The sequence below is a fragment of the Melopsittacus undulatus genome, chromosome 9 (genome assembly GCF_012275295.1).
Source record: "Melopsittacus undulatus isolate bMelUnd1 chromosome 9, bMelUnd1.mat.Z, whole genome shotgun sequence".
NCBI lineage: Eukaryota > Metazoa > Chordata > Aves > Psittaciformes > Psittaculidae > Melopsittacus > Melopsittacus undulatus.
Genome location: NC_047535.1, coordinates 19468819 through 19757176, shown reverse-complemented (window position 1 = coordinate 19757176; position 288358 = coordinate 19468819). Strand labels below are relative to the sequence as shown.

Sequence of the window (288358 nt, the reverse complement as noted above, 5' to 3'; positions counted from 1 at the left end):
CAACTCCTCCTGTTTATATACTGAGCAGGATGTTATATGGTATAGAATATCCCTTTGGCTAGTTTGTGTCAGCTGTCTTGATTGAGCACCTCCTCACTGGCAGAGCATGAGAAACTGAAAGTCCCTGCTTTTGGAGTAAGCGCTACTTAGCAACATCTAAAACATCTGTGTGTGTTATCACTATTCACATATTAAAGCCAAAACACAGCCCTGTACCAGCTACTAGGAAGAAAATGAACACTACCCCAGCTGAAACCAGGACACCTGTGGAATGTGCTAAAATATTTAATACATTAGCTTTGCTGTTGTGTAAGTGCTTTCCTTTTAATTCTACTGTATGTAAATGAAAGTGTTCCATGACATCAATGGGAGCAATTTATTAGGATTCTTTTCTTAGTTTGCAATTAAAATTTTACAGCAGAGAACACTAATTATGACATACTTTTCTACCAAGTATGTTATGAGGTTGATGCAGCTCCATCTACTACCTACTCAACTATACAACACAGCAGACTTAAAAAGCATTTACAAATATATTATATAGACTTTGTAAAGTCATTGATTCACTGCATAGTTTTGGTTAGAAGGGACCTTTAAAGGTCATCTAATCCACGCACCCTGCAATTGGCAGGGACATCTGCCCATCGATCGGATTGCCCAGAACCACATCTGGCCTGCCTTTAAATGTTTCCAGGGACTCTACATTCACCACCTCTCTGGGCAACCCATGCCAGTATTTTACCACCCTCATTGTAAACAATTTCTCGCATCCAGCCTGAATCTCTCCTCTTTTAGTTTAAACCCATCACCTCATATCCTATCACAACAGGCCCTGCTTAAAAAGTCTCTCCCCGCCTTTCTTATAGGCCCCTTGTAAGTCATACTGTAGTTCAGTTTTTAAAGGGCTCTTTCTATCTCTGCCTGTAAAAAAAAGCAAGGTTTTGTTAGCATGAGTTGTCCCTGCCCATGGCAGGGGAGCTGGAACTAGATGATGTTAAGGTTCTTTCCAACCCAAACCATTCTATGATTCTACACAGCTATTACCAATTTTCATTTTAAAAATGAGTACTATTTAAGCTTTCAGTGTGCAGCGTCACTGTTCCCTTATCAGTGCAACAGTTTCAAAGTTGGGGTCTGAAAATACCAGAAGAGAAGAATTTACAGTCTATCTTCCATAACATATTTACAAAGGGAGAAGCTGAACAAAACACAAATTCACTATATCTATTCAACTGCATGAGTAACAGCAGAAAATTAGACACTGAGGCAGCCAACATAATGTTTTTAGAGCAATGCGATGAGTTCAGTACCTGTCCCAGGGGTGGTAGCATTTTGCCCTTCTCACATTTCACCTGTCCTTTTCCTGGTACCTTGAAGTACGTGATAATTCACTGTATGACTCCACACAAAGCAGCTGAAGATTAATTTTAGTGATTAAAATTATTTTAGTCAAATGAAGATTACATAATCTGTTACAGCAGAGACACTAATGCCTATTTTTTCATACTGTTCATATTTACAGAGCTGGTCTGTAACTGCTTATAGTAATATACAAAGGAATGTCAGACATTCCATGAGGAAATAAATTCTCTCTTAATTTTAGTTCAATGTCATGGGTGAGTCATATGACCATGTAAAATTTTATTTTAAATACAATATAAAAAAAAGGTTGTGGTATATTTGGGGTGGTTTTTTTGTTTTGTTGGTTTTTTTTTTTTGTCAAAACCAGCTAGTAATCAAATGCATGCATCCTATGAGTAGGACTAAAATAGAGCCTGGATCTGCAGCAGTTGACGCTGACAGCTGTTTTCACACTGTATTGTTGCCTTATAGTGCAGCTTCTCAATTCAATGAGAGAAATAATCTCTAAGTATCTGGTCTTCTTTACAAAAGGAATGAGAAATTAGTCTCGCACTTCCTCTTCTAGATTTCTGGGAGGGAAGATAGAATCCCTTCCCCATACCATTATAAATTATTCTTAGCTGATAATCCATGTTGATTGACAGTAACATCAGAGTTGACATTGCTAACTCTTACTGTTTCAGTGAAATGTTCTGAGTTTTATGTTCAGAAGACTGATCATTTTTGTAGATCCCAGTTTTACCTAAAAATACGTGACAAAAGGCTAGCTATTTTACACTATTCCTGTGCTTAACAAGTTTGCTACAATGGAACCTGGGAATTCAGGGCTGTCCTGTGGAGACCAGTGTCCTGCAGAGACAGCTGAGGAATTCCCTATGCAGAAGCTGCTCAGAAGAAACTATAGCAGAGCTAAATGCATTTCCTATTCTTGGTTTCTCCTTGAGTTATATCCAACAACCCTCATAGGAAACATAAAGCTACCAACAACTGGAATTTCTGTATCTCATTTCCAGCAGAATTGTCCTCACCGGTTTGTAAGACCAGTCCTGAACAATGGGACTTGACCTGTCCAGTCTAATCTTTGTATCATGCCTGCTATCTTGCAGTTTATGAGTGTATTGAAAATAAACCACCTCTATATCTGCTGTGAGTCAGTAACTCAAGTTATTATGATAGGTTATTGAGCACTTGAGTCTGCATTTTCAGTTTAATTGTTTGTGTATTCATTGTTTTTAGTGAAATCTGTGATGATGGAAAGGGCTTCATTATCGAGTTGTGGAAGAAAGGCTTGCTTTGGGATAGCATTTTAGGAATTTTATGGATTCCCTTTGCAACTGTGGAACATGCAACAGATGTAAGTTGACTTTCTGTGGAAATAGAAATACACATCAATCATAAATGTCATTACAGTCTTTGGGAAGCTAAGAATCAGAAATTAATTGAATTTTACTCAGTATTTTCTATCTCATTTGTTTCAGCCTGCAATATTGAGGCATAATACACATGTGACTCTGACAACTGATACGCATAGCCATATATCCCAGAGAAATGTCTCACATACTGTGTCAAGTATAATTCAGTAAATGAGTTAGAATTCATCTGCACTCTCAAATTATTGGGGAGGTAGGGATAGTTTGGTTTATGTGATAAGAGTAAGGGAATTTCAAATTGAGGTTCTTGGTCTGTTCCTCGTTGTGTGACCCTGGGTAAATCTCTATTAAAATAGGCAAAATACTGTTCTGTCTGTCTAGGGAATCAGCTGTTGTCTCAAATTGGAAAACAGAAATTTGCCCCATGGTACTGTGAAAGAAATTAATAGTACGAGTACATAGAGAAGGATGCGTGAAGAAAATGGATCAATCCCAAGGGTTATTATGTATCCAGTGTAGTTATAGTTAATCACCAGAATGAGCATGCTTGCTCTCACTAGGCTAGAAAACAAAGAAAAAGGGTTTCTGGGAGTTTGGAAATACTAAAAGCAATCTGCAAGTGCTGCTAAATTGTCTGAAACTGGAAAAAGTAAATGGTGCTCTATGCTAATCTTATGCTAATACTCCACAATTCTCCCATGCATAAATATGCTTTCCTACACATAGTCTTTTTTTAACAGAGTAACTATGAAATAGAAAAGGTGAATTGAATCCTTGCAAATAAAATTAAGCTTGCCTTTTTAAAATTTTTAAAAAAATGCAAAAGGCAATTGATGATGAGGTAGAGAGAAACAGAAAAACTTCTTCCTACAGCATCTCCCATCAGACTCTGTAGCCATTTCTTTATAGGAACTAATAAATATTCATATATACATTGATCTGACATTTCAATAATTCTACTCAGCATGGAAGCAAGGGAATAAAGTAATTCCTGCCTGAATTAGAAGTTTCTCCATGTTACAGCTGCCAACTACCATTTCAGGGCATAAGACGAGTTGTTTTGTTCTGCTACCCTAGCTGTTGAGTTACAGCTTTCTGACAGAGATTGTAGATTAACAATAAATACTGAAATGCTAAACAAAGATTCAGGAGTAGAGATTGCTTCTTAATTTCTTGAGACCTTCTAGGCCTTCATTTATAATTAGGCCACTGTGGAACTTTCCTGATTATTTGTCCTCCTCGTCTTAACCCTGCATCTCTGCTCTGGGCTTTATGACTCAGAAATAACCTAAAAGGGAGTTACTTCAGAAGCTTTCTTTTGGTTTTGTTACTAACATATATTGATTGCTTCAGTCTTTCTAGAATGTACTGGTTCAGCATCAGTTGAAAGGGGAACTGGAAAATCCCAGTTCATAACAGGAATTTCGAGTATTTGTGTTTCTTGGGTCTTAATCATCTGATTATCTTAGTATGTATTTGTTTATATTGTAGAGAAAATACTTTCCTGTTTCTTATTTCATGCCTGTTAGAAAACATGATGAAGACCTAACTATTACATAAACAGAAGTTGGAAGAGTCTACAAGGGATCCTGAGCCTACTGGTGCTATAATAAAACTCCTATTGACTTAGGGGGGGCCCTTCATTCAGGAAAAAGTGGATAATGCTATGAATCCTACCCAGGCAACATTCAGAATGTTTTTTTGTAGGAAGGTCCAGGTTCCTGGTGGACATTGCATTCTGAAGTAATAAAAAATGGAAGTGAGATTCAAGGCACAAAAACCCCAACTTCACATGAGATATTACTGGATGTCTACTTTGTGTTACCATTCGGTGAGTTATACATTGAGGTTTCTCTCGAGCTTTACAATGATTCCATTCCTATTCCATATTCTATTCCATCAAATTCCTGAAGTTAGTGGCAAATAATATTTTTTTTCTGATGAATAAATGCTTATTCATCACTGCAGCATTAGTGTAAGTAGTACTGGTGAGTAATTAAATTATCAAGAGCCACTTCCCACAAGGAGCTGGATGAACCATCACACTGATTCATGTTCATCCACACATGGATTGTAGAGCTCAATCTACTAGAGCCTGTGTGTTACAGCTCTGCATCATGTTAGCTTTGACCTGCTGTTTGTGCAAAGCAAGTGTTAGAAAAACCCAGGGCTTCACAGCTGTTTTATCTTGTTATCAAAGGTTGTCTGCCTTTATGAATAGTGCATATGCGGATAGAAAATGCATGCTATGTCTGTGAAAATAGTGTAGTTGAAGGTAGAAATGGAAACTGATCATAAAATAATGCATCATGTCACATTATTTCCAGATTCAGACCATGGTTCAATATGCCAAATAAGTTTGCAAAGTAGCTCAATATTATACTCTGTAAAAAGTTTAATGAACTAAAATTTATACAAGAATAAAGTAAAAAATGTGAAGAAATGTTAATGAGACATTATTTATCTTTTGAGGGGGGGTAACTGTGAACTGTTGTAGATGCTTATGAGCCACAGCAGGGCCTACATTTTGTTTTTCCTTTTATTCTATGATTCTTGAAACCTCTGAATCTGCAGAATGTTTTAAGTGTGTCCTTACGTAGTTTTCATATCTAGAAACTTGGTACAAGTCTCTTATAGAAACTCTAATTGTATTTTTACAAGCTGGAAATTCAGGTTGTTGCTGATTTCAAGCTCTTTCTTGGAGGTATTTTTGGTCTGTAGGTTGATGCCTGTATTCTGTTTTGATTAAAGACAGTTTCGGGGTCTGTAGTCTTGGGGCACTATAGAAACCCTGTAGAGGTCACTCTTACACTATAGTTTTCTGTGCAGAGGGAAGAATTCAAAAGCATTATGTCTTGGGTATTGAGAAAGCTAGGTGTTTACCCTTACTCTCTGCCTGGAGTTTGACTAAGGGATTACATTTTGATTGCTTATTCTGTTGAATGATGCTCAGCTTAGCTGTGATCAGCTGAGAACCTGACCTTGACTATTCAAATCAGTACAGCATCTTTGTTATGATAAATTACATTGGAAAGGTAGAAGACTGCAGTTATTTTTCACATTTCTTGAAATATGTCCATTTAAGAATTCCAGATACTTAGTAGAAATATAAAAGCCTTCCATGCTGTTTAACAGTATGGACTTGAACCACTGCATATAATAATGGGAGTGTTTAACCATCCTTATTTCATTCATGAGTGGGTTTTCTTTTCCTTACACTTATTATCTAATGTTAGTTGTGGTAGCAGTAAGATTGTCATTTCACCATTGCCATCTAGACTGAGCTCCATTAAAAGGCCATTAAGTAGGATAATGATCTCATGTAACTTAAATTCCGCAAGCAAATTCCCAGTAATAAAATACAGGCTCTAGATGAATACTGCAGCTGAATTGCAAACATTTTTATATTTCTAAGTCAGGTTTTTTAAAGGATAATCAGTCTTTGTTATGAAATACAAGAATGATTTCTGGAGTGAACTGTTCTGCAGGATAGCAGCTTTTATCTCCAATTGCAGATGGGACTTGCCAGGTTTCTCCAAAGAGATACAAACTTGGAAAAAAGTCACTTTTAGGCTAATAGGATGTGGAATAAAAGTAAACCCTGATTCCTTACTTAAAAAAAAAGTAAAAAACAGAACCAAAACCAAACAAAAAAACACAACAAAACAAATGAAAAACCCAGACCACAAACAACAACAAACCCCCACACCAAAGAAAAAAAAAAAAGAAAAAAATCCCACCACAACAAGCAAAGATAGGAAAAACAAAACATCCCAAACAAAATCAATGGACCAAAACACTCAAACCAAAACCTCTCCACATTTTTACATGCTCTTCATGGCCAGTTGAGAATTGAAGTTGAACTGGAAAACTGAGAGATCCATTTTCTTGCCAGTCCACTTTTCATTTGTAAAATTAACTGTTTCCAGGTTTGTGTAACAAAAAGGCAACTGGTTCAGGTCTCTTCAAGGTTTCAGAGCAACAGTTAGAAGATGATCTAGGAAATCTGTTTCTGCTATTCTTGTAAAAAGTGATTTAATTATAATAATGTTTTGTAATTGACTGTATTAATTCCCTTTTACTGTGAATTCAATTAATTAATTTCATTAATTGAATGTGTAATTCCTCTTTTAGAAGTTTCTTTTGTAAAATGGACTGAAAGATTTCTAGTGGCTTTTTCCTTCTCTGCAGATACCCACAAAGATTTAGATTTCAGAGGCTGGCACAGAGGGGCATCCCTCCAAGATACAAGACATTCATATCAAGATACATATGGTAGCCTGTCATTCATGGAAAGTGATTTCAGCATACAAGAAAGCAAACTAAGGTATTCTATTATTTATTTAAGTCATCTGTGATTTGTCATCTATTGACATGATTGACATCACACATCTATCATAATATTCATTGACTATTTATTAAAAAATTATATTGTCATAAATATACAATCATTTTAAGAAAATGTGTGACTAGAAGTTTTATAAACATATAAAACCAAGAAGCATATGTCTCCATCACTATGGTGGAGCATCTAAAGTTTTTGACAGCTCCAAACAACAGAATTTCATCTTGCAACGTGAGGCATTAGAATGTCTGATGTTACTGGTATTTGCATGATCTTTAATGACTTTCCAGTTTGTAGTTCACAAGCATTGTGCTGCCTGCATGATATTTTGATGTCTTTTGGACATTAAAGTTGAATAAATTAGAGAGACCGATAGAATAAGTAACCCTTATTAGAGTGCTGAGTAGGTCAGCAAAATTGGCAGATGAGTGGTCTATAACATTCCTTGTTACTGTCTTTCTGAATATGCGTTAAATTCTATGTGGCTAAATACTGAGAGCACCTCAGTGGTAATGAAAGTGCAAAGAATTGCAGCTTTCTCTCTCTGCAGCTGTGACTGGGGGGATCTAGACTGTTTTACTTTTAAACACTCTGGAAAATCTGTATTGCTGGGATTTAAGAAAGTCACCTCAGCAGCTCACTGGGAGGAGCCCTGATTTTCTCTAGTAGCCTTTAAGCATGGCTCAACATGGAGCAGGAAGGCTCCTTCTTCTCTGATGAAATCATTGCCACGAATGCAGCAAATCCTGGTTCATCTAAAGTTGAAAAAAAATGCTGTACAGATTGTGAATAACACCTTACAACCAAAAATAAAGAATTCAAGGACACTGCCACAAACTGAAAACTAGATACCAACACATCAAAGGAAAATTCTTAATGGCAGCAATGAGATGTGAAAAAGTTTATTGTATAGCTATATGTTCTGTAAATAATATGCTTAATGACACTAAATTATAATACAGCAGCATAAATTTGAAAAGCACAAACAGAACAGTGGTGGATTTATATTCCTATGTATTTTCAGCAATTCAGAATCCTGCTTGATTTAAAAGTATTTAGAAGCCAACCACAAGTATTGTGTTGTTCTTCTAAAACACTGAAACAAATATTTAGCTATTGCCTTTTTGAGGTAGAAAGTAAACAGTGTGTAACTGGAGATACTGGTGAGTGAAAGTGATAGCCAACAGACCATCTTCTGCTACAGCACTCTCCCGTCATTCACTGTTTCTCATCTGTGACAGCCTGCCATGAAAATCAATAAATTCATAAATGCTCATGAGATGACCATTTTGCCTAGTGTGATTACTGTTAGGCTCAGCTTCCTCTGTATGGGAGGGGAGACAGAGACAGACTCCATAGAGAAGTTCTGTGTATCAGTTGTTCTTAATCAGCAATATTAATATCTAAACCTAAGACTTCTGTGAGATGACCAGCTTAATCTGGTCCGATACTGTGCTAAGAAAGCTGGACTGGAGGAACATCAGCTATTGGTTAGAATAAGGAGATCAAAAGAATGTGTGAACAAAAAAATACCATAAATCCTGCCTGACCAATTTGGTGGCCTTCTATGACAGGGCTACAAAAGTGATGGACAGGGGTGGAGCAGTTGATGTCATCTACCTGGACTTGTGCAAAGCATTCGACACTGTCCCACATGACATCCTTGTCTCTAAATTGGAGTGTTATCAATTTGATAGGTGGACCACTCGGTGGATAAAGAACTGGCTGGATGGTCGCACTCAAAGAGTTGTGGTCAACGGTTCAATATCCAGCTGGAGATCAGTAACGAGTGGTGTCCCTCAGGGACTGGTGTTGGGACCGGTCTTGTTTAATATTTTTGTCGCTGACATGGACAATGGAATTGAGTGAGCCCTCAGCAAGTTTGCCAATGACACCAAGCTGTGTGGTTCAGTTGATATGCTAGAGGGAAGGAATGCCATTCAGAGGGACCTTGACACACTTGTGAGGTGGGCTGATGCCAACCTCATGAAGTTTAACCATGCCAAGTGCAAGGTCCTATACCTGGGTCGGAGCAATCCCAGGCACAGCTACAGGTTGGGCAAAAAGGAAATTCATGGTAGTCCTGCGGAGAAGGACTTGGGGGTGTTGGTTGATGAGAAACTTAACATGAGCCAGCAGTGTGCACTCACAGCCCAGAAAGCCAACTGTATCCTGGGCTGCATCAAGAAGAGCGTGACCAGCAGGTCAAAGGAGGTGATCCTGCCCCTCTACTCTGCTCTGCTCTCGTGAGACCTCACTTGGAGTATTGTGTTCAGTTCTGGTGTCCTCAACATAAAAAGGACATGGTACTGTTAGAACACGTCCAGAGGAGGGCCACGAGGATGATCAGGGGACTGGAGCACCTCCCATATGAGAAAGTTGGAACTGTTCAGCCTGGAGAAGAGAAGGCTGCATGGAGACCTCATAGCAGCCTTCCAGTATCTGAAGGGGGCCTACAGGGATGCTGGGGAGGGACTATTCATTCGGGACTGTAGTGACAGGACAAGAGGTAAAGGGTTAAAACTTAAACAACAGAGGTTTAGACTTGATATAAGGAAGAAATTCTTTACTGTTAGGGTGGTGAGACACTGGAATGGGTTGCCCAGGGAGGTTGTGAATGCTCCATCCCTGGCAGTGTTCAAGACCAGGTTGGATGAAGCCTTGGGTGGCATGGTTTAGTGTGAGTTGTCCCTGCCCATGGCATGGGGGTTGGAACTAGATGATCTTGAGGTCCTTTCCAATCCTAACTATTCTATGATTCTATATTGTGAAATAAATGTCCCCTCTTGGAGGATTAAAAAGCTTAAAATCTTCTATCCAACAGGTCTTGGGTGATATGGGTTTCATGACTAAGTCTAACAATAGATGGTTAAAAGAAGTGTGTTTCACAACAATATAAACATCTTTTAAATTAAATTGGACTTAATGATAGTGTTGACCCTTAAGGCTTTGCATGTCTTTCCTGTTATCCCCCTTGGGTGTGTGTCTACATAGGATTCAGCTATTCAATAGTGACTTTCTGAAAGCATAAGAGAGGAAGGGAAGCAAGTCCTGACTTGATTTGGGTATTATAACTAATTGATTGGATCTGGAGAGCAGGAAAAGCACCTGATTCCATTTTTGAAGCTAATGTATTTACCTAGGCAGACTACCACACTTTCTGGAACTTTTCCAGAAGGGAGTTATTTTTGTTCCTTAATTTCATTTGAGCAAGGAACAATGCTGGGGTGGCCGGGCGAGACAAGGGAAAGATAATCAGTGTCTCCTTGCTTCCCTGAGAGGAGAAGATAATAATGCCTTATGGGTGGAAGGGGTAAGGAATGAAGTGGCAACAATTGTATTTCTTCCCTGAAGAAATGAATTTCATGACTTTTGTTAAGTGGAGATGAATGCTTGGGAGAGAGTCCAGCCAGCCTCTCACAATATCACTCAGCAGTGGTCTGAGCAGAAAGAGCTTTCTGTATGCTGGTATAATCACTTCTCTTCCCATCTGCCTGCAAAGGCAAACTGGGGAGTAGTGTGCGGGGAGCCATCTCTCTTTACTGTTGATTTTGGCTTTCATACTTGCTGTCAAAGACTCATTTGATTCATGGTGTACTCTACAGTAACTCAGGAAAGACACGGTCTGTGAGCAGCTGGCACTCAAAATGGTGTGTTGTCCTGATGAGGGGTGGAACAGGCTCTTGGGAAATGCAACAAGAATTATATGGAGCGTCAGGCACTTGGCTCATGTTTAAGCTATGTCTTACAGCAGTGGAACCAGAAAAATAGCTCAAACCTGAAAGAAATTATGATAAAGATTATTACTTCATTAAGTTATGTATAATCTGAGGGGATAATATGTTGCGTATGCACTTAAAATGACCTTTCCATATGCAGTAAAACAAGCAGAATCCTAATGCATGTAGCTTCCACAGAATTACTAGGAAGTAAATGAATATTTCAAAAAGATCATAAAGCTCATGAGTGCAATTCCCCAGTATGTTGCACATATACAAGGTGCTATAGCATTGTTCTGGCTGCTGTGATCCCTGGCCTGCTTACATTTACTAGCAAGTTCTTGCAGGGTATTTACAGAGAAGTACAACTGCTTCCTTAAGGCAAGAGCTGTCTGTCAGTAATGGCAGTACTCAAGAGCTATTTCTCTATGTTTTTCAAAGCACACATCCAGTCGTCAGCATATCATCTGGGCTGACATGTCTTTCTCAACAGAGATCTGAGCCTCTGAGCAGGTTAAGCTAAACCAAAAGATATTAACCTAACCTGACTATGGAATTCTTTCCTTTGCTTCTTTGTCCTAGATAATGTGACTGAATTTAAATGAACTTTTGTATGACTAAATTGAGGGTCCCCACTGAATGATAATACTTTTAAACTGATTTTTTTTATCTAATATTAGGAATTTTCAAAGATTATAATGAGAAAGATGATTGTTTCAAAGCTTAATTAAAGGTAGAGATGTGTATTTATTTAAAATGACTGCATTTGTAGTATAAAAATGCATAAATATTTGAAGTTAGGGAAGTAGATTAGACCACTTCTTTTGAATGGCTGTATTAAACACCAAATTTAACTAAATACTTAATATTTGACTGATACAAATATTATAAGTGTTTAAATTTAATTCTAAATATTTCAATATTAATGTGTACAAATTTTCTTCATTAATCTGTTTACACTGATATTTATTTGTCAATTCTTTGGTTTATGCATAAATGGTGTTTACAGCAGTTGACTCTAGATGTAGACTAGTAGCTAATTAAGTGTAACTGATTAACTTTTTCATAAATCATAAATTAATCAGTATTTGAAGGATGCAGTAAATGATTAAGTGGATTCTTATTAGAGCAATATATTTTCTCCCAGTCTTAAAAAAAATCTCCAAAAACCCCAATAGAAACAGAAGGGGAAAATACTGTTTACAAAATATAAAACAACCTCTAAGTTTTCCTCTGATTAATATAGTTAATGAGCAAATGACTTTGTTTGTTTGTTGTAAATCAGCAATCAAGTTTTTTAGTACATATTTCATTCTGGCTGTGTATTGTAACCATACAATAAATCAATTTGTTTTTGTGTGTGATAGAATCATAGAATCAAAGAATAGTTAGGGTTGGAAAGGAGCTTAAGATCATCCAGTTCCAACCCCCCTGCCATGGGCAGGGTCACCTTGAACTAAAGCATGTCACCCAAGACTCCATCCAGCTTGGCCTTGAACACTGCCAGGGATGGAGCATTCATCACACAGAATGCATAAAAATGCATTCTTGTATGCATTATTAGCATCCAGTGCTGAATGCTAGTACTTGCAAGAATAAAATTTCATAGTTAATTTCTTTGGTACCATTCAGTTGCATGTTGTATATCCAGAGTAGCAGAAATGTACAGAATTAACACCAGAATGACTGAAAATAAAGTGCATTATAGTTTAAAATATATAAATTATGATGTAAATAAATGAATGAGTACTGCATATGATTATATGTTGCTGTGTCAGGGAAAATATGTATATAAATATTTGAATTATCCTCCTGACAAAAATCATACTTTTCATTTGTGCCTCTTGTGTGTTGCAATACTCAGGAAGTAACAGATAGTGTTAAATGAAAACTGTTCTGTTTACAGTCAGGCTACATTAGGATAAAAACTAATCTATGCAATTCTTGTTCTTGCAACTTGCAACACACAAATACTAAAATAGTACAGCCAATGCTTGTATTGTCAGTAAGTTTATAGTTTCTCTTCTGAAATACTTCACTTAACTGGAAAGTTAAATGGAAAATACTTTTAATGACTGAAGCGAATCTATTAATCTAGGTCTTTTGAATAACAAAATGTATTTTGTGAAATGGCTATTTTGAATAACTACTCTTTGAAACAAAAGAAGGATTATGCTGGAAAAGTACTCTAAAAAATTATGCAGAAAGCTCTTGTATTCCATTTTCAAAGGAACTTAAGTCACTCAGCTTTTGAAAAGGTAACCCTCAGTCTTGTATTAAAAATGCTTGCTGCATTTAAAAAACAACAATGAAATACATTAAAAATGTTAACAATCATTAGAAAATACTAATGTTGCCATCCACAGCACCTAAACAAAGTAAGTACTGCACAAGAGCCTGTCAAAGAGAAACTAAACTGAATGGCATAAAATTGGTTAGGGGCATTTCCAAAACAAGCAAAATTAAGCAAAAAAAAAGTTATTATTCTAAAAACCACAAATTTCCTTCAAAGAATATTGATATGTCATGTGATACTTCTCTGCAGAGCTATAGATCAGCTAGACCTGTATAGATTTTATGGACAAAGTTGTTTTTGAGTATTTGGTTCTCAAGTATTTGGCTTTGACAGAGTTCCCTCAGTGTAATATTTTGGGTGATGGTAACTGCTTAGTTATATTACTAAAATCGGACTCAGTGATCTGCAGCCACTAGAAATGCTGATTTTATTGTAACAGTTATTAAACTGATACTGGTTAAATAAATTAAAGTGGTATGATGGCAATTTGCAATTCTTTTCTAATAGATGAAAACTGAAAAGAAAGCTTAGAAATTCCTTAATGCTTGAGACATCCTGAAAGTGAAATGAACCCTTAACAAATCTAATTAGTCTTCCCTGGTTTTAAATACACAGAAGCAAGCATGTGCTAAGGTCCAAATTAATTTTTAAGATAACACCTTATAGCCATTTGTCCAGAAATCTGTTTAATTACTCATGCACAGATAATAGAAAAATTGATAGGCAGGCATAAAGTTATTTCTAAACCATGAAAATTTCCACCTTCACCTCTTGGCTACAGGTGAGGAGCTCCTGAAACCAAAACAATATTTCCACTATGTAGTCATAGCTGTTTAAGCAGATAATGTTTGTTCATAGATGTGGTGTTTTTCTAATGTGATCTTTTAATGGCCAGTTGTTCTCAAAGTTATATTATAGAATGGCTAAGCATAACCGACCTTCCATAATGATAATGTTTCCTTTCATGTTTGCTGCCAAAAAGAAATAAGATCCAAAAGAAAAAAAAGGAAAAAGCAGGCTAACAAAAAATGTAGGTCACACATAAGCCTTTTGGCTATGACTGTCCACCAGTTCCCAGCCTTTTAGAACTGGCATATCTCTTTTAAAATATAAAAAGCAATTGGTGTTGAAATTGGTGGGATTTTTTGCATTTATTATCCTGTGGTTTCTCTCTACAATGAAGCCACATGTTACATGATTGCAGTCCTTGAGCCATTGTTATAGAGAACTTCAGTTGTATCACTGTGCTTTACTTCCTTATGATACTGTGCTTTCCCACACATTTGACGAAAGGAACTACTATTCTAGTGCAGCAGCCTGATTTGTTCTGATAAGCTTCAAGGAACATTTCGTAGTATGATACTTCATACAGGTGCATGTTCCAAGTGGCTAAGCTGCTCCTGCCAACACAGTACTGCACTTTCTGACATATTGTACCTAGGGTCTGTGGTGGTTTTGTTTCAGGGTTTTATGGTTTGCTTGGGTTGGGGTTATTGTGTATGTGTGTGTTGGGTTTTTGTTTGGTCTTGGTGTGTTTGTTTTGAGTTTGTTGCTTTGGTTTGATTTTGGCAGGGGGACATCTCCAAGGAATATTTTCAGGCAGGGACTTGGGTAGAATTCAAGTTTGGCTAAGCCTAACTGTCCAGTATGGTTTGAAATTCCCCTGTAATTCCTTCAGGACAGAACTACCAGATTCTAAAAAGAATTTAACACTTAATAATAAATTAAAATAGATAGAGTACTCTCCTATTGCTCCTCAAACCTTTTATTGATGAGGAAAAATACTCTAAATAAAACAATTATAACTGAGCTGCATCAAATCTATTTCAAGATGACTGAGCCTGGATGCAGAAGTTGTAGATAATATATGTGAATCTTCACAGTACATAGGAAGACAAAATGAGTTTGTCATGGTATCTTCTAGTTTACATGAATAGCACAGCATACAGGTCTTTAAGACAGAAAACAATATTGTTTTCTCATTTTCATAGTATCCTGTATGATAGAATCTCTATCTGGCAACTGTGCTACTGCTTAATTATAAGTAATGCTTTTACAAAATGTGGTTATTTCCTACCATACAAATTACTGGTTTCTAGTCTGTTTTAAATGCAAATAAAAATACTGAATAAATATTAATTTATTTCTATAGGAAGGTAGGTAAAGCAACCTGACTTTTCCTTAGCTATACAAAAAATATATAAAGGACAATTAGAAGAGTTTTTTTCTTTTTTCTTTTTTTTTTAACTAAATGATCATGTTAAGACCTAATGTTAGCAAAAACTGTTATACAACTGCCGTGGTTTAAGCCTCGCCAGTAACTCAGAACCATGCAACCACTTGCTCACTAGCTGAACGTAGGACATCTCAGCTGAAACTTGTCTACTTTAAACTTGCACCCTTTCTCTAAGCTGCTGTTATAGTATGTGGCACTTGGCGCATTTTCTGAAAGCATTATCTATATGAAAGTACCCTCAGAGCAGAAAACCATAAGAAACAGTTGATGTCCAGAATAGTTCAAAAGAAGAGAATGTGAATCTTGTTAAGTGCTGCTGCAACTATTTCTTCCTTAATTTGCTGTTTCATTTTTTCTCTATATAACAGTTCAACTCGTGTAGTACTTCTGTGTTCCAAAGGCAAGGTAAAATGGTTGTTTACATCAGGCACCTATCAATTGACTTGACTTCTCTGAATATAAACCATTTTCACATATCAAAGAGCTTCCTCTAAGGTCTTTAACTGCTTGGGCAGCTGTTCTCTGCTTAATTTATAGAAAGCAAATGTGGGTAGAAAGGCATCCTGCTTCAGGTGATGTTTGGTTTAGTTTTATGTATCAGTCATTTAAAACTGCAAATAAACAGTAATATAAATTTATTTTACTACAGTAAGGCAGATTTTCTCAGTAAGAGCAAATTGCCGCAATAGTGGCTTACTGTCTTCTGTAAAATTAAGCCCTTTAGAATAGCACTGTAGTGCTGAGAGTTCATTGCATTGTTCCTCAGGCTTTTTTCTCATCTGTCAGTCAAGCTAACATGATCATTGATGATCCTTCCTGCTCTGCTGCCCTTTCTGAATTCAGTTTCACCTCTTGCTTTTCTCAGATGTGTTTTTTTCCTTTAGGTCTTCTGTGGCCTAAAACTATTGCTCTTGATTGGAACAAAACCAGTTCTTTCAAAATCTACTTAAAAACAAACAGGAAAGCTTCTGAAGAATCTTAAATAATGTTGCAGTAGCTCTCTATGGCAGGAAAAGAATAGACAAAGTTTACAATTGGGGTTGGAGAGTACTAAATATCATAAATATAGTGAATCTGAAGTTTAAGAGGATTTTATGGGTTTTGTTATATGCCTTTACTTAGTTTTTAATTAGCAACTTTACAATTGTTATATAATTTATTCTTATGTTAAAAAGTTTTGAGTGAAAAACATGGAAAAGAAGATAAATAGCAGTTAGCAGTATGTAGCCAAAACTTGAAAGACTGAGAACATGGATGCTGAGAGAACTGAGAACAGGCATTTAGAGAATTGATGATTCTGTGAGAAAAAGCAAAGCCAAGCTCAAGCTAGTCCACAAGTGAGGGTCTAGATCAGTGAGTATATAGGCAGAACTGTACTTTATAGAGACTGTCACTCTTGGAGCAGAACATTGGGCAGGGACTGAACTTGAATGGAGCTGCAGGGCTCGTTGATCCCTTTCCCCATGGAAGCTAGTCTAATGAAGTCTACTGGTATACTCAGGGCCCTGACAGAGACACTAAATATTGATTGGAAATTACTGCTGTGGATTTCTTTTAATTAGTGAGTTAATGATGATAAATGGAATTGATAAAACTGTTTTTTTTTTAATTTTAATAGTCCAAATTATTCCTCATTTAAAAATGATATAAGAATTTTATATATCCCCATTAAGTCTCTGCAAAAACAGTAATTAAAAGGAATTAAAAGGAATTTATTAGACAAACTGTTCAGCAGCTTTGCTTGGGGACTCTGAATAACTTGTGGAAATGAGGTCTTGTATTTTGGATAATTGACTTAATACAGCACAGTTGTTAAATACACAAATTTTTCAGGTCATTCCTTATGTTTGAACATGACTTTGTATTTCAGTCTCAGAACAAGATAATCATGGAGAAAATTCTTGTAGGAGAAGAGGTATAATGTCTAGCTCTGGCACAAAAGGCACAGCCAAGTTTGATACTCTGAAGTATATATAAAAAACCCCTACAAAATATAAAATAGGTTGTGCATTAGAAGGAAATGTAAATATCTTTATCACATGGCAGACATTACTATTAGTTTCCTCCAATATCTCTTCCTATCAGTCCATACTATTTCACTCCTCCCAATCATTAGATGTAATAGCTATTTTCTTTAAATCTTTTCACAAGTGTCCATTTTGCTTGTGGCTATTGTGAATGTTCTGGTGATTCTTTTGTTATGAGCTGATACTGAGCTTTAATTAACTTCATTATTAACATTCTTGGGTTTGTATTATTTGTGGTGAGAACCTTTTGTAATAAATGACAAATCATTGACTTCCTCTAAGGTTCTGTGTAATAACATTACTTATGATGAATTATTTACATGTCAATGGAATAAGAAAGGCTTTTGGATGTTGTTTGTTTAGGGTTTTTTTTTTGTCCTATGTTAATTAGGGTCTGTGCCTTCTTAGATATTTCTGTTCTCACATAACTTTTTTAACTTTACTGTTGTGCAGTTATTTCATGTCATTCCAAAAAGGTTGACGTGTCATAGAGGTTAACACAGTTTACTTAGACATCACTTACATAAGTAGTAATTTATTTAAGTAAGTAGCCTTGTCAGCTTCTGAGAATTAGTTTATGTGATAGTTACAGTGGTGTGTAGATGTATATTCATTCTCCGTAAGTATTCCCTTGAAGGTACTAAAAATGCTGTTCATTTATAGAAAAGCTAAAATAATCAAGTCAGATATCAGTTCTTGCACAGCAAAATTCCTGCAAAATGCAAACATTTCAGGTAGAGGCACAAGAACTCTACAGAAAGAGATATACAACATAGGAGAAAAGAGAGCTCCCATGGGAAGAGGAGCAAATGTTTATGAAAAGATTCATTAGGCTCAGAGTGCTGTGCCATATTTCATCTTTAAACCACTTCTCTGAAAGATCCTACACATTCACATGCCGGGTAAATACCACTTGAATTAATTTACTACATTTGCATAGGGATCGTTTGGTTACAAGCTCATTGCTTGAATTTTGATTGGTTTGCAATGAAAGCAGTAAGCTAATTATTAGAAATTCATATTACTCTTTTTCCTTTTTTCATTAATTCATTGCCTATTTGTATGCATTTTTCAAATGGAATTTCACATATAGATGCGGATTCTCATCGCAGAGTTTTCTAGCATATTGTCCACGGCCTAGCAATCAGGAAAAATGACTGAACAGATTCACTGAACAAATTGTCCTCCCTGAACTCATAGCTACTGTGTGTTACTGTAGTAGTCTCAAATATGTTCACAAACAATAAAATCATCTCTCTTGGAAACAATTTCGTTTCTGACTTGGATATCAAGATTCCAGTTTAGCCATGTAAGTCTATAATGTGGAGAGATGGCAGGCAGCTTTTTGTGTGTCATGGTGGAGCATTATCTGAAGGTCAAGGAAAACACTGATTGTGTATGTGCAGACACTAAAGGTACAGGTTAAGATCGTACTAAAGCCCAACCATGTTTTGCAGTGCAATAGTCTTTTAAAGAGGACTTAAATACAGGCAGATAGGCAGATTAGATATAATTTACAGCATGTAAGTATATGTGCTTGCATATAAAATTTTCTTATGCTTTAAGCTAAAGAAGTCTGTATAGAGCACTAGAGCTTCTTCTGTTATTCCTATTCCTTGTTGCAAATCAACCAGGGTAGAAGGAGAAAATAGAAACAGCATTAGATCCCTAATGCAAATCCTATTCTGTTTTTTCTACAGAAAGTAAAAATTATGGTAAAACTCTAGATAAGCATTCATCATTCTAGTGCAGGAGGAGGACAATGACATCACCTGTTCTTAAACCATTTGAGAGTTTTTGAAGAAAAATTCCTTCAAAGTTTGTTCTTATTTTTAACTATTACATAGATACTTTTACATCCTTTCATCAGCTAAAAAAGTAAGTAAAAAAAATCTTACAACTATTCAACGTGGTGGATTATCAGTAGTTATGTATTTCTATGCTTCACTTAGTTCAGAGGTAGAGACAGATTGAGTCTATGTAAGGATGTTTCAGGTATAAATTCATAATACTCAGATACAGTTTCATGTATGAGGCCAAGTTCAGTGAACAGTACAGCTTCTGTGAAACTTCTCTTACAAGTAGGAGTTTCACAGAGTCTGATGTGAAGGCAAGCTGCATGTTGGATATTTTTCTGATATCAATTTAGAAATTGAGGGAGAGATCTAGATGTGAAACGAGATATACTCTATAGCCCATTCTGTTTCTGAAGATCACATATTTTGTTTATTGAGTTCATATACAATCAAAGACTCACAACACTGATGTTGAGGGTTTTTAAGTTTGAAAGGTTAGGGATTGGTTATTAATACAGTAACTTGATAGTGTGCAAGAGAGATCAAGTTCAGTTGAATAAAGAAAAATGTCTTTCCAGTGTAATTTGGAAAAAACTTTTTCAGTTGGATCTATTAGAAGAGTGTTTTTGATGATATGGTGATGAAATAGGTGTTAAACAGGTGATGAACAAATAAGTGATCCAAGGTGATACTTTGATAGATTCAAGATTGATTAGAAGCTGACACTCACTGGACAGTAGAACAGTGTGTTGCTAATGTCTTATTCACGCCAACATGTGTTTCTTTGTGACACCTATCTTCCATGGTAACCTGTGGTCTTATAAGTGAGTTTCTGTCCTAATTGCATATTCTTTTGTTCTGATAAATATCTTGCATTTGGGGAAGCTATGAAGGTACCTTTGCAGTGCTGAAGAGGTAATATATCTTGAGAGGACTTCTCAAGTAGCAAGACTACTTTGTAGTACCCTTGTAGTCATCAGAAAAGCTTTTACTGTCTTGACACACTCCAACTAAAATCTGTCTTGAAAATCTTCTGTTCTATAGCAGTGTAGGGGAAAATGAGCTACCACTTACTGGCACCACAGTAAGTTTACTAAGATCAAAATCAGAAGCTGTGTTTTTGACTGGTCCGAATGACAGTCCAGTTCATAGCTTTGAGTGGTAAGAATTGGAATTTAAATAGTTTAGGCATTGATCACTGTACATATGTGTTTTCACACATGTAGGCACCAGGCTAAATGATTGATTTTACCCCTCTCCTTCCTCTATTGCTGCAGTTAAATTTTTGGCTTTAGGATCATAAACAGAATTTGTCTGATTTCATTTTTGTTGGACCCTTTATTCTGGCTGCTGTCCTGTTCATACATGGAAATTATCTTTAATCTTGAGCTCATGTCATTTGCCCAGCTCCATTAATTAAAGCTGTATTAGAGTGAGATTTTACCTCCTCTCATATCAATGACAAAACTTGCATTTCACCTAGACATCAGTTGGTCTTTTGAAGTTGCTTAGAGCACTAAATTCAGGTCTAATAACTGTAGGTATGTCGCAAGATGGCTCAAAGCCCATGTAAGAGGTTTGAATACTGCTATGATGGTTCTTACTCAAAATAAGGCAGTGAAACATGTATAATTAATTGTAATTAAATGAAAAGTTTTTTATTAATTGAATTGTTATGTTAGTAAAATTCAGGTCAAGGACCACTTACACACTAACCTCATAGTGTATTAAATTAATGACACTGTCAAATATAGAAGTTTAAGTAGTTATTATCTTCCTTCCTCAGTACCAATTCTCAGCTATGCAGAATAGTTTACTATCTCTCTATCTGAGATGAAGCTAAAGTTTATCAGGTCATAGTGTAAGTCAGAACACTAAAATAACCTCTCTGGAAAATAATTGTTAAAACAAGCTGTAACTTTGCAGATCAGCTTTAGCAGAAACAGCAACAACTCACACATATGTAGTCCCAAGGGTGAAAACACACTAGGGAGCAGAAAATACTTTCCTTGCAACAAATAGTTAATTATGCCCAGGAAGAGGAGGGGTAACCCAGCTGCGGTTACTGATGAGTTACCTAAAGCAGCTGTGTGGATAGTGGGCTTGGCTCAGGGTATTTTTAAAAGCAAGCAGGAGGAGGCATATTCCTTTAGCAAAATATGAAAATCAACATCGATGTGAATTATGCTGATGAAAATGTTGAAGGGGAAAAAGCAGAGGAAATATTAGAACTTTGAAAAAACATAAGTTCAGCTGTGGGGATAAATGCCTATCTTATAACTTCATTTTCTCTAGAGGTAAGTCAAAAATCACCTTGTTTTCAGGTAGAAACTATTTCAGTGCAGTCAGCTTTAGATAATCTCTTAACAAGGCCAAGCTTATTGTAGCAGAGATGTATGTAACATTACTAAAGTCACTTTGACCTTATGCACAAGGCTGTGGTAGCAACTTCTCATGTTGTGCTTCACTGCCCAAACAGAGATATGCCCAAAGAACTTGTGCCGTCGGAGTCTAAATAAGTAACAGATGTGTAAATCTTCCCCCAAAAGTTTCAAGTATCTAATGAACTTATATACTTCCAATGCACATGAAATTGTGCATGTTTCAGAAGTTCCAGGTTCAGAAACTTAGTACTTGAAAGTGCTTTTTTTTTCTGAAGAGCATAGAAGCTGGTTTTCATCTTTATTCTTCCATATCCTTCTGAGCTATAGACAAATGCACACTACAACTAACAATTACCATCAGCGTCCATATCCCATATTCTTACAAGAATAATCATCAGAACTTCCTGAAAAGCATATTTAAAGGAAGAAAAACAAAACATAAAGAATCATAGTTTTGTAGTAGTATACTACACAAGTACAACCCTGCTCAATTTGTCCATTAGAGATTGATTTAAGCACAAGAAATTGATTCCAGCATGACTGTTGCTTGTGGGGAGTGGATATTGCCAAATAAAAAAACCTTATAGTAGAGTGTAATTATTTCAGTTTTTCTTCCTATATTTATTTCCTATATTCAAAGCTGACAAAATCAACATTAATGATGAACAGTTAGAAATCAATGCAGATGTTCCGGGCTGCCTGTTGCAAGTAAGCATTCAGAGAATGTCATTATTTGTCTGTATGTGACCACACTGCAACTGCTATGCAATTAACTGCTTTACATTGAAGGCTGTAGGGAGATTTAATGTTATGGGAAGTGCCAAAAAAATGCAAATTGTCATTGAAATACTAGGCCAATTTTAATGTGTTTGGGTAACATAACTGAGCTGCAAAACACTTACTAAATAAAAGTGTCAGTGTAACTTCTGTTTTCTATTAAAAATCCTTGGATTTTGATAAACCAGGCTGAACAGCCCTCATGTTTATCTAGCCTATGCATTCCTTTTGGCGTTGTTTGGGTTCTGTTGGTAAATTGACTGCACCAAGATCAGTTATTTTGATCCTTATGGCTAGGAGACTTGGAGGTCTGCTAAGTTTGATGCACAGTTGCTTGCTCAACTCACTATATCTGAATACTGCCAAACTTCTCACTATGAAGCTTCTAGTTTTCCTTTTTTCATTGTTCTTGTGAACTTTACTGCTTCAGAGATGACAGCTGGGCATTATGTTGTAGGAATGGTGAATCAGCAAGATTTTCAGGCATTCCGAAGGCACTTGTTTGCTTGCAAGCTTTTTGGTTGTTCTATCATGGGGAACTAATGCTTTTCTAATTATCAGCTATGATTCCTTTGTTTATGCTTGTGTAAAGACGTCTTAATCAGGTGTTACAGGTTTTTTTCCTTGTTTAAAAAAATATAGCAATGTATTTGCCTGGAATAATGTATGTTCATTGTACATCATTCAGTTAGCAGTACAGATCATTCTCAGCAGTATCTGGTGCTTTACAGGAATTCCTGCATCTGGAGGCTTTGTTCAGTATTGAGAAATTGTTTTCTGCCAGCTAACTAATTAGTTTTAATAGTTCAAATTAGAAATTTAACCATCATTTGTTGTATAAACTGGACCAATCACTGTGTCAGCAGGAAGTGGGCAGGTAAAACCTTCTGCTACTGTGCCTGCCAACATATGTTTTTTGTGGCTTAAGGAGAAGCGTATTGAACTGCTTTACTTGCCTGTGCTGCTAGGAGTCTGATCAGATCAATGACTTTCTAGAAGTGTTCCAAATAAGCTGTATGTTTTTATTTGCCTGTGTACATTATGCCTCAAACCTTCGGAATACTCAACTCTCCTACTTACTTTCAATTAAGGCAGAGAAATCTGTTTTTTCCTTCTGAATCAAAATTGCCAACCAACTCTAACTGACTTTGAGGATGATTATCTTAATCATTCCTAAGGTTAAATATTACTTAGTATTTCCAGTCTAGTCGACAGGTGCATTACTAGTATCACTTGGCTGATTTACCTTGCAATAAAAAAGAAATGAATAGATGTGAAAAGGAAAAAGGCAGAACCTGAAAACATACAGCCTCAGAGATGAGGACATGGGAAGACAAGCCTCTCTCACACTTAGTTTGCATCATGTGCACTCAGCTGTGCATATCAGGGAGAACATTTTTCTCCTCAAATAAAAGCACACTGTTCCAAAAGTCCAAGATAATTAAGTACTAATGTGTGAACTTAGGGATATCACAGAAGTATAATATAAATACTGTGCAACTTTATGTAGTACAGAGATTGCTACTGTCCTTTGTACCTATGGAATTTTACTGTATAACTTTATTTTGCTACTGAAGGCAGTATCTTTTCAATTATTTGTATTCTTGCAAGACTGGTAGAGTCTGTAGTGAGTGTTTTCACCTGTGCTTAACAGCCATGAGCTGAATTGGCTTTTTTGAGCTTGAGCCAACATTCTTCACAGGTGTGGTGAAGTACCTGAATAATGAACACTCATAATTGGCCTGTGTCTGGGCAACTAAGTGCACAGCAGATTGCTGTTTTGAAGATTTGATAGAGTTCTTTTCATGATGCTTACCTGATGAATGTAAGATTTTCTTTTTGGTGTCTTTTTTTTGGGGGGGGGGTGGGGTGTGTGTTTTTTGGTTGGTTGGTTTGTTTCTCTTGCAGAGCTTTATTTCAGGTCTTCAGATACAGAAATAGTTCTAGGCTGTCTTCTCAGTAACTCCTTTAGTGCAGTTTGCAAAGACATTGTGATAGTGCTAGCTCTGTGTCTCACAAGGATATACCTTTACTGAGGAAATTCAAAGGGTTTTTTTGGGGGGGGGATGGTGGGTCTTTTTTGGTTGAGGTTTTTTTATGCGTGTGAATTTGGGCTTTTGGGTTTTGTTTTTTCCTCTTTTGGTGGTTTGATTGTTTTTTGGTTGTCTTTTTGTTGTTATTTTCTTCTCTCCTCCTGCCATTTGATATCAAAGAACTTGTAATCCTGATTTATGAAGCACTGTAATTGGGAAATGTATTCTTTTTAGCATTGTTATTTTTTACCTTATTATTAATACAGGGGACAGGAATCACATCTTTTCAAGCCAGTATACTCTTAGAATTAATGGAACCCCCTGTAATCCAAAGGGGATACTGCGAGCCAGTCATCTCTGCTTGAACATGTTTTACTTGCATCAAAATGTCTGGATAGATGGGAATTGTTTTGGAACTGCATTTTAATATTATATTAGAGAAAATCAGCATATAGAGATATTGCCATGTGGTCTGCTCTAGTTACTGTTCAGCATCTGCTTTTTTTATCCTGTATACTGAATCAGGGATACGTATGCCATCTTCTAACTACACAGTCAAATCACCATAGGGTCTGGGGAATCTTCACTATAAACATTCTGTTTTATTTTATCAACTGACTGCCCAAGTAGAGAGTGGCATCATAATTTGAAATAGATGGGGAGACATCAGAGAGAAATGTTTCTCTATCTTTATCTTCAATTGTAATGAAAATAAGACAAAATATTAATTGTTAAAACTTCAAGAAAAATAATTGAATTTGTTATATTTGATTTTAACATTCAAATCCTAGGAGAGAGACAAAGCTGCTTGAAATAAAATATCAGGTTTTCTTTGATTGTTACTTTTATTTCCCCACTGGAAAAAGTGGGCTGGAGTTGAAAATGGGCATCGTAGGACCTGGTAAGATGCATCCCATGCAGAGTCTTGAGCTGGTGTAGTTGCCAGGCGACTCTCCATGATATTTGGGAAGTCGTGGCACTCAGGTGAGGTCCCTGGTGATTGGAAAAAGGGCAGTATCAGACCCATCTTTAAAAAGGGTAGGAAGGAGGACCCTGAGAGCTACTGACCTGTCAACCTCCCCTCTGTGCCTGAGAAGATCATGGAACAGATCCTTCTAGGAGCTATGTTAGAGCATGTGGAGGATAGAGGGGTGATTTGAGACAGCCAGCATGTCTACACCAAGTGCAAGTCCTGCCTGACCAGCTTAGTGGCCTTCTGTGATGGAGTAACATCAGTAGACAAAGGAAGAGCTACAGATATCATCTATCTGGGCTTCTGTAAAGTCTTTGACACAGTTTCCCATGACATCTGTCTCTAAATTGGGGTGAGGAATTGGCTGGCTGATCACATCTAGAGGGTAGTGGTCAATGGTTCAGTGTCTGGATGCACACCAGTGACAAGTGGCATCCATCAGGAGTCTGTGTTGGGAATAATATTGTTTTGTATCTTTATCAATGACATGGACAGTGGGATTGAGTGTGCTGTCAGCAAGTTCTGGAATCTTCCATATTAAGGGCTAAATAGTATATAGTGAAGTGTTTTCCTCCATTATTTTCCATAACTGGTTTGGATTTAATATTGACAAAGCAAAGCCACTTGTGAACCCCCTGACTGAACAGCTTATCTTGTTGAACAGGACAAGAGTGTGAGTTTTGATCAGCCCTTCTCCTGCTAAGTGTAAAGTAACCCCTAAGCTAATTACCAGGATAAGTTATCATAACTTTCAATTAAGAATAACTTGAACAGAGCTAATATTTTCTAGTATATAGAGAGAGGATGCTATGTACAGAGAAAATACAGAGGAAATGGGAGATGATTCTAGTTGACTTTAAATCTGCTTGCCCATAGAATTATTAGAGCTCTTTAAGTTTGGTTTTGGTTGGTTTTTTTTCCCCTGCTTTGCTGTTTTGACAAGTACTTCTCTCTCCACCCCTTTCTCCAGGAAAAATAGAGGTCAAGATGATGGAAGTATTTTTGCAAAAGCAAGATGGGCAAGGGCTATTCAGAAGGTAAGAGCTGCTCTTAAACCTGCTGATTTATTCCTGTAATTTAAAGATTTATCGCAGATGGAGGGAGACTTTAGCATAACATTTCTAGTTCATGTAAACTGCTATTCAGTTTCAGCAAGATCTGAGGATGTGGCTGATGAGTTTTTGATAATAGAGACAATTCCTTCTGTTGGTTCTTAAATCTGTGTGGTTCCCTCACCTCAGGATTTTTTCTTCTGGAAAAAGAAAAAGGATGAGATTCTGAAACTTCCTTTAGATATATGAATAATTATGTAGTTTGGCCATCTTATCTGTGTTTCATATTAATCCATAAACCACAGCTTCAGGTATCTATTTCTGAATATTTTTGATATTCAGAAATATCAATACTTCAATAATATTTAATAAAATGGTTTTAAGAAAATAGTTCTAATATTTTTCCTAGAAAAATCTTTAAAGTTCTATTGATGGTACCACTGCATAAACAGATATTTTTCTTAATCAGATGTAATAATTAAAAGAAATTATTATGATCACTTGTTCTGTTTATGTGGTCAATACAGAACATAGTAATTGACTCTTAAGGCTCACAATAAGCAGGAGACTACTCATTGTAAGTTACCCCTTGTATCATTCCACATCTGTGCTTAGTGATAATGGTGAAATAGTGGCTCTATATCGACTGGTCATATAACTGGGAGATCAACAGTGATAATGACACAGATTTGTGTAGGCAAGTCTTGCCAACATGCCTGATTTCTTAGTTTGCAAAATGAGCACAGCGCATCCGTATGTCACAGTTTGTCATTAAATAAAAAAAATGTTGGAGGAGTTCGATATAAGAAAAAAGCTTATATAGAATTAAATATTCACTCTTGATTGTTCTTATGCTGCTCTTTGTGATTCATGGTTAACTATATGATGGATGTAGTGTGATGTTCAGTATGCGAATGCTCACTAACAGCGAAGTTATCAGTAGTTCAGTTCTGTCAGCACTATTGATTTACTGTCTTATTCAGAAACAAAACTTGACAAACTAATACTAAAGCAGGTATAACACAGGGACAGCAATGGGAATTTAGGGTAAGCAGAAACCATTCTTTGTTTAGGAGCCGTGGGTCTATGAGATTAATGTGAAGCTTCCCTTTAAAAGATTTCAGCGGTCCCAAAGAAATTACAAATCTTTCAAAATCAATCTTTCAGCTGAAAAATTTCTAACCTGCATTCCAAGTAATATTTTATATGCAAGTGTCTCTTAAACTGGGACTGAACAGGTATTTCCTTTGCATGAAGTGTTACCAGTAGATAATTTGTATTCTTATGTAATTAAAAAAGTAATTATAACATTCAAGTGACAATATATTGGTTGGGCTAAATGACTGTCAGCAGCAACTGCTTCTCTTAAAGTTTCGTGAATTTGTTTCAAAGATGAAATATTTAAATAGTGAGAATTTGTAAACAAAGAAATATTGAAGTGCATTTTCTTTTTGTTTAAGTGGATTTAGTATCAGTGCGAGTTTGTTAACTTTAAGACATGTTGACAATGGTTTAGAATGTTACTTCATGTTATGAGAGGAAGCTCAAAATACCAGAGGAGTTAAAGGACTTTCCAGGTTGTTTTTATTAATCACTCTTTTTTTGTTATTAATTATGTAAAGAAAATTATTGATTGGTATATCAAGCAATTCTATGGTGCAAATGATCTCAACTATCTTGTGTCTGAACTGCTTGAGTTTGCATGAAGAAGGTAAAAGGTCAAAGTGGGGAGATAAGGCTCAGTTCTAAGACCACTTCATAGTTACCCTTGAGGCTTTCAAAAAGTAAATTTGGAAAGTTCACTTTTACAAAAAGTGATTCACTGATAAAGGCAGAAGTTCAAGAACATATCTCCCTTGTGTTGTTAACACACAACAAAGGAGTACTGTGCTTGCAAAGAGCATCGGTTATTTCCACAATAAGTTCATGTGAGATGGATTGATCTTCCTTCATGGCTTCAAAAAGTCATGCATTGTTTGATGCTGGTTGCAACCTAAAATACTTGGCTCTAAGAAGAGATAATGGATTAGAAATTCAGCTTGTGGGTCATGGTAACAACTGTCATATTTGAGACATGAAGGAAAGTCATAAAGAGCAATAAATAAAGCTGCCAGTTGTATGGAAGCAATTGCAAGTTTCATGCTGCTCTGTTGGTAAACTATCTAGCACAGATTAATTATAATTGCATTATATGTTTTAAGTTAAATTTTATTCCATGACCTTATCTTCCATGTCCCATGGCTTTTGTGTAGGATATTTACTATGTAAAAAGATAAAATCACACTTTGATGTGTGATGTCAACTTTGATTAAAGAACTGCTTTTGTTTCTTTTATTTTCTATCTTTTTAAGTAAACTTAATAGCGTATTTGTTTGTTTTGTTTTGTTTTGTTTTTTTCTGGAATGACTTCCTCTGAAAGTTCTGTGGGGAAGGGAGTGTATTAGAAAGTCTGGATTTTGAAGAAAAGAAAATGGTGATGTCTTTTGTGTGAATAAAGCTACAGTTAATGGAGTTTATTTTAGCTTAGACCTTCCTATGGTATTGTTGAGTTATTTTATGATTTATTCCCTTCCCCCCTCCTTTAAATCAATATGAAAGCTAAAAATTGCTTTCTTCAGTTAATTGAAGGTATGAAAAATGATCGACCCTGAGAGAAACCTTTATGAATTGCTGTACCATTATTTGAGGATTCTGTTAGGCAAGGTCGGGAAAAGCATTATCACTTTGCTCTTCAGAAAGTGAGCAGTCATGATTCACAATAAGGGGTAACAAACCTAAGCTTTCTCTCTTGGCTGTCATAAATCAACAAACAAGAATGTAACACTCTCTACCAAATTAAACTTCAGTTCTCTCCTTTCCTTCAGAGTTCAAAAAGGGACCATTCTTTCCCTTCCCCTGTTTCAAAATCTGTTTTGAGTAAGTATGTTATAGCATTTTGCGGGTTGTCTTTGAACGCGTTAAATGATTTATTACTGGTTTTATTGGTAGCCTATGGTTAAGTCAGTGTGCTATAGAATGTCCAGCTCCTGGACCATATTTGTATTTGAATCACAGAGCATTTTGTAGCATTGGAAGGTAATGTTTTAAAGACTCTGAAACTCAACAGGGTTTTTATTGGGCAAAGTTCACAAGTGAGAATGTGTGCCTCAGATTAACTGGTTTATTTTTCCCCATTCTATATGAATCCTCTGGGCTGTCCTTAAAATCACCATTCTGTGGAGGCAAAAGCTGGCTTTTGGAATGCATTGGAGGTACTAAAGATTAATAATCAGGATTGTGAAGGCAAGAATCCATTATGTTAATTATAAGGATTGATGGAATACTCGTCTTTATGGCAAGAAAGGGAAAGAAGTCCCAGGGTGAGGAGAGAGAAACACTGGAACAACCAACAATCATATCAGTAGGAAATCTAGGATAGCAGAGTTGAGAGCAGCTCCAAATGGATGAACTCAGAATCCTGGTGAAGAGAATGATGGCTCAGATATTGAAAAGCTAAGGAATTATATTGATGGAATCTAAGCAATGTCTAGAGAGAGAAGCTTGGGGAAGGGTGAAGAGTTCCAGTAGAGCAGATTACCTTGCTTTGCTTTCTGATAAATGGTGTAACCCCTTGCTCAGGCAATCCTGGCACTGTGAGCAGGCGTGTTCCAAGCATTCAACTTCTAGGACCCTTGCAGTATCTGCCTTAGAGTTCCTACTTCATCATTATGGATCTTTCTTGTGATTTACTCTCTTTAGTCATTTACAGATTAGTGGAGTTGGTTGTTTTAATTCACTACAAAGAAATTCTTCTTTTACAGTTCTGTAGTGTGCTCTTTAATCCTGAATCATTCCATGCTGCTGCCACAGATGGCAAGTGTTGAGATGACTCTTTATTAGTCCTGTTAGTAATGCTGTTAAGTATATACTTGAAGTATACAACTGAGGGTTGTATGGAATGAAGATGCTGTAGCTCTCAAAGTCTAGGTCACTTTGACTCCAATTACATTTACCATATGCAAAGAAACTCTGCAAGCAGGATAAATGTGACTTAAGAGTCCTGAGAAACTATTTGTCTTAATATGAACAACAGAAAGCAAGGATTAGGAAGTTACTAGGCTAATCACTGATAATGTGCATCACTCTGATGAGACCAAGTGTTTCTCTTCCATTTTTATGTTCCACTGGGCTGGGAAAGCGGGGAAGGGGGATTGCTGTGCCACCCTCTAAAATGGGCTGATCCTTGCTGATACTTAAATTGCCATCTTCAGATTCTCTTCCTCCTCCCTCTTCCCTCTCAAAGCTTTCATACAAGCTTATTACTTCTGCAAACAGCTTGAGCTACTGTTTTTTCCTTTTTGGTCTGCCTGCACCCTCCATCCCTGCCATCTTGTCTTGCTCACATCACAATGACAACTTTCTCAGTAAAAATCAGCCAAGGCCATACGTCTGTACTGTATTTGAGGAGGCTTTGGATTAAAGATATCTGAACATCTAGGCTGAAGGTATCAATCAGTTCTTCAGCTGGGACTGGAATGCATGCACTGGTCAGCATTCAAGGATCACTTATTCCAAGCTCAGGATCAGAGCATCCCTATGAGTAGGAAATCAAGTAAAGGAACTAGGAGACCAGTGTGGTTAAACAAGGAGCTGCTGGGCAAATTCAAGTGGAAAAGGAGAATCTATGGATTATGGAAAGAGGGGCTGGCCACTTGGGAGGAATATAGCACAGTTGTTAGAGGATGTAGGGAGGCAATTAGGACACCTAAGGCCCCCTTGGAAATTAATCTTGCTAGTTGGATTAAGGACAATAGAAAGGGCTTCTTCAAATACATAGCAAATAAAACTAACACAAGAGGCAATATAGGCCCACTGTTGAACGAGGTGGGTGCCCTGGCGACAGAGGATCTATAGAAGGCAGAAGTGCTGAATGTCTTCTTTGCCTCTGTTTTTACTCCTGCAGACTCTCCCCGGGTGCCCCAGATTCCTGTAGCCCCAGAAGGAGTCAGGACAAAGGAGGAGTTTGCTTTGGTAGATGAGGATTGGATTAGGGATCAGCTATGCAATCTGGACATCTATAAATCAATGGGTCCAGATGGAATGCACCCAAGGGTGCTGAGGGATCTGGCGGATGTCATTACTGGGCCACTCTCCATCATCTTTGGTAAATCGTGGGAAAAGGGAGCCTGAGGTTTGGAAGATGGCAAATGTCACACCAGTCTATAAGAAGGGCAAGAAGGAGGACCCGGGTAATTATAGACCGGTCAGCCTTACCTCCGTCCCTGGAAAGGTGATGGAACAACTTATTCTTGACTCCATCTCTAGGCATATCAAGGATGAGGGGGTTATTAAGAGCAGCCAACATGGTTTTACCAGGGGGAAGTCATGTTTGACCAACCTTATAGCCTTCTATGAGGAAGTGACTAGGTGGAGGGATGATGGTAGAGCGGTAGATGTGGTTTTTCTTGATTTCAGTAAGGCATTTGATACTGTCTCCCACAGCATTCTCATAGATAAGCTAGGGAAGTGTGGGCTTGATGATCAGGTAGTGAGGTGGATCAAGAACTGGTTGAAAGGAAGAAGGCAGAGAGTTGTGGTCAATGGCGCAGAATCTAGCTGGAGGTCTGTGACTAGTGGAGTCCCTCAGGGGTCGGTGCTGGGACCAGTGCTGTTTAATATTTTCATCAAGGACCTGGATGAGGGAACTGAGTGTACCCTCAGCAAGTTCACTGATGACACTAAATTGGGAGGAGTGGCTGACACACCAGAAGGCTGTGTTGCCATTCAGCGAGACCTGGACAGGCTGGAGAGTTGTGCGAGGAGAAACTTGATGAAATTCAACAAGGGCAAGTGTAGAGTCTTGCATCTGGGGAAGAACAACCCCATGTACCAGTACAGGTTGGGGGTTGACCTGCTGGAAAGGAGTGAAGGGGAAAGGGACCTGGGGGTCCTGGTGGACAGGAGGATGACCATGAGCCAGCAATGTGCCCTTGTGGCCAAGAAGGCAAATGGCATCCTAGGGTGCATTAGAAAGGGTGTGGTGAGTAGGTCAAGAGAGGTTCTCCTCCCCCTCTACTCTGCCTAGGTGAGGCATTTTGTGAGGAATACTGTGTCCAGTTCTGGGCCCCCCAGGTTCAAGAAGGACAGGGAATTGCTTGAAGGAGTTCAGCGCAGAGCCACAGAGATGATGAAGGGAGTGGAACACCTCCCTTATGAGGAGAGGCTGAGGGAGCTGGGTCTCTTTAGCTTGGAGGAGAGGAGACTGAGGGGTGACCTCACCAGTGTTTACAAATATGTAAAGGGTGTGTGTCAGGATGATGGAGCTAGGCTTTTTCCAGTGATATCCAGTGGTAGGACAAGGGGCAATGGGTGTAAACTGGAGTGTAGGAGGTTCCACGTTAACATCAGGAAGAACTTCTTTACTGTAAGAGTGACAGAGCACTGGAACAGGTTGCCCAGGGGGATTGTGGAGTCTCCTACATTGGAGATATTCAAGGCCCGCCTGGACAAGTTCCTGTGTGATGTACTCCAGGTTACCCTGCTCTTGCAGGGGGGCTGGACTAGATGATCTTTTGAGGTCCCTTCCAGCCCTTGGGATTCTGTGATTCTGTGATAGACCTGAGACAGGAAGGGTCCACGAAAGCCTAATGCATGCAGTCAAATCTGAAGCAGCACTTGAATATTTTAAGTGTCATTTTTATCTGGGAACCAAGGGGTAGAGAATTGATAGGAATAAACTACTTTTTAGAGGCAGTAATAAAAAATATTGTAAATTTTTGTATTTAAAAAGTAAGAATATTCTAGAAATACAATGCTTACGTGAGTCATAGGCCAAGTTATATTAATTTATGCAAATATCAGCAGATTCTTGTGCATTAAGTGCAAAGCTGCACAATTAGTTATGTTGTGGTTGTGGAAAAATAATGACGATTCATATTTCAATGAAACTTTCCTTGTTTTCTTCCAGAATCAGTTTAGTAGAAGAATAGTCTGACTTAATATTTAGAAACAGCAATACTATATTTTCTGTTATTAATGAAGAGTTTAATGCTTTAATAGTAATATCTGTAAGAGATCAGTTACTGCAGGAAATGTAATTATGACAAAATATAAATTGACACCAAAATAGCAAAGCATCAAACTAATGCATCAGACTAGACCCTGAAATTAAAAGTAGCAGCTGAGTCAGGTTCTTGATTTTAGAAAATGCTTTAGCAAACAATCTGCTTTCCTAGAGAAGGAAATCAGATAGTCTCTAGGATGGGTACATTCCTAGAGGACAACAAGGAACAAAGTAGTCATAAGGGAGAGCATAATAGGAGGATTAAATTTCAGGAGTGATACATGTTCTTCAGTTACTGCTTCAAATGCATAACATTGTGACTTTGGGTCCTTGATATATATGGATGGGGAGAAAGCTCCCCTTTTCCTCCTGAAATAAGCTTAGTTATTGGTTTGACTTGACTTTTTCTTTTGTAGTTATTGTTGGGGCTTCACCCCGTATTTGCTTCTCACTATGATCCTATCCTGTGATTCCTTTTGAAATCAGGGCCAAGCTTTGCTGAAATTGCAGCTGGGAAGAAGTGGTTATCATGTTTTTAAATGGTTTGCCTGTTCCTAGTTAATTGTGACTAAAAAATCTCAAAAGTGGTTTTATTTCACTTGACAGAATTCAGACTGCCTTATTCTGTAAACCTAGCAATTGGTTAAAGGAAACCAGTGCTTGAAAGAGTCTTAGTGCAGAATAAGAGACAGCTTTAGCCTTCATATCTTCAGAGACTTTGAAACACTTCTCATAGTCATCAGAAATAAAGTCTAAATCAGCTCATAGGTGGATTCCATGCACTTATTAATGATGAATATTTGTATCTCACAAATGGTTATTTGCTCTTTTCACCTCTTTTTATAAAGTCTTATTTTTAGAAGACAACACTGAGCCACTAGCATTTTATAAAAAACAATACCTTGTATAGAAAAGAACAGCTTTAAATCTGTATGTGGGCTTCCAAAAAAAAAAAGGCAAAACCGAAACATTTTATACCTTTCTCTGTATTTTTAATAGATTAGAAATTCTATTAAGAGCTGTAGGTGTGCCATCTTTCCCGGGACCTATAGAGATGCTGGGGAGGGACACTTCATTAGGGATTATAGTGACAGGACAAGGCGTAACAGGTTAAAACTTAAACAGAGGAAGTTTAGATTGGATATAAGGAAGAAATTCTTTCCTGTTAGGGTGGTGAGGTACTGGAATGGGTTGCCCAGGAAGGTTGTGAATGTTCCATCCCTGGCAGTGTTCAAGGCCAGGTTGGACAAAGCCTCGCGTGGCATGGTTTAGTGTGAGGTGTCCCTGCCCATGGCAGGGGGGTTGGAACTGGATGAGCTCAAGGTCCTTTCCAACCCTAACTATTCTATGATTCTATGAAATTCAGTAAGAGCACCATGATCACCCCGTCCCGTATCGGTACCTCCGGTGGCGCAACTACCCTCCCCCCACCCCCCCCGATCCCGCCTCTGCAGCCGTTTCCCGGTATCGACAGCAGGGGGCGCGCTGGGAGCGGCCTGACCGCGCTCCGCTGCCGATGGTCTCTGCTGCCGGGAGCGGGGACCGGCTGGGGGAGCTGCCTTCCCACTCATCCTTTCTCACCCTCCCATAGGATTAGATCAGTATATTATGATTTAAGAACTGATTGATTTTTGATTGACGGGATATAAGAATTGACACAGTTACTGCCTTTGTTTAATGAAAGGGAAGAAATAATCCACCCCTTAAGCAGACCGCAGAGGATGATTGAGAAAGGTAGCTGAATTCTGTGACAGCTTTTCCAGTTGTCGCTCTGAAATCCATCATGAAGTATAAATGTCTTAAAAGTTGTTCCGTCAGTTTATAAGTGTCACCATTTCAATATAAACATTAAAAAATAGAAATAATCAACATCTAGACTAATTATATGTTATTTAACCCTGGTTTAATTATTTATAAATAGTGATGAAAACTAATGACATGTTTTTACTGGATGGACTTATTCCAAAGAATTCCAAGAATGATCTCTGAAAGTCATGGTCACATAATCCTGGAAATAGGCATACAGACGAGCTGTTTTCTCTCTGAAGTCTTACAGCTGCCTGTTGGGGTTTGGTTTTTTTTGTTTAGGGTATGGTTTGGATTTCTGGGGGTGGTGGTATTTGGGTTTGGTGAGGCTTTTTTTTTTTTCCATTAAGATGCAGGGAATGGCTAGAATTGCATAACAAGCTGCTACATTTCCATACAAAAGTCTTTATTTCTCTTCTTCCTTCTACATGTGAGAGTTGTATCTTTAGCACTGTGTTTGTGAGGTAAGGTAACTCAGTGTGAGCCCTTAATGGTGTGGTTCTGGAAGGCCAACTTCATCAAGATGTGAGGTTATTGGGAAGTAACTGCGAAGGTGGACATGGTCCACGAGTGTGAACTGCTCCTCTGTGCTAGTTTATTTAAGGCTGACATGGATGCCTTTTCAAGATGCACAGCAGTTGCATTCCACTTACGAGTGGCTTACAAGTATCTGGGCTACCAGAACTGTGAGGATAAAAACTTCCATTCATATGTTTACTATAGAAAGTTCTTAACATCATATATATGTTAAGAGATACAACATAACTTGTTGTGGTATTTGTCTGCAAGTAATTAATGTATGTACTTATACATGAAACTAGATTCTTGATTGGTCAGTATCATTACAAGCAAAGCCAGACTTTTGCTGGCTTGGGCAAGTTTGATGTGGAAATTTAATTCCAAAGTAGATATGCCATAATTAGTTTGAGGGTCTTTGAATTGGTGTAGGGTTTCATTTTGGTTTTTGTTTTCCTTCTGAAATAACTCGATACATTTGGCAAAGTTCCCTGTTTATGCTGGTCTATCAAATAAGTGGCTTCAAACTGAAACATTCAACATCTGGTAATGTAACAGATTAGTAAAACAGGATCAGTACTTAGGAACTTGCTTGAAGATTACAACATTAAGTGCTGTGAGTTAACATTGTTTGCAGGCAGCTATTTATTAAATGAGAGAACCTTATATTTTTGCAAAACACTCCCAGTATTTACTGCTTTTACTGTCTGTAGCCTCAAGACCATTTTCTTGATCTTGATAAAAACACAGTTTATTTCTGTTGGGTCTGTCTGCTGTGGGTGGCTGTGCTTGAATAGACTGCATGATTTTTCTTGTTTTTTTTTATAAACCTTACATGGGCAGCCCTGTTGATTTAGTGGGACATTATTGTCACATTTCATGTAATTAGGGCTGTATCAGTGCAGTGTTTTCTATTGTGCACTTATATAAAAGTTTAGACAGAAAAGTAATTGCTGCAGGCTAATAACTACAATAATATTTGAATAATAAAGCATTCATCTGGTTCTTAACTATAAATCTAATTTATGGAGTATTTATATTACATTCATTTCAGCAGGACATAAAAAATACAATGGTCTGTAATGATTTTTACAATGATACATAAAAAAATATACAAAATGTTATTTTTACCACTGTAAGAGATTTTATTCTAGAACTGTTCAGTTTATAAATTGTACTTAAAAAGCATTGTATCCCTAGATTGCATTACTAATGGTACAAGGATTGCAGAAAGAGAAAGCTACAACTGATAAGCTTTAAATAGGCATTAGTATAAACTGTTAAATACTTTTAAGAGTTTCATTTTATTCAAGATATCCTTAACATATTTTGAAGTAATGACTGAATTACACGCTCCTCTGTTACAAAGTGTCAGCTATTACCAGAAAATCCGAAGTCCTGTTTATTTTATATGGGAAACATACATAATTTACTAGCTGACAACTGTTTTATATGACATCTTAGTGCTGCTGTCTCCCAAGATTAAAGGGGTTAATAGCATACCTGTTTTTATGCATGAACACATTTTGTGAAACTTCTGTGCTTAGATTCTGTGTATACTTTTTATGTAGAATGGCTTTATATAGCATCCTTTTGTATGTACTCCCATAGTTCTTCATGTGTTGGAGTTTTAAATATATCTTCAATATGTATGTAGGACTGAGTATGGCTTTACACACTCTTAAATCACTTAACATTTGGAAATCACCTACAGTATTCTGTACAGGATAGTTTACTCACTACATGCACAATAATGATAAATTCTGCTATTTGAATCCCAGTAAAATGACTGAATCCTAATCTCTAGGTGTTAACTGGGAACATACAAAATACTTTTAGTGGAAAACAGTGTGATATGCTTTTTATTATCTAGAGCATCCTTAAATAATCATGGAATTATAATAGTTATGAAACTATTTAGCAGATTCATTAGCAAAAATAAACAGATGTCGATAAAAGCACTGCTGAAAGAAATAGCTATACAATTGTTCCTCTGGGTCATGTCAGACTGATAAATAAAAGGTTAGGTGAAACATGGCCCTACCAAGCAAGAGATACTGTCTCACAGTGTTATCCTTCTGGCCACTGGTGCACCTGCTAGCGCTCACGATGCACTGCATATGTTGTTTCTGTGAGCAAGGTTTCTCAGTAAGCCTATTTTACTCTGTCAGTGAAGCAGAGGGGCTGCCTTCCATGCAGAAGGGCTGTGGCTATTGCAGTGACTACTGCATTCAGAAGCAGCAGCAGAAAACAGCAATGGGTGAAGTTACCAGCACCTAAAACAGCAGGATGATTATTGTTCTCTCATGCTGATGTTGTATTTGAGCTGGAGTAGGATACTATCTCCTGTTTTGCTATTGTAGAGGAGAAATAAAGAAGAGCTGTAGAATGAATTAGTAGCTAACACCATGATTACTCTTAGCTGTTAGCACAAGTTGTAGGAGGAGCAAGAAAAAACAGAAGAAGGAGGAAAAAAAAAACCTTTCATGCTGCCTGGGGAATACGCTGGAATTTAGAACAGACACCGTTGCGGACTAACAGCATGCCTGATTGCACTTGAGTTGAATCACTGAGAGGCAGACTCATGTTTGTATTGTACCGTTTTAAAGCTGAAGGAGGAACAGCAGAATAGTAATGGAGTTGTGTGCAGTTTTTCTGCGTAAATGGAAAATACTATAAAGATGGTGGTATGTAATTTGTATTTTATTTTTAAGAAGGATTTAATACAGGTATGTATCCTCTTTGTATGTTTGCCTCTTGTCTACATATATTTTTATGTTTCCTTTGTTTCCTTTCCTTATTTTAATTCTGGATGTACCCCCCACTGTTACAGCTAATGCAATGCATTGATTTGTAACTGATTTGATTTCTAATGCTATAATGCTGATGAAAATGTCTAGGCTTGTGGATTTAAGAATCAACACTTCATTAAAAAGTAGGGGTTTATTTTGTAATGTTGGTAAGTTCACAATGTAAGTTAAGTAAGACAGTATAGTATTTGATTTCACAATGAGTTGGAACATTTTAATTGGTATAAAAAGACAATATACATATATGAATACATGGTGAAAATATAGTATGTTTTGTTTATATCTGCCAGTACTTTTTTCCTAGACTGTGATAGTATTAGTAATAAATTGAGCTTTACAGATGCTTATGTATTTCTAGGTCTTGATTAATCTTGAAGATGAACACCCTGCAGATTTCTTTTGAAGAGACAGCTTGCTTAGAATACATGCTTGATTCTGTTCCTCAGCTAAACCTACATGTTATAATACCCTCTCTCATCTACCTCCCCCAATCCATGACCTCAAAATAGAACGTAGCTATTTAATACTTTTTCTGTCCATTTGTTTAGGTTCAGAAAGACAGTATTTTGCCTTCTGCAATTCCAGAGTAATTGCAAATAGCAGTAGCTGAAACTAATTTCTTAATATGAGATTGATGGTTCCGTTTGCTCTAAGAAAAATAATTATACACCTATGAAAATGTGACTGTATTCTTTACCTCTCAACTTTTTTTTTAGTTACCTAGGACCTATTGAATTTTTTATCTTAACATTTTCTTCAGCTGACTACTGATTCAATGTAATAAGTGAAATAGAACATAAAGCTATGTGTCCTTAAACTAAAGACAGTAATAGTTGTCTTATAATAGTCATGTCTAGTAAAATGTATCGCAAATATTTAAGACACCAAAAAAAAACGCGCGTCTGATCTTTCTATAGTCCTGAAATCTCTTAAAACATTCTGTTGCATTTCTGATTTGAATGCAGCCCAGTTTTAAGTAGGATTTTTTTTTAACTTGGTGATACAGAAAGGGTTAATGTCACTTCCAGCATCTTAATACGAATGTTAACCCATGCTTGAAAGGAATTCTTGTGTTTTAAAAGCAGTCACTGATGCAACATTATTTAACTGCTTTCTGGTGTGAAAATAAACTTGGATCATGAAGTTGTTATTTTTCACAGAGGAGGTGATAAAATGCCTTGTTGATGAATGAAGCTGTTGGTGATTATACAGTATAGGTGTCTATTTAGTGTAGTATACAACTGTGATTTGGCAATTGAAAAGTTAAGGTTACTTGACACATGAGAGTATTGTAAAAATTGATGCTAATTCTTACTACATAAATAAACACTGAGAAAACCATTTAAAGAATGCTGTTGAGTCTAAAAGTACTGCGTGAAAGGTAGTATTTAAGGTTAAAACATCCTTGCCTGATAAATTACTTAAATAAAGGATATTATGAGAGAAATTATGGCTGTCATCTCAAAGACGTTTCATATAGAATGAAGTCATGGTGCAAGACAGATTAGATTTTTCAGAGGAATTTACTCAACCTGAAGAGAGTTTATAAAGGTTTTCTGTCACTATACCATTTCCTTAATCCTGTAGTGATGTCAGCATGTTATCATAATGACTATATATTGCTGTGGAAACACTTAAGGAATCAGAGATGAAGTACTGGGATACCAGAACAGTTTCCAGGAGGAGAAGACTGATAGCTCAGAATATGTCCAATTCCTTGAAATATCAGGGAAGACTGAAAATTCCAAACTTTCTTTTAACTGTAGTGTTGTGAAAATCTATGAAGAATGAAGTAGTATACTAACTTCTGCCTTGTGAGACCGCTACAGGAAAACAGAAGCTCTGAAGCATGAAAATTCTTTGGCATATAAGGAGGTTCTTGTACAGGTTTTTTCTGATCTGTGTCATTCAATTAAGTTGATAGCTGTAAAAGAGAGATTATTACTTCTGGGTAGAAATCTAAGTATCACTCCATAGTTAGACAGTATATTGGAGCAGACAAAGTAGGGAATTTTTTCTTACATGATTTGAATTTAGAATTAGGTTTAACATCTACCGTTCTTATCGGTCAATGTCATTTTGGGTGTTTAGCAAGCATGGCTTCTATCTATGCGTGCCTACTCGTTCTACGTTGCTGTCACAGTAGTAGTTGTGGTTTGTGCTTGTGGCATTTTTCGAACGTAAATGTCACAGATGCTTGCTACCATTTATCACATGAAAGACCTTTATCTAAACCTGTCCATTTCATAGTTTTATGTTCTAAGAATTTAGTGGAATTATTAGTTTACCACATTTTAGAAAATATTTAAAATGTTTTTGTGGGGGAAGGGTGAAATTGGAGTGCATGCAAGTAGCTTTTTGCCCGTTTAAAGTTGTTCCCTTAATCTAAACATTTCACAGATAATTTTTCAAAGTAGTTTAGAAGAAAAACTTCCCTCACCCACCCCCAACAAAAAAAGTCACAGCACTCCAAAATAATCTGTGTTATATAGAGTAATGTAGTGCAGGCATGGTCACAGACTCCATGGTGGTCTCTTATCCAAAAGGGATCTAATTCAGGGCAGAGAATTGCCCATCCCAAATTAGGGGTTTAAAATTCTATAGCTGGAAAAAAATTTGAGGGGTTCTTTATATATATATTTTTTTCCTCATGGAATTATTTTAGAGATTCCTTAAAGTTGCTGGAAAGTTTGAAATGTTAAAATTATATCAGACTTTGAATATACACTCAGTCTACTGTGCATATATTCTCTGCATATGTGTTATGCTTTGGTGTGCATTAAATTATTTGTGCTCTCAGCATATAATGCTCTAAAGAAAACTGTTGAAAGCAGACAAAATTAGGGACAAAACTAAAATTTGGTCAAATGCATGTTGATACTTTCTATTTTAAAAAGCATTAAATAGGTTCTAATTATTCTGTACTCTATCCAGGATTTTTTTTTGTGTATTTATGCTAATCTGACATAGTAACATGCATATAACAGACTAACTCGTATCAGAAGACAATATGCCTGTTACTGACTTAGTAATAAAATTATCCCTATATTTTCAGCAAATAACTTTTCCCTCTCCAGGTTTTCCATTCCTTTTGTAATCTGCATTTAAATAGGGATGGACTGTTAAGTGGAATTCTTTCTATTTCAGCAGCTTTTGGACTGACTAAACATAAGTTTATATAGGACAGCATAAATCATATACACAGCTGCAAAGCAGGGGAAAAGGACTCTCAGGTTCACTGTTGCCACCTTCTTTATATACTGCAGTCTCTTTTTTTTCTTCATTAAGAATATGAGGAAACAGCTAGAAACTTTAAAGAAAAAAAGGCTAGTACATTTAGTCAAATAATACTGAAGATGTGTTCCAAATCATCTCCAGTCTCTTAACCCTTAGGTATATAGTCAATTGCACTATACTCAGCTGCCTACTGCTTTCCAAAGGGAGCACATCTCAACTTCAAGTATCATTACAACAGCTTTTTACATTTAAGTATCTACTATATTTGGAACATTTATCTTTTTTTCATTCTAATTAAGGCCATTGTACTTTAAGGACAATTGCTTCAAATATAATTTTAATATTTGTAAGTATAAATAACATTCTACACATTTATTTTTAAAGAAATTGTGTTCAAAATGTCAACAATTTTATTTGTAGTTCATGAATAACTGGTTGGCTACTTTACCCTCACGGTTGCTGTAACAAGACTTCTCACAGAAATGCAAATAGAATCATATAATAGTTAGGGTTGGAAAAAACCTTAAGATTATCTAGTTCCAAACCCCCTGCCATTGGGCACGGACACCTCACACTAAACCATGTCACCCAAGGAGCAACTAAGGGGGGGAAACATTTATCACCTAGCAGCACATTCTATTCCCAGGTGACTGTAAGACTTGTAGAAGACCATACTCAAGAAATCTGTAGATGTGAAATCTAGATGTTCTGTTATGTATTCCTTATGTTCCTGATAGCAAGAGAACATCTCTTTGCCTCAGTTTCTGTGTCTGTAAAGTGTGTTAGAATCATAGAATAGTTAGGGTTGGGAAGGACCTTAAGATCACCTAGTTCCAACCCCCATGCCATGGGCAGGGACACCTCACACTAAACCATGTCACCCAGGGCTCTGTCCAACCTGGTCTTGAACACCACCACAGATGGAGCATTTACAGCCTCCCCAGGCAACCCATTCCAGTGCCTCACCACCCTAACAGTAAAGAATTTCTCCCTTATATCCAATCTAAACCTCTGCTGTTTAAGTTTCAATCCATTACCCCTTGTCCTATCACTACAGTCCCTAATGAATAGTCCCTCACCAGCATCCTTGTAGGTCCCCTTCAGATACTGGAAGGCTGCTATGAGGTCTCCATGCAGCCTTCTCTTCTCCAGGCTGAACAGCCCCAACTTCCTCAGCCTGTCTTCATATGGGAGGTACATTGTTTGCATTTAGTTTGTTGTGTGTGATTAATTAATTTCTGTGAAGCATTTTGCATATCACAAATAGGTGTTGCTGCCTGTAGGTGGTAGCGACTGCTTTGGCAGTAACTCAGAGTGGTATTGCTGCAGAAAAAGACTTTCTGGGTTTGTTCTATTTTTCCCTACTATCTTGATGTTGTGAAGACAAACTGCTATATGCCGTTTTATAGAGGGAGACTGCACTTTAGTCTCATCTTCTTCCCTGTCTGTCCCCTTCCAATGTGCACAGGTCCCTTGTAGTTGACTGATAGTGTAAAGGTTAAGCAGGGCTATGGTTCTGCATGTTTCTCGCTTTTTTTGTTTTATGAGACAGTATGCATCCATAAAGCTACTTCTGAATAGAGAGGGTTGTTCTGCTGCATTTACTAGAATATGAACAGAAGGTCTGCAGTGATCTAACTTTTTTTTTGTTACTGAAATTATATTTTTAAGATTATTCCATTTTCTCTCTTTATAAAAATAGAAGGCTAGGTTTATTAAAATGAAAAAATAAATGAGGAATCTGGTATTCAGACATATAACTAAAATAACACTGCTTGCATTATCATACTTAACCCAGCCCACTCCGCCCCCCTTCTACCTGACACATTAGTTTTAGACTTGGGAATAAAATCCTTTATACATGATGCTTCCAACTGACAAGTTTTATTTTGGCAATCCTTGTTGTCAACAGTATCCTTGAAATCAATCTAAATTACCTGTTTACCATCAAGCTGATTGTCAGAGGTCTATATTCAGACTTGCTATGGGTAAAAAGTTGAAGGAAGTGTTATTGTGTCCTTTCTTTACAGAAGGAACCCATTAACAGTTCATTTTATTTCTAATCTCACAATCTTTAACATCTTCCAATTTCCTGCCTTGTAACTATCCAGCAGAAAGTCTACATTTCACTGCTGTAACAGTTGAGCTCAATTCCTTATGCTTAAAATGGGTTAATCCATCTGTGTTCAACTTTACCATATAAATTAAAGTCAATAAACAAGCAAGGTGAACAAAAAAAATGGGGTCCTGATAGTTTATTGGGAGACGTGGATAAAACCAGAAAAATCACTGAATCACAACCTCCAGCTCATTCAGATAACTAATTTAGTCCTATGTGTTTCTCAATAGACTGCTCCTTATTTCCTAGAGTTTTAACCTACACTAATATGAAATGGTGATAAATCTTGCAAATCTTTACAAAAAGAAATGGGTGAGACCTGTAATGACTCAAACTTAATTCCATGTGTAGATACACAATTTTCTAAAATGAGTATTTGATGGAGCAATGATAGGCTGCAAACTGATGAACAGATCATGACTAATATAGCTGAGATGGAATGGAACTCACATGAGAGAAAATAAATCTGCTCCATTTAGCAAATGTCTGTGTTTGTAACAGTACAACTTTTAATTTACTATGGCATTGTCAGAAACTGGGTTTAAATAGAGTATTGAATTTGCAACTCTTTATAATATTTTCAGTTATCTTTGATGAAAAGCATAGGTTAGACATTGGATAAAAATATTGTTGACTATGAAATCAGGATTCTTCTACAGAGAAGAATTAAACCTTTTTTAAAAATTAATGGAAATATTCCAGATTCCAGTGATAACTTCATTATTTCATAATGTTTTGTAGACTAAACCAGTAAAAAGCCTTCTAGCTTGTTTATGCATTGGTGATTTGAAGTCTTTTAAATCACAAAAATGTCCAAGTAATCTGCATGAAGTTTAGCTAAGAGGGCACTTAAAAAGCTGTGATTGTGTGAGCAAAGGAGCCCGGCAGTCACACTTCAAATCTTGTTCAATAAATGGTTACAAACATGCAGTGTAACAGCTGAATGGTTAACAAGTGTTTCTGCATCTAGAAATGTGCCTTTGATACTGAAAAATGTCCCAGGATGGTTCCTTCCTCTATTAATAATATGTGAAAACAAGGCAGCACTGGCTCCAGTGAGAGCTTTGTAATATTCTGAGAAATGCTGGTTGCATGCCTTGAAAATTGCATTCAGTCTCACCGAGCATTCTTTTGCTTCCAATTTGTTTGCTCTTAGTTCACTCAATACTCTGACTTCAGGCATAAGCCTGGAAGGAAAAGAAGTCCCAAGAGCTATCCTGATTATGTTAAAAATGTGATTCATGTTCCACAGGTATTTCACTTTTTATAAAATAACAGGCAGCATCTTTGGGAAGGATGAAGACTGTTGCTTATGCTTGTTCTGCTTCTCTTGACTGCATCCTCTCTTCCATGATTCCAGAAGTCATGCAGGCTTTTACCAGCTTTGCTTGGGTTCTTTTCAACATAGTGCATTTTGCTGTTGCAGTATGAATCAGTAGTTAATATTTATTATTGACCATAAGTATGATAGTAAGCTCAGTGAAGAAAAACTGTAATGAAAAGATGAGATCTTGAGGTGGTTGAGCAGGCCGTAATGTTTCATACAGTGCCATGCTGTTTGCGTATAGGGAGGGCTCTTATTACCCTTTACTCTTAAGACACTACAAAGCAAATTTTAACCTTTCATATACTGTGGATCTGAATAAACTGCTTATTTTGCCAAAGAATTTTTGGCTTATTTAGGAATGGCCATTTTAAGAACTAATTCTTGGATTTTTCTGAGCTATTAGTCTTATTTTCATTCTACAGCTATGAGACTGGGAGGTGAATGGTGTGCTACACAAAAAAAATACATTTATATGTTTAAAATGTATGGACTACATTTCTATGCAATGCAAGCTTTTATGTTATGGAATAGAAGCTTCCACATACCTTATGAAATCTTTTTTTCTTCTTCCATATTTTAGATGAAATTGTTTTCTTGTTGTACTGCCATCTATTTTTGTGCTGAGACTCACAAATCATATCTGTTCTCTCTCTTGCTTTCATTTTGTGTGGTTTTGTGGTTTGCTTTTGTTTTTTCTTCTGTGAGTGGAACAATGTAAAACTTAGTAAGCTTGATGAGAATGTTCCATCAGTTGTCATAATGATTTTCTGTTATTTCTTAAAGAAGAGAAACTAAGAAGGTATGCCCACTTTAAATTCTGGCTTATCACCACATGCATTAAAATCTCCTATAAAAAGAAAACATCTACTTTGCAAACCATAGTCATGTGCATAATTCTATTTCAAGATAGAATAGTACTTCATGAATACAGTATTGTTTTTTATCAGAATCTCACCTTGCTCCAGAAGATGAACCAAGAGGCACTTGAAAAATTCTATTTTACTAGCTTGTAGTAGCTCATTCCCCAGTCAGTTTTTTGACCACTGCTGTGTATCATATGGATCTAAGTTGAAATGTCATTACCCTGAAGAAAAAGCAGATAGCATTAATACCAAATATCTCAGTTAAAAGTTGGAGAATTGAACTGGACAAAAAAGCCTGTAAATACCTATAGTTTATTAATTTATGTTAAAAATATTTTCTTAAACCTGCTTTCAGCTTCAATTGTTTATGAAAAATTCTATTCAAACAATTATGGGGAAAATATAAATAAATGCTTAAGTCCTCTGTGTTTCAATTGTAACCCCATTAAACCAATACTAGTATTATTAAATGATAAGTTTGCTTGGCAGCCATTGTAATGTCATTCCCTCCTTTCTAGACGCTTCAAGAAACCATGTGCGACAAAGTGAGATTTCATGAGACGTACAAAACCCCTCCAGGATTTGATTTCAGACAAGCAGATTTTTAATTTCTTTTTTTTTTCTGTCAAATTGTGCCAGAGCATCAGAGTACTTTATAGTGTCTGGACGATATATTTCCTGATGATCCTGTTGGAGATACAAACACTTGTCTGGATCAAAAATTGTGTTTTATGGAAACTGCCTAATAGAAATTACACTCCATGGTTTCTGCCCTCTTAAAAAGCCTGATCTCATCTTACATATATAAGCTTTGCAAAGGAATGTTTACAAAGAAATTGGGAAATAGTACAAAAAGAAAAGAGAGTTGTCAGAGCAAAAAGGAACAAGACTTAACTCAGATTGGACAAACAAAGAACCCAAAATTTTCAAATACTTTAAAAAGCACTGTGAAAAAGATTGCCAAGTGTCCATCTGCTCGCAACTTGTCAACTGAAGAAGAGGAAAGTAATAGAGAATTTTCACTTTCTCCAACGTTCAGTTACAGAGTTGCTATTGCTAATGGACTGCAAAAGCATATTTTGGTAAGAAACAGTAATAATGAAGATATAGTTCAAGATCTATCTTCAAATGATAGTTCATATTCTGAGTCACTAAGTGAAGGAAAAAGTAGTAGCAAGAAAAACGAATACTTATCACACACAATGCCTGTGAGACGTAACAGAAAAAGCTTAAGCAGTCTGGCACCATCTGATGGAAGTTCAGATGGAGAACGCACTTTACATACACTGAAGCTGGGAGCTTTACGAAAACTAAGGAAATGGAAGAAGAGTCAAGAATGTGTCTCATCTGACTCAGAACTAAGTACATGGAGGAAAACATGGGGCTTAAGAAGTAAATCTCTAGACAGAGCTGGCCGTCACCAGAAATCAAATACTTTTGAACCTGGCTTTAGTTCAACAAGCTGTATTAGCCAAACTCACGATGTTATGGAAATGATCTTTAAAGAACTTCAGGGAATAAGCCAAATTGAAACAGAACTGTCTGAATTAAGAGGGCATGTGAATGCTCTGAAACAATCAATTGATGAAATTTCAAGTAGTGTAGAAGTTGTACAAAATGAAATTGAACAATTGCGAACTGGATTTGTACAGTCCAGGAGAGAAACTCGGGACATACATGACTACATTAAGCAGGTGGGCCATCCAGGAAACAAAGCAAGTCTTAGGTTTCTAAACGTGCCTGAAGAGAGGCTTGAAAAAACTGAAAGCATAGTTTACAAAATATTAATAGGTAAAATGGGGTTCTCAGAGGCACAAAGCACTATTAAAATTGAGTTTGCCCAAAGACTGGGGCAACAAAGGGACTGTCCAAATGCAAAGCCAAGACCCATTCTTGTTTACTTTGAGTCCTCACAACAGAGAGATTTGATTTTAAAAAAGTCATATAAACTTAAGGGAACTGGCATTGGAATTTCTACAGACATATTTTCCCATGACATAAAAGACAGAAGGGAAAGAGGATTACCTTCCTCTCAGACATATGAGAGTATGGATATGAAGCTTCTAACTATTGATACAAAAACTAAAATGCATGACTGGGAGTCACCTGACAGTGATAAAGACTTGGAATCAGATATAAATAAGAACAGTTATGCAAGGATATCCAAATCCGCATTTCAAATAAAAACAAGCACTACAAAGGGGAGTATTGAGTCCTCAGATACTAAAGACCTTAATAGAACTGTTGACAGCCACACCTTTTCAAACAGAAGAAATTACGACGGTCAGTCACCAGAATTCGACAACATGGAAAAAGAGTCAAAGACCTATTATTCAGACGTGAATCCTCTATGGCATTTACACAATGATTTTGCAACACCAAAACTTAGCCGTTCAGAGTCAGATTTCTCAAAATTGTGTCAGTCTTATTCTGAGGATTTTTCAGAAAATCAGTATTTTAGCAGAACAAATGGCAGTTCATTATTGTCTTCCTCTGATCGAGAACTCTGGCAGAGAAGGCAAGATGATTCTACAAACTGGTATGGCAGTTCTCAGGAGCAGACTTTTGTCCAAGATATGCAACAGTATCCAGACCAAAATGAGGTGGAAAATGTAGAAACTGTTGACAGTGGTCTAAGCAATGGAATATGTGCAACAGGAGATAGAAGCCACTATAGTGATTCTCAGCTTTCTTTACATGATGATCTTTCCCCATGGAAAGAGTGGAATCAGTTGGAACAAGGGGCAAATTTGGGCCTAGACTCATCTGCACAGGAAGTTTTTGTGTATGATATGAGCAGCCCTTCAGATCAACAGACAGATTTTGGAAAGTGCCAAAATTCTGACCTCCAGTATGATACTGAAAGCTATGATTTTACTCTTGATGGTACTTCCCCATCATGTCCAGGCCTTGACAGCGAATCACAAAGTCAGTGGACTTCTCAATATGATGATTATCAGGAAACAAGTTCTGTTTCCTCTTATCAGAATCAAAACAGGTTGCCTGTGATGTACCGAAGTCAGAGTGAACTACAAAGCAACGACTCAGAAGAAACAGCCCCTAAATCGTGGCATAGCCGATTAAGCATAGATCTTTCTGATAAGACTTTCAGCTTTCCAAAATTTGGATCTACACTTCAACGAGCTAAGTCAGCTTTAGAAGTAGTCTGGAATAAAAGTACACAAAGTTTAAGTGGGTATGAAGACAGTGGATCATCTTTCATGGAAAGATTCAGAACTTTATCTCAATCTACTGCAAATGAATCAAGTACGACACTTGACTCTGATGTTTATGCTGAGCCTTATTGCTACAAAGCAGGGTATGGGGAAGACTTAATCGAACCACCTGGTGAGAATGAAACAGACTATGTAGAAGTAATGGAACAAGTCCTTGCTAAACTAGAAAATAGAACTAATAGTAGTGAAACTAGTGAGCAGGTCCAAGAATATGAACCAGAGCAGCCTTTGTATGATACTCCATATGTAGTGCTACCAGGGGAGCAGTATGACACACAGTTTGACAGTGTGGTCAGTGAAGAGATATTGGAAGTTGAAAGTGACATGGCTGCTGACATAGAAGTACGGGAAGATGAAAATCAGAATGTCCCAGAGATTGCTACTGAAGTGCCAAAGAAAAAAAGGATACGGCCGTCATTTAAGGAAGCAGCTTTAAAAGCATACAAGAAACGAATTAGTGATTTGGAAGAGAAGATCCTTGCTGGAGGTAATAGTGTTTTATTATTATTATTGTTTTTAAAGTAATTGTTCTCACTAGAGTTGGACATTAATTTCTGGATGGTACCTGGTTCTGCTTTCGTTGAATTTGGTGACAAAAATTCTGCGTATGTCTGGTTTTGTTCATAGGGTGAACTAGTCCCCTGGAAGTTAAGAACCTAAAATTTTACAAGGTTGTTTTGAAGGAATTTTCTGAACATGTTTAGGAATCAATTACATTGCTTTGAATTTCAGTATCTTGAAAATTAAATTTTATAAGATCTCTATCCTACAAAAAGAACTAAATGGTACACTGTTCTTGTTTTTCTTATAGTTTTATCATTGTATTCACAGGAGTAATCCTGACTGTTCAGATATTACAGTGCTTTCTTTAACAGTTTTCAAGGCATGGTTTGCTCTATATTCATTCTGATTAGCAGTGTTCTGCATCCAGTATGTAAACTGTAACTTGTTAAGTACTTGTGAGAGTGCAAATCTAAACTGTTTTTAAATCTGGTCTTAGTTGTACTCCTAGTAAGCCCTCAAAGAAGTAATCGTTCCCCAAGAAAGGGAGAAGATGGGTGTGGAGGAAAAAGAAGTGTAAATGATAGCACCAGTGTATGAAGGGGTGGTAGTAAACAGCTTGAATTGCAGAAGGTGCTGACACAGATTTGTTCATTGTCTTTATCTCTTGTGCTAACAGACTTCAGAGCAGACAGTCGTATATGTTACTTGTAATATCTCAAGTAATACACAAATATGGGGACTTTCAGTATTAATATACACTATAATGCAAATTACAGTGCATATGCTATAATATTGCATGTGCATTGAATTGGGAGCATGTAATTACCATAGCTAGCCAAGTGCTAATTGTCACCTTGACTGAATCTTTTCATTCTTTATCTGCCTTCAAAAAAATAATCACCCAATACATTAATTTTAAAGATGAAAAAATATGCCTTTAGTCAAAGATTGTGCTTAGTAGTAATGAGCATCCAAACCTTGAGCTACTATAAAACCTGTTTTGTACATGGACTGCTTTTAAAATAAACGTATAGCCAAGTAGAATATATGTTACACAAGCAATTAAATACTGCTAATATGAAAGCTTATTTGAAATTCTGTTTCCACATTTAAATAATTGCACTAGATTGTAGGTTTCCTTTTTGCAGGTATTTTTCTACAGTACTGTGTTAGACACCAGATGGTGTATGTAGAAAGAGACACCTAGCAATAGTATTTTCATGATCTTTCCATGATTTTGAGGCATGGGAGAAGGGGACCGCAGTCATTTTATCTAGCTGTTATTGTACAATAGGAATATAGAGGTATGAGGATGTAATTCAAGAATGCACAGAGGGGACACTCAAAATAGTGAAATGCAAATTGTTTCCACTATTTAAAGTCTGTGTATTTGTATACATTATTAGATAACAGGCTGTTATCTACTATTAGAGAATAGGTTGTTAGAAAACGAGAGCTAACTTCAGTGTTACATTTCATGCAGTTAGTTCTATGAATTAAATGTATTTGCTCTTTTAACACAGCAGGTGAAAGGCCTCTTTCAGTCTCTTAGTCTACTGACATTTTTTTGTTCTGAATTACTGAATCATTTCTTCTACTACGTTTACAGAGAAGTCAACTGACACGAAGGCTAGTTTATGGAAATGTGTTGCAAAGCATATAAGTACACTTTGTAGCCTCTCGGTTTTCACAGTCTACCTCCTTTTCTTTGCTTGTGGGTTCTTGTGCAGACAGTACTTCTATAATTTAAGTAAATAGTACTTTGGGTGGGTTTTTTGTTTTTTTGGTTTTTTTTTACTATTTGCTGAAGCAGTACTAACTTTAAAGAAAAGTGACTAATAGCTGATCTAGGATTTGATTTTTATGAATCGGTTGGCCCCTGTGATTCACAGTCAAATTCTGATTTATTGTTTGTGGGTGGAAAAATGCTAGTTGCAGAGTAAGTTCCTTGACTCAATCTTTGTTATATAACTAACGTAGATCTATTGTTTAATTAATTGTTTCATATCTCCATGTAGGCAGGAGCTGATAGACAGCAATCTGGCCAACCAGAGATACAGCCAGATAGTCACAGTAGCATTGTTTCTCCAATTTAGTGCAAAAAAAAATACCAAGGTTTAGAATGGCATTATTTTCATTCTAGTAACACAGGAGGTAAGGTCATTGAAACTTTGGTTGATAAATAATTTATTAGTGCACAAGAGCCCCATCAGGTAGTTCTGTTCTCTGTATCTAGCTGGAAAGGAAAAAAATACAGTATGGGTTTATTTCTAATGTATTATTTATTACAGCATGGTTTCAGATACACAGTGGAATGAAAGTAATAGGGTATATGGATGTGAGGAGATGTGAGCAGTACATGAGTAATCTTCAGATTTAAAGATCTTTAAGGACATAGGGGCATTGTGATGATGCATGGAAGGCTTGATGGCTTTTTAGAAAAATATCAGTGAAATGCTAGCCAGTGGTTTATTTCTTTTTACAGTGTAATCAAGAACAGCTTTTACACTTTTATTTATTCTTACAGTTCTCACCTGTTATTTTTTAGTCTTCTATTTCCCTAGTGGCTTCTTTCATTACATCCCTATCTTGCTGTCTTTTATAGTTGCCTTAGAATAACCATAATTGTCTCTCCTGGAGAAGTTATCACTCTGGACAAGCTTCCAGAATTTCATGCATTCTTCTGAGTTGCTATTACTAATAATAGACTCTGTACTGTAGTTTATGAAAAATAGCTTCTTGATCTTGTTGATGAAGATCTCACTGATTGATTGGTGACTGGTCAGATTTTAAAAAGTCTTTGGTCTGAGTTTTCTGCTTACATTGCTTATGGTGCTAAGATGTGTGAACTCATCTTACTTTATACGTACATAGAGTAGCAAGCCAGATTACACAGGCCAGGGATGGGAGCTGCTTTTTTAACAGTGGATGAGAGTGGGGGTTCTATTGTTTTATAGGAAGGAGCTGTATTATGTTTAGCAGTGCTTAAGAACAAAACTTGGAGAACAGTATAAATACAACTTTATTTTGTATATGCCTGAAGGAGAAAATGTGGTGCTAAGATTCGAAACCAGAGGAACCAGTAATATACTTGCCTTTGTTATAAATTGAGACCACAACGGATCATAATCCAATTAGAATTTTATTAATTATAGCAAGTAGAATATGAGCAAAGACAGCGCTGGACGGCAGGGGAGTCTGCGCTCCGCCTACTGCCGTGCTGAGCAGTTCAAAAAGCCCTCCCTTATACATCTTTTACTTCCGTGTTCATGACGTAGTTGAGGTACTCTGCGCATGCTTCAGCTGTTGCTAGGGGGTCGACCTCTGCCTCCCGGTGGTCGGTGAGGCCGAAGTAAGAAGTCTTCCTCCTTTGTTCCATAGTTGACCCTTCATTTATGTCCTTATATGGAGTGGTTTGTCTTATTTCTGCCAGTTCCTGGAACATCTTGCAAGCCAGTTTCTGTAACACCTTGTGGTCATCTTATGTTTGCATAAACGGTTTCTGGTTTAATTGGTGTAAGCGATTGTGGTTTATCTTATCTTGCATAAACTGTGTCCGTTAACTGTGTGCATAAGCAATTTCATATCTTTTGTTGTCTAACCTTTATATTGGGCTTAACATATATATATACCTAACATATATCTTAATAAACAATACCTTATTCTTTAGTTTTTCACAATCCCCCCTTTTTCTTTTTATCCTATTATTGTTTATTAGATGCTGCTTTCATTCTCAGCACTGCAAATAAACCTTTTTCTACAATCCCAACATTTATCAGAACACTCACAGGGTAATACCTCACAATTACAATCAGTGTAGCCCCTACGTGACATAATATATTCACAACAATCTTCATCCTCATCAATAGATACACTCTTATAATTTGCCCCAGACCTCATAGTTAAAATAAGCAGTTTAGCTATGTCAAATCGTTCCCTAATAAAGTGTAAAATATAGCATAATATACAAGGCCCAAATATAAGTCCCAAAATCAACATGATAAGCAGTCCTGCTAAAGTGGACAACAAAGTGGTTAGCCAAGGTGAAACATTAAACCAGTTTTCATACCATGACCTGCCCGCCTCACGATCTTTCTTACGTTGATCTAACCTTTTCCGGAGTTCAGACATGGTGTCCTGGACTACTCCAGTATGGTCAGCAAAAGAACAACATTCTTCATTGAGAGCTACACATAACCCTCCTTCTTTTAAGAACAATAGATCTAATCCTAAACAGCAATCACTAAGATTAAATTTTCCACAGACCACTCCTTCTTGAGCCAACAGGCAATCTAAAACCACACGATTCTGATATATTGCAGTTTTCATTTTAGTATTTTGCTTTGCAATTAATCCTAATACATTTTCTGTTTTATTTACTACTATTTCTACCACAGTTTGTGACCTTATAATTCTATTCAACATACATATAGGAGTTCTGTATCCCCAGGATGCATCTTCTGCCCAAGTTGCCAAATCATAATAGATTATTCATTCAGGTGGCCACTCATTGTCTTTCCATTTTGTAACTCTCTTTTATATTGTTTTCTCCTTAATAAGAAGAAATTAGGTCTGATCATTCCTAATATACATGAACCTGTCCAATTTTGGGGTAAAAATGCAAAAGTTATTTTACCACAGATTCAATAATATCCATTTGGAGTAGGCCAACTGTTTGGTATGTTAGTTTCATTAGTCCAGTTACTGAATTGGTGATTTATTTCTATGGGATTTCCCCATCTTCCCCAGTCTTTCTTTGCTCTCTTCCACATATAACCCCCTTCACAAAGTAAATTTCCTATTGGTTTTACACCATTTTCTAAATTTTGCCAACAACTTTTTCCGATTATACCCATTTGCAAGATCCATTGTTGTCTCCTTTTGTTTCCTTTTCGATTTTTCCAGATTGTAGGGTCGCTTATATTACTCTCCATTGCCTCCCAGGCCCATCTCTTTCCCTGGTTAGTTCCCCTACAAACATAGCAGTTAGTTACATTCAATGCTTTAGATATATTTTCAGCAAGATTTACAAGGAGATTTTTAGCAACTGTGAGAATTTCATATTGGACTCCAGTTTTTTTTTTTTTTTTTTTGATCTTAATACTAATAATCACAGCTGGGTCTTCCCCAGTTCCATATATTTTAAGTCCAATTTTAGTTACTTGCTTCTGTTTCCATTTTTTTTTTTTTTTTTTTTTTTTTTTTTTTTTAAATCTATGAGAGTTAAATTTATTGGATTGCAGGCACGGGTTGTACAGTTATTGTTTGTTTGCATTCTTGCTATTGAAGCTTGTAAAGTCTTACATTGATAATCACATCCCTAGCCTGCAGTATCCCAGCATACACAAGACCATCCTTTTCTTCCACAGAGGTGTGATGACTGATACCTAGCTGTTTGATTAGGTACATAATCAGGATTTATATGACATTGGTATCCACCTGGGCAAATATATTTTGGTTGGCTACTGTAGTACTGCCTCCACTCTGAACTTCCACTATTAGTATCTAAATCATCATCTATAATATCACATGCATCAAAAATTATTGACAGTGAGGTACTCAAATTAGTTATAACTTCACTTGTTCCAATTAATTTCCCTTCTTCTGAATTTGTTCTCATTTCTACCCCAATACAAGGTTGGAAGTTCCTTTGGATCATAACACACAGTTTTGCTTGTTTTTCCTGACACAATTCATACTGGGTTTGATTATATATGCAACTGCCTATCTTTGTTCCTTTGCATTCATAAACAGTGTGATATACCAAGGTTTTAGAGTTTATTCTCCTTCATCTAGTTGTGGTAATACATTCAACTATAGTTGTTGTGAATGTTTTTAAAAGCCACCGCATCTTCCCATATGGTTCCTATCAGAACCGACACCAAAAGAGGTCCGGTCAGGATCATAGTGCTCAGCGGTCACAGCCCCAGGGGTTGCAGCCCTCGGCAGACCTTTTCAGCTGCAGCACCGACTCCCTCCGGTCTTGCCCTCTCTGGTAGGTTAAAGGTATATTCCCAGTCGGCTACTATGACAGTAGTATTTGACCCACAACAACTGTTCCAACGAGGTGGTAATTTCACACTGAATGCAAAAAGAACTGTAATAGATTTCTCAAAAATTGTTCATGGTCTCTCCTATGAGTAATAATATGCTTCAAACAATTGGGACACTTGGCTCTAATATACAAATTGCAGTGTTTGCATATAGGAGGACATGGACTAATACTGGCCCTTATCCTATGGTTTCTTAAAATAATTTCAACTATATCTTCATTTCCCATATCAGATTTACAGGAGTCAATATGAATTCTCTCAGTTACTTATCCAAGTCCTCTAGAGGGTCAGCTTGGCGTCTCTGGGTTCAGTCACAACTTTCCATTTTTTATGGGTCCTTTTACTCGAGACGCGTGTGTCCACCTTTTTTCAGCAGCTCTTATCGCCGTTTCTGTAGTTAAAAGAACAAGAAATGGTCCCTCCCAACAAGGGGATAAACTCTCTTCTTTTCAGCTTTTATGTAATTCTAGTTCTAATTCATTCACTGCAGCAGCCCCATGGCACTCCCCTCCAGGGCAGTCTCACTTCCAGGGTCCAGATTCCCCATAGCACACACACAGATCCGGTTCCACAGAAGAGCCTACTCCCCCACCTCTGTTCAACATTCCTTCTCCACCAGTTTTAAAGCAACCGCTTTCTTTTTATCCACTTTCCATGTTTCCTCCTTTACTCCCAGTCCACATTTATCCAACAACCCTTCAGTCCCATCTATCAACATGTCTGTTTCCATTTGTTTGCCTATCCCGGCACCCATCCCATGCTCAAACACAGGAGCTGCTCGAGCTTCCTCCTTTTAACATCTTAACTTCTTAACATCTTTCCCCAGTATCACAATCTGAACAACATCTCTTTAGCTTTTAGTTTTTCCTGTCCTTTTCCAAATCCAAAATTAAGGGATCAGGAAGAGGTATATTAATTTTGCACTCTGTCATATCTGCATACATTACTTCATTCCATTTTCCTTATCACCTCAAAAACAACATTAATTATAACAATGTATAATAATTCAAAGTTCCATTTTAGGTAATTTTTCCTGATCTTCTAAAGTGTATGAATGTCAGCATTGGTTATAATATTTTACCAACGTTTTCTTGTTTACAGAGGCCCCAGAAAACCCTCCCAGTTCTTTCCAATGTGCCAAAATGTAACCCAATGGGCTTTTCTTCAGAATTTCCTTGTCTTGACCGGCTCCCATTTCAGCCAATCTTTTACAAATCTCTATAGCTTCTCTTTCCCAGTACTCTGCAAATGCACTTATGAAAATGAGAGCACCTACACACAAGTTGTATGATATTTTTAAGGGGGTCAGTACAATAATATCTCTGGGTTCTGAAGATCGGCTCCCCTGTTGTTAGATCATAGTTTCGGTTACAGCAAAATTTCCTTTACAATCATGCCTCTTCAAATTTTCTTTGATACTTTTTTTTTTCTTTTTTTTTTTACAAACCCTTTCCCAATTTTTCTTTTTAACCTCCCAGAACTTTTGTGGCTTTTTCCACAAAATAATCATTTTATTTCTGTTCTCAGAGAATTACCGATTGGGTATCTATAATTTAATGGCTGTACACACACAAGAAGATGCACAGGACAGAAAAAAAGCAGCGAGAGGGGCAGCCGGACACTCCCCCTCCGCCCTTTTCTAAGCTGCTCACAGACAGGACACACACAGGGTTACACAGACAGGACAGCGGGAGGGCAGCCAGGCCCCCGCTCACAGACAGGATACACAGGTCCAAAAAAATATAGACGCTTCGTCCGTCTCCGGCCGCTCTCCCCGCGGAGACACGGAACCGCGGACCGGGACTCCACACTCGCTTTGTAGCTATGCTACGTCTCAGTCACACAGAAACACAAAGTTACACATGGGATCCCTCACTCACACTATGGTTCCGCTTACTCTCCTCACGGTTCTCAGAATCTGAGATACAGCAGAAACCTGGTGGGTTCGTTTACCCTTCACCTGCCCCCCTAGCAGGTCCGTCCTGGCTCCCAAAACTTGGGATACAGCGAAAACCTGGGCTCACCCGATCCGCCTATACATATGTATTATCTATCCCCGCTTCGTATTATAATGAGCCAGAAGGTCCTTTGCACTTGCGCAGTGCCCCTTCTGATCATGGGCAGGGGTTTCAGGATGAAGTAAATGAGTCTCCCTCTTTTTAACCTTTACACCTTTTAATCTCCAGACATGGACTTAGGGTTAGTCGGCGCCCAGTCTGCTTCTCCTGCCGCTTATTAATAGGACCAAACACCTGTGTTTTTGTCATGGTCTTAAGGCTTGATCGCCCAGTCTGCCTCTCCCGGCTTATCAGCAGGACCTTTCATCTGCTTTTGTCAATAGAATTAGCATCTGCTTCTTCCCCTCCAGCAGTAATCAATGCCTTGGCAAGATGGCAATGGCAGGTATTTAGGACAGACAATACTTTTGTTTAAGCATAGGAATTCCTTTAACTCCCTTATACAATTTCTCTGTATTACCTCCCTGTACATTGGTTACCCGTGTATCAGTTTCCCCTTTTTCTATAAAGTGAGTAAATTCTTTTACTCTATTATTTATGACAGACCTATCCATGTTACCTGGAGAAGGCCTTGGTTAAGTATATCTCTGAACCATCCAGTAACTCCTTATCCAATCCACTTCCAACAATTTTAAGCTTTTGCATATTCTCCTGCAGTTTTCCCAGCTTAGTATGGATTGATTCAGAATGGTCAGATTACGTTCATGCAGCACATACCTTTGAAATCCTCAAAACCTTTTCTGCAAGACACCCACTGTATCTTGCAGGATTCAGACCATCAGATGTCTGCTGCCTAAAAACCAAAACTTTTTCTACGAGACACCCACTGTGTCTTGCAGGATCCTAACTACAAGATGCCCACTGCCTCCTGTGATTGTAAACCATAGGACGCCCGCTGCCTCTTGTGCATAAAACCTTTTTGTACAAGACACCCACTGTGTCTTGCGGACCCAAATATCGGGTCGAATTTTTTTTTCTTTTGCCCATACTTTCATACAGTAATGGACCATTTTTTCCTTATTCTTTTTTCCTTCCTGGGACGGCTGAATGTCCCAGTACTTTATCATTAACCCCAGGGGACCGTCCGGTGGTGCATCCGGTGGGCTGCTCCCTGCTTTATTCTTAGGATCTCTCCTTGGATCCTTTTCTGGGTTATAATTACGACTCTTACTCTGACCCATTGTCTTACTCCGGGGACCTCTACCTGGGCCCCGTCTTCCCTCCCCATATCTTAGTACAATATTCTATCATTTTTTTGCTTATCTTTCCCTAGGGTTTCAGGGAAATCTCTCCAATTATCTAAGGGGTATTCATGTGAGTCGAAGGCTTGCTGCCCTTCGCCCCCCATCTTCTGGAATATCCACAAATATACACTCACTCGCTCCCCCTTGTTCCTGGCCCAGTCCCTCGCGGGAGATGGAAAACGCAGTACTTAAGGGTCCACACTCGCTTGGTTCAGTATATCGAACCTCTCATTCGTTATATTCCAGGAAACCCAATCCCGCCCGAACGGCAAACCTGCGAACAATTTCGCCGCGGACAATTCCGCTCTGCGAATTTCGCAATATACTTACGCGTCCTGTCTCTTCGTCCGGACTCCCGTGCACAGAATTTTTATGGGATTTTACCGGTTTTTCCTTTGCTCATTATTCTAGAATTTAGGTTCGTCGGTAAGGTTGAGGTAGGCTGTTGGTCGCGGGGCCGCGAAATGTCGCGGGGCGCCTCCCCGGAGGACCAAAGCTCACCGTTCCTTATCCGAGTCACGGCACCAGAAATTGTTATAAATTGAGACCACAACGGATCATAATCCAATTAGAATTTTATTAATTATAGCAAGTAGAATATGAGCAAAGACAGCGCTGGACGGCAGGGGAGTCTGCGCTCCGCCTACTGCCGTGCTGAGCAGTTCAAAAAGCCCTCCCTTATACATCTTTTACTTCCGTGTTCATGACGTAGTTGAGGTACTCTGCGCATGCTTCAGCTGTTGCTAGGGGGTCGACCTCTGCCTCCCGGTGGTCGGTGAGGCCGAAGTAAGAAGTCTTCCTCCTTTGTTCCATAGTTGACCCTTCATTTATGTCCTTATATGGAGTGGTTTGTCTTATTTCTGCCAGTTCCTGGAACATCTTGCAAGCCAGTTTCTGTAACACCTTGTGGTCATCTTATGTTTGCATAAACGGTTTCTGGTTTAATTGGTGTAAGCGATTGTGGTTTATCTTATCTTGCATAAACTGTGTCCGTTAACTGTGTGCATAAGCAATTTCATATCTTTTGTTGTCTAACCTTTATATTGGGCTTAACATATATATATACCTAACATATATCTTAATAAACAATACCTTATTCTTTAGTTTTTCACACCTTGCAATGTGATCATCATTTAGTTCCATATTAAGAAAAGCTGTCGGCAAAATCAGTATATTATTAATGCATATTTCAAACTCGGTCTATTCAAACTATGTCTTTTGAAACAAGTATATATGTTCTTATTTTGACAGCTTTTCTAGTCTGTTTATAATAGCTGTTTGCTTGAAATGCCAGAGTCAGCCGTATTTTCCCAGAGACTATAGGCTGTAGAAGTTAATTTAAACTTGTCTTGTGGTACTCAGGCTTTTGCATCGTGTTTGATTTTGATACACTTGTAGAGGTTTACAGTTACTAGTAACTAATAACTATAGTTAATAGTATTGTGCCAATATCGTTATGTGACTATGTGTCTTGGGTTTGGATTTAAAAAGATCAGTACTGTGGCCCAGATGAAAACCAATTAATCTGGTATTGTTTAGTAAATGAATCAGTCATTTTATAGGTATTTAGGTGGAAACAAGATAAATCATAAAATCATAGAAGAGTTAGGGTTGAAAAGGACCTTAACAACACATAGTTCCATCCCCCCTGCCACAGGCAGGGACACCTCACACTAAACCATATCACCCAAGGCTTTGTTCAACCTGGCCTTGAACACCACCAGAGATGGAGCATTCACAACTTCCTTGGGAAACCTATTCCACTGCCTCACCACCCTAACAGTAAAGAATTTCTCCCTTATATCTAATCTAAACTTTCCCTGTTTAAGTTTGAACCCATTACCCCTTGTCCTATCACTACAATCCCTAATGCAGAGGCCCTCCCCAGCATCCTTATAGGCCTGCTTCAGATACTGGAAGGCTGCTATGATGTCTTAACACAGCCTTCTCTTCTCCAGGCTGAACAGCCTTGGTTAACCATTACCTTGGTTACAGAAACTGCATGTTGGTTGGTTGTTACTGTAAAGGAGAAATAAGAAGCCTATTAAAAGATAAATTGCTTTTAAATATTAAACCTTTTTCCTATAGTCTACATTAGCTCTGTTGGGAAGTTAGCTCAAAGACTGGACTGCTGTTGGTAGAAAGAGAAACAAAAAGTAATTTTATTTTTTAATTGCTTGAGGTGATCCTCACCCTCTAGTCAACTGTGGCAAGGCCACATCTGAGGTGTTCAGTTCTGGACTCATTAATGCAAGACAGACAAGGAGCTATTGGAAAGTGTCCAGTAGAGGGCCAAAAGGGTGGTGAGGGGATTGGAGTATCTTTCTTATGAAGAGAGGTGGGAGCTGGGCCTGTTTAGACTGGAGAAGAGAAAATGGAGAGGGATCTCATGAATGCATATAAGTATCTCAAAGGCAGTTACCAGGAGGGTGGTGCCAGATTCTTTTCAGTGGTGCACAGCAGCAGGATGAGTAGCAGTGGTCATAAACTAAAACACAAAAAGTTTCACTTCAATATGAGGAAGAACTTTATTTTGAGGGTGGCAGATCCCTGGAACAGGCTACCCAGGGAGGTTGTGGATTCTTTCTTTCTGGAGACATTCAAGACCTGCCCGGACACGTTCCTGTGTAATCTGCTGTGTGTGGCCCTGTCTTGGTGGGTGGGGTAGACCAGATGATCTCCATAGGTCCCTTCCAACCCTATTGATTCTGTGAACTATGTTGACTGAATAAAATTGTGTGAATCGTGTTCAAGTTTGCAGGATTTTTCCTTTAAAGTCCCTTTTCAGATTTGGTGCAGATTTGGTAAGGGAAAGATGTCTAGTCAGATGGCAGAATTCTAGTTTAATGTGTAAAATACTACAAGAATTAACAAAAGTAGAATGTGCATATTTTCATGTATTATATCGAGCTGAGCTGCTAATTCCTTCACTGACCAGTAGTAAGAGCTAATTCCAGTCTTGTTTGTACAGGAACATGTTCATATATGTGAATTCAAAAACATTTGCATGTACAATCTCTGTATAAGATTAGATGCTTTCCCCTTTTTAATCAGTCTGCTTTTGTCATGACAAAAGTAACAGTTGGTCATTTTGGGGGAATTCTTTGAAATCTGTAGAACTCTGCTGTTGCCATTGCTAATATTCCTACTAGTATTTTGTTGCTTAAAAATTAAGTACAAACTTAAGTTTAAATTTAAGTTATCCTTTCATGAATAATGGCATAGTAGGACTGTTGAAAGCTTAGGTGTAATTAAATCTAAACAATCTATCTTGAACTAATGTAGATTTAAGTTGATACAGCTTTAAACACTTTTAGTTAAAAAGTTAAGAGCAACACCAAGCCCCAGAATTTTCTGTTGTGCTTCAAAATATTGAAACTGAAGTATTCAGTTATACAAGGTTTTGTTTGTAGCCTACCATATCCCTAATTGTTTGTTTGTTATTGGGGATTATTTTCTTTTCTTTGTTGTTTGTTTGGCTTTCTCAACCTGCAGTGACAAAAGACTTTATTGATACAAGGGCTGACTGTGCATGTTGTGTGGCTCATACAGTTGATCTGCAATGTTCTTTGGTTTGTTTTTTTAATACATATTCACCCAATGTATGAGATATAAAGAGCTTGATTTGGGGACATATTACTTTTCAACAAATGTTTACTCATCTGTTGCTCTTCATATGTAAATAATGTAAACAAGTAGATTACAGACCCGTTATGTCTCTGTAAATTCCTTTCTATGTTCATGTCAGAAGATGATGACAATGGAACAGATGTATTGTGTAACCAGGTTGGGAAAGAAACAGATCGCAGAATCCCAGAATCCCAAGGGCTGGAAGGGACCTCAAAAGGTCATCTAGTCCAGCCCCCCTGCAAGAGCAGGGTAACCTAGAGTACATCACACAGGAACTTGTCCAGGCAGGCCTTGAATATCTCCAATGTAGGAGACTCCACAACCCCCCTGGGCAACCTGTTCCAGTGCTCTGTCACTCTTACAGTAAAGAAGTTCTTCCTGATGTTAACGTGGAACCTCCTACGCTCCAGTTTACACCCATTGCCCCTTGTCCTACCACTGGATATCACTGAAAAAAGCCTAGCTCCATCATCCTGACACACACCCTTTACATATTTGTAAACACTGGTGAGGTCACCCCTCAGTCTCCTCTCCTCCAAGCTAAAGAGACCCAGCTCCCTCAGCCTCTCCTCATAAGGGAGGTGTTCCACTCCCTTCATCATCTCTGTGGCTCTGCGCTGAACTCTTTCAAGCAATTCCCTGTCCTTCTTGAACTGAGGGGCCCAGAACTGGATGCAATATTCCTCACAAAATGCCTCACCTAGGCAGAGTAGAGGGGGAGGAGAACCTCTCTTGCCCTACTAACCACACCCTTTCTAATGCACCCTAGGATGCCATTTGCCTTCTTGGCCACAAGGGCACATTGCTGGCTCATGGTCATCCTCCTGTCCACCAGGACCCCCAGGTCCCTTTCCCCTTCACTCCTTTCCAGCAGGTCAACCCCCAACCTGTACTGGTACATGGGGTTGTTCTTCCCCAGATGCAAGACTCTACACTTGCCCTTGTTGAATTTCATCAAGTTTCTCCTCGCACAACTCTCCAGCCTGTCCAGGTCTCGCTGAATGGCAACACAGCCTTCTGGTGTGTCAGCCACTCCTCCCAATTTAGTGTCATCAGTGAACTTGCTGAGGGTACACTCAGTTCCCTCATCCAGGTCCTTGATGAAAATATTAAACAGCACTGGTCCCAGCACCGACCCCTGAGGGACTCCACTAGTCACAGACCTCCAGCTAGATTCTGCGCCATTGACCACAACTCTCTGCCTTCTTCCTTTCAACCAGTTCTTGATCCACCTCACTACCTGATCATCAAGCCCACACTTCCCTAGCTTATCTATGAGAATGCTGTGGGAGACAGTATCAAATGCCTTACTGAAATCAAGAAAAACCACATCTACCGCTCTACCATCATCCCTCCACCTAGTCACTTCCTCATAGAAGGCTATAAGGTTGGTCAAACATGACTTCCCCCTGGTAAAACCATGTTGGCTGCTCTTAATAACCCCCTCATCCTTGATATGCCTAGAGATGGAGTCAAGAATAAGTTGTTCCATCACCTTTCCAGGGACGGAGGTAAGGCTGACCGGTCTATAATTACCCGGGTCCTCCTTCTTGCCCTTCTTATAGACTGGTGTGACATTTGCTATCCTCCAGTCCTCACGCACCTCTCCCATTTCCCACGATTTACCAAAGATGATGGAGAGTGGCCTAGCAATGACATCCGCCAGATCCCTCAGCACCTGTGGCTGCATTCCATCCAGACCCATTGATTTATAGATGTCCAGATTGCATAGCTGATCCCTAATCCAATCCTCATCTACCAAAGCAGACTCCTTTGTCCTGACTCCTCCTGGGGCTATAGGAATCTGGGGCACCCGGGGAGAGTCTGCAGGAGTAAAGACAGAGGCAAAGAAGACATTCAGCACCTCTGCCTTCCTTACCCTTGCCATACACTTGACTAGATGTTGGTACTGAGAAAACATATCTGTTGCAAGTTATTGTATTTGTTTTGGTGCTGTATTGGAGGTGTCAGAAAACTACAAAATTTACTAACCCAGTTTTTCCAACTGTCTCTTCTTTTTTAATTTCCTCACTTCATGTTTCTGTCTGCCTTTTGGTCAGGTAAAACAATGGATATCTTAGTCTTTTTCTTTGTGGGGTAAGAATCTGAAGTAGGGGGAAACTAAATACATTTTCAGATGATGTGGGTAGGAATTGATAAATACAGTGATTGATAAATACAATTTATTCCTTACTCAAAGTGTTTAATTAAAATTCTAGGATATAATTTTTCCCATTTATATGTGTGTGTGCGCACTCTGGAAATCTTCCAGTAATATTACAGAAAATAAAATAGTTCTGAAAAAATAACAACTCCATGAATTCAGTCAAGATATTGCAAATGAATCAATATTCGATTTGACTATCTCTTGCATATGCTTGTGTTTCATATACTCAAGAGTCTATGCATTTTTATTTTCTTGCCACTGGTTTTACTCTAGTGTTGGGTGTAAATATTATATCCTTCCCTCCTTGCTTCTGTTCTGTCCTTTGGGGAAAAAGAATTTTAGAGATTTAAGACAGTGAATGCCAGTCTGTTCATCTTGAGATTAATAAAATAGTAGAAAAGTTGATGTAGAAAAATTATGTGAGAAAATCCAATCAGTTAATTAGAAAGATGATACATCTGTCTTTTTTGTGTGAAGGAAGAGGAAGTACTTACATTCACCATTTACTATAAAGTAGGACTCCATGCAGGAATACTACTACCTGTTCAGTCTGTCAAAAGAGGGATTAGTGTAAGGGAAATTTATACTGGGAGTAGTGGTCATCATCTTAGAGACTTCTAAGCATTCAAATAAAAGCAAACCCCTGTGGAGACAGTGTTCTCACAGGAGAATGAATATTTGGTACATGAGCTTTGAATAACTCCAAAAGATACATCAAGGCCGTGAGAGGCCTGAGGAAGCTTAAGCAAGCAAGATAAGAAGCAGCTGGAATTCACTGAGTGCTGAGAACTGTGGACTGTTGGAAAGCTTTTGAGGTCAAGTTCTCACACCTGTGCTTAACCAATTATATGTTAGTCACTAAGGGTCTTCAAGCCAAGTATCCAATCATGATATGCCAAATTGCTGTAGGTGTGTGTAAGCAATAGTATGTAAGGAGTTAATGCTTTGCAATAAATGGCTTTTTGCCTGATCATATTGATCTCTGACTGAGTCCATTCTGTGGCAAACCCAGATTAATAAGAAGCTATAGTTTTTTGTTCCAGGACCTGTTAAAAAAAAGTAATCCAAGATTTAGAAATCTTAAGTGACCAAAAAAACTGGTTAGTATGTGTTTTACAATACATAATAGTGTTCTTATGGCTGATTGCCTTTTAATTCTGTAGTTACAAGCTTTATGTTTATAAAAAAAATTAGGTTGTAGGGCTGCAGGATAGTAATCAAATAAATTGAAGATCAATAGTTTAATTTAGCATAGTAATACTTGCTGAGTTGGTGTTCATTACATCAGGAAAATGTTTGTCACAAATACACCATGTATCTGAGAACCCCCCAAAAAAAATCTGTTGTTAGCACTTTTGCTAGAATAGCTATACCTGTTCTTTCGTCAGAAAAAAAAATTCAAAATCAAACCAAAAACCTGAACAAAACACACATAACTACCAAACTTCCCATCCTCTCCCATTCTTCCTGCCCCTGACAAAAAAATCCCCAAACAAAAAATCCTTCCATATCCCATATCTTTAATCAATAAGATTTAGCAAAAATAATCCAGATTTTGACTGTTTATTAAAAACAAAAAAACAAAAATCCAAATCACCTCAAAACACTTCTGTTTCAGAATGAATTCCTTTTTTATGAAAACGGATTCATTAAAACTGCTGCTTTCTTTTATGAAAGGTCTGTACTGCTCCTTACCAAAACAGAAAACTGCGTAACATGATTTTCACTGACTTCAGAAATAATTGATTAATTGATTGAGAGTAGATGATAAATATTTATGCAATTTGTCTGCTCCTTTTGTGTTTAAATGAATTTAAAATAAATTTGCTAAAGCTAAGAGGAAACCTGAGTGTAAATGTCAGTTCCGACGACTTATTTCTACTGGTTCTGCTGTTAAAATGAATGAAATCAATATTTTATTACCAAGACTAAGATAAGGGGTTTCATTTTTATTTCTAAAACATTTAAGCCTTTCCTTTAGATTATCATGTTCTAGAAGCAGAAATAACACTACATCATTTTATAGTGCAGCTTCAGGATAAAAGAAATTTTTTTCAGCAACTGGCTGAAAAATTTTTAGATGTGCACTTAAAAAGTGTAATGGCTTGGAAAACATGTGTTCATAATTATGCTTAAATCTTCTTTTGTTCTACTGGGGAAGTAGAACATTACAATAAAGTATGAAATGAAGCTGAGAAGTGATTCTTAAGATATTTTAAGAGATTCCAAGGGAAGGTGTTTTTAAAATATTTTAAGACCAGGAGTCTTAGTAAACGTGAAACTAAGGACAGGATTGATTAACATAAATGTAATTCTAACAAAAGCCACAGATACTTACTTATAGACACCTGTACCATTTTTCGTTGAGTTTTTTTTGTACTTGTCTCACATAAAGTAATTGCTCACTCCACTGAAAATTTTACTCATTTTCTATTGAAACCTATGTAAAGAGAGGTTTTTCCAGGAAGTCCGTGTGTTAATAATAGAGTTGTTTAAAAATGTCCTGATACTATGATAAAGAATATGGTGTATTAAAAGTTTTAAATTAGCAAGATAAAAAAAAGGAAACCCTGTTAAACACAGGAAAGACAGTAATCTGTTTTCACTAAGCTAGTAGTTGTAAAGAGCAAGTCATTGACTAGTGAGCTTCTGATATAGCTTCTCTGGGGCAGAATACTGAAACTATTTGGACTTGTTTGTGTTACACTGGAATCTCAGAAGTGTGATGAAACAAAACATCTTTTTGACACTTACTCTTCTCTTTGAGAACTGAGGTTTCTTGATCAGAGGCCAAACAGCAGCAAGTGATTTGTCAATGTTGTCACAGATTTATAAACTATGTATAGCTCTACGTATCATTAGTGTAATTGCAGCCTCATTAAAGAAATTCTTGTCCATCAGCTGCATATATACCAAGATGGAATGTGGAGAGAGACATGATGAACTCCTTATCAAGTCAAAAATAAACCAGGGGAGAAGAATGTGTGTAAAATGGATGTGTAAGAAATAAAACATTTTTTTTAATCTTAACCTGTAGGTCTTTCTCTTCCATTTAGCACAGACAGGATAGAGTTGATTATCTGCACCTATACTGCAAACATTAAGTAGTGGAATTTTGTTTGGGAACTGTAAAAGGCATGGTTGAAATTTTCTTTTATGAAAAAATAAAAGCAGAGGAAAAGGAGACATACTTCTTTCTATTAACTCTGAAAAGGGATTGTGGAGTTCAGAAGGCTTTACAAATGTCCTGTCAGGCGGAAGAAGTCCGAAAATCGTGCTTTGAATTCCATTGCATTGGTCTAGCTCTTAACACCTTATGTATCTCTTTGGTGTTTATGTAAATTATTCCAACTTATTATTGCTTTCAAGCAGAGCTGAAACAAACAGTTTGTAATTTGATTTTGTTTCTACCTATAGCATAAAAGCTAAGAGTGGAGAAAATAACTTTTTTACAATTTTTCAAGATCAGTCTCTACTTTGAGAATTATTTTGGGACTTCGAGTTGTTTCAGTTAAAAAGTAATGCTATTACAGAACAAAATATGATGAGCTTTAAAGTATTTGCTACACAAATGCTGCTTGTGGATTTTGTAATGATGAGTAAGCATACTTCTTGCCTTTTGACATCTAATACGTAACTGACTTTATAAGCAGTGGAGGAAAAAAAAATACTACTCTCTTAGACTCCTTAATGAATCTGAAGTACTCACTTCCCTCCTTAGTTTTACCTCTTAATAGACAAAACAAACCAAATCCTTTTTGTCTGTCCTCATGGATTGTTTTACGTATTTCTGCTTGTTCTGGCTTTTGTCATCTTCTTTCTATTCTATTTGTTTACTTTCAGTGTGATTTCAAAAACTGGAAAGATAACTTCACATATTTTCTAGAATGACAGTGGTCTTCTTGTACTAATATTACAACAGCAATGCTTTTAATTTAAATATGCTATATACCTTATTCTGCTATGTAATAATTTTTTGCCATTTTTCATTTTTTTCTTCCAAATGTAGAACTATTTTTTACAATAACGGGAAGGCAATGACATGAATTTGGTCATAAGTGAAGAACTTTAACTTCTAACACCATCCTTTCATATATTTGCAACCCATTCCAGACTGGTGTCTTCTGCAGACTGTGAAATTTTATTCTTCCAAGTAGCTGAGAACATTGATGAAATCTACCTGTATCATATTGTTTGATACCCAGCACGATAATTCTGCCAAAAGAATTACTCCCAAATATCACCATATAAGTAATATACTATTTTCTACCAATTTCAACTTTAATGTAGTTATCTTGTTTTCATAGGGAATTTCATGAAAATCAATTTTTGGAAGAAACACAGTGGGACTTAATCTTGCAAGTAAGACTGTGATATACACCATGATAAGACCAAGTCAAATATTTTGTGGTGATGAGATATGGAAAGACTTGCAATTACCTGCTTGCTTTCATAGCCTATAATTAACTACTTGGTTCCATTTACTGTTATCATTTGTATTGAAAGAGAAAATATGCCTCTGCCCTTTATGGATATGGTATGATTTACCTCTCTGATCTGTTCTGGAGTCAGAATAGAATGCTTAAAATGCACTCTGCATTTTACTCCTTACCATTATTCTGGCAAACTGGGGACTGTCAAAGAAGCCTGGAAAACTGAAGTTTTTTGTTTGTCTGATTAAATGCAAAATCCATTTAATGTGGAGGACCAGTCTTGACAATTTTGTTTTTTTCAATATAACTTTATAAACAATTGTATTAAACATACAACTGATGGGATTCTTTAGGCAGCTGCTAACTAAGTACCTGCAAATTATTTAAAAAATGCATTCTGTGTATGTAATACTGAGATTTATTATACATCTCAAAAAAAACCTCAACTCCTATTTTTTTGAGACCACCAAAAATTGAAAAGATCTAGTATCATACCACATTCTATAATCAAATAGTTCTCTTGATAGTCAATAATTTATTATTTTAGAGGTATTTAGTAACTGTTGAAAGACAATAGGTAACAAGAACCATTGGAAGCCCAACAGGACTCAATTTCTAAACACCAGAGATGTTTTTAAGTATGTTCTCTTGTTTCAGATTTGCAGACTAGTTTATTAATAAATACAGAAATGCAGTTTTATCTTCAGCAAGATGACCTCCTGTTTTGGTTCTCAGTGTATGCGCTAATAATTTTTCTACATCACTGCTGGTAAATTGCTAGCAGCAATTCTTCTATTTCTCCTGTCAACCAAGCTTTATTCAAGTTTGACCTTCTCTTTGTCAGACAAGCATCACTCATCTCTTATGATATGCTAGCTTTAATATTTTCTTTGAAGCATTATACATTATATTTTCCTAGAATATGCTTCAGAAACACATCTTCTAAGCTTACATACTGTAATATTTTGTTTTGTAGTGATATTAGCTTCTGGATACAGAATTTATTATTTTAGCATGACTTAATTTCAGTTATTGTTTTGGACAGACAATTTACTTCTTTAATGTGCTGCTCTCATTTGAACCTATTTTTAGCAATGCATACTAATTAGAATTGTTCAGCTCAGGCTACAAACTACTCCTGACTATGGCTACTTTACATACGTGTTTTCCATGGATCAGCTGTATTGTTATTTAATTCCAGCAGGTATTATGTCTAAAGGGTTTGTTTCCAAGAATTATCGGTCAGTTTGACATTCTTGCAACTAATTTGCAGAATTAGAGATTAAAATGATACTTTGAGAGAATAATGAATTTTAAGTCTGTTTCCAATTTAGTGTTATACAATTATACAATTATGCACTCATACAAGAATGGAAAATCAATGCAGTATACATAGTTCCTAGGAAGTGTAGATTTTAGGGCCTGACGACCATTCTTGTGCTATAGCACAGGGTGTGTGCGATGATTTATACTTTTGAAGTTTTTAAAGAAAATGTATTAGGATGATGCTTTGCTGCTCAGAAAAATGCAAAAGAGAAATAATGACACAAGGCTTAAAGGATACTTGTGACTGGGGAGCAGGGGATCTGCTGATCTTCTTTGATCTGAATATATCTGCTGACTGATGAGACTGTTGACCGCTTGTATTTCTGATAGTATCGTAAGCTACAAAAGCAAAGGTCTGTCTTCACTTCTGTATCTTCCTTACTAGTTTATCTTTCATGCAAGAAGGCTCTGCCTTAATCAGCATCCCGTCAAGATTTTTTATTTTTTCTTTTGAGAAGTTTGGGTATAGAAACTAGTTATCTTGTATGATGAATTCTTGTGTTTTATGGTAAGTTACAGGTGACAACATTGCTATTAGGAATGGATGTCAGACCATGAATTTGAAAGCAGCTGACAGTACTGTAAAGTTCGATTTTTATAAGATCTATTCGTTTTCAGACTGAGTTTGAATAGTTATTAGGGTTAGGGTATTAATAAGCATTAATAAACACTTGTCGGAAATTTTAGTTAGCCTTCTCAAAAGCTTTAAACATATATGTGTATAGAAATCAACTTAGGAACTTATTTGAGGGGGATGAAAAAATGCCAAATAAACCTCTCTCACTCCGTTCCCTTACAGTTCCCCCCATCTGGGGTCTAACCTCTGTATATTTGTGAACTGTGGTCAACAGAAGCCTAGATTTAGTTGATACGTTGAAGTTATACAGCCTTTTAATACCTTGAACCTTTTATTAATTGAAGCTTAAAGACTAATTTTATCTAGTGAATATTTCTAACTTCATGCTTATCTGAAGGTTTATGTTTGTTTATGGGAGGTTCAGGGAGTGGTAGTAAAAGGAGGGGAGGATTCAACGTGGTAAAGAATGGTAGAGAGCTGGAGAGAGCTTTGTAGCTAAGCAGGTGTATTTTAAAATATGGTTTGCTAAATACTGAAGACTGTCTTCTCTTTCCGAAAGTTTTTGTGTTCTGTCATCAAAGCTTAAGAATTCAGCATAGACAACAAGCTTATTTGGAGAAATGTGATATAATAGTTGTCCATCATGCTTTGCTTGCTGTAATTAATGATATGATACATTTTCTGCTTCCTTGTCTAGTGATATAAATTGTTTCTACCTCGGTATCCTTAACTAAGTTAAATTTTTTATTCTTTTTACCAATTACCTAATTAAATATATATGAATTTGAAATTATCAGACTGCCTAAAAGATATTGAGTTTTGCCTTCATTATTTGACATTTGTCAATACAAGTTTCAGTAGTAAGTAGATAGATGACCACATTTTGTTCCACTACACAGGTGCAAAATAGCAATGCTTATGGAGCACTCCATGGATTTTTCTTATAATCCTAGTGAAACAATCCCCAGTTACCTAAAAATGCACATGGTATAGAAGATAGATTTATTCTCTAAAACAGGACTTGAAGGCTATTACAGGTATTTCACACTATAGTGAATTTTACTGTAAAATAAGTACTTAAGGAGAAAAAAAAATCTAAGTAGTATCCCATATGGTTAACGAACCACCATTTATGTTGTTCTCAATACACTCACAACTTTTCTGTGTGTCTTGTTGTAGTACATGTGAATGATGGAAATGAGTTGTATGAAGATAAACTCTTTTAAGTAAATCGTTGTCATTCAGCAGTATAATCTGAGATGTCTAACCTTGTATCTCTGAATTAAAAATACATTCAGTGGGCTCTTACATAATCACAGTTCATTTCTTATCTACATCAAGGAATGTTGCTGTCTGTTCTCATAGTCTAATGACTACTAAAGTGAATTGCTTGGTGACTCTATGCTTCCTGATTTGGTGCTTTCATATGTACAGAGAAAACTTCCACAGTTCAGATTATTTCACTCATGGTGAGTTCAGAAGAAGCAATAAAGAAGTTTTCAAATCAATTTTTTCTCTCAAGATGCAGTCATTTGTGACAGAAGAGATGTTCTCAATATCTTGTTTTGGGAAATTTGAGTCAGTTGTCTGCTTTATGCAATGTCTATTAAGCAAAGAAGCCATTAGGCTGCTGCATTGTTGGGGTTATAATTTTTTTTTCCTAAGTAGCAACTGCAAAGCAAAACAAGTTAAACCAAAAACCTAATACCTTTTTTCTCTTTCTAATTTTTGATTGTTGCTCTCCTTCCTAAATTTAGGCAAAATTAGATTCCAGTAAAGGAAATGTAGTGAAATTAGATGAAGCTGGCTGAAACCCAAGAGAGGTAAAGAAAATTTCATATGTTCATCTATCATGCTCTGAAATACAAAATTCCATTTAATGTAGAGAACAAGTCTCAACGATTTTGTATTTTTCTAATATAATTTTATAAACAAGAGAATTAAACATATAATTGATGGGATTCTTTAGGCAGCTGGTAGGAAAGTACCTGCAAACTGTTTAAAAGTTGTATTCCACATCTATAATACTGAGATTCATTATACATCTTTAAATAGTAGTATTAAAAATATTGTTATGATTTGATAGTGTAGAAAGAAGTTATAGTTTGCATGAACAGATTGTGAGGCTTCTTACCTTACAGGAGATTTTCTGCCTAAAACTTCCCTCAGTCCTGGTATTTCTCTTCACCTTTTAGACTCTGCCTTTTTTCAAGTTTGAAAATATATTCAGGCTCATTCTCTCCTACTTAGAGTCCTGTTGATATATCCTCTCTTGCCTTTCCTCTCATTCACCTGCTAATATGCTGCTCCAGCACTTTGGTTTGACTATTCCTTTTATTTCCTTTAGCCCTCATAAAAGCATATCCCATTTTGTTTCCACAGCCAGCCCAGTTTACAGGCATCTAGGTGCTCCTGACTCTGCTCTTAGCCTGCTTATGAAAATGGTGTAATATTCTTATAGTGGGAAAGTAGGATGATATTGTCTTCCAAATCTTGTTATGCTTGTGAGAAAAGAGTAGCCCATCATTTCTGATGTTGTCAGACAAATAAATTTCACAATTAAAAATAAAGACTAAACTAATTTTTAAAAATCTATCCAGTCAAATGAGGGTAATCTGACAACTACAACACTATAGCTTAATTTAGTCACAAATCAATTTTTGAGGCAATATAAAAATTCTAGTATTTCTGAAGGGGGGGATTTTGAAGTGAGAAAACAGAGTAAGTTGTCTTGCTCTATTTTTACTAAATAATGTATTTTACTATTAGTATAGTTTTTAGTATTCTGTATAACTTAAAATGTAAGTTTTTCTTGGAACAGTAAACTATAGTTCATTCTGAGGCATACTCTTTCTAAATGGATTATTCACAGTGACTGTGAAAGAGAAGCTAAGATCTGTAGCAGAGGATAAGAAAATAGCAAATTTGGTGGTCTCACGAAGGAGAGGAGGCTGTTGCATAGTTGGATTTTCTGTGGATTCAAATTTGGTGTTATGATATTGCTAATACTTAGTATCTCAATCCTCTTTAAGTTTTTTTTAATAATACAAAATCAAACATAATCTGACTGGTAAAACACATTTTGAACAGCTTAGCTTCAGTCTCAGTTCTATTGCTTGTTCTTGTACCAGTGCTTTACTTTGATCACATTAGTAGACTCTGAAATCAGTGGCACAATAGAGACATTTAGTTCCTTGGCTTGTCACCATGAAAATGTATGCACCTTTATATTTGCCAGTATATTTTTCATGTATGTGTTTGGTATTTTCTTGTAGATAAACCAGTTTAAAAATTAAAAGTGGCAGATGTTTAAGGTGTATATGATAATTTTATAATGTATTTAATGTGACATAGTTTCAAACATCTGAAAATTACCTGAACTAGGGAGGAAAAGTGTAAAGATCAGTAAGGTGACAATTAAAAGAATGCAGTTTCATGTATGCACTGTACCATAAAGCATCAAACTGCCAAGCTGATAAAATAAGGGTAGTGCTCCCTGTGTATAATATGCTCCTTCTCAGCATATATTTTCTGTTTTATAGTAAATGTGAACGCGTCACATCTTTGCGTTAAGCAATTTATAATTTTATATATAAATGTATATCTTATACTTTCACAATTTTAATTCTGTTTGCATTTGGGGGTAATTTCTGTTATTATATGAATTGCTGTTGTAGAATAGAATAGTTACAGTTCTGAAGTTTGGGTGTTTGTTTGGGTTTTCTAATATATGTGTATCCTTAGTAGAAACACTTTCGTTTTCCTTAAAAACAGAGCATTATTTTTTTTAACACTGCAACTATATAAAATAATATTAAAAAACCTAAAACAAAACAAAACCCCTAAAAATCATGTTGTGCTGGGTTACAGTATGTATTAAATGGTATCCGCACAGTCCTGCAGAAGTAGCAGGGGTTCTTATCTACTGAAAACATTTTTTTTCTTGGTTAAAATATGGTGACAATGGTCTTGCCACAGTGGTACAGCTAAGCACAGGTGTTACTTGGATTCTGCTTTTCATTAGCAGATTAAAACAGTGACAGCTTTTTATAGCATAAGAAGTTTTCTCGAGTCTTTTGTCTAACCTATATTCCCCTTCTTCCCGATTCTCTTCCAGATAGCGTTTCTGTGGATGAAAAGGTTTAAAATCACGTATTTACTATAGGGATCATGTATTTTGATGTTTGTGACTTATTTGACCTGTTTGGTTCCTTCATTTTAGTTGTGATATCTGCATGTTTTTCCCAGCTTTTCACTCTTTTGTTCTCCTTTGATTGTATTGCAAATGTGTTGCAGTTATGAACAGGATAACTGTCAATCTTGTGTTTATCATAATTGCCAACACAGGGGTCTGCTACTGTCAAACAAGTTATCTGGGATTTTTGTCTCTAATTATCATCTATACTGCATACACTATAGGACATAATGGACAACAATATTTGGGAAGCAATATCTTATCTTCCCATGGGTTCTTCCAGTGTGTTTCATCAAATCCTGAATGCTATCAAAATGTATTCCAAAGCAATAGTTACTCTAGCTTTGGCCAGGAGCTGACCCTGCTAAACATTTTCATATTAGGTGTTATGTGTGTTATACAGTTAAATTCTGTCTAAGGCTTACTAAAAACCACTGAGTAACTAATGTTTTTTTGGTCTTTACTAAAGGCTCGGATAGTAAGTGGAAGTTCCTTGGATACTTCCAAGCTTTATGCAGTCCAGGCATTTAGTGGGTAAGTACCAATATGACTGTGAATTCTGTTACTTATATTTACAAGTTAGTGTCATAGAGTTATAGTATTATTTCTAAGTTTTGTTCTTACAAGAATTTGAATTATTTTAAAAGGAATATAATGTTTCATTGTGTATGTCATCTTTTAATTTTTTTTAAGTCTTAATTTTTAAGAAATTAATAACCAAAATTCTGTTGCAGATGCCAACAGAAAGACAATTTTTTTTTTTACTTCTTTGCATACAAAACAAATGCCTTTTGAAACTGTAGTTTGGTTTTCTCTTAATTTTGGTAAATGCGCAGTAATACAATATCAATCTAAGATGTGAAATCTAACAGGTCAAGGGAAAATGATCATATAGTTGCTGAGAGTGAGTGTAAGAGAAATGTGTACATTTTGTTTGATTGTTTCCAGATGGAGTTATCTAACATCTGGTTCCAGGGATTCCTTCCTTTGGGGAAAACTTCCTCTTCCTATTTTGGATACTTTATTCTTATTCAGCTTTGAAAGGAGAAAAAGTAAAAAACATTGGTAAAATTTATCAGTTAGATTATTTATCTATTTAAAAGGGATATTACCCTCTTGCTGGTACACTATGTAAGCACTATCTGGTGTAGTTATGGTTTGTCACAAAGATGAGGTGATGAGATTGAATTAATCTTCCATCTTCTCATTTGCACATCTTAAAGGCTATTCAATAGGTGTTAGACACAATGAAGTTTTCCAATATAGATTCGTATATTTGGGAGTTTTCCCCCTTAAAACAAAACTAATGGCATTGATTTTCTTAATATAATTCACCTGCTGCTATGGAAGGTAACATTTGGACTTCATAGAATCATAGAATAGTTTGGGTTGGAAAGGCCCTTAAGATCATCTAGTTCTAACCCCCCTGCCATGAGCAGGGACACCTCACACTAAACTATATCACCCAAGGCTTCATCCAGCCTGGTCTTGAACACTGCCAGGGATGGAGCTAAACCTTAAATTTAAGAGCACTCACCAGCTTTTCAGTAGCTTAGATAGTTTCTGTATAGTTTGTCATACTTCGAAGTGTTGTATTACTTCTTTTTCCAGCTCATGGAAACTTCAGAATTGCTGTAAAAGTGTAAGGCTGTATGTGACATTGTGCAGGGTTACTTGCTGAATGCAACATTAGACATTTGAAGTATTATAAAAGATAATTCATGTGGATTTTTTCTTAGCAGTGTCTTTGGCATTAGGATGAAATTGTAGTATACTTCTCTTGGCTGGCAAACCACAAATTGCTTTCACTTTGATGCAGCTTTCTCTTAAGGTCACAAAGGTCGAAAGTAACTGGGTACTAAAATGATACAAGCTCCTGCCTTGCATATTGATCAGCCATGTTTCTTACTATGCGAAAACAACTACTCCTGTTGAATGGGATTTTCTAAGTACTGTATCTCTCTCTATTTTAAAAATAGAACAAGATTAGTGCTGTGAATTTTCTTTCCTGACTTCCAAATGCAGAATGTTAGTATTTCTGTTTGAATTATATTGTTTGTCGACAGTGCATCTGAAGCAACTTTGTTTCTTTTGTTTACTAACTTGAATACTTTTTCAGCAAGGTGTTAGCCACAAAAACATTTCCTGTAACTCTCTATGCTCATGCCAGTGTTATTACTCTAATTAAAATATGGAGGGCTTTGATCAGATCCACTGCAACTGTGCAAGAAAAGTATGACAATAACTTTTTGAGGTATAACAATTTATATTTTGTGGCTTTGTTGTTCAAAATGCTAATGCATATCAGAGCCAGAGGTGTCACAGGGACAGCTTCTGATATTTGCCTCAAATTCTCTGTCATATCTGCAAAGAAAGTATATCCTTCTTTTCTGTTTTGTCCTATAGAATGTCAGTTTGTTTTTACTCATAGGCTTTGATGACCCCAGATTTCAGTAATTTATAGTTTGATGCACCACTAATAGTAATGTAACTCATCATTGAAAAGCAGAAACCTGCTGTCTTAAAAGCTATAACACAGTAAAATGTGGTCTACTGAAATTAAGAATTCTTGTACCCCGAAGCATTAGTGTGTAAGTTTGGAATAAAACTTTGAGTTTTGTGTCTTTAAAAAAAAAAAAAAGAAGCTGTTCATATCTTTGCACAGTTGTATTTGAGAAGCTTGGTGTGTAGGTCACCTCACAGTTTTCAGAACTAGTAAGAGAACAATATTTAATGTCAAAATAAGTTCAAATTCTTGAAATACAATGTAAAAATCAACATTCTCAGATACTCTTATGGGTGCTCTTCAGTACAGATTTGTATATTACATTCAATGCCATGTTTCTAGAATAAGAAGAAATTTTGGGGGAGGGGGGTGTATGTCTGTAGAAAAAGCAGAAAACCAAGACTGAAAATATAGGTAGTTCAAAACTCTTGCGAATTTACCATCTGTGGTTTTTAATGACCCAGTTTTGATCATTACACATGGTTCAGCTTTCACTGTTTAAGCTAGAGAATTATTTCTTAAAATAACCAAAATTGTCATGAAAAATTTCCATTTCATGTGATTTTTCTTCCTTTTTTAAATTTTCCTTTATTTGGTTATTAAAGAAAGTAGTTCTTGCTTTCTTAAATTTTATTGTTTTCCCCTCACATGAGTAAGTGTGATTAGAAAGTTCAGTCATATTGCTTGCAATCTGGAAAATCAGAAAAGAAACAGTTTAACATCTAGTTATTATATAGTTTAGGAATAGCATTTTGTTAGAGGATTCTGTGAGTGTAGGTTCTGACAATCAGGTGTGGGTATCTGTGCATGTGGGAACCTGCCTTGGACCATATGGTTTTGTTGTATGCACTGCTTTCCATAGCCAGTTACTTAATTACAGTTTCCTAATAGGTGTAGGACTTAGAAACATAAAGTACAAGAGTGCATAGAATTCTTATTTTGTGTGGGTTGCACACAGAAAATGATCTCATAGACATAAGGAGACCTTCTGCCACTCAAGGACTATACAGATGGAAGTTTCTTTTTTTATGCCCTTTCTTCCATTCACAGGTGGAAAATTCAAATATTGTATCCTCTAAGAGTAAGGTGTGATATCCTATAACCACTGCATATGACTACTTCAAATGACTGACAGTATCTCAATACTAGCTCATGTTTTTAGATTAAACCTTACTTCTTTTGCTGAAAAAGTTTAGAAAGAGCCTCTACTCCCTTTGCTGTCTGCAGTATCTTAATGCAAGCCTCTGGTTCACCAGGCCTTCCTGAAAACAGTATTTTTCATTTAACTTCTCATTCAGTGAAGAACACTGACATCTCTAAAACTTGATGTGACTCTGTTTTAATCACACTTTCCACTTTACTCCTGAATGTAAAAACTAAAGTGTTAAAAAACTAAAACCCCTCAGCCTTTTCACTGCCAGAATTAACAGGCTGCAGCCTTAGATATGACTCCTTTGCCATCTAATTCTCCCCAAAAGGTGTTTCTGTTTGAAGTGAGGGGATATTCTTTCCCTCACAACCCTTGATACTTTGCTTTATCCATATAGAAATATCTCAATTGCCTCTTTTCCTGCTTTATTCTTCCCTCTTTCTCATACCATAGTGTTGTGAAATCACCTTACATGCACAAGCACATCCCAAGCCCATGACAAAGACTGCAGCTCTTCATTCTCAGCCGTGATTTTCACTTGGCTGCATGAAATGAGAAAAAAGCCAGAAGATTAAAGAAAAGGCAAAAACCAAATACAGCTTTTCTGTAGCTTGTCATGCTGCTTCTTTGTTAAAAGGCAAAAGCTCCACCTTCCCTGTTCTTTCTATGCCAGTACCAAATAATATTCTCTTCATTTTGTCTCATCTTCAATAAGATGAAGAAAGTTTAGAATTTATCCTTTCAATATGTTTGACAATGACATGAAGGTCAGATGGGTTTTTCATCATGTATATGAATCATAAAATCATAGAATGATTTGGGTTGGAAGAGACCTTAAAGACCCTTCCAAACTTAAAGAGCTAGTTCCACCTGCCCTGCCATGTCCCACTAGACCAGGTTGCTCAAGGCTTCATCCAACCTGGCCTTGAGCATTTCCAGGGATGGGGCATCCATAGCTTTTTGGGGTACCCTGTTCCAGTACCTCACCACCCTCATAGTGAAGACTTTTTTTTTTTTCCAAATGTGTAATCAAAATCTCCTGTATGTTAGCTTAAAGGCATTCCCTACTTGTCCTGTCGCTACATGGCCTTGTAAGAAGTGCCTCTCCAGATTTCTTACGGACACCTTTAGGTATTGGAAGGCTGCTCAGAAGTCTCCCTTGAACCTCCTCTTCCCCAGGCTGAACTCCAACTCCCTCAGCTTGTCTTCATTGGAGAGGTGCTCCAGAGGTGCATCCTGTTCGTGGCCTCCTCTGGACTTGCTCCAGCAGGTCCATGTGTTTCTTATGTTCGGCCCCCCAGAACTGTTTTACTTTTTCCAGAGACTTGTTCTGTATTAATTCACTGCTTGCCCCAGGGAAGTGATGTCAGAGACTGATAATTTTACCACATGGTCTAATCCATTGTGAAATTTGCTAATGGTACACAGATGGTGCTGCATGCACATGATTACTCACTTCCTTCAGTGGCACATTCTCAATGGTAAAATGAATTTATTTTTTCTTGGGTACTCTGGCAAATTCAAATAGATTATTGCTGTGCAAAATGTCTTCAAGAAGCACACGAAAAAGTCAACATTACAGTTACTTTTCTTGCACTGAACAGTGACTCGTGTGCCATCAGTTTTGTCATCTTCTGTGTCACTTTGTTGTTGGGTTGTTACTGGAGTCAGGGAGGGGAGTGAAGAATTCAATCTATAAGCTACGTAACAGGTACAGTTTGTCTAACGCTGTAGTGTTTAATATTCCAGACTATACATAAAGACTAGAATTTCACTGTCAATATGGCATTGCCCAGTTTGATAGTTCTGATAATGTAACTATTCTCCAGGCTTTCAATAAAATTTGATCCCGTAATCCAGATCTGTGTATTGATCTTTACATCCAGCTGATAGCCACCAATCTTTGCACATGATTCTCTTAAATACAATTAGAAAGATCAAATTTTGTTCTTGTACAGAGAATTTGTATATAGAAGAATTTCTGGTTCATATTCCCAATGTCAGTGTTGTTTCAGTAAAGATGCAAGAAAAAGTACTAAATATCTAGCTCTCCAAGAGTAAGATTAAGATGTGTGTTTTCAGCACACGTTAGCTGAACTGTATTTTTCCACTGGATCTCCTAGTGGATTGTCCTGCTCTCCATTTAAAAATGAAGTGTATCTGCAAGTGTATGTTTACTGCTTATTTATCTCTGAGTTATGAGAATTTGGTGGGTCAGGCTTTCCATGTCTCTGCTGGATATTTTTCACCTTATTGTGCACCAATTCCCTTTATGCTGTTACCTTTTAGTTTTGTCTGTGTATTTAATTTTTGTTTTAATTAGTTGTATAGTTTTTTTCCTTTATACAGTGCTTCTAAGTTTTCATATTGGGGAAAAATGATTAACAGTATTGAAAAATGTTTTAAACTAATCTAAAATACAATACCTGCTCTGCTACCAGGAGTAACATGGAAATAATTTGCCTACAGTCTCTCCCACCCCTCCATATATGCAGGAGTCATGTAGCTATTACCTTTATCCTTCTGTATGTGCTTGCATGCACAGAATACCAGTCTGCAGCCTAAGTGGCAGTGACTGGAATTTCTGATATAGCCCTTAAGTATATCACCTTATGCACTTTCTCTTACCACCAGACCCAAAACATACACAGGCTCATATCTGTTCAAGTTCCTTTACTCCAGCCTTTCATATTATTAGCTCCTTCCATGTTTAAAAAATAGGGTCGTCTTTGTTGTTGTCAATATCTTCCTTTCAACCTCACCCCTCATGCACTCCTGACATCCCAAACAACTGCAATGCCACCACTACCTGCTCTGGCTAAAGCAGCTTTAACCCTGTTTCACTTCAATCTTCAAAGGGAGAGGAACAGTTGCTGTTTATTCCAAATTATGCAGAGGCAGCTGCTGGACCCAGATGAATTCTAAGTTTGACAAAAGATTCACAAGCCCCTCATAAAGTCAGAATTCATATTACAGCACTAATGTCATGATGAAATATCTTGGTGTTATGTACTCCTCTGTCTTGACTCTTTCATTCTTACTATTCCCTCACAAGCCCTGTCATCCTTTTTTGTCTTTGGAAACTTCATCATCATTCTTAATTCTGACATATTTTTTTCTCCCTGGAAAAGACTCAGTCATTCCTGAATTTTTTTTATTTTTTTTTTTTTTTTACCTTGGTGTATGCTGCTCTGTATATGTGTACTTGGTTGGTAAATGGGATCCAGTAAGAAGTTCAATTTTAGTTGTAATTTTGTGTTACAGAGCAGAATAAAAATGGAAGTGTTTTTATAGACGTTAATTATCAGAAGCAGCTCTTTGTGGTGTAAGAATGCCTTATACATGTGATGAGCTTTATTCACTGCTGGTGGAACTGCTGCTGGGTACCAAAGAGCCCTGACAATCTGAGCATCTGAATTTATTTCTTAGTCTCTATACATTTACTTTTCTAACCTCAGAAATCTTATTTCTATCATGTTTTTGCTGAGAATTGTAGATATGTCTGGATGTTGCAGTTTAGGTCTACCTTAATCATTATGCTCTTGAAAAGAAAATTCTAGTATCAAAACCCTGCACACCAAAGACTGTTTATGTGAAAATAGAAAGGAAATGTATAAACAGCCTGTGCATCTCTTTCCCTTTCTTGCAGAATGGTGCAGGTGGATTAGAAGGCAGCATGGGAGAGATGGGTTATCTCTTAAGTTTATAGGGTAAGAGTTAGGATAGTGCTTGGAAACTGAAGTGCTTGCTCTTAAGGGTTGAAATAAACTCTCCTATGCTTCAAGTAAGGGCTTTACCCACTCAACTAAGATATGAAAAGGATTACTTTTTTTTTTTTTTTTTTCTCTCTTGTAACTGTAAGGAACTCAACAAGCAGAAACAGGGACGAATTTGAGGGATTTAATATGGCCAAGAGGCAATTTGGCAATTTTTGTGAGGGGTGGGGTGAGAAGTTAATATGTACTTGATGCATTAGAAGAATTTGACCAAAATTCTGAAGACTTTCAAAAAAGTACACAAATGGTTTGAACAAGATTGTCTTTCCTTATTCATCTTCAGATTTCATCAATAACTTGAAGTTAGTAAAACTGCTTACTCCTTGCTCAGCTTTTCAAGAGTCCCTGATTGAAATTTTACCAGTCAGAAATGATGTGCATAGATTAGTTCTGAGAGGTTCAATCTTTTCACCTGCTTGCTAGCTACTACAGACCAACTAAAGTTGTCCTCTTAGTTTTCAAGTTTTTGTTCTTGTTTCTCTTGTTTCAGATTTTCTCTTTTGCTGATTTCTATACTTCTTCCATTTCATTCTTCCTCTTAACCCTCAGATGAAGTGTGCTCTAGTTGTGATCTACACCCATAAGGAACTCTCAGCCTCCCAGATCCAGTGTTTTCTGACTTATTATATTGACTTAACTCTCCTTGATTCATGTTGAAGTATCTTAATAAATACGTTCTAATCCAGCATTTGGTGGATTAAATAAATTGTCTTTGCTGTCATTGAAGTATTTTTAATGTGGATGCTTCCCAGACTCGTGTATAAGCTGAGAACAGTCAGTTACGTGTTCCTGTAGATATATTTCTAAATCCATGTGGTATCGTGTCTGCAGAAATTAACCAGAGGTGGAAATCTAGTAAAGCTGTTTGGCCATGATTCCATGATGATACAGCAGGATGAAAGTTGACAGCTACATAAACACCTGGATTTAAAAGAGAACTTAAAAGGCTTTGTGATGGGTTTGGGTTTTAAGTTGTAAGGTAATTTCTCACCACCTTCATTAGGGTGCCACTGATGTTTCAATATTGCTTTTGATGGGTTTTACCTTTTTCTGCTCCAGGAGGTTTATATTCTTATTTTTATTAGATCTTATGACCTTATAATAATGACAACCAGAGATGCATGTTGTCGAAGATAAACTCAGTGCGGCATGTTATTACCTCCCCTGGTTCCAGGAAAGTCTCCATCCTGGTTTTGCAAATGAATTTGTCATGTAGAACTTCCTATCTCCACCTTATAAATTCTCACAAGCTTTATGCAAACTGGGTTCTTTTTTACCCCATGTTGGTTTCTTTCATTATGGCCATATTGATACTAAGGAGGCCCTTTACACAGATTTCAAGGATAGTAAAAGGAATTCAAACTGAGTCCTTGGTTTTATGGTATTGCAACAGTTATGATAAGGGAGTGTTAATTTTGAGAAGGATGTTCAGATTTTTCTCATCCCTATAAATATTGAGACCAGGTCTGCCTTCTCGAGAGTTTTTGCAGCACTGTGAATACTCTGTAGTGTTACTACTGATTTCCTCTATTGTAAGGATCAAGAATATTACCAAGTGCAGTTTTAATGCTGTTTTGCTGGTATTTGGTTTTAACAACTTTTTTATTTATTTTTAGTTTGTCCCTTAGGAAGTCATGATAGTGTTTTAGGGGGTTTGTGTGGTTTTTTTTTTGTTTGTTTGTTTTGCTTAGTTTTTCAAAATATTGAAAAAAATAAAGGACAAATTTTACAAGCTGAAATGATGGCACTTTGAGGCCACATTGCCTGAGGCTAGAACAAAGTTGGCTGGCATCAGCTCCCTGTAACATGACAAGAAGCATGATGGGAAAAAGAAATTAGGTCAGAAATTCTTTGCAAGCAACTTTATTTTTTCTTAAAGCTGAAATGGCCCCAGAGGCCTCTTACCACAATATATATCTATTGGTCTGCTTTGGCTTGCACGTGGGGATGCAGCACACAACAGATTTGTGATTAGAAGGCAGAGGGAGGCTCAAAGCTGTAGTCATAAAATCTGTTTTGCTGCCTCAGCTAGAACGAGCAGTTGACAATATATCCAAATGTGTGATTAATTTATATCCTTACTGTATAAATATGAGTAAGAAGCATAATTTCAGAATTTTCATTACATTAATATGCGTAGTCATTTGAGTACATGGTCTGTCAAATTTGAGTGGCTATAGTCCTTTAATATAGCTTAGTCTACCCCAGTTCTTGCATTGGCCAGGATAATAGGTTTGCTTCCATGGTGAGATTTGGCTCTTTTAATATTTTTTTTTCTTATAACGTGGTATTTTTAGCTCATATTAAGACACTTCTAATCCAGCTTTCATTTTCAAAGAAAGTGCTAGGTATTTCTTTGGTGGCATTTTAATATACTAAGGACCAGGGAAAGTTATAAATCCATTCCTATAATTACTTCTGTAACGCTGGTATTTTCTCCCATGTCAGTTTTCTACTCCAGCAAAAATCATTTATTGCTACCCAAGTGTGGATTTGTGGATCTTCAGACAGTGTGGCTGCCTCATAACTATTTTCATTAACTTGCATCGTTCCATTTTTATGTTTTCACAAAAGCTACTGGCTACATTTTGTGATTATAATATTCAGCGACAATGTTTTTCTTCCTCCCCTCCATACCCCTAGTTCAGTCTTCAAAAAACTCATTTCAATTTTGATGGGATCAGACCAGCATTTTGAGTTATTAAAGACGCTTAGATGTTTTATGTATCACATTTGACTACATAAATTTAATTATGTTATAAACCAGGCTCATCTAATATAAAATATCATATAATCCCAAGAACTTTAAGAAAATTAAGTATCCCGGTGACATAAAATGTCTTTTTGATACTGAGTGACCTCTTCATTTTCATTGTTTTTTTACTCAAGACCGTGAAGCAGAATTTTTGTTCAGCTCTAGGGTAAAACTTCTTGCTGCTGCCTTAGCCAGTTTTTTAACATTACAGGAAGTTACAATATTTCAGGGATGGTGTATCATACATGCACTGAGCTTTTATTTGAGGAAGTAGAACTTCAAAGTATGGGAATTATTGAACAGAAGGTGAACAAATACCCCTGACAATATAGATTCTATTATGTCATTTTACTTTCATCTGATTTTCAGTTAAGCTTCACCAAAGCTGAAATTTTCAAGTTCCCTGTCAAACACATTCTAAGAAGTTTGTTGCTCTTCATTTATTGAAAGTAAAGCATGGAAATAAATAGTGGCAATCTACTGTTGTGTCTATTTCTTCTTCAAGCCTGTGGAATAGAAAGGGGACCAAATAGAACTCAATTTTGTTCCAAGTGAGAGAGGGGAAAAATACTGTAGACTGCCTTAAAAACAAAGCAAACAAAAAACCCCAAAGTAACAACAAACCAACCAAAAATAAAAAACAAACCCCAGTGACACAGTCTTAGCAAAGATCCATCTAGCCCAGAATCCCTCTTCTCCTGGTGGTGGCCAGAAGCAGACACCTAGAAGTTGTCAGAAAAGTGTATGCATAGGATAAGATGGTATTTCCTTAGTATAGTCTCCTTGCTTCCTAGTCTTCTAATGGTTTGCAATTCAACAATTGCTTAAGTCAGAGTTGGTGTCCTTTTATGTAATGCTCATTGGTGTATTTCACTTCTCTTAAATAATTTGGATTGTGATTTATGAGTTCTGTTGGCTTTGGTTGATTCATCTTGAAGGTATTAGAAGTGGAGATATTGGAGTAGAAGGCTATGTCTGTCCCTGAACTGCTTACAGTCTGGCGAATTAGCATAACCCAGAATTGATTTCAGTTTATAACAATATGCCAGGCTGTAAATCATGGCAACTGAGGTCTCTGATACATAATTCCTTCTGGATTTAGCTGCAGCTGTGGAACTGTAGCTTCTATATCCAACAGGAATCGTCATCCAGAGTCCTGGCTTAAATAAATACGTAATTTCTTAACTCTACTAGTGGCAGCAGATTTTAATCCTCAGGTCAGCAAAAGAGTATCTGGGACAAAGTACTGACCCTTCAAAAGGAAGTGAAAATTCTGTCATTAATTTCAGTTAAATCTCTTTTCACCCAATAATTGTGATTTCTAGAGATATACTGTTTACTGTAACATGTACTTTTGTTATACACAGAAGCAGAGAAATAAAAATGTAAAAAACAGCTGAATAGGATATTTGAGACAATGTCAAACAGAAGGAGCACGGAGGGGAGTATGTTGGATCTTGAAAAATAAGTTATACCCTCTTCTCTGAGAACCTCTAAATATATCTGAATTACAAATCTGACAATTCCTTGTAATCTTGCAACATCCACCCTGGAAAAAAATCAGGAGGATAATACCTGTCTTACCTATTCTGAAGAGTTGGGGAGAATGGAGCGTATGGTTACTGGATGAGTGTGTCAGCCTTTTATTCTTTGAAGTGGCTCCAAGCTGTTCTTTGCTGTTGTTTTCACATTGTATGTCAGATCTAGTATGTGGTTTAAAAGTGTGCTTAATGAAAAAGGTAAACCAGGCAAGAGAAAATAACGATGGTTGCCATGGAGATATCTTAAAACGTGACAAGTTCTGTTTTCCATAATCACAAGGACTCGTGAGAGGAAAGGATTATGTATTTAGTTAGATATTTTGCTATTTGTATCAAATGTATGACAGAGATAATCTTGTACAGTGTTGGCCTCCATCTTAACTACCAGATATACAAGTCCTTTTGATGGAAAGCTACTGTTACAACTTTTAAATCCATGGTACAAAGCTTTAGCAGGTATTTGAGCGACCTTTTAGCTACACTTTGTTCTGAGTGAATGCGAGGAGAAAAAGACAGCCACACGAAGAACACTCTCATTAATTTTCATGAGAATTAGAACACTTTCTTTAGCTGATAACTGTTAATTTTTGGTTTTAACTGTAAATACGGATATTTTAAGTAGTTCTTAGGATGCAGACTTGAAAGCCTGATTTTTATTTTTGTCTCTGCCTTTTCAACTTCTACAGTGTTGGCCGTGGGCTGTATGGAATCGATAGCATGCCAGACCTGCGCAGAAAGAAATCTTTTCCCATTGTTCGCGATGTGGTAAGTAACTTCTGAGGCTATGAAACTTGATTTATTTCTAGTTGTCTAGATCTTACTTGTAATTACTATTGTGCATGTGAATTATAGTTTGTCAACAATTGGTTTGTGGAAAAAAAGTATCTTGAGCAAATGGATGGAGGCGGTAAAAAGCAATGATGCAGTTGTTATAATGTGCTAGGTAGGTCTGAATATTTCATGTAATATTTGGATATTACTTGTGAATTCAAGTAATGTGAATTTCCTGCAATAATAAACTACTCATTTTTGTATTGAATTAGCTTGTGAAGACAGCTGTTTTTGAGTGCTTGGGATATACTGATTGACTTGATTTATTATGATACTGAAAAAGGAAGTTCCTTTTAAAAAGTAACCTTGTTTCAGTATGAATGTTTTAAAGACGTGCATACTTATGGTACAAGACCAGGTATGTTATTTTAGCAGACATTGTAGACAATAATAATTTTGACAAATTTCAGAAAACTGAAAAGAATGGCAGTTCCTTTGAGATTTATTCTGACTTCCAGTCTAAACCACATTAAGTAGAATCTCTCTGTGTGAAGAATTTCAAGTGCCATTCACATTTCTCTCTTTCTTCTTGTAAAGTGTAGAATTCGTAATTAAATAAAATACATATTTAGTCTGTGGTGGTGGCAAGCCCCCAGTTCATTTCTTGTTGTAAAGAAATGATGGGGAGTCAGTCAAAGTAACTGACTAATATAGTTGTCTTTAAAAGATCAATCTTTGCCAGATTTTTGCTCAGTGTATTCTTAGCTTCTCTGTTCAGTCATTCCACAGCAACATACCACAGTATCTGATCACAAAGAGACTACAGCAACAATTTTGTAGTAGAACTCCTTCTGAAATCAATGAAAAGTTGCCATATATGACATACTAGGGTCTGCATTCATTGAGTCCATTTGTTTTGACACTAGCCACTCTAATGTAATTTGTATTGCACAAATATAATTTACAGCCATGTTATGATGCTTTTATGTATATTAAATAACACTTTGCTTTTCTTAATTGTTGGAACTGTTTACAGACAGAGCTCAGAACAGATTAAGACATCAGAATCTTAATAGTAACTGTTCACTTTGAAAAGCATAATAATTATCAAAGTGTATCTAAAAAGAAAATTCACATTTCGAATGGTACAATGAAACTTTATTATTATTATTCAAATATGTCAATGATTATTGCTTTACTGTCCAGTCATAGAAGGATAACTCTCTTGAAGGTATTCTACCTTTAGTAAGTACACATTGCAGAATTTTAAAACCAAAATTTGTTCTGCAATTTATTAATTATGGACTTACTGTATAGCTGTGTAACTGTATGTTCTTTAAATATCTACTTCTGACACTGACTGAAATAGGTATCAGTTGATTTTATTTTTTTTCTAATAAAGCTGGCAAATTATTAATATTAATTATGGTTTCTTTCCTATTTTGGCTGCATTTTTCAGGCTATGGTAAGTGCTTTTACACTGATAAGTGTTCTAAAATGTTAGTAACTTAGAGATTTTATGAATGCTGTATTTTATGATGACTTTTTTTTGAAAATATAAATACTCTTTATGACCAAGAATTTAATCCTAAGTGAAGTTTTGCCTTATGTGAATGTGTTGTCCTTTGCATCATTTATGCCAAAATTATTAGAAAAAGTTTATCTGTATTTTCCAAATATCCTTTCTAATGATACAAGCAGACTGTTGAGGACCCAGTCATGATGCTTCTCCTGTGGAATTGAAGCCTTAGATTCCTAGATCTAGAGAAGCTGAAAGTATTCCTTACTCTTAAAGCCTCTTCAACTAAACTATTTGATCTGTCTTGTAAGAGGTGACTTTCCCAAAGCAACTTAAGATGGTTAGGTGCTATGGTGTAATTTTTTCTGATAACTTTATTAGTGGTTCATGGAAATAATTTCTGTTTCCACAACTTTGGGTACCTGTAAAGGTCCCTTCTTATTTTCCTATTCCTTCTCTGCACTTCCAGTTTCTCTGCATTAGTTTTCATGCTTTCATCATCCTATCTCAATATAAAATGTAACAAAATGATGTACATCTTCTTAAGAAGATACCTTTGATTCCCATTTGTTTCCATAAATTCACATTTTGAAAAATCTAGTTTTCAACAGCAGTTGTGTTGATTTCATTCTTTCTCTCCTAAATATCTAAGACAAGTGCTTTCATTAATGCTCTGGGATTTCTGCTTTCCATGCTTGTTTCGGATTGAGTCGTTAGAGAGGATAAAGCAAAGTCCATCTACAGGAACAGTTCTCTTTGCTGCAATCAGGTATTTCACTATGGATCATTATTAGTTCTTATGGAATGTATCTGACATAAGAGGGGAAGAGAATGAAAGAAGAAATCATCATTCAAGTGAAGTAACAATACAACTGTTTGAATAGCAATACAAAGCATTTGAACAGGCCTCTGTCGAAAGTGGAGTCAGAAAGAAGAGTCGAATGCGCTTGTTGATGTAATTGCTATAACTTCTACTTTTAAACAAATGTATCCTGTCTTTTGTACTAGTTCGAGATTATTATTTGAGGTGGGACTACAACTGGGCAAAGGGGTAGAAATAACTATATATATATAACTATATATAGTGGGGGTTAGAATTACTTAACCCACAATGGCCAAATATGTGTGTTGATCTGCCAAGAGACAAAGGTCTCTAACTCTGTTTTTCTTTCACTATGCTTTAGTCCTTACTTCAGCCAGATTTCTTCTCTTGATCATTCAAGAATGTGTTATTACTATGCTTTATCATTTGATTATAAAAACACAGAATAATTTGTGACTCCTTGCTGCTATTCTAAAACAGTTTGCTTGGTTCATACTGTTGAAGAGAACACACAGGATGAAACAACTGCCCATTCCAGCTAAAACAATAATGAGTAACTTTTACGTTACATTACAAATAAAGCAGTGTTTGTCAAGTGGTAACAAATATTTTATCTTCAACATCCCACACACACCCACTGCCCTCTTGTAATAGTCTATAGACTCATGTATGGAGGGAAAAAAAAAAATGAAGTGAAGGAAAAGATTATCAGGAAACCTGAAACCCTCTGTAAAAACAAAGGAATAAGTATTTCATGACACAGCCAGCATCCATGAACAGCTGCAAAACATTACCCTGACTGCTGCTTCTTTGCTGTTACTTTTATTGCTCAAAACAGAGCTTTCTTTTATTTCAGCATTGCAGGTGGCTCTTTTTTTTTCACCTACAGGGTTTTTTTTTTATATAACATTTAATTGTAGCTTGAGTCAAATTCTCTTCTACTTACAGTTACCACTTTTCAATGGTTTTGCTAGTATTACTTTTTTTTGTTATTCTTTGAAGCTACTAAGGCAAATTGAGAGGTGATACATAACACAGCATAGATACAAGTTAATGCAGGGGTCTAAAAGGACCTGAACATAAAGTAAACTAAGTTAATTTAAATAATGTATCAGGGATTTGGAGAAACATTTAAAAATCAAACAGATGGTGTTCTGCTTTGGCACCTCCTTTCATTGGTTTGAGGTTTGGTTGGTTGATTTTTTTTATTATTTTTTTATCCACCCCCCCCCCCCCCCCCCCACCCCCCCCCAGCCCCCCCCCCCCCCCCCCCCCCCCCCCCCCCGAAGTTTATCATAGGATCAACTTGGCTGGAAAAGACTTTTAAGATCATCAAATCTATCCATTACCCCGGGACTGCCAAGTCCACCACTAAACCATGTCATGAAGGGCCTCATCTACATAGTTTTTAATGCTTTCAGGAACAGTGATTGCACCACTTGCCTGGGCAGCCTGTTATATGTCTGACCACTCTTTCAGTGAAAATTTTTCTCCTAATATCCAATATCTCCCCTGGTACAGCTTGAGACCCTTTCCTCTTGTCCAGCCACTTGTTATCCGGAAGAAGAGACCAGTCACCTCCTTGCTCCATCTGCCTTTCAGGTAGTTCTAGAAAGCGATAAGGTCCCTCCTGAGCCTTCTCTTCTCCAGGCTAAACAACCCCAGTTCCCTCAGCTGCTACTCCATAAGACTTGTGCTGTTATGAGGGGCCCAAATGTTCATGATACAATAGTGCCAACATAGAGATCTTCACAGTCTGCAGGCAGAATTCTCATAAGCCTGAAGACATGAGTTAGTATCCGAACATCAGTTTGAGAGGGTAAGCAAATCTTGTCTCCTGTTAGAGGAAATTGGTGAATGGCTTCAGGTTCCTTTGGCTCACATTGTTCTTTTGAGGCTCTGGCTATTTGGTCTTCCTTCCTGGAGGCTCCAGATAATAAGCAGCACTTACCCTTCTTCCTTGCTACTATTTAAAAACAGAAGGGCAGTAGGGAGAAAAGTTTTCTTGCTACATTCATATCCTGTGTCCTTGTTTCCCATAAATGAGTCTGGCAGCAATTTTCCTCTTTCCAAAATACTCACTCCTGTTTGCTTCTTTCTGTCCTTAAGCACAGACACAGTTCTGTATTTGTTCAGTGCTTGTTTCTTAAAATTTCCAACACATTTTTGCCATTTCTCACTTTGGTGTGTGGCTGTGGGTCCTGTAGCATTAGATTTTGTCACAAAAAGTTTCTGTTTCATCTTTCTTGTCACTTTGTTAATCTCAGTGGGGCACACGAATGGAATTTGTCATTCTCAGAAATAGAAGGAAATACAGTCACAGAGAAGCAGAATTATTTACTTATTAATAACAAAGTGGGAAAACTGAGAGTAAATTAATGGCATGGACTTGGTAAACTGCTCAAAGTTTAAAATAAAAGGGGGAAGGTTCTTTGCATCCCATAGTAACTGTAATAGGACAGCAATAAATCAAATGTTTCTGTGCCAAGGATGACTTCCTACTCCATAACTGTTTTCACAATATTAATAATTCTGTGTCTATCTGCAAGTTTAATTAGTATCAAGGGAAACTTACTGAAAACTGCATGCATATGTTCTCAGGGGAAAGTGATTGGTTAAAATTAATATTAACAGCCTTAATATCTCTAAATAAATTAAAGCAAAACCCAACCCACCAACATTTAAAATGTCATTGTTATAAATTATAAAATCTGAAGAAGTTTGAATTGTTTCTCTATCCAAAGATTAATGATGTGATTCAGCAGATGTAAACCTAAGTTACTTCTGACCCAATATGTATTTCACAAAAATAAGAATGTCATATGCAAAATATCATTGAATCTTTTTCTGTAACAGCTCTGTAATGGGGGACAACAAAGACAGACTTCACAGTAAGGTGAAAATCTGTATCCTCACAACAAAGGCAACAACAAATTTATGGTTAGTGGGTGATATAATTGATCCTCCTCACAGTGATAGACTATGAGGGCAGCAAGCATGACAAAACTGATGCTGGATTACAGGAAATCAGAGATAAAGCAAAAGTATACAGGCAAGCTTGAAATGATTTAGAATAGGGGGAAGGATGCATAAGACCAATTTTGTGGGTAAAATGCAGTAATACAGGAGTGTTACGGTTAATATCTTGTACAGTAGAATAAATCTTACCTGTCTCTGTCAGGCCAGAAGGCTTGCTGATAGCAGAAGTGATAATCAGAATTGAAATATTATTTGGAAAACACACAGAACTCCTTTCCACAGGGATCTTTTTCCTTTTGATCATTATGCTCTCTAATTCTCAAGGACACATTTAATTGCAGGGATTGCAGTATGGAAGATAAAATGTGTATATTAAAAATACTTTGATTGCCCTTGTGTGTACTATGCTAGAGCAAATTATATTGTCTCTACGACCAAGGATGTAGTCTTAAGAACTGGGAAATATTTGTGTAATACCCATAACATCATGTGGACTAAAGAGGACAGATTGAGCCTTTTTACCTCTCTCCAAGAACCGGAGTATTTGTCTACATAGCTATACATAGTATTGAATGAATATTTTCTTTTAAGGTAAAAATCACATTTCAGTTTCCCAGACTTTTTTTATTGAAGACAAAAAGCATTTTATAAACATACACAGTTTAAAAAGGCTCAGTGAATTAAGAAAAAAATATCTGGACTGACAACTTGAATGATAAGACTATTACAAAATGATCTCCCATGTTGCTGAAGGCACAGACAGCTTCCAAATTAGGGCAGGATACTTATCCTTGTACCACATTAATTTGGTTGGCAAAGCGGAAAAACAGTGACAGCCTGTGGTTTAAAAAAAAACGAGTCAAAAAACCTCTGAATACCAGGTTTTATATTAGGAATGGCAGTTAAACTAGGCACTGCTGAAAGAAACAGTGATGGTGATGAAAAGTGGGCTTGCATTATGTACTGAAACCTGAAAGGTTCTTGTGATGGAAAACATTAATTAAAAGCTTTCGTAACTCCTGCAGTTTTGCTTTAATCCAATAGCATAATCAAGTACTACTTGCCTTCCATTAGAGTCAGTAACTGAAATTAGTATAATTTTTAACAGTTTTGCATTTTGCCTTAAACAGACACTTGCAGCTCGAAAATCTGGTATTTCCATGGCAATGCTCATCCGGACCTCCATAAACAATGATGAAATGGTAAGTGTTTTCAATGACAGGTTTAAGTAATTTAAATAATAGAGAAATTTTTTGTTCAAAGTTCTTCAGAAATTATTTCAGCCTTAGACATTCCAAACTGGATAAAACTGAGTGTATAAGCATCCTGTTTATTCTGCAGGAACTTTCAGGGATCTTAACAGAATTTGCTGCCTGATCCACAGTGACAGAAACAGGTTTTCTTCTGCTGACAGTTAGAATAAACTAAGCAGAAAACCTTTGTTTAAAAAACCAGTTGCTTTGGAAAACTTTATTTTAAACTGACCAGCTGCACCACACTTTACCTGCAGGCTTTCAGGATCTCTCTCTGTTCATCACACCATCAGTACAATTAGAATGACAGGACTCTGCAAGATTTCTGTGTGATTATTAATTTTTTTCCCAAGTCCTTATGGGTGGCTGGGACATTATGTGATTTTGTACATGTAACTTCTTTTAATAACACATGGGATCAAGATGAAGTATTTCATTCATACAAGTGACCAGAAGAATATTTTGAAAAGTCATATTCTCATAGCTAGTAAAACACGTGTGTTGTCGGTTTCCATTATTAATTTCACTTACTTTTTGCAAAAGAAATCTGTTTTAAACAAAAACACAACACACACCATCTTCTTCAGCAATACTTGGTGTGATGCAAGCAGATTTATGTGGCTAAACTAAGCAACAGCACTAATTTGAAGGAGTAAAGGCCCCTTTTGTGTTCCTTATATTGCTAGTGAAAACATTGACATCTAGAATACATCCTACACTGGAAAAAAAAAAGCAGCATTGAATTTTTCTTACACTGTTGTTAAGCTCGATAGTGGAAAAAATGGAAGAGCAAAATATGTTGACAAGTATTCTGGGAGCTGAAACACATAACACAAGTACACACGCCCATTCCTCTTCTCTAATTTATTGTGAACTTTCTGTGCTTATACGGTTATCCTGAAGGAACAATTTGGTAGTGCTCAGGGATGGATTGATGAGATGGGAAACAGCTGGTATTTGAAATGATCTTTCAGTAGGAGCAGTAGTTATTTTGTTCTGCTATGTCAAAATAACAACAAAAGTAGATAGAATGGAGAACTATGGAATGTGAAAAAGGAGTTAAAGGCTGAAGGAAAATTATAGAGAACAAACTTATGCTATGTAAGTGGTGCAAAATAGAGACTTTCCATTTATATTATGGCTGCTATAAAACCATCTAAGTTCAATAGAAGTCCCTAAGATACTCCATATGTTTTACTCAAAGGTGTCTGCTAAACAAACAAGTAAACCATTTATAATAAGCATTACTACCTTTTATGACAGTAAATACAGGTTTAAATATTCATTTACTTGTCTCCCCTCCTGCAGAAACTACCAAGTTATGACTTTGGAGGACTAAAGGTGCAAGTTTAGTTGGCCATGTAAATTGCCAACAAATGCAGGAAAAGAGAATAATTTGTATTTTCACATTCTGACTTTAGTGGTACTGTTCAGATGAAAAAAGGCAGCAGTAAATCCCAGTGGAGGGCAAACATTTCTCTAATGCTTGCTGTCAATCAGGAGAAACTACTGAACTATGGTTCAGGAGAAATGGAAAGGGAAAATAAGCTGACTGTATTTTTATGCCATTATACTCTTTGGCTTCCACTTCAACCAGGCAAAATGAAAAATTGTGTACCAGAAGTAGATATTTGTTATGAAATCCTTAAAGAAAAACATAAGCCCAAAGGCAGACAACAAATATAATTTAGATACATAAAAGTTGATTTGAGAAAATGTAGAAAGGAGAAGTGAATAAGAAAAGCCTGTTTTATGTCAGCTCTCACTAAACATACTAAAGGGAAGTGGGTACTCTTCCCTACAGGATAAATGTAATGGTAAAGCTACTTGCAAGATATCTAAAACAAATAAAAGGTAATACTTTTCTTCTTGATCTGCAAGTAGCCAGCAGAACTTAATGCCCTAAGGCATTATTAAAACTTAGTAGAGCAAGATTTGAAAACAAAAAGAGCAGACGTTTTCAGGCATAAAATAACTCTCCAGGTACTCTCTACAAAACCAGAATAAGTGCCGTCACCAAGGAAAGTTAAGGAAGAAAAGTCCCTTTGGGCAAGTTACTCTTCCGATTAAGGCTGTTTTGGTTTTTATTCTCCTTCAACTTTTTCTGGAGGGAATATTAGTGACTCTGACAGAAGCAGGTAATTTGGCTGTTTAGATTCAGTATGGAAATTCTTTGAGGTAATGTCTTTTGTTAAAAATCAAATGCTACTTACTAGAAAAATTAAAACCAGAGCTTTGAGCTGTGCCACCTGACATTGCTATCCTTCTGATAAAACCCATTCATGATACAGTGAGTTTGTAGGTTCTCAGGCAGTGATCCAAAGATATTTTAAACAGTGTCAAAGTATTCACTTCAGTGATGCTTAAACACAAGACTTCAGTTGAGCGTTCATTTAATTGCTTTGCTGAACAAAGAGACAGAGCTTCAAGTTGGTGAAAATAATACACTATTGACATTTAAAAAGTATCTGTAGTCATGTATGACAGAAATAAATTTCACCTTGGAAGATAAACAGATAACTAAATAATCCTCCTTTATATTAATAGTGCTAAATACTGCCATGCCCAGAGCTCTGTGAATAATAGATACATTTAAACAGGGAATAATATTAGGAATGAAAGCTCCTAGACAGTAATATTAAAAAAAATCTACTTTACAATTCTAGTTTGCTTTAACAACTGAATTTTCAGTTTAAAACTTCATTTACCCTCAGATGTTTAGTTCAAGACCTATTGAGCTGTGCCATTTGTTACTTAGTGCTATTTCAGGAATAGATACAAGTTACTGGCAAAATTCTTAAATTATTTATACTGTGAAAGAAAAACCAAGTGAAGTTGAACAGGGTAAAAGGATAGTACTGATACTACTCCAGCTCAGGACTGAGTGTAATCTGCAAAGGAATCTTCAAAGATGGTGGTTTCTGAGAAACATGATTTCTCAACAAGCTGCATAACTTCCCTTTAGGTTGGTTTTGAAGTTTTCTTTCTGACACCTGTAGCTGGTAGACTGTGATGTGGGGGCAGGGGGTGGAGAAATGCACAAAGATAAAGTCTGCTGAGTTATGTGGCCATGAATTAGCCCAGTCCCTCTGCTAGATCAGATCAGTGCTAACCTTTGCTTGCTTTCAGGGGAATTCTGAGATGGCTCATTGTCTAGAGTAGGCTAAGAAAGCACTCTGGAGAGAATTCTGTATTTGTTTTAGTTTTTCCTACTATATCAACTTCTTTTCCTTCTACAGTGTTCGTAGGGGTGCTAGGGTAAAATGTCTATGAAAAGTCTGACTACATTTGTTTCACCAGGCTTCACAGGAGAGATGTTGGTTTTAGCATATAACTATGAACTTTAATAAGAACTGCTGCAGCCTAAGCTGCTTAACATTTGGTTTTGTTATTTGTGGTGCTTGAACCTATAAATCAGTAGATTTATGGCTATATGTTTTTTCCCATGGTAGCAGAAATGCTTTAGTTGATGGTTTTGTGCAATGTTATGCAGATAGGCACACACACAAAAATATTTTTCCTGGGCAATTTATTATTAGCAGAATCTCAAATGTTTTAGTTGAGACTCAGATACATAAAACCAAGAGCATGTCAGTGTGTTGTTAGATAGGCTAATATCTTGCATTTGTCATATACGTACCACTGGGGAATATTAAAATTATGGGAGTGTTAACACATGCTTAACCGAGCAAGTCAGTCTTGCTTTCTATACTATCAGAATGGTGGCAGTAATGTTAAAGCTCATGTGGAAAAAACACACAAATTCCAACATGTTTGCCAGATGTACAACTAGACAGTCATCTAGGGATCTTTTATCTTCAAAGTACAAGGTAAAATGAGTTAATTAGTATTTTGCAAATTAGTTCATGCTTCTATGTATATTCTGATATTTTGTAACATTTTAAATGTAAAGGCATATGCTTTAGCTCCAGTTCACTCATATTAACCACTACTTCGACCTAAATCTTTTTATTTATTCAACAGAAAATACATGTCTTCAAGAAGACACTGCAGGCTTTGATCTATCCAATATCATCAACTACACCTCATAACTTTGAAGTCTGGACAGCTACAACTCCCACATATTGTTATGAATGTGAAGGTCTACTTTGGGGCATAGCCAGACAAGGCATGAGATGTACTGAATGTGGTGTCAAATGCCATGAGAAGTGCCAAGACCTCCTAAATGCTGACTGTCTGCAGAGTGAGTATTTCCTGACAGCTAAAGCTTTGCAGTACTTAACACCTTTTAGTTTTGTGTGTAGGCTCAGATATTCCCCAAAATGAAGAGCCAGATCATCATAAATCAGTGAAAGCATGTTAGTATTGATTGGCTAAGGAGCTTTCCAGAAACTTCATGAAATATTGACTTTTAATTTTGGTTTTGTCCTTGGAAATTAATGAATGTTGCTGGTCACTTACAAAATAAACTTTGGCAGCACCAGTATATTATTTACTTTCTCCTGCCAATGTCAACCTCCAGAAAGATTTGTTACATGACGTAAACCCTCCTTGTTTTATTTAATTTAGAACACAAAAAATGTTAAAATAGATAAAAAATATTCCTAATACTTACTGTATTCACATTAATGTGCTATAAAATAGACAAAAATATGAAACAGTAAATAGGATAGTTTCACAAGTGAGAAAAGAATGCTTCCTGTGAAAATCAAGTATTATGAAAGTATATTGTGCAGCATTAATATGATTGTTGGTGGTGAGTTTTCAGAAGTCTATCAAGTAAAGAAGGTATCTGTAAGCAGCTTCTTCAGTAAGTGCAAATAATTTCTGTTATCTACAGAACAGCTGAGCTGCTTTTCATAGTGCCACAACCATGGAGGTGACGTGAGAGATGTACCCATCCCTGTATTAGTTGAATCTTGGCTAAAACCTAAAACTGAAAAGCTACAAAATATATACAGATTAAAAGTATCTTTATTACCTTCCTTTTCACTTATCTGAAGAAATACTCAGCCCAGGGGTTCACTGGCCCATAACAGCAGCCCCAGAAAACATAACAAATGGATCAAAGAACCATATTGTCTTGGAAGAATTTTTACAAATGTATAAATGATAATGCTGAGAGAGAGCCTGCTAAAAACAAGTAGGATTGGCAGTCATCTATGGTGTCAAGTTTGAAAGCATTGAACAACTGATTCTTGAAAGAGTAAACCTCTAGGAGGAAAACTGCAGACACACCTAAGGGATCCAAATTTTCCCATTACTTTCCAAATGTTTTTGAGAATCCTGTCACATATTTTTGCAACAGATTAATTGTTCAGCAAGTTTGAATGTTATATTACTTTGAAAATTAACTTCATGTGCTTTGTTTCATTTAAGTTAAAATGTTTAGCATTTCACTAAAAGAATGAATTAAGCAGTGTAGTTGGTTCTGTAAGAAAGCTTACATTAACAGTATCATAAAGTGAAATGAATGTGGTTCAATGGGTTTTTTTTATTGAAGTCATCCTTTTGGCCATTTCATAATCACTAGGACATATTGCCCTCCAAGCTTCTGTAATTTTCCTTTTTTTATATGCTTAATGATTGCTAATGTAGACTGTAGACAACTCAAGGTCTTAAACATCAATATCAAAGCTTGTTCTAAATTAGATTTAAGAAAAATCAGTAGTACTTTCATTAGACCTCTCATCTTCAACAAGATACCCTTTCTAATAGTAGGTGTAGTATTAAATCAGAATTGATTTTAATCATGTTGAATTTGTATCAGTCCCTAGGGTAAAAGGGGCTTGTTCACTTCCTTTGCAATATAAGTTAGAATATTGTCTTAATTAGTCTGATCAATACTGCATGAAAAGAGCTGTTGATAGACTGTCAGCAGTAGAGGATGTGAAAATAGCTGCAATAAATAATTTATTATAAATAGAAGCCTATTCTGATTTTTCAGTAAAACTTAAAGCAAATCTCTTTTTACTGCAAATTTCTGTTTTATCTGCACTATCCCAAAAAGCAGCAAGGTTTTCAATTAGGGAATACTTTATTGCCACTTGGATTGTGTCCATGGTTTATAATTTCATCATGATGTTGTATTTGTACTTTTAAAGTAAGGGCAGAAAACACAAGAAAATGAAAAATGTTGCTTTCTTGCATCTTGCAAGAAGTACCTGTCACTCTTTCCAGGCAGCTCAGAAATCCTCTATTTTGTGATAAAATCCCTAGGGAATTTTTAACTGATATTTGGTTTCATGGTAGCATTTAATTCATTTTCTACCAAGTGTGTAAAACTGTTAATCGCTAGAACTTTAGTCTTCTGCATTAAAAAAAAAATAATACTTAGCTATTCAAAGAGATTTGCAGGATCTATCAAGATCTTCTTTAGCCGTTGCAAGCTGAGAGTGCCTCAACAAAAATAATGTCATCAAAAGATGAGAAGGATGTTTGACAGTAGTGTAGAGAAGGAACTGTGCTCCTCATCATTATTGAAAAAACTCAATTCTAATTGTGTGGTGAGTGGTTCAACATAATTTTGTCTTAATTTTGCTACCCATTTAAAGGGAACAATAATACTTTGATCCTCCCAGGCATGGAGGATGGTTATCTGGGTGATGTTTTCACAGCATTTTGGAAGGACCAAGTACTTACTGCTGCTTGTGATAACAGCGACAATGTGTGATGGTGATTGTCATACTCAGTGCTCTGAGCCCCTGAGTAGTGTTTAACAGCATGAGCTAAAATTCAGCAATACCTGTAGCAAGTGGTTAATGTGTCATTGATTACAAAATTTGTAGTCTTCTTGCATCTTGCTTAATATGTCAGTCTTGTCAAGACTTGAAATAACTTCTTTAGCACTGCAGAAATCTTTTTGCTTCCAAGATTTGTAATACCATTTTAACCACACTGATGATTCTTTTCTCATGCCCTGCTGCAAGATGGACATTTGTTTTTTTCAATAGTACACTTGGGTTATTCCAGTATGATATGTATAGCAGCGACATTGAGCAGAAACATTTCCTCATTTTATGAGAACTTCACTTTGGCTTTTAAAGGGCCTCTGAAATCAGTTATGAACTTTAGAGAGAAATCTCTCCAGAGTTCTGGGAAAAACTGAATAAAACATCTAATATGTCCCAGATAAATCAGCAAACCACCTGAGTATTTTCTTTGTTTTTTGACTTAATTTATAAGTTAGACCCTTAAGTTTAATATCACACAAGCACGGGTCTGGTGCAATATTGCTTGCAGAAATTCCCTGTATGGTTCCAGTGTTAGAATTCTTGGAAAAGCACTCCCTTAAATCTGTACAGCTGCAACCAGAGTACAAAGCTAAGTACATGTCTACACTTTGGTAAGCAGAGCATGGAAGAGTGGCTTTAATAGCCATCAGAAGACTCCACTCCTAACGCTGAGCTTTGTGAAGCTCTCCTTTGTTGATGCATGATGTTGAATGCATGATGCATGCAATGTTGATGCATGATGCATGAAGGGATGGAGTGCACTAGTGATCCAGACTGAGGAGGTCAAGTTAGTGTTACAGTTAGGATAGTCCCAAATTAATATAAATGCTTAAATCCAGGGAATGCTTACATTCAATAGATTTTGAGTGCTTTGTTAAATGGATTTATGTGGTCATTAACTTTTTATTAACACTGTTCCTGGAAGGACTGAAAAGCTTTCCATGAGTCAGGCATCATCAGCAAATATTGAGATGTATCTGGAAACAGTCAAGAAAGTTGCTATGTCTATTTCTTTCTCTTGTTCATTAGATTTCCACTGTGGGAGAGCATACCAGGTGTCTAGATTAATGTCTTTATTGTCAAACTAAAACTTCTCTTAAAAAAATGCAGTGGAAATATTATCTTGTTTAAATACTGTTTCTGTTAACTTGGGGGAGTTTTTTGTTCTAACAAGACAAATACAGTTTCTTGTATCATCCTCCTCCAAACGGAGAAAAAGGAATTAAAATATTGTTACATTATGCTGACTTAGAAAGGAAATTAAAAATTTTTTTAAGAATTATTCATATATGTTTTACTGAATCTTAGTTAGTAACAAGTAAGAGGCAGAGCAGACAGACCTAGATACTGCACACTTTTACACAGCCTTCTGGAGGAGTCAGTATGCATAATTATTTAGGAAAAGTTGCTTGCATGTTTGGTTGTTTTCACAGTGCAGGTCAGCACTGAATAATACTGATTCAACTAATTTTTCTAGGTATAAAACATACTTTATTGAAGTTGAATATTAACATGTCATGTTAATTTTAAGTATTGCAAAGAATAAATATAAGAGGATTGATACCATCCAGATAAAGCACACATCTTTGAGTACTGCAGTACTAGCAATTGTCTGGAGAATTAAAGAAGAGCTAAGATAACAATTCTTGTAAAAAAGTTTTGACCTCTTCTCTTATTTCAGGAGCTGCTGAGAAGAGTTCCAAACATGGTGCAGAAGATAAAACACAGAACATTATCAGTGCTATGAAGGAAAGAATGAAGATCAGAGAAAAAAATAGACCAGAGGTGTTTGAAGTGATCCAGGAGATGTTTAATATTTCCAAAGAAGACTTTGTAGAATATACAAAAGCAGCAAAACAGAGTGTTTTGGATGGAACATCCAAGTGGTCAGCAAAAATAACAATCACAGGTAAATTTTCTTCTGAACTGTTTGCTCTAAGAGTCCTTTCTTTCCTAGTCTCCTGATTCGGGAATAAAATTTATTATTATTAGACCTGGAACTGTGTTCAGTTGCGTACTTGGTGCATCCATAAATGGTTGAATTTATAGCATGCTAGCTGGAAGAGTTTTAAGTTACAGCTGCTGGCAAAACTACTTTATATTCCACTGCTCTAGGAAGGAAGATAAATAGTCTTCTTGTCTCCTCTTTGTCCTAACAATGTATTCTGTGCCAGTGCTGAGCTTTTTACCACCAACTGCAAGAGTTCACGATTTCGTTTCTGGGTATTTAATTACTCTGATGCTAAGAACACTGCATCTTACAATTTCAAACCCCATTTATTTGAAACTCATCATCCATTCTTTGTTTGCTGAAAATGAATGTTTGGAAGTGTTTCCATTGTTATATGGTTTTGCTGCTAAAACCAGTGTGTGTCACCTACAAAAAACTCTAATCTGTACACTTAAAAAACTTGGAAATTGAATTTTCCACCTTTTTAAAAAGACTTCCAAATGAGGAGTTCCAGTGGGGTTTGAACCTGTTTGTTGAAACACCTTGCAATTAGTTTGCAAGAACATCAAGAGAGATGGAAATTTACAAGCTGAATTGCAACAAAAATCTTTGCATTGTCGTTTAATGGGATTAAAAAATGACAGCTGTGATTTAGTAACTGCAGCCATTTGGATCTACATGTTTTTGTTAAGGTATCTTTTTCAGCTAAGGCAGCTGTTATACCTGAGAACAAAAATAGACTGGACGTAGACCCACATCTTCAAATCACTGTGTCACAAAGTGTTAAAACAATATTTTCAAAACTAAGCACAGTCAATCACTTTTTTCTCACTAAATATAATAATAATATTCTTTTGTGTGAGGGCCAAAAGGGGGTTTCTTTATGTAAAAATGAAATTCTCTTTTTTTCTTTTCATTTCCGATATTGTATATGTTTTACAGCGTACATAATTTATTGGTACAGTGGTACATTTATGACGTTGTCATGGTTTGAGCATGTTTTGAGGGTGTTTTTGTTCAAGGTTTTTTTCCAGCCAGGTGGAGGAGGGGAGGCCGGGAGGAAGGAGAGACAGGACACCTGACCCAGGCTAGACAATGAGGTATTCCATACCATAGCACGTGATGCCCAGGATGCATACTGGGAAAGAGAAAGCTGGAGGGTAGAGCTCTAGAGGAAAATGGAGGAGGGAGCACGCGGTGCTCGGCCAGGCAGGGTGGAGTGAGTTATGGGTCAGTGGCTGGTGGGGTGTTGTATTCTTTTCACTTGCTGTTTGCTGTATCATTATCATTTGTAGTAGTAAATGGCAGTAGGGGTTTTGTGTTATGCCTTAGCAATTAAACTGTTCTTATCTCAATCCGTGGGGGCTACATTCTTTGGATTCTCCTTCCTAACTCTCCGGGAGTTAGGGGACTTGGTTTAAACCACGACAGACGTATATAATTTATAAATGTATTTGGGTTGTGTGCTCCAAAATTTTTACCATAGTACTTTTCCACTCTGTGGCACTTTTATAATATATCAAGGAAGGGTCATTGAGAGATGAAATGGCCATTTGCAGTGCTGAAATTTAAAGCTGGCATTCAGGAGGGAAAGGAGAAAAGCATCTGTTAAGTGAACCATGAAAGAATTATTCTGTGAGAGTTGGTAGGTGTGTTATTAGTTATGCATGGCTCTGTAGTCCAACTAAAGCCCAGTCACACTTCGGGCAATATGTAAAGCATACACAGAGCTGAGAATAGCAAACATGTTCCAGGAGAAATCAGGAGAAAATCTGAGATTGTGAGTTAGATGGATTAGAAAAAAGGGAGGACTTTCTGAAGGTTGTGGGACAGTGTGTGAAACACAAAGAATAGCTGTTGAGTTTTAGGACTGCCACCAAGAACAGGGGATATGGAGGGATACATCAGGGAAAATAGTTAATTCATTCTTACTTTTAGTTCTGCCTTGAAAGGATACTCAAGGCTGCCTTGTTTTCAGACCAGTATAATAGTTAGCAATTCTGGAAGACAATGGCACTTAATTCTCCTGTAAATAGGAGAGGAATATTTCCTTTCCTTCTAAAAGTTTCCCTTTGGATTTGCAGTGAACAGGAAAGACAAAATATGTTGCAGCTTATTCCTAAAATGTTAGTCTTTTCAAGAATGAGAGCTGATCTGCTAAGAAGGTACCATTGTTATATAATCATTTTTTCTGAGCACACTGGGGGAGCTTCATTATCCAGAATGATTGGCATTACAGAATTTTAACTAAATGTTGCCACCGAGACAATTAAAATACATGCAAAAAAATAAAACCAAGCTCTGCTGATGCTGGGAGCCATGGATGTATTTTAGCTGCAGTTGTCTGGGTTTGGAAGGCTGCTACTTGATAGCTCTCCTTTCTGCTGAGATTTCTCGTTTTATGAATTATAACGGAAAATCAAGTTGTGTGTATTTTTGTTTTCCACAAAATGCACATACAGTAAGTATACACCCACATTAACTGTCAGGCTAACAAATACACAAGCAGCTAATGATAATTGATCTGAACTGTCACCTTGTCTGTGATAGAATAGGAATTACAAAGTCATAACCGTGCCTCTCATGTTTAGTTTCATAATCCACAGTGCAGATTTTTGCCAATGGGAGGTATTATTTTGGAAATTTTAGTTTGTATCTTTGGAGAAATTTTGAAAATCGTGATTCTTTTATTGGGGATGAGGGGTGGAAATTTTCAGGATGATTAGACTCAAAATTATACAACAATATTGCATTACTTTCAGTGCTGGCTAAACAAAAGTTTGAGAAGCATATCTAAATTATGCATGGCAAAAAAAAAAAAGTATTCGTTTTGTGTTCTGTAGTGAATCTTTAAATTTATTACCTTATTAAACCGTACTTGTGGATTTTATACAGTCCAGAGGGTAGTTAGACAAGGCTTGTCAATCTCTAGATTTGCTGAGAAATTTCATCAGGAAGCTTTGTTTTAGGAGACCTCAGTTTGAGGGTTTTGTTTCTTATTGCTGTTGTTAGTGTCTCATTTATTTCTTGGCAATGAAGGCTATGAGGTCCAAAGCATATTTCTTTCCTTTTGTTGCAGTTCTTTGTGCTCAGGGCTTACAGGCTAAGGACAAAACTGGCTCAAGTGACCCATATGTTACTGTGCAAGTTGGCAAAACCAAGCGGAGAACAAAAACTATTTTTGGAAACCTGAATCCAGTATGGGATGAAAAATTCTACTTGTAAGTATAGAAGATATAGTTCCTTGGTTTGTGAATTTCCATTTAAGTAACATAGTGCTACCAAGTAAAATAATTACTCAATTGGAAAATATTTGTTGTCTATATTATGCATGTTTGTAGCAATAATAAATAACTTCTGAAGAAGTGAGTTTATGATATAGTAATCATACAGCTCATAATTATGTCTTTTGGGGCATCTGTTGGTGGTATTTATTTTCTTTTTTTAAGGAATTTCAATAATAGTTTTCATACTCAAACCTTACAGGAAAGCATTTATAGTGCAAACTTTTGGTAAGAGTCTCTGATACTCGCCATGCAAAGTAAATGCATTTTCATTCAGTATGACTTTCTTAGATGAAACTGGGGAATGTGATAGTAACTGGTATGCTTTAGGCTCTGGGCTGTGTGTCTAATCTTTCCATGACCAACAGCTGTCCAGAAGTCTGTGGAGAGTATGATTCTCCTGACTTCTTTCTTTGGCCACAGCCTGTGAACTGAATATGGCATAGTTTGTTGTCAGCATATCACAGAAATTCAATTCTGACTGCAAAGCAGATGTTTAAGTCTCTAATACACTGACTACAGTTTGAGTATGATTTCATGCCAGTTCAACTTCTGGCAATGTTCCTGGAACTTCTTTCAGAAACACATGTTACAGTACAAGAAATTCCAGCTCACAGGAACTGTACTGTTACTTTCTTGGAAATACTGCCTTGGGATACAATACATTCCTGACTGAGGTGTTCAATCTGATAATAGTATCAATTTGCTCAGTGTTATTCCTCTATAGGTAACAAAAGTATTTCAGCACTTACTCTTTATTCAGCTTGATTACCAGGTGCTCAAGTATATGATGTGCCCTTAACTACTATTACTAAAGTCAGTTAAAGTTTCTGAACAGCTAATATAAACCCTAGATTTCCTTTGAAAATGTTTAAGTGAAAGAGAACTGTTTATTTAGTGAGATCTTTTAAATTGTTCAGAAAAGTTCCAGTCTACCTTGAGAGCACCTACCACAGTGTTATCACATGAAGTTAGTAGGTATTTTATGGAAGATGTGTGAAAATGGTAGTATAGTAAATTATGAAAAGAAGAAATTATAATAAATAAGGATATACAACTTCAGTGTTTGTTAAATACAACAGAATTATTTGCATTTTTACTGAAAATATATGTAGACTGTTGACACATAATAATCTAACCTTACTACTATGTTATAAAGGTCAAATATGTTTGTGCCTAATAATGCTATTCAAAACTGTATGATAATTTGATACACCCTGGTGAAAATCTGTATCAGTGATGATAAAAGTGATATGTCATTTTTTTTAAGCAACCCTGAATTTACACAGCAGTAGCAGAACAGCTCAGGGTACTGCAGATTGCCCAGTTACTATTCAGAATCTCTAGTTTTAGTCACTGTGTGCAACAGACAACTTCAAAATAACCACTCATCACAATGTAAAATAATTGTCTTCAAGCCATAATATTGTTTAGTTTCTCTTACCTTACTTTCCTCCTATAAGGAACACATTAATTTTCATTATTACTATCTGTGTAAACAATTGAAACAATTTGTTAGGGTTCAGCAATTTGAAATAGATCTGTTTTCTTCAAGAAGGTGCAATGCCGTAACATGAGAGGTTACCTTCTTATGTAGCACATCTACTTGCGCGGTTTTGGGGGGGGTTGGTTGGTTGGATGGTTTTGTTTCTTCTGACTAAAATCTGCTACCTTATTGTTGAGGAGGTTATGATTCACTAGTGACTTTGAAAGATGTATGACCCAGATGCCACTTCTGTTTGCCTGGAAAAGTAGTAGGTATTCCAACTGTATTAAACAGTGGATGCCCATTCCTTTCACAGATTCAAATGCCAATACTAGAATAGTTAATTCAGAGAAAACACACACTCAGAAACTTTACAGGCTATCACTATAGAGATTGTGTTTTCTTTTGAGTTATTTGTATTATTCCAGTAACAGTTGAGATTTCATACCTCATTGTATCACTGTGAATAACCAAAGGTAAGAGATTAGTTTCTTGCTTGCATTTAAATGTATGAGTTAGATAGTGTTAAAAGGTGGATGAGCAATTCAGTAAATTTGATATGAAGTTTTAAATATATTTGCTCAAAGATATGAGCAGGGCTACCATTAAATCCCTGGAACGTGAAAATATGATACCTTTTTTTCACTCAGCATTAAGTATTACTGTCATCTGCTGCTCTAGCAATAACATTAATAATAAAAAAACCCCAAACCTTACTACAGCATAAATCCCCTGAGTAGCTGCTTTGAACTGAATACATTTTCAATCACTTCTGTAGCACTTGTGCTTTCTAAAATAATCTCCTTATTTAATGCATTGGATTTCAATTGAAAGTCTATGAGAATTTGTAAAGTATATTGAATAAATTATAAATGTTTAACCACAAGATTAAAAGGGAAATAGATCAATATAACTATTCCATTGACTCAGGAAGTTTCATTTAAATTAGTCTCTACTAGTGATATTTGATAGTCCTATTTAAAATAAAATACTAATTATCATTATACATCCTAAATGATAAATTGCAAAAATAAAATACATCTCAAGATCCCACAATCATATATTGACTCATAATACCAGAACATGCATTTAAATATCCCCATCTGTTCCAAAACAGAGACTTGGAAAAAACATTGGCTCCCCACTGTGCATTTGCTCTGTCATAGCAGATAGAGTGAGAGCAGTGTTTCTGTTTGCAGGATCACACGTAACCCTAATATGATTGAATGGTAAGCAGAGAGTGAATGTTTCTAACAGAAAATAATGTAACCCTTTGTTAAATGACCAAGGGGTACTGGCATAGATTTAACATGGGAACTCATAATCCATAACCAAATTAGATCTTACAACTGTATGCATCTCGGCAAGGAAACCCAAGACTATCACAGGAAGAATACATCTTTCCTTCAAATGTATATATTTTTTATACACAAGATAGAGAAATAAATAGGACAGAAGATGCTCCTTTAATTAATGTAATACAGGTGGGTAAGGGCTTTGATCTTGTCTGTTGGTGTTATTAAGTCAGTGATAACAGACCAGGTTTTATTTTTTTCAATAATACATCAGTGATATGAGAGCTTTTTCAATGACAGCAAAGGAAGAGTCCTGCAGCTCTCTGTCACCTTCCTTTTTCTGGTTGAGTTTGGCATCTGATGTGGGAAAGGGGCCTGCTTTTTTAATTTTCAGTTACAAGAAAGACATATTTTGGCTGTACAATTTTCAGCTTTGTACAAACTTTAAAATCTGCAATAAAACTCTACTCTCATTCATTTCTTGGCCATTTTCAACAGTTGATTGCAGAAATATGGAAATCTGCTTTTTTTTGGCAGTGTTGTCTAGGAAGCGTACACCTCCAAATTGCCTTGCAGACTTTGCAAGCATAATGTTCCCTCTGACCACTCATTAATGCCTCAGATATGGTTGTCTAATATAGAATTCTTTCATATAACTTGATTATTTTACATATTCTTTCGATTTTGTTTGTCACTAGGCCACCATATGGCTTTGATCAATAGCTTCATTGGGTATCTGTTACTCCTTTCAGTGCATGAAAACATTTGATCTAATTGTTTAAATCAGACCAATGAGAAAGGTGGTTTGTTTTTTTTTTTAATGGTCATTACTATATTGTTAGAATTTGTCTGATCTATGACATTCCTGATGATTTCCTGGTGATATACTGAAAATATCAGTGCAGACATAAAATGATATAGAGAGAAGATTTCAATTGTTTACAGGTAAACCAAACAAACAAACCCCCCAACTGTTTGTTAAACATGTAGAATGTTGCTGAGAATTTGTACTGCTATGTATTTCAGCAGATAATACTGGGGAGAAGTATCCCCTGGTACCGAACAGCACTAATGTAGATTAGAGACTGTGATAGTTCAAGTTTCTGTGTTGGTCAGAGAAACTGTTCAACTGCTTTGTATTTTGGATGTCTCAGTCTAGAGTTTCTGATGAACTGAGAATTTCTGGCAGCTATTTCAGCCATCCAGCATGGATGCTCTTACTTTAAAACTAACTTAAAGAGCACCACTCACACAGTTTGTACTGCAAAGAACTGATTCTCTGATGCATTTAAAGCAATATTTACTATAATCAGCCATGTATAGGAAATAGATATGAGGGGACCTTGCCAAAGTTCTTTCATACTGTTGTTTTATACAGATCAACTAAGCTGACTTGTAAAAAGTATAATCTTGATTGTACCTGTAGACAATATGGTTGGCTAAATGTCCACGTGGTGTTCCAGTTTCCAGTGATAACTAAACAGTCTTGTAAGAACTGTTGAAACATCTTAAGGATTGTTTAATAAGGAAGAGTATATAACAGAGGATTATACTGCACAAAAGCAATTAGGTAATAGAAACCCACAAATTAGTTTACTGGATTTATCCATTCAAAAAAATCTTCAGTAAGCAGCCAAGTTCCTGAGAGATGCCCTGCTAATTAACATAACTGTATCTCACAGCCGCAGCCCAAAACACAAGACTCTGAGAACAAATTCAAATGATAAATTGTTTGTTCAGCAGTAATGTTTTTCAGTTTCACATTACAGCATATTCAGTCTGAGTCTTTTTTTCAAACTGTTGTCAATCCAGCTTAATTTTATACTGCTCATTTTTTGTTATAACAGAGTAAACTAATGCAAGAAAAGGCATAATTAGTCTCATTCTAGTTTATCAAAAGCATGCCTCATGACCACTCTGTTAAAGAACTGGGACTGTCCAGACTAGAGAAGAGACAAGTAGTGTAAGGGTTGCATTAATGGCAATAATCATAAACTTGAGGGTAACATTAGCAGTAAATAGCTTCCTGATCTTTATTCTACTACTGTCTTCTGTGACCATGTGGTTTCTGTATACTTTTAGGGTAATATCTGTGTTATGACCTTCCATTCCCTACAACAGACAATATGGCATCAAAAATATTTTAGTATAAGGGAACAAAACTGGGTAGGAGTTTGGCAAGGTTCAACTCTCTGATTACTTTATATACGTTACCTGCTATGCAAAATGTATTCCTTAGGCTTGTTCATGAGGGGGTTTCACAAGAACAATGATCTCTCATTTAGCATGTGATCTTCTGTTTTGTTTGGTGGTTTTTTGTTTTCCAAGTGGCATTGTGTTTTTATCTGTTTTGCAATTAAGTCAGTGTCAAGGCACTAAGTGAATATAGCACTTAAAAGAGCAAAATATCATCTTCCAAAATCTATTCCTTTAGTTTGTAGAAGAGATCTAAGGTACATATAATGGTCTACAACTAAAGCAATATCCATCTGAAATAACAATATGAATACTAAGTTTATCTGTGGTTAGTATCACGAACTGGTATATATGGTGTTTTCTTTACATGTCTTAATGAATGTATGTTTGGAAAGAATTCAGGTATTTTTGAAACAGGATAAAAAGTAATAGCAGCTACCAGAGAAAGAAACTGGAAACAAAAAACAGCAGAAAAAAGGAGATTGTGTACTTCAATTACCAGAGACCACAGTGATTCTTCAGCAGGTGCTCCGAGATAGGCTGGCAGTCTTCAGCTGAAGCACGCTGTTGAAAATAAATTAGATCCTCAGGTTTATCCATCAACAACCAGAATTACTTGCTACAAAATATGCAAAACTGCAGGCAAAGCTGTTACAAAGGCTCCGCAGTAATTTTCTACATCTCAGGCATAAGAGAATTTGAGTGCTGATTGCTTACAGAATTTCACCAAAATAGTTTATTGAAAAAGTTACTTTCTTTAAGCTCTCGAAGTAACAGTTTTTTAAAGTAGTAGGAGAAAAAAATCTCCACTTTAACTAATCAAAGAATGCAGATTTGTTAGTGGATGTAAGAGTTTTTACTGAAGACTACAAGGAAACAATACTATCATGATGAATGGGTTTCTTTTTGGCAGAGTGGGGAATTAGTCTCCACATATTCTTTACCAGCTTCTCCATTCATTTATTTCTTTAGTGAAAGTAGCATAATATCAGTTAGTTGTTGTTTCAGCACTGGGTAGAGATCTCTTAGATGAGGTGTACAGTCAGGTTGTGTCAATGCACCTAATACTGAATTTACATTGAGCTACTGTAGTAAAGATAGTTTATTATTACTTTTTTTATAACTGTAGCCATGCAAACATGCAGGAATGCTGTGAGGATTATTTCATGTCTATGTAAATGTATTTCATTCTGTAAATGTAGGAGTGATGCAGCATCACCAGACGTTTTATTAATTATCAAAACTATGTTTTCTGTTTAACATCTCCAAATATACTGAAATTGTTCCAGCTTTCAAAATCATCAGTATCTTCATTCTCTGTGTGCTAAAGAGTAAATCACTTCTCACTTTTCTGTTTCACACCTTCCTAAATATTTTTACTGAGCATGTAAAATGGAGTGGCCAAAAGAGGCACAGTGAAAATAGTCTATGTGGTTTGCCTTGATCTCGGTGGGCTGGTTTTCCTGGACAGTAGGAAGTAGGAATCCCACCCAATGCTTTCTGCAAAACCACAAAGCTTCTGCAGCGATTTTACCAGTGACAAAAGCAGAATGTGCATCTCATTATGTAGTGCTGTTATTGAGAGGCAGGCAGGTAAGTAGAATACAGAGACAACTCAGTAACTTTCACAGTAGTTCTCCCTTCCACAGGGCAGGCCAGTAGAAATACGTGTTCATCCAGCTTTCCGTTTTTGCATCACAGATCTATGATAGTTGTGGAGTCTTGCATGGGAGCATTGCATATATGTAGCAGAGCTGACTCTGTGCTAAAGGTTTAGACATACAGATGAGCGTGGGAGTAAACCCATCAGTTGTGACAGGTCTCACCATGTTTTACTGACCTAAGGTTAAAGGAGAGCAGGATGTGGAAGAAACAAAAGAGGATATCAGGGAAAAGTGCAGTTTTCCTGACCATCTGAATAACTGTCCCTTAATCAGCCAAGTGTACATCTGAGGAAAACTGGTGGTGTCTCAGGAGAATAAAAATAGAGTGTTTGCACTGAAGTGTATCTCCCTGAGAAGCAAAACAGTAACAAGATTTCTACAAATGGCGATTACATACTGATTAGATACTAATGTATCTACAGATACAGTGACGAGGGTCACTAAGTGCACATCAGTGACAGGTCTGCCTATGCCACTGTAGAAATCCTCTGTTTACTATTTCTATTAGGTGCACAGTTAAATGCAGATCAGGATTCTAGCAATCTTAGGCAATAATTCAGGGCTGTGTATGAGGAAAATCAAAGGGTTTAGCCTAGGTTTTTAACACAAAGGGTGTTTATTTGATCCATTTTGTATCTTCCTGTATTTTATGTATCCTGGCCAATGGCTTTTTAATTTTGTGGTCAGTCAGAGAAAATTCACAGGTTGCCTAACTATGTCCATCATGTTCTATGAAAATAGGTGGTCAGACAGAGATGAGATCCTAACAGTTTCCTCAATTTCAGCTCACCCCATGATAGAGACAAGATAGCCCATATAAAGGGGTAATTTAGGAAAATCTCTATTATGGGAGAAGTTTGAGTAGGTGTTTGCAGTTTGTTAGATGCCAGGGAAGCCAGTCATAAGACAGAAGGAAACTAGGCTTCATTAGTTTTGCTAATCACAGAACAATGTTGTTTTTAATTACCAAAGATATCTGCAGTGTTAAAATTTGGACACAAGCATTTCTGTGATAGTGAATGATGTCACAGTGAGGCAAAATAAAAGCTGTGTATGCCATTTTTAGTGGCCAATTTGCTTTGACAGTAATAGTACCATTTGAAGCACTTTATACTTCCAAAACTCATCACCACCACTAATTAATTCCTAGAACACCCCTGAGGGGTGCCACTTGGGAGATAAGTTACAGTACTATTGTTTTAATGCTGGAAATGCTGAGACAGATCACCGAGCACTGATAGTGCTTGGAATAGAATTCAAGTAAAAACTCAGAATCTAGTGTCATACTAAGACCTTGCTGAAGATGAAAATTTGCTGATACACTTTAAAAGGTATATTTACAAATAATCAAAGATTATTACTAATTAAAATATTTTGTTGTTATAAACAAATATATTAAAAAACCCTATTAGTATGAATGAATGAGGATGACATGGCTTATTACTGATGCCAGATCTGTACTAACCATTAAATGTCATCAGAAAGTCTTTTCACCACTGCAAACTTCTAGAGTCAATGTTAGGATATTCCAGTGAAGTCATGAAAGCCAACCTGGCCAACAGTAAACATTCCTCATTGTGGCTTATAGGAATATTCAGCAGTAGCGTTTCTTTTCCATTTCTGTGTGAATATATGCAGGATATGGAAGTAAAAATGCATATGGATATATGTAGGACCTGGAAGTACAAAGTTTATCTACTGGGAACTCTGCAGATTGCAAGTGAAGCCACCTCACTCTCATACAACCAGTAGTTTCTCAAATCCATTGAACTCATGAGGGGTTAGTAAGCCACTTAAACTTGTGGGGAATTTTTTAGTATATGTGGTCTCTTCCTACTCCTGCTCTTTACCAGGGAATGGGAATCTTGGAGGAAAGTAATACCTCTTCAAAAAAAAGGCAAACCAGGTACTTATTTCTCTACATTTTTCTGATTGCCTGCCTAATCTTGTTTGTTCATAGTTCTTGGGGGATTTTTTTTATTTGGTTTTTGGTTTTGGTTTCCAAACTTCCTGCCACATACTGGAAATATTATTTAAGGTTTTCTCACTTTTTCTATTATAATATTCTAGGCTATTACTTTTATGGTCTACTGTGTGTACTACATAGCATTTCTAAATAAAGAAAAAACTGATTTAACTGTACCTTTCCAAGATATTTGTTAAATAATAACACTGAGAAGTACACATTGTAAATTAATAATAATTCTAATGAAAAGTTCATAGCATTCCAAAATACAATCCATATGTGTATATAATTCATACATATAATTTCTCTTTTATATATATAGTAATTTAGTTTTGTTCCTGGCAATGTGGTGTGGCCTTTCATTCCACTGAATGTTTCAGGTTGTTTTTATTCTGTCACTTTATGCATTTAAGCAAGTGTATGGAAATTTAGGACAGTGAATTAGACAGAAGTACAAATGTATATAGCTTATGTAACATTTACATTTTGTATTTATTATTTTTACAGTGAATGCCATAATTCTACAGATAGAATAAAAGTGAGAGTATGGGATGAAGATGATGACATAAAATCTAGAGTAAAACAACATTTCAAAAAGGAATCAGATGACTTCCTCGGGCAAACAATCATTGAAGTAAGAACACTGAGTGGAGAAATGGATGTATGGTATAATTTAGGTATGATTCTTACTGATTTTTTCAATATATCCAGGAAGGGTCAATCCACCTTACTCAGGCATAGTTCAGGTTGTGGCTAAAGTCTTTATAACTAAAGAAAAATATCAATAGTGAAAATAATAATTAGTACAGATACGGGTTAGAAAATTGAAATAATTCCTATTGAAAGGGGAAAATTGTTAAATAAAGTTCTGTGCAGGCTGGTTGGAATTTGGCAGATAAAATGAAATTCTTTACTTTAGAGTTTGGGATTCTGCTTCATGACCTGAACCATGTGTGAGGTAGTAAAAAAAAATCTTATTCTCAACAGCAGGAATTTCTGACTTAAAAGAAAACATTCTTATTAAGTTAGAAAAATTTATTGAAAGCTTTTCACATGACATATATGTATTCTTGTTAGTTACTAATACATTATTTTTTTGCTTTTCAGAAAAACGAACAGATAAATCAGCTGTCTCTGGTGCCATTAGACTGAAAATCAATGTTGAAATAAAAGGAGAGGAGAAGGTTGCTCCCTACCATGTGCAGTACACCTGTCTACATGAGGTATGTTGGAGAAGTTAAAGAAAACGTACTATACAGAAATTACTATTCAGTTGTTTCAGTGTTCTAGTGCTCTGTAGCCTTTTTTGCTCATCCATGCAACAAGTAACTGCTGCTACACCCCAGGACAAGTTTATTTTAAATTTCCCACTTTTCATTGCTGATGGCATGTCGGGTTCAGAGACAAGGCAGAACAAATGCCAATACATCGTTCCTGCTCCTGCCAGTAGGAGTTAGAAAAAGAGGTGGAGTCAGCTAAGTTCTCCCTGTACTGTACGTTATTTTAGCATTTTGATTGCTAACATCAAGAAGATACAACCATTCTGTATATTACAGAAATATAGCTATTAACTCTAAAGGTTTTATTTTCTGCTACATTAATTCATATTTTGGAAAGAGTGAGAAAAAGCAGGAGGAGCACAATATAAAATACCATTAAAATTCTATTCTCATATCATGTAGATTGCTTTTGTCAATATTGAAAAAAACTCATAACTGTTAAACCAGTGTGTCTTGCAAATGATTTTTCTTTGGAATAGATTCTTCTTCCCTTTAACAGTGACCCACATTGAAGTTCTGTTCTAAAGATATTTTCTGAAGTATTTTTAATTTAAATTAATTCAAGTACTTTCTGAAAGCTGAGAGATAATACATGGTTGAAAGTTCATCACTAGTATATATCCACAAAGCCCCACTGTTCACCATTTGTAAAACTAAGTGTTGAAGGCACATGTGCTCATAAGTTTTGACCTGATATTGCAAATCTTTTGACCTGTGAAGTAAGTGGCAAAAATCTGTTGTTTTAAGATAATCCACAAGACAATTGTGGGCTGTTAGCAAAAAGGAAATTATTTCAAAGTTGGGCTTTCTTTTTTTTGTCACTGAAAATAGGAAATAAAATCTGTTGCTGTTTGTGGATACATATGGAGCTGTGTAATCTGACATGAACAGCAGATTAAATACTAGCTTTGGTCCTAATGTTGCTAAACCTAAACCTTATTGCATGCCTTTTACTACTTGAGAAGCTTTAGCAAGATTTCTGATAGGTTTCCTACAACTTAGAGATCTTAAATAATAAATTTGAAATTTATTGGTTGCAGGTCCCTTCAAAGTTGAAGCACTATGTAGTGACCCTTATAACATCACGATTTCATTCATTAGTTTAGGCAATGACAAAGAGAGTTTATGCATAAGTTTATGTTGCAGTCTCTCTGTGCCAGTTAGCTGACATGACCTTATATCAAGGAGGTAGATCAATGCTCTGCATCACAAGCCTGTGCTACCAGAGTTCCATTACAAAAAACAGAGTTTTAGGGTTTTTTTGTTTACCAAATGATGACTTGTTAGTGCCACTCTGCAGAAAAAAATAAAAAACCTCAAACAATAAACCACAAAAAGCCCCACAATCCAACAACCAACATACTGATGACTATTGTGTAGAATATACTTTCAGAATGCCACTTAAAAGTGGAAAATTCCTATTTGAAACATTTCTTATATTTAGAATTTATTCCATTACTTGACGGAAGTTAAATCTAATGGTGTTGTAAAAATCCCTGAAGTGAGAGGTGATGAAGCCTGGAAGGTGTACTTTGATGACGCTGCACAAGAAATTGTAGATGAATTTGCAATGCGCTATGGAATTGAATATATTTATCAAGCTATGACGTAAGTATTGTTGCATCTGGTTTCCTACTCCACTGTCAAGAATGTGTTTGATAGAGGTGATGAGTTCTAAGCCTTTATGCTTTCATTCTCTGTTCTCTCCTGTTCCTGTTTTAAACTTCTTGTTTTCATTTTTGTCTATCTGATTTTCATTGAAGTGCTTCTCATCTGCAATGGAATTAAGATATAAGCATTTTATAAACTGTTACTTTTATTACCACTAATGCTTTTCTTAATTCTTCTGATACTGATCTGTGGCAAAGATCAGAAAGACTTCCATTGTTCCAGATGGGAATGGGTTAGTAGAACAGGTTTTCCCAAGCTGTCTACCTCCTTTCAAGGAGTACAGAAATCATCACAGAACACCAGCAGTGGCTACAGTAAACTTCTGTAGTACATGTAAATAATTCATACAATCCATTTTTAACTGTAGTAGAACCTGTTACTATATTGTCCAGACTAAAGCAGTTGTCTGATCACTTTAGAAGACAGAACCATTGAGTTCAGAAGCCTGGAAATACAAGAGCTCCATCATGTTCAGTAAAAATTTTGCCAGTGAAAAGGGCTATATTCTGCTCCTACTGCAGCTGCAGGAAATGAGTCCTTGAAACACAGATTATTTTTCCTACAGAAAGCTAGAATTATGGAATTTTTATTCAGGACATGTATCCTACTTCCTCCATTTCTTTACAGTACATTCTATAAAATGTAAGTACAAAGGCACGTAAACTTAAAGTGAAACTTTATTGCTCAGTGTGAATTATTATGCTGTGCATCTAATAGAAAGGTAGAAGATGCCTTTGTAATACATACGTTTTTAATGTTCTTCCTCCAAGGACTTTAAACAACATTGCACAGAATAATTAAGTAAGCTTGACAGTTCCCCTGTGGTGGTGTATATCTGTACTACATATGGTGGAACTCATGCACTGAGTTTCATGAGTATTTGGGGTTTCATGTTTAGTTTCTCTTTAGCCATGTAAGTCTTCACATCTTGATTAAGTTACGTTGCTTATTAGCTAGCATGGCATTCTAGTTTTATAACTTGATTTAAATTGGTATGCTTTTTTTACCAAAATGTTAATCTCTAAAATGATGGAGTTAATCCTGCTTTATACATCAAAATGAATTCAAGGTTTTGTATGAGATTGTCCTGGGTTTAGCAGTAGCAGTCAATTTTTCTTCTTAGTAGCTGGTGCAGCCTGGGAACAGAGCGGATGACACTGATGTTTTTTGGTTGCTGCTGAGTGGTGTTTACTCTGACCAAGAACTTTGTAGGTCTCATGCTCTTCCAGGGAGGAGGGGAGGCCGGGAGGAGGCATAGACAGAACACCTGATCCAGGCTAGGTGTTCCATACCACAGCACGTCATGCCCGCGGAGGTAACAGGGAGTTATCCGGAAGGGCTCACTCTCTTCTGGGTCGAGCTCGTTTCAGTGGGTGGTATTGTATTCTCTTCCCTTGTTATTTCCCTTATCATTATTATTATTGGTGGTAGCAGCAGTGGTTTGTGTTATATCTTAGTTGCTGGACTGTTCTTATCTCAACCTGTGGGATTTACATTCTTTTGATTCTCCTCCCCATCCCTCGGGGGGGGTGGGGGGGGTGAAGGAAGAAAGGAAGAAATGGGTGGTGAGAGAGAGACTGTGTGGTTGGCTTTAAACCACGACAGAGATGAACTCTCAAGGGCTGTTAGTGCCAAGGGAGGGCTAAGGGAGTGCTGTTATTACTGTTTGCTCAGGACTGATGTAGCATTTCTTTAGTGATTCTTCTGAACTATCACCCCAGTAGTTGTTTATCTTGGTACAACATGGCTGGTTTTTGATGAACAACCACAAGTGAAAAACAGGTGGCTTTGTCATCTATGATACCCTTCGTAAACCCTGGAGATTTGTTTCTTGCTCTCAAATTTGTATTTATTTATATTTATTCCTTTAGAGCACAGAAATAATATTTCAAAAGGAAAGCCGTGATTTTCCAAACAGACTGAGTATGGTTGCCAACCACAATTGTGGCAGCTCAGCAAAGATAAACAAGATTTTCAGTTTATTGTTTCAGTGCCTGACTGCTTCAGAGAAACTCAGTCCCAACAGGTGACCAACTAAAACTCCTTAAAAACAAAAAACTCAAGCTCTTTTCCTCAACCAGCATCAGCAAAAAAATTTTGCATTTTTTGTGGTTTAAAACATATGGTGTTTGAGACAATGTTAGATTCTAGATCAGGAGATTACCTGTGCACCACCAGAATACCAGTTGGAATGTGGATATCAATACAAAAAATACTGCATGGGTGATTACTTAGCTGCTTTAGTCATTGTCTCTAATGAGACCTTCTGTTAAACTTACAAAGTTTATATAAAGTCTGTTGTTGGAGACAGACACATCTGCTTTTTTTAATGAGACTAACATGGGTAGTTCTTCTGTAAAGGATGCTGACATAGAAGGGTGTCTTAATATAAAAACACGTGTTCCAGTTCCTAAGCAAGAAAATCTGCTTTTACATAACCAGATGTGGAATTCATGTGAAAAACAAGCATTGATGCAAAACACAACAAAAAGCATGCCTGTGTTTCAGTAACTACAGCTCTTTGAAAAGTCTTTACTATAGAGCTTCCATAATCCACTCTTCTTTCTTACAATTATATTCTTCCGTTCCTCAAGGAGTCTGTATTGGGCAAAGAAATGAAAAACAATTTTAACTATTCTTATGTAGGTCAGAAGAGATTTATTTTTTTTTAGGGATGAATAGGTGGATAGCCAAATAGACACTGTTTGCTGCACAAATGATATGGCTATGATCCCAGAAGTCAAAGCACATATGTGTGGGAGAATAGGAAAGAATATAGGTAAGACAGAAAACAGATTAACAAAATAGGACAGCTCAGTGATCCAGCTGGCCTTTATTTTGATGACTGCAGTGATGGGTGGTGATTTATGCTGTAGATACTTCATGGAATTGTACTGGAAGTTTATTTACCTACGTCTATTTAGCCACTTCTCCACCACCAAGAAAAAAATAATTTTCTTCCTCTCATCTTTCAAAGTAATTTATTTCTCTTTAGACAGCAAAACCCAGAGCACGTATTGAAGCAGTCTTTGACTAGACACTGAAATTATACATAATGTCAGCATCCTGGATTTACTGTGTAATGGAGACAAGTGCCATAAAAGCTCTGTTAAGATCTTTGCTTCTTACTGGCAAGAATCACCGTAGGTAGAATCTAATGTTTCTAAATCAGTGACATAGTTATTCTAGCAGGTTAATGGGCATTAATTATGCCATGTTGTTCCCCTCCTAGTCTTCAATTAATGTGGCTGCATTGCAAAAAGCACACAAATCACCCATTAAAGTAATATTCATTGATAGCGTATGCTTACTGGGTGCAGCACATTAATTAGCCCTCTTTCTTTGCTGATTCACGCTGGAAGAAAGAAGAACAGGCACTGCATGTTGGTCAGCAAATGGCAATAAGAAAGTTGAAGCAAGTAGGTGTGGTTTTAGACACGTGACTCTAGCTTAAACAATCCACTATTACTCTAAAATATGTGAGACAGCAGTGGTTGGTGTAACATGTGCCTATTAGGAATCGTTAACAAGTCATGTTATTGGCTGCTGTTTTCAGAAACCCACAAAAATGGGCAGTGACAGCAGTTAAGGGTATTTGGCTTAAGTTCAGCAGGAGTGAGCTCAGTTCTACCCTGTGTTAATTTTTGTCTTGAAAAGGCACTAGAGCCCAGGTGGTTTATGCCCAGCACACTGCTGTGCCTTATGCTCCTATGATGAAACAGTAGAGTGGAGCCGGAGACTCCAGCTAAGAGGAGCACGCTGCCAAATCAGGACCTTCAGACATGCAGAGAGCTCCAGAGCAATTGGAGTTTCTTCATCCTCTTCTGTTTAACTCTATACTCATTTTCACTGCCGTCTTCTCTGCCTAATCCCATTCATTCTTTCCTGTCTCTATACATTTACCCTTTATCTTCCTCCTAATCCTGCCTTACTATAGACCTTGAAATTAAGATTTTAGGTTTTGCATGATGTTGTTCACTCTCATGTGTTAGATCTTTCATCCATATTGTATCTCATGTTTTCTTATGTTATAAACTCTTTGTACATAATAAGCAGGCATCTCCTGCTGCTACGTTGCAACTCTGGTTTTTGCTGGTTCAGTTTTAACAGACTGATTACCTGTTTTTAGTTTTAAAGTTACCTGAAACTTTACTGGCCTGAATCAAAGTGGAACAGTTTCAATTATGGCCTATATCAGATCAAGGTGAACCAAAAAGTTGCTTGCTGCCTCACCTTTCATTATCAACATAGTCTAAAAAGCAACACTAAAATGCTGGTTTGAATCTTTGTTGTAGTCGATTAAATGCTTCTTCATTACTATACAGATAGATCTCTTGTAGCTTTTGTAGCTTTTTATGCTAAGTTTGTGTTTGATTTTAAGTTTGTATTTAATAATGAATGTTTTGCTTAATAGCAGTTAAGATAGTTAAATCATGGGTTTGTATTTACAGTAAGATGCAAATGTGAACCTATGTGTGTTCAGTTTAAAAGTATCAGTGTGCAACAAGTGGCAATTATAGCAAACATGTCTACATTTTTTTCATATATATATATATGTGGAAAATTGTCCATGAGGTAGCTTGAAAGTTCTATCATTGGAGCTGAAAGGAAGTTGTGGCGAGAGAAAGAGCAAAATCTTTGCCATTTAAAATAACTGTCAGTTTTTTTGAATTATAGGCACTTTTCCTGTCTGTCTTCTAAATATATGTGCCCTGGTGTTCCAGCAGTTATGAGTACACTGCTGGCCAATATAAATGCATTTTATGCTCATACTACAGCAGCAACTAATGTATCTGCCTCAGATCGGTTTGCTGCTACTAACTTTGGGGTAAGTAGACTTTCTTTTTTAATAGAATACTAGGTTTTGGGTTTTTTTTCTATGTCAAATATATGATACTGTATTAAATTCTAAATTAAATATTTTTCTGAAAGTTGGTCATTAAAAGGAATAAGAGTGGCTCTTAGCTTTTAAAAATCTTTACTCTGAGTCTTCGCAATCAATCATTATAAAAAGCAGAGAAGATTCTATTCAGTTCTTTATATGTAATGCATATAGGGTGGAAAGTATGGGCACTCATGCATGAGCTTGCAAAAAGTTAACTGCACTAGATCAAGTATTGGTTGTAATTGCTTTCTTGGGCTGTGCCATCAGTGAACACATAGTAACCTAATGGGTCTAGCCATAGATACTGTTCTTTGTACAAGAACACTTATTTTGATAAAATAATGGTGCAGTGGCCAAGTCCTGGATTTAGGTATCAGAAATTTTAGGAGGAATATCAGCATCTCAGGATGTGCTGGTATTTCTTTTGTTGTTGCTAACTTCCCTTCTGTGGGTAGGTATCTCTCAGTGCAGACGTCCTAGTCCTTGAACATATAAAGGTACATTAACTCTCTATTCTAATTTGTACACCTATCCACACTGGGGAGGTGAAAACAGGAAGGGAGAGCAAATATTCAGGGGTGGCTTTCATCTCTCTACTCTTACACATGATGTAGTCAGAATACAAACACAATTTGATGTTGAAAAATGCATTAATTCCACTTTTTTTTGGGGGGGTAATAGCTGATATCAAAGCTATTTTTCATTTATCAGTAGCTATAAAAGCATGATAATTTTTTTCTAAAATACCATTTCCTGACATGAAATAAATTATTAAACATAATTAAAATGTATTCAATATAAATTATAGCTTGAAGTAGTGTTAGAGGTTCTAATGCTCTTCTCCAGTATTAGGAGTAACAGAAAGAGTATGAATTTGGGGATTTTCAAGACAACACTATGAAATGATACATTGGGCCTAGTAAACCAAGAAAGAATTAATTCTGTTTTTGCTTTTGTCTTCCCATTGGAAGTCAGAAACACAGTTGTCTGAATATTGTCAGTAATTTAATCCATGCTTGGGAAACGGTGTAAATGTTTAGTTTTGTAACAAAAACTTGCTCCAGGTGCTAAAACCGATTTTGATTTGTAGCAAACAGCTTATAGCATTTCTTCATAATGTTTTCATATGGGGTGTCAAATAGATAAAGCTAAATATTAGTTTGCATTTCATTTTTGAGATAGAACCTATCTCTATAAAGCTCACTTTGTGTAGCAGTAATGCCAAAGATTGATTTTTCTTATTATTGCTGAATCTGAATGTCCTTAGAATTTGATGGTGCTGCTTACAGCTGTAAATTAATTCTCAGTACACCTGAAATAGTGCTAACAGAAACACGTTTTCAAATTTAAGGGATAAGTCTGTTGAAAACAAAACAAAAATTTTCAAGTCTGTTCAATAGAGGAATATTTACTATAATAATAGTTTATGGGTCTTTAGTTTGGAGACAGCATGTTCTTGAACTGGAACTTTATCTCCTAATACTAGAGATTTGCTTTGAAAGAGGGATATTAACATTCTTCCAGTACTGCAAATTAAAATATTTTTATATATAACAGTGTATACAATATATGCAATAATACAATAACAATATATACAATATAAAACAAATAGGTCTATATATAACATGTGATCTAGTGATTTTATTATGATGACAGTAGAATATTACTCTGTTCTCATTAAAGTTTTCTAAGCTAATTGATGGTTTATTATGTAATGAGCCTGTATCTTCATCGAAAGAAGACTACTCTTTCAGTGTTCAAGCTCTATTAGACTTCTGGATTTCATCCAGATTTTTAAATTGAGAATGCTTTTACTATACTTTCTATTCTTTTTTCCATTTTTCTAACAATCAGAACTACTTTTATCCTCAGATTGGATGGAAATTTAATACTTTCCCTGATGTTAATGCCAGTTTACCTTTGACACAAATTTCAATCCAATTCTTAGTTCAACAGATGGATGGAAATATAATATGTAGCTCTTTTTTTTTTAAAACAGTTGACTTATAGGCAAAATATTAGATTATTTTTCTCTTGGGTCAAAAGGCATTTGTTAGTAGATAGCTACACATCATTCGTCAAAAAGAACATCTCAAATTCAAGTCCTCACGCTCAGCTGGGAAGGATTTGGCTGACTATTTCAGTAAAGATTTATAACATGATAAAAAGGTTCCTTTTTGATCGCTTGAGAACTGTGCTAGATTAGTGGCTTTTGGTGTAGATTAGGGCTCCACTGATGAGAGTGTGCAAGGAACCCTACTTCATATTAGTGCCAGTCATATATCAGGAATGGTTCAGATTCAGTTACACATTCCGAGAGCTACCGGATCTTGATACTTCTACAAGTCTGCTGTTTCCACATAGGCTGGCAAGGATTTCTGCACAGTTTTGTGCAATGGGCTATGGAAAACGTTCTAACATGGAGATTGCTAATTAGAAACTCATTAGTATTACTTGAGAATGGCATAATTCAGTTGGGTATCTCACAGCAAGATACTTACAAAATACTTACACTTCACCTTCATCTGTCAGGTTAGCATGTTAATCTCCACATATGAAAGGGGAAACTAACTGCATAGTTTTGGTTAGCTTATACCTACAAAAGCCATTGTTTCTGAAATATACTTTTCAGTCATACTTTTACACCAGATTCTGTTGTAAATAGTTATTGCTTATTACACATTAAAGGGAGGGGGAAGTGTTTTCTTCAAGAGGTAAGCAATTACAAGGCAAATATAAAGATTTTACAAGCTTATCTATTTAATAAGCATTGCTAACATAAAACTTTAAATTTTGTATTGAATTGATGCTGTTACTATGTTTTTGGTCAGAGACATCAGACAATGTTTTTAAATTTTTAGATATTTTGAGTTATTTAACACTACATAGGTCATTTTAAAAGAAAAAAGCTGCATGGGAAAGCCTGTGTCACCTCACTAATACATTGCACAGCTGCATAGTGCTGAGTGCAAACCAGGTAGATCACAATATAGCATAAAAAGGGAAAAGAGAGTAGTAAAAGATACATTGGCCTTTAAACACAATTATCTCAAACAATACTTGTATAGGAAACAGCAGAAAACGATCTATTTTTAAGAATGGAAAGCAGCTTTCTAAAACCCTACCAATTACAGGAACCTGCATATTTTTATGCAACATATGCTTGTTTTCTTTTTACAGAGGGAAAAGTTCATAAAACTGCTGGATCAATTGCACAATTCTCTGAGGATTGATTTATCTAAATACAGGGTATGTGTAATGTGTTCTATGTAGACAACAACTCAAATGTTGGTGTGTGTGTGTGTGTGAAATATTCCATGTAGGCTTTATTTGCTTAAAAAAGTTTCAGAGATTAATCCCTTTTGTGGCAAAGAAGCTTCAAATATTGGGTGCTGACATGATACTCAGAATTTAAGCAGTTTAACAACAATATTTTTCCAGTTTGAAAATAAAGTTTTATTTCCAAAAGCTAAGAATGGGTTAAGGGATGAACAGACGTTCAAGAAACAGTAGGATTCACCAATTTCAGTTAAATTAATCTGTAACTTGATTAAGCTAGTTCACCTGGGAGCTACCTTCACGGTCTCATGTAGTACAATTTGCAGTTAAATTGAAGTTACTGCTGTATTTATTCTGAGAGACTGATACCTTTGCTGCAACTTCCATGCTATGATCCTAGGAATGTTGAAAGAGACTTGACTCTTAATTTTTCTACATGATAGGAAGTCCAGTTTCATTTATGCCTCATGGAAGTTCTTTCCACTGAGGTATGCTCCAAACCCAGCCTTTCAGGAAAGAAGCATGTACTGAATACCTGCCAGTTAATCATACCATTCTGAACTCCCTCTCTTTTCTGTTCCACTGGATCATGAACTTCTGGATGATACATACACGATTAGGGGTCTATCACCTATGGCTCTCCTTTCAGCTTCTAGGGTTGGCAGCCTCCAAACCAAGGATTCCTCTGCTCTTCATCTGGTCTGCTTTCTAAAACTGAAGGAGAAAGGGAATATTTAACAGAAGCCAAGGCATTAGAGGTAGTAAAAGTTGCACATACTCAGTTTTCAAAACCGCATCTTTCATGCAGCAGACATGTTCGTCCTAGAATCTTTTAATTTTGCAGAGTATTATCCAGAAAGTTTTGGAGCATGAGGATATCTGAGTGATGTTTCATAGGTATGGAGCCACTTAAATAAGACTACTTCCCATCAGTCTTCTTGTTAACGTAGAGATCATAGTAAAAAATCCATATATGATTTCTTTATTAAGCTTACTATTGCATTTATGCCTACAAGTGATTTCTGTACCATGGAGAACCCATAAATTATTTTCATTAGCATCATTTTCCAATCTTTTTGTAGTATCTTTTATTCCATTAATATTTTTGAAATATCACACTCTTAAATCATTTGTATTACAAATAGAGGAGAATTATCAGAAGTGTTCCTATTCACGTCAAAGGAATACTCATTACAGACTTTCTCACAGGCAGAATTCAGGTAACACATGCACATTTCAAATCCTTCCAAACAGCATCTTTGTTTTCTTAGAGTTTTTTTTTCAAAGCTGCTCAAGGATCTTACTTGTAACTCCAGTTTCACCATGATTCCTCTCTTCCTGATTCACCAGGATAATTTTCCTGCCAGCAATTCTGAAAGACTCCAAGATCTGAAATCAACTGTGGACCTGCTTACAAGCATTACTTTTTTTCGAATGAAGGTATGGTCCTTTTATTTTCCAAGAAAATCATAATCTCCTTCAGTTTTAAATTAGATCTCTCAACTTACTGGAGATCATTGAAGTCATCTTGTTCGTACTTTGTATTTAACTGCGAGGTAAAAGCCAATGCCTGAAAAATTAACAACTGTCTTCTTTTTCAATGATTATTTTTATATCTCCTGAAGGAAACAAAAAATTTACTTATTTTATAAAAGTCAAGTTGCATAACATAAACTCAGTTGAACTCCTTATGAACATGTATCATATAAAATGTTCTCTTAGTAGTATCATAATGTCACATGTTTAACAGTAAAACAGGTTTGATAAATCTACTTAGGTTAGTCACTTTAGATGTTGATATCTAGGTTGTTAAATTCTGAAATATTTTTTGAATGGGATGGTACACATTAATATTACTGGATGAAAATACAGAAACACAAAGCGGCATTTGTTGCAATAGTGTCCGATTTCACTGTTAGGCATTACATAAAGAGAATAAAAATAATACATTTAATTGAAGTTCAAATTGCAGTCAAAGTGGAGTAAAAAACTGAACCCTTTGCTTTAAAAACCAAAGTGTTAATTGGCTGATATTCAGAGGAAAGCACATAATTATGTGGTTTAATTACTTCCTAAATAAAGGTGGAAAACCTAAGGATGTAAACCCTTGGGCATTTATGTTTCTTTCATTTATGAATCATTTCAAAAAAAATAAAACAGTGATACAATCTACTTGTTTAAGAATGTGGTTTAAAATATCTTTAAACTGATCCCCTTAAGTCAATGCAACTGTAAATATTTTTATCATTATATTTCAACACTTTTCATTCCTGCATTACAGAACTACATTCATTTGCTGCACTGGGATTTTTTGTGTTCAATCTAATTCTGACATTCTATCATTTCTAAAATACTTTATTAGGTACTTGAATTGCAGAGTCCACCTCGAGCCAGTACTGTGGTGAAGGACTGTGTAAGAGCCTGCCTGGACTCAACTTATAAATACATTTTTGACAATTGCTATGATCTCTACTCCCAGTTAGTGGATCAGGTAAGGCATATATTAACTTGTTTCATGCTATTGCTCTTTTGTTATTGTTAATTTACTGTAGGTAAATACAAAGCATTTCAGTGTCCTTCATACCAAAGCACTCAGGTTATTTTCATTTTATTTGTGTGAGAACGGGCAATGTTTCATGAGTAAACCCACAGATGGTTAGGAACTCTAAAATGTTTAACAAGATGAGTTTCAAAATGAACATGTTAACTCATAACTTAGCCATCACATTGGACATAACTATGAAGTTGTCCAGTGGCTTTAGAGAAGATAACATTAGATTGTTTACTGTTCATTTAGGATTTGTAATGGGAAATTATTTTCTTTTTTTAATCTAATATTTCATTTTGGTAGCTTTAGAAAAGAAGAATTATAATTTGCTAAAAATGATAGATTGTCTTTCTAGCTTTATATTTTAACACACGTGTTTCATATTTGGTTCCAAGCAAATAACTGCCTCAAGAAAGCAGAGGGTAATACCGTAACTTTTCTTAATATTGGTCCATCAGGCCTAACTGTCAATGCAAAATAATTATAGCATTTGTTGTATTCCAAATGCCATGCAAAAGCCTTGACAATAATTAGAATCATAGAATTAGAGAATGGTTTATTATTTATTTATTTTTTTACAGTATAGCCAGAGTTTATGCTAGAAGTAATGTTAAAATTAAGAACTTTACGTGCAAAATTATACAACTGTCAAAAATGAGTACCACTGCTTTATCACATTACCTCTTGTTCTTTACTTTTGCCTTCTGGATGGTACACTGGAAAATATGTATTTCCACCTGTGAAAAGTATTTGCATATTTGCTGTGTAGTATCTAATAGATAGGAACATATTACATGATATACAAGACATTTAATTTTATCTGAAAGCACATTTCACTTGAATTCAAAACATGAATTCCTATATTTAGGGAGAGGCAGTATATGCTATATATTCAACACTTCTGAAATGAGAATTTATTTTCTAAAGTTGGATTCCTATTGCATGGGAGAACTTACCTCTTTCTCCCAAGCTTTGAACATAAGTGTTTCTCACCAGCACTCACAGGCACTCCACACTTGAGTGCTTATATAAGTGTTTATTCTTCAACAGATTATATTGTAACCTGAGTAACAGTATAACAATAAGGAAGAAACAGCAGCTCCAGATGTCACATCTTTTTTTTTGTCTCATAAGGTGTTCTGTTTTCTTGCTAACATTTACCATTTACTCTGCAGCAATTTGGTCTTGTCTGTTAAATATAATATGAGCTGTTGCTAGGCTGGGTGTTGTATAAGTTTGCAGCATTCCTCAGCAGATGATAGCCATTTTAGTAAACATTTAAAAGTGAAGTAATCTTACTTCTGCACAGCACTGTAATATCTGCAAATGCTTACCTGTATATAAAATTTTCTCTACTGTTTTCTCTGACGCCATAAAGTAGTTTTAGTCTTATTTTAGTAGATGGTTTAAAATTGCAAGGGTATTATAGCCTTAGTGTTTGGTAGAGAATGTAAAACAGTTTTAAAGTAATGCTTCTCCAATTTTTTGTTTATTTTTGAGCAGGATGGGCAATGTCATTGTTTTGTTTTTCTCTTACACAGCTCAATGATAGATCAGTATGTCCTGAAATAAATAAAATAAATAAATAATTAAATAATTCCACATATATTAACTCCATTGGAAAACTGAATTAACTGCATTTCACTATATTTATACACTGCTTCTATTCTCTTTCAGCAAGATTTCCAGCAGGTGAGTTTGTATGTAGAAGCTGTAAGCAGACAAGTGTCTATAGTTGCAATCGCTAGCAAGTACAAGATATTTTAGTGAAAATGTGCAAAAAGCTATGTTTAAAATAAAGGAATATAGACCACACTCAAAATATCATTAACAGTAATCAAACAACAATCATATATGAAGTTAATAACAGGTAGTAAAACTTTGTTTCACAGCAGGTGGGAAAACATAATCTAACTAACTTTAATAGAGAGATAATATTGCCAGCTAAATTTTACATCAACTCTAAATTTGTACATGTAAACTGCCTTGAATTATCCTCATACAGTTTGCTACCATTGTATCTGTATGTGCATTTAATTTTAGGAACAGCTGAGTATACAGCTGTTGGAACCTGTAGCTCTGAAGGCTTCCAGTGAATCCAGGTGATCTGTGGACTGGCTTGTGGTAACACTGTTATAAAAATGAAGCAGTAACCAGTATTGTAATTAACATTTCATTAACTTTCTAGCCAAACCCCATAGTCAGATTACACCAGATTCCACCCTTAAGCCTTCTTCATTAGCTGTTCTCTCAGCTTACGTCCCTATCAGATGAGGCCTCCTCCTCTCAGAGGGAGGAAAAGAGCTCATCACCATTCATAGTGGTGCAAGGAGGTTCATGTTTTAGCTGCACAGCTGATATTTCAGCTATGAGTAGTGAGAACTGAAATGGATGAACCCCAGAGCAACAAGAAGTGGTTCATATGTAGGTCACCACCTGCTCTCACTCAGGGGAAAGACTGGCAGCTGTTGTCCTACTGAGCCCCACTGCAGGCTCAGGGTTTTGCCATGGCTCATTTCTTTCCTGAATCATATTGTGGATGATGTTATGAAAAGGTGGAACCCAACACAGTCTACTTACACAGTAGTATTTCCATCCTGGCCTGTAGTGGTAGGTTCCTGCATGTTATATATGCTATCTTTGTAACTCATGTTAACCACCTTTTGCAACCAAAATTCTCAGAGATGTCTGCCACAATATTTCTAGAAAATATATTCAATGTCTGAACGTGTGTGAACGTATTGTTCTATTTTCAGCCCAAAATCAGACAATGAATGATGAAATTGAGGGTGCTCAAGCTGGCATTTTGGGATATCTATCACTATAAGAAAAGTAACGTGTAAACTACAGAATATGCTCAGCAGTCCCCACTGCCTCATTTTATTACTCTCTATTTTTGTGTCAGAGAGACAATCACTGTTATAAAGCAAATATCTTTCAACAAAATATCACCCCTGGGGAGCAGCTCTATTTCCTGGAGTGAAGCATGGTAAATGCTAACAGTATGCAAATGTGTCGTACTACAGTTTCACACCAGAATGCAAAGAACAGCTAGTGTCAAAAAAATGAGCAATATAGATAGTAAAACATGACATCTTGACAGTCTTACTGACTTGTATATTACTGTCCTCATTTGAGACAAAGCGCTCTGATGGGGAACTTTATACAGCAGATGTAGTATTTCCTCCTTTTAATTAACACTGATCTGAGTGAAGAGTTAGCTGCTGTGTGTTGAAAATAAGAATGCCTTGAAAAAGTAGTTTTGGAAGCATTGTGGAAGCTTTCTGACTCAGTTTAAAATATGTCACTCTTTCTGTTTTCTTGAGAAAACAAAATATAATCTTAAGTCTTGGCTGACAGTCACAGTGACCAAAGTCCCTTCAGGAATTGTTTTTGCAGTCTTCTCCACTGAGTGAAAGCAATGAAATGCAAATCAAGCTCTTTCTGTTCTCAGAAGAGTTCTTGATCAGTACAAATCATTTCATGATTGGTAGCACCAGTATGATAGAAAAAACCCAGCGGGATATATTCTGTTTGACACCTTCTCTGCAGAGTTTTATTGAAATTCTATCTGATTTTGGAGACCTTTGCTTTTGTCAGCTTTGTGTGTTGTCACAGAAGACCTTAGCAACTAAGTAGTTCTGGAGCCAGGTCTTACACAGCCATAGCAACACAATTTTTTTGCCTTATGATGTATCCCTTCTTAGATCTTAGTTTTGCTGTACTTACCTGTAAGTACCTGGTCAATTTTCAGCTGGGATTTGGGAACCCAAGGCATTTAGTTGCTTCTAGAGGTGTATCTCTTCTTCATTAATAGAAATATCAAAAATTTGGTAGATTATTAATTTCTTATAGAAATACTATAAGAATTGAATCATGAACTGTGCGATCTGCGATCTCCAAGCACATTCAAAAGTACCATGTGGGAAATAAATTTGTGCAGTAGTGTTTAGCCCAGAAGTCCTGTTTTTAAGAAAAATAGTAGAGAAATTAAGCATTTGTGCCTCTAAAACTGTTTCATTCAGAAAGTATTAAATAATTATTGTGTGATACTGTCCTCCCACTCAGTTTTTCTACACTGTTATGCGGTTTACTGTGCCTCTCAGTTATGCTAATAGAAACATTTTCAAGCCAAACGAAATGTTTCTTCTCTCAGATTTTTTGATATAAAAATAACTGTTTCAAGTTCATTTTTATTCCAAGATGGAACTTTCTTCTGTTGGTTTTGCAAGTTTGCAGCTAGTCAATGTAATCAAACTGCCAACATTTTTTTACCTCAGTATAATGCTTCTGTGAAGGTATCTGTTGTCAGAAATAATATAAAACTAATAACAATGTCAGCAATAATAGCAATTTATATAAGAACAACTTAAATGATTCCAAGCATTTCTAACTAGTTAATTAGATTTTTAGGATAAGGGAATGGGAAGAGTATGCACTTCCATTTCAGTGCATGAAACTGCATCTTTTAATGTGAGACTACTTTAAAAATACCTTCTCTGTTTCAGTTTGGGGTTTGTTTTTTTTTGTTTTGTTTTTCCAAAAAGGTTATCTTGACTTCTGTGAAATACAGTTCTTGGATAAGATGCTGAACTAAATGTGAACTGACTTTGTCTTCCACAACTGTCTTTCAGTTGGTTTGCTTTCATTCACTAGCTTCTGAGAGAAATGAAATGCTAGAAATAAATCTTTGCTATAGAAAGAATGTCTTTTAATAAAAGTGAAATATACACCAGGGTGACATTAATGGTCAAATATTAATTTCTGTTTTGAAAAACACTCATGTTTGCATGTGTGGTTGTTAATTGCTGCTGATGCTAGTCACACCATTCATTGTAATTTCTTCTGAGCCTCACCTTTGTTTAAGTTCCTTTAGACACTGGAGCTGTAGCATCTGCAGATCAGCTGAGTATGTAGCAGTGTGATTAATGGTACTTTTCTAAAATGATTCCACAGTGACCACAAAAGCAGTTTTAGTTAAGTGTTGTTGAAATTCCCTTTCTGCCATTCTAAATGCTGTTACTAGATAAAAGTTAATTGAGGTTAAGATAACAATTAATTCACTATGAGTCTGACTAGTGTCATCTATTCAAAGAGAGATGGGATTCACTGAAGTGGTCATATTTGAACTGCAAAGGTATGTTTGTACATACAGTCAATATATATTTAAACTTCCAGCATAACAGGCATGTTTATTTTCTGACTTGCTAGCTGGGTGACCCCTTCCTACTCTGACAGTTGTGCTGAAGAGCATATGCAGACAGACATACCTCTGATTGGTAGAAATGATGTGTGTATGTGAGTGTCCATACAGAGACAAAAACATTTCTTTTCATATTTGGTTCTGCAGTGATTTATTTGACATTGATAAGGAATCCAATACTTCTGCCAAGAGAACTGAAAAATAATAAGAATTCATAAATCAAAACTGTGAAGACAAAATATAGCTATAAATGCATATTTTAGTGAGATTAAAAAGCATAAAATTCTCAATAGAAGTTGGTAAATGTTGAATGTTAATACGTGCAAAAAGCAGACTGTCAACAGCAATAAAAAAACACTGCTATACTTACCAACTTTTAATTTATGACTGGAGAGCCATGTTGATAACCCATGTGCTTCCTTGTGGTTATTACAAAAATGTAATGGGGCATCTCAGGTTCTCTGATGTGGATGTGAAACTGGTTGTAGTCCTCATAACATACAAGAAGTATACAAGAATTGCATTTCCCTGGATAAAAAAGGAATCAAATAATGTATTGGTTTATTAGTTTTGCTCATATGTTTAAAATCCTTGGCAAAGCAATACCTTCACAAGCCTCTTCTTTGGAAATCCCTATGTACCGTTTTCTGGTATTTTTGTGTCCACAGATTTTATTTTTTCCCATTCCTACTGTGTGATGTTTTCCTCTGCCTCTCTTAAATGTACAGTTTGTGGTTCTGCCAGTAAATATATGAGTCCCTGGGAAATCTCTGCAGAATAATTTGGGCAATAGCCTTTGTCATTTTGGCTATTAAAAAATAAATGGAAATTCAACTGCTTCTTCATTTAAAGCAAACAGCACAGCAGCTGTTAGGCCAAGTAACTTCCAAAAGAAAACAAGAAATGTTCCTTATCACTGATCTGTTCAGTATTTATTGTGTAGGATACAAACATTTGGCCTCAGCAGACTGTTTTACCTGCACTTAAATAAATTTAAGAATGTATTTAATTAAAGTATGGAAATGCCCTAAAGATCAAGATTCTGTTCATCTTCATTGCTGATGTGGTTGTCTGTGCATTTCATATGTTTTTTTAATGTATGGCTGACCCAGTACGTCACACAATCTACTGTAAATTGGGTAGACAGTCTGCATGCAAAATTTCTGAAGATTCTTAATATGCCACTTTTTCCAACCAAGTGAGAATCTGTTGGTGGAAATTCCATAATATTTTCTCTAATTTCTCTAGTAAAAAACATATTAAATCTTTTTTTAACAGGGTAAAAAGCAAGAAGTTCCTAAAGAAGAACAGGGACCAACAACAAAGAATTTGGATTTCTGGGCACAGCTTATTACTCTGATGATCACCATCATAGATGAGGATAAAACAGCATATACACCTGTCCTGAACCAGTAAGTAATTACTTGCCTCATAAAAAGTAAGGGTAATGGGTTCATTAAAATAAGGACCAAAAATGCACTTGAATCAGTAGTTTTATTTTAAATATAATCTAGAAATTTGTAAAAATGCAGAGTATAACATTGATAGTGTTTGATGAAGACTTACTGCTCTGTTCAAGGGAAGAACAGAGCAGTTTTTTGGTTTAGGAACATGAAAGACATGGTATATGAACCATCCCAAAAAACTAAGCAACAAAATATTATGCAAGAGAACTAAATGGATAGAGGGAAGGGAAAGTTCAGTGAAATCATGTGATAGTATTAATGTTATGATATTATCTTGGCACACAAGATGTTCAAATCATGCTGAGACTTATTTAGACATTATTACAGAGTTTTAGGGATTAGTATTTGTAAAAAAAAAAGAAGAACTTCATAGAATACCCTCTTCACGTTTTTGATTGGCTCAAGAGAAAGCCTAGCCATGTAGATTTGAAAATTTATAATATGGAGATCAATATCCTGGATTTAGGTGGAAGTTGACTTCTCAGAATTAAAGATCTAACAGAGGTACAATCAATAACCAAGACAAATTTAATAACTTATCATTGATATACTAGTAGAGAAGAGAGAGACAATTGATAAACACAGAAAGAAAAGATAGAGCGCTGGGTTTTGATAATTAAAAGTATTGGAGTAGTGCAGAGGAACATTATTTCACACATTAAGGCTGAGTAAACTGGTGTCACACTAATTGAAATGCGCACAAGGACCTAGCGAAATTTTTTTGTTCTTTTCGCTCTTTGGAGCTATTTTACAGAGAGATTGTAGAAAATCTGAGTGTAGTTTAACTGTGATGTTGTATGGAAAAGTTAAAATTTAAATTTACTTCTGTATTATGTTTATAAACAATTAATAGAGGTGTCTGCAATGGCATTTAATTGAATGGTCTGAAGGAGAGTGAGAATGAGTCTTTTTCTTTCAGCAAAAATATCCTAGACACTGAAGGACACTCTGTACAGAAAGATGTGCTTGGCTGCTGATGAAAGGTTCCATACCTTTTATGGGCCCAAAGTATAATTATCAATGAAACTTCCTGGTGATAAACAGAAGTTGGAAGAGATTTTACTGCTTTCTGATTTCTTCCTTTCCTTTGAATTAAGGAAGAATTGTTTCAGTCTTGGATAATAAATACCTCTTTGTTCAGTAATTTTCTGCAGTAACCTTAGTAAGAAACAAATTCTTACCCTACAGAGGAAAGAACTTTTTTCCTGTTTACTCTATTTATACCACTTAGTGTGAAGTTCCTCTGTTAGTGAAAGCTCAATTCTCTGTATAATACACTTCTTATAATTTCTTCACTGAAGTGAAACAGGAGGAATTGGGGTTAAGTATCCTAAAAATTGGTCTAGCTATATAGTTAGGCAAATATGAGGGAGAAATGAAAGGGATCGAGAACACAGTTCCTCTGAGGGGATTAGGAGTTTCCCTGGGGTACAGCTGAGTCATTGTATAAGGAGTGAAGAGGATCAGGAGTGGCTGGAGCTGGGATAGATTAAGGGAGAGAGTTCATGTGTGTGACTTCTTTCCCATTTTCACTGTCATTTTTTAAGGGTGAACTCAGGGAAGAAAGTGTCTTTGAGAAATAGAAATGATGAGCAAGAGATGAAGAGGCTGTGAGTGGAAAACCCTGAAAAACTGTTCAAAGTTGCTTTGGATAGATAATTTTAAAAGAGATGCTTCTCCTAACACAAAAGAAGCATGTAAAAACTGCTGAGAAAAATTACAGCCTTTTCCCCTTGCTTGCCCCAGAAAAGGAAATTGATGGAAGGAAAATGTAAGTTGAATGCATAAAAATAATGGAAAACTGCGACTTCTCATTAGAATTATATGGCCTTGCAGTGTCTCAGGGGAACATTCAGACCTACATCCATTTGAATCCTGGTGTAGAAATGAGGTTACTGTAGATCCTCAGGAGAGATCCAAGCATTCTGATAGGATTTTTCATAATGGTATAATATTACTCGGGATTTTTTTTCTTGACCAGTTTTGGAAACCCTGTTTTTATATCTGCCTTGGAGGCAAAAAAGATGCTGTGATAGAGCAGTTTTAACTGTATCAGATGACAAATCCAGATGAAACATGACATGATTTGCCTCAGAAAACATTGCAGCAACTGAAAGACCATACCAGACCATTCAGTGGGATTATATGAACAACCTGCAGTAATTATATGACATAAGAAAATTGACAAGTTTGTAGGAAAAGCATGAAGTCTAGTATTTAAGTTGTAGAATTCTCATTCTACAAGCTAAAACAATGTAAAATGTGATTGGAATCTGATTCACAAGCAAATCCAGGACTTCCCAGCACTTGTACATGCATTGTACATACTGTGAGGCAGAAAAACATGCTATCAAAATAAAATATCTGTTCAATTAAAGAAATAACAAATCAAGAACTAAATCATCAACTGAAATATGCTTGTGTATTTGGAAATCAAGATCTCAACTTTGTGCCTCTGCACATCTTGAGTAAAAAGCTTTCTTTTTCATTGTACAGCACATACACTCAGAACAGTCATGTGTGGTGTTGTAATACAAATTTAAGGAATACAAGCTATTCTGAGATTTTGCTGGCAGTTTCAGGGTTTGCAATCTGAGTTTCAGGGACTTCAGTATTCTTAAAAGTAGCAAACTGAATATTTAACACCATAAATTTAGAAAAAGCATTTTTAATTTTCATGATAGGATTGAACTGGAGACATGCAGTATTATCTAGAATAAATGCTTTCAGGAATTATTCATGGTTTGCTTCATATATTGGCTTTTCTTGTTTTCTTTCAAGCTCAGTTCAATTTCACTCCATTGATCTGTGGCTTCATATATAGCACTTTCCTAGAGCTATGCAGTTCGAGCAGTTTTCACTATATTCTTGCTTAACTGAGATCAACAAAGGGTGGATACCTTTTATATGCAGTTTAGTATTTTGGGAAATACAGGGAAATTATTATGTATGGACAACCTATTGGTTAATTTATTTCCCATGAAAACCTAGTATATTCTGTTTATCAAGAAGTTCCATCAAGTAGTATTGTATGGCTGACATACAAGCTGAGGATTAGAGACTGTCATGCAAATGGGGAAGGGGATTTTAATAGCCATGCTTTGGATAAACTGAAATTTTGTAGTATTGCTCTAAGAATAACAGAGAAATTGGGAAAACTATGACCTAAGAGACAGAAATAATTGTAGCAAGAGGAAACAAAATGATTAATAGGGTAGTCTCCTGTTAGTCCTCTTACTTCACTGAGAAATGTGAAAATGTGTGGCTTTTACAAAAGTTAGAAAATGTAATATGTAGAGATTTGCATGGGAAATTTCTCTGGTATTTTTCTGTTTGGGGACCAAATTGTGAAATAGTCTGCAAATGAAAAGTCTTTTTACAGAAAAATAAGGTGATAAAATGTAAATAATGCAAAATTCCTTACTTACATAGATTCTATAGAATTTTACCTTTGATTACCCCTTCCCTTTAATAAGTTGGCTGCTGCTATTACCATTTTGTCATCAGCATGTGGAAAATTTTGTATGTTTCTGTTGTGTGCTAAGCTTTATTAGCTCCTTACATACAATAACGCTGCAACAATAACTATGATAGTTTCATAATACCCATAACTGATAGCTGTATAATACTCATCAGTCTCTAATTGTTGCAATCATGGAAACTAGCATGAGTTTTAGAAAGGAATTTCAGGGACAGCTTTGAGTTAAGTATACATGTAGCCCATAAATACTATATTGAAGTATACAAATGATGAAAACACACATTTTAATAAGTGCTTAGACACAGGGAACAAAAAGAAGATTGGCTGCATGACAACAGAAAATGCAAATTCTTGTGTGGATTCATACACAGGAAAGAAACCCAAATTTTCCATTATGTATAGGTCTTAGATCAGAAGCTTAACAATGCATAAAAGGACGGCAAGTGTAGACTGATACACTTGTGCTTCATTACCACGATGATGAGGAATTAACCAAATTATAGTAAAATGAGCTTAATAATAACTATTTGGCAGATACTAATAATGCAGAAGACTGGAAGGAGGGTATCTGCTTTCTGTGCTGTTTTACAGCTTCCAGAGTTACAGCATCTCTGCTTTTGAGTATAGTTCATAGCTACCATTGTCCTTTTAGAACAAGTTATCTCAAAAGTAAAAGGCCTTTATATAAACTAGTACGCATATGAATGCTGAAAGCTGTCCTTCCTCCAACTTGATGAAGAAATTCTGGGATTCATACTTTTTTTCAAATACATGTCTCATCTAATCCTTCAAATACATCTCCTTCCTATGAGCAGGGTGAAAGATCTTGCTAAATGCAAAGAAGTCCCAGAATTCTTTCCAGGGTTTCTTTCAAAGAGTTTGACCTGAGGGAGGATTGGGGATTTACTCCAGTAATTGTGTGTCTGGAGTACAGTTAAGATAGAGGTTAGGAAAAAGAGAAATACATTTGTCCTTTTTTTTTTGCCCAGACTTTTATCTGAAATCCAGGAACATGAAATGCTGTTTTCATTAGGTAAGACATGTGTGATAGGAGTCAGCACTTGTTTACATAAAGATATACCTAGGTTCTTTGTTCCTTTATTACAGAAGAAATATTAGCCATCTCCTTTCTCAGAATGACCACATGAGCCATTATGCTGAAGTATGGTACCCAGTAAGCTCTTTGTCTTCTATTTTTGTCACTATGCATTTTAAAACAACTGTAGGCTATTTCTGTCTGCAGCTTATGCAATTTAGAGGTGGTATCTCAGTCTTCAGTTTGCAAAAATAAACCCTAGACTATCCAACCTAGTTCTGACTAACCAGTGACTAGTTTCTTATGCAGTCCAGCTCTTTTTACAATATGAGGAGACTCTTGAGCTTTTCAGAGTGCTTGGTATACCCTTTGGTTTTATTTGGATTAGCTTTTAAATCCAAGCCCCAGCCTTAGCATCTATTAACATCTTGTGCACAGCAATAAATCATGCTAAGAAATCCTTGAGCTCTCTGTAAAAACTTGTTTGGAATTTAATAATAACTTCAGTCCTTCCATGAGGGATGTTTTCTCATTGAGCTTGTTCATCTGCAGGTAAAGTTTTCCCCATATCAAACCTTAGTAAGAAAAGGAGAATCAGTCATGCATGTGATTCTAATTGTTGCCTTTGTTGTCAAAGAATTGGAGAACTTGTGTGTTGTAATTACCTGAGTCTGTGATGAATTTGCCTGTGTTTTTTTTTAAACTTTGGGGGGACTTGTTTCTTCTTTATATTTTAATGCTTTGATTATTTTTTTCTGCTTTCAGCTGTGTTTGTATTTTTATGTATGTCAGAATTTGCCTTCAGTTGTGGTACAAATGTAGACAAGTCAGTGGTGACTTCTGTGAACTGTGACAAGACTTTCTTGAGCAGTGTCTGAGTACACTGTGAGTGACACTTTTAGGATAAATAAAAAGAATTATATAGCTGCTTCTGACATTATTCTTAGCCAGAAAGATATATTACAGTTGAAAAACTGTTACAGCTGCTTATGACATTTGGAACCAAACTCAAGATGTGCCAGAACTATTTATAGTACAAATTGAAAGTTCTACTTACAAGGGTAGATTTTAGCAAGTGCTGATTTTAGCATTATAACATGAAGTCAGGAAGCAATGTAATATAACATGGAATTTATAAGAAACTGTCTTCCTTTTTACAATACTATTTTTAGGGTCCTCCAAGCAGTTTTAATGATGTCTTGCAAATGTCAAGCCTAGATTCTTTTCCTTCTTCTTTACCTATAGGTGTGTAGGTGTAATTAGAAAATTAAGAGGATACTTAGAAGCAAAACCATCTGAACAGATTAATATTGAAGAATTACGGGCAAAATAAAATCATGTTCTGCTCTGCAGTTTACATTACTGTTTATTGTATACATTCATAAAAAGTGAGCATTTCTCATGAGGCTGATAATTCAGCCTGTCACTTCAGGCAGATATGTCTGACAGGGTATTAAATGCATCTCTCTGACAATGTGCAAGCAGGGAATGGGAGAAGACTATGACTTTTGAGAGTCACATACTTGGAGATAAGTACCAGATTTTGATTGATCACCTGAAATTTTCTATTCTTATGTATTTCACATTTTATCTGACTATTCATGTAATAGTATGTGTATATCTATTTTTATGTATATTTGCATATATTATGCAAACTAGAATCCTGTCCTGGGTGGGAAGAGGGCTCAGAAGGAAGATTCAAAAGCTTATATTCTCTTGCTGACTGACATTCACCTGTCATAAAATCTTGAGCAAGACACTTCTACTTTGTCATTTTCCCCATTCTCTCTCTTGTCTCTTTAAACTGTGAGTTTTGAGAGTCAGTGATTTTCTATTGCATACTTCAAGGTTCCTGCATAGTAATTTCCTAAATATACCATAAGCCTCTAAGCACTGCTGTAATGCAAATAATAAATTATATATTATTACTACATGTGTAATCCTAGAAATACGAATAACCAAATTGAAGTAAATGTGACTACTTGTGCACAAAGCTGTCTGTCTCTAGGAAAAATTGTGGCAGGAGAGGTTCATAGCATATCCATACCAGATTCACTTCCCCACACTTACTGCCAGCCCTGATATGAGTATTGTTCATAAATGTAAAAAGTGGAAAAGCAATGGTATCATTGTATGGAAAAGGGGATGGAATAGTGCTGAAGCCAGAGTTCTGTTGTTATAATGGGATAAGCAATTAGTTTTACTTTCTGAATCAGGATTAGTTATCTGGAACTTAGACTATTAAACTGTAGGAAACTTCCATAGAAAAAAAAAATAGCTGAACTATGGTAAGCTCTGTGATGCTAACGCTTGGAAAAGTGCATTTTAAGAGTAATATCACAGCACAGTGAGATCTACAGGCATATTAGGTACTAGTTCAATAACATGTTAAATCAATTTCACTGGCTGAACTGTCCACTATATATTACTAACTTTGGAAAAATTAATATTCTATTATTTGAGTCTCTGACCAGTACACTTTACAGGTAGGATAGCTACTATGAGGTAAACTAATTGCCTAAGAAAAGTACTAAAACACAGCTGTTTTTCTGTTGTGTGATCATTTTTGTCACAGTAGCCTCCTGCTAAGAGGCCACTGTGTTGTAACAAAATGAATAAGATATTTGGGAATAGCAGTCAGTCCTGCAGGGCAGCATACAAAAATGTACCCATGTAATGATAAAATTGCAAATATCCACATCTTCTGCATTACATAGGAGGATTTCATTGTTATGTCCAGTTGATGATTATATTTCATCAGTTTCTGTTTCTCAGGGACACAGAAATTAATATCTCTGGGTGTAAAGTTCAGATACCAAACTAAAGTCAGGTGGGACGGATCAAGGATGCTGTGTCACACTACAGTAATTCAAGCAACACAGTGAAAAGATAATTGCAGTTTATGTGTGTATGTTTTCACAAGTTAAAATATATACACATAAACATAGCATTAATCAAATAAATGCATTTTTATCAGACCCAGCCTTCTTTTACCGCCAGCTTTGCATTATGGACAAAGTGTTAATATCAGATCAACTTTTAAATATGTCCGCAGAGCTTCAAATTCAAGTCTGGTGCTAATAGAGCACTTGGACTGTACTGCAGGTAAAGAAATCAACATTTGACCTTTTGAATAACAATTAATTTTATGTTAATAGAATTAATCAAAGTTCTGTAATTGAGCAGCCATTAACAAAAAGAAAGCGTATCAGTGACTGCGATAGCAATCATTTCATATGAATGTGGCAGAGCTAATGAGCTGTGTAAGTAATTTTTCTTTGCAGATATGATGCGGGTCAAACATGTCCCTGGAAAGAATAGGACACTTAGATCAGATTGCTGTCATTTTAAAGTTGCACATCATTCTCATTCTTTCATGGGCAAGACCTTTAAAATTTCCTACATTTTTGCAAATACTATTACAGAATACTTTCTGAATTTGATTAGTGCTTCAGTAAAAGGTCAAAATACTTTAGATCAAATTCTCTGCTAGTCTAAAGTGGTGTAGTAAACTCAAGACAAAAGCCACACAGCTCTGTGTGTTTCTCATGAATATGGTCTTCGATGATTTTATGTATTCATGGTAAAGTGCCACTGTAGTATAAACAACTTGTTTACTGATAAGAGATTCTGTGCAGTACTTTCTGCTCTTAAGCTGTGTCGTGTGGTATGCCTCTTTGGCCTGAGAACTGCTCACATTAATCTTAGTCCCACACCTGGAGTAAGGACAAAGAACTCCCTTTCAATATAATGTGAAACATACAGTGTCTGTCACGAAAATGTCAGCTTCTGCTAGTAGCTAACAGTGAAGATGGTGACTGAAAAGTTAGAGCTTTTCTTTTGCGTACAGTAAGAAGCAACTCGGTTCTATGAATATGTTGAAAAATACTTGATAGCAGCAAGAAACAGCTGAAAAGGCCTCTTTTTCACAGGTGACATGAAGCATAATACCAAAACTAAAATTTTGAATTGAAAGTATGCATTTTTCTACCTTTTATATTCTTCATGTTTTATCCACACTTCAAGGTGAAATTCCTCACTGAATTGGATTCAACTAGTATAAATCAGTATAGCAGCAAGACACAGCTGCACTGTTTTCCAGGGTAATAAGAGAATTAAGGAGCAACAGCTGCTAAACACCTGTGCCACCTATTTCAAGTTTTTAATAAGCCATCTGAATTGTCCAAAGTTGAGGAGTTATCTGCAAAATAGGTGGATGTTTCTAGATTTTAAAATGTCATCTGGGGGAATTAATACAACATTCAACTCATTACTTAGGCCCCTGACATTAGACTAAGGAAAGTTTTTATTTCAGTTTGGATGGTTCATATACTTGTACAGAACATAAAGTGTACCTTGAGTGCATACTAGGGGAATTATTTTGTGGAGATATTTGCCTTTCTGCTGTGCAGCAGTAAGCATAGTTTCTAGCAGCAGGTGAACTGATGTAATGTGATTGATTGCAGGTTCCCTCAAGAGCTGAACATGGGAAAAATCAGTGCTGAAATCATGTGGACTCTGTTTGCCCAGGACATGAAATATGCTCTGGAAGGTAATTAGAACAAACTATTAATTACACTAGAGAGTTCACAGAGACTGATTTCCACTGCAAATGACACCTGGCATCAGATTTCTGTGGGTGGTATGAGCTTTCTGGAGTACTTGTTTAAGATGTTTCCTAAATTAGTGAAAAAGAGTTTTAAAGGAAGAAAATTATTGCACTATGACTGTATGAGTTACCTGTGGAAGGAGACAAATGAACTGTAACTTGGAAGGCTGTTTCTTTTTATCTATATCTGAAAAAATCATTGAAGTCCTGAGACCCACAAATGCTTCTTACAGAGCACTGTAAGTATGCCATATTTTCTTACAAGCTGAAAATTGCTAACTTGGAGAAAACACACTCAGAAAATTAAACCTTTTTGTGTTCAAAAGGCAGGTTGTATTCATTCTAGTTCCAACATAATCAAATGCTATTTCTTTTATTCTTTAAGATAGTACTGTTGATAACCATAGGTAGGATACACTTTTTTTCTTTTCTTCTATAGCAGATAATCTCCAAATAATGGCTTCAAACCCACTAATTAAAATATGGCTATTGCAGAAAACCAAGTAAAAATACCTGCGTGAAGCTTCTTAACAAATACTGAAAAGAAGGAAATAAGGAAATAGTCTAAATTAATGATAGAAATATTGCCAGCCCATACATACATATTCACACAGACTTTTAGATCATTATTAAAATCATGACTCTTCAAACTAAGTTCATCAAACTCTCCCTAACTAGTACATATTTTTGCAGAATAATAAATTATGGCATTAGCTGAACTCCACTAATTTTCTTTATCTGTTAAACGGATTTCAAGTTTAAATGTGAGAGAACTGCAAGAGAATCTTGCTTTCCATCAGGCATAAAGAGCATAGCTAAGATGAATTGGAAAATCATCTTATTTTCCAATCTGAAATTTGGAAAATTTCTGAAATCTGTCAGATCTGAATTTTATCAGAAAACTAGTTTTCTTAATTGTAAGATATGTAATAATATCTATTATGTTCATTTTGTATGTGTACAATCTTCACAGTATTTCTCTACAAAAAGGAAAAAGTATATCAGAAACCAGTTGTAAAGCATTAGTGCAGTTTATAATCTCATGGTCAAGCCCAACATGAGGTGAAAGGAATTACAATATAAAGCACTGTTTTTTTTTAAAGCAAAATAGAATTTTTCCTCATCCCTTTATAAAAGTTGTTATTCAGAGAAAGAAAGGATCTATATGCTAGCCATTTTTTATTTTTTTACTATCACAGAAGCAGAAATTGCTAACTGTGATTTTAAAATAAGCAAAACTCATATTGTCTTTAGTTAAGCCTGCAACTGAAAACAGAGCAAGTCTGCCAGTGGTGAGAAGAAAGTATGTGTTCAATTTAAACAGTGATGTAATTCAACAGGCATAAAGGATTTAAAAATAAAAAAAAAAGAAAGGAATATCTGAAGATTAATTTTTGTATTATTTGCTCTAGGATGCCTTTGAATGTAGAGTTATGCTCTGCATGCAGACATCTCTGAGCACCCCAGTGCTTGTAGTGGTTTAGCCATTGAACCATGAACATTCTGTACTGCAACAAGATAATTCACAAAAGATAATTCACTCTATTTGCTAAGTCAGAGCACGCTGATCACTCAGAAGGCAGCTTCAGATGAAGCTGTGGCTTGTTCCTTGGTTGTAAAGAATAGAAAAGGAAACTCTTAAGGAAGATGTATTATACAATATATGAAGTGTGGATGGTTGGGCTGGATCAGGACTTTAAAACAAATGTTAATGGTAGTATCCTAATTTGGCAGAGAGAGATATAGAGGACTCTTTTAGAGGCACTTGACTTTCTATGTCTATTCCAAACCAGTCCCTGCTTATGGTCTCTGTGTTGCTGTGGATACTGTCTTTCTGAGGACACTAAATCCCATGTTTGTCAGTAGTCACTCCTGGAATCAGTAGTGAAACAGTTCCTGTGTATGCATAATAATTAGAGGAAATTGAAATTAATTATAAATTAATATAAGTACACATAATTTCACCTTCTATAGTTTCACTTCTAAACAGGAACCGCAGTAAACCTAGTCACAAATTACAGATCAGCATGCTATTCCTCTCTATCTTTGCTGGTTTTAAAATCGTTAATTCTTTCCATAGATACTCTACAAGCTGAGTTTATTCTTCTGTTGTTAATAGCAGTAAGTTTTTGCATTTGTTTTTCTAAATCCAAATTCTACAAGATTTAGAGCAAGCCCTTAAATATGGTCACACTCAATCCTCATGGTTTTAATGGAATTCATTAAAATGCGTTGCATTCTGCTATGCCAGTTTCGCCTTCCAAGTTATTAACATAGGCTACCATCTGTTCATACGTAGTGTCCAGGGTTGTGATTGCCATCTTTCCTGATTCAATTTAGTACTAATCTCCTGAAGCAGCATCTTTTGTGTTATGAAGTTTATTTCTTTCTGCATTCAATCAAGAAACTACGATATAGTCCAACATTTTTTTTGCAGAAGTATTGCTGATGTGATTAAAGATTAACGCACCAGAGATCCTGTTTATAGTTTTTCCCACCTTATATATTCTTGACTATATTCAGCACTCTGATCAGCTTAAGTTCTTGAAATGAGTATGTCATAACACCATTCTCTATCAGAAGACCAATACTGGAACGTTCAGTTTACATTCTTTTTTCCTGAGAGCAGCTCGGAATGTCTATTCAGCCTATGTCCTCTCACTGTACAGCAGAATGCCTCCTGTACCTGCCCAGAGGATGTATGGAGCTGCAGCTGCTGCTGGCGAGAATTGTAGAACGGTTTGGGTTGGAACCAGTCTTAAAGCTCATCCAGTTCCAACCCCCTGCCATGGGCATGAGCACCTCCCACTAGAACAGGTTGCTCAAAACCTCGTCCAACCTGGCTGATTGCTGCTTTTCAGCAGTGCTGCTGACCTTTGCAACAGGAGCCAACAGGCCCAGTGAGCCAGGAACCAGATGTCATTGCACCTCTCTTCCTTGTCTTCTCCCTTGGTTGTTGCTCAGAACAATCTAGTTGGGAGGCTACTGGTGTGACATGGACAGGATAGAGGGACCAGCAGCCTCCACAGCAGTGGCCTTTTGCTAGGGAAGGGTATAACGGCTTCATGTCTCTGAATATAAAGGAGCATTATTTGTATGTGACAGGGTGGGTGGCTGCTGTCTCGGGAAACAGCTTGCTTTTGGGATAAGGGAGGAAAGGACATCCGAAAGCACAGTTCAGGTCTCTCTAGCTGCCGAGGTCAGGGCTACATTGTGACAAGCTGATGTGCTTTGCAAACAAAACTGTACTAAAATCTGGTATTGTTTCATTATTTCATTCTAGATTTTCTGCCATATTAAATTAATAACAATGCTTAGCCTTTGTGTAGTAATAAAAGTTTTATGCAAACTAACAGATTAAGTTCACATTAGTTGCAATTCTTTTCTGACCTAAGGAGTTTCAGATTATTTTCATATATAGATTTTGCATGGAGAAAGTATCAAATATTTGTCCTTGAGAACTGACTTGATTAGATTTGGCACCTTCTTTTTATTTATAAAGCAGAAGTGATTTGCATGATAGATGATCCATAGTTGTTTGCCATTTGGTTTACACAAACATATCCTATACCTGAACTTATAGGATGTTAATATTTTTGTACTGTCTGGTCCTCAAATTAGTCTATGTTTATGGTACAAACAAACAAGAACACGGAGAGAATTTCACCAGCAGTGCAAGTGATTTGTTAGTGACTTCATATGGTAAGAAGTCTTTTCCTTTCCAAGTATGGAGACATGAAGGTTAAAAGATGATGAGAGAGTAATGAGCTGAAGTTAGACATGCAATTACAAAATTATCCTTTTTTATTCTATGTCCTCAGAAATGCCTTTTTTCAGATCTTCTGAATAGGTCTGATCAAGTGTCCAGAGCTATTCAGTCTGTTAGAAAGAGAACATTCTAATTGCTGTTGTTATGATAATCTAATTCTGGTAGTGGGCAGAAGTCAAGGTGAGGATCAGGCCAGAATTTAATTAGCTGCTGTGTAAATACAGCAATAGACAGTCTCAGCCCTGCAGAACTGTTTCTGAAGTGTCAGGTCTTATAAAAATAGGAGAAGAACAAGAGAATCATTACACCATTTTATGCATTTAATCGGGGTTTGTTTTTAAGTTTGTTGCCTTCAATGCATAAGCAGGTATCATCTTCCTGTTTCTCTGACAGACCCTCTTTCATGACAGAGTGATAAAGGGATTTGAAAGAGAAGAGGCAGGTCTGTGAGTTGATGCTGAGCACAGAGAGACAGCACAGAAAAAAAAACCCAAAAAAGTTAATGCTGCCCAGAGAAAGGTCATGCCATTTGGTGGCAGATTTCAACTCTGTTTTCACTCCAACTTTACAGAGTTCCCCTTAGGACATAATATAGCAGTTATGGAAGGCACAACAGGGAAGCATCCAACAGAATATGCAGCGTTTCATCAGCATCAAACATGAAAGCTTCTTATTTTGGTGAATCTCATTCTGCATTCACACATTTGATAGAATCACAAAATGGTTTGGGTTGGAAGGGACCTTAAATACCATCTAGCTCTAACCCCCATGCTGTGAGCAGGGACACCTTCCAGTGGAACAGGTTGCTCAAAGCCCTGTCCAGCCTGGCCTGCTCCTGGGATGGAGCAACCTGTTCCATTGCCTCACCACCCTCATAATGAAGCATGTCTTCCTGTATCTAATAAAAATCTACCTTTTTTTAGTTTAAAGTTGTTCCCCCTTTTTGCTATCCCTATTTATCCTTTTAAAAAATATCCTCACCAGCTTTCTTGTTGGCCCTTTTAGGCACTGGAAGCTGCTCTAAGGTCTCTGTGGAGCCTTCTCTTCTCCAGGCTGAACAAGGCCAACTCTCTCAGCCTATCTTCCTAGGAGAAATCATTGATCTCTGAACATCTTTGTGGCCTCCTCTGGACTTTCTCCAGCAGGTCCACATCAACATACACATTACATCCTTATTTTTCTGGAGACCTGAGGAATAAAGGGTCACCTATAGTCTCATGGACAATTCAGAGAAGTTGTAAAGGCAAAGACAAAGAGATATTACAATTACGGTTAATAATGAACTTCCCTTTGGCAGATAATTAATGATTGAATGTGACATGATTGGGGGAAGAGGGGAATTAGAAATGTTCTTTGGTCAGCATAACAGACAATGGTGTTAATAAGAGTAGCAGCTATATACTGTAGGAACTGGAGGGCTGAGCTTTGCAAGTATGAGAATCCACTTGGGTACCTATCATGTACAGCACAGATTCCCAGGCTTGCCAAAAAAGCACTGTAGCCATACTAAGTGGCACTAGTTTGTTGAAGTTAATTAGACCCAATAATTAAGACAGATAAAGCGAACAGAACTGTTCCCAGGAGCTAAGTTAATATTTCTTCATGGCATTGTATTGTGCTGTGTCAGTGTGTCATCATACTTGGAACTACCTCAGGGATCTCTAGCATGCCACAACCTTGCACTTGGAGGCATGATCACTCTATCATTTGGTGATTCCCTAACCCATTTTCTTTGATTTTTACATACTGAACCATAATCAGAACAATAAGTGCTAATGGGTGTTTCTACTGCAGTAGAAGTCTACATTAATCTTAATAAGTTAATGCTTTGTATGTCTGATTGTAGGTGTATTCATGGTGCGAGAGGTTACTACAAAAAACGTGCATCAGTGACTGACCGACTTCATTATTTAGTCTTAAAGTTGGTGCTTAATAATATTGCCTCATATATTTAAAATAAAAGCTCTGGCCTCATTTAACCTTCTTTTGATGACTGAATATTAATCTTGTTCTGAAAGCCTGTTACTAGCTCTTGCCCAGGCAGTCAGTTATTGTAAAATGTTTGTTCATAAACTTTTTCTGAATGTTTCCTAATTCTGTGTAAAATAATTTTGCTGGTGGTCATATAATAGTACTACTATGCTAGAAAGGTTATTAGACTGTAAGTGATGCTTTAAATGAATCCTACATTGATTGTTTATTGTGATTATTACTAAACCTTTCCACAATCCAAGAGTTACATATGCAAGAAAGGGAGAAGTGTTTTGTTCAGGTGAAGGGCATGTATATCATCTATAGGAATAGGAAGAGAATTCTGGCTTACACCAAGGGGCATAAGTCAAGACTTCCTCTATAGTTTATTAGGTATATCAGTCCAGAGTAATAATTTGCCTCTTTCTTCTTGTCCTTGATTACTGCTCTTCACCAGTAAGGTCATACAACTTCATTGCAACTCACATATTCACAAAAATTCGACATGCGTCTTTTGTCTGAAATAATTCTATGGGTGGGCAAAAAAAAAAAAAAAAAAAAAACAGAAAAAGAAATCAGGCAAAACTGTGACTGAGTCCCCACAGAAAGCAACTTAAAGGACCTACATTTTTAGTGCAGTTCTGCATCTGCTGGCTGGAGAAAAGGTTTATCCTTTTCCTCTTGCAGGGCATTCTCCAAATGCAGTCCTGTAGTCCAGCAGCTAGGGCTTGAATTTCCCTGGCCTGTTTCTTGAGGGGTAGGAAACCCCTTATCTGTCAGAGTGAAGCTGCACGAATTCTGTGAGATAATCAAGCTATGAGTCCACTTACTGTTTGAACTTCCTTCCTTTTAGAAACAGTAACCAACAGTGAAACAAAGTAAAGTATTTGTCAGGTACTGTAAAACATTTGAGTAAAACAAAATTTGAAATAACAAGCACCCTGTGTACTATTTTTAATCCTGTCTATTCTTAAACTTCACACTAAGAAACTTGTGAAAGCTTTCCTCATACAGCAAAGAACTGTTCTCCCAGCCTCCTGTTTCATTATGTTGAAGACAGCCTTCTACTTTCAGGACTTTTCCACATACAGATATTCATTACTGTATTTTTTTACCCTATAGATACAAAGGTAAATTTGATACCGGCTCCAGCACCCCCATGGAAATAGGATAAATCCATTAAAAGCTTGTTTCCACATTATCTTTTAATAAGCTTAAGTGCAATTTGCTGGGTGACAATTAGAGAACACCTCTGTGTTTTGGCACTTGCTCTGCTGTACAGGCAGAGCCAGATACACCACAGGTAATTATTAAAGCATGGCCTCACATTTATCTTGCTTCTTGATTCTTCCTGCCTGTTACTTCATTCTACTAATTGCTTATATTGTGCTACCATGCCTGTTTGGTAGTGTTTTATGCTCATTATGCACTTTTGTGACAAGGCAAAGAGCAGAAAATTAAGTCTAAAGATTTACTTCACAAAAAGGTACACTTTTTGTAAAAAAAGAAACAATAAGTAAATGAAAGTAAGTTGTCATAAAAACTGCACTGAAGATGCAATGCTGAGTATTCAGTAGTTAAGACTCAACATGATTAAGGCTGCCTTTATTACCTTTATTCTATTTTTCCTTCCAGATTCAAGCATTATAATCTAGCATTTAATTATGTGATAACATTTCTCAAGAAACAGTGGTCTCCAAGCATGCATATTGCCTTTATTTTGCAATTGTTATACGTATTAGAGTTTTATGTGAGTCTCATCAATGTAAATTGGATTCTTATACCAGGATTACTTTTCCTCTTTTATTACTTTCTGATTGTATGATTACTTTAAGTAAATGTTGAAATTTCTGTACGGAGTACTTGAAACTTCCATAATATTCTTCAGAACAGGGGCTTTAGTCATCACCATAGACCTGGTATCTGATAGGATGGACCATTTCTTCTGCTCCATTCATAGCTTGCAATTTCTTAGGCTTTCCATGGTCAATTCACGTACAGAGCAAAAATTCCATTAACAGAAATAAAGTACTATTTAGATTATTTCAGTCCTTGGAATCCTTGGAAGGCCTTATTTCCATCTATACTCAATAGTAGTCATGTATATCCAAAGACAGAATTTTGTCTCTGAGTGTTTGTTCTTTTAATATTATTGATCTGTTTCTTTTGTGTACATAAATTTCACTCTGATGTGGTGCTGAAGGGTAAATGTTATACAGAAGTTGATCTTATTATTTGCTGTATAGGTGTTTGCTGTATAGGTGTTTGTCTTGGTTGCAAGCAGGACAGAACAAGTTTATGTAAGCTGTGTATTTTATATCCTGAGCTGCCCTGTTGGTGATATACCTATCCACTTTTCTGGAACTTTTCTGGAGTATTTGGCTGTGAAGTAGTAATTAATTGATGAGACTAATAGGCTAAATTTTCAATAAGGAGGAAAAAAGCTACTCAGTAATGCTAAGATATCAAAGATAATTTGCTTAAAGTAATTTGGATTACGTAGACAGTATAACCTAGTGGGTAAAAATGTTAAATGCAGCATTTTGTGGTAGAAAATAGGGCTGTTTGGAGCGGGTTCACACAATCCCTCATGGTCTGACATGTTGCATCTGTTAGATAGTATGTAACATTTGTATTTGATGCCTACCAAGTTCCCATAAGTGGTTTACCAGGCACAGAAAGTGAGGTGAAATTCTGCCTTTACAGATGCACTTGTATCTGCTGTGAAACATGAAGCAAAGCAGAGCACTCTGAACAAATGGCCTCTCACTTTTAGAGCTCATCCTTGAATATAAAGGGCAATGCCATATCAGCTTTTAAAGTGCACTGCATTAAGGATTGATTAGACCACTTCCACTGCAGGCAAGAAGACAAAGTAACAGTAAATCTCTTCTTTTCTAACAATTCAGAAGGAGACAGTCTGCCTTCCTTCCCTGGTCCCTCTTCAGTAAGGAAATATGACTGTGTGGTTAAGAAATGTTTGAACAAGATCTAGACTGCCTTTCATAATTTATGTATGTTCCCTTAATAAATCTTCTTGGTCTCACTTATCTCTCAGTTTCCCCTTTGTATAATGTAATAGGGCAGCTTAATCACCTCATGGAGCTGTTCAAGGTGTAATCCGTAATGTCTGTGAAGTGTTCAAAGGTATTTTGATGAAAAATTCCAAGTAAATGCAGAGGAAAGATTGAATGTGTAGAAGTTGCTTATGGAGGACACAATATATTTTTAAAAGGAAAAGTGTGGGGGGTTATTTGTGAACCAGTTGTAAGTACAATCCAAAAAAGGAAGTAATGATGGAAGTTTATTATATTTATCATGACACAGAGACCTTTCAGAAAGGCCAATAGTGTTTCAAATTACCAAAATCAATGTAAATTATACGTAAATATCAATTAGTTGTGTCCTGCTCTGTATTTCAGTTAATAACCAGTGACTTCCATTCCCTTTAGCAAGTTACAAGAACCCGGGGATGAAGTATCTAATGTAATGTTTTCTTCTAAATTGGTTATGAAATTTGTTTGAGTTGACATTTTTCTTCATCTGTGGCCTGATCCTATGTTACATTCAGGTGGAATTTTCCAGTTCATTTCAACAGTGCAGAGATTAAGTTTAGACCACTGTAAGGGGAATACCCATATTAAAAGAGTCACTGGCATAGCAGCCAACTAGCCAACTCCTGTTTTAGAGGGAAAATGCATTGGGATCAAGTACCCAAAACATTACTTCTACTTCTCTCCAAATCGTAGGTGCATCTTACTGGTGTAATGTTTCTGAGTGACTCAGGGAGTAATACCAATGCATACTCAGTCTCATTCCTCAACATCTCTTCTTCCACTAGCCATACTCAGTGCTGTGCAGATGCTTCCCACTTATACTAGTGAAAGTTTGGAAATAGTGGGATTTCTGAAACAGCAGTTCTGAAAGAAATAGACAAAATATGCAGCTGGTTGTCTCTAATGATTGCTAAGTAATTACTGCAGATAATGGGGAATTAAAGCACAATGGTTAAAAATAACATGAGTTTTAATGGCAAATTTTGCAATTAATAGAAACACAATTCCCTTATACTTAGTGCCAATCATTTCCATTTTAATAAATTGTAGTGCAATAGCATGTATGTAACAGTCAAGCTAACAGATTGTGATATAATGAATTTGCTATATGTAAATACTCTTTGTTGTAGTTATTCATCTCTGAAACATCTTTAAAGCCTGGAAACTGGCTTTATTAATAACATTGTTAGTTAAAATCACTTTATTGGAATCATTCAAGCAGTTTTGCTGCATGCTGTTACAATAAACAGTGGCTAGGAAACTGCTATAGTAAAAAAATTAATTTGCTCTTAACTTTTTTACCCCAATGAAGGAAAATTAGAGTTGAACAAAATGCGATTGACTGCCTGAATATTTAAAGTGTTCATATTTATGAGGGTTGTTAGATTACCATTTTTTAGCAAGTAATACATATCAGAAATTACATGGTTACTCAGGGTGATGTTACTGCCATAGTGTTAAAAAGGAAAAAAGATTCTGTAGTGAATGAGATTCTGTTCCAGCTTCTTAAAAGGCATTATCCCATGTAGATGTTTCTGCTTAATAAGTCATTATGACTTCACTGACAAAATACTGTAACACTACAAACATCAGACCAAAGCATAATAGTTGTATTGCAGTTTCTTTGTGTTTGCTGCTTTAAGAAAATCCTCTCTGCTTTCTTTAGCACCTGCTGAAAATTGAGCAAGAAATCAAACATGATTCCAAAGCATTGCTGTTTGATCACAGGCCTGTGAGGAAAGTACTTTAGTTTACAGTCCTTCCTGCAGTGTCTCTGTATACACTTACCTCTAAAAGAACAGTTGCTTGCAATTAGATTATTTGCTAAATACAGTGTTACCAGGTCCCTGGCTAATTTCAGCATACACCAAACACATTTGCATATATTAATTCATTCCACACAACAGTCTTTTTTAAAATCTCTCTTCTTTCTCAGTTACACAAACAGCACCTGAACAGCTGATTTCAGTGTCATCAGTACTGGAAAAAAAGATACTCTGCAGCTGTGATAGGTAAAAGCATCTGAAGTGCCCCATATGCACAGATTAGGGTTTACATATTTTACATTTTATAGAAATATTATCAGTATTTTTTCAATTCATGATGCTAGCATCGAATATAGAACCAAAAATATCCTCGTCATGAAACTCAGTAATTTAATAGATGCTTATAAGGATATATTGCATTACAAGGACCATTTCATAAAAGTAGCATATAAGAAAAGTTTAATAATGCTAGGTTTGCTATACTGGTGGTTCTTAGAGTCTGTTGTGAGAGAGGTCTGGTGTTTCTATCATAATCTCTGCTGAGCACTTTTGCATAGTGTACAGTTGGCAGGTTTAGTTCAAGACTGACTCAGCATCATAATAATTTTGCAAAGCACTAGTGGACTAAAGAGTCATATTGTGCAGCTACTACATCTGTCTTCCAGAAAGTCCAAAACTGATGTATGTGTATAGGAAAACATAGTGCCAGCTTTCCTTACAGGAAAAAAAGACACAGATCTCCAAACTGCAAACCTATATACTGTGCAAACCTATATATTTCTTCAGAAAGCAATCTGTGGGTCCTAATCTAAATTCACAAGGCCTACAATGATGTTCTCCTCTGCTTTCTAACTGAAATCCATGGTTGCTATGGATAAACCCATCTGATATCCAGGTAAAATTGTCATGGGCTGACTCATGTGGGCACCTCTTTTCTTTGTTTTTTGTTTTATATAAGCTGAAGAGGTAGTATGCATGGATACAAAATGACTTTTCAGACCATATGAAGTATTTTCTGATGTTCTCATAGGTTAATATTAGGAATTGAGGATGCATGCTTCACTTTATGTAACTACAAGTAACATCCCAAGAGACTTAAAACCAAACCAACACAATTATTCATTAATGACTTCTGTGCTCATTTCTAATGCGTGGCAATTTAGATCTTAAAAAAAAAATATGCCAATGAATGGTATTATGTATGTTGTACCCTCCTGGATAAGTTTGCTTGTCATTGACAACAGCTTATTTCTAAAACTGATATAAGTATTTGCTTAGTTCATGATCCTACAGCAAACTTCCTTAAGTTGCATTGTATAGTCTAATATCGCATTCATACAATGTTTGAATGCAAAAATGCTATTCCTTTCAGAATTTCCACTCTCTTGGTTTGCAGTATAAGAGATTTTTCTTAATAATGACTTAAGCAGTAGGTGTGCATTGAATTTGATAGCAATGAGGTAACTGTTCTCAGTCAAAGACTGGTCTCACTTTTAAGAACTACGTTTTATTGAGCAAATATTTTGTCACCTAACTGTCTATAATAGTAAATTGTGGAAAAACTCCTACCAGCATAAAAATATGACTCCTTAGGTCTGTATAAAGAACCATGAGAGAAGGCAAACACCTTTCTCTCTGTGGTTCTGTTTCAGGTTAGTAGCCAATGGCGTTATGCTCAGGGCATGAATAAAGGCAATATTTAGACAGAAACTGATTTACTGATTTTTCTGTAGTGTGATGAAAAGGCAGTGAAGGTGAAAATGCTAACATAATGTTAAAAAGGCAGCAAGAGCCCACAGGGGCCCTTTATAAGCTGATTCCTACAATTCACTGCATAATAATATGCTTCTGAAACACTTCTTTTATGGCATGGTGATATTACTGGAGTATTGATTTAGCAGAATAATTAAACTAAACATTGCCTGTTAAAGTCCCTGTTCAGATCTGAAAACACAGAATATATATTTCACAGCACGCTTACACCGACAGAGAACCAAATGGTATGTTCACGTGTGTATGACTGAGGATGGGATACATCTGCTGTTGCAAAAAATCAGGTTCATATCCAAATATAGATGTGAAAAATGTGAGATACTGTTATAATGCAAGCAGAAGTAAGGAGCAAAAAGGAGTTTTGGAAAAGTTAAGTTCTTACTACATACTATTTACACAAGAATGTCATTCCTATAGAACATCTGTATTAGGTCACTTTTTAGGGATCTGGGAAAAAAATGAATGTGCAAGTCACATGACTCCTCAGAGAGATGGTACCTGTGGAGATCCCTCTTTCTTTTCCTTAATCATATGTGATAAAAGCAGCTTATTTACTAATGCAGGTTTTCACAGATTCATACAGGACTGGCGTTTATATATCTGTTACTTTATTTGGCTACCACACAACTGTAGCTGCACCTTCTAACTTGATACCTGACACAGCTTTTTAACCATTTTGTAACAACCAAAGAAGAATCTGCTGACAGGAAGTCAGAAAATTCGGGGGGTTTCCTCACTACAGTGAAGAGAGTTAAAAAGAATCTCAGATTCCTCAGAACCTGAAGATTGAAACTATAGGTACCATTATCTCTAAAAAGAAATCACTTGTGTTCTAAAATACAAGTACTATATACTTCTGTCACTTGTAGGCTGAGGCACAAGAATGATATTTACAGTTAGAATGCTATTAAATGCTTTTATTTCAACTCCTTTTATTGCAGAACATGAAAAGCAGTGGTTATGCAAAAGCACGGATTATATGAATTTGCACTTCAAAGTGAAATGGTTTTATAACGAATATGTGCGAGAACTCTCTGGTTTCAAGGATGCGGTGCCTGAATACTCTCTGTAAGTAGTGTACAGGGAAGTTTCCTGTGAGTTTGGTCTTGGTGCAAGGTTCATTTTGGTCAAACGTTTATGCTCAAGTTTGTGCAGGATCTCAAGGTGTGTAGCACTGACAGCTCTTTACTTTTTGCACTTCCTCTCTTTAGTTCTTCATATTATCAAATTAAATAGTCTGGGTATTTAAAGTGTGATTAGCTGTTTCATAGGACACTTGGTCCAACTGTTGTAACTGCAGGTCTTCATAAATGACAAAATATTTTGGTCAGAAAATGCCTGAGGAAGACATGAAATGTGAGAACAGAAGCAGTTATAGGCCCCTGCATTTGTTTCACACCCAAATTTGGGTAAAGATACAATGCTAATGGGATATGCTACTGAAGGTAGTTTTGCTGTGCTGGGTTACTATTCAGCTGCTTTCAATTTCGCATTTCCTCCTTCATTTAGTACATTCAATCCTGTCCTTGTCTATGAGCTATCCTTAATCTCATTCCTTGATCTTCTGCCAGTCTGCCGATTTGCTGAGATGTTTTGGGGCCTGTTACTGCATTAATTTTTTTAAAAATAGACTAAAGAAAAATAAACCACAGCTGATGTTGTGTGGAAGCAAAGTTTTATCTGAGTTATTTCACATACAAATTAAAGAATAAATGTTAACAAAGAACCAACATGGATAAAAGGCACTAAAATAAAAATACTGCACAGAATATGTTCCCCTGCAAAACATGGGCACATTTTTCTGGTGGCTACGTGAAATGGAACTTGAAAGACATTTTAGTAGCCACGGTGTCTTCAATGACAAAAATTTTTAAAGGATGACTTTTTAGCAACTAGAACAGATGTGAAGACACAGATGCCAGACTGCTGCGTGGTGCCAGACTGCTGCATGGTGCCAGACTGCTGCGTGGTGCAGCATCTCTCTCTCAGGGTATTTGTGGAATGTACTCACTTTACGAAATTGTTTTTAATTTTGAGGTGGTTTGAACCATTTGTCATTCAGTGGCTGGATGAAAATGAGGATGTCTCAATGGAATTTCTTCATGGAGCACTAGAAAGAGACAAGAAGGACGGGGTGAGTCTTTCCTTTTTAAAGAAAATAATGAAGTATGAAGATGGTTATGTAGTATTGCAAAACCAGAAGTACATTTGGTCCCACAGTATCCTTGTTACACCTCAAAGATACACAGTCCGTAGTGGTTCTTGGAGGATGACCCTATGCAAAAATTCCAGCTCTAATTCCATCTCCCTAAGTTCCCTATACACTTCAATCTATGATTTCACTAAACTCTGATGTGATATTGATGTCATTAAAGATAACTTTGGGTTTATTTTTAAGAGGTTTTAAAGTGATAGAAATATGAAAAGCTCCATTTCTCAGTATTATTAGTGAGATTAGGTTTTATTTTTTTATTACTTTTTATGACTCTAGGAGGACTTTTAACTGTAAGAAAATCAGTTAATAACTGTCTTGATCTCTGAACAAGTATTAACTCATTTGAATGTTTCTTTCTAGTTTCAGCAAACATCAGATCATGCCCTCTTCTCTTGTTCCGTGGTTGATGTCTTCACACAGCTCAATCAAAGTTTTGAGATTATTAGGAAACTGGAGTGTCCTAATCCAGAAACACTGTCTCACTTAATGAGAAGATTTGCAAAGGTAAATTAAACTCAATGCATCCTATCTGAGCTTTAGAGAGAGTGACATTGGGTTGCTGTGTACTTAAAAAGCTAAGTAGTTCCAATGTTATTTAGAATCAATCTCTTCTATCTCTGACTGGAATCCTTAGAAAGACGTGTCTGTGGCATAAGACCATTTTTCATCTATTTTATCAAGATCATTTACCCATTTGAGAAAGTTCTATTTTCTTTGAGATTTCATATTTGTTTATGCTATGCAATCAATTATTATTCTTGCTAAACGCTGATTACAGTTCCATTAATGGAGTAATTCTCTGAAATGCAGTGCAATGATCTAATTAGTCAGTGCAAGGGAAAGAAAAATTCAAGGTATGGCAATAAAATGGTTTTGGTGGAGCCCTGAGGCGGTGGTACCTGTTTATCTGCTGTTTGATAAAGTCAGTTTTTTAGACTTTCTGTTTGGATTGTAACATTTCCTCACAAGCTTTATATTTCCATTTAGTCCGGATAGCTTTAAAAAAAATTGCACTTACATTTATTCCCATTCTTCCATTGCAACAGTTTTCCATTTGCAAACAGAGTTCCTATTTACATGGTTATTGTAAGGTAAACTTATGCAGCCAGGCTTTGAACAGTGTTCCCTTGGTCTTATTTTTCCATTATATTTTTAATCTGTGCATTGTCACCATAGAGGATTTTTGAGCTTGCTACTGTTCCATTAAGTATGCACAACATAGCAAAGAGTAGAGCTGTCAATGCTTCTCAAAAGCAGTATGACTAAAAGTATCTTTGCTGTTGAAGATTACACTCCTTTAAGAACAACCCCCCATCTGTTTTGCAGGGATTTGAAAATATGCTCATGGGATTGCTGATATTATATACAAAGAAATGCTATAGACTAAATGTGTAAGCACCTGTAAAATCTAGAATTTCTATAAACCTCAATTTTTTGTTTTTTATGATTATATTTTTACATCATGAACTTTACCATTTAAAAGATTCTTCTCTTCTCCTAGACTATCAACAAAGTGCTTCTTCAGTATGCTGCAATTATTTCAAGTTACTTCAGCACGTATTGTGATAAAGAAAATGTGGTGAGTAAAAATCTGTGTTTTGTTTCTGCCTCAGAAATTACTTTTAAATGACTTGCTGTACTCTTCAAAATGTAATAATTTTTGTATATGAGAAAAAGCTTGAGTGGTGGAAGGGATTTTTGTTTTGATTCATTTTTTAATAAGGTCAGCATGTTCTTGTAGCTGCGTACATTGCTGTGTAAAAGCTGGAATGGGTGGAATTAGTTAAATAGAAAAAAATTTATGAGGTAGTCAGAAACACTCCTTGGATAACAGCCATGTGCAGTGGTGAGTATGGTGAAGGTATCTTCATCTTTTTTTCCTAAACAGGAGAAGATATTTTTGGTTGAGGTTTCATTTTGCATTGGCTTGCTTCTTTATGAATTTATTCATTAGAGAATTTATGACATCACTGCTCCCTGTGCAGGAAATGTGTGCAGACTTTTCTGCCACTACCACTCACTTTCTGTACTTTATGTAGCATTAAGAAGAAAATCATTCTGTTTCATGCTATTCTGTTGCCTCACTGCTTACAAGGGTCTCCCTAACAAAGGACTAGATTACTGTGGACTCAGATGTAAATGAGTTATGTACACTAAAAATATAGTTAAACAAATCAAGACATTATCAATAGCTTAACACAAGCAAGAAAAACTGTTCTTCTAAACTTACTCATCAGAATTATTGATATTCGGTCAAAACTATTACTCCCAAGGCAGGCAACATTTAGCACTGTCTGCTGTATTTAGTAGTATGTTGTATCACTCTATGATTAGATAAATAACTGCAGCACCATACTCATACTGTTCACCTTTAAAACTGCAGCCCTTAATGGCTCATACACAGATCTTGGCTGCATTTGTTACATCCCTGTGTGTGGCTTGAGGATGTGCTCATTCTTGCAGGTGCTCTCTGTAAGCGTGAAAGACTGTCATAATCTAGGGGTTACCAATATGCACACAATAATAGAGATAAAAAAGATATCTATTGCAACTCAATATCAGTTATTGGTGGTTCCTCTTATAGGAAACATTGCAAAAGACTAAACCTCCCAATTTTTCAGCCTAAAGATATATTTGTTAGGAAAGACACCATTGTGTTCCTTTTAGAAATTTTTTTCTAAAATAAAATTAATAAATAAAAGTACCAAACTTTATTATTAGGTAGAATTTTTATATACCATTGTGTAAGAAGCATCAGTCTTACAGCTGTAGAAGCACTAGGAAATAGTTATGGAACAGGATGGAACAGTCTGGTTAAAGGGGACTTCCAATGATAATCTAGTCCAACTGCCTGACTGCTTTGGGGCTGACCAAAAGCATGTTGCTAAGGGCATTGTCTAAACGCCTCTTCAACACTGACAGGCTTGGGGCACATTGACCACCTCTCTAAGAAGCCTGTTCCAGTGTTATGAGCACCATCTTGATAAATAAATATTTCCTCATGTCCAGTCTGAACTTTCCCTGATGCAGCTTTGAACCATTCCCAAGCATCCTGTCACTGGATACCAGTTGATATATGATAGACCACCCCAGAATATTGCCATTTTTTCCTCCCTAATGTAGCAGGATGCAAATCTTCATGTATTTTTAACATTCCAGATACATCTACATATTCCTTACCTCTGTCACCACCAGGGCAAATACAGAGCTGAAGAGAACATAATACTCTCTCACCAGTATGGAGGAGTGAACGCATTACATGTCTTCAACTTTTATGTTAATCAGTCCAAACAAAGCTTCATCTAAACTAATCTCTCTGTATTTAATCCAACATAAGCAATAACTATTCTCAAAATTTAATGTCAAAAGAGAATTTTTTTTTCATTTTCTCTCAATTTAATGCTAATATTAAGTAAATTTTACTGCTTTCTACATGAAATTAGTTTTGATACATAGTGTTGAGTCATCGAGTCAAACTGTGAAATCTTTTGCCCTGTCCAGTGGGATTTGTTAATTGTTGGGGTGATTGATTTCTGAAGCCACCTGGTATGCCAGTGTTTGCTGAGGCTTTAGATGGTATTAATCTCATAATATTTCATGGTATGAAGTATCAGATCATGGTATAAAGTATTATATCAAATGCTTGGGAGGGACAAATATTTTTAACAGAAGCTACCTTTTTGAAATACATACTTTAGCTTAATAAAAGACCATTTGATCTGTGGATCTCAACTATTAAAAGTCCATCTCGTGCATTAGAGTTGATAAGAGGTTTAAAAAATACTTTTTATTATTAGAATTTGGCATTCTTTTTCAAGTCAATACTTTTACTATTTTGATTATACATTACAAAATGAGCACATGAACTGTTCAAATAAAAGCATACCAGAGATGTTTTTCACAAAGATATGTATCTAATGTAGAAACATCCTCTGATTCTCTACCTCCTGTCAGAGTTTACAAGCAAACTTGGGTTTAGGTACTGTTCTTGCCATTCATTTTTGTGTGTTGTTCTATCTGGCTGATTCCTGTAAATTGCTGCAAAGAGTATTCTGAAGGGCAAGATGATAATGAAATAATAAGATGAGGACGTTTTCAAGCTCTGGTTCTGTTATTTACTGACAGTAACAGAGAATTTTCCATTTAGCCAGGGTAAACTTAGACTTTGAAAGAGCAGCCTTAGCCAGACTCAAAGGAAACTTTGAAAACTGACTAAATATGAAGTATTTATCTCACAGCTTCAGTGTATTGCCAAAGGCATTTGCACTTGACTTGAAGAAAAGAATCAGGTTGTTATATTCAGTTTCTTTTTCCCACATCAGATATCATAGTAGATGAGGCCCTTAATGACATTGGTTGGTGGTGGACTTGGCAGTCCAGGAGTAAAGGTTGGACTTGATGATCTTAAAAGTTTTTTCTAACCTAGTTGATTTTATGATTCTGTTCTATAATCATTGATTTGTGATATTGCAGATAATTTCCAAAATAATAAATATATCAGAAGAGAGGAAATGGCATAGGAGAGAAGGAAAAAGTGATCAGAAATTAATAGAAGGTAGATAAACAAATAGAAGAAGTGGGGTTTGTGGATTTTTCAAAAGACAGGAAGAGAGGTGGTATTTTAACCATTATACAAAGGCAGCTCTTTTGCAGGAAGACAAATGAAACGCTTTACTGGGAAGCAGTAATGCAAGTATTAAAAAGTTGGATCAAATTTCAGGGTTTATTTTTCCTCTATTTGGGAAGGACTCTGACACCAAATTCCTTTGAGAGTAATGCAGAAGTAATTAGATCATGTTACTGATCTTTAGAATACCTAGATCTAATCCTACCATGTTTCAGTGCTATTAACATGCTGTTAGCTTGGAATGTACAACTGAGTATCAATCACTGTAATCATTCCATCACCTTCTTGTTGTCAGGAAAAAGTATATGTGTGTTTTATTGAAATGTATTACTTGTGTCTAAATTAATCCAATTATGCACTAGATCACACTGACCTTGGCCAACTAGAATTCTTTTACCAAGTACTGTCTTATTGCTTCCCCTACACCATTCCAAACTCACATACAATGGCATCTGAGTACACAAAATTATAGTAATAGAGTTTTTCTTTCATGGTTTTGTAATAAGTGGCTTACTTTTATTTATGTTTTACTTTTTACCTTCTATTTATCCAGCAGTTGCTGTCTTTTACACTGTGACTCTGTGTTCTGCCCTAAAAAAATGAGCTTAAACGATATTTTTAGACTGAAATAGTATGTTTACAAAATTCTATTGCAGAATTCACCAACTTTTCAAGCGATGTAAACTGTACATTTCTGAAATACTGTTATCAACAGAACTGCCTACTGAGTTATTCAAATACTAAGCATCAGCCATTATCTGGGTTGCAATGCTGTCAGCTGTCTGCAAAGAATCAGTCTAGAAAGCAATCTGGTGATCTCTTTCCTCCGGTCTTATTTTCATTTGTAAAGTACTTTTATCGTTATTGTGTCTATTCTCCAAGAGATGGTAACACACTCCTGTAACTGAATTGAACATGACTAGCAACTACATGGGTTATAAAGTCCAGAACATGAAATACGCAGATCTGAAAACTGCTCAGCTATTTGGGAGAAGTTTCTCAGCTTCCTGTCATAAGAGCATAATGGGCAGTCACTGGTAGAGTAAGTTTGCTGACTGGGCAGAGAGGAGTGTGAATTAAAGGGAGGGCAGCGGTAATCAAGAACCTCATATTCTCCTCTGAAAAGCACAATTGTATAAACATAGGGCTGTTGAAGAATAGGTCTTAAGCCCAGAGGCTGTGAATATGCATATTCATGCATAAAAGGAATCATAACATGCACAGTCTCACATTTGGTGCTCTCTTTGCAGCCCTGTATCCTGATGAACAACATTCAACAATTAAGAGTCCAGCTTGAGAAAATGTTTGAGTCCATGGGAGGAAAGGAGGTGAGTTGTATTTCTTTCCTGGTTCATTCAAAGTTCCTTAGAGATCATTAGCACCGTGTTTGCAACCTACTCACAGCCTTCACTTCTGCTTGCAAAGAAAATCAAAATGTTCAAAAACCAAAAGTCTACAAGAATATTTATTGCCCTGACAATACTTGAGAGACCTGACACTGTTTCACAGAAATATGCTAATGATCTGTAAAGTTCAGTCAGCACTGTGTGTTTTGTGTTGCAATCTGGTGTGCCAGCTTTATTTTAATGTTTGTACTGGACTATTTGCTTTTGTACATATTGGTACGTTTTGCCTGTATCTGAAAATTTCATAGAATATGTGCTTTGTGCTTTGTCTGTAATGTGTCATGTCTTTGTCTGGTGCCTTTGACTTGCAATCCACTGAGCAGAAGAAAGAAGGAGAGAGATTCTCTTATGAGGTTTGTGATAGTAAGCATCTTTTATTATTCCTGACCATGTTCTCTAAGGCTAAGAACAGTCACATTTCCTACTAATTTCCATTGATGCATTTGTGTTAATCCCCTCTGATCTAAAATCAAAAAGAGCTATGCTTGGGCATTCAGTTGACACTCTAAATTGAAAAGTTTTACTAGGCAGATAGCATAAAGTCTTTCAGAGGTTCTAAAAAAGCTATAAAACATTTTGTAAGTGCACTTTTCAATGTCTGAGGGCCTGCTTGTAGTCAAGATTTAGCACCATGTCACTGAGAGTTGTTACACAACAGTCCAGAGCATACTGAGCTTTATCTCCTTTTATATTTCAGAAGACTTAAAAGTGTCTGAAGTCCTGTCAACAGTAAAAGCATGTAAACGTGTGCTTTAGTACTTTGCTGATTGTAGTTCTTGACTGTTTTGAAAGCTAATTAAGAAATTAACATATTTTTAAAGCTATAGAAACCTGTCTTCTTAAAAAGCAATATTTAGGTCATGAATATACTGTCCTTATTATCAGTAGTTGGCTTTAAAAAAGAAGTTACACATACATCAGCTCTTTTTCTTAAGACTGTAGTTTGATAGTTCCACAAAAATTCGATCTAATGTGATCATGTTACAAAGAGAAATAGAAAATACATCCTTTCATATTTCCACTTCCACAGTGAGATGCTGCAGAGGTAAGATAGTTCCATGTGAGAATGAATAGCACCTGCCAAATGAACCTACACATTAACTTCCTGAGCTTCTGGAAGCTGCCTTGGCAAAAATGCTTCCTGCTGCAGAGAACATGAAATGAACTTCAGCAGCCTTGTTGTCATTAAAAATTTGATATCAGACTTTGCACAGATGTATTTATCATCCAGTCGTGGCTGTTTTTTGTGGTTCCTATTAATCCCCTTTCACTCTGCAAATATTGCAAATAATTTTTTTCTTCCATTCTCTTATGTTCGATTCAAAGTATTAAGGTCTTGGATCCAATCCTACATGTTAAATGTCATGAATCACAAAAACAGCTAAGTGTCTATAAATTGTGATGGAGATAAGGGCAGATGAGGCTAGAGTAGCACCTTATGTCTATATCTATCAAACTATTTTCATATTAGAATATTTTCTTGACTCTTCAAAATATTTTCTTTTTGCTCCTGAAAATCTTCATAACAACAAATCCAGTCAAAAAATAATCAGGAGTTTTCATAGCAGTTTTCTTTCAAAATCTCTCATCACTTCTCATCATTTTTCCTTTCCTTTTTCATATTAATGAGGATGTTACAGTATCAGAGCAACATTTCCTACAGATGTGGTGCAGTGTGCAGCCCTTGGAGAGAATTTGGAGATACTTTTTGCTTTGTTACCTGAAGTGCATCCTGATTCATGGTCTGTAAAAAGAGGTCTAAAAAATACAGTCAAAGTTTTGTTGCTTCTCATTGGGGGAATTTCTAGAAGAAAAGTGCCTTTATGTTATATTTTTGTCACATGTATCAAAGTGTCTCTAAAATGTTTGTCTTCAGATTGAATACTTACTCCCCTAGCTATTCTCATAGCAAATTTGTCTTATTGAACTGTTACTTATAAGAAGAAAGCAATAAAATCTGTAAGCAGGGAGAAAATAGTTTAATATCTTGTTTGTGGAGGGCATAAAAAGTCAGATGATTTTCAGTGGAATAATAAGACCTAATTCAGTTGAAGCAAAACTAATTCTAAGAAAAATTAAATGCTGTTAATCTCCTCAGTGTCACATTGTGAACAGTACATCTTTCAAATTATGCAGTCAAAATACCACAGTTAGGCAGCAGTCCCTATGTTCAGAGCAGGCTTATTGTATATTGCAGGACAGGGAGCTCTATAAATAGAGAAAAAAATAAGCTCTCAGCTCCCCTGTCATTAAAATAAAATAGTTTGAACAATATGAGGTTTTTTATTAACAGCCTTCTTCTGATGTAGCCAAGCAGGAGGGGTACATTACAATTACATAAACAAGATAGTCTGCCATAATAAAGAGTAGTAAAGTGGGACCCAGCCTCCTGGATTTCTAAAACAAATCAAGTGCAAAATGATGGGATCAGTTTATCCCAGTGTAGAACTGTGGTTTCACTGCTGTTTGCTTCTTCCAAAAGGAGTGTGTACATTTACACTAAGTCCTGCTTTTATGTCTGACAATTTGGAAGCTGATAAAAGGGAAAGTAGAAAGTTAGGGCTTCTGTTGCTTTTCACCAGATCATGGAACATGGCAGAAATGAGTTACAGCAATTAGGATCAAAAAGCTGAAAAGCAAGAGCAGGTTGTTTTTGTATAACAATATTAACTTGGCTGTAAGTGAATCATATTTCCACTCTGGTTAAGTTCAGTTCCAACTTTAAATGTGATGCTTAGGAATTCCTGTAAGAACGGTCCTAAAGGCAGAGGCCAACTTAAGCACAACAGTTCAAAAGTGTCCATCTTTAAATCTGTAAAGTCAGAGGTTTTAATACTTCAAGCAGTGGCAGCCAAACATCTCAAGATGGAGTAGTAGGATGGTGGGGTGGATGAAGGATCATGTCTGAGACAAAAAGAGCCACTGAAGTGACGGATCTGATAAATACCTGTATCTTTCCTAGATGTACAACTGTCTTCTGAACAAAAGCAACCAGGTGGTCCCGTTAGGAAATGATAAGCAGTTAGAGCTGTGAGATTGCAGATAAATGGAATTCAGATTAGAAAGGTTCCATTTAACTCATGCAGAAAGAATTTGTCTGTAGTTTCCTACAGAAATGCTACCAAATTTGCAGCTAAAAAGATTATGTCCATACTAACACACAGTGGATTACAGCATGCAGCAGCTCAGTCTAACTCATTATGTCAAAAGCAGTCAAATTCATCAAATCTTTAAAACTTTTATGAGGATTGTATGTATAAAAACATTCAGTTTTAGACAGGCAGCATTTGGAAACAGTGATGTTCAAATATTTCTTATGTCTTATTTTTTTATCCATTCAGCAAAAGTATTCTCTGCTTAGGTTTAGCATTCAGAAAATGTCAAATTTCTAATTTTTTATTTAATAAAACAAAAGCAACAGGTCTTCTGAAGTGTGCTAAAAAATTTATAAGTAATTTCTGTTCAGGTTAAATTGTAACTTTATTATTTAAGAAGATGGTAAAACAACAGAAATACTTATCAATCTAAGAAAGAGGCAAAGAAAGTTAAGAATTGCTACAAGACAATGATTTTCATGTTAACAGGTTAATAACATTTCAGCTACCCAAAGAAGTTTGTTCTTTAAAAAAACCTCAGACTTTGATACCTGGGCAACATATATTTTTAAGCCCACACATGCTGTCGACTATAAATGGAAACCAAGAAGCTAAGGGATAATTGGTTTTTTCTCTCTTTCATCTCCTATCTCTCTCTCGCTCCCCTCTCCACCCCCATTCCCCCCCCCCCCAATAATCAGTTAGTTTTGGGGTTTCCCTTTTATTTTCCTGAAAAATCGTTTAAGTATGGCCTGTTATTTTTTCTTTCTTCATCAAATTCTATAGAGCAGATGAGACTTGAAGAGAAAAAATCCCCAATATTGTAGATCCTTCATGGTCACGTCTGTATATCCCTGTATGTCTTAGATGCTGATCAGCATTGCCTTTTGTCTCACTTTCATCCTTTTCTTCTGGGTGATTGCAAAATAGGGTAACATTAGGGCTAGGTTAGTCCTGTAATTCATCATGTAACCACATCTGGGTAGATGAGGCTTCTGCAGCTGAGCATGTTTGAATCTATTTTCGTAAACTGCTTATAGTAACTAGAATAAAGAATGACAGACTGCATTTACCTGTATTCTTTACACTTCCTGTAATAATATAGCACTCTGTACAGAAACAGGTTGGCTCATGAAACAGAGATGGTTGTTTTTATTGTTGCTCCCTTGCTAGTAATTAATCTCAGCCAAGACAAGAATACTGAGGATGACTTGTCTTGGTCACTGAAAGCCTTAGAAAAATGAATTAATCTCTTTATCACTGATTTTCCTCACTGGAAAACTTACCTCCTTTACATAGTGGTTGGAAAGCTGTATGTTACTGTCTGCAGAAGGGAATGCTATGATGTCAATCTGAATATAAGTCTTGCAGTTTGACAACTTCATTAAGCCAAACAGTTGCAATAGTGCATTTGTCACACCATGCTTTCCTGAGAATAAGGAAACCTGGTATAAAATATGTATGTTAACAGGAATTGTTCAAACCATTGCTGAAATAATAGAGCCTTCTAAAGCACAAATGAAATTCCCTTTTGAGCTTCTTGTTGCAAAACTCTGATGATTTTCCACAGCTTTGTTACATTGTGAACCACAGCCCTTAGGAATATTTGAGGGAGAAAGGAACCCTTCCTGCTTCAGCTGCAGTGTGTTTTCCACAAAATTTTGGTTTTTAGTAAAGCACCATAGCTGCTTTGCTTAAAATATTTTTAATATTAAAATATCAATAGATTAATTTATACATGAAAGATAAGTTGTACAGAAGATAATCCACAGTAGTTAGTGTGTGATGTGCAGAGGTACTGAAAAAAGACTTATCTCCACTGCACAAGGCAATCCTAAAACCATTTTTACCAGTTGTGAAGTTCCCCCCAGAACTTCTCAGTATAGAATCACCGTAACAATTCCCATCTTACCTGCACCATATCAGAATGGCTGTGGTATATTTGGATGATGCCAGTTAAGGGCTGATACTCTATGATTTGCCCTGGGAACTCAGTAGCATATGAAAGCACATGTTAAAATAAATGAGAAGTGCACATTTCAGTCCTGGTGAGACACTCAAATTACCATATTGACCAGTAGTTAAATAAAAGTAACAATAGCATTTAACACATTCTTGGCTAGCACAACATCCTCAGTATCTAGCACCTGGATGGTCAGCCCGCATACCTCTTTATATTCCACTCCTGCCTATGACACTGCATTAATGAGCATGAGCATGTTTATACACAGGGCTGGATGTCCTGCCAGATGTCTCCAGCTGTGCACACACAAACTTGTTCATGCAATTTGTGAGCACAAAGCCCTCTAAAAACATCTAGAACTTGCATGCACCTTTCTATAATGTGTCTTATGTCCACAATCTGATACTAGTATTTAATCCAGTTTTGGCCAGGCTAAGTCCAGTTCCAGGTGAATTTAGCAAATATATTGTGTTTTCTGGTTATCACAACTACTTCTGATAGGAAGTAACTACAGTGGCCTTTGCAGTCCCAGTAACAAGACAATTCTCCAGCTTATGCATGATCTGCTAAGAAATTTTGAGTCTTTTGCCTGCCTGGTATTTGTGCTGTGTCTGATGTGTGCAATGTTCAGTGTGAATGCTTCTGTGTTCAGTATTTGTTAAAAGCTAATATCCGAGTAGTCTTAAATTTGTGTTCCATATGTATCCCACCAGAGGCAGTATAATTCTCTAGTGAAATGAAAGGTATGAAGACACAAATAGAGACAGACCTGGTTATGTATTCTAAATGTGCAGTTTCCTTTGAAATGCCAGATCTGTACTGGGCCTTCCTGCAGAACAGAGCACAGAATTTGAGGATTATAATTGAAAATCAAGACTGTGATGTAGATAGCTGAATGACCTGGAACATCAGCTGTTAATTCACATTCAGCTATTGATCCTGATGATCATCAAGCACATCCCATAATTGACTGTAACTATTTTTCCCAAATGCTTAAGCTCAAGGAGACAAAAAGTCGTATGATTTTTTTAATTTTAAAAAGAATACTTAGCAAATAAACAAGCTGCAGATCAGTATCACAGAGAACCTTTATGATTAAATACCTATGCATGGATCCCCATCCCTCTCAATGCAGAAATCTATTTCTCCCCTGCATTCTCTTCTTTCCTATGTTTAAAAAAATCATCCTATCAGATGTACAGGAGCTGTTCTCCCTGTGCATCACAGTGTGTTACTCCATGCTTGAATTATGTATGCCTTAATGGCTTTTAGAAACAGAAGTACTGTAGATCCCCCTCCCTCACATTACATCAAGGGGAGTAGCATGGATAGTCTCCAGCCTACGTTCTCCAGTGCTTCCTGTTCTGTTTCTACACTGCATTATTGGGAGCATGGAAACATCTTCAACACAAACAACAAAAAAGATACTGACAGTGATGAAATGTAAAAAAGTAATTAAAAGATAAAGACATGTAGTGTTATTAATGCAGGTACTAATTTCTCACGGTCTTTCTCTTGGTATGCCTTGTGAATGCCATTTGTCTGGTAATAGTAGTTCTGGTTTTGTGACTGCTAACACAGTTTACACCATTCTATAAAAAGACATTGATTAATGGCACAGTTTTGATTCCTAACAATATAATTTTTCACTTCTGTATTTTTCTTTAAGTGGTAATTGGATTTTTAGGCCTACTAAAGCAACCCTGTGTTGTAAGAGGTGTTTCCACATTTGGTGTTCCATAGTGCAGTGTACCATTGCACGTAATCCCTAATTCATTAATTGTAATGGAAAACCCCAAAACATAGTGTATAAGTAGAATATAACATTCCTTCTCTCTTTACAGTTGGATCCTGAAGCTAGTGTTCTTCTAAAAGAACTTCAGGTGAAACTTAGCAACGTGTTGGATGAACTCAGTGTAACATACGCTGCAAGGTAATGAACCTGTCTTATAGCAAACCTTAGAGAAATATTCCTCATCAAAAATCTACCTTGTTGATTAAGACTGGGTGGTTGTTTGGATGTCCTGAGGTAAAGCTTGCTTCTGCCTTGATGAAGTGGTGTGCGTGTGTATGTGTGTGTATGTGTCTAGAGTCTGAAACATACAGCAGTAACTTCAATGTAAACAAAACTGAAAATCATCTGTGGGCATGAACATGTTACAAGATGAGGCTGATGGCTTTTGTTCTGCTTTTCAGAAAACAAAAATTGATCAGTTTTTCTTGTCTGATGTTGTGTTAAACTTCTCTCTCTGACCAATGTTACTTCCTGAGGCTGAGAGCCTGCCAGAGATGTCCGCCTATGTTTAGCCTGCTTCAAGTGATCACAGGAAAAGGCCTTCTTTGGGTCACCAGCTTGCCTGTAGCTCTGCAAGAATTGTCTGATGAGCCTTATTCTTAAAATCTGTCTTTAATCAGAGTGCATGCTGCAGTCTTGAATAAATATGGTGCTGTGCCAGCAGTGCATCTGCTATAAAAAGCTGTAAGATATTTTTGCTCCCAATTAAAAAGGAATCTAAGAAAAGAAGGATTAGTGCTGTAGTGGCATTCATTAAGCAAAGTCTGCAGTTGTTTTTTTAATTCATTGAACTGGCTGGGTACCCACTGTGCACTTTTTTCTGAGTGTGCTTAGTTCATCATATTGTCTTGCTTTATCTTTGCCCCCAGGCCCTGGTTCTCAGATCATTGACAGTGCATGAATATTGTTTCTTTCCAGGGCTTCTTTCTGAATGAACTGACAAAGTTTCTGCAAATAAAACCAGGAACAGTTCAATCTAGGATATGTTCCAGATAGCTACAACACTCCTCATGGGTCAGATAATTGCTGGAATTTGTGAGGTTAGCAATGTTAGAAAGACAGGTAATGACAAGAAAAGTCAGTGCACTGTTAGAAAGACGGGTAATGACAAGAAAAGTCAGTGCACTGTTTTGGCTTTTATTGGAGGAATCAGTCAGAAGGATTTACATGAGCGTCTTCAATACCAACTTCATGATGATTTTATCTAGGGCTTTGAAGTGTGTAGGCATATACACATTCAAATGTACTTCAGAGAGTTTCCAGTGCTTCCACATGGAAATTTGGATTCTCTTTTTATGATTAGCCATGTAGCTGGAACAGCTCACTGCCTAATTGTAACATTTCTTTTCTCTCATAGTAAATTCTCTTTCACTTTCCTCAAGTTAATCTCTGCCATTTATTATTTCACATTAATAGGCCCAGTATATTTACAGCCTCCGTTTTGCATTTTTATTCATAAATAAATCTAAACAAATTCAGTTCATTGTGAATCAATCCATAAACCAAACTACCATGTGTGCGGAAGCTTATTCTGCCTCTGAACTATTGACTGATGAACTGCTGTTCTGCATTGTTTAAATATATTGACTGAAGACTGTATCCCATCAATGACACAAAGACTGTCAGACACGTTACTCAACCACATCAATTAAGAAATGGAACAGTCTTCAGAAAAACTGAACAGATGCAGCTTGTGGAGGGAAAATTTGTTCCCACGCACCTTGAAGTAGAAAAGATTCCTTCTGGGAGGAAGAATCTGCTGGCTTCTTAGGGGTTTGGGGTTGTTCCTTTGGGGGGTTTTTGCAAAAGAATATTTTAAACAGCCCAAATGTTTTAACTCTGTCTTGTTGGGAATGAATACACAAGCTTCTGATGGTGCTGGCTCTGTGAAACTTAGGAAATGGTCAAATAGAGCTAAATGGGGTGAAGTCAGTAGCAGTTTTCTATTTGACCTCAAGAAAAAGATAAGAGCTTGGTTCATACCAACCATCAAGAGAAAAATGATTTATTGTCAGCTGTTCCTGTTGCCCTTTCACACAAAAATAAAACCTTGGGAAGCTGTTGGTAGTTGTTAAGTCAGTCATAGCCTGAACTACAGGTTCTGGGACCCCTATTGCTTCCAGAAAATAACTACTTGGCACACCTATAAGGTCATGAAAAGCACAGTGACAGAGCAGAAACAAGGGGAAAAAATCAAAACAGTACATAAATTAGTTCTATGAACTGTAATCCTTAGGGAGGTGTTATTTTTGGTCTGTAACACCTGCAGTATCTTGCATTTGTGAACTTTCCATCATTGCAGAGAAGATTTAAGTCTTGTTAAAGAGCCTGATACAAAATGGTAAATATTGGTTTCTGTCACAGAATTCTTTCATTCTCTTTTTTCCCCCCATCCTGTAGTTTCCAATTGATTATTGAAGATTGCATAAGACAAATGAGCAACGAATTGAGTCAAATGAGAGGAAATGGGAATGCAGCAGCCAACAAGAACAGTGCAGCCATTGATGCTGAGATTGTGCTTCGGCCTCTCATGGATTTCCTGGACAAAACGTAAGTGTGGCAGGCTAGGAACAAGACACCATAGTCAGGCAGGCATAGGTGGTTTTGCCCTGAAGCATCATTAAGACATAAAAATACGCTGTAGTATTTTTAATATCTGTAGTCCTTGCATGTGTGCAGAGTACTAGGTTTAATCTGTTTGCATATTTTGCCTGGGTTCCTGGCCCAGAAGAAATTTTAGCTGCTTTATCTGCATGTGTCAACCTATTTTTAGCAGTGTACCTTGTCCCATGTGTTAAGCTACAAGAGGGGTATGTGTTGCTTTCAAGCAGTATGATTTTAAATATTAACTGTCTTTGAGTTAAAACATTTACTGCTTGCACAAGTCTTGAAGAAAAGCCAAAAGTGTTTATAGATTACATGGGCTGTCCTAAGCTCATTTAAAAAACTGGTGAGCTGACTTTTTGCTTGTCAGGTTCAATCCCAAATTGCCATTTCTCAAAGTTGACTTCATAGCTTCTTAGAGATTTAGTTGAATAATGGCATAATGGAAACAAAAAATTGGTTTTAAGTTACTGTCCAAATAGAAAATATTCCTCACCACAGGAATGGTAAGTGGAATTTTAGCAGATGATGAGCCCATACACAGAAAATAAAGATGTGGGAAAAAAAACAAACAACCAACCAAAACCAAACCCACAAACCAAAACTGTTAGGGAGTATCACCTTTCCTACAAATTTATCTTTCTATAAGGACTGCAGACATAGCATGTTAATATGGTCTGGGTTTCAGTTATTTCTTTAGTTATGATTTTAGTTATTTGCTTACAAGGAGTAGTAAGAGATGCTAGAAATATGAATTGGCATATTTAGGATGTGATATGTATAATGATGTTACAGTAATATTTTTTTACATGAATAGATATAATTCTGTAAAATTACCTACCAAAGCATTTGCATGATATTAATATGAAATATTCCTCCTATGCCTGAAAAAGGCAGCCCTTTATTCATGACACTACTTAATCATGGCAATACATACAAGACGGTTTATGAATATACTCTTAAAGAAAAAAGTGTAAGTATATGGACCCTCTTAGTAATAGATGTGATTGCACAGACTTGCCAGTATATATAGAAATAAACGCTTCAAAATGATAGCCCTGAATTTGCATTAGCTACCAGCACTCAATTGTACATCACAGGAGAAACACAGGGCAAAGGAGATGTTTGGTTTTTAAGACATAAACAAATTATATAATAAAACCTTAATTTAGGGGCTTAGGAATGCTACATTGTTTCATCAGGCAAACTGTATAACTCAGCATCATTTGCATTTTTTTCAATAAATATATATCAGTAATATAAAAGTGGAGATTTACATGATTTTATAATTTTCATGTGTTTTCTTTTTACCAAAAATATTCACTCTTAATATGCAAAATAACTAACCCATTGAGAAATACTCATTGGTAGAGAAAAGCTAAGCCATAATGTCCATTAATCTGAGTATATTTAATACAGCACCTCTGAAGTCTTGATGCTGGAGACTGGTTTGTGCTTTGTTTTATTCCAGTTTAAGTGTCTCTGCGAAAATCTGTGAGAAGACCGTTCTGAAACGGGTTTTAAAAGAGCTCTGGAAGTTAGTCTTGAACAAAATAGAAAAACAAATTGTGCTTCCACAACTGACAGACCAAACTGTAAGTGTCCTGTCACATTACTGTGCTTGTGGTATCACATGCGATTGCTACATTTGACTAGTTGTTGGGTTTTATTATGGTAGCCTCTATATGAAGTGTCCCTGTTGGCAGGCATGGTGAAAGGTGTATAGCTAGTTGCCTTTAATTTGCTAGCTCTGTTTACTGCTGAACAGACAATTAAACAAAATCAATGAAAGTAGGGTACTGTAAGAGAGATGTTTCCATTTTGTAGCCTTGAAACAAAGAGGTGAGAGGCACAGACATTTGGATTTGTTTATTTTGTAATTTTTGGATATATCTTACTATTGTCACTACTAATAAATACTGACAATTTCAGCTGCTGTTCTATATTGCATCTTTTGCAATTGAACCATACAGAAGCAATTTTTATTTTTCTGGAAACTGAAATGTTTTGGAGCAGAAAGTCTAATGAAAAATTGTTCTGCATTGTGCTACGTAAGTGGGACTGACTCTTTTTTTCCTGAAATCCAGATATTCAGAACTATGTCTTGCTGAACTGCTGAGTAATGCATCAGTACTTGTATTTCTTGGAGTAATTGTGATAAAACACGTAAGCATGGATTCTGTTTGTCTAAGACAAACATGTAGTCATTGGCCTTTGGTGACTTTCCAGGATTTGGCTATTGTAAAATATTGGTTTAAGTTTGTAACACTTCAGTATCTTTTCTTAAAAAAAAAGAAATTGTTTTGGCTTAACAGCACACTGTTGTGCTGTGTGTGACTCAACTGAGATGTCACTGTAGACAGTTAAGCTTTTTCAGCTTCCTTTGTGCTGAAGAATTTGTTTATATTAGCACCTGAGAGCTATGATTATGGTCAAATCTCTCATTGACATGCTCTGTAAGAATAATTCCAGCCTTAGCTTCAAAATTTTAAATAGAAGAGACAGGAGCACAAGAAACCACTATCAACAGAGTACGCGATATTTGTATCAAATATATGATACCGGAGGGAATCGTGCTGCAGGCATTCAACCACTTGGCCTTATCAACTGGATGAAAATACGTCTCGTGTAATTGGAATTTCTATTTAGCTTTGCAAAACAGTGTCTTTGGCTGATGTCCTACCAGAAAATAAGATCATGTTGACATAAAAAGCAAACACGCTGTAATGAGTCTGTTTCCTGAATTTTCAATATGATTACAGGGGCCCCAGATGATATTCAGTGCAGCCAAAGATCTTGGACAACTGTCAAAACTCAAGGTAATGGAGCCAAATGAAACTATGAATGGCTTGCTCTAATGAAAAAAAATGGATGAAATATTAGTGACTATAAGGCCATGCATCATTCTTGTGCTTATTTACAATAATGTTGCTTATTTACAATTATTGCTTATTACTTATTTACAATAGTAAGATTGAATATGGCAGAAACTTTTAACAGGTGAGTAATGATTTTACAGTCTCATCAAACCAAATGCATGCTTTCTATGATAAGTGATCACTAGATAGGTGAAGAAGAGATCATTGCTGTGTTGCACAAATAGGCCTCCTAAGCATTAAACATCACAAATATGAGATCTTTTCATTGCCTTTGGGAACCAGTTCTTAAAAAACTAAGGTGTGCATACAGTAATTTTTTTTTCTGTGTATTATTTGTGGTGTGTATTGAAATATAGGATGTACCTCTACGATGAACTCATCAGCACTACAGTACTGAAGTCCATAACACACCTGATGGAGAGCTCTGTCATTTGATATTGATGTCACTTTGTTTGCCAATCAATTTTTCCATTAGGGTTTCAGTTTTGGACAGAAATGTGGTAATTCATGCTTCTATGAACAGTTGCTCAGTTTGCTACAGGAGTTAAAATACTGCCTAAGTAAATCAGAGGGTGCTTATTTTAGGAGAAAAATTCACGAGTGTAGTCACTTAATAAATCTTTAACTTCTGTTCTAATAGAAAACCCTTTTTAAAAAAGCTGAGGGCACTAAGAAATGTTAGTTAAACTGTCAGGTTCATTAATACAATTATTTCAGTATCATCTAATTATTTAAACGTAGTACTTAATCTTTTCCCCGCCCCTGTCCCATCCCATGTCCCCCTAACCCCCCCCGAAGAAATATTACATCCTAGGAAAATAAATAAAGCTACATAGATGCTCAGTATTAAACATTGGTTCTTTATCCCTACAGGCTGTGTTTTCAAGAAACATGTGATTGCTCTAGGTTCTAATTTGTTGTAAAAGAAGTATGAAGTTGGATTAATCCCTCTTAATCATAGAGGCTTGAGGAGCATTTGATGGCTTGCTTTGTTTATTTGTTTTTCCAAGCACAGACAGGCCACAATACTGTCTCAAAACCAACTGCAGTCTTAACTTGCTTTGCAGGACCATGTGATTCGAGAGGAAGCCAGAAGCCTGACCCTGAGGCAGTGTGCAATAATGGAAGTAGCACTAGCAACTATAAAGGTACAGCTTTACACGTTTTTGTGTTCTGTGTTTAAATGACCAAGAGCATGATGGACATAAACAGCAAAATCTAATATAGAATGGTCCCTTAGAATCATAAAGATCCCTTTAATGTCAAGAGCCATTTGAAACTAAGTTCCTTGTACCGGCTTGAAAGCAAATGTCTGAGAGTCTGCTTGCAGAAAAGCCAGAAAAAAATACCAGTTGCAGACAGAATATGTTCCCTGAAAGGAATTGGTGGCCAAAGCTTATCTGATTCTTGTGTTCCTTTAATGCTTAGACTTAGTGCAGCTGAAGCAGCTGGGCTAAATCCTTATTATGTTGCAGCACAGCTTCTTTTTCTCCGACAAAGGAGACACTGAGCCTGAAAAGTGTGTTTATTCCTCACTGCCCTCTCCTGCAAATGTGTATGATGCATGTTTTTTTACAGAACACCAGAAAATGAGGCTTTTAATACCATGCATTACTGTGCACTGTCTTAAATTAAAAGTGCAGTTGAATTTTATCAACTTTTTACAGTTTGGAACTCACAGTCCCTCATAAATAATTTAAATTAATTTAAAGATGCTTTTTAATGTATACATTAGTCCCTTTTCTGTGGGGGGGAAAAAAAGTGCATCCATCAATCACATACCTGTTAAAAACCATTGCTTATTAGAGAAAATCCTTCCAACCTTACCTGGTGCTAATCTCATTACTAGAAATACAGATCAATTTATTGGTAAGTGATAAAATAACTCTAAGACTTAACATGTCTGGCAGGATGAAAGCATTAGGCCATTAAGCCAGATGAAATGCTCTGGTAAAATTTTCTTCACTTCCACTCATTTTATTGTTATTGCATTATGCTCCAAATGTAAAAATAAAGAGATTAACAAAGTGCTTTCTATTTTTATTTTTTAATTAAAAAATTGAGGCTTTTATGCAGTCATCACAGATGTGGTTTCTGAAGTCAAAAGAAGCCGTTTGATGTATTTATCTTTTTCCATTGGCCTGAATCTTTACTTGCTGTAAATAACTTGAAAGCAATACATTTGTAGAATGACAGGATATTTTTATGTCTGCTACTGAAGAGACAGCACATCAGGAAGGTAAGGAGGTTGTTACTTAAGAATGAAATTGAAGTTTATATACATACTGAAGTGGACATATTCATGATCAAGTCTTGTGCAACAAAATAGTGTCTCAAAGGAAAAGAAAGTATCAGAGAGGGCTCCTAATTGCCTTTTTTTTTTTACTTGCAGTGGAATTTATATTTCTTTCAGATATAAAAATAGTATTTGGTGATTACTGATACTGTGAAAACAGAAATGGAACAGAATGCTGAAGTATCAAAATGCTGAAGTGCTGTGTGCTCCCACAGGAAGCCCTGGGGAGTCCTCAGTTCAGTGTGTGAATCTAATTAATTATTTTCCTTTCAAAACATTTGTTCTGAATAAGTGAAAGCTGGGAAAATGTAATTTCTAGCCTTGTGAAAAAAGTTAGAAATAGGGAAAATACTCTATTAATTCACTATTCTTATCTCTGTGCAATGCATTCATAAACTGAGCAAAATAACAGTCTCTGAAAAACCTATTTTCAAATTGTAAGGGAATGACCTGCCATTAAAACCTGCTACTGGACTGTGTATGTGACATGGAAGGTTATTTATTTTTTCCCAAAATATGAAGCATATAGCCTTGATCATGCAGAAATTGTTCTTAGAAAGTGAATGAAGACAAACATTGTGAGTTAAGAAAAAGGGCTGCTATATTGATTTAGGAATGTAGCTCATAAGTCTAATGATTAAAATAGACGTGTTTGTTGGTCATGCTAGGTAGGTATGGTTTGGTTAAAAGCAAAAGAAATGGCTACCCAAATAAGAATAAGAAAATTATAAAAATGGCATATCGTATCTGTTAAAAAATGAAGCCAACTGATCATTATAAGAAAAGCACTTATGAGGAGGAGGTTGAGCTCTGTGCTTGCAGTCTTTTTTTTTCCTTTCATTAGTCTAATTTTTAGTACCAAAAAATAATTTGCTGAGCAATTTAGAATTTACTAGATGATGGTGGTGTTAATGCTTTGAAGAGCATAAAGGAATAATCTATTTAATCTTAAATGCATGTAGTATATCATCAGTCTTAGAGAGCCTTGCCAATTTATACTTACATTTCTTAGCATAATTTGCATTTTATTGTTAGGAGAAGTGGCTTTCTGGCCTGTTATCTCAAACTGAGTTCTCTCAGCTATCTTGTTATCTTGGCCAGCAATAACCTCAATTGATAATATTGTGCTATTTTCCATTTTTATCTTTGCATACACTCTAAAACCAGAGGCACTCTACAAAGTGAACCTGGCATCAGTATGACATGTGTGGCATTTGTCAAGTTTTGGCTGTGCCTGCAGCAGCTACAGCATTGATTTCCACATACTTGACATTATGCACTTACATCTGCACCTTTCATTTGTCAGTATGCCTTTCAAGCATCTCGTGTCCCCTCTAAGCCTTGAAATCCCTTAGATTGGAGTATGAGTGAGTAGCAGATGAACTATTTTTAGACTTGCATCCTAAAGAAGAGGGTATTAGGTGTCTAACTGAATCTGTAAAACTCTGTATACTCATTATTTTTCTATATTTATGATATATTCACAATATTGTTTTTACAATGCTAAATTTAGCCTTTAGAGGCAAAAAAGAATATGTAAAAACTCAGGAAAATTAGGGTCAGGTGTCCTAATTTCTTTAAAGGTCTGGTAGTTATCATGGAGCTGCTGCTGCAGATAACAGTTTATTGGGAGATAGAACTAATTGAAAAAAAATTTACATTGGTTGTCACAATACCAGGAAATATTAACAGATTTTAGCATTTGCTTATAAATTGATTCAGATCCTTAGTGAAGTAACAAATACAGTTTTAAACAATTAAGACAACAGAGATTTCTTTGGAACAAATAGTATGAAATAATTCACGTGGGAAGACACACATTTCATGTAAGTATGCGATAATTTATTCAGAACTTCTTAAATAGACATTAACTGCCCACATAGGATTAAAACAATATAAAACTTGTCAGCCTGATGAATTCAAATCCTTTTTTTGCTCCCACAGATATTTTTTCCCCTGTAGACATCAATATAGAAATGTAAATAATGACTTTGCTATGAAACATACATTTATGTTTCATCTCCTGCAAACATCTTGAGGAAGAGAAGGTAAAATGGGTAGACTACCATACAATGGATGTTTATGGACTATAGTCTGCTTTGTCACAGACAAGCTTAGGATAAATCACGTAGTATATATGTGTGTATGTGAACTCAAATGTATATATTGTATCTGTCTCTTCGACAACACTCCAAAAATGCAGGGACAACAGATTCTACTTAGAGTGCCCACCAGTCCCTGTACTGAGTGGACCAGTATTGCCTGTCAAGTAGTCACAGTGTTTTCCTGAGAAAACATTGCTTGCTTTTCCTAATTAGCCATTACCAGGGGCTTTCTATATCTCTCTCAAGAGCTAGAACTGTAACATAAATGCTTTGCGAAGTGTTTGAACAAAATACTAGTTTTAGACTTGTGTAGCCAATATATATATACACATACATACATATATTTCTTTGTAGTTTAAATGCATTAGTTCATCAACCACTGTTTTCATAAAATTTTAGGGAATAATCTTCATTCTGGGAGGAGGAAGGGAGGGAGGAATCTCTCCTAATTTTTGTAAACTCAGCTTTGGGATTGGAAACAAAATATAACACTTGCAATAGTTTACATATCCATTATGGCATCAAAGAGGTAAACATATTTTGTTCCAAATCTAGCTATGCCAGTGGATCAGGAGTCTTTATTTAAAGTATTTAAGCTAATTTAGTAGGAAACACCACTGGTGTAGTGGTTTACTGCTTCATCATTCATCGGTCTGAATAAAGAGAACTACATAAAGTAAGTACAAATATCGTGCCTTAAAGGAAATACTCTCTTAAAGGGTGAAATGTACACTCTGTCTTCAAGGGCACTACCAACCTTTTCTCTTCCATCCTTTTCCTATTACAGTTCAGGAAACTTAATGTGGTCAGACAAAGGTTGACACACATATTGTTTGCATATCCACAATAAACCAGGTCAAAATTGGAATCAAAAACATAATCACCATGGAAGCTGACACAGAATTTCTTATTATTTCTCAAAGCATAATCATAATTTCTTGCATAATCTCAATGCAATTCTAATCCAAAACTTCATATTCTAGAATCTCGTCTTTTTAAGTTTTAACAAATTTTCCCTTTCCTCAGAAATAGTAAGTTCTTGTGCTGTAAATGATGCCTTGCATTTAGAGAAGTTTTTATATAAAAGAATTAAGACTGATTCCACTCTCCACAACCTAAAAGAACCCTGCAAATGTACATATCAAGTTTTGGTACTTGAGATCGTGAAGACCAAAAGTAAAATGTAGTTTATTTTCTCTCCCACAAGGCTTAAATTTTTACCTTTAGAAAGCAGCTCAGTAGTAAAAATGATGCTAGTTACCTCAACTGCTGAATTACAAATTCAGCTCCACATGCCAGCTGCTATTTTTTGAAGTTGTATGAAAATTTCACTCAACATTGTGTCAGTAACGAGGCCTCTCTCAGATGAATTGTCGTGCTGAATAACCATATTTGGTTTTCATTTTAGCAATACTTCCATGCTGGAGGCAGTGGGCTGAAAAAGAATTTCCTGGAAAAGAGCCCAGACCTACAGTCCTTGAAATATGCTTTGAGCCTTTACACAGAGACTACTGATGCCTTGATAAAGAAGTTTATAGACACTCAGACATCTCAAAGTAAGTGATCTGTAAGAGAGATATATGTCAAATTCCATTTTAAATGTTTTCAGTGATTGGTTATCAATCACATTTTCCAAACACTGTGGTATTTTAGAGTTTCTTGGCACAGATTTGCCCCTGTGATGTTATCCCCTGTCAATGACTATTGTCAATCAGCAGAAGTTATCTGAAGGCAGTGCATTTTTGTTTTTCTGTTTACGTGAAGAATAGGTCCCATAGTTCTATATGAACACTAAACAGCAGGGTTATTTATAGGAGTACTCCACATACAACCAGAGTTGTAAAGGCCATACCAGAATGTTTATCATAACTGCAGAAAGCAAATAATTCTATAGAGTACATTGGCAGCCCTAGATACTTTCAGACCTGAAGGATGTTAATTACTAATCACAAATAACAGCAAAAAGCATGTCCTATCCATTAACGTTTCATTTTGCAATTAATAAATTGTGATTCCATATTACAAAGCACACGAAATGCACACTGCTTCTAGCATGACATCTGTGCATTCAAAAGGAATAGATTTCTGTAGGCTAAAATACAGTATTATTTTCCTTTATGCATTTCAGAATTCAGATTCAAAACCATCCTGCTGAAAACATCACATTATTTCTTATGCTTATTTATCAAAATTCAAAATTTCATTGTTTTACCAAAAGCAAAGACAAATATGCAAGATTATAATATTAGGTGTACTTTGAATCTGGACATCAGCTTTTTCCTCATCTAGAATTTTGGTATAGTGCATAAAAATAAAACCTGAAACACAAATTCCTCCTCATTTAAAATATACATACACATCAATGATGTGTTTCAGAAGAGGACGTTCCATGGTTTCAGTAAGAGGGCAAGAGTTCATGGTTATACATTCAGCAAAGTTTCCTTCTATTTTCAAAAAGAAGCTATTTCTTAGTATTTTTCTTCTTGATCTAGGACAGTGTTTTCTACCTCCACAGTACATAAAGGAATTGGTTTTGTGTAGATAATGAGCATTATATTCCAAGTTGAAGGTTTCTTCATTCTAGAAACTGCAAATTTTTGCAGAATAGTAATCTCTGACAGATGTGTTTTGAATGTAGTGTGCATTTCTAAAAATGGCCTGTCTGCAACTTACTCTTTGGGGAGGAATACAGTTTTCTGCTTTAGAAAGAATTACCCTACTCCTGGAGCAGACAACCAGAAACATTATATTTAGACAGTTAAGCTAGAAATAGTTTGGGTTTACCTCTGAATACAGCATGTTACTCACAGTATAAAAAAGCATGAAACATTAGTTTTGTGTTTGCAGCTTGCCACAAGATTAAGAAGCCCAAAGAATGACTTCCCAGGCAGTTTCCATATTAGCCTGAGGATCTCTGTTAATGATTCATACTTTACAACTGAAAAACTTGCTATAGAACTTTATAAGGAATAGATTCTCTCCCCTCCCTCTCAGAGAAGATTAACAATATAGATTTGGGCAGAAATTATTAATAATTAATTTTGCTCTTTCTTATGCATACTTTCATTGTAGCTTCAGGATAAAAAATTATCCAGGTTGTAGTTATAAGTAGAGATCTTTTATAAATCTTGAACCACAACCATAAATTCCCTGATTTTCATCATGATTTCAGCCTGAGGTCTGTATTCATTCCTGTGCACACATCAGCATGCCTATATTTGCATACTATCAGAAGTTAGCCACTGGGAATGAAAGTTAAGGAAAAGTGACTCACAGCTTTTCAACATCCTTTAATGTCTCATTTAAAAGAGCTAAAAATCTAATCTAGTACAACATCCAGCATCACAACTGTAACTGTCATTAGCATTTAGTTAAAATGCTCCTATTTACAAGTAAAAATTTTCTCTGAAGTATAATTAGATTTACATCTGCCCTCGTATTTATGCGGGTATCCAGTCCATTATCAATAGACAGTTGGATGTAGTTACACTCAAAGCAACAGAAAGATTGCTTTAAATCTAAGGAAAGTAACATTTTGAATAATAACTACTATTTACCCTGGAAGTCACCTTTTAATTGAATTAAGTTATACCTTCACCTGTTAGACTACTTAATTTAAAGAACAACAAGATTAAAAGGAAATTTATGGCTGTGGTTTAGATTAATAACTAATCTAAAGTTATTAAAGTCTTAAATCTTCAGTAATTTCATAAACTATAGCCTGTGTGTGAATATTTACATCTGGTTACCACCAACACTAATTAGTTTTAGCAAGTTACATAAAAAGACAGCACCTCAAACACTGCAATGCCCTGAATTTACTTTCCTTTATTGCCCCTAATTTGCCCAAAGTAAATGCCCCTGTTGCATCTAAAATACCTACTTATTGGAAATACAGAAATTCTTTTTCTTATACATTTACAGCAGCTTAGTTCTTTATAAACCTCAATGTTGCTGTTATTGTAAGGTACATGACAGAGCATTCCATAGTGGCAGGACTGCAATATATTTTTAGCTTGACTTTGAAGAGTTTGTATAACTTACACAGAAAAATTAATACTCATCTAGTAACTTAGCTCGTACCACAGTCCCTACTTGTGTGTTCAAATGGCTGCAGAAATCACGGTTATTTCATATCAGCTTTTTTTTTTAACCTGATTTTTTCATTCTTACTCTGGACAATTGAAAGGTGAAAGAGGAATAAACACCTGAAAACAAGAAAATAAGCAGAATTAAATATATTTATCTAATGAGAATAAGTAACTGTAACAGTATGTCCCTATTTTCCTTGTGAAGCCCCCCACACAGGGAAGAAAATTACTTGTTCAACTTAGAAAACAGCAAACAGTTTAGGGCAAGCAGATAGATAACATCAGAATACAGAAAACAAAACTCATTTAGCAGCTCTTTTACATGAAAAAAATTAAGGTAGATGCTCCCATTGAATCATGAGATTAAGACTGGACCCCCTCTTACTTTCTAAACTCCTGAAGGAGCTTGGGTGTGGCTGGATCTTGTCTTAGTCTCAGACTTTGACATGATTTTTGTCTAAAGGATTGCAAGCATACCAGTTCAGCACAGAGGGGATTTTTACACACCCTTCATCTAACAGGAGTTTGTAGGTTTAAGGTGGATCTTACAGAGTCAACAGAAGTTTGCACAGTTGCTATAACAAATTATACACACATACAGAAAGAAACACATAGAATCATAGAATGGTTAGGGTTAGAAAGGACCATTAGATCATCTAGTTTCAAGCCCCCCTGCCATCGGCAGGGACACCTCACCCTAAACCGTATCACCCAAGGCTTCATCCAACCTGGCCTTGAACACTGCCAGGGATGGAGCATTCACAACCTCCCTGGGCAACCCATTCCAGTGCCTCACCACCCTAACAAGAAAGAATTTCTTTCTTATATCCAATCTAAACTTCTGCTGTTTAAGTTCAACCCGTTACCCCTTGTCCTATCACTACAGTCCCTAATGAAGAGTCCATCCCCAGCATTCCTATAGCCCCCCTTCAGATACTGGAAGTCTGCTATGAGGTCTCCATGCAGCCTCCTCCAGGCTGAACAGCCCCAACTTTCTCAGCCTGTCTTCATACGGGAGGTGCTCCAGTCCCCTGATCATCCTCGTGGCCTCCTCTGGACTTGTTCCAACAGTTCCATGTCCTTTTTATGTTGAGGACACCAGAACTGCACACATTACTCCAAGTGAGGTCTCATGAGAGCAGAGTAGAGGGGCAGGATCACCTCCTCTGACCTGCTGGTCACACTCCTTTTGATGCAGCCCGGGATACGGTTGGCTTTCTGGGCTGCAAGCACACACCGCCATCTCATGTTCATTTTCTCATTGACCAACACCCCCAAGTCCTTCTCCGCAGGGCTGCTCTGAATTCTCTTTTTGCCCAACCTGTAGCTGTGCCTGGGACTGCTCCGACCCAGGTGTAGGACCTTGCACTTGGCATGGTTAAACTTCATGATGTTGACATCAGCCCACCTCACAAGTGTGTCAAGGTCCCTCTGGCTGGCATTAATTCCCTCCAGCATATCAAATGAGAAAGATACATGTTAAAATTCTCCACGAGATCAGTGAAAGAGATCACACTCATATGTCAGTGTTTCTCAGCAGGTGAGGATCAAGTCCTGAGGAGTGGTGGACTTCAGCCCAGGTTCTGTCTTTTGGTGACAGTCCCAATGGTCCCACAATTATCACAACTTAGAGAGTCTGCAAGCTCTGAGGTTGTTGCGCTCAGAGGGAGATGCTAGTCACCGCCCACTGTGGCTCAGGAGAGCTCCAAGGGCCTCACTTTGGACCACTATTCATAGGGTATAATCTATGCAAAAGTTGAATATAATTGTGTGAATTAAATATAAAATAAATTTAAGGAAAGGATTTCTGACAATATATGTGTATGTATTCAATGAATTCTGACAATTTGGTCCTTTCAAAGCTTATTGCTTTTTAATAACTGCAAACAGTATAAAAGTCTTCGAAATACAAATAGGAGTTCTGTTTTCAGACTCCTGAGAACACATACTGATCTCTTCTGGCCACTGTTTAGACTGCTACATAGATACCAGCTTGCAGAAATTGAACATATTCTCTCCTCAGAGGTACGTAAGTTCTCACATTAGAAGGAGGATATCATACATTTCCGAGTTCTCTGGAACCTGAGCTGGAAAAGGTAACGAATCTAGATCCACAGCTAGCAACCAACTGCTGGTTTTGGTGACAAAGTCTAACCCTTATTTTTCTACTGAATTTTGCCTGAATTTCCAAAAAGTTCTAGCTTTGACTGTGCCCCCTTGTCTCAATTCTCTGTTCTCTCTGATGTACATGCTCTGAAAACTTAATCATACACTTAAGGCTCAACAGATCTATAAATTGGAGAAAAGGTAGGGCATGGGAAATTGACTTTGCTAACTGCAGAGATTTCTTTTTTTTAATTATTCAAGTCCTGTGAACTTTGCAAAACCAATCCAAGTTGCTGGAAATGCTCAAACACATCTTGGAAAAGTAAGAACACCTTCATATTGTCCTGAGGTATTTTGCAAAAAAAGTGAGTCCTCCTTACTTTTACATTGTGACTGTAGAGAGCTGTCCCTGCAAGCACCACTGAATCAGAATGGACACTGCACAGACTACAAACACCTTCCCAGTGAGTTCTTATAGAGTTCAATGAAATTGAACAAAAAAAATAAGAAAGGAGGGAAGAGGAAGAAAACAAAGAAAAGAAGAATCAAATAGAAAACAATAGACTACAATTGAACAATATAATAGAAAAGACTAAAAAAAGTATATTAGAGAAAATAATACAATATAAAACACTAAAATACAATAGAAAATACTAGAAAATTTTATAACAAACACTAGAATACAATAGCAAACAGTAGCAAAGAATAAAACCAATAGCAAATAGAAAAGACTAGAAAAGAATAGTAGAGCAAAGAATAGCATGTATTACATACAATAGGAAGTAGAAAACACTAGAAAATAGTATAGCAAATAATCAAATGCAATGGCAGACAACTGAATACAATAGAATACAATGGAATAAAATAGGATGTAACAGAGTGCAATAGACAGTAGAAAATAGTATAGCAAACAATAGAATACAACAGAATAAAATAGAAAAAACTGAAAATACTATAGCAAACAATATAATGCAATAGAATACAACATAAAATAGAAAAAATCTAGAAAATAGTAAACACTAGAATGCAATAGCAACCAATACAACAAGATGCAGCAGGATGCAGTAGATGATAGAAAATACTAGAAAATAGTATAACAAAGAATAGCAAATAGAATACGACAAACACCAGAATTCAGTAGAATACAGCAACAGGATTCAGTAGAGTACAACAGAAAATAGAAAAGCCTAGAAAATGGCATAGCAACTAATAGCAAAGAAGGGAACACAAGGGAAAACAGTATAGCAAAGAATAGAATGCAACAGCAAAGAACAGCAAACAGGATACAATAGAAAATACTAGAAAATGGTATAGCAAACAAGAGCAAGGAATAGCAAACTAGAGAATACAATAAAATAAAATCAAAAGAGTAGAAAAGAAATTAAAAAATTATAGTAGAATAGAAAAGGAGAATACCAAAGAACGCCAAAGAAAAATGAAAAGAGTAGAAACAGGTAAAATAGAAAAAAAAATAAAAAGAAAAGAATAGAATAAAAAAGAAATTAAGAAATTAAAAAGAACAGAAAATCAAATATTTTGATCTTTCATCCAATAACAATTTCAGCTTTCATTTACAAGAATAGCTTCTTCCATAGTTGAAGAATAGTAAAAACATTTCATTATTCTTCTCTTTTGCTATTAGGTGACTGCTGCATAAAAAGAATCCTTGTTTTTTAGGCAAGCCTGTACTAGCTATCTCTCTCTGACATACAGTTTGCTACTGTCTTTTATTCTTTAGATTGTGAGAAACAGACCCTCAAGTAAAGCCTCCTCCAGATTCAAGGATTTTACTTTAAACTACCAGCAGAGAGATATGATGAATATGAAAAGCTCTTAAAGCAGTTTCAGTAGAAAGAATTGCTACCATAAGATAGAAAATAGATAAATTGATGTTCATAACATGAAATTATATGTTAACCTAGGATTACACAATCATTTTCAGAATGTACCATAGTCACAAAGCTGATAAAAGACAGAGTTTGTTTGGCTGTCTGCAGGGATAGATTTTTTTTCAGTACTAGGTATTTGTGTCCTTTTTTTTTTATATATCATCAAATTACTGTTTTTTCATGGCTGCTACCAAGTTTTGCCAATCTGAACGGTAAATGGGAGACATTTCTGTACTCAGTATGTTCAGTTTATCCTATGCACTCTGTTTCCCTGTGAGTTAGATGTTGCAAATTCCTGGTTCTTCTGTTCAGCTTCTCCGTTAAAGCTTTTTAATCAGAACAAAAGATTAATGACTTAAAGTTACAGTATGCTCAACTCAGACTTCATAGCCAAAGATGGCTACATGTAGAATCAAAAGCATCATTCATAAAAAGGTCCATTACCTAAAAAAAATTAAAAAACAACACAAACACACACAAACCAAACTGTTCAGGTTGAATTCCATGTATTTTTGCCACAATTTTAAAAGGTGAAATTTCACAGTTCAAAGAACAAGACAGAGAAATGTTCTAGAAGCCCCATTCCCTACACTCTTTGATTTACTTTATGTCATCAGAAAGCCAATGAGAATAACTTAAAAATCAATATATCCTATATGATATTGGAGTACTAGCCCAGATAAGCTGCCTTTTGAATTTTAGATATCTAAAATCTCCAAATGCGCACTTACAATAAGATGGGTTGTACATGCAAACACAGTTTGACAAAATCACCAATGTTTTCATTTCTAGATGCAACCACACCTAATGACAATAACAAAGTTCCAGGTTAAATGGGTTTTTTTTATTTTCCTGAGGCACTTTACATAGACATTTGCAATTGCCAGGTACTTTTGTGGCAAAATCAGTTACGAATCTGTAACTGATTCCCACATAGATGTGAAATCTATGTCAGAACCTTCTGTTTCTGACAGAAAAAACCTCTCACCTTCTTTCCCTGTCTGTTCCTCTTGATGTATTAGAAAGTTCCTCTTGACGTATTAGAAAGCTAAGTGTGCTAATCTACTAATTACTATTTCAGGTCAAACCAATAAGAATTCAGTGGGTGAGATATCTATACAGGTGGATATCTCTACACATCCTGGAACTGGTGAGCATAAAGTCACTGTTAAAGGTAAGTTTAAAATAGTTAATTTCAAAGAGAAAGCAATAACAAAGTCCAGAACTCCCAAGCACTATATCCTAAGTAAAACACACCAATAATGAAACAATAGATGGTGTTACAGTACTTGTAAAGCTGTAAGTACACTTCAGGTGATTAGGTGATTACTTTTTTTCTTGCTTAACAACAGCAGAAGTTAGGATTATACAGGTAAATACTGTCCAAGCTTCTCTGCTTAGACAGTTAAAACTTATTATACAAAGTTATGGAGTTACAAGTTCACTGTTGCTAAATTGCACTTCTGAATTGCTTGAATGTAAGCCAATTTTCAAAATCCTGTAGCAAAGCTGGATGGTGAATGATTACACCAAGACTTAAAAAGTTCAATTTTCAACAACATGCCTTTATTCTGCACAACTGCAATTCCAGATGAAGTCCAGTATTATTTAGATCAGCATAAGCTCATTTTTTTTAATTACAGTGATGGTAGCAGAAAAAAGCCTTTTCACATAAAGCATTTGTAAAATACATGTTTATATTTGCTACTCTTGTAACTGCAAATATTCAGACATCTTACCTGGCAGAGAACAAACAAAGCTTCTCTGAGGCTTGCTAGGTATTGATATCCTATAGGAAAGCTCGCCAGTCACCTTTCATTACCTACACAAAGTAATGCTGGATAAATAATTTGAGTTTTTCCAATGGAATTTTATTCAGCTTAATTTCTTTTGTTTCTTTACAGTTGTAGCAATTAATAATCTAAATTGGCAAACAACAGCTATGTTCCGGCCATTTGTGGAAGTTTGCATGTTGGGTCCTAACCTAAGTGACAAGAAAAGAAAACATGGAACCAAGACAAAGAGCAACACTTGGTCTCCAAAATACAATGAAACTTTCCAATTGTAAGTGGGTTTTATCTGTTAATTGCGTATTTTTTGTGAATTTTCATAGAATTTCTTGCCGTGAAACCAGCAAGAACATAGAAGACATCCTAAGGCCATTAAACACATCAGAGTCCATAGATACAGACACAACTTCAAAATTATGTAGTCATTTATACCTTTGTTTTATATGAAGATGGGTTGCAACCACTAAGTTTTTCAACTTACAGAAGCTGGGTAAAATGTGCAATTCATTTTGATTCAAAGATGTGGTTATGATAGTTGTAGAACTAATTGAACATTTTAGGTATGTTCTAGGGAAATTAACAGTGTTTATTTCAGATATTGAGGGAATGAAGAATACTCTATTTCTGTTCAGGTCAGGGGGAATAGAGAATGCATCATCAGTAGCATCTGCAAGGTTAGCTGTTTAGAAGGTTTAAAACTAAATTATATTCTGTTGCAACAAAAAAAAATGGAACTACAAAAGTTAAACTGCCACTATCAGTCACTTCAATTCTCACAAGCTTTTAGGAGTAAGCTCATTTCTTAGGTGAATTAAACTGAACTCCTTGTTCTAAGCTCATATTTTTAATCCCTGCAGCATTCTGAGTAACGAAGATAAGCCAGGAGCCTACGAACTTCACCTCTCAGTGAAAGATTACTGCTTTGCTAGGGAAGATCGCATTATAGGAATGACAGTTATTCAGCTGCAAAATGTAGCAGAGAAAGGTAGCTGTGCATCTTGGTACCCTTTGTTGAGAAACATCTCTGTAGATGAAACTGGGTTAACAATTCTTAGAATACTTTCTCAGAGGACCAATGATGAAGTTGCTAAAGAATTTGTAAGACTTAAATCAGAAACAAGATCTCCTGAAGAAACGGCTTAAAATACCCAAGTAATGCAAGACTGTCACCGCCAAGAGCATAGATACAATGCTGTTGTCAGAATAGTGCATGCATGAGTAATTCTGTGGGAATGTTTAACTATGTTTTCAGTGTTTGCCAGTACTTATGTACTATATTTGCAAGATATATCAAAGAGCTGTATGTCTTTTATACATATTTTGGTCTTTGGTAAAGTAATTGTTCCAATGAAGTGCCAAAACTAAGATTAAGGGTAAAACATTTCATCCTATGTTTTTAAACGTTGATTTCACCTCATGACAATTCCTTTATTTTTTAAACACTTCTTAATTAATAAATAATTAGCTTTTAAAATTGATTAATAGGTTGTTAAACTTCTGTGTTGCTTATTCTAAATTAAGTTACCTCCCTTACTATTATTTAAAATAGATGTACCTAGCTTTCTTCACACCATCATTTTATGCAAGCCTAATTTTAGGTCTCTTACTGATAACTTTTTCTATCAATCAGTCATTACTACAGATGCAGTTACGTATAGAAAGTGTTTGTAATTTTATAATTACCAATATAAAGTAATGACTTTTGCATAAAAACTGAAAAAGGATGGAAATATTTTATGCTAATCTTTTTCCAACCTTTCATAAGTATCACTGTGAAGAAATGCTGTTAAAGCAAGTTCTGAAGGAGCTGTGCTTATCCGAGTTTGTTACTGATGTTTGATATCTTGAGATAACTTTGTTCTTTAAAACTGCCAAGGTAATATCATATTTGCATTAAAAGAGTAAGTCAGTGTCTGTAGAAAAAGACTGCTATACAGTACATGTGCTTTTAAGAAATCATTTTTTAAATGATTTGGTACTGTACAAGGGTTAGTCGTTTGGAATATGTAATGCTGGTTTGTGGTTTGTTTCTAGAAATTGTGTATGAAAAGATGCTGTTAGCATTTTCACTCAGAGTTAGTGACCTTGCTGTATATACTTAGCTGTAACATCATGTAAAAGCTTTTTCTTTTTTCTTTTTTTTTTAGAGAAGTTAAACAGTTTCTACTTATGCAGCATTACTCTGTATTGCACTAAAGCAAACTCCATGCCCTGTAAATATATTTAGTGAGAAACTGTAAAATAAAGAATGAAGAAACTGCTTTCTAGTTTTGTCATTCGATATTACTGGGTACCTGTCAGTTTTACATGCACGTGAAGGCCATGCAGTGGAGTTGCAATAGAGCTTTATAGTGTATCAAAGAACAATTTACAGTGGCTAGCATTTAGCTCTTTTGTAAGAGTAAGATTTGATATGTCAGTGTCCTAAAAAAACTGTGTATATATATACACCTACCCCATTTATCAATGTTTGTAATAATACAAATTTATGTTTGCCATTGGCTTTGGTTACAAGTGTTTCTGATAACACAGGCTGGAGTTTTCAGCTTTGCTTGGGGAGGATCAGGTTTGGGGGGAGGGTAGAGAACAACAGAAAAAACAAAAGGAAGGGAGGATATACAGCTACTATATTGATGCCAGTCTTTCAAAAATGCAGTGATTCCACATAGATAAATCAGCTTCTTTCTGGGGTATCCTTTTGGAAGATATTAACCGAGACATCTTTCAACAGCCTCAGTACTTTTGCTTGAATAGTAGAAGTTATTTAAATTGGCCATAAGTATACGTAGACATTTAGAGAAGATCTGCACAGCCCTTAGTTGAGTGAGTTCACAGTGCTTCACTAGTATCATAGCAGGATGGATGGGACCCAAGTCATCTTATTATTGTACATCCTGCTGATAGTTTTGCATTGCAAAATAAGTATTTTAGGGCAGAGAGAGAATTTGATGGCTACATTTTTCTAACTCATTAACTTCAGAAAATCATTTCTCCCTGTGAAAAGTTAAATAAAAATGTTAAGTCTCAGGGAATTAAATACATAATTATAAGAAAAAGTCAATATTAGCAGACATTCGAAACCTTAATCAACTTACCTAGAATAATTTTATTTTGTCTGATCCCAAATTCAAATGCCACATCCATGAAGAGGACAGCACTTGAACTGGACTTTAACCTTTTCATATGGAACTCTGAACTCAAGAATCTGCTGAAATACCAATGGAAACATCTATGAGACAAACTTTATCTCTTTTGGGGTGTTAAATTTGCATCAAAACAACAAACACACAGGCATTGGGCCATCACCAAGAGGCTCAACAGGTCTCAGCAACAACCTATGAAAATGTTTTTCAAATTATTTTCTCCCTCTTTGCTGTCATCTATAATCTTTTCGGTGCAAGTAAATCCGGACTTCCCGAAGAGTTCAATCTCCTCACGGCACCGATGTGCCATCACTGAAAAATCCCTCAAGACTTCTTTTACTGGATTGCAAATTATTGCTAAAAGTTTGTCTTCACCCTGGAAGAATCAAGAGATCCTAAATAAGGAATTCAAGAAATGCATGTTCATGTGCAATGACACCATCTGCCTTAATAATCACTCCAGCTATATTCCCCATACATGTGTTTTAGCATATCCATAACTACTATTTCCTTTTGCTTCTTCACAGGCATTTTCATTTTAAACGAGATCCTTTACACAAGCTTGCCTAATACCAGTATTCCACACTTAAGAGGAAGGTTAATTACAAGAAGCTTTATAAGTTATTACATGTGATTCCCCTATGAATTAACCAATTTACACAACTTATTCACTTCAGTTAATAGATTTGTTGGCCACTATAAATCTCATCTTAGAAGATGAATTGATTTATTTTACTATCATTATTTCCAGAAGAGAACACATCAGAAGGCAGGAATTTGTTCTCAATGAAGGTAATGGGAGATTCGTCCAATGGCTGCACTTCAGTCATTTCATTCAAGCTTTGCAATTTAGCTTGAGTTACTGTAACCAGTGAGGATATGGTTTTCTGGTTCACAGGTTCAATGGAACTTTGAAAGTCATTACAAGATGGACTTAATCAGAAATAAGTGTCAGAAGGAAGTTAAACTCTTAAGTGTTGGATTTGATTAGATCAACACCTTACACCTTGTAAAGGCTGTTTGCAGCACTAGTAGAGGTTTACATATGAGAAGGGAATTAAGGTGCAAACGGCTACCCTATAATCACAGAATAACTTTGGTGGAAAGGGATCTCTGGAGACCATCTGGACCACCTCAGTATGGACCAATGAAAACAGGCTGTTACCACAGGAAACTACAATACCAAATGTACCTTCCAGTTTTGCATCTTCAGATACGTGCAATTAGAACAACAGACTAAGAGAAGTCTAAGAAATAGCTCTATCATAGCTGTGACATACAGGAAACAGTATATATAAACAGTAGCCATGGCTACACAGCTAACTTGAAGTTGAGTGGGCCTCTAACAAAATTAGCATAATTTTCTTTTAATAGTGAAAATGACAAAATGCGTACAGGGTCTCTGTATAAAGATCTTTCATTATGAAAACAAGATGTAACAAAATTAGAAAGTAGTTGAGTTTGTAGTTTTAATCATTACAGTTAATGTGAATCAAGAATATAATTATTGTTTTGGTTTTAATGTTTCCACTAATTCACAGCTGTCCAAAGGCAGCTGTAAATGGCACATCTAATATTTAACACTTGCTACTTTATGGTAAGCAAGAGAATGCACAGCATTTGCTTGTAGAGACCTTTCATCCTTTCTGCATACTCTTTGCCCTCTGTGCTTAAATGCATGCTGATTTGTAACCAGAAAGTTACTGCATTAATGTGCTTAAAACAAAAACTTATGTCCAAGTTCTTTCTTATCCAAATTAAGAAAGAACTGTTACATAGAATCATAGAATAGTTAGGGTTGGAAAGGACCTTAACATCATCGACTTCCAACCCCCCTGCCATGGGCAGGGACACCTCACACTAAACCATACCACCCAAGGCTTCATCCACCCTGGCCTTGAACACTGCCAGGGATGGAGCATTCACAACCTCACTGGGAAACCCATTCCAGTACCTCACCACCCTAACAGTAAAGAATTTCTTCCTTATATCCAATCTAAACCTCTGCTGTTTAAGTTTCAACCCGTTACCCCTTGTCCTGTCACTACAGTACATACCAAATGTGCACAAAGGAGAATAAAATCTGGATATTTTAAACTTTAGATTTTGGTAGATGATAATCCAGCATATTTAAAATAAGCAGTATTTTCCCTGCGCAAGAGAAATCTTGCTTGAACATTTGGACTCAACATTAACAAGTCTCTCAGCCATTTATATCCACTGTACATACAGTACAACTCCATCTGAAAAATTATCCTGCCAGTTACTATGGAGGACATGCCAGCTAATGTCAAATAAGAAAGAGTAACTTCAACTCCGAGATTATCAACAGCAATAATTGAGAAGCTTATAGAATAAAAATAATAAAACAATTTTTTGATTGTTTATTTTACTATTTTTCATGGACATTCTGATGCTAATGACTTTAAAAATCAAGTTTGTAGGCAAGTACTGAAAAGAGAAGAATAATTTACCATTACTACATTAATCTGAATTAAATAACCATTTCTTACAAATCCCTGGAAAACTATAGAGCTGAACAAAACCATGGAAAATTAATAAATTAATTTCAGCTGGCAAACAAAATTAATGTAAATGGATTCAGTGTTATTTGTAAAACACAGCTGGGCAAGTGTTGGAAAGAATTCAGTTATTTACACATGCTTATTTTGATGGTATGTTTATACCATTTCTGTTTGCCTTGAGGCATCACATATAGGAGATTGACTTGTCCTATCAAAAATTCATAGAAATGAATTTTCAGGAAACAAAAGCTGAATTATTTTAGAAATTATAATCAAGAGATGGCAGACAAACGTTAGACTGTGACTAATGAGCAGAACTGGGATATTTTAAGAAGATTTAACTGGAGGTGTTTAATCAAAGAAAAATTAAAGCATGTATCTGGAAAATATCCATTTCTCTTTTGTCTGCTGCTCCCAGTGAATGCATACACACAGTACAGAGTATAAATCAATTTATAAATTATGAATTTATAAAACCTAATTTGAGAACAAACCCAATCAAAAATGAAATAAAAATGTCTATTCAAAACAGATTCTATAGCTGAAAATGAGCTTACCTCAAGAAACTTGAAACACTGCAGCAATTAAAGCTGAAAGCCTTCCCCATGAATTTAGCTTATCACTAAAGAACATGAAATAACAAGTGGGCATACTGTAAACTTTGTAGTGAAAGGCATTAAAATGTCATCTATTTGTTTTCAACTAAAACAATACAAGGTGATCAGAAATGTTAATCCAAGGAAGGAAGAGAAATCCACTGTTTGTTTAATATTTTTCCCATTGTTTATTTCTGCTTCAGTACCGACAGTACAGTAGTGGACTATGGTACAGTCCAAGGATCCAATCTGCATTGACCTGGGGTCTCATACAAGTTAACACCTCTTTCTCTAGTTTTTCCAAACAGTATTAGGAGTTCTAGGCAAAGAGCATACCCAGAAAGCACTGTGGGCCATAGAACCAGCCTACTGAGCTGTCAATTCACAGCTCTGGTCTCTAAATTGGATGTATGCTGTTGTTTGTCTGCATAAAGACTAGATAAAGCATTCTTATATTGGTAAGCTCAACCGATTTTATGGGAGATATAACAGAGCACACTCAGGCAAAAATCAGAGATCTGTCTTCACTTGCCTAGATATAGAAGAGCTTGCTGACAGTAATTGCTCTTGGCTCAGTGCAGTTCCTCTGATAGTAAGGCAGCTCTAACTCAAATTCCTTTGAAGTCTAAGAGGCCCCACACATTTTGCACAATGTTTACCCATTGAAGGCTGAAGTTTTTTGCATGGCAGTTAACTGCAATGTGAGTTAAGCCTCCAGGCCTGAGGCCATGACTCTGAGAAAACAAATGTCACTTACTGACTAGGAGAACCAAAAAAAAATGGAAAGGAATTGCAAAAATACGCACTGAGCAGTAGAACACTAATGGAAAACTACAGTGCAGTGAATACACTCTTGTCTCCCAGACTTCCCTGAGAAGCACACAAACAATGCCTGCTAGATTTTAGTTTACAACACATGGCAGTTGTTTGTAGAAACACTGTCTGTAAAAACCACACAGAGTTTATATGCATAACACAGCAGTTGTGCATATAAACTACTCCATACAAGTGAAACAGCTTCACTGTTATGTTTTAGAATTCTTAGTGACCAAAATATTAACACTGGAAAGATACACAAAAAGAAACAGAAATGCAAACCATGAGCTTGAAAGTGACACAGGATGGGTGCTTTAAATGAACTACTGTGATCATCATTCTTGGAGTAGAATAAATGACCCTGAAAGGCAAGGATATAATTGCTAAGAGAGAAGAATCTCAACGGGGTGGCAGGGAGACTGCATTACAGGTGGAGGGTGAAATAACATGAGCAATGGGAGATAATTTTACATAGATAAGGAGGGGAAACATAATGAGTTTCCTAACATAAACAGCCAGTGAAGTATCTTTTCACATAGTCACCTTCACCATATTTTTTCAACAGTATGGGGAGACACTAAGACAAAAAGATGTAGAGGATAAAAAGAAAGGGATAGACACGGAAGAGAGCTGTCAGGAAGTTGGCTTCAGATTGCATTGCTTAACTCATAGCAGACCCAGAAAGCACTAGGTACAACTTTCATATAACAGACACAAAAAAAGATAGCTCTGTCTCTGTATTTTTGTCACATGCTAGTCCAGTCCAAGAGTTACTTCTTTTGACCATGACTTCAGTGGAGAAACAAGATAGATTTCAATCCCTGAGAGGGTGTTCCCACTCCTTTGTATTAAGTGGAATCCAAATAAATACATGAGTTTGCATTTCACTATGCTCTATTTCAAAAAGATAAACATATTCCCAGCCAGGAGCCATGACAAACAAGTTCAAGCCAAGGAGTCTGCAGAGATGATTTCCCTGAATAATATGTATCTGTTGTGGTTTAAGCCCAGCCACCAACCAAGAACGACCCAGCTGCTTGCTCACCGCCCCCCCTTCCTCCCTCCACTCTCAGCCATCCTGGGATATCGCTGCCCAGGTGCAGAACCTGGTTGTGAAGGTACGTGAAGGTACACCATCCTACAACACACACATGAAGCAAATATGAAGAGCTGTATCCTTTGTGTGATGCAGACCCTGTCTATGTAACTGATGGCACTTACACAACCAGCCTCTGGGGAAAAAATCTCTTGGTCCTCCTATATCATCATCCCTAGACAAGGCTCAAACCTGACTCTGCTTAACTTCTGAGATCAGACAAGAAGGTCGTGGGTAAACACACTCTGTATGTGTGCCAACATGCTGATCCCCATCACAATCAGCAGGCAGGTCTCAAGGGTACCCAAAGGCCATTCAAAACCTTCAGAACTCTCAAATGATGCTGTAAATAGTCTGCTGGGGGGCTGGCAATGTAAGAGAATGCCCCCTTCAGTTGGCCACCTGAGGAGGGGAAAAAAAAGGTGTATAATTCCTAAACACTTCTATTATATACCTCCCAAAGTATAGAGGTGGTGATCACACTGGGAACGCAAGCCAGATCAGTTTTATGATCAACGAGTCTATCATATTACAAGTCATTACCATAAATTAGAGTGAAACAAGAACCTTAGCCCAGGACCCCCAGCTGATAAACAGGAAAACAGCAAATACTGGCTGTAAGTAAGTTATGACATACTGAAACTCCGAGATCAAGAGCAACAACTTTGAGAGCCAATAAATCAGCATTGTGACGAGTGACTATTAATCTGAAACAATGCAAGCTTATCACAAATACAATTAGACACACTCTGGTCAGATTTGTTGTCATCTCAAACCTTTGTGCCCCACATTGGGCACCAAAAAACTGGGTTTAAGCCCAGCTGGCAACCCAGAACCACTCAGCCATTTGTTCACTCCCCCCTCGTTCCTCCACCGACTCCCAGAAGGATGTAACTCCCACATGTTGAGATAAGAGCAGTCTAGTAACAAAGGTATAACACAAAACCACTACTGCTACCACCAATAACAATAATGATGATAAGGGAAATAACAACGGAAGAAAATACAACTGCTCACCAACCACCGACCGATATCCAGCCCAAACTGAGCAGTGATCTAGCCCTTCCAGGTAACTGCCCCCATTTTATATACTGAGCATGACATGCTGTGGTGTGGAATACCCCTTTGGCTAGTTTGGGTCAGGTGTCCTGTCCCTGCTTCCTCCTGGCTCCTCCTCCTCCCTGGCAGAGCATGAGACTCAGAAAGTCCTTGGTCAGAATAAACATTACTGAGCAACAGCTAAAAACACTGGTGTTATCAGCACTGTTCCCAGGCTGAAAGTCAAAAACACAATACTGCACCAGCTACTAAGGAGAAAAATGACTGCTACTGCTGAACCCAGGACAATATCCAATGCACAAGAGCAGTAACTAGGTAGAATATTCTCTTGAGAAACAATAGCAGTTAGCATGTAACAATGCATCAATGTATCAACATGCTAATTTGTACCTAGGTGAAAATAGTGAATAAATATACCTTTAAAATTCTATCCTCTTTCTACGTAATTTGTGAGAAACTCATGTGCCAGGCTGAGCTTTCTTGGCACAGTGACCACTATGAAATTAGGTCAAGTCCCTGACGCTTCCCTACTCAGTTTGACACTGCAGACAAAACATTGCAGGAGCCACTGAAGTGAGCTGATGAGCTGAAGTCAGAAGCAGCAGTGAATTTAACTCCTGTCAAACATACTCTATAATGTTCAATAGCCCATATAATTGCACATCTTTCTACTGCAGAGAATTTTATTTCTGATAAGGGAGAAATTTCACAGCAGAAAAAAAAATAGAAACTAGGAATACTGTTTACTTTTAACATTTGCTCACTTCATTTTTATTAGATGGAAACAATGAAGATTGTAACTCAAACATATATCCCTCACTGTCACACAGACAGTAAGCAAAGCTTATATACAAAAGTACATTAATTGAATCATTCTTCTATTTGCAAGTTGCTTATAAGCAGCTTGCAATTTTGGCAAATGACATTATTTAGGCTGGCTGAGTAAATAACCTGTGAGAAGGGGTTAAAAATCCTTGTTAAACGCTCCAAGTCAGCTACTGAAGCTAGTGCCAACTCAGAGTTTTATCTGGCTGAATGCAATGCCTAGAATTAGCTTATTGAAACACAAAGCTGATTTAAAATCCAGCACATTATACATTTTTTTCTATTAGCAAACACAATTAACTAGAATACTTAGAGAACAACATGTCTTTATGCAGAAAGCAAAGTGTACACGTTAGAAAACATAACTTGCCAAACACAAGAGGAAAGCTTAGAACTTAATTATTTAGAGTAGAAGTTTGCATTGGGATGACAGTATCTAACAATATCACCAGAAACCAAAACAAGATACATTGCAACAGAACAGAGAAGGAAGGGCAGAACTGGAAGAAAAGCACCTTTCTGTGTAACAAAGACCGTGCCATTCTAAATCAGACCTGTCAGCTAGAGAGTACTTTGAGACTTTTACACTGTAAACTATTTAGAGAACTGACTGACAAAGGATACTTAGCAGATCTCTATAGACCAAGGTGACTTTGATTAGCCATAAGCAAAAAAACAAAACAAAAAAACCTCCTCAGACCATACTGTGAAGGAGGAATCAAGTTCTAGATATATTTTGAGATTCCATGATAAGAACAAAATTAGAGTCATAGCAAGTACCAAGTATTTCAATATTTCCTTGGTTAATATATGGTAGGGAAGTAGTAGAGGCTTTTCCCATTCTCTCTGCCCACACCTCATGAAAGGTTTGTTGCCGGAACACTATTTGAAGAGAAATTAAAAACACTTACTGAACTCAGTGGTAACAGACCCATCACAGCATCTTTTACTATGTATAATTATAGTCAGACAATACCATAAGTTAAACTGGGGGGGAGGTGTAACCAAAATCACAAAACCATTAACATGAGATGGATTCTCTCCAGTCAGAGCATACAGCATGAGTGAAGGGAACTGCTAAAGACATCAGGAGCACTGAGTCACTACTTATGTGAAGTTCTGAGTTTATGTGACTTTTCAACCTGGGAATCCAAGTGATTGTGCCCTTGCTTATGGGCCTACTTGAGACAGAGCTCTTGATTTATGTTACCTTTCTATCAATATCAAAGCACATAAAATGCTCTAGATGTTAAGGCTAACAACAATTCACTGCACAGGGTTTTTTAAGTGGCCAAAAGGTTTCAGTAATAACCATTATAGTATGGCAGTCCAGGAGCTTGCTGGTGGATTCGTCTCAAACCCAAAATTAACTTTGTATTTAGCCCACCCATTTACATTCATGAAAGGCAAATGAGGAGAGGGCCATTTTTCTCCAGTGTTCAAACTTCAACAGCTCATTTTAATATCCATGTTACTTCAATAGTACACATGGAACAATCATGATGAGGTAACCAGCTCCAGAAGCACAGTGCACAAAAAACTAACTGAACCAGAGTTAGTATTCCATAGGAACATATAAATGGATTAATAAATTCAGACTCAGATAATTTCAGTACTAGAATATTTAAAAGAAATCCAGGGAAGTTTTTCAAGATTAGCTCTCTACTAAAGATATTCCTCCATTTTTTTGTCATAACAGTTTAAATAACTCTGCAGATATCCCTGCATTATTTAAAGAACCATCAAAAAAGGCACATCTCCATAGTGCAATACTGACTTTGTGCCAAAGCCTGCCTGCAAACACCTATTTTTCAAAACAGTCTAGCAAGAGGAGATTTACATATTTGCATTCTGCTAAATCACAACCATTAAAACAAAAGGAAAACAAACAAAAAAAAAAGCTTGACGAAATTAACTATGAATATGGTGTTTGTCACCAGCATAATTTGATTCTCAGATGTGATTTAGAGGAAGAAAGCATTCTCAATGAGTTTTGTAACCTGCACAATAGAGGAATGAGCTCTGTGAAGCTGTTATTGAGATAAGCACATGAGTGGATACTGAAAGATTCAAAAAGAAAAATCAGAATCCATAGAACTTGAAAGTCCAAAGTCACCTTTGGCTGCTAGCTTATATCAGACCATTTTAAATACCTTTTCATATCACATTTTGCTGCCAACTTTTTTATTAAAAGTAAATGCAATATTATTTTGCCAAAGAGTGCATTTAAAATCATGAAAATTAAAGCTATTCTCACTTTTTCTAATGAAATACCATTAGAAATTATTTTACATTGAATAAGTTTACATTGATATCCAGCAGTCTCTGTACATAGAAGGTAATTCAACTTCAATGATATCATTTTCTGCTTTCAAAGCCACCAGATTTCAGTATCTACCTACCCCCTCCCAACTCAGCCCCCCACCCCAGACTCTGAGACCCAAATCGTTTCCCACTCAAAAGAACTGGAGTATTTCCTGTTGAATTCTATGTACATCAGACTTCACCCTAAGAGAGATTTGTCAAGCACATTGTGCAAGCATGTTTTGCATAAAAGCAGATGTGTCCAGAGAATAATATAATGTGCTGTCCTATGGTAGATTGATTTACAATTTCCACTATCAATGTGAACATTGCTCTAACAAGCAGCCTTATTTTTTAATTTATATTTCTTGGTGGTATTAGAACAGATTTCTAATTAGGCCATCAGTGACCCAACAGCCACAAGTCAGGACTCTGAGACCAGTGAACCCCTCTCAGCATTCATTCTGCACTGCTAACCTATCCACAATCATCATCATCATCTGAGGAAAACAATGCCCCATCAGAATTATTCACATACAGAGAAACTGAGGGAGTAGGATTAAATGATTTTTTTTTTTACCTAGAGATAGCCAGTGACAAAATCAGAATTGAAATTCAGCTGTTCGCTCCCAAACTTACTCTCTACCCATTGCACCTCACTTATCTCCTGAGGCACAACATGGAGTATGTCACTATCTCTACCTATAATTATGGGTGTTTACTGTTTGATGTGCTTCAGTGATTTTATTAGACCAAGTAGGAAGACTTCAACCAGCTTTGAGCAAAGCTGCTCTCTAGTAATTGTAGTAGCAAGTTATATTAAAAAAAAAGAAAAGCCCATGAATAATGAGACCCCTTGAAATTTCTAGGGGGAGATATCAATATGAAAAGTAAATCCAAGTTCACTGTAGTAAGGGTATCAATATTCCCAGGCCATCAAATAATTAATTCACAATTTAAAAGTCAGCACTGAAGAACATTTCACAATGGTTCCTCACCTATAGCAAATATTTGGGTTTTGTTATTTATAAAAATACACACACCCCAAACCCCACTTTTGAAGGTCTAAAGAGATCACAATCAGCTATAGATTTATTGTGCAACTAACAAATACTCTAAGTCAAATTCCTATCAACCCTTTCTGTGTGAGATGGTCAAACAGTTAATGTAATAAATGTAACTTCTGGGATCCTGATTACAATGAAAGTAAAAGCATGATGCACTTGAAAACACTATTTACACAGACTACTGGAGACATATAAGTATGCAGCTCAACCTTGGGGCTCAGGGGTAGTTCTTAATGGAAAAGAAAAAAACAACAAAACAAACTGGGGAACCACACAACTGAAGAGGCAAATGAATTAGAAAAGTAAAATCTGAACCTCTTTGTCTCAGTTCAGAACCTTCTATAATTCCCACTTGTACCCAGAATCATCCTTGCTAAGAGAAAACTAGTAGGCACCTCTTAAAACCTGAGGCTATGATGCCATATACGCACAGACAGCTATGATTAATTTTTGTTGCTGTAATCAGCTGGTAAAGCTGCCCGAGATTTGACCATAATAAAAACATTGACAGTAATAGCAGACAGTGGGAGTCAAGCATTCACGCTATTTAAAACCATGTAAATAAATTCTCCTATTTACTGATTTTTCTGTTTATATAAGACCAATTTGCCCATTTCTTTTCACTTTTCATCAGTAAGGTATTAACAAGACTTTCACTTGAGTTTTCAATGTTAAAAGCAGACATCCTTTGTTTTCTGAAATACTAAATTTTCATTCCATATGAAAAAATCATCAGTAATTATTTTAATTTCTCACACAACTCAGAAAGAGTTAAATTTCTTTTTTAAAGAGTATTCAATACTTTTATACCCTTCCCCAGCTAAAACTGCAAGAACTGAAAGATAAGACATGTACCACAGCCATCAATAATTCCTGCAAGACAATTAGCAGTTTTTCTGCAAATCTGTGAATATCAAGATTACACAAGTACTTCACTAATTCACAGCCTCAGTAATACATTTTTAAAATCCCCTATTAATTCAAAAGTAAATCTGTACACACTGTATTTTTTAAAGCTTTCAGTGCACATTTCAAATAGAAGTTATCGACTCATGGAGTTCTACAGTGATTCCCTGGCTCTTTTAAATGTGCCTACCTGAAAGAATACAGTGTAAAAACAAAAACTCACAGCACCATAGGAACTGGGAGTTAATCCAAGATGCAAAATAAAATGTTCACAAATAAAATATGAATTAAAAAAAATCAATGCAGTTTAGGTCATTTCCAGATATTGCTTCATTTGGCAAAATTCTGATACTTCTATATTTGCTGTTATTACATACCAAAAAGGCAAGTCCAAAGCAAAAACTCAAATATCCCAAAAGGCTGAGTATTCTTCAAATCTACAGGACTATTTAAATTCATTAAACTACAAGGGCAAACTGAGATCCAAATTTAAAATTCAAAGCTGACAAGGTTTTAATTCAGAGTCAGCATGCTCTCTGATCTATGATTATACCGAATTTTAAATTAAGTGACAGAAAACTATGTAAAATACTCTCCTCTAGAAAAAAAAGTAGGGAAGAGTTACATGTTTATGTTTCTGGTTTAGTACAAGTTTTGTCACTTATCATCTGGTAAAGATACACTTTATATATGCCACCTATTATCTGTAAAAACACAACCAGAAGCAGATACTATTGCTGCAAAGGTATTCTCAAAATAGATAAGGCACAGTGGAACAGAAGGAAACAGAGACAGGTGCCTACAGTTGTATAATAAATCTGCAACAGAGCAAGGCACAGAGCCAGGCTTCTGAATGCCAATTCAGTAATCTATCTGCAGGTTATGCACTTCACAGTTATTCTGCAGCATTATTCTGACTAATTAACCCAGGAGCTCAAGATATAGAGGGTTTTGCTTCATTGGCAAGTGACCATACTATTTGTGAACTCTTATTGCAATCAATGCTGATAAAAATTATTCAGACACATGGGGGGTGAGGGGATGAAGGGGAGGGTCAAATGGAAGAGAGAGAGAACTGAGGATCATTTGGTAATATCACTGTGAACATTTTCACAAGCACTCACACACAATCACTCTCTGAAATCTGTGCCCTTATTCAAATTGGAGAAAACATCAACTTAAGGTCTTATTAGGCTGAGCTCTTCCCACACCAGTTTAATGCTCCTTAAAGTGAAGGAAATGAGCTGGAAATCAGTCTCCCCTACATCTCTAAAAGACCCTTAGTTCAGTCAAGACAATTTTTATTATTAATCTTGAATTTACCCAGTAATTAAAAGATAAGGAAGTATTAAACATTATATGGCAAAGATGATCTGCTATGATTGTTGGAGAGAGGCAGGCAGGTCTGCTAGACACTGGGGATCCAAGGTAATTTTTTTTCATTAAAATACATCATTATTAGCCAGGAGCTACTTATGCTATGAATTAAACTTCACAGATAATAGCTTAGATTAGAAATAAGACTTTTTCAGTCATTGCTGAAATAATGAATTCCCATTGGATGGTTTTAGGATGGCAGAATAAATATGTGTGAAAGAGCAACAAAGGCTAACAAACTCTGTCAAGGTTATTCTGTCTATTTGGCAAGACACACAGCACAAAACCTACGCCATTAGAAAGGAGATACATTTCAGCTTTAACTTTCCTTTAACTTAAATATCAAAGAAGTAAACTTCTATACTCAAAAAACTGACACAACTACTATTTAAGCTTCAGCTGTTCACACGAAGTATATTTGAAATAAAACTCTTAAGTCTTTACACAAAGTGAAACAACTCCATTTTGAGAAGGTTGCAATGAATACTGTAGCCCCTGTGTAGTTCTTTCAGATGAAACACTTTTAAAAGAAGTAAGTTTTAAGTAAAGGTCAATCCAAAGATTTGAGAAAGAAAAAAGACCAAGAAATTAAGAAAGCTCAAACTGAAGCTTGTCAGCAAGATTACTATAGAGAACACTTACTAAGGAGAACTTGCTACCCCGGATTTGGAGAAGGCAGAGATTCTGAATGGCTTCTTTGCCTCGGTCTTCACTGGCAAAGGCTCTGACCGCACCACCCAAGTCTTGGAAGGCAGACGCATGGACTGTGAGAATTAAGACCTTGGGCCCACTGTAGGAGAGCATCTGGTTCGAGATCTTCTTAAAAACCTGAACATACACAAGTCCATGGGCCCTGATGAAATCCATCCACGGGTCCTGAAGGAGCTGACAAATGAAGTTGCAAAGCCACTGGCCATCATATTTGAAAAATCATGGCAGTCAGGTGAAGTTCCCAACAACTGGAAAAAGGGAAATATAACCCCCATTTTCAAGAAGGGGAAAATGGATGACCCGGGGAATTACAGACCAGGCAGTCTCACCTCTGTGCCTGGCAAAATCTGGGAGCAGATTCTCTTGGAAGGCATGCTAAGGCACATGAAAAACAACAAGGTGCTTGGTGACAGCCAGCAAGGCTTTACTAGGGGGAAATCCTGCCTGACCAATTTGGTGGCCTTCTACAATGGGGCTACAGAAATGATGGACAGGGGTGGAGCAGTTGACGTCATCTTCCTGGACTTGTGCAAAGCGTTCGACACTGTCCCACACGACATCCTTGTCCCTAAATTGGAGTGTTATCAATTTGATAGGTGGACCACTCGGTGGATAAAGAACTGGCTGGATGGTCGCACTCAGAGAGTTGTGGTCAACGGTTCAATGTCCAGCTGGAGACCAGTAACGAGTGGTGTCCCTCAGGGATCGGTGTTGGGATCGGTCTTGTTTAATATCTTTGTCGCTGACATGAACAATGGAATTGAGTGTGCCCTCAGCAAGTTTGCCAATGACACCAAGCTGTGTGGTTCTGTTGATACGCTAGAGGGAAGGAATGCCATCCAGAGGGACCTTGACACACTTGTGAGGTGGGCTGATTCCAACCTCATGAAGTTTAACCATGCCAAGTGCAAGGTCCTACACCTGAGTCAGAGCAATCCCAGTCACAGCTACAGGTTGGGCAATAAGGAAATTCAGTGCAGCCCTGCGGAGAAGGACTTGGGGGCATTAATCAATGAGAAAATGAACATGAGCCAGCAGTGTGTGCTTGCAGCCCAGAAAGCCAACTGTATCCTGGGCTGCATCAAAAGGAGCGTGACCAGCAGGTCAAGGGAGGTGATCCTGCCCCTCTACTCTGCTCTCATGAGACCTCACTCGGAGTATTGTGTGCAGTTCTGGTGCCCTCAACGTAAAAAGGACATGGAACTGTTGGAACAAGTCCAGAGGAGGGCCACGAGGATGATCAGGAGACTGGAGCACCTCTCATATGAAGACAGGCTGAGAAAGTTGGGGCTGTTCAGCCTGGAGAAGAGAAGGCTGCATGGAGACCTCATAGCAGACTTCCAGTATCTGAAGGGAGGCTATAGGAATGCTGGTGAGGGACTCTTCATTAGGGACTGTAGTGACAGGACAAGGGGTAACGGGTTGAAACTTAAACAGCAGAGGTTTAGATTGGATATAAGGAAGAAATTCTTTACTGTTAGGGTGGTGAGGTACTGGAATGGGTTTCCCAGTGAGGTTGTGAATGCTCCATCCCTGGCAGTGTTCAAGGCCATGTTGGATGAAGGCTTGGGTGATATGGTTTAGTGTGAGGTGTCCCTGGCCATGGCAGGGGGGTTGGAACTAGATGATCTTATGGTCCTTTCCAACCCTAACTATTCTATGATTCTGTTTCAAAAGACATTTAATTATTTAGTTTCTAGTTAACTTTTAAGACTTGATTACACCTCAATTTTTTTTAACTAGAATAAATTACTTGCAGATACTGTTTCAAAACATGCTCAAGAATATCCCTTCAGGAACTCTCCATCTCAGTGAAGAAGAGTTTTCCCTTTGAAAAGCAGTAATTTGAAATAAAAGACAGCTCTGTTTTGCATGGATACATTCTATACTTGTACTTTACAAATTTATTAATTATCAAGACTCAGAAACACATGGAAATGTGCTCCTACCACTTCATGTGAAATTGTCACAGAAGCCATAAATCTAACATCTCATTTGATTAGAATGAGGGTCACATGTGCTAGGTTCCATTGTTTGATGATGCCTCTGAAGCTGCATTTGCAGTCGCTCATACGATTCGGCAGATAACGCTGATGAACACTCCTAATAGTTAAGCCTATAGTACTGTTACATATGAAAGCAATTTACGAGTACGTAATTGGACATATTCCTGAATGCCTGTCGGATAAATCAAGACCATCACCATACACACACAGAAAAATACATTGTGGAAACTAAGCTCAGATAAAAAGAAATTTATGCAAATATTCTAGGAAACAAAACAAAACAAAAAAATAAACCCAAAACCAACAACAAACCAAAAAGCCTATCAAAAAACAAGAAAACTGTCAGAAACACATGAAAAATATCCAAAAAACCCAATAACCACCATAACTTCCCTGATGGACATTTAAAAATTCTGCTAATTTTTTATAACTATTTAAATGTATATTACATACCCATATACAGGTATTGGATAAGTATGCCATATATTAAATATTCATTCAAACTAGCAAATAATATTCAAATTCAAATGAGCAAATCTCTTCAAATTATATATAAAATGACAGATGCTCTAAATACAGGATTTTTTCAGGAAATATGCTTAATTAATATTACTATAGAAAACCATGTCCCAATTTCCCTGACTCTTTTCAAAATATTCAACAATACACATATTGAATTACTTCCCAATTGTTTAGAAAAATATCTAGACCACACATGAACCACTATAGCCTCTAGCCCTGAAGCTATCCTGTTGTCAGATTATAGCTTAGTAAATGAAATGGTTCATCATTTCTTATTAGCTAAGCTACCATTAGGTTATGCATCAGTTTCCTTTAATCACAACAGCACAGCATTCCCATGTTTTCACAAGGGTTTTAGATTCTGGTTCAGCTGCACAAAAGCACCTTACATACACTTAAAACCTAAAAAATGAGTTAATGCAGCCTGCCAGTCTCATAAGTAATTATGCATGCCATCCTCCTGTTACCAGTTGGAATCTCCAGAGTTTAATAGTGCTAACTAAGACCACAACTACACCAGGAAACACATTCATAATCATCTTACTAATGCTGACACAATTTCACCATCACTGACTTCAGAATCAATGGGTAGGTTTTGCATTTCCAAACATACAGCAGATGTATATGCTATTAGGCAGTTATGTTCTGAATTCACTTCCCGGAACAGATTCCCCACCCCCCCAAAAAAGTGCATACAAAATGCAAATATATTCAGAAACAAGATATTTATTTTACTCCTTTTTTTTTTTTTTACATCCATAGCAAATAATCATGAAAAGGAAACGTCTATGTACAAAGCTTACAGGTCACAATCAAGTTAAGGTGAATAAAAAACACCATCTGAGGAGCTTAGAAACATTTGTAAACTATTGAGAGGTTGTTCTGAAACTGCATGCAAATCTCTGAGGATTACAGAGAAGCTTTTGTGCTCAGATGCTAAATGTTCATAGCAATTGCTTAGTGAAGGCTGACTGGATGTTACCATCTCCATCTGGTTAGGGAAAAGATCATGCAGAGAATTGTCTAAATATAGAGAGCCTTATCTGTTGATAGTAACACATAAAATAATCTTATTCAAGAAGCATTTTTTCATTTGTTTGCCTTTAAACTATCTACTGCAAGAAAAGCATTTACCCAGATGAACATTTCCCAAGGAAAGAAGAGAGGTAATTATGGAATTAAATTAACAGATTATTTGTTCATCTAGTGGAAAGGGGAAAGTTGATACAGATAAGATACAAGGTACAAAGACTTTCACCTTTCTTTTTCTGCTGTTTCCTGACTGAGAATGCAGTGAATGGTGTTCAATTAAAGCCACACAATGAGGAATGACTGCAGTACTTCTCCTCAATGCTCCTATGATCCTAGTACTTCCATAAAGGCAGTCTCTGTATAGCGGAGCCCTCAGAGAGCAAACCATCTATTTACACAAAAATACAGATCCAGAAACATAGATCAGCATCTGGCATTGAGGTCTGAGGCACATAAGAAACCAATACTTTCATTCAGACACTCTAAAAATCATGATCCCTGCCATCAAAAACTACTCTCCCTTGTCTACTCGACCAATGACACATTATCAGACTGCTTCTAGACATCCAACACTTTTCAAGTCCTGATTCTTCCGTATTCTGAACTCTAAGAGCAATATGAAGAACTTACAAGAGAATCTTACTATAACAAATTTGTAGTCTTCTGCCCTGACATTAATAACTGTATAAGGTGCAATAGAATTATATCCACAACACACTACTGTCAGAAAGCAAAGGCGACTTTCCAACTTGGACTTTAACCACCACTTGCCAGCAGGTCTGTCAAAGACATGTCTGTTCATTGCATTTTGAACAAATACTTTCTTACCCCACATTCTGCTGATGAAAATTTATACTTTGTCTTTCCACTAACTGAAGAGACATCATTTCCTTATTCAATCTTCCACTGATATTGTTTCACTCACCATGAACCTGGAAGGCAAATGCATTCACCAGGAAGCAACTACATAGGTTGAACCAAAACCAGCATGTTCACAGTACTGTTTGTCCTGAAAATTGCGTGCATCCTTCAGATGAAAACATAACATAGTCTGATTACTGCCAGAAGCCAGCATCACATTCTGCATTCAACAATGTAGTTATGTAATAGAAACCCAAGTTCAGATACCTGAACCACACAAAGATGGAAGAATCTCGTATAGGTTTGAAAGAAGCGATCTTTGTTTTACTGAATTAATTCCAAGTCATATTTCAGCTAGCTGCTCTGGAATCTCTCCCTATGTTTCCTATTAACACATTGACTTTCAACCCTGAGATTAAAATACATTCTGAGACCACAGTTTCACATTACAAATTCTTTTCTGTTAATGCTGTTGTGGATTTCCTAGCTGGGAAAGGAAGGGACTGAGTCATAAGGAGAGAAGGCATGGGTGTCTTCCTTTCAATAAGCCACTTGTATGCCTTGAGAGCCTGTTTTGTGTTTTCATGGTCAGTCCCGTATCATATCACTACAGAGCCACCCTGAAATGTTGCACAACACTTCTAGGTTCATTCAACTGCCTTAAGTGAATATGCTGTCATTACCTTAGCTTCTTATCCTCAACCAGGTCCTATTTCTGGAAAATTAAGTCACATTTCTCCTGCAGCACAGTAGAAATGCTGTGTAGTTATACACAAGATAATAATGCAGAGATGATTGAGTTGGACATCACTGATATTAGCTGCAGTGGTAGTGACAAAAGTAATATCCAGAAAATATTGCTTGGTGTTGCAGCACAAAACCCCTGAAAAAAAGTAAGCTATCTTCTGGCATGTAAGTGAAAAACATTCACATCAAGTGCTTGTGCTTGAGTTTTCATGATGCTGCATGATAAGGTGCACTGCTTTCATTGCCATTCATTGGTGTATAAGTGCCCTGATGTTCACAGAAAGTCTGAGGATGAATGGAAAACATAATCATCATCTGACTCAGTTTCCCAGTTCTTTCCACCACAGTACTCTATTTCACACCCTAAAAATTACAAAAAAAAAACAACCCATCTCCAACCATTTACTGTTTAGACACTTAAGTAAGAAAACTTACTTAAGTTTGTCGCTTATTGCTGTGACTATAAAGAATCACTATATTTCACAGACCCAATACGCTGTGATAAGAGAACATCTGTTTTGGAAGAGAGTTCTGAACTGCAGGAAATCTGAAAATCTTTTGAGAAAAGACTCTTACAAGACTTTTGGCATTGTGATACTCTGTCTCTAAACAGTGGATTAAGAACATAGATCACACATGTTGTGCCTTATGAGATTTCCCATATACACACAAACCAACCAACCAAATATCACCAGCACACACACAGAAAATAACCAGACCCTCAAAACCAAACAACACAACAAATCCATCAAACCCCAGAACTCCACAACTGGCTTCTGCTCAAAGCTGTCCCAAGCCATGCACTCCCAGCCAAGACAAATAAATGTTCACACCTATTACCAAAGATATCATCAAAAAATTTGCTTTATAATTAGATTCCACAGGGAAGCCAGAGGATCAGGAGTTTAGAAGTGTTCTTTTGCTTGTCCACGTCATCATTTGATTTATGATCTAGCCAATCCTGGCAAATATTTGCCATTAGAGATTATATTGGGCCTTAGTGAAATCAAAGAATTTCACTATAATTTAATATTCTTCCAGCCTTGAAATCTGTCCACAGAGAACAAGATTTTCAGCACAAGGTTAAGTCACCTGCCTGGAAGAGACCCAGAATACATGCACTTGTTTTTCCTTCTTTCAATTTTATTTTGCATGATTAATCAGATGCATGGTGCACGGCTTTCTGCAAGCTCAAAGCAAAACCACTGCTATCATAAAAAGCTACTTTTGCATAATCAGATAACAAGACTCAACATGCCATTTGTCTTCATTACACAACTGATGAGCAACTCCCAGGTTGCTTGGTTTAGTTCTCCTACGTGCTGATTGGCTATTATAAAAATAAACAAGTTTTGCAGCATTCAAATATGTTGGTATGAATAAACAAGAGTTGAAATACGTACCATCAAGAGGACCCTGCATAACTATTTCAGTACAGTATATACCCTGAAATATACACCTTTCAAAATATAGCTTCATTTGAACTTCCCTTCACCTATATGTATAGCAGTCTATATACTGGATGTATATGGCAGACATATGTATTTGGTCTATATATATCTGACCAATGTGCATCTCAAAAGATGAAATTTGTGCAAACAGGCTTCAAACAGTTCCTGGAAAGATGTGAAAAATAAAAATGCAACATTCACCATAAATATCTACAGAGACAGAACAGGCAACCTTAATATACTGGAACATATTAACACTAACCCTCTTCAAAGGGGTGCAGAGGGAAGAATGAAAGTATTTCTGATAAACAGGACCTTACATACTGATGATGAGGCAATTGATAAAGTTTAATGATACTAACACCTGCTGTAGATACAGCCAAAACAAAACCAAGGAATGGTCTCAAAAGGCCTGTTTCTCTGTAGACTCACAAATGCACAGAGATTTCATCTGTGTGAACGACAACCATTAGATATACGATCCCAAAGTGAAGGAATTCCTTGCTTTATTGCTTTATTTAATCTTCTGTCATGTTATGATCTATATCACTATAAATTACAAGATAATGCACAAGTGGTTCCTGGGATATCTGGTTGCATCTGTATCATTCAGTAAACACTGTCTTCACAAAAGAAGATTTTTGGAAACATTTTCTTTTTAGTCCCATTTCAATACACACCTTTTCACCTCTTTTTATCTTCTGATTTGCTTTGTGATTTGCCAATATCCTCTCAAAGAAACCCTTGCAATGTTCAGTGCAGCAACTTAGCAGAGGCAGATGTAATCATTTTACATGTAACTGCACAAACTAACACACCGAGAACACCTAAACAGGATAATTTACACTTAAACTAACAACCTGAAGAGGACTTTCAAAACTAATTAAAAAAAAAAAACAACAAATAGGAAAAAAAAAAAGAAACCGCACAAAATAATAATAAAAAAAACCCAACCCACACCACACATACACACACCACCAAAGTAAGAACTAAAAAGGAACTGTATCTACCAGCTTCCTTCATCAGAACATTAAGTATTTACTACTGATGGCCACCTGTTCCAGAGCTCCCTAGAGCCCAATCCCAAAAAGAGAATTCTGGAACTCCACACAATTCCAAAATATAAGATGGTCCTGGTCAAACTTTTGCCTCACAGGACCTGTGAACATTCATTTCATCTCCTCAGAGACCTGTTACCACCCTTCCAAGCTTTTCTTCCTGAGCTTTATTCTTCTGCAAACTTTGGAATTCAGCAAAATACAATGAACACTTGCTCAGGCTTTCAGCCTGTAAGTGTGCCAGATTAAGGTTATTTTTAACCTCAGTTAGTTTTCTATATTAGCACAAAAAGGAGATGGCATAAGGTTGAATAAACAGCCAAATTCAGGGAAAAATAATAAATTACCATTACTCAAAATAAAAGATACATATATATGCTTCATCCATTTGTCTCAGCCTTCTCCTGCATTACCTTTCTTTCTTCCTAGCTTGATTTCCTGATTCAGTCCCTCACTCAGATTTTATGTTCTCAGAATGTCTTACATTTGTGAGAACGGTTTTATCCAGCAAATCCCCCAATGTGAGGGATCATGTGGCACCCCCAGACAGAGCTCTACTTTTCCCAAGGAAGTCTGAGTGACTCCTATTCACAGAGTAGTGGTCAACACAAGACTAGAATACAACAACATACTTCTCAGAGCCACTCCAACTTGAGTAGCTAAAATGCCATTCTAAATATCTTTCACTCAGGAAAAGGCTATCAAAGGCCAATTTAATACCTCCAACAACTGAGCTTTGTTACAAAGAGAAAGACAACACCACCACTTCATAAATTGAGCTGGAATTCATATATTAACATATATATACACTTATCAGACTTTCCCCAAATGAAACCTGGGGAATACTTTACCAGAGCAATAGTCATGATGAAACAACAGATGTGACTAACAAAAGGACCATTGTTAGACTGCACAAGTACAGGTGAACATAAAGCATGATTTCCATGCGCTTTAAACACCAAAACGGGTTTTCTCCCTTCACTAGTATCTATACCTCTTACCCAAAGAATGCATTTATCTGTGTTGCCAAGCCACTCTGTATCTATGGCCAATGATGAAACTGAATTCAGTTGTTTATTTTTCTTAATTTTTCCCTTAATAGCAGTGTAGTCCATGGAATCTGTCAAACATATGATTGGAATGAAACACCATACACAGTGTGTATGATACTGTGAAATATTTTCCCATTGTTTCCCTTTCCTTCCCACAGCAGCATTCACTCTGACACTGCTCTTCCAAATGATGGCAGATGTCTGGGGCCTTCTAGATCAGCTTCCTAATGGAAGAGAAACCAGTGACATCAGGTGTGGGTGTAATTTAAGTGTTACTTGTTCTATTTATGCAGGACCTCTGCTCAAGGCTTGGAACAGAAATTATCAAATTGCCTCTGGGCGATCTCTTTCTTCAATAATAAACCAAACAGCAGAGAGCAGTTCTCAAAGAGCAGCTCTGCCTCAAAAATTGAATTTAATCAAAAACCCAGGCAGAGGGCAAATTCTCCTGCTGCTCTCATGCACCCTCTCCAAAAGACCTGTCACTATACTGAGGCTTGCATAACCAAAGCTAACAGCAACACAGCATGCCTTCCCAAGACTGAACATATGCTCGTAGGTTAAGGAAAAAGCATACTTGAAAGTCTGCATGTAATCGTACCATCTGTTGACACCTATCATACCCTGTTATTTCCCATTTAGAGAGGCAACACTTAAAGGTCAAGAAGTTTGAGGCTCTGTTGTGCTAGACTTCCTGTAAATATGACAATTAGCCTCTCAAAACATTTATATATAACACAGAACCACCAGCAGTTACCAACAACTAGCAAAAGGGCATCACTATTACAAGTTTAGTGTGAGGCAGCTCCTTAAATGTGGGATTTTGTGTTTCTAAACACTTGATGTAAAACATCCATGCTAAAACTCCATATTTGTGTGAAACTATAGTTTCTCTCATTTACTGGGAGGTTGTAAAAGAGAGGGGTTATATTTATAGCTAGGATTACCAGCCAATAGCTGAGTTGAAACTTTGGCAGGCAGCCATTAAAGATGACAGTGATCCACTGAGCTGTGTCAACAAGGACAGAGCACAGGGACAAGAACAACTGCAGAGGCTTCACAGTTGAGGAGCAATTCTGAAAAGACTGGAAAATCAAAGAGGCAGAAGAAAAAAAAATGATCAGCAAAGGAGCATAGAAAGTAGTCACAAAAGAACTATGAAGTCAAAGATAGCAGTATAGACACATGCCCAGGCAGGTTACTAAATGCACTGCCTGTTGAAACAGGCTCCACTCGTGACACTGTAAGAGTTAGAAGGGCCAAAATATGGTTTACCTTCTAGGTTGCCCTGTGTGGAGTCAGGAGTCAGACTCACTGATCCTCAGTGTCACTTCTAACTCACAATATTTTATGTTTCTATGAAAATGGTAATGTTCTGCCTCTTCTCCCTCACCAACAGTGTCCTTGCTGTCCCCATCTTACTCTCAAGCTGCTTCCCCCACATTCCTTCTCAGTTCAAATACTTTTCTTTCTTTATAAGAATGTCCCAGCACCTTCACCCCCAGACAACAAAATTCAGCTTTGAAAAGCCTAAGCCAGCTCTAAGGGGACACCTGAAAGGTGATAACAGAAAGCAGAAGCCAGAATGGCATTTGCATAAGCAGGAATATTAGAAAATGAGAGATTAAACATCTCTAAAGGACATACTGACATACTAATGTAAATGCATAAGTCAATAAAAAGGCTTTTGGCATATCTTATATAATTCTCATAACATGCTCAATATAAAAACAGTTTTACTAATTCATGTTGAGTAAACTGTAGAGACAAGCTGTAGACACAAAGACAAAAAAAAAACTTTTCATCCAGCAAAAATCTCACTGAAAGCTAATGAAACTTCTGTGCCCCTACCCAAAACATGGAGAAAGTATTTCTTCAAACTATAGGCCAACAATAGCATTTGTACACAAATGTGCTTGAATAAGCCATCAATGCAGCAGAAAATTTTAAGGTTTCAAACCATTGTCACAAAATCTTTGGAATGAATACAGTGAAGGCAAAAAGCAAACAAAAAATTAGCAACATTTAGAGCAGAGCAAAAGGAGTTTAAAATAGAAATTAGTGCTTGAGATAGTAGTGGAGAATGTCGTTTTCTCCTCTCTCATCCACCCTCCTCCCAGCACATTCCCCTTGGGCAATACCAACCATGCTAGCCAAAATCACAATTGTTTGTCTACCACATAATTAATTGCTCTATGTTCCAAGCCATAGTAACTTCACAAAATTAAGACCTTTTGTAAATATAAGTTATAATTCTAAGGATAAAAGACCATATAAAACTGAACTAAACTTCTTGTACTCTTGTTGGGTCTCTGGAATAAGAATTCCACTTTGAAGCACATCATACAGGAAGATCTAGTTTCTAGAACATAGAACTACTTTATACCAGAGCCTGTTGAACAAAATACCTCCCATGTAAGTCAACATTTCCCTGTGAATAATTGCTTTTTCTCTGCAAAATGCAAGCATTGGACAGGAGCTTTGTTCTGACATGAAGCATGTTAGAATCATGAAATAATTAAGCAAAGACTGATTTGAACCTATGCAGGAAAAAAAAGCTAACCAGACTTAGCTAATCCAATTCCATGAAGCAGCATGTGACAACATGCTCTTTTCAAAACTTTTGAAAGCATAAAATAATTCTTCATGAAGACATAGCAGTAAAAACTAATGTCAATTGCTGTTAACTAATTGTATATCAAGAGCAGAAGGGAAAAATCCAAGACATTTCCATCTTTCAATGTCTTCATGAATTGGATTTCAAACTTTAGATGCAATTATGATTAGTATCCCCAAATAACCTGCAGACTAAATGCTGTCCACAAAAAATGATCAGTGAATATAATGCAACCCTGTTTCTTTAGGTGTTGAACAATGTTTAACATCTTGTGTTATTATGAAACTAGTAGAGAAATAGGACTGCACTAAAGGGAGTAACAGGATGCTAACCTATACATCATTCAAGGCCTGCCTTTGAAAGTACTATTGTTTAAAAAGTTACATATGAACACATTGCAAACAGGAGATATGTGGATAAAAATTACCTTCTTAGTCATTCAACTGATCATTAGAACTGCCTGCACTAAAACCAGTAATGCCAGATATATAGCCAAAACAACTAGAACCCTGTTTTCTATTTTCATTCACAGAAATTACACGAACATTTGACATTAACTTCAACATTATGTGAGCCTCCAGAGTTATCATCAGTCATCCAGTACTTCAGTGGAAAAAGCCATATAAATAACAAGGACAAAAAACAAAGAGGCTAAAATCACACACAGAATTCCTTGCAAATAAGCAACTCCGAGGTTTGCAGTTGTTTCTAGACATATCGGTATTAGAGTAAGTTCCCTTCAAGGATAAAAAACAGTTGTCTGCAACCAAACAATATCAAATTAAAAAATAGTGATTAAATCTTAACCTGAGCTGTTTTCTACATCCCCAGTACTTGTGCAGCTGCTTTAGATTCAAAGCATTTAAACATATAAATAAAGCGTGATCTGATGTCATTCCTTAGGATAGTAAATAAATTTTAAAAGCTCTGAAAAAAGAACCACCTCAGTTTATAGTCAGGATTTGAGTCAGAACTATGAAAAAATCTAAATCACTAGTGCTAAAATTAGTGATACAATTTATCAAAATAGCAATACACTTTAACATCTCACTTAGTTGTGTTCACTCAGTTTCTGTTTTGAGACTCTTCCAAAGAAAACAACCATAGGTTTTACTGAATCAACCATATGATAGAAAGAAGGAACAGATGGAGAACAAGACTGTTTCATTGCATTCACAGATGGAGGAGATTGTAAATGAGATATTCAAGATATTTTACACCACTCTGTATTTTGAGTAAACAATGAAATAAGATGCCAAAAGGCTATTGCTGCTGGTGGTGTAAATGACAGTTCCTATTTGCAAAACTATGCTAGACTGCTATACTTGAAACACATCACCTTAAAACAGTTTCCATTTCTGAACTGCCCTCATTCCTCACTTCCAAGAGATCAGTTTTGGTAACTACTGGGTACAGCAGCTTAATCTAAACAAATGCCAGATGAATTAGAATCAGATTCCTAGCAATTCTGTAATCTGTTTGCTCTCAAATGGAATAGTGTCAACAGTACTGACCAAATAATCAGACAGACATTCTTAAGAAGTCGTATGAAAAAAGACTTACTATTTTAAATGAAGAGGTCATGTGTACCCATGTGAGATGAATCAAAGTAATAAATGAGTTCAGCTCAGCTACAAAAACAAAACTTCAGTTGCATCACTTGTAAATTTTAATGGAACATTTTTCTATGTCATACTACTAACCATAACTGAGATGTTTGCTGGGAAAGAGTATGCAGTTCTCTCATGTACCATCATGGAGAAAATCAAAAAAGCAAACCAAAACAAACCCACAGAAGTGGTTAGTAAAACTTGTGCTTTCCAGACAAAATTTGTAATATGAACTTTCCTTCAAAAAAGACAGTAGAGTAGTTATATAAATATGAATGCTTAATACTCTGCCCACAATCATCTATTTTGTTCATCTACTGCAACAGGCTTTTCCTACAATTGCAAATTACATCAATATAATGCAGTTCATTTTTAATATTTCTTATTCAAAGATATAATCCCAAGAGACAGTTGGATTCTGTTTTAAACAGCAACAGAATTTTATTAAGAATATTTTCAGTAAGAAAGGAAATTTCAATTCATTTATACAAATATGAAAATTTATCTGTATTTATTGTCTTTAAAGATAAACATATTTTTAAATAAAATGAGATGTTATTTCTTTATTTATGTTATGAAAGCAGCAACTAATTTTCTGTGACACTAAGAGGAACTATGCCAACAGTTTGGGCCCAATGGATTGTTCAAATAGCCAATGAAAATTCACAAATATTCATGAACTAAGTCAGAAACTGAAATCTTCATCAACTATTCTGCTGAAAACCCACACATTTATTCTCACCCCTAAACGGAGCTTCTTCTGAAAAGCAATTTTGATGTCCATATGCATTTTATTGTTTTAAAACATTCTCTAATCACATTTTCTGCAACAGAATTTGACTGTTTAATCCTAGACATCATAAACTATAATTAGTCAACAGCTAATATTTTGGCAGGGGGGAAATGATATGTCATTTAGTTAAACCTTAAAACAGAGAAGGAACCAGTTCAAAAATAAAGCAGATAAATTTATTAAACATAGTGTTAACATAGTATTAGCAATTAGCAAATAAAAGCAAAAGTCTGGGGGCTTAAATATAGATAATAAAGATTAGGAGCAAAAATATACTAATTGACATTTTACCTTATACACTTGTCAATATTACTTTGAAATAACCAAACAACCAATCTCTGAGTAGTGCCAAGTAAAGAGCTTATTCACTTCTTCTATCCATTCATCCTGCATAAAACCATACCACAAAATGGGAGCACTAGGCCTGATTATTTCCCTGCAAGTTACGAGATGACTTTGTTGGCAACTGCCTGGTAGGTTATTTCTCTAATAACCCTCCCTAAGCCAGGTAAATAAATAAGTCAATAAATACAAAAATCCCAGCCAACACATGAAAACAGTTATAAAAAGATATATTTAAAAAACATATTTGAACAGCAGCGATTTCAGATATTCAAGAGGAAAAGAGTGTATTTTGGTAAATATAATTAAAATTCAATTCAATTGGATAAAATCTTGACAGTTGTCAAGCACATTGAAATGGGCTGCCCAGGGAAGTGGTTGAGTCACCATCCAGTAAGGTATTTAAAAGAAGTGTAGGTGCAGCACTGACATAGTTTAGTGGTAGACTTGGCAGAGCTGGATTAATGGTTGAACTCTATGATCTTACAGGTCTTTCCCAATTTAAACAATACTATGATTCTATATAAAGAGAGGTTATTTCCTCTTTCCCATTGAACAGTCCATATAACTCAGGTTTATGGTGGTGAAAAGTTCAATGAAGACTTCTCTACATGATTAAAAGACTTAAACAATAAAAATATGTTTATGTAACACAGCTATTCCTATTGAATCTATTTCAGTTTCAGACTTTAAAACATGTTCTCATTACAAGAGCTTAATATTTGGACTCCAAAACATGCAAGCATTAATAATATTGGTTTCCTTAAACAAGTACTCATATACAAACTTTGTTTATATCATGTCACTACATATCAAATGGATCAACTACCTCTTATAATGTACCTTGACAAACTAAAGACCAATCTTGCATCTTTCCAGGTCACATATCCACTTATTTGAGACATATAACATTTACTACTTTGAATGATTTATCAACAAGTAAAGACACACTATGTTTTGCAAGACTAAAGAGATGTTTAGAAAGCAGTAGCTCCTAAACATTTTCCCATCTCTTTTGTTGATTTCTTCACACTCTGAGTTCCCAAATGGACAAGTCAGAACGAAATGGCCATCTTCTAAACATTAGATTTGTAAGCAACATATTGTTTGCAGAAAAACTATTTAATAAAGTACCATTCCCTACAAGCATGGGGTGAACTGCAGATCAAATGTATTAACTATGCATCAGGAGTTAGCTACAATATATATCTTACAATGCCACTCTCAACAGAGCAACTTTTCCTACTACCCTAAGAATTCTAGTACTGCAATTAATGAATAGGTATAAATTAGCTTAGGTTAAAAATTAATAAATAAGTCCCTGTAATATAATAAAAGGGGAAGCATTTATGTGCTGAGGTACAATAAAACAACCTGTGGAACTAGATGATCTTAAGGTCCTTTCCAACCCTAACTATTCTATGATTTTGTGTAATTCCTTCATGCAAATGCTTCTGCCTCAGAAGGACAATGTAAAACCCCTGAATTAGGTACAATTAGTTCAGTGGATTAATTTCAAGCCAGCAACAAGTTAATACTCCCAGAGTAAACTCAGGGTCAGACCACTGTATCCATTTAAGTGGCACAGCTGGTCCTAAGATAACTCTATCCCACACAGATGATAATCCTAAGGGATAACCTAAAGTTTTCAAGTCCCATCTCATACAGTGAATAGTCTCCCCATCAGTATGGGTGATACAAAAAAAGCAATATTATAAAACCACTACCATACACTTCTGATTCAGGATGTAAAACACTCCAGGGTATGTCTGAAAGCAGACTAACCAGTGCAGATAGTCTAAACCCATGGTGCCTTGGGGACACTCCAAGGATGTCACTGTACCACAAGACACCCTATCGCCTTGAAAATATATGGAGCAAAAGAAATAAAGATCACAGCAGTTAAGGCTAAATTTAAATAACATTTCATGATACAAATAGAGAAGTAATCACTTCGTATATACAATAAGCTCTTACCTAAGTGGTCCTTCATTTGTATTTCAGATCCGGGATTATAATAGTTAATTTCATTAAACAACCATGTTACTGTTCAATATCAGTCAAAAAAGTAAATTGAATATTAGTCAGTAGTAACAAAGAAAACAAAAAAATAAAACACTATTACACAGTTCATGGGGGACTCTATCTTAAATACCCATCAACTTTTGGTCTCCCTGACCTCAACAAAAATAAAATAAAACAATAAAAAGTGCAAAGAAGGCTGACAAAGATGAGAAAAGCTAATAAATTATTTTGTATTCTAATAAACAAGGACTCCTCATTTTTTAAGATTGGAAGGTAATTTTGATAGGAGTCTATAAAATCAAGGCTGGAATGGAAAATAAAGCACACCAAAAGACACAGGCAGGTGGCAGGTTCCAAACAAAAAGATGTCACCCTTCACAATAATCAGGAATTACACTAAGAAAAAAAATTAGATGCTTTCTTCATGTATGGGCATTCCTATTTGTTCAACATCTTAAGTCTTAGAGAAAACCAAATCAAGTCAGGCATGAGTGAGCTCAACAAGGAATCATAAATCAGCAAGATGAGAAGGATCCCATTAAAAATAGGTCAGGTTACATTGCAATATTAATCCTCCTCAAAGTTCAGGTTGCTTTGCCTACATTCTGTTTTCTTACACTGCAAATGCCTTCAAGTATCATGAATTATTTTATGCAAAACAAGTACATATTAGTGTCTAAGCAATTCAAGCAGCACAGAACTCCTGTTCAGCATTGCAATGTTTTCTCATATTTTCTCAAAAAATTAAAAAGAAGATACATATACACACATACACTCTACATAGTTACTGATGAAGCAGAATAAATGGGTCACACAGTGTTTTTAAAAGTCTATTATTGTGAATACACATGCCCACTAATGGGATATAAAACCAGGTTCTCAGTAAGTAGGTCATGCTGTATTTTTGTAGTCTATTAGAATATACACATGCATACTAATGGAATACAAAACTGGATTCTGTAGAAGTAAGAAGATTAGAGACCAGAAAAATCCTACAACATGGATGGGGTCTGAGGAGGTTGCTCTATTAGACAGCTGTATATAGTTGTCAGGGATAATCTGTTTCCCGAAATATTTCTTTTCTCACAAAGTTGCTTGGAACAGCCTCTAGAGGAATCGTGCTTTTCTGTTAGCTCAGAGCAATAAAAATAAAGCTCACTTCTAAAACTGGAGGTTAAAAAGTGATTCTGGCTCTAGAGACCATTTCTTTATACAGTCCAAAGTTTAAGAAAATTAAGCTAGAAGTTGACATAAACAAAACTAAGCACAAAATCTTATTTAAAGCATTCATTCTCTTATAATTTTGTTGGCAGACTAAACTTACTTATAAAATAAAAAATATTTTGAATTGGTGTAATGTATACCAACAATAAATAAATCTACAGCAATATAAGGCAGGTAAAATGACGCAACTAAAATATAAACATGTATCTTTGTCATGTTTAAGAATACAAATTGCCTTTACTTAACCCTCATTTTATTTCATATTCAAATATATTTTAGAGTTACCAGGCAAGTTAATTATTTCTACTCCTAAGAGTGATTTTTCACAACAAAACCAATAGATATCGAAGCAAGAGATCTGAAGTTGAAAATACAACCTCACTTTAAGAAGCATATTATACATTATGAAAGTGAAAATGTATTGCTCTGACTAGTTGCAACACTACATACCAGGTGATGACTACAATGGAATCTAACTACCCAAGAACCTAGACGTTCACAGCTTAAGTGCAGATGCAGTATTTGAGTGCAAGGTTTGTGTCTTGGCCTTGCATAAGTAATTTTTTTCCTTTTTTTAAAGTAGGCCGCCCTGAATGAAAGAATTAGCACATCACATTCTTCATCCTTCAACACAGGAGGCTTGCTGAGGCCCCTTGCCTTTCCTTAATTTGAGAAGTACAAGTTCCTTTCAGAATGGCAGTACATTACAACCTGTAATTCATATGGTGTTAATGCCTGCAAAAGAACACATCTGCATCTTACCAGACACTTGACAGCCTAACTATTTGCTTGAATTGTATGCATTTGTACATACAGGCTAAACGGACTCCATGATGTCTGTCTAACTACACTGGCAGACAGACAACAGCTGATAAAGAACTTAGAACTCTGAGAGGTGGATACAGATGAATATTTTGGAATTGCCTCAAAAAAGCAAACAAATCAGAGAACAAATTTCTGAGGAAAAGCAGCTAAAATTCGTATCCTTATTGTTTTGAGGTTGTGATTTTTGTCATGTAGTTTCAGGTTATTCTTTCATCCTCTCACATTCCCTTAACCACCCAGCACAGCCATGCAACTGGAACCTAACAGAGAAATTACATATTTAGTATTTCAGTTACTCAGACTGACATCAATGAGGGATAACATCTTAGCAGCAGGAGAAGATATAATAGTTTTCAACTCCAGAGGCCGGATCAGATTTTAGGGGTGGAGAGGGGGAATTAACTTTTTACAAATGAAAGTTAAGATCAGCTAAAAGCTAAGGGGTGATTATTGATGATTCTAATCACAAGTGTCAAACTCTCTCAGCAAAACATAACATTCATAACAATCTCCATTCATCCAGTATCTTTTTGTTCCTTTCTTTGGCTAATGAAAAATACAGCTAGTGCACAGCACAAAACAGAAACAAACCCAGCAGAAATTATCACTATCTTTGCTAAATTTATTTCTAGATCAGGATTTATAACAACTAAAGTAACTCTGATGAGACATCCTATTCCTTGTTATCCCCCATTTCACAAGCTCTCATAGTGTTATGTGTCACAAGCTGGAATTCAAGCTAGGAAACGTAGCTCTCTAAATAAACAATTCCAACAGTCAACTATTGAACCTCAAACAATTCCCTCAAAAGGTTTAATGTATACAGTAACACAAACCTTTTGGTGGATATAGGATTAATTTTGTTTTATGTCACCCCTTTTCCCTGAGGACAAGGGGGATCACTCCCACCAGGTTAACCCAGCAGAGGATGACTCACATCACAAAAACAGGGCCCACTTCCATTATCCCCTAGAACTCTCCTCTAATTCTGCATGGAAAATGGAAATACAAAAGTCTTTCTTTGGCTTATCAGAGCCCAAAATGGACAACTGCATCTTCTCTGCCACCATCTTCCTTAGCTGCTTGCCATCTTCCAGCTGGCAGTTCCTCACTGACACTATTTTCCCCCTCTCTCAGAGCACATCCTGGTTGTGCTGGACACATCCCTGCTGATATACCAGGACTGAACTTTTTCCAAGAGACAGCCCAGGAACCAACCTGCAAGTCTTGAAGACCCACATGCCACAACCCCCTCAGCTACACCCTGCCGCTCCTGAACATTCTCCAAGACACAGGGGAGGACCTTCCAAAGGCAAGGAGGATTGGACAGGTTAATAAATGGTTAAAAGGGTGGAGTCGTAGTCAAGGGTTTGGGTGTCTTGAACATGGGGCCCACATTTGTAGGCCAGGCCTACTGGGGGCTGGTGGAACTGCTCTGATAAAGAAAGGGAAGAGTTGCTTTACTGGGAGGCTTGCCAGACTTGTCAAGGATGTTTAAACTAGTTGTGTTGGGGGAGGGAGGCATCATTCCATCCCAACACACCCAGTCAATTGTCAGAACCTATAATAAATACTCTGAGCAATGTAGTGATATCCTAGCCACTCCAGCCAATGAGCCGGCTTCATTTGGAGCTCGACTCAGATGCCTCTATACAAATGCCCGTAGCATGGGGAATAAACAAGAGGAATTAGAGATGTGGGCACATCTACGGGGCTATGATATAATAGGCATCACCGAAACATGGTGGGATGGCTCCTTTGACTGGAGTATTGGAATTAAAGGTTACAGGCTTTTTATCAAAAACAGGCCCGGTAGGAGGGAAGGGGGAGTTGCCCTTTATGTTAGGGATAGGCTGGAGAGTATGGAACTCTGTCTGGGGACAGGTGATCAGTTAAAAGAGAGTTTGTGGGTCCGGGTTAAGGGGAAATTGGTGATGGGACACATTACTGTGGGGATATGTTACAGACCACCTGATCAAGAGGAACCTGTGGATGAAGAACTCTACACACAAATAGGAAAAGCCTCACACTTGCAGGCCCTTGTTCTCATGGGGGACTTCAACCACCCTGACATCAGTTGGGGCGACGGTATGGCCTGGCAGAAGCAATCCAGGAGGTTTCTCGATTGTGTGGAAGACAACTTCCTTCTGCAAGTAATAGAGGAGCCGACGAGGAGAGGTGCCCTGCTTGACCTCGTGCTCACCAACAGGGAAGAGCTTGTTGGAAATGTGACTCTACAGGGAAGTCTTGGATGCAGTGATCACGAGATGGTCGAATTCGAGGTCCTCAAGACAGTGAGAAGAGCGTGCAGCAAGCTCACTGCCCTGGACTTCAAGAGAGCAGACTTTGGGCTCTTCAGGAACCCGCTTAGCAAGGTTCCATGGGATATAGCCCTAGAGGGCAGGGGGGCCTAAGACTCTTGGTTAATATTCAAGGATCACCTGCTACAAGCTCAGGAGTGTTGCATCCTGACTAGAAGGAAGCGCAGCAGGAGGGCCAGGAGACCTCCTTGGGTGGATAAGGAGCTGCTGAGAAAAATTCACAGGAAAAAACGAGGCTTATAAAAGGTGGAAGCAAGGACAGGTGGCCTGGGATGAATACAGGGATGTTGTCCGGGTAGTTAGGGACCAAGTTAAGAAAGCTAAGGCCCAATTGGAACTAAACTTGGCAAGGGATGTTAAAGATAATAGGAAGGGATTTTATAGGTATGTAGCGGCTAAAAAACAGACTAAGGACAATGTAGGCCCCCTCCGTAAACTTTTGGGAGAGCTGGCTACACAGCACTTGGAGAAGGCTGAGGTTATGAATGACTTCTTTGCCTCGGTCTTCACTGGCAAAGGCTTTGAACGCACCACCCAAGTCTTGGGAGGCGTACACAGGGACTGTGAAAACCTAGACCTTGGGCCCACTGTACATGAGGATCTGGTTCAAGACCATCTTGAGAACCTGAACATACACAAGTCCATGGGCCCTGATGAAATCCATCCACGGGTCCTGAAGGAGCTGGCGAATGAAGTTGCAAAGCCACTGGCCATCATATTTGAAAAATCATGGCAGTCAGGTGAAGTTCCCAACAACTGGAAAAAGGGAAATATAACCCCCATTTTCAAGAAGGGGAAAATGGATGACCCGGGGAATTACAGACCAGGCAGTCTCACCTCTGTGCCTGGCAAAATCTGGGAGCAGATTCTCTTGGAAGGCATGCTAAGGCACATGAAAAACAACAAGGTGCTTGGTGACAGCCAGCAAGGCTTTACTAGGGGGAAATCCTGCCTGACCAATTTGGTGGCCTTCTACAATGGGGCTACAGAAATGATGGACAGGGGTGGAGCAGTTGACGTCATCTTCCTGGACTTGTGCAAAGCGTTCGACACTGTCCCACACGACATCCTTGTCCCTAAATTGGAGTGTTATCAATTTGATAGGTGGACCACTCGGTGGATAAAGAACTGGCTGGATGGTCGCACTCAAAGAGTTGTGGTCAACGGTTCAATGTCCGGCTGGAGACCAGTAACGAGTGGTGTCCCTCAGGGATCGGTGTTGGGATCGGTCTTGTTTAATATCTTTGTCGCTGACATGAACAATGGAATTGAGTGTGCCCTCAGCAAGTTTGCCAATGACACCAAGCTGTGTGGTTCTGTTGATACGCTAGAGGGAAGGAATGCCATCCAGAGGGACCTTGACACACTTGTGAGGTGGGCTGATGCCAACCTTATGAAGTTTAACCATGCCAAGTGCAAGGTCCTGCACCTGGGTCAGAGCAATCCTAGGCACAGCTACAGGTTGGGCAATAAGGAAATTCATGGTAGTCCTGTGGAGAAGGACTTGGGGGTGTTGGTCAATGAGAAAATGAACATGAAATGGCGGTGTGTGCTTGCAGCCCAGAAAGCCAACCGTATCCTGGGCTGCATCAAAAGGAGCGTGACCAGCAGGTCGAGGGAGGTGATCCTGTCCCTCTACTCTGCTCTCATGAGACCTCACTTGGAGTATTGTGTGCAGTTCTGGTGTCCTCAACATAAAAAGGACATGGAACTGTTGGAACAAGTCCAGAGGAGGGCCACGAGGATGATCAGGGGACTGGAGCACCTCCCATATGAAGACAGGCTGAGAAAGTTGGGGCTGTTCAGCCTGGAGAAGAGAAGGCTGCGTGGAGACCTCATAGCAGCCTTCCACTATCTGAAGGGAGGCTATAGGAATGCTGGTGAGGGACTCTTCATTAGGGACTGTAGTGACAGGACAAGGGGTAACGGTTTGAAACTTAAACAGCAGAGGTTTAGATTGGATATAAGGAAGAAATTCTTTTTTGTTAGGGTGGTGAGGCACTGGAATGGGTTGCCCAGTGAGGTTGTGAATCATCCCTGGCAGTGTTCAAGACCAGGTTGGATGAAGGCTTGGGTGATATGGTTTAGTGTGAGTTGTCCCTGCCCATGGCAGGGGGGTTGGAACTAGATGATATTAAGGTCCTTTCCCACTCTAACTATTCTATGATTCTATAATTCTCCTCTTACTGATGCTGCCCTATCTAGATAGACTCACCTTAGCCTGCTCTCACTCCTCAACAGACCTCCCCATAAGAGCAACAGCCACTGACTGGTAGCAGAGACCTCACCTCAGTGCTCCTCCCAGCCTTGTGGTCACAGGTGTTTCCATGTTTTGTGATTTTAGCCCAGCTGTGGGCAGTGATGAGACCATCCACCCTCCCTGACTAAGCTGCACATAATTATTAGAGCTTCATGTCCACAGCTGAAGGAAAAGAATCCAAATATATTTGGTTGGGGCAGGGAATTATGGTTTTTGGTTTTCTACACTTGGAATTTTAGCAAGCTCAATAATACTCTTTACTGCTGTGTTGTGATGTAATTATGCTGTATGAACACCACAAAGACAACTAATCACTTGTATTTCTTTAACTTAAAAGAATAAATCCTCTTTCCGGTATAAACTATGTCTTCTTGTTCCAATTCATACTTCCTCCCCTGCCACATGAAAACCATAATTTCTAATTAGTAACGTAAGTATGGGGGAAGGTTGATTTCTTTTTTCTTTTTTATTTCTTTAAGTCTGGAAATGAGAGCAAGGAAAGATAACACAAACTAATTGTGCAAGCTCTGTGTATAAAGGCAAGCAGAAAACATTGAAAACAAAACACCCTGAGATAATGGAGAAAGATTTATCTGAAGCATACATATGCATATTATGAAATAACAATGATCTTGTGATGTAACCTGCAAAATTACATTGTTTATATTATAGAATTAGAAAGCACGGTTCTTAAAAACAAATGCTTTTTTTGGCACATAGGAACTTTAAAATGAGCTTTTAAAACCCAAGGGAACATTTAGGCACCTATATGATAGTCACCATAAGTAATTTTCTGACAGATTTTTTCCACCAGCAAATAACCCTTAAACAACAAAAGGCGCTGCACTGTTGAAGGAGCCACCTGCGCTAGAGTGAGAAAATGTATAGACCACATCCAGTATGGAAATTACACTGCCACAATTTACTGACCTGCCCCCAGGTTTAAGTTCATCTTGAGCTGGTCTCACCACTCATACGGGAAGACTTGTGACATGCCACTCATTAAGCAGCAAATGCATTCTGGATGTGCAGATGGTATCACTTACTTCTTGTCAGCTTATGACCCTTACAATTTCTCCTGCACATCTGATCTCAATAGAATTCCCCACGTAAACCACTTCATAAGGGTTCTTGACTTTCAGCAGCTATAAAAAATAACTCCCTAGTGATGAAGAAACAGAGCAGATTATTTTCACCTAAAATTACCTTCTCATTTCTGATCCCTTCACACTGAGCAGCTTCCTTTAGAAATCAAAGGATAGGAATCTCCATTCAAATATCTCTTTTTAACTTATATTTTGGGTTTGGTCTGGCACAAAGGTTTTGACATGCCAAATCCTCATGTTACGTCAAGCTCTGAGGAATCCAGAAATAACCAAGTAAATAATAATACACAATCAAATAATGTGGAGGAGAGAGAAGAAGAATCATAGTGAGAATTCATAGTAAGCCGTCTGTATCAGCTGCTTCCAAATGGCAGCTAAGGATTATTTTATACATGCAGTATGTTCAAATAATCTAAAAAATGCAGCTGTTGATCAGAAATAAAGTTTGTCTGAAACCACTTCCAAGCTTTTTATGTGGTATTCTCTAGTAACATGTAGTTTCCCACTCGCTCTGCAGAACTATCTTTCAGTGTGACCTATGTGCTATGAAAGAACAGTCATTACTCTAGAGCCTGAAAGTCTTTTTCACTCTGGAGGATTGGAGCAAATTCTTCTAAGAAATAATCTGTATTGAAATTCCACTAGATGACTCTTCTGGAATCGTCTTACCTACAGCCCGTGAGTTTTCCTGCACAGTCTAGGCAATTTAAAGCAGATAATTATAAAGAGGTTTGGTTTTCTTTCTGAATTGTAGGGTTTCTTTCCAGCCTTAAACATGAACTGCCTGAAGGTGACCCTGAGGCTCAGTGGCAACAGAAGAACAGCACATAATTCTCCTGGGTGCATTTTAGAAACATAGCAGAAATGTAGCTTGTGTGGAAAACCTCTGTCAAACTCATTAAGCAATTACAGTAATTTCCCAGAGGAATATAACAACTCTTCTTGTAATAACACCCTTAAAAAACACTATTCTCATAGATGCACTGCATTACTGTGTAATTTCCCATTTCACAGGCTACTTCAATGGACAGTGGTTAAAAATCATTACATGATAACTTCTGATCACGTTCTCTCAACTTCAAGAAGCATTTCCAAGATCTTACAACAACTTGTCCTCTGCCACAAAAGAGTAGTTTAGTTTTGGTTTGCTTTTTTGGTCTACCCTGAAAACAATATTTTTTTTTATCAAATGCCATTATTTAAGCACAAATGCTTATTTCAACATTTAAATCTCTGAAGTTCTTAGCCAGAAATAAGTATGTTGCTCTTAAATTCAGAAAAAGTGATTATAAGAATGCAAAATTGTGCAAAGGCCAAAATTACTCTTAACAGAAAGATTTGAACGAGCCTACTGATTCACATAACAAGAAATGATCTTCAGTTCATATAATTTTAAACAGGGAGGTAATCTACTCTTGTGCCTATCCATCTGGTTCCTCAGCATGAAAATACCTGCCAAAGAGCCCAGTTCACAACAGTCACTCTGTCATGGGAAAATTCCACACACATTTTGCAAAATAAAAAGATGACAATTTTGGAATGTGATGACTCAAATTCCCCTGCAAATGCAGCACACAAAAAGCTTGACATATTGTACAAATAAAGCAGATTTCACACTATGCATGGCATTGAAAAAATATTTGTATTTTACATAGTACGCTAAAAATGAAAAAGATGTAGACTGACTGCAAAGGAAATTGGTCATGATGGGAGTCCTAACACAGAACTGCATCACCTTTTGCTCAAATAAAGAACGAAAGCATTTTCATGCCGACTTGTCTATAATGTCAAAAAATGATATAGAGAAAGTTAGTAGGAATAATTGCTCTACTCTTCTGGTTACTTCTAGCTGAAATATTTACAAGTGTATATGATTAATGGTAATCTTTCACTGTCATCACTTCTCAAAAGAAGAGAACACTAACATACATCACTTCTACCATCCTATATTTTATTGTCAGGATAAAACAGAAAATCTAAAGCTAGCCTTTTTACCTTATAGAGCTGGAAGCCACCAAGCATTAAAACATCTCTCATAGAGGTCCCAGAAAAAGAAAAGCTGGCTAGTTGGCCAAGTGGGAAAGATTAGCCAAAAGCAAAAATCTTTCAGCAAAAAATGCATAAACAAAAAAGTTCATTTCTTGTTCATTTTGTTATCAACGATGGTGAGGAGCACAGAGCAGGAAGAAGGCAGAAGGAAAACTTTTTTCTGAAATAGAAAGAAAGGACATACAAGTCTCAGTGAAAACCTCTTATAGGAAAGATCACTAAATTAGGGCTAGACTAGAGCAATTCCCTAGTATTATTAGTCCTGGTCAATCAGCACAGTCATACTGATTGCTTAACAGCTGGCTCCGTTCATTCAGAAAGTTAATCATAAAGGAGTTTGAAAGTTACTTCATCTTCATTTTGAAACATACTGGAAGGGGAAGTTAGTCACATCCTACCAACTCGAACATTTAGCTCTGAAGTAACCCAAAACATTTGTTTTAGGTAAATTGACCTAAACTTCCATTTCTTTCTTAACATAAATCTTTGTAAATATGGAGACATTATAGCAGAAAAGTTATTGGACAGTTTCACCTTCTGAATCAGGGAATTTATGCTTTTCCTGTTCTAATGGAAATGTACCTCATTTGTTTCCTCAGCTCAGCCCTGTTACCTGTTATCCTGTGTGTCCCTTCTTAACTGAAATTCTTATCCCATTTTATCCCTGCAGATTTGTTCTATTCCTTTGCATTCACCGTTAGTTTTATGCTCTTTTTCTGGACTTGATATGATTTCTATTTGATCTTCAAGTCAGTGAAGAGTTCCTGATACACCATTATGATCTGTTTCTGTCATTCTTGTTTCACCTCCACATTGTATAACATGTACAAAAGCCTACTCCCAATCTCCCTCAGCAGCTGCACTCTTATATCCCTTAGCTTATCTTCCTAAGAAGTCTTATATAGCAATTCTCTGAATATGTGCAAGTCTGTTTCTCTGAAATGTATGATTCTGCTGCTCCAACATCATATTCTCCTTAAAAAGCAAATTCTTTCATTTTCTTTTTGCTTTCAATTTAGCTTCATAGCTCCCCCCCTATTAAACAGAAGCCAATGCAAAATGTCTGCTCTGATAGCTTTTCACAGCTGAAACAAATTGCCTAGCCCCATTTGAGGACCTTTTCTTACCATTAGCACTCATGATCTTACTAAAAACTGGGAGGGTATTAATACCACAGTTCTAATAACAGTATCATCTGCATTTCTGCAGATCTTATATTAATAATAATTATTAAATTATTGTAAATAATAATTGTCAATAGCTGTAATTGACATTATATATATGTAATTATAAATATAAAACGTTATTTACAATATCTTGCTTAAGACCACAGTGATATCTCTTCTACTACAGACATTATTTTCAGTATTTATATTTTTCCTACTAACATGTTACTTCTACTATGACTTAAAGACCTCAGAAAATGTATATCCAGAATATGAGAACATAATATATACAGCCAAATTCCCACAAGCGAAATCATTCCTTGGAGAAAGAATATTAATATGTGCTTTGATTAGAATATTCTATCAAGACTCTAGGATAAAATAACTCTTCTCTAAAAAGTGATGGATAGTTAAAGTAAGAATTAATGCTTTAGAACAAAATAATCTTTGTCACTTTGAAAATGTTTCAAGTACCATTCTATATAATCACTTTGATAATAATTGTTACTTAAACCTTCTGTGTTCCCTGGTAATATTTTTCTATAGCTGTCACAGCCTATAGCCAAAACATGCTGAAATAAATAATAAATTCTGTATCTTACTTCCTTCCAGCCAAGGAATTCTAGAAGATGAATTATTAATGCATTACCTTAGACTCATAACAACTCTACAGTTTCTCTTTATGCAGCTTCAAATACATCAGCTAGCGATTAACAGAAACAAGGATCTAGTCTTCTCAGTACAAGCCCTAATTCCACTAATCATTATGTGAAAAGTAAGATGCTCTTTTTGCTTGCTATGGACAGCCTTTGTCCTAAAAACAAGTGCACATACACTGCCTTTATTTCTTTGTTGCCAATTTTGTGTAAACATATTATCTATTGCTCTTATCGCTCCTAGAAGTAATGAGAACAGGATCTCAAATAATCCAGCTATTTCTGCCAGCAATACCATTTTCTCAGTAGAAAAATACCTCTCTTTTTAACATTAGCTAACATGTAGGTTAACAAAAAATAGTCTTTTACAATGTCACCATTAGCAATATTGCTCAAGACTAATGCTGATTTGCAGCTCACAGCTATTCAACTATTATACAACACCAATCCTGCTCTGCAAGTGGGAGACTAGTTTTCTTTAAAACTCTTTAATCTCCATTTCATTAAATTTGGGGGGATGATGTGGGTATCAAAGTTCAAAATTTGAACCTTTTCTTTTCCAAACACAGAAAAAATTGACATTACATGTCAGCCTTTCATCTAGTGAGCATTAATTCTCTCACATTAAGATTTCCCTCGATTGCAACAGTAGCCAGAATTTTATCTGCCTTCAAAACACTGAAGAACTGAATATTAGGCCAGCAATGCATAATGAATATCTTTCTAGTAAAGATCTATATTTCACTATTCAATGGTACTACAAATTATTTCCTGGTAACTAAATGCAGGTCACAAACCATTTGAGAACAGATCACTGCCTGTGCTTGTGATTTACTGTTTTTATTCTCCAATCAAGTAATGTTGCTTAAATATAGGAATGGAATTCTTGATAACAAGAATATGTAGGATTTTTTTCTTTTTAATATTTAAAAGTAATTTCTTCCTCATATACCTAGCTATATACATTGATCAAATAATTACTAGTATTTATAATAATAAGAAAAAGACATTCCTTCTATTACAGGAATTACAATACAAATATACAGCAAAGTACATCAGCCACATATAGGATGTATAGGAAAGCAAAGAGTTTTCTTAAGATGAAAGGATGTGCTTTAAATACCATAAAAACCCAATCAATCTGAATTTTCCTGGAGAAAATTTAAAGTAAGATGATATTACAGTTGTTAAATTTGCTGTATCTTCCTGAAAATGGAAGGGTCTTTTCTGCTGTCAATGAGGAAAGTAGAGGACAGTAGAATCCAGGTGCCATAACATAAGCAGAGTCCTCTTGCCATTCCTATTCCGAAGCTGAAAACAATACATCTTCATTCAGATTCAAACCTTTACTCTGCAGAACATACCTAAATTCCTCAAGAGCACGGCAGGGGGCTTGAAACTAGATTATCTTAAGGTCTTTTCCAACCCTGACTATTCTATGATTCTATGATTTTCTGCAGCAGTTCCTAGTACCTGAGAAAACATTCCTAAAATCTTCCTACAGAAACATAAACCTCAGTGAAACAAGTCAAAAACCAACTAAAACAACAATGAAGACGTTAGCATTGCAGAGTGAAAAGCTTTCATACTTTGGCAAGCATCGTTATGAGCAAGCGTTTTGTTTGTTTAAAAGCACCAGAAAACTTTTTCCTCTTCCCTGAGGAACACAAGAACATAAACCCTGGGGTCAAACAGAATACAAACCTGTTTGATGATCCCTCTTCTCTCTGAGTATGGCAGGTTCTAGCAAAAATGTACAAGACTTGAAAACAGATGTGGAAGAGACTGCATAGGATCATAGAGAAACACAAATGCAATTCAGGTTAACTAGACAACATGAATAAACTCCCATGAGCAGAGCTTCAGTTTCAAGTAACTTCTACTGAAGTAACCCAGGAAGTTTTCACCACACTGCAAAGAAGTCATGCCCTAGGGGCAAAAACGGGCTCATGACTGAACACCTGAGTAGCCCATCCTGTTCACAATGAATATGTTCATTCTTTTACAAAGAATACAGTTCTTGGAAAACATTTGCCTTAATATCTTACAGACAGAATGAGCATGATCTCCCGGGATAAGCCTATATATTTGGAAGTTAATATTTAGAAACAGAGGAAAATCTTGGCCTGGTTAATGTTCGCAACATTAACTATTACCAAAATTAGTGAATTCAGATATTGTTATGATCTATAATCACATCATCCTTTCTGAATTTTCACAGGAATACACAAAATTAACATTTGACAGTTCATTATGAAGCCTATTCTTTACAACAGAATAAATATATATATATATATATATATATACACCAAAAGTTGTTTGGAACAGAGCTACAGAGTTCAAAGCTTTCCTAGATGAGCAATAAAAAGACTGTAGAATCAGCTACAATGCCATTGCTGTTCATGCAGTCTTAAAAAGATACACAAAAGTAAAGAATATGCAGGATCTAAGGTCAAGCACATTCATTTCAGCAGTTAACAGAAACAACAATCCTGAGGGGACCAGGGGTTTGCAGAATACTGAAAGGCTTATCACTCCAAAGAGACAAGTATCACTGGAATTAAACTAAGCATTACCACCTTAGAGGAGGCACAAGAGGAAAATGAAAGCAGAAGACAATAAAATATACACAGCTCTCTCCAGCACATATCTCATTCTAGAGCTGATTTTACCCAGCTCACTAACTTTGAGTTGCAGAAAATTCTACCCAATCTCCTCTGGTCCTTAGGAATCACCCCTGCTATGGCCGGGCTGGCTGTTCACAGTTTGAGCCTTCTCACTTGCTGCCAGTGCAATATCCATAACCTTTCCAGGCAGGCTCAATTCCACCCAATCTTCTTGATGCCATAACAAGCAAAAAAAAACATAAAATGAATCAAATATGGTCCATAAGAGGCGGCAACAGGAAAAGAACAAGATCAATTTAAGAAACTCTACACCATGTACATTATCACTTTGTGAGTTTTTATTTATTCTCACAAATTCAGAACAAACTGTTTTGCCTTCAGAATATTGCATAATTCAAACACACGTTCCTACATTTGCATTCTTAGTAGGTAGCCTGAAAAAATTAGGCTAATCAAAGAGAAGGTATATCTTCTTCTTTACTAAAAGAGTTCCTCAAAAGAATAATCGATTGTTTTATTTTGAAGTGTTAGTAGTGGTATTTATTTATTTTTTTTAAAAAAGGTATTTCAGGTGGTATCTTTTAGACAAAATGTCTCTTTACCATCCCCTCCATCCTAGGAGGATAGACTAAGATAAAGTTAAACTGGCTTTTGCACCATTCTAAAAGTAAAATAACTGAGTATATATTCTGGAATGTGCAAAGCTATAAAATTTGGTTCACTCAATGTTTTATGATTCCTGCTACAGCTTTACAAAAATATGAACATGCTCAGCAAGACACTGAAATCCTTTTGGATCAAACTGCAAGTGTAGAGCAAGTTACCAGAAAGTTTTCTCATCTACAATATTCTATTCTCTGTCTCACAGAGACTCCCATCACTTTTATCACCCCATGAAAAAAATGAGAAACACCACCAAGTAAGAACTGTAAAATCTCTCCTGACACTAATTATGACAATTTGAGGGCTGGCCTTTGTTTTCGTTTTAATTTGGCATTTAGTATCTTTTGTCAAAGTAACTACAGTCTTTTCAGAAAGGTTTTCCTATTCTGTCTGGATTTCTTTGTGCAAGATTGTCCCCTTTTGTCATTTGGAACCACATCCGTAACATTTTAATGGCAACTGCTGGACATTCCATCCTCCTGCTGAGCTTTCTCAAATAACTTTGACATTTTTATTTGTCATACTAAGCCTGAGGAATAAACAGTTTGGGTTGACAAACATCCCAACCACCCATATCTGTAATTGCCAAAAGCAGCTCAATATGACCTATTAAAGACACTAAAATGTTCCAAATTTATAAGCTTATTAAATGTGTTTCAGGACTTCAACCATATCTCTGAGCAAAACTAAGCTACAAGGTTTGGGGTTTAAAAAAATAAATAAATAAAACCCCACACAACCATAAAAAGGTATCCGCTTTGGCAGTGGTTTTGTAAGTACTTTCTCATTCTCTTCCACTCTATAGATTGCTGTTTCTCTGCTACATCTTCAGCTAATTGCATTTCCAGCTAAAAATTAGATACAATAATTAGTACAATGCATGATGAGAAGTGACATCAGTATTTACTTGCATTTATAGATCATTTAGATACTAGTAAATAAGGAAAGAGAAAAATCACCAAAGTAGCACATCTGATGACAGCTCAATCAATTAAAAGAAAATGTAGTATGGAATATATATGAAAGAACAGTTTTCTTTTTGACTTCAACTGTGATTGACAATACAAATATTACAATTGTCTTCCAATTGATTTACAGAATTCTAGGAGTTGAATCTTCTCTGAGGTCAGTAAAACTGGCTGTAAAGGCTAGACAGATATTTCATTAAAACATAAATTTAACTCTGATTTTGGCATCAGTCTCTCTTTCAAGTTTTGACAAATCTAATCCATCAAACGTCAAAGAAAATTCAGAAAAAAAATGCCCTAAAAACACTTAAGTGCGGTATTCCTGAAACAAATGGTCCTGGGATAATGCCAAATTAACTTGGCAGTTTGCTCTTAGGATGAATAAAGCATGGAAGACCCTGAGAGCAGCACAGGGCTCCTCCCACACTGCTCCCTGGGCAAAGTAATGTTTCGTATTTCACCATTTTTCATACAAGCTGATCTCCAGGACCACAAGCAGCCAGGAACCTCACAGCCCTAGTCTTTAGCACACTTTCATTCTGAAGTACAGCAGGATTCGGGACAGAGACCCTTGATCACCTTATTCAGAGCCCACATCTCTGGAGCAAACTTGGCATGGGAAAACTTGGGCTGTGACCCAGAGTTTCTATTGTCCATGAATGGGACTGACCCACTAATCTCTACTAGCAAAGGAAATTACATTCAATATCTGCTGGGTATTTAATTTATCATAAATTTTTTTACCAGCTCTTATTGCCAATTACTTCCCAAGCAATAGGTAAATTCAAACAAAATCAACTCCACTACTGCAAGCAGCTTCAGCACTTCTAGTTAACGTAGTCTGTCCAAGCAGCATATGCACCATTCATTAACTCCATCTGGGTACTCACACAAAGGCTGTGACACAGCTGAACACCATCTATAAGGCTGCCTCAGGCAGAACATTTGGATATTTTCTTGAACAGAAGATAAATGTAATCAGCTTTTTGTCAAAACCTGGTGGTGTATCATACATGGTAATGAGTAATAACTTCTTACTGTTGCCCAAGTCTTGATTATATTTTATTTTAAATGATATAGAGCTTCATCTAAGCCACTGCCTATGATTATGTTTTGGTATATATACCACACCATTTGAGAATCTAGCTTTTGCCTTTCTATGAGGTGATATATATACTCCTATATATTAAATGCAGGAGAGGGGAGAGAAGACTTTGTTTGCATATAAAATTCATTGACATCAAGTCATAATTTCAATTTTTGGTTTTTGTTCATCCGTGGAAATAAAGTTGAACTTCATCATCCATTTCCAAAGGCAGTATCCAAACATTATTATTAATTAGGAATATTCTACCAAGCTCTTCCACTTAGTTTTAATCTGCTTCTTGGGGTCTGAAAACACAACAGAAGATGTCAACTGGAATATCACCTGGAAGAATTATTCTTACTAAACAGTCATTCTTCTGGCCAATATACAGCTGTTAGGATAAAAACATTTTTCTATCTTCTCATTTGAGTAATGATCAATCTGCACTGTGCATATAAATCTAAATATATGAAAGACAGATTGTACAAGAGATTACCTAAAAATGAAAGCTTCTAATGTATTTTTAAACTTAAAAGTACGTCAAAAATATGCATTTATCTTAAGCTGAAAGACGTGTAATCGTTTTATTTGTTTCTGTTAATCCATTTTATGAAAACAGACTTTTTTTTTAATTTTCTGCTCTGTGAAGGTTTCTAACTAAACTGCTTCAGTTGAAGTTTTAGTATTTCACCATTTTCTTAGAAACAACTTCAGTGTGTTTTCTACAGGTCAAATTACAAATGCCTTAACATTGCCACAAAACAGTGAGCAATACAATGATTATTTTGGAGTACACACACCTTCAGAAGATGTCTTCTTCATTAAACATTCTCAAAATAATGAAGAATCAACCATTAGCACAAAAGTATTTCTTACAATTGATTATAACTATAGATGGAAGAGGTCTTTTATATAAGATAACAAACAAAATACTTGTACAAATTGCATGCCCTGTATGCCTAGACAACATTGTTTGTATAAACTAAGTAACTGAAAAGAAAAAATAAATTAACAGAAAGCCTCCCTGTACATTTGTCCTGGGTTCAGCAGTAGCAGTCATTTTTTCTCCTTCTTGGTAGCTGGTGCAGTGCTGTGTTTTGACTTTCAGGCTGGGAACGGTTGCTGATAGCACGTATGTTTTGAATTACTGCTCAAATGTTTGGTTTGTCCAAGCCTTTTCAGATCCTCATGCTCTGCCAGGGAAGGAGGTATTCCATACCACAGCACATCATGCTTGGGGAGGTAACTTGGAGTTGGCCAGAAGGGGCTGGAGCTAGCTCTCTTCCGGGTTGGGCTCGTTTCGGCGGGTAGTATTATATTCTCTCTCCTTGTTCATTTCCTCTATCATTGTTTTTATTAGTGGTAGCAGTAGTGATTTGTGTTATACCTTAGTTACTGGACTGTTTTTATCTCAACCCGTGGTAGTTGCATTCCTTCGGTTCTCCTCCCCATCCCTCCGGGAGTGGGGGGGGGGGGGGTGATGTGTGTGTGTGGTGCTGCGGGAGACTGAGGTGGGGTTTTAAACCACGCAAGCTGTGTGGATTGGTTTAAACTACAACAAAAGCAATTCTACATACTTCCACCAAAAAGATATGGATCATCAAGACTTACGATACAGACACACAATAAGGTAGAGGACTGAAAATTGAAATATTCTGAGGAAATTAAACTGAGACGTACACAGTAGTATTTAGATAAGGGTATATTCAGATGAAACAGTGACAAGAATTTTTTGAGTTTTGGTATAACTAAGCCTCTTAGGCAATGAGATCATATCACCATCAACTCCTTTTTGAACACTGTCACATTGATTACAGCCCACTACAATGCATTAAAAATGTATTGATTAGGAACAACTTTGTACCAGACAGAGATGAAATGACTTTCCAGCTTGAATCTGTACTTGAAAAGTTATGGGCATACTCTTGGTTTAATGCTGAAGACTAGAATTGCACTAAGTTCCTTTTACATTGTCTATACCTAAAGAATTTAGGTGGTTCAGGTGAGAAAATACTTTTCTTGCACTACATAATATTGAGTTCTATATGTAGAGATCCAAGGCAGGATTACAGAGGATTAAATCACCAGACATGGGTCCAATGCTTTTTAAATATAATTTCTCAGCTTGAAGCTTCAATATGTCAGTTATACACATTTGCATAATTTTAAATTCAATTTTTATGATAAAAAGTGTTATCTGTGTACCTGTCCTATTGAGATGGATTGACAAATCAGAGCAAAGGAAACAACAGTTCTACATAAAAAGTTGTAAAACAGTAATTCTGTAATATTGTACTTCATTATTAATCTCTGTATATCACATATGTGTTAATATAACACATATTATATAAGGTATGAATAATACATAAATATCACTCTGCTGTACTTCAGAGTGAAAATGTGTCACAAAGGCTACTTTTCACTAAAAGTTCCTGCAATCCCTTTCAATTTCAAAAGGTTTTTTTATCTCAACTTTCTTTTCAAATTGGTTACGCTATCAATCAGACCTTCATTAAGTAGGATGTAATTCTTACAAGCGTCTGAAGACGGTTTTCAGAAGTAAGGCTATATTTCTTCTTTAACACACATTAGTTTCTTTAAAATAGGGAATTGCAGTGAAAAATACCATGGCATAGCATAATTAAGAATATAATTAATCCACATTTGATTGATGATGAAAGTTATATGCTTTTCATAAGCATAATAAGGGCTTCCTGTCCTTCAATTTTATATTGCATCGTTAAATTGCAATGTATTTTCTGACATATGAGTGCACATAAACTAGCCTTATAGTATTCTATGACACTCATGGTGGAACCATAAAAATGAATGCCTTCCATTTATAAAATTTGAATGAAAGCATTGAGTCCCTGTACCTACCAAAAAGATACAGTATTTTGACATCTCACAAAACTGTGTCTGAGGAACTACTAAATATTTCAAGCCAGTCCCAGAAAACACTGAGAATGATTTCCAGAAGATGAAATATTCAGTAAGTTGGATTTCTTAAATCTCATTGTCCTATATATTGTAGAACAGAATGTAAAATTACTATTCTGCAGCTAGTAGAATGATAAGTGAATGATTTCAAGGAGAAAACTACTGCAATAGACTGTAATAGACATGCAGCCAATATATTGGAATATTGAAGAATAAGTAGTGGGAATTTAGCTTTCTGAGGAGAATAATGAAAGAAAGGGGAGAAAGGGGGAGAGATCTGCTGTGCCATCAAATATACCTAAAACAGTACATGAAGACAAAGGTTATTTTACAGATTGAAAGAACTCCATGTTATGTGCACTTTAGAAGGTAATGGATACCAGTGATATAAGGCACTAAAAACTTACATTACAGTGTTAGCAAAAACGAGTGGGAAAAATCATTACAAAAGCCACATAAGTTGGATAATTAAATCAAAAAGGTCATTATACAAGTCTTATACTTGTTTTACGTTATTATCAAGGGTGCAAATATGAAGCTTTTCAACTTTAATCTGTCATGATCAGGATTTTTGCAAAGGTACAAGGATTCAAATAATTACAATTAAACCAAAATTCCAACCTACCCATCAGCCTTTTGCAGATCTAGGTCTAGAGATATTGTACTAAAGAAATAAAGATAATAATACAAAATATCTATGTAACTGCATCTGAATCTAGTAACTTAACACTGAATGCATCAGGTTTTAAAAATTGAATTGCTGTGCAGATTATCATTATAATACTTACTGATTTCATACAGCATTGCACAGCCATTTATGCTTTATGTACTAACAGCTACCAGGAAAAGCTACTGTCACCCTGTTACAAAGCAAAGCCTCAGATATAGTTCTAAATCAAAAATGTTTTTCAGCATCATTACAAGCTTTTGAAATTTACCCTTCATCTTCCTTCATTTAACAAATGGTTACTTTATAACATAAAATATGTGCATCTTAACATATGCAGCTTGCATTACTGTGTAATTTATGTGTTTGCACTCATATGTGCTTACACACCATTTGTTTCATTAAACAGCACTGTCTCTACATGAGTGCAGAAGTGTCCACAGTGAGGTAGAATTGGTTCAATTGTTGGTAACTTCTATTTTCTCAGTCAACTCACACATCCAAACAGCTATAGCTCTGATGCCATACGGCATGTCTGCCACTGAAATCTGATGTCCACACTGATTTGTATCCAGTCATTATTTATTATAAATAATTAGCATTTCTACAAAATTATACACAAAGGCTGGTGGGAGAGATTGTGTTTCAACTATCTAACTGCTAAGTGTTAATATTGAATAAATAGAATAATGAAGTATGAACAATGATTTTAACCCACACAGGTGTCAGTAACTCTACTGTTATCTTGATATGCAGCTGTCCTCAGAAAATGACATCAGATTGTGTCCTTGGTTAAAGTCACACAACTGCCCAAAACTGTATTGTTCAATGACCACAAGAGTGCAGAATTTGGCCCCAGCAGAATGTTTTAATCTTTTCCTGAAAGGACAAGTCCCTGAAAACATGGGTTCAAAACAAGAGAGGAAATAAAGTGATTTAAATGTGACACTATTTGTAGCTACCCAGGTGAAGTTTGAATCAAGGACAGTTTTAAATACTCAGGAAAAAAACTACTCTGTACAAAACAGACAATATATCTAGGGATGTCTTATCACAAACACTTCTCAATATGAAAAAGAATCTCAGGATACACCTTACTTTTTCTTTTTTTTTTAACAGTAATTTTTCCAAACAAACACAAAGCAAGAATATTATATTTAAAGGCCATAATTATACTTCCAGCTCACAAAAACTACTGAAATTCTTAAACTGTAATAAAAGACATCCAGTATAATAAGTGTAACTACTAAATAGGAAAACATTACTGAGACTTTTTAAGATATAACTTTACGTGTCCTATCATATTAGGTTTTAAATCTGAGAGTGGTTTCAATACCATTACAGTTTCCATTATAATCAGTATAAATCCCTTATATTTTGGAAGCATGCTTACTTTAAAGCTGAATGAGTAATTAATACTTCTTTTCAACCCAGTAAGACTGTCTCTGCCAGCAGATACAAAATTACTCAATACATTTTAGCTTAAAATAGTAAACCATTTTTTTCAGAAATGATTGCAAATATTCTGAAGTTGATCTGTTGCTCCTAGGACAGGAAAAGAGCAGTTATCAAGGGGGCTTCATACACAAACATTTAAGTGTAACTACTGATGACATTCATATGTTTAAAAAATAATTTCTCAATATACTAATCTGTTTCAGTATCAGATATGATTATTATTGATTTTGATGAAATTTGGTATTGTATTACCAAATTTGAATGTACAAACATTTGCAGAGTGCTAAAGAAACTTTAGCAAGGTCTAGGGAAAGTCACATGAAATGAGAGTATGTGCAGGTTCTTTAAGACATGGTATACTTACCTCATTCAGGTGGATCAAGTGTGAAAGACTGTGTACCTATTCATCTGTGTGTGTAACAAAGCAAGCAACCATTCCAAATTTTGAGTAAACACACAGCTCTTCACAGGGCCTGTGCTGAAAACTTCACACTTTTAGTGGAACTTTAAACATTACTGATTATTCTCATCACATACATCTGCTTCAATGCTCTTTCCACCCTGCAGAAGAGACAGAAGTGAGACCTATTGTTAGCTTCCATGTCTTTTTAAAAGAGAGAAAGGATGAAATCCTGACTGTCCTGACTTAACAAAGGAATTTGAATCGCTGTTGCTGTACAGTACAGGAACACACACCTCCAGTTTTGTTGTATCCTGAATTTTAACTGCCACAATTCTAAATTCTGTCAACTTTAGTATCAGTATTGTTATCGTACTCAAAAGGACTCTATGATTAACCTTCCATTCACAGAATATATCTGAGTGTAAAACAAAACTTTCATTCAGATTGAAATCATATCTACAATAACAATTGATCAAAGTTAACTACTACTATGTGAAAGAGAAAACTACCATTTGCAAGATGCCCAGCAGAGATTTTTAGAAGCAGCCATATTAGAAATTACACTCTAATCACAAAATTATACTATTTCCCACTTCAAGTTTCCTGTCACAAGGCATAATCTGGGAGGATATTTTAAATATGTCAGGCTTCAGCTTTGACAGAAATATGCAAATAATAGACAAGCATTTTGTCACTGCAGCTTCAGAGTCCTTCCATCTCAGACAAATGAACTGAGCTGAAATACAACCTCCCTCTGCAACCTGGTGGATTTTCATTAGATTTCATCTCCAACAGCGTCTTTGCTGTTTCCAGATATGTTTCAATTTCATTTCTCATCTTGACAGAGTATGGAAACAATATTTCAGGAGGAGGGGGTGGGGAGTTGGTATAACAAAGACCAACAGTGCTTATTTTGCCAGCTGGTGATTATTGTGCTTTGTTGTTCTAAATAAACATATAGCACTTCTCAAATATTAGCTTGAAATGCAAGTTAGAAGACTCCTCAAAATATTTATAGAAAGGCTATTCATACAGCAGTGAAGCCATTTTGTAATAGGAGAGTCACATGGACTTAAAATTAACTGGATTCATATCTTGTTTATTAAAAAGCACCAGTGCTGCATGCAGAGGAATAGAAAAGAAACAAATAATGTATAACATAAGGAGGCATAAGGAAAGAGTGTTCATCTACATCCAAAACAGATCTAAGCAACAACATTAAAAAATGAAATACTCAAACCCACTACGCAGCCCTCAGGTACCTCCAGGGGATACCTGAGGTTCATACATGGATAGCTTTTCAATGCGGAATTTCTGCACATACCAGAGTGCTGCAGAATGTTTCCAGTCTGGGCAGAGTGGTGCACACCTTTCCATGAATCAATCTCAGCCATTCTCTGGAGTAATGGAATTTTGTCTCTTTTATTGTGTCAACCCACAGGCAATCTGGAGGTGTTGGTTATTTCAGGACTGGTAATTACAAAATATGATCAGAAAAAGTAGTGGGCTGGTATTATTTTTAGGACCCTTCCCTCAAAAAATAAAAAGTGATTCAGTGGGTAGGGCACTTGTACAGTTCAGCTCCCTCCTTTGTATGAGGATTTTGGAGCCTAGGACTTCCAGCCTAAGGAAGTGCTCTACCAGACTGCCTGGTAGTCTGGAGAGAAGACACTGGTAACTCACCCAGTAGAAGACACTCTACCCCACATGCTATCATCCAGTATAGGTCAGAAACTTCTCAGCCTGAACGTAGGAAATTCTAGTTTCTTTATTTCAATAAATTTGTCATTACTTTCTATGAAGTGTTATTTCTGACCTTCTCCTGCATTCCCTATTGAATAGTGGACATGAATTTGTATGTGTTGTTCTGGCTTTCTGAATTTTCATGAGAACAAGCACCTATTTTAAATGTTGTGAACCTTATAGACTACTGCAGAAGTCAGTTTTACCAAAAATAAGCCTAAGTTAATGCAAATAAAACTGCACACTAGGAATGTTCCACTTGTATAGAATCATGAAAAAATCCCAGAAACATCCTAAGCTTGCAGCAGGAGCAACCAGCATGAACATGACAGTGGTAAGATACACAGCTTCCAGAACTAGAATTAGCTTTGAGATTTTTCTGTTATCCTCACCTGTAAAATGCCGGATATACAGGGGAAGAAAAAAGAACAACCCTTACTCATGATGGAGGATTTCTTTTTCTTCCTCAGTTTTATGGGCAGAAAAAAAGGCTGGAGATACCCCTGTTCTGCCACCCGTGGAATTGCTCCCTGACTTTAGGGATCAGTTAGTCTTACCTGCACCCTGACATTCCTAAATGGCCAGCCCTCCCCCTACTCCCACTGCCATCATGACACATGCAAGGTTGCTGACAGGTTGCTTTCATTTCTGCTGAACTACAAATAGTCTCTCTTCTACTTTCAAATACAAAATGTATCCCACTGTAGTTAGCAGTGCCTGTAGACAGCTTGCTGATGCTTCATACTGACTTCAGAAAAGTGCTACTGATGATGCTGACAGCTAATGCTGTCTGTTGCTATGAGTTTAAGGTAGTTCTCTATAATCAGTGTAGTCCCTGAAAGAATGGTCCCTAAAATTATACACAGTAAACTAATCAGAAAACATTTTTTCCCACTATTAAGCTTAATCCTCAGAAAACAAATGTGTTAATGTAGCTGGTAAATCACTAAAATGTGTAAGCCCACATGAAAGGTGTTGTAATGGGACAAATAATTAAAGGACTAGATACTATTCTTATGGCTTTTGGTACACCTGACAAATATTGTCCATATCCCATAGAGCAAATCACAAGAAATTTTACTTTGGAGAGTCATAGAGAGAGGCATGTAATACATAAAACAGGTAGTATTACCCATCAGTGACAATCATAAAGCTTCATGAATGTGTAAGCCATTCAGTTTCATGTCTAGTGAAGTTCATAGCTGGTTTTGCTTATTCACAGCCTGCAGGTTCCTAGCTGGGTACATTACGTTTATATGGGCATTAGAAATAAAATATTAAATTGCAATTTTAATTCAAAAATTACCTTTCCAAATAGAAAATAAACACAATGAGCACTAAAATGTTTCAATTATTCTTGAATAATAGAGTCTAAGGTCTCAGTGGAGTATCTGATTTAGTTGCATAATTAACTCCTCATATCTGTATTGTTTAAGGATTTGCTGTGTAACTTGAACTTTATTAGAAAGTAAAACTTTGTTCAATTAGGAATGTGGATAAAATAATATAACAACCTATAAAATAAAAGAAGATAATCCTAACTAACTTCATGAGCCGAGGAATTACAAGTCTTGCACAAAGCAAGGTTAAGTCTAATCTTTAATTTGTGCATACAGAAGCTGAACCAGAAGACAGGGAAACCCCTCTTCTCTGATTCCAGAGCATGGGCAATTTATATGCCTTGCAATTTTGCAAATCCCATGATCTGCTCAATTTCACTGGCAGCTGATACATCAAATTAAGATACCACCATCCAATTTAGACACCAAAAAAACAAAGGTGAGCAGCACTGACACCTTGAAACACAACTGCAAGCATGCTGATGAAAGCTGCTTGTTGAGTCAGTGGCAGAACTGCCTGGAGAGACATTATATGACAACACCCATATGAAGCCAGCTAATATAGAGTAGTAATTCCGTGGTAGGCAGTTCTTACACAATCTGTTCTTCATAATTCATGACTTGGAAAAGAAACAAACCAACCAGCTGTACATGTAGCTAGCCTATATTCGTAGACACTGTAATTGTCATTTTCTTTTATTCCTTCTCAAAATATGTTTTAACCTGCAGCTCACTCTTATAGGCACAAACACACGCACACAGCCTTATATTGAGAACAATTTCTTACTGAGGACTATTCAGGCAGCACTTGTAGGCCTGAAACTTTAGGCAAGGGCTTATGTGTGTTAATACACGGCAAACACTACTTTTAATATCACAGTAACTGTACTAGCTGCATAAAATGAGCCACATAAGTGCATATTCACAAGACCAAGTAGCAGATGGTAAAACCAGATTGTCTTCTTCTTTCACATTCCATAGCATCTAATATAGTAGGACTTTGACTCCAAGTAAGGTATTTAAGAGTGAACAGAATACAAATTAAGTAACTGATGGAGCAAACACAAGGTAGATGTTAAATTTCATAAAGGACTTTACAGAACACTATAAAATATTATATTAAAATATTAAGTTCAATGTATTTTTCCATTGTTTTCAATTTTAATAAAAACCAGTAAGTGTCTTGGGCCAAATTAAAATAACAGAACAAGTAAAACCTCTCCTAGCTGCACATAGATTTTACTAGGGTAAATGTAGTAGAACATTTTACAGTAGAATAAGTAGATAGATCCCACATGTAAAATTAGTCGAAAAGGCTTTAAAAACCTGCTACTAAAATCCCAAGAGTTTGTAGTAAAATAAGTGATTTATGACCTCTGTTTTCAGACAAATGCTAAAAATTGATTTGTTCAGCTCAAGTCTAATGGTGAAAAAAATCAATTATGGATTGCAGTGAACGAAGCAGTCTAGTAAAGATTCATGAGCTTTATATAATGAGTTAAAAGTCAAAGTTGTATGAATGAGGATCCACTCCCTTAACTATCCTTCATACACTGAATGATGCCATATTTACTTAGTGGTTTTAATATTCTGGAAAAGAATAGTTACTTCAAAAGATTGCACTTCTGGGAACGGTGCCATGTAAATCATCACAGCCCACCGCATTGTCATCCTGGGATGAACTACCAAGGTTAAGGGTTGCATTTTAGATCCCAGTGCCTCCTCACTGCTTCGGAGCAAAAAATGTGTGGGGGTTGGCCAGTGACTGCCAGCCTTATTTACGCCACCAGCAGATGCTTTTTGTTTTAGTAATGTTCAAAACATGCAGTTTCCCAATAGCAATGAGTGCAATAAGTAGAGAGGCAATGCAATTTTGAATTGCCCCCCATTTGTAAGTACCATGTTACTCCAGGGTTGAACGAACCCAGAAGAGCCCCCTTGAGCTGTCATTAACAGGGAAGAGTTTATGTGCACAATGGTTTGCAGGCATGCAAGACTATGCCCTGGCCTGAAGGACCTTCTTATGTAAACTGTGCCCACTTGTAAATGTGATTTTTTTTTTTTTGTGTTACAGTAGCAGCATTTCTGTGACAAAGTACTTAAAAGAAAAACATGGAATCTGAGAACACCAATTAAGTATAATTGGTTTTGATATTTAGTGGTCTCCAGGGTGCTGCTGAAGGTAACAGTGGCTCTATGTAGTTTGGTTTTATTCTCACTGGTTCAGACCTACTGCCTCACAGAGTGAAAGCCGATTTCTCCCCCGTTTAGCCCGTACAATCAGTAACCAGGATTGATCTCCAGCACCTTTAAGCTAGAACTGCCAGACAAAATCTGAAAGCTGCACAGATGAAGTGCAAACTTTGCACTGACAGTGGAGTCAGTGGCCATGGCTTGGACTTAATCACCATTCAGTGTGTTTTATGTCAGAAATTAGAAGAGATTTTTAAGTGACTGATTTATCTATTTGTAAAATTAATACATCTGCCTGAAAGTCATTAAACATAGAGCAGGTCTCTAGAGCTATATAAATTATTTGCAAAATAAGGAATACTTCACAGCCAGCACAGTTTTATTCAGATCTGCATCCTGTAGGCAAACAGCTTCAGTTAATTTTGTCTGCAAAAACAGAGACAAAGGTTTATCTCACTACTGTAAAGGAACCTCTCTGTAAAGATTTTTCAGTCTTTCCTCTTACATCTAAATATTTATATGCAATATTTAGTAGCTTTCATGTAAAAATACTAAAGATAGTAGCTTTCATGTAAATATTTATAGAGTCATCCCAAACAGAAATTAAAAAAATCATCTAGAAACATCTTTTGTGACTAAGATTTGGGATGAGAAAGGTGTGTAAAAGAAGAGAAAATACATCTAAAACATCAAAATAGCCTGCAAGTATTCACTCCTTTGTACGTCTTTATCCCCTACAGACTTTGTTTCATATAAGATAAATGACTTACTGCAATTGCTTTCTAAAGCCATTCCCTTAACTCAGCCTTTTTCCCATTTTTAGAATCATAGAAAGGCTAGGGTTGAAAAGCACCTAAGACCATCTACTTCCAACCCCCTGCTATGGACAGAGATACCTCACACTAGACCATGTCACCCAAGGCTCTGTCTAACCTGACCTTGGACACTGCCAGGGATGGGTCATTCACAACTTTTTTGGGCAAGCTGTTCCAGTGCCTCACCACTCTCACAGCAAAGAACAGCTTCCATGTATCTAACCTGACCTTCCTCTGTTTAAGTCTGAACCTCTTACCCCTTGTTCTATCGCTGCAGTCCCTGACAAAGATTCCCCCTCCAGACCCCAAACCCTTAGTACCCTTAGACCAGCCTGACTGGCAGTCTAAGCAGAAGGGCTTGTTTAGTAGGTTTTGCCATTTGTAATATTTCCTGAATAAGTGCTTGAGTTGCAATGGGTGGCATCCTTTCACCACTGTACTTGGCAACAGAGGGATCTCCTTGAAGCATATTTCTTGTATGAGGATGCTCTTAGTCTATATTTGCTTTTGTTTCGTTTTGTTTTTTCACTTATAAAATGCAAAACAGCATGAAGATTTCACTGGATGTAATAAACCAGACACTGACCCATCGTAACTGGCTTTTTAATTAGTTGCTAGCTTTGTAGTCCTAAAATAAAAATAAAAAAGGAAAAAATATAAAGAAAAAACTTCTTTTGTTCGTCCAAACGAGAAGTAATCCTTAAAAATGGTGGTGTTATTGTTTCATCTCATCCAGTCACATCTTAGCAGGGAAAAGAACAGCTCAATAAGCAAATCAGAACACAGTCTTGCTGTTTCTATGTTACAAATGTGCTGCATGACTGTGTCATTATTCTTTGCCATGGAAATACATTTGCAGAACAATCATGCTGCTTTTCAGAGGCCCACAGGTTATTAAAAAAGAGAATCATATTCATGAGTGAAGCTATTTTGGAGTATCTTTAACTGCTTATAAAATCCAATATTAATAAATTCTGCCTGTATTTTTTTCTAACTGGTATCACCATTATGATCTTGGGCCACTTGCAGTGTCTCTGTTTCCACATTAGGTTGTCCCTGGAATAACTCTAATACCATGGAAACATAAAAAATTAGTAACTGCTGCAATACCAATAGATTTGGTGTTGTTACTCTGGTGTCCTGGTTTGAGCAATAGCAGTCATTTTTCTCCTTCTTGGTAGCTGGTGCAGTGCTGTGTTTTGACTTTCAGGCTGGGAACGGTTGCTGATAGCAAGTATATTTTCAGTTACTGCGCAAATGTTTGGTTTGTTCAAGGCCTTTTTTTTTCTGAGCTCATGCTCTGCCAGGGAGGAGGGGAGGCCGGGAGGAAGGAGAGACAGGACACCTGACCCAGGCTAGCCAAAGAGGTATTCCATACCACAGCACATGATGCTCAGGATGTGACCGGGAGAGACCCGAAAGAGCTGGAGCTCTGGGGGGATGGAGGAGGTATCGTTCGGTGCTCGGTCGGGCAGGATGGGGTGAGTTATGGGTCGGTGGCTGGTGAGGTGTTGTATTCTCTTCACTTGTTATTGGCTTTATCATTATTATTTGTAGTAGTAGCAGGAGTGATTTGTGTTATACCTTAGCTATTAAACTGTGCTTATCTCAACCTGTGGGGGCTACATTGTTTGGATTCTCCTTCCTAAATCTCCGGGAGTCGAGGGAGCAAAGGGGGGGAGTGAGTGAAAGAGCTGTGTGTGGACTTGGTTTAAACCATGACATCTGGGTATGCACCTAACTAAGCTTAAAGATGAAAATAGATGCTGCTAGATTTTGATCCAAATATGCATATGAAGTTCAGCATTAATTTCCATAGAATAGGAATTACAGCATTCTATTCCAAAATGGACAAATAGCTTTTTTTTTTGGTTTATGAAATCAGATGTTATTAAAATACAGCCGACTTTCAACAAGCACTGTTTCCCTACCAAGAGGCCAAAGGCACAACCACTTCATTGTGTCCCTCTGCTGGAAGGAGTTTTATATCTGTAGTTATCATGGCTCTAATTATCAGGGCTCCAATTATCCGGTTTGTATTTCCAATTACAGTCAGACTTGGTGGGTACAGCTCCACCACTCCATTGGAGCTCATTCACCCCAACATGCATAAGCAGGATCAAGCATATAATCTTTCTTGTGCTTACCCCAGTTGCAGCACATCTGTTCTCAAACTTGCTAGGTTCCTGAAATTTCGTAGGAAATTAAAAAACAATCTCACTGATAATGACTATGTAAGGAATTTTGCAAAGAAGAACTGTTACTGCCACCTGCAAATATGTGTGCAGGAGCTTGTCTTGTATAAACCCAAGGAACAGATACTACTAAACATAAATGTACTTGATATTGTAAATAAGAGGGTAAATGTGTGTAAAACTGCTTTTGATATTGCTCAGGTATTGCTATTATTTTGCAGGCAATGACACATTGTCAAACAGGTAATAAAAAACAAGTACTTTTACAGTTAAATTCTTTTTTTTTCTGTTTATCAAAGTATTATACTCTTCTTTCAAATAGAATGAGTAGTCAGAACCTTACTTAGGAAAAAGAATTAAATTGGTTTTAGGTTTGTTTTACCTTTTCTATTTGAATCCTATCTTAGAAGTGGGAAATTCTCCCCATGCTGTTTGCTAGCATAGCTTGTGAAGTTTAGAAATTTGAAATTCAGGCTATTTTAGCCACTAAATATTCAAACCTATAATAAATTATTCATGATAGAAAACTTGTAATATGGAATGTAATACTTCTGAGAGATCTGAGACTGATCAATCAGGAGTTTGAAAACCTGATTTTTCATAAATGGAGTTTCATATAAATTAAAATAACCCCCTACAAAAGTTGGCAAAGAATGGGTCATTGCTACCTGCAGCACAGGTACACGGAAGGAAGAGTGTTGGAAGCTGTCTGGTGTTGTGCGACAATCTGCCTCAGTCAGCAGTTTCCAGCAAATGACTGTGAGCTGCTCTGATGCACAGACAAGGTGCCTTTGATATGTGTCATCAAAATCTCCACAAAGTTTTAACTGATGAGCAAAGAAAGCTTTATTCTAAACACGTTTGCTCAGACTGGTCAGCTAAAGAGTTTTTTACCTTTTGTGCAGGCTCACTGCTTTATCAAAGTTCAGGGAGAAAATTATGTAAAATTCAATGCCTATTTGATGTTCAAGGTATTTCACTTTCGACATGGAAAAGATAACTTATAAAATAAGAACTCCCTGCATTTAACAGAAAATTAAGGATTGGTTCATAGCTCCTAGAAACCTGAGGTAATTAGACACTACAAAGCTAAATATCATCCCAGGGTGTTACTATTCAATCTAAACATTCCAATTAGAAGAGTTTAATGTATTTCACAGCCAGCCCAGCAAGTTCACAGTGGGACTTTGTTTGTATACATAGTAGACATTACGTGACAAACGTCACAACCACTTGGGGGGGAGGCAGATATGAGACTACCAAAGCTCCCCACAGAGAGCCCTAATTACGTGTATTTGAGTAGAGGCCACTCTACTAAAACACATTTCTCACTTTCGCAGGCATGTTGATGGATGGGCATAAAAAGATGGAGAAGCACCCTGTAAGCAGATATTCATCATTCAAGGGGATCCTTTAGTGGATGGTACAGATCCCTTAAGGTTGTGCTGACAAGATTTACCGTCACCAGTGACACATAACTGCCATGGTGATTCAGAGTTTCTGCATAGGGCCCAATATCTGTGAGATTTAGGGGCAGCTCCATTGAAGGGCAACAGAAATTCAGTCTTTTGCCTGACAGAACAGTAAGGAAAAAGCTCCATGGGGGAAAGTGAATTACCATGGACCAGTACTAATGACTTCCTTCCAGCTTACTTCCAAGCTGATAAGCATCTTCAACATCCAGCTGGGGAGGCCATTGTACACATGGTGACATTGAAGTGCAGGAAATTAAAAGATGTATTTCAAAAATGTCCCATATTTCATTACTTGATTTTCAGAGATTTGGTTGTTTTTTTTTCCTACAAATCTAGAGTGTAATTTACATAGTAGTTAATAGAAAAATCAGGCATCCAATCCACTTGAACTCAGAAAAAACAAATGTCAAATTACTCTAAAGTGTGGAGAACCAAAAAAATTAGGGTCACATTTGCAAATGCAAGCTCCACTCATTTGCCCAGAGTCCAGTATCAAATTAATAAGTGAGAACAGTTTTGTTTGCTTCCCATGTATCTTTTATAGTTCATTCCCTAGATCTGAAAGAGGCAGACACACACCAGGCTAAGCTAAAGGCTACCAGCATTGCCCTGTAAAATGATAACCATCTTCTAAGCACATCCAAACCATCTAGGCATTTTGTATTCACATGAGAGCACAAAAGTTTTCCCAGAGGTGGAAATTATCAGTATGGTTATCAGGCTCTACAGGTGACATGACATAAATTCAGTTTGTACAGCTTGTGATATATGCATCATTGTCACAGTCAATATTTTGATATCTCCAGAGATGAACACAGGGTTCTTTATTTGCCAGGGGAAACACCAGCAATCTAAGGAACAGAACAGAACAGAAAATCTGTAGGAGGTTTTACATTTACAGCTGCACACACACATTTCCATCATAAGGGAAACTGGAATGGTAATTCAGCACCAGCTTTGCATTGCTAGCAGTCTTGCATCAGCTGAGGAGTTTATCTAAATTGGTGACCTGGGGCCATAACTGTCATAGAAGAATTTCTTTCCTCTCATACAATGGAGAATTTTCTTGCTCTAACAAATCCTCTATTTTGCCATCTGTCCTGATTTGAGCAGTAGCAGTCATTTTTCTCCTTCTTGGTAGCTGGTGCAGTGCTGTGTTTTGACTTTCGGGCTGGGAACGGTTGCTGATAGCAAGTATGTTTTCAGTTACTGCGCAAATGTTTGGTTTGTCCAAGGCCTTTTTTTTTCTGAGCTCATGCTCTGCCAGGGAGGAGGGGAGGCCGGGAGGAAGGAGAGACAGGACACCTGACCCAGGCTAGCCAAAGAGGTATTCCATCCCATAGCACGTCATACCCTGGATGTGACCGGGAGAGACCCGAAAGAGCTGGAGCTCTGGGGGGATGGAGGAGGTATCGTTCGGTGCTCGGTCGGGCAGGATGGGGTGAGTTATGGGTCGGTGGCTGGTGAGGTGTTGTATTCTCTTCACTTGTTATTTGCTTTATCATTATTATTTGTAGTAGCAATGGCAGTAGTGATCTGTGTTGTGCCTTAGCTATTAAACCGTTGTTATCTCAATCCGTGGGGGCTACATTGTTTGGATTCTCCTTCCTAACTCTCCGGGAGTCGGGGGAGCAAGGGGGGAAATGAGTGAGCGAGCTGTGTACAGTTTGGTTTTAAACCACAACACCATCCTATTTAAAGTGATAGCAATGATATTCATTACACTGCTAAATATTAGTAGACTGTTTTCTTTAATACTATAATCAATTCAATGGCATATTTTCATGGGGCAGATGTCATTCCTTATGCTTTTATTTCTCAGAGCTAATATCTACTGAAAAATATCAGCCAACATTTTCTATTTCAGCTATCCCATACTATTAGTTTTCAAAAAAAAAACACTGTTCTTTTCCTGAGTGCATTGCAAACATGCCATTCTATTACTGAACTGCATTAAGTTATTAAAGAAATTACATTTGGAAAGCTTCTAGTAAATGGGATTATTTTCTTTTGAGTGTTTGTAAGCATATTTTGAAACAGCAATTCTCAGCAATGAAATACAGAAACTTCTATTCCAATAGTGGAACAAGCAGTGTTTCTGTCATACTGTAAATCTTTATTCTACTTACTAATTGGAGATGGTTTGCATATGATTTGTTTCAAAATAGTAATACAAATAATAATAATTTTTAAAAATAACAGAAAAACTGAGTATCCAGCTTTATACAATTTAAGAGTGAAGATAGAAGCTAATTTAATCACATATATTTGCATTTTTCTATTCTGAGTCAAGGATGCTGTGCGAGACAGTGTTGAATGCTTTGCACAAGTCCAACTAGATGACTAGACAACATCTACTTAGTGCAAGCAGGTAGCACATAGTGGAGCACCATTGTGACTCTGTACATTCAAGTATATACACCCTTCAAAATGTGGTTGTATAATTTCATGCTAACTTACAAGTCCTGACTTCTCAGTGTCAGGATACCTCTGTCAATTTCAGGATCCCTGTGACTCTGCTGCACTTATTTGCAGCTCTGTGTACAGTGGATCCGCAGTTTTATCCCTTCTTACAAGATTAGGGTAGTGGCTGATCAGAAGCAAAACCTGCAAGCTAGATGTACTCTCAGCAGAGAAACTAAATTAATTATCTGTGCTGCTGTTCCCTGAAGTGAACATCTGGAGAGTTCCTGAAACAGTTCAATTATTTGAAAAGAGAGAAATTGCATCAGAATAAATGCAGAGAAAATGAATAAACTTATAAAAAGAAGGGGGTGGGGGAATCATTAAGACCAGAAAATTTTCCTCTAAAATAACAAAAACATGCAAATATAAATTTGTTGACCAACTTACCATGAGGATTTCAAACTGTCTGCTTCTCAGAACAACAGAGATTAGACTGACCAGGGTGAAAGCCCAGAGAACACAATTCCAATTCTAGAAAGAGGTAACAGGAGAGAGGTATGGGGTAGAACACAGGACAGCCATTCTGGTGCAGTGAAGGCTACAGACACAGTACCAAGGTTTACAGGGAATGACTTGCCAATAGAAAGGCAAGTTAAACTGTAGGCCAGTTTAAACATAGCCAGGTACATTCTGCAGACATAAAACCAAAAAGAGTAATTACATACATTTATAGGAAATGAGTCTGATAATTGCCATTACACTAGCCCAGCTCAGGAAGACCAAATTGTTTTCCAGAAGCCTAACTAACCACAAAGGGTTAAGGTTGGGAAAAACAAATTGCGCTTTCAGTCTAACTAATACATACTTGTGTTGCTGCCTCATATTGATACAATCCTTGTGTTGCCATCTGAGCTACACATATGCAATGAAAGCTTGCTGGTATCATGTAATGTCTTACGATTCAAACTAAATCTGCTTTTTATAAAACTTCAGCTGGTATTTCTGCTAAAATTTTTATCAAAGCTTCTTTCTAGTTTAAGTCAAAATATATAATTGGCAAGTCCTGTTATCCATAAATCTCAGAACACAAGACAGCAATCCATATAATAAATCTGCTCTAGATTGTCAGTTCTCCGTCAGATGACATTGCCTTTGCTGTCTCTAAAGTGAACCATAATGTCATAAATAGAGCAAATAGTTTGAACATCTGCTAGGACTTTTTCCAACATGAGTTCAGAAATTGAGAAACCCTATTTAATAAACTTGAGAGGCTGTATTAAATAGTTCACTGAATTCCCTCCTGATTCTAAGATGAGACATACTTTTCCATTTCCAAAGGACTCAGATGCTTCACCTCTCCCTCATTTGCATGACTTCTGTACTTAGCTAAGAAGTTGTAACTTAAAATTTAAAAACTCTTGACTTCACTTTTTTCTCCTGAATAAAACCTCTCTTGTGCAATCAACCCACTTTTCAGAGATTTATTTTATATATAGAAGTTGTTTCTTTTTGGTTTTGTATTTGCATTATTTGTTTGCATTATTTTTATTTCATGCTATATCAAATGTACCTTCTAACATCTTCCTTTAGGAAAAAAGCTTTAAAAAATAAAATAAAAAAAAGGATAATAAGAATTATGAAGTATTCAGCCCCAGAAGCCCTTTTTTTTCTTTCACAACTTATGCATGTATAATAGCAAAAACATCCCTGCTAAAAACACTGCATTCCAGAGGTCCCTTCTAAGCCTAACAATTTTGTGATTCTGTGTGATTTCAAACTAAAAACACTGGCAAAAATCCTATGGGATGCCAGCAACCCACACTTTCACAAACCTGAAAAATACAGCAGATTTAAAACCAAGGGAAATAAAACAGAACTGCAATTTAATCAATAATCAAAGAAAGGTACAAAGCAAAAGGTTAATACACATGTTACAAGATTTGCGATGCAAGTGGATGATGATAAACACTGAAAGAATCAATGAAATAACCAGTGGGGTCACAGACATCAAGACATCTTAAATTCTGAAAATAAGAACTTGTAAGCAAGGCACATACTCAGCGCCTTAGACAGGTAGTACAACCAAATATGAATTCATAAAAAGAAGACATGCTTCTTAATTCTTTGTGTGATGTTTACAATAGAGCATTAAAAGATACCTTCATCCTCTCTGATTGTGAACAAAACAGAATTTAATGACCTGTAATAAAAGATGTAAGGCAGCATGTGGAAAAATCTAACAGTTTCAAATCAACAGGCCCAGACAACTAGTTGAGAAGCTCTCTGAGTTATTAACAGGGTTTTTGTATCAAACCCAAGGAAATCCTCAAGTACAAAGTGTTCCCAATGTTATTGTAGGGCTACAAGCAGTAAAAGTGGTGGCTAGGGAACTAGAAATTGGTCATCCTTATGCAAAATCTGGAACATTTAACTTTTAACTGGCAACACACATTCAAACATCATCAGTGCCAGTCAGCAGTCAAAACAAAATAATTGATGTTTTCCTAGCAAGTTGGCCCTGTGAAAACAATCAGTTCTCTTCTTGGAAAGGTGCATAGCAGTTTTATAAAGACATCTGAGTCAGTGAAAGCCACTTGGGCTTCTCTGAGGTACTTGATGTAAAATGAAAATTTGCATCTGGAGGATTAAAAAAGATCTATTCACAGTTTTTAAAACTTGCACAGAAGATGTCCCAGTGCATAGGTACAGGGAAGCTACCAGTGTAGCTCACATCATCATAAAAAGCAACTGTAAACTGCATTGATTGAACAGGTGGCCCACCTCTTTCTTTCAGAAAGCCTCTATTCAGGGGCATGTTTCCAGTCACTGTCAAAAATTCTAGTGTTTTTGACAGAGATACAGGAAATGACCCAAAGCTTCCTATAGGACACTGTGCAATGAAGATAGTTCTTCTTCAATTGCTATTGTGATTTCCATGAAAAAAAAATTCTTTTTATGACCATTTACGATTTTTCTAGTGAAGCAAAAATGACAGTCCCCTCACTGAAAACTTCTTTTACTCTGTTGGTTGTTTGTTGTTGTTGTTGCCGTTTTCTTCTGTGGATATAAATTGCACTTAACAACATACACAACAGAGTGTAATCAACAGCAATCCAATCTCTAACTTCAGTAGCCTGAGACAAGATCCTCAGATGCTCATCAGAAGGCCTAAGGGAGCTGGGAATAACATTATTACAGCTGTTTATAGTCCTCTCATTCCTGGAGAATCCCAATTTGGCTTGTTCCTGCTCCACATGTAAATTAGAACAATTCCAAAGCTGTTTCAGACCTGCACTAGCTTCACATAACTCCTTGAACGGCTTTTGACAACAGAACATAAGGTGAGTAAACTGCACAACATCTCCCCTTCACAGACCACAGCAAGCACTCAAAATGAAAACAAAACTCAGTATATCAAAAATGTAAAATAAGAAGGTATTGAGCTGGCTATATTAGCTATGCCCCTGCCACAGATGCCTCCCAAAGGGGAGAGACTCCTTCTGCCTGTTTCTAGCCGATATCCTGCTCTTTAGCAATACAGAGCAGCTGGATCAAATGAAGAGTTTGTTCAAAATACTGTACGTGAACTATATGTAGATAGCAAAAAATCATTAAAGATCATGCTCAGGTCAGCATGTTGACTGGCATTTAAATAAATAAGAAAAAAAAAAATTCTGACAATAGGGAAAATAAATGTTATTTAAAAAACCAAACAAGACAACAAAAAAAAAAAAAACAAAACAAACAAAGAAACCCTATAGAAGTGATTCTCATTCCTCAAAAGCCTTTGTCAGAAGATGGTACCACTACATCAAACATCAAACATTAATGGCCAACCCAAACATTAATAGACAGTCATTCCAAGATAAATCATCTTATAAAAAGTGTTTAGAAATACACTACACAAAAAAATGCAGTAATGATAAAGCACTAAAGGAAATTCCAGAAGCTGCCAACACACCAAGGAAAATTACTTATTTTGCATGAAAAATTTGTTGGTTTGCTATTTGATTTTATGTTCTCTGTCATTAACAAAGGTGTCCTTGGATATCCACATGCATAGGAACACTCTGCATACTGTTGATTCTGAGACACACATCATTTTGCCTTTCTAGCTAGACCCGTCTTTGCAAACCTCAGCTTTCATCTTTTTCATTGACCTGCTTGTATTATTCAAACACAAAGAATAAATAGATAGTTTAATATTGCCACATAATTTGCAGTGGCAGAGTGCAAAAACTATGGTACTGTTATAACAGTCCAGGAATGCAGCCATAATGGAAAAATAATAACCCACCAGGCTCAAGAAATAGGCACATTCAGATGTTTAGGAATATTGTCAACTTCCAAAAGCCAGCATCTGAACATAAGCAAAAAAAGATCCATGTACTCTTTCAGATACTCTAAATGTTATTTTAGATGCCTGTGATTTTTCACCCCACACATTTTCCCAGCATCTTTTTGCAGGCTCACATTATACATTAAGATTTCACTAAAAATATGATAAAAAACAAGGTCTGAACTTGATGGGTAACGACGCAAAGAAGGGTGAAAAGGTGAATGTAAATGTACCCTTTCCTGCTAATCTGCTGCTGAACTGCAAATTTAAAGGGGTATAATTCAAAATTGTGGAAAGAATTTAATTTTAATAGAATTAAGTATATGTGTCTGATCCTTCAGAAAATACATTCCTTAATGCAAATGGAGAAAATAGGTATTTCCTTTGTAATGGAACTGTTCAAAACATACCATTCATAATTCCCACTATAACATGTTAATGGCAAACGAGATATTTCTTTAAGTGAGATTTGGACTTTCACCTTTTTAAAAGTCAGTATGTTTTTTGATGTCCATAGGAGCAAAATTTGTTCCTAGACCACAAATATGTTTGGAAATATTTCCTTCCAAAACCATCTATCGTTATTTTAACAGCTTTCAAATACCCTGAATTCATCTCAGACTTGCAGCCCAGTTTCTACAGTCTATTATTTTGAATACACTGAAATTGCAATAGCATAAATTCTAATGCTAGATGAAAAAAATATGGTCACATTACATTAACATTACCAGCTTTAGTATTCAGATTTTTGCAGACTTTTTTTATACCACAGTTTCAGTACATAATTCAACGCATTTAATTTTCTACTTATACCTAAGTCAATTTCGTCAACTCATTCCCTCACACAGAAAGTGTTGTAGTATAAAAACTGATACACATTTTCAGTTTGAATACGAAGTTGTTTCATGACATCAATAAAACTGGTATCCTCAAATTATTGAAGATTAGTGTAACATATATACACAAAGAATAAAATTAAACATAATATCATTACTTTCTTCTGATCTCTCAAGATGTAAATGTGCAATAAACCTTCACTGCTTTCTTTAAGGAACAAAGACTACATCTGGACTGTGAATAGTTGGAGAAGAGGACATTTGGGGTCAAGCTGGGAGCTGCATTTAAGCACTATGCCCAGAACTGCTAGGCACCAGAAAGTGCAGTGGGAGATCTGTAATGTTGCTGCAGCTGCTTTGGGCACAAAGGTGATGCACAGGAAACTGTTACTGAATCAGAGCTGACCATGCATTTCCAGATTAATATTCATAGTATATATACTGTTAATAGGAACCTAAATATATCTCAGCTCCTAGTACATTTTGTTATCCCCTAACTTTTGGTCTTCATACATGTCCATAATTTAAATCCTTTGAATGTTTTAGGTGGGAATTATATTTATTAAAATCTACCAAACAAAAAACAAAGCAGACCGTGCTGAATATAAAAAAGGCAATCCAAAGAGTTTTCATAAAGCTTGAGAAACTGAAGAAATCCAAGAATGGCAATGTTAAGAGACAATGATTGAATATGGACAGAGATCTGAAACAGCATTACTAAGATTATAACACTTTACAATTCATTTTGTTAAAGGCAGTAGCTTTAGAACTAAAATGGTATTTTTATTCAAATTAGATTTGCTTTGTAGATTTCCTCAGGAGTCAGTACAAGTCCAAGTCTGAAGAAAATCAGTTTGCTAACTTTAAGTTAACAACATTTAAAGCAACAAATCCAGAGTCTGAATCATGTTAGAGTGGATAAATTCAAAGCTAGAGGGTCTAAATCTCTCAGCATAGCTTTAACTTTGACTGATTCTAACAAAGTTATAGGTTCATTAATAAGACAAGAATGTAGCCTGAAAACACTGGATCATTTGTACTGTTTGGACAGCTAAGATTCAAAGTACAATATGTGCCAAGAAAGCTAATCTTTAAGATTGTTATTACTTTTTAAAAATGTTTAAGTATTTAAAACTGGCAAGCAAGTCAAGTAAAAGGACAGACACACAACAGCACATCTAAATGGTCAAAATCACATTACTGCCTTGTATACTCACTATTTTACTTTAATTAAAACCAAATTTTTTTCTCAGCCCAAACAATATCAGTAGTCCTCAGCCTCCCTAATTTTGCAATAGTTTTTCCCAGAAGAAAATGGGGATTTTTTTTTCTAATAAGAAATAACCTATTCTTTCACCTCAAATTAATTCAGAATTGATTGATGGGAAAATTAAACCTTGGACACAAAGCAATTGTGGAGTTTTTTAGCCAATAGGGGAATGCTCTATGAAATTATGGTGTGCAGAGACAGCTGTTGCTATGGAAACTGTTTTGCAACCTTAAATGTGACAGCAAGTACCAGGTGTCTGCTGTAATGAGACTTTAAGGTAATTATGAAATGTAAATATGGCTTCAAACTAGCTATCATCTCCAGGCCTGAAGGACAAGTCCCTCTTTGGATAATGTGCTGGGGAGAAGGTGCAGGGCAGCACAGCCATCTCTCTCCCTACAGGGCAAGAAAAGGGTGCCTGTAACACTGACTTCATCTCTATTAATGGCATCCCACTCCAGGAAAACAGCATAATGGGAAGCTTAGTCCCATCTGCCTTCACATTGTGGCACAAACTGACCACTGTAACCAGCCTGGAGACTGCATTAAGGGATATGATACCCTTGATGCTAGATTAGGCATTAAGAAGTTACTACTTTCTGGTTTTGCTCAGAGATGTATAAGCCAAGTCTCATAACATCAGTGAACTGACGCTGAAAGAGATCCTTTACAAAAAGCACTTATAACTTACACAAGAAAAGACTGTATCCTTCAATACAGTTTCCCAGTATTCCCACTTCCTATGGAGTCTCTGGTTGCTGCCTGCAGAAATTGTTTCTCATTACAATCACAATTCACTCAAAACCACTTAAATTATTGCATTTATTGAAATGCATGGGACTGCTTCCAGTCGGCTAGTGCATGTTTCTAAGAGAAGCCCTAGAAATCATGCCTTGTATGCCAGACACAACAAAGGAATTTGACTACAGCTTTACAACACAGTAGAAGAAAGTCAAGTAAAGGTAACCTTGACAAAGATCCAACGTTAAAAAAGCAAAAGCACATTCATAGGTCCCTGTAGTGCTGGGGGGAAGAAGAGGGATATGGAGAGGTGCAGTGGAGCATAGTCATTTATCTCAATTATTGTCTGCTTTTCCTAAATCAGTTTTGACAAGAATTACATTCCATAATATCCATTATTCTCTCAGCCTTGCTGGGTTTGGTTCTTTCTCTCCATATTAACAAATTCATCGATGTCTCCATAAACCTCATTCCTAACACTGACAAAGAACAAACCCTGGGCTGGGTCTTTCATCAACACCCACATGAGATGCTCTCACAAGACCGTAGCAAGTGGTGCTTTTCCCATTGAGTAAACAGGAGTGCCCCAAAGGGAAAGTGGTTTTTCCTCAGGAAGTTCACAGGTATGGGGAGCACTGGGTCCCATGCACAGCTAAGAGGCTTTATCTGCAAATGATTCACATGATTTTAACACTATATCAATGTACAGCAATAGAAAAAGCAGGAATAAGGCAGACCATTCCTACCTTGGCAGGTTTCTTTAAAAGGAAAAACATTGTTTTCAAATTGCCATTGTAAACTGTTAAAATTTTATCTTGCCTCAAATACATGGTTACCCTTTTTTGATATCTTTCTTCTTAGCAGAGTTATTAGACTCATAAGCCATTGCATATTTGATTGCTTACACATGCAAAGAAATAAAACATTTAATGTTTTCAATAAGTGACAGTCAAACCTGAAGAGAATTACTCATGAATTAGGCAATTTTGCTGAATGAGGGAACATGCCTTTCTACTGTGATGCTGACAGGAACATGGCAACAGAGAAACTTTGATTTTACATTGAAGAAAAAACAGGCTTTAAAATTTTCTTCCAAAAAGACATACTACAGCACAGTGTAAATTATAGCACCACTTTGCAGATACCATTTGGTTTAATGCAGCTGTTTGTTAAGTTTGTTCTCCTCTTTCTCTGTCTTTCCATTTCTTATCTTCTGCAAGTCCATTCTAGAGTAACAGCAGGTCCATCCTAACAGGAACAATCATTCCTCAGATTGCCTTGCCTTTAACATGACATTTTTCAACAGTGAAAAGCTATAGCTTTGCCTTAACTTTTCTACACCTTAAATATTCAAGCATTGCCATGATCAGAGCATCTTCAATGACAATTTGTTCTGTTTATTTAAATTTAGTCCTTATACAGAAGATATTTTCCCCTGCCATCAGGTTTTTCATTTGTGGAGGCTAGAACAGTAGGGGAAAAAAAATGTGTATTTTTATGTCCAGCTACTGGTAGGAAAGTTGATTTCTCCTTTCAATTACATAATTTATCACATTCCAAAGAATAAGAGTGAAAATACTTTCCACTTATTTGACAGTTTTTCACATTTTGTTATCTTGAACATGATAATTCAATGGATTGTCAATGTTTTAGAAGACAACCCAAAATATTGTCATTGAAGAAAAACAAATTATGGCCATTCCTGCCTTGTTTCAATGCTTTTCAAAGCCTGTTTAATATTTGATTTGCATAACCAGTGTCACCCAATCTCAAAATATAAATCTCTGCTTTAAAGGGGTTTAGTTATCCAATTAACTCACTTTTATGACAGAATCATATTGATAAAAATTTATGGAATATTATATAGAATAACTAAGTTCAATAAATCATAAGGGATGCATGTCATTAGTGGTGCATTAACCAGTCTAGAAAGGGAAAGCAGAAAATTGGATAGTACAGAATAACCATATTAAACTACAGGATGGCCAACTTTGTAACCAAACCTGATGGCAAGTAACATATTTGAATCACTAAAGTAAGAGAAGATCACAAAGTTGAAATGCATGAGGAAGATTAAAATTGTATCTACAGAAAGAAGATTATAGTCTAATTTTCTTTTTTGTCTTCACTACTGAAGTGGTAAATATAAATTGTAAAAGAAAAGTATCAGAATCTCTGGAAAGCATCTAATGCTGTTCTACCCAACAAATTCTTTTATAAGGGCAGAGGTCATCAGCCAGAAGCAAGAATTTGGAGATGCACAAAGGACAGGAATATTTGCGTAGCAGAAAACAAAAAAAAACAGTGAACCGAAGCTCTGTTGGACATGGTTAAAATGCAACGAAAACATCTCCCTTTGTAAGTGGCTGTACACTGATACCATGTAGTTCTGCAAAAAAAAAAAAACAAACCAACCAACAGCTTTTTTCATCTAGAAGGTGTCTTCTATAGAGTTCATAGGCCATATTTCATAATTTTCTTGGCGTGAATTAGACACTCAAAGTTATCACAGCACTAATAAATGGATATGACAAACTTCTCAGTTGTTTGCATTCATGCTTTCCTGTGTCCTCATTAGTTCTTATGAGCCTGTGCAGGATACTTTTTGAAAGATCACATAGTTCAACATCTCATCTTTCCCTTCAGACATTTCAGATACTTTTTGAGACAATGTTCATATTTAATTAAATTCAGCAGAAGACATTTAGATTCCTACCTCCCAACTCATCTAAATTAAAAATATAAATAGGAAAACATTGCAGCATCCTGTGTGTACTCCAGCCTCTTATTCCTCTCAGTTGCCTTTCTGTAATTCAGTGTTCTCTGCTAGTGTTAAATGTTCCTACATGGAACCACACACCGAGCTGCGTGGTTCAGTTGATACGCTGGAGGGAAGGGATGCTATCCAGAAGGACCTTGACACGCTTGTGAGGTGGGCTGATGCCAACATCATGAAGTTTAACCATGACAAGTGCAAGGTCCTACACCTGGGTCGGAGCAATCCCAGGCACAGCTACAGGTTGGGCAAAAAGAGAATTCAGGGCAGCCCTGTGGAGAAGGACTTGGGGGTGTTGGTCAATGAGAAAATGAACATGAGCCAGCTTCAGTGTGCGCTTACAGCCCAGAAAGCCAACTGTATTCTGGGCTGCATCAAAAGAAGCGTGACCAAAGTTGGTCTTGCCCCTCTACTCTGCTTTTGTGAGACCTCCCTTGGAGTATTGTGTGCAGTTCTGGTGTCCTCAACATAAAAAGGACATAGAACTGTTGGAACAAGTCCAGAGAGCCACAGGGATGATAAGGGGAATTGAGCACCTCCCATATGAAGACAGGCTGAGAAAGTTGGGGCTGTTCAGCCTGGAGAAGAGAAGGCTGCGTGGAGACCTCATAGCAGCCTTCCACTATCTGAAGGGGGGCTATAGGGATGCTGGGGATGGACTCTTCATTAGGGACTGTAGTGACAGGACAAGGGGTAACGGGTTGAAACTTAAACAGCAGAGGTTTAGATTGGATATAAGGAAGAAATTCTTTCTTGTTAGGGTGGTGAGGCACTGGAATGGTTGCCCAGGAAAACTGTGAATGCTCCATCCCTGGCAGTGTTTAAGGCCAAGTTGGACAGAGCCTTGGGTGACATGGGTTAGTGTGAGGTGTCCCTGCCCATGTCAGGGGGGTTGAAGCTGGATGATCTTAAGGTCCTTTCCAACCCTAACCATTCTATGATTCTATGATTGCAGCTTTCCTTCTAAATATTCCAGGATCACCTAATGTCCTAGAATTTCAGTGTTTCATCAGATGAAGCTTGAATTAGATTTCATTTTAGCACAATATGTTCCTTAAAACCTCTTGCTCTATGGAAATAATTTTATTCTATTATTTCCAACACTGAAAGAAAAGCCAGTTAGACAAAAAACTTGAAGTAGAAAAAGCAAAATCTATTTGGAAAGACTAAATTGCTTTTTTTACACAACCTGACAATAAAAATCTAAAATCTAAATATGAAACATAAATAACACCTATTTCAGTAGTACTGAACCCTTGACAAGAAACTTTGTATACAGCAGCATATTCTCAGCTTGCCTTTGCCTTACTTCCTACATCATTATGTCACATTACTTAGACTTTGAGTTTTATTATAGAAGAAAATAGTCCCAAAATATATGCATATGCATGGATTTCTCTCACATGGACCATGGTTCTCGTTATTGTTATTCATGAATCCCCGACACAGCAACTGGATATCAGGATGCATATTAAAATATCTATGTCCACATTTTCCAGTCACAGCAAAATAAACAGGAATTAAACTGAATTAGATTTGGTGAATCAACAAATGGGTAACATCACATGCAGCTGAAAATTCTGGTTCACTGATTATTGGCAAAAGGTTCCTGAATTAGGAAGCTGGAAACACAGCTAAAGTAATCTGGAAATTCCAGATAAATCAGACAAATATTTTCAGTTATGTGTTTGACTTCTAGTTTGCTTACTCACTCCAGAACTGGAAACTAATGTCAGTGGCAGAGGTGAAATAAAATCCCTTATATTTAGCTGCTAATCTTACTCCACTGAAGACAATTAGCTAAACCTATCTGAATTTGCTCCAAGGCTTTATCACTTCAGCCTTGTCTTTTTTAATAGATCAAGCATTATTAAAGAGAGAATTCAATAAAGTTACAGTGGGGTTATTTGAGATATATCAAAAACAAATTCATGTGATACCAGCAGATGAGAGCTCACAAGTTTGTTCTTTCATGCAAAAAAAATGCATATCCTCCAACCAGCAAAATAGAGCAAGAGAAAATTCAAGGAAGATCATTGGAATTCATAGATTTGCTAAATTTATAAACTAGATTTTTTTGCACATAGTACTACACTGACTGAAAACTCTTGGATTACATGAATGAATTCACACACACAAAAAAAAAATCGTAGGGCTATGATTCCGGTAAATTTTGAAGTATAACTGAAAATACATTAGCAAAATTAAATTTTTTGTCCAGTCAGAGACTGATCATGAAGATACAAATTCATTTATTCTTCTCCTATAAATAAAAAGGGAAAAAAAAAACCAAACAATCCACCTGGAAAAAGTCATCAGAAAAAAAGACACAAACATTCAAACAGGTAGAATCTGCTGCAATTACGGTTATCCCAGACTGCTGGGTGCTGGCCAGAGAGAGCCCCCCCCTGCAATCACTTCATACGCTTACCACTAGCAAATCCGTGGGCATGGGCGAGTGTTCGAAGACTACTTTGCAAATCCTATGTATCAAAAATCTCCTTACGTGTCACATCACCAATGATACAAACTGGTATTTCAGTTCAACAGTTTGGTTTATTGCCTCCAAACCTCAACCCACAAAATGTATAATTAAAGAACAAAGTAATGTCTCTGCTTCTTTCCAACATCTCTGCTAATAATTTGGGCACAGTCAGACACTGTGGACACAAATGGAAATCCTAACTAATGGTCCTGAAAAGATTAAATGCCCTCAACTGTTATTTTTAAGTTATAGTGAGATTTTCCAATTCAGCTTTTATTACTGTTTTTAAACTCTAAGGAATCAATTGAAAAGGGAAAACTGAAACTGGAGGTCATTGACCCGAATTGCTTGCAGGTAATTAGGATATCAACAGTCCACAATAATGGGTACATTACTATTCCTTTCAAAGAGTACCTGACAATGAATGTTTGATGGTATTTGCAGTTCTAACAGAAAAGTTCAGTGTGAGGACTCGAATTCTGCTTTTAAGATTGCCATAGTTAGCACTATCATGGGGGCGGGCAGGGAGAGGAGAGCTTAAAAAGCTTTTTGTTGCAATGAATAGCAATAAATTTGGTACCTCCTACAGACAGACAGGCACATTAGTCAGAAGAGCTCAGCAAAGCAATGCTGTTTTAAAGTTCACTGACTCTGAGCAATGGTCAAAACAACAGAATCACCCCAATAACAAAGAAAGATGACCTGATGTAAACATGCCTAGACAACCTCTCAAAGTTCAGAACCTCTTCTAGCTCACCCACCTGGACAAGGTACTTGCTCTTCCAAGTGACCCAGAACTAGCCCAGGGCAGCAGCCATTCCCACAGAGGGCTGTATTAGATCTCTGCAGGTCTGAGCATCTTAGCCCAAGCTTTACTGATATTTTTAAAATCGCTTTCCTTTCTCCTGGGAACGATTGAAGTTGGATTTGCTTTTTTCATCAATGCATAACTTCTAGAAATATCTTCAATTATGATCTTACTTTTATAATCATTGTAGGTTTCATGCCTTTATCTCAGGGCATAAAACTGAGATTTCTTCAGAGTCATTTTCACCTCCATATTTTCATTAACAAACTCCATTGGAAGCATAGAGTTTTCAGTAGTTCTAATCTGCAAACAGGGTATGGACCTACAACTTCCTCCTACATATACAAAACATTTTCATGCAGGAGCCCAAATTAATACTATTAAAAGTATAATAATGTCTTTAACTGAATACTTTCTATGTGTCCTGCAGCTGTTTGCTCCACAAAGAGAGATGGTTTTCCCACCCCAACAATTCCACAAAGATCCAGTTAATGCATGGCAATGGCCATCTTCCTGAACTTTCTTACCTGCATTACCTTGTCCTGGTTTAGACTGCTTTTTCTTATGCTGAAACACCTAGGAGGTATGCAGTAGTGTCTATAAATAGCCATTTCCAATTATTTTTTCTCTGACCTTTCTGTCTCATTCTTGCCAATGTTCTCTCTCAGGGCAGCCAAATGACAATTTTTGTCAGTAGTTGTTTGGATGCATTCTCTTCTCTACTTTACACTCTCCTTATTTTTCCTATACAAACAATATCAGTACATCTTTCCAATTAAATTATACATCTTCTTTCTGTTAATCAAGAACTAGTGCTCCACATGCAGCTTCCAAATTATAGCTTATATATAAACCTACCATCTGCAGCCTAATACAGTTCCTACACCTTTGATCTTTTTCCACCCTGCTACACTCTTTATGTCCTATCTTTCTAACTCAGATTTGTATGGTCAGAAAGAAATTCAAGATGCTTTTGTAATATTTTAAAATTTCTATTCATTAACAACTAGAAGTTTATGCTTATTTGTTTAAAATGTTCCCTACTTTGTTTTCTAAGAAAAAAAAAATCTAGCCTTAAATGTACAGGGCATGGAATCTAAAGTGCATAGAGAAATCAGTGAAATCAATATCACTCCAGCTCTTGCAAGAGCATCTTGAGTGAGAAAAGGACCTGGAAGCCATGGCTTGCAATTAGAAGTGTACTGCTTAAAAAAATTCAATACCTATAAAACCTTGAAATAATCCAGTGTTTTCCACTGCAAGCACTGGCTGCTCTGTTTTCCAGCTTCAGCACAATAAAAAGTAACAATGCAATATTCAAATAAGAGCTTAATAACAGAGGAGTAAAGTTATTTGGAAATGTTTATAGAAAGAGCTATAAAGCTCAACTCTTACAAACTTAACAATAAAAACATCCCTACTATAAAACTATATTACACGTAGTCATCTTTTTTAGAGGAAAGTTTATTCAACATTTGAAGCATGAAGGAGATGTCACTTTTGAACCACTTTACATATTTGGAACAGTCTGTGGAAGCAGAAGTTAGAAATACGCACTGTAGATAATACTGGGTGGGGAGAACTGATGTGAGTATAAGGAAGCATACAGGTTTAGCTTGAAAAAGTTGAGTGAGGATTTACTTACTGGTTTCCTCGTTGTTTTATGAATCCATTAATGCTGCACATACTCACACAACAGCTGTTAAACATTCATATCCATCCAACCAAGGCAGCATCCATTCAGCAGAGGTTTGTGTAAGCCTGAGATTTTAATCTTGTGGTCTGTGGACTCTTGTTGGGGGCTTTGCAGTATTTATAAAATGTCTACAATAGGTAACTAAAGACAGAAAACCCATTGACAATAGCTTTAAACCTGCAATACAAAAAAACAAACTTTCCATTTAAAAACTTAAGTGGTTCATGAGTGGAAAAAGGTCAGAAGTCACCAATACATCAGGCAAGATTCACAATGCGATTCACAATTCATCAGATATAATATTACGCTTTCTCCATTAATCTTATGTCAGTAGTCTGTGAGGAGATGATAGATCAGAATTTGCATAAGAAATTGTCCTCATTTCTTGTCAATATTTACTCAGTGATGTCGTTTGAGCAGTTCAGGTGACATCAACCACATCCTAACCTCCACTCCCTTTGTTTAAATGTATATGTGCTCTGCAGGGTGAATACGTGATGTAGTTATTATACTTGCCAGGCTTCTTGGGAGGCAAAAAGGCTACAGAAAAATAAATAAGATCTTAGGATTTTCATTTAAGTTTTAGACAAAACTGTAGCTGACACATTAATCTCCACAAAAGTTACAGAAAAAAATTATGAGATGTTCTAAAGTTTTAATATTACATCTCCAAATCGCAGACCTAAGTAAAAATCTGTACACCCAGAAATCCTTTAAAGATTGCTTCTAGCATTCTTCAGAGAGCAAGTTTTTCCCTGGAGGCAATGCAGACAGATGGATGATAATCTTTTTCACAGTAAGACTGCACATCAAGTCTATTGCCAGAAGATACAATAGGAGATTCAGATTTGGCTTCCCCTCTCGCCTTATCAATAAATGTAGTAGGATGACAGTTTACAGCCCTGCATTCACTCTAGAGAACACCACAAGGATTTAAGCTTTCTGCAAAACTGTTCTGATGCTAATTTTTTAATGAAGGTAACTCATATTTCTTCAATTTTGCAAGACCTTTAAATTCACATATATTTATTATGCAGTTTTTGAAATCTCTCATTCAAGTCCTATAGCACTGAAATATTCTGAGTTGAAGACCTTACACAAGCCCACAGGTATTACATGGCTTAATGCAAGTGATTCACAGAAAAAATTCCTTTTACTGGGGGAGCAAATAGCCCAACAAGACCTCAGGGAATACATACAAGAGATAACATTCTGCCCAAGGAGTAAAGCCTTGAGATCTTCTCATCATTAAGATTTCATAGAACTATTTATACAAGTGAGGGACACCAGTCCTTGTATGTTGGCTCAGCTCCAATTTTTGTAATTACTCCCAGACAGCTTAAATTCTCTTATGCCTTTGAAATAGCTTCCTGTTCTTTGTACAAAATCCCTACCACTTTTTCTTTGATATTATCAGTGCTTTTGTGGAGGTTCAGATTTGTATACCCTGACTTCAAGATCAAAAATAAGCTTTATTGCTTTTTACCTCTCACTGCTGGAAAGGCCATAATGTCTGCTGATGCATAACCTGCTCTGATTTCTCACTAAAGGATGGCCCATGGACTGCCAGTGAAACCAGAAGGAGCTCTCAGTTACACTCAAATGATTTCCATTAAAGCATTTGGTTAAATTTACTCCTAATAGCTCAGTCCACGGAAGCAGGAAGAAGATGATCAGAGGGCTGGAGCACCTCTCCTGTAAAGAAAGGCTGAGAGAGATGAGGTTGTTCAGCCTGGAGAAGTGAAGGCTCTGGGAAGACCTTAGAGCAGCCTCCAGTGCCTAAAGGGGGCTTTACAAGATATCTGAAGAGGGCTTTTTTACAAGGGCATGTAGTGATAGGACAATGGTGAATGTATTTAAATTGAATTAGGGGAGATTTAGATTAGACTTTAGGGAGAAATTCTTTACTGTGAGAGTGGTGAGGCACTGGAACAAGTAACCCAGCAAAGCTGTGGCTACCCATCCCTGGTTTTGTTCAAGACCAAGTTGGATGGGTCTTTCAGCAACCTTGTCTAGTGGAAGATGACTCTGCCTGTGGCAGGTGAGTTAGAAGCAGGTGATCTTTAAGGTCCCTTCTAACCCAAACCATTCTTTGATTCCACTATAAAACTGCTGATAAAAGAAGCCATAAGATAAAAAAAAAAAAAAAAGCAAACAAAAGAAACCCCAAAACACAACACAAAACTAAAAAGCTTCTGGAGTCTTTGAAGCTTAATTCAGACAGTGGAAAGGCATAGGAGGAAAGACTTGAGGAGCTGGGCTCCAAAGCAGAGGGAGAAAGAATTGGGCTTCAGTTCAGTCCCTGTCTGTGATGCTTCCAATGGTCTTGTAGCAAGAAAATATTTTTTATTAAATGCTTCTAGGTGACCTCAAATTACAAGTAACAGTTTACTAATGTAACCTCAGCAGGCTGGTTATAGCCTGTGAACTTCAAATATAGCTGTTACAGAGCAATTTTTTTCTTGTTTTTGATTCAAGCCTCATGCCTTCCTATCTGCATTTCCCGTCCTTCCTTCTTGACTACTTCATATAGTTGCTTTGAAAACTCATGTACAGAGACTGGCCTAGATACTGGTACCAAGAGCTTTGGAATCAAAAGTCCAAACTTTTCCACACTACAACAAAAATGCATGCAAGACATAGTTATATTTACCAGACTTTTGGTTTTGTTTGGGTTTTATTACTAAATTTAATGAAAATAGTATTTGCTACAAAAAATCCTGCAAACAGAAAGAGAACCATGAAGTTCTGCTTTGCCCTTTGCTTCCAGCATAGGCAGGGCCTGAGTAATTGCCATGTGCTGCTGGATTTCACTCCAAGATTTTGATTTCAGATAGTGAATTTGAAGGTGCTTACGTTCGATGCAAAACACTACTCCTGAAACACTTCTGCTGAGATCTGGAAGTCACCTTCTCCACACAGCAGTAACTCACTTTGCTATAACAACAGCCCTCTCACTTATCAATATGATATGTCCAGTTAATCTATAGAACTTCTATGAAGGAAATAAATGTTTTACAGACAAAAATATGGTAAAAATATTGAAGTTCACACTCTACTGCTTTGCACAGTATCTCACAATATGGAGAGTCTCCTCTGCAGTCACCAGAACTACTCCCAGCACAAAAGAGTCTGAGCTTGAGGCAGTCTTATATGCCTGGCTAAGGTCATACAGCACATCTGTGACCAGAATAGGCAGACAGCCCAAACCTCTCCCAACTCCTGCCTCCTATGCCTTAATTTTCAACCTGTGACTCCTCTCACTATGACATTCAAAGTCTTCAGAACTCTTTAAAATACTGATACAGTACATTAATTTCTGAAATATTTGGGATAATGTGTATTCTTCACTGGTATGCATACAAAATATGAGTCACACCAAGAAGACAGTAGAGGTCACTGGATTTAGAAGCAATAACACTGCTTAACAACAAGTAGCTCTGTGTCAGAGTTATCTGAATACCAGAGTGCTCCAGGAAGGCCATTTGACCAAAGGAAGTGAGCTCCATAAAGACTGCACAGCACACAGAGGGGTCCGTGCAGCCCACCCAGAAGCCTGGCAAACAGACACACTTTCACAGGGACAGTGCTTGCAAAACACAACTCAGGAGTCTCTGTGTGGTCACACATTATCTTTAAAGTGTCCTCACTGACTTACTGGTTTCTCAGATGACAACACAGAGTTGCAAAGAAAAATCCTTAAATAATTATTTTTTATGACGCCTCTTGAATAAACATTTTGCAGCTGTATAATGCTAGAGACATCCAAGTGTTCCACTTGAAATGCCAGTCAGTGTCTACTGCAGTCTGATGCTTTGGCTGGTGACCAGGGCACTTCTGCCAGCTGCAGCCACTGTTTTCATCTTAGCTTTTCACCTTTTAACTTCACTTCTTCCCCTGCACAAATAACCTCAAAAATTTTTGTCTATCATACTCATTGCTGAAATAATCTTAGGATTTCTCGCAACTTCCTACCTGGGATAGACATGTTCCAGAGATCCCCATCTTCAGTGCTCTTAGACAGCAATATCAAGCTGGCAGAATCTTAACAGCCCAGATAGCTGCTTCTGCTAACTTTAGCAAAGAGGGAAAGAGATCACAAATGATGTGTGCGTGTTAAGCCAGAACTATTGTGCAAAATTTTTTATTCCCATTGTTTAAAGATGAAGGATTCTGGACATTCTTTCTCAGAGATAAAAAGCAACACTAAGAAACCTGTCAAAATAGCTGACTTAAGCCATTTCTGCAGAGCAACCCTCTCTCTGCCTAGCTACCTGCATTCTCCGTGAGTGCAAAGCTTTCACATTTTTAACATCTAAAATTGTTACACAGTAAAACACATGGAACATTTCTCTATGTGTTGCCATAGAGAAATGAGTACAGCTGTTACCTTTCATTGGACTTTTTGTATCTCCTTTCCTTAGTAAGAAATCTGGGGAAGGGAAGGTCACCAAAACGGAGCACCTGGGAAGATTAGTTTTACCTGTCAGTAACTTCAACTGTTCTGCATATGCAGCTCATGTGATTTCATGTCCTGTTCTTCCTGCTCACTCCACAGGCTGAAAACAGAACCATCCACCCCATTCCCACACATCATTTTAGGACAGTCATGCAAGGAATTTGTCACCAGAAGGTGTTCTGCAGCCTTATACGGGTGGCAAGTTTCCTTCTGAAACACTATTCAAAGGTTCAGTCTGGCTCAGTCCTCAGTTTGTTTCTGTCTCTGACATGGCATTCAGACATGCAAACTGGAACGAAAGACAAGATTCCCACGGCACTGAGCAGCAGTACTGACAGAGAGATGGGTAACTAAAAGAACACTGGTACAGTCTTTTTAATTTATCTTATACACATAATTGCAACTAATCAATTACACAGTGAATTAGATGTCTCTACAACCAGGCTCGAGTGAAGGCCCCTTAATTATCTTTGGCATTTGTGGCAAACAGTTCCTACACTCTGAGTTACTTATTCCCAGCAGTGTAACTTCACATCCTTTTGGCTTTCACAGAACAAAACTTCTCATGTCAGCATCTCTGCAAACCTGTTAACAACAAAGTGAGCTACCTCGCAGCACCAGGAGTTAAGAGCAAGTCATCCTGGAGGCAGTGTAAACAGAGCTCACATCAGCCATGCATTCACCTCACCAGGATGTCTCCCTTGACTACTGCTGGTTTAGTTCATAAAACTGTCAATAGAGAAATAACTCTAACTCACCTGTCAAGAGAAAAGGTATCTAAAAAAAGTTATTAAAATGCAATACTCTCACGTAAATAGGAAACTAAAATAAATGCACCTGTTTCAGCAGAACTCAGAACACAGAATGAAAGGCTCATTAAATTAAAACTGAATCTGATTTAATGCCTTCATACAGAATAGCACAGTTGTTGGCTATATTGAACACCATCATCCAATACACAAATTATTAATTTAATAAATTCAGAGTTGTCGTGGTTTAAACCAAGTCCGCACAGCTCGTTACTCACTCCCCCCCCTTGCTCCCCCAACTTCTGGAGGGTTAGGAAGGAGAATCCAAACAATGTAGCCCCCACAAATTGAGATAAGCACAGTTTAATAGCTAAAGCACAACACAAATCACTACTGCCATTACTACTACAAATAATAATGATAAAGCAAATAACAAGTGAAGAGAATACAACACCTCACCAGCCACCGACCCATAACTCACCCCATCTTGCCCGACTGAGCACTGACCGATACCTCCTCCATCCCCCCCAGAGCTCCAGCCCTTCCCGGCCTCTCCTGGTTACATCCTGGGCATGACGTGCTATGGTATGGAATACCTCTTTGGCTAGCCTGGGTCAGGTGTCCTGTCTCTCCTTCCTCCCAGCCTCCCCTCCTCCCTGGCAGAGCATGAGCTCAGAAAAGGCCTTGAACAAACCAAACACCCGAGCAGTAACTCAAAACATGCCCACTATCAGCAACCGTTCTCAGCCCGAAAGTCAGAACACAGCACTGCACCAGCTACCAAGAAGGAGAAAAATGACTGCTACTGCTCAAATCAGGACAAGAGTAAAACAGCAGATAAAGGTCAGTAATTTAGCAACTAAATTTGAGCAAAAATCAGGCAGAGCAATAAAACACTATAGTTCAAACTGGCAGTAGGACTTGTGCACTGAAGTGAACTGCACTCCCTGGGCTGGCAAACACTCTTCATTCTGAAAACACCATTACATAATGCTGCAGTTCGCTCACCTGCCGGGCAAAATCCACCAGAAGGAACCTTGAGGGAAAGCTCTGTCAGGATGAATATATGCAATCACTAATTACATATTTTTTCTGTTCATACTTCTAGACCTTTGGAACATGGTTTTGAATAGTCTGCAGTATGCCACAGCTTATAAAGTATTGTAAGTTGAAGTAATTGTCCTTGGAAAATAGGGCTGTTTGCATTACTTTCATTTTCTCTTTGAATATTTATAACTATTCCACTAGTGCTACTGTCATGTGGATGAATGATTTGTATTTCATATTGATCTTAGGCAACTCGGCAAAGGCTTTCTTTAATCTATAATTAAAAATTAAAACCTTTAGGGGAGCTATTCATCTGGCAGTTTTCTTCCTGCTGCCCTCTGCCAGTAATTAATTTTGCTTGCACTTCCCATTCTTACAACCACTTGGTTTATTATAATTTTCTTCAAATTTGTTGCCACAAAACACCAGAGGCTCATGTGACGACAATTTCCATTAAAAAAAAAAAAAAACCTGCACAGTAATACTCAAAGTGTTTGTTATTACCAAGCTGCACTCTATGAAAATCTGGACTGTGTATCCATCTGTCTTCATGCTATACCTATTACAGGTAAAAGCTACAGTTTGCAGAAAGAAGAATGTAGGTTTCACGACTCTGAGTTCCATTGTGTTATTTTAAAACTGCCTGGTTTTAAGTAGTAAATTCAATCCACCTGACTGATAATAAGAAAGGATTGATGCCACAAAACACCTAGTTACCACTTTGCAGAGACAAGCACTGACCAAGTCTCAATGTGTTTTGTGTAAGAGTATTCCTCCTGCGCTGCCCCAGTGGGACTAATGCTGACCTTGGTATTAACTACACTTTTCCATTCAAAGAGCTCAGAGCACTTCTCTCGGGCTGAGCATTATCATCCCAGTTTCCCCGGTGGGCTGGCACTCCCATGACTAGCTCAAGACCCAGTTCTAAAGAAACAAATGTCTTTCTCTAGATTTTCACTAAATCCTTTCACATTAGACAAGTTAATATGCAGAAACACCACCAGCAAAATGCCTCAGTAATGTCAAACAAGCAAGGTATCAAACTCCCTTGCTGCCTAAAAAATATTTGCCTTTTATCTCTGCTTGTCAAATCAGAAATCATTAGTTTACAATTGAGAAATCTGGCACTTGGCACCTTCCTTATTAGAATGGGAGCTCAAGAGGAAAACAGAAGAACAGCTCTGCAGCAGCACGCCCCTGTGATTAGGAGAGAGGCATGCGGTGCTTGACACTGCAGGTCTTGCTAGAAGGAAAAACTTCAAAGCAGCTACCAGCCTTTCCCAAACCTGTCATTAACTGGACTTAAAAAATTAATAGTAAAGATAGGATCTGAATAACCTCCTGCTGTGTTACACAGTTTCTCCAAAAGCTTCTCAAATCACTAGCCGGCAAAATGCTGTAGGAGAGACAAAACTGATCTTTGTTAAACAGCCAAGAAAACACAAAGGATCATAGCTGGAGTGAGCAAATCACTCTGCTGCTGCATTTCAGTGAGCATTTAGAATTTCAGCCCACACTACTTTTATTTTTTTGTTACTACAGACAAAGAAACATTAAAGAGCTTAGATTTTAGCCAGATTTAGAGTGTCAAAACCCGGAGCTAAAATGTTCAATGTCATCAACATTCTTCCCACTTTTATAACATCTATTTGAATGCAAAGCAAAGCTAAAGGCTCCAACAGGCACTCAAGAAAAAAAAAAAGTAAGTATTTAGAAAGAGTCATTGTCATACATTTTCATGCCATACTAAGAGGTTAAATATATGCCCATAGGTAACAGGATATGATATGAAGGATGCAGATTTATCTTTGATTTAAACCAGAGGAACGCAGAAGTTAACATGTATTATCCAGAAAGGAAGCTTGCAAGTTTAAAATGTGGGTACACAGAGATAAAACTGAAGTATCTGGTGAATCTGATGCCAGCATTACTGCTAACAGTTACTTGGCTTATCAGTTCTGATTTAAAAACACACGGCTCTGGAGATAAATTATTTGAAAGACATTTGAATTTCTTATGAAATAGAATGAGACCATGAAAACAATACAGCCTGGTAATCTCAGCACAAACCCAAATACTCTGACATTGACAGTGCCATGAGGATCACAGCCATAACCTGGAAAATATTTTCTGCAGAGACAGTGCTTCTCCGCTTCGATTCATACCCTTGCATAAATATGAAGCCTAAGTAGGAAGTGATGAACCCACTTTGTAGGAGGGAAAATGCATACTGGATGCTTTTAGATGCTCCTACCAGCCAGAATATGCCAGAATAATAAAATTAGCAGGGTGTTAGGTGTTTTGGGTGTTTGGGACTTTTTACCAGGGGCTCTTTATCATTCATTTTTCAAGAGTGAATTTCTAAAACACTGACATATTAGTATATATATTCTTCTCCTCTGATTGCCATATATTACAAGACCTGAACTGGCTGGTACCTCAGTGAGGAACTGCTTCACCCAGTTTCACTTCAAAGCCAAAAGGCAGCAAAAGCTTCCAATCTGCAAAGCCAGGTTTCATTAAAATGAAACATATGGAAAATTATACCAAGGTAACCTTTTAAAGCAAGAAAACATAGACCTGCTGGGATGGACAGATTAAAATTAAATGACCTGAGAACAACCCTGTTTTTCCCTCCTTACTGTGTCCTTACACAGTGCTTCTTCGCACTGCTCTTCCCTTTCTAATACAGCAATTTTCAGTTCTTCCTAATTTACAAAAAACTCCTCAGGCCCATAAACCACCCCTGTAGAAGTTTCCCTTCTCTCTCAGCCATAGGATTGGCTCCAAGCTGCTCTTCTGCTGCAGGTTTCCAGTGGGCTTTGCCTCTCACCAGGGCTGCTTGTCTGACCCTCCTCCAGAGTCTCCTATCCTCCACAGCCCTGCTTCAGCATGGGACCATGATGGGGCTGAGAGGTTGCCTTCCCCCCACTACCCAGCTGAAGTTATCTGAGCAGATCAAAGTACCACACTGTAAATGCAGTTCTGACATCCCTTGTACCTACAAGATGCCTGGCTCTATACTCCTTTCTGAACTAGCATGCTCCCAAGTCATCCAGTGAAGCAGCCCTCTCTCCTGGATAAGATGTCATTAAAAATGCTAAACTTACTCTCTGCACCTCTCATATGTGTAGCCCACAGAAGAAACTAGACTTGCATGGCCACAGTGAAAGATTCCAATCCCATTTCTGTACAGGGCACAGAGGAATTAACACAAGCTGTAGAAAAGGCATTACTGCATGGAAAGCAAGACAGACCCCAGTCTCAATTACAAGCATCATTCTACTATGCCAACTAATGATACATCTACTCAAGACAAATGCATGTTTCCAGAAGCAAAAATATTTTGGTAGCACTGCAGTTAATGCTGGTTTGTTTCAGTGTACCTGACCAAGAAGCTTTCATGGAGAAATGACACTGAAACAGCAGAGATTCATAGAATCATAGAATAGTTAGGGTTGGAAAGGACCTTAAGATCATTGAGTTCCAAGCCCCCTGACGTCGGCAGCGACACCTCACCCTAAACCGTGTCACCTAAGGCTTCATTCAACTTGGCCTTGAACACTGCCAGGGATGATTCACAACCTCACTGGGCAACCCATTCCAGTGCCTCACCACCCTAACAAGAAAGAATTTCTTCCTTGTATCCAATCTAAACCTCTGCTGTTTAAGTTTCAACCCGTTACCCCTTGTCCTGTCACTACAGTCCCTAATGAAGAGTCCCTCACCAGCATCCCTATAGCCCCCCCTTCAGATACTGGAAGGCTGCTATGTGAGGTCTCCATGCAGCCTTCTCTTCTCCAGGCTGAACAGCCCCAACTTTCTCAGCCTGTCTTCATATGGGAGGTGCTCCAGTCCCCTGATCATCCTCGTAGCCCTCCTCTGGACTTGTTCCAACAGTTCCATGTCCTTTTTATGTTGAGGACACCAGAACTGCACACAATACTCCAAGTGAGGTCTCACAAGGGCAGAGTAGAGGGGCAGGATCACCTCCCTCGACCTGCTGGTTACACTCCTTTTGATGCAACCCAGGATATGGTTGGCTTTCTGGGCTGCAAGCACACACCGCCATCTCATGTTCATTTTCTCATTGACCAACACCCCCAAGTCCTTCTCCACAGGACTACCATGAATTTCCTTATTGCCCAACCTGTAGCTGTGCCTGGGATTGCTCCGACCCAGGTGCAGGACCTTGCACTTGGCATGGTTAAACTTCATGAGGTTGGCATCAGCCCACCTCACAAGTGTGTCAAGGTCCCTCTGAATGGCATTCCTTCCCTCCAGCATATCAACTGAACCACACAGGTTGGTGTCATTGACAAACTTGCTGAGGGCACACTCAATCCCATTGACCATGTTGCCTTCAAAGATGTTGAACAAGACTGGTCCCAACATCAATCCCTGAGGGACACCACTCGTTACTGGTCTCCAGCCAGACATTGAACCATTGACCAAAAACCTTTGCATGTGGCCATTCAGCCAGTCCTTTATCCACCGAGTGCTCCACCTATCAAATTGATGTCTCTCCAATTTAGAGACAAGGATGTCTTGTGTCGAACACTTTGCACAAGTCCAGGTAGATGACGTCAACTGCTCCACCCCTGTCCATCATTTCTGTAGCCCCATTGTAGAAGGCCACCAAATTGGTCAGGCAGGATTTCCCCCTAGTAAAGCCATGCTGGCTGTCACCAAGCACCTTGTTGTTTTTCATGTGCCTTAGCATGCCGTCCAGGAGAATCTGCTCCCAGATTTTGCCAGGCACAGAGGTGAGACTGCCTGGTCTGTAATTCCCCGGGTCATCCATTTTCCCCTTCTTGAAAATGGGGGTTATATTTCCCTTTTTCCAGTTGTTGGGAACTTCACCTGACTGCCATGATTTTTCAAATATGATGGCCAGTGGCTTTGCAACTTCATTTGTCAGCTCCTTCAGGACCCGTGGATGGATTTCATCAGGGCCCATGGACTTGTGTATGTTCAGGTTTTTAAGAAGATCCCGAACCAGATGCCCCCCTACAGTGGGCCCAAGGTCTTAATTCTCACAGTCCATGCGTCTGCCTTCTAAGACTTGGGTGGTGCAGTCAGAGCCTTTGCCAGTGAAGACCAAAGCAAAGTCATTCAGAACCTCAGCCTTCTCCAAATCCTATGTACCCAAGTTCTCCTGATAGCTTCCGGAGGTGGCCTACTTTGTTCCTAGTCTGGTTTTTATTCGCTATGTACCTATAGAATCCCTTCCTGTTATCCTTAAGATCCATAGCCAAGTTTAATTCTAACTGGGCCTTAGCTTTCCTAACCTGGTCCCTAGCTTCCCAGACAACATCCCTGTATTCATCCCAGGCCCCCTGTCCTTGTTTCCACCTTTTATAAGCCTCTTTTTTCATTTGAGTTTTCCTCAGCAGGAAAAATTGTTTGTGTTGACCTTTTGAATAACAGGAAAGTAGATCTCCGTGGTTTTATTTTTCTTCTACAGAATTTCTACATTCTGCTGCTTCAATGTCTCTTTGCATGACTCAGTGATCCCAAAGGGACTTAAAGTTTGGCAACTTTATTTTCTGTTGCTTCCTGGTTTTCTATTAGCTGTAAGCCTGAAGATACTGGATTTTTTTTTTATCTGTCAGAAGAAAATCAATCTTTCTGAAGAAAAAAAAGCAGAGAATTGCCTACCGACGGTCACTTTTCATTTGACTTTTTCCTAATATTTGAAAGGCAGCAAATGTTTCATTTTACTCTAACACTACTTGTGTTGACATCAAGTATTCTCCAAGGTTTTCCATTCTACTACTTAAGTTGAATTTCTTTTTCTAACTTTTTTTGTTTTAATTCAGGTTCTGCAGTGGTTGCACCATGTGTGAAAGCAAACATTGCAGATTTCCTGTCCAGTTATTCAGACATGACTAACTTGTAAATCAAGCTACAGGTGGATCAGGACAGAAAATATTTAATAGAAGAAAGACTTAAAAAAATAATAAACTTCAGAGTTGCACCTCTTGTCCAAATTCATACATTAACCCCCAGAATGGAATCTGTCATGGTTTAAACCAAATCCTCACAGTACTCTCACTCACTCCCCCCCTTGCTCCCACAACTCCCGGAGAGTTAGGAAGGAGAATCCAAAGAATGTAGCCCCCACGGATTGAGATAAGAACGGTTTAATTGCTAAGGCACAACACAAATCACTACTGCCATTACTACTACAAATAATAATGATAAAGCCAATAACAAGCGAAAAGAATACAACACCCCACCAGCCACCGACCCATAACTCACTCCACCCTGCCCGGCCGAGCACCGCGTGCTTCCTCCTCCATTTCCCTCCTGAGCTCCACCCTTCCAGCTCCCTCTCCCAGTTGCATCCTGAGCATCACGTGCTGTGGTATGGAATACCTCTTTGGCTAGCCTGGGTCAGGTGTCCTGTCTCTCCTTCCTCCCGGCCTCCCCTCCTCCCCGGCAGAGCACGTGCTCAGAAAAGGCCTTGAGCAAAAACACCCTCAAAACATGCTCGCTATCAAGCAACTGTTCCCAGCCCAGAAGTCAAAACACAGCACTGCACCAGCTACAAGAAGAAGAAAAAATGACTGCTACTGCTCAACCCATGACAGAATCTGACCCAGGAACCTGCTGTGAATATGTGACACAGGTGACCTGTGCCTGAGAAGTAAATTCAATGTTTCTGATACATACAGCGTTTGCTAGCTGGGCCCATATGGATGGGCAGCCCACGTTGGCATGGTAGTGGATTATACAGCCTGTTGTGTCATCTGGAGCACAAATGGTTGAGAAATGAGCAGAGGAGACTCTCCTAACAGCCTAGCCTTCTCCTGCTTTGTCCAAGCAAAGTGTGCGAATCTTATTTTTCCACCTGTTAGTTTGCTACTACCAGATAGTAAGCAGTGCCAATTAAAAAGAAAAAATAGGAAAATATTTTCATCTGCTTAATAACCCAAATCTCAATTAGAAAAACTTGGAAAATGGTTCAAAGTAAAGTAAAACATAACACAAAAAATAATTTGCACTTGAAAATTTACAGAAAGCAATGTATTGTAAGTATGTTTCCTCACATGAGTATGCAAAGCTCTTATTAAATTAAGGAGGGAGAGATAAAATCACCAACAAAGTATATGAAGATGAATTATATCCAATCTTTATGGTATATATTGGGGGTTTTCCCCTTAAGGTCACACAGTAAAGTTCATTTTAAAATTCTGTTCTTCTGCCTAAATTAAAAGCGATCATCAAAAAAACTTGATCTCCCTCAAACCCAATCCCATTTGGTAGTTTCTCAGAAGAGCAGAAGGGAAGGCATTATAACTGACACGTCAACAATAGTGTAGATGGCTCTTTATACTTCAGAGGTGACAAGGATATAATTGAAATGCCATGCTTAAAAGGCAAGGCAAAGGGAGCAAGACAGCTGCTTTAACTAAGTCTGCTAAAAATAAATAAATAAATAGATAGTTAAATAAATAGAAGCAGCTTCTCTGAGAAACAGGAAGCAAGTCCCCACAGAGCAAGAGGTGGCTTCATTAAAAGTGGTAATAGTGTCACGGACAGCAGCAGTAGACACCATTCTTCTTGGATACTTGCAAATCAAAAATAAGGTGGGTATTTTTAGGGATCTTTCAATGTACACACTGCAGAAATAACACGGGGTACTGTTAGATAGCAATAAAAAAAACAATTCCTTAAAATCTGCTCACTTAATTCAGATTTTTTCAGAGTGAAATCAGAAAATATATGCTCAACAAAACGGACCAATAGACCAATCTGTCTCCAGTCTCGTCCAGCTAAGAACTGAGTGAGAGTAGTTCTAGCTTTTAGTCTGGACCAGCCCAGACTAGAACTAGGCTGTGATTACCCCAGTTTCCTGGAGTGGTCTCCCAGGGTCTCAGCAGAGGGTACCAGGTGCCCTTTGCTGAGGAGTCCATGTCAGACACCACCATGCTGCCACATTAAAGCACCCTGCCCTGGCCCTGTATCCCTACTCAAAGGAGCACAGAAGGTGAGATGACAGCCTGGCAGGGAGCTCTTTGTTCAAAAGTGATACTGTTCCTCAACAGACACAGACAAATGTTTTCCATCAGAACAATGCCAATCCAGCAAAATTCTGCAGGACAAGTCAGTGAACTCTAATGACTGAAGCTCTCTGGCTCCCTGCCCACTCGCCTGCCTCCTTACCATTCCATCTGTCTCAGTTCTTCTTAGCATTTCCTGGTTTCCTGCAATAAAGCTGGTGGTCTGGAAGTCCACCCTGAGCTCAGATTCCCAGGGCAACATCCCTGCAAGGAAGGCA

At 36.7% G+C, this 288358-nt stretch overlaps 1 protein-coding gene across 2 annotated transcripts; it reads left to right on the top strand.

Annotated features, from left to right (window-relative positions):
* The first annotated feature begins 46698 nt into the window (after nucleotides 1–46698).
* UNC13C (unc-13 homolog C) lies at nucleotides 46699–193998 on the top strand. 2 transcript variants are annotated; one of them, XM_031046130.2, is made up of 32 exons: nucleotides 46699–49813; nucleotides 75396–75418; nucleotides 75943–76007; nucleotides 87888–87966; nucleotides 89432–89437; nucleotides 94424–94495; nucleotides 98531–98750; nucleotides 102923–103150; nucleotides 106272–106413; nucleotides 115591–115760; nucleotides 116191–116306; nucleotides 117808–117971; nucleotides 122712–122862; nucleotides 126100–126168; nucleotides 127549–127638; nucleotides 128561–128689; nucleotides 135228–135361; nucleotides 144399–144484; nucleotides 157818–157944; nucleotides 158914–159010; nucleotides 159452–159595; nucleotides 160593–160670; nucleotides 164969–165046; nucleotides 172027–172115; nucleotides 174378–174527; nucleotides 176053–176176; nucleotides 177344–177400; nucleotides 178528–178608; nucleotides 183270–183417; nucleotides 191029–191121; nucleotides 191852–192011; nucleotides 192595–193998. In XM_031046130.2, exons 1-32 carry the CDS (start codon nucleotides 46852–46854, stop codon nucleotides 192878–192880), a joined length of 6618 nt encoding a protein of 2205 aa, XP_030901990.1. In that variant the 5' UTR covers nucleotides 46699–46851; the 3' UTR covers nucleotides 192881–193998. The 2 variants fall into 2 exon arrangements, with proteins under 2 accessions (XP_030901990.1, XP_030901989.1); XM_031046129.2 differs by lacking the exon at nucleotides 89432–89437.
* The last annotated feature ends 94360 nt before the right edge of the window (nucleotides 193999–288358 follow it).

What these genes read in the sequence shown, in the direction of transcription:
- UNC13C (XM_031046130.2), top strand. Translation starts at nt 46,852, where the DNA reads ATGGTTTCTGCCCTCTTAAAAAGCCTGATCTCATCTTACATATATAAG. An exon ending in TGGGATGAAAAATTCTACTT is followed by an intron (nt 106,414 to 115,590) that starts GTAAGTATAGAA and finishes TTATTTTTACAG; the next exon opens with TGAATGCCATAATTCTACAG. An exon ending in AGTACACCTGTCTACATGAG is followed by an intron (nt 116,307 to 117,807) that starts GTATGTTGGAGA and finishes TCTTATATTTAG; the next exon opens with AATTTATTCCATTACTTGAC.